Raw genomic sequence first — 270,433 nt, forward strand, 5'->3', positions numbered from 1 at the left:
ACGGCCCCTGTCCACGGAGTCCCAGGCTCAGCCCTCACCTCCATGTGCTGTGTCAGCCATGCGGCCATGAATAAAGGGGTGTGGGCTGTAGAGGTAGGAGGAAAACAGGGTGTGGTCAGTCACATCTCAGGACACATACCTGCCACTGAGTCATCCTTACTTGTCACCTGGGAATAAGAGGTAATAATACCCCCTCATCAGATGTTTACAGGAGCTGTGATTTCATGTGGTGTTTAACATTAGCATTCTTGGATCTAACGTGCTATGGATTGTCAGAGGGCTGTTACTTTGTAAATCTCAGGAAAAGAAAAATAAATTCTGCCAATTAAATGATCAGGCACAATGAAATATACACTGCCTCTCAATTTTAGAAATATTAAATTCAAAGAAAAATGCATTCTGGAATTAAGAAATCACTGTGCTATTGGTTATTTTAATTTCTTTCCAGAGGAGATGGGGAAGCAACATTTTGAAGTAAACATAAGGAGCAGTGTTTTAAAATGCCCCTCGGAAAATGAAAACAACCTAAGGATGACATCAATAGGGGTCATTATGGTCCCTATGTAAATGGAATAAAAAGCAACATGTAGAGATATATAGGATAATACTGAAAAATATTAAAAAACCCATTAAGTGAACAAATCCAAAGGAAACCATTATGAATACTATAATCTTACTTGTGGAGAGTAATCGTGTGTGTGTTTGTGTGCGTGTGTGTGTATGTGTGTGTGTGCACAACACACAGATGCAAATGTGCAACACACAAACCTCTGATTGTGTAGAGGAGGTTTCTGGAAGGAGACATAGGCATCATCACCTACGGCTTTCTCTGGGGCCTGGTGATGGAGTCTGGCTGAGGTTTGGAAGAATCTTACTTTCCACATGCGCCATTAATGACGTTTGAATTTCTGAAGCTGTGCCCATGTACCACTTTTATCATAAAAATGCAATCAGCCAGTGTTAAATTTCTAAAAGTTCAAGGAGGTGCAGTATTCATTACTTTTGGTAGTTTTGTTTTTCTTTTCAACTTTCGCATTTCCCTGTAATAGGAAAATGAAATGGGGAAGCAGTTTCACTCATTTGTGATGCTTATAAATTTTTCCTTATATGTTTTAATTTATAATTAATGTGTAAATAGACTCATTCCCTGATTCTTATATTTCCTAAAAATCCTCACCGAGGATATTTTTCCCACTAATTTTCAGAGTGAAAAGGAGGGACGAGGAAGGGGAGAGGGAGAGAGGAGAGAGAGAGAGAGAGAGAGAGAGAGAGAGAGAGAGAGAGAAAACATTGATGTGAGAGAGACACATTAACTGGCTGCCTTTCCTATGGGCCCCCATCAGGGGCAGAGAGTGAACTCACAACCGAGGTACATTCCCTTGACTGGAATTGAGCCCATGACCCTTCAGTCCATGGGCCAACGCTCTAGTCACTGAGCAAACTGGCCAGGGCCACTCCCTGATTCTTAAGGGTGGTTTGAATTCTCCTATATCTTCAATAAGGTAGAGACTGACTGACTTCCTTCTAAACCATTTGCACTCAACTCGCTTGAGATCCACTTCTCTTTTGCACAGCAGAGTCAAAAGGGCCACTTTTAAGGTAAGCTGGTAAAACCAGATATCCCTTTAAAACAGTAAGCCGCTGTGTTATGTACCTCTAGGACAGTGATGGCGAACCTATGACACGCGTGTCAGCACTGACACACGTAGCCATTTCTGATGACACGCGGCCGCTGAGGCGGCCGCATGCCGAGGATGAAACATTTGCGAAATAATGTTTTTTCCTCAAAGTGACACACTACCCGAGTTATGCTCAGTTTTTGGCAAAGTTTAACACACCAAGCTCAAAAGGTTGCCCATCACTGCTCTAGGAAAAGTGTCAACTTACCTTAATTGGGTTTCTTTTCCTGGAAGATAACTCTCCGTTAATTTCTGCACACCCACTAACCCTGGCTTGAACCCTGGAGTGATGGGAGAACCCTTCACCCACCCTGTCTGTCTGCCTCTCTTGATTGAAAAGCATCAGTAGCAGCAGTTAGTTCAGTTATTCAGAAACCTGATGTGAAAAACACTTTGGTGCAATAGGCTTAGTAGACAATGGCCCACAGGTTCTTTCATCAACATAGAGGGAGGCCTTCACACTTTCCTAAGAAATGGAAAGAGATGTATTCTATGGAAAACTATCCTCTCCTGTTCCACAGCCCAGGACACCAGGGTGCCCCGGGAGTGGAGGCAGGGTGCCTGGGGGAGACCAGATGGTCTCAGGAAACCTCAATGTCTGAGTGCCCTCTGAGTGTCTGCGAGCAAGCATCCCCGAATACCGGGATCCCGAGGGCTCTGGGGGCCTCGCCTGGCTGTGCTCAGAGGCAAGCTGTCCATGAAAAGATGTCACCATCAACAAGATAGAGCCCAGCTAAGCCGCCAAAGCGCCATGTTAAACGTCAGTCACCAACTGCTGTTTTATTCACACCAGATGCTACTTGGAAAAGATAGCGTCCAGGGTTATTTTTAACAAGAGCAGGTTATCTCCTTTTCAAGATTCTCAGAGAGAGAGAAACATGGGCCACAGGGAGCAGCTCTGTTTCCTTCAGCAAATCCGGGTGGAGCTGGCCACAGGCCCTCTCTGCAGCGTGGGCCTCACCCACGCACGCGTTGACAGCTGCAGACCCAGAGCAGAGAGATTGCGGGTGCCGGCGTGAGAACTTGGTTGCCTGGTTTCCTCACTTAGTTGTTCCAAAAGGTTGGCTTTAAGATCTAGTGTGATTAAAAACGTGGGCTGGCGGGTTAAACGCAGTGCTTTTGGCTGCATCCCGAAGGCACCCGTGCGGACTGTTCTGATGGGGAAACACGGCCGTGAGAATGCAAGTGCAGCAGGCGCCTGTGAGGGGCGGCATGGCTGGGGCGGGGGAGCAGTGGGCAGTAGCTGAAAGCATGTCTAAGGGCTAGACAGGGACAGTGGGGGAAGGTTCTGCAGATGGAGGCGGCCCTTCTGAGCAGAGCCGTTGTGGTTAGTTGGAGTGAGTGAGCGAAGGGCATTAGCTATGCAGCAGAATAAAATACACCAGTTGTCCAAGAGACTATTTGCGACCACTGTAGGTGGAGGTTTGAGGGTAGCAAATCCAGTGTGACCTCCAGCATGCACTGGATTTGGGCCAGGAGGGGAAAATACTCTTGTAGGACAAATAATGTATTTTATAAGCATGGTCAATTGGGCGTGGGCTCTCAGCACGCAGAGAGTCGAGGGAGCTGCATGTGGGCTCCCCTGGGGCCCCGGGGCTGGAAGGGCTCCCTGGCAGGGGAGATGGCTTTACTTCTCCTCCGTGGACAGGCGGTGGAGAGCCTCGCCCAGGTGCAGCAGCTCCGCCCTGTGCTCCAGCTCCTGGTGCAGGCCTTCGGGAACAGCGCCCAGGCCGTGGAGCAGTCCGAACAGGCAGCCCGCGATGGTCCCTGTGGCCCCACTCTCACCTGGAACGGAAACACAGGTCCTCAGGAATCCCAAGGGCAGCGTGGGAAGGGGCACATCACTGTGAACGTGACACTAACCAGGGCCTCTTTGCAAGGGCCTGTCTCAGAGATGCTCCTGGGCTGATGGCTCTATAGCAGGCAGCACCAGGGCTTTCTCAGCCTCCTCCCCCTCCCTCGTGCCAAACCCCAGTTTTGCCAATGGGCCCTGGGTGGCTTTTGCTGTCCCCAGTTAAGGGGATAGGTGTTCCCCTTCTGTCCCTCCCCAAACACCCTGACAACACACAATGTGTGCAGACGCCTTTGTTTTCAGGGGTGCTGGGTGCTCAGGAAGTCCTCCCCTCCAGGCTCTGCAGGTGGCCAGAGTCTCCGCGGGCTCCCTCACGAGCTGTCTGCACCTCCCGAAGACTCCTGTATGCCCTCCCCACTGCGCTCAGCTAGGGGTGCTGGGTTGTGTGGGTCACTGCGCCCCTTGGAAAGTCCCCTTCTCCCACGTTCATGGCCACCCTGCTGCCCTTGGCTCCCATCACTCTCTCCTGGGCTCTTCCTCCCCCAGAGGGAGCCCCCAGGCTCTCAAAGAAGCGCCCTGTTGGCCTCCAGGAAGTGCAAACTTCTCAGTCATCTCAGTCCCAGGAGCAGCACTCTGCTCTGACAACAGCCACTCTGATAGTGATGGAATCCATGCCCACCCGGAGGTAACGTGTACAGGTATCCTCTTTACACTCACAGGAGAAAATGGCACCAGGGAGTGAGGCAAGGCTCCCAGCCCTGCAGCAGCCATCACTGCTGCTCAGTGGTGCAGTGGGGAACTCCTGGCACCGTGTACCCAGCTGCCTCACAGCCCTGTGCGTTGGGTTTGATCCTCTGACCTCACAGAGAGACTGGCCTGGAACTGCCTTTGAGCCCAGGACTGCCTGATTCTAAAGTGCAGCCTCTCTGTGACTGCAGAGTCTGCAGAAGTGAGGGAAAAGACGATGTGACTGCAGAGGTCAGAATGCTGCACGGCCAGCACCAGTGGAATCTGCGTGCTCTTCAACCAGCAGCCACGAGGGAGAGGACCCTGCACACCAGCGACCTGAACACCACCTCTCTCCGAGCTCAGACCCACAGGGCCACGCAAGGCAGCGCGGCAACCTGCCTGCCGTCTGTGATGTCTGGACACGAGTGCTGGAGCCAGCGCCCTGCCCAGAGAGGAACCCATGGTCTGGGGCTCCCTCACGCCTGAAACCTCAAACATCCTGACAGAATGCACAGGGATAGGGATGGGGTGCTGGCCTCTTGGAAGTTCACGGCCATTGAAGAAGGACATCTCACCTCCGTGAAACATGGCCCGGTGGCAGAGCTCTGTCCAGTTGTTCCCGGCTCCTAAGAGAGCGTCGTAGGCAATCATGGGGGCGTCATGGCCCCGTCGCCCCCCTCGGCCTTCTGAGCTCCATTTCTTGTAGGTCTGAAGAGAGAGCCAGGGGTCAGAGGCATGAACCAAAAGCGGAACCGTGTCAGAACCTGAGCTCCCCAGGTCCGTCCAGTGGGCTGTTCGTGTACCCACTGAGCACGGATGGAGTACCACCGAGTGCCAGGCAGGCGCTGCCCGGGGCTGGGGAGGGGCAGCGAGCAGGAAAGGCTCACTGCTCATGGCTCCTACATGGCCGCCATTCTGAGATGGACATTCGCAGATAAACATGCACCGACAGCGTGTCAGGCAGCCCCGAAGCCCACGAGGAGAAATCGAGCCGGGCAAAGGGGCTGAGGGTGCAGTGACAGGCGTTACGACACCACATCCAGGAAGCCACTTGCTGGTGACATTTGGTCTGAGTAGGGCAAAGGGACAACGAGATCTTCCACGATCCCTCCCACATGCAGCTGTTCCCTCAGCCCGTCTGTACTGCTTGGGGCTAAGATGGCAATAACAGCCCAGGTGCAGGTGGACCCCCGTGGACAGTGGGACCCTGAGAGCTCCCGGTGCCCGGCTGCCACCTCGGACCCAGCAAGGCTTACCTTGTCCCTCTCCTCTGCATCGTAATGGTCAGGGAAGGCGGCTTGACTTTCGGTGTCTTCACTGAGCTTTCTCTCTTCCAGGTAAAACTGCCATTTAGCTTCAAAGTAAAACCAGTGCTCCTGGTACTCTAAATGCAGAGAGCAGGGGGGCAGGGTGGTTGGGAAGCTGCGGAATAGAGCGCTGACCAGAGAGGGGCTAGGTGGTCACGGGGTGTGGAGGCCAGGGCGGTGAGTGGGGCCCGGGGCGGAGGGGCTGGGCTCAGGACGTTGTGGGCAGTGAGCGGGAGGGAACAGAAGACACAGGGCAATGCCCTTTATCCCGGGTGGGGACAAGGGGACGGGAGGAGACGTGGCATCTGGCCTTCGTGATGGCTCTAGACATTCAAACATGCTTATTATTTGTAGCTACTCTGAAACAAAAGCAAGGAAGATGGTGATGGGGAACAAAGGCCATTCAAAGAATTGCTTAACTCTCTTCTGAAACTAGACGGCGACTGCAATATTTTTAAGTGCATTCTTTGAAAATTCTGAACCTGGGTATTTTTTATTAATTCAACACTGCCCGCAAGGTAGGGAGAGAGGACGTTTTACTATCCTAATGACCACCAGCTCGACATCTAAACCCCAGAGGGGGTGAAGCAAGTTTTCTGAGGTCATTTGGTGAAGAGGATGTTGACTCAGAAATGAGCTGGAGCAGCAGCTACACTTGCTGGTAGCAGGTAGGAGATGGCTCAGAGCTCCTAGGAAGTCACGAGGGCTTCACCATCCCTCTGGGTTAACACACTTGACCTTGTCCTCCTTGAGAGCAGGCAGAACCACGGCTCCATGGATCGCCCAGGATGCCAACTGAGTAGAGTGGTGAAGTGGTCAGTGAGGCCCGAGGGAATCAACTAACTCAAGAGGAAACACGGATTCTGCCGTGTCTGCTTATGGTTGGGAAGCTGGGGAATAGAGCGCTGACCAGAGAGGGGCTAGGTGGTCACGGGCTGCAGAGGAAAGCAGTGTTCCCCTGCCCTTCTAACCTCGGGGACAGCAGGAGGTGCCTGGGGTGGGTCGTGGGATGACATTCCAGATGACAATCTGTTTTACAGAACTAAAGGTGAGGCCCATTTAAGGTCTATTTCAGTGAAATAAGATTAAAAGTGAAAGACAGAAGCAACAGGGCAGGGACCAGAATCCACAAATCCCATTAGCCCTGCAGAGACCTGTATTTCTAACAGAGAGCTCATGCTGGTGTGGGTGCAAGCTCAGACAGAGCCTCCTTCCCAAGCAAATGGCCAGTCACCTTCGGAAGTAGATCTTCAAACACAAAAGCATGGAACTTACTTGCTAGCTGTCCTTGCTGCCGATGGATGTTGTCCTAGACTTAGCAGAGGCCCCAGAAGAATATTTTCTGGGGGTACTCTATAGAACATTATTTTTCTAGATGATTTCGGGTATTTTGTTAAAAGGGGATTAAGAAGAATGAATGGAGAAAAAAAAGTATAAAGGGGTCATTACAAAATAGTCATGAGGATGTAAAGTACAACATAGGGAATATGGTCAATAATATTGTCATAATTATGTATGGGGCCAGGTGGGTACTAGACTTACGGGCGGAAGCTAACCACTATGCTGGTACACCTGAAACTAAAATAAACTAATACTTCCCTGTTAACTGTGATTGTCAAATAAAAAAATAAAATTGAAAAAGGGTTCTGCCATAGAGGTTCATAAAACTCCGAGTTAAACAAATTTAAAATTAAACAGAAAGAACAAAGTCTCAAAATTATCTGACCAATGACTCTTCTCGTTTCTGTTCATGGAACATCTTTGACAAATTGTTCTTCAGAAAACACTGGGGAAAACCATTTTGATACTAGAGTTCTGGGGAAATGTAGATTAATATAATGTGAATAATGCAGTGACTGTGTAGTTTAATACACTCATGTTATTTACCTCTTTCAGATGGTTTAAGGTGAACCTACTTGAGGGGGGAGGGGGATGACTAACCCAGTGGCCACAGACCAATCTCCCCAGGGCGGGAGAGAAGCCAGGGATAATAATGACTTAGACCAGATGAAAATAAACTGTGTGGGGTTGCCTCCTGTGTTCTATAATTAAGCTTATAGAGGGTGACTGCTTAGGGACACTTGGACTGCTGTGAACATGGAGGCTTCTTATTTCTCACTGGAACAGGGACCTTGTGGAGAAGTGTTTCCCAGCATTGGGTCCAGGCAGGGATAAATGCAAAAGTCTCCTTGAAAAGTTGTTCTAAAGCTCCCCACTCGGCCTTCTAGAATATAGTTCCTAGGGCTTGGAGGGTGCTAGTAAAGTGATTTGTTGCTTTTGTGTTTTAGGACTTCAGCCTCAGGCTATTCTGAAAAATCAACCACCCTGCTCCTACATTCAAATCCTTCATCTCCCTCCCCTCCAGGACAAATTGGATACTTTATTCTAGAAATTCTCCCCCACAATTTTAGAATGTCAAAGGCCACATGAAGCTGTCTGTGTTCCTCATGCAGCCCGTGACCCTCTGTAGGTCAGCCGCCCGAGGAGAAAGCCATGGGTTGCCTGGTCCTGTGCCCACTCTCCCTCGGATCCCATGGGGAAAGGGAAGCAAGCCGAGAGGAGCTCAGAGGCCAAAACGCCAGCAGCACCGTGATCCCCTAGGACCTTTGCTGGGCTGGCTGCATTTGGCTGGGTTGACCGTACTCGTGGCCAAAAGGAGTGAAGCATTTAATGAGTCAACTGGGACAGATGGAGCTTCCTGGGACTTAATGTCATCAGTGGGCACAGACCTCTGTCTGGCCTTCATGTGAGAGACTTTAAGTCCCCTGGGTTAGGCACAGCTGTCCATTAGGTCCTTGGAGCAGTGTCAACTAGCATCTCTCATTCCCCTCTGAGACATGGGCTACTTAAGGATAATTTGGAAAATTAAATCTAAGTACAGTAAGTTCTCACTTAACATCTTCAATAGGTTCTGTGACTTTAAGAGAAATGATGTATAAGGAAACCAATTTTACCACAGGCTAATTGATATCAGCAAGACTCAAGTTCCTCATCAATGATTTAACAAAATGCCATTGAATGAAACACATACTTCAAGGATCTGCTGTATGCACCCCATTCTTGTTGGTACCTCTGTGGATCTCCATGGGCTTCTTTGTGGGATCCGCCTGCTCACATGGACCCTACGGGGATGCTCTTGGTTTCACTGTGGGGCAAACAGACCTTGACCTCTTTGGGAGCCAGGTCTGTGCAAATTTGCGCTGAGTGTGAATTGAGACCAAACTCTGCCTCCTTTCCTATAAGTGGCAGGAAAGGAGGCCAGGCTCACCTGCCAGGTGCCGGATGGTCTTCTTACAATATTCTTCAGCCAGTGGGACTGTCTTCATCATGTCTCTCCCCCACTGCTCCAGCGGCTTGCCTTGTATGGCATAAGATGCAAACAGAGCTGTGCAGAGGGCCCCTAGGAAGCCTGGAGGGCGGAGGGGAGAGAACAACAATGGCACCTGAGCCGTACCCCTGCTCTGGGATGCTGGATGTGTGTTAACAGAGGTAGGACCATGGGCAGTTGCTTCATGCATGTTGACCTTTATGACCTTTTGTTTCCTCTCTGCACAAAAAGGCGCAGTACCCATCCTTCAAGGCCTTGTGGGGACAGATGATTCTAATCACAAACGAGTGCTTGCCAGCTCATAGTGATGGCCACACCAAGACTGTGCCCATCAGAGGAAGAGCACTGCCATCTTTTTTTCTTTCTTTTTTTTTTTTTTTATTGATTTCAGAGAGGAAGAGAGAGAGAGAGAGACAGAGACAGATAGAAACATCAATGATGAGAGGGAATCACCAATCGGCTGCCTCCTGCACGCCCCCCACTGGGGATCGAGCCCACAACCCAGGCATGTGCCCTTGACTGGAATCGAACCCGGGACCCTTCAGTCCGCAGGCCGACGCTCTATCCACTGAGCAAAACCAGCCAGGGCAGGGCACTGCCATCTTGCTGAGACACTCTCGGTGGCTCTTTGGCCACTCCTCGAGGCATCAGTGAGGGATCATTTCAAGGGCAGGGGATAAGCATCTCGTTCTCAAACCCAGGGTTCAATTACTGTCCAGCCATCACTCCCCCTCCCCTCATGGAGTGTTTCAGCTCGCATCTGAGATAATGCACACTGAAATGAAAGTCCTGACACTTGCTGTCAAAGGTGGTTCAAAAATTGAAAAGGAGCCCTAGCTGGTTAGGCTATGTGTTAGAGCATTGGCTCAAGGACTGAAGAATCCCGGGTTCGATTCCAGTCGAGGGTATGTACCTTGGTTGCAGGCTCAATCCCCACCCCGGTCAGGGCCTGGGGCGAGTGCAGGAGGCAACCAATCGATGTTTCTCACATCGATGATCCTCTCTCTCTGTCTCTCCCCCTCTCTTCCACTCTCTCTAAAGAAAAAAAAAAAAAAAAAAAATCAATGAAAAAAATATCCTCTGGTAAGGATTAACACAAAAAAAAATGTAAACGAGAGTCGACTTAATTGAAAAGGAGAATGCACATCTTAGTGTTAATTGAGTACAATCAACCCTTTAAAACATTTTCAGTCATCATTCTAGAAATACATAAATAAATTAGCTATTAAACATGGAAAACAACATTTCTTTAATAAGATTGGGTAATATATTAGCCAATGTTTTAGGTGTTTAAATTCTCAACCCAGATTCTTTTTTTTGGGGGGGGATACAATTTTAAATTTAATTTTACTTGAATTTCACAAAAGAAAAAGAAAGAAAAGTTGATGGAATTATTGAATTAATATAAATATTTCCTCTAGACAGAGATATTTCCCCTAAAATATCCCTTCAAGATTAAAAAAAAAGAAACCGTGAGAACATTAGAGGTTGAAGTCATTATGATTTTTCCCAAGGACATATTTCCCTTTTTGTTTGTATAGACTGAGTTCTTGCTGTGAAAGATGAGTTCATTGGCCCAGCCACACTGGCATGAACACGCAGTTCTGAAAATGTTGAGCCCTGCTGTACCAGTTAGTAAATATCAGCCACCGACTCTCCCCAGGGCTCTCCCCTCTCCTGGCTGCCCCACCCCACTGCCAGGACCAGCCCCAACCCCCATCTCCCCGGACCCTGAGCTACAAGGGAAAGGGGACTCTGGTCCCAGCTCCCAGGCGCCTTCAATACCCACCACTTCGCCCCAAGCAGCTTAGTTTCCATCTGTTTTATATAATGGCTGTCAGGTAAGGCTTTGTTTGCTGAAAGTGTTCAGTGGGAAAACCCCTGCTCAAGGTCAGCCCTCAGGCCCTTGAAGTTTGCACAGTCCAGGGATTTCTGAGACTGGAGGGAGGCCTTTCTCCCAAACACACTAGCTCCTTATGAAGTCAAGTGCACGTCTGCATCCTGGTGTAATTACCTTGCATCCAAATGGGCGATAGACACAGGCCTGGAGACTGCCCCTGAGCCGGCTCCAAATTGGATGAGGCACAAAGTGCTGGAGCCCAGGCTCAAGGGGAGGCGGCAGGAAGGGAGTGGGCTTTGCTCCGTGCCCAGCCCCGTGCCAGGTGCTCATGGTCCAGATCCCCTCCAATCCTAGGAGAGGTGTTTCTTTGCTCCCTTTCCTCCCTCCCTCCTTCCCTTCCTTCCGGATTTACTGAGCACCTGTCTGTGCCAGGGGCTGGGGTTCAAAGGCAAAGCTAGCATCACCACCCCGTGAGAGCATCATCCAGAAAACGGCTGTGACTGGGGTGGGTGCAGGATGCAGGGGGAGCCCCAAGCGACTCAGGGAAGGTTCTCCAGTGGAGTTAAAGCCGAGCTGGGATTTGAAGGATGAGGAAGGGCATCCCAGTGGAGGGAACTGCATGTGCGAAGGCAGGGAGGCAGGAAACAGCCTGCCTGGTCTGGGAACTGTGGGAGGGTGAAGGAGCCCAGATCCAGAAAATCTGCTGGGTGAGGCTGGGGTCCCAGAACCCACAGCTGGACCCTCTGCCTCCTTGACCTCCTTTGCTGCCTGGCCAGGAAGAGGCCCTCATCTACCTGCACAAAAGGAGGCTTTGAAGTTGGAGAGAGGGAGTGAAGAAGGAGGGGCCAGCTGCTTTGTATTTTGGGGGTTGCTTCTCAGAAATCTCCTCCTCCTCCTCCTCCTCCTCCTCCTCCTCTTCTTCCTCCTCCTCTTCCTCCTCCTCCTCTTCCTCCTTGTCTGACACCATGGCAATCAAGTGACAGCTGGGGGAGCCACCTGTGAGCAGGGCTGCGTTGAGGGGGAGGTGGGCTGGGGGTAGGGGCCTCAGTTTTGGCATCTAGAATATGTGCACGACAACCCAGCTGCTGGCTTCTGTCAACCCAGGTGCTCCAAGAAGCGGAGGCCCAGGCTGCACTCATTAGGGGGAAGGCCTGGGAGGTAAGGACAGGGCTGGGGAGTACCCTGCCTCTTCCTGCAGCTGGGGGCCCCAACCCCTTGTTCATGTGCCCACTTCTGGTGATCACGTGGCCCTGCCCCCTTGTCCACGTGACCACTTCCAGTCGATCATGTGACCTCACCCACTTGTTCACGTGCCTACACTCGTGAGTTCATGTGGCCCCATCCCCTTGAGACCTGTGATGGTCTCTGTTTCAGGGGTGCCACCTCCCTGGTTGGCTGTCTGCCCCTGCTCTCACACCTGTCAACAGTCCCTTTGCCAAAGTCCTTCCAGAAAATCGTTTGAGTGTGCCATCTCTTTCCTGCTGGGACTGTGACAGCTGGGATTGAGAAGGAGACAGGAGAGCCGTGGCTCGTCCAGAGTCCATGCAAGAGGTCCAGAGGGGCCTGTGTAATCCCTGGAAGGCTGAGGGAGGGGAGGGTGGTGAGGCAAGGGTGCTGATTAGGGTGTGGAAAGCCCTCAGGGCAAGTGGGGCACACACAATCACCCCACACTCCTGTGAGAAGCAGCTGTAGCCCATTGTACAGGTGAGGCTATTGCAGCACAGAGAAGGCGAGCAACTTCCTCGAGGGCACACAGCAGTAAAAGGGCAGAGCTAAAAATGGAACCCTGGGCTGCCCACAGCCTGTGTCTCCTTTACCTGTGACCTCTGGGTAAACTGCCCCTCATCCTGTGGCCATTTGCTCTGATGGGCTTCACCCTTCCTCCCACCCCCTCCTCCACCACTAGCAGACAGGGGTCCTGTCATTGCACCAGTGCCTCTGGGCAGCTGCTCTCTTTGTCCCGAGGTCCCTCCCAGCTGGTAACCTTGGCGGAGTCCCGCTGCATTGGGGCAAGGGCCTTGTGTGGCAAACACCCCACCTCCCCTCCCCATCTGTGGCTTAGATTACCAAGTGCCATTATTTTTCCTGTGTCTGGCTTCCGCCACCTGCCTCCCCTGGCAGATTTTGTTTTACCTCGAAAAGAAATTGATTCGGGCTCTGCAAACCGGCTGACTTCCTGAATTGCTCTGTGAGATGTGGCTCTGCCCCAGTGCTGCCTGGTCCAAGTCCCTGATGCCACCCGACCTCCGTGGCAGCATCTCTCATTCCCTAGTTCTCAAACCCAGGGTTCAATTACAGCATTTCTCATCAGTGCACAGCACCCTCAGCGCTCCCTGCAGCTCCAGGGACCTGCTGAGCCCAGGGCCCCAGCCTGTCACTAGTCTTCCAGGTCCTGCCTGCAGCCCTAGGGTCCTCAAACCAGTCTGGGAGGGGCTGGTGGATTGACCCCTTAAACAGAGGGGTGCAGACACCAGGTGGGCACCCCGCCCTTCCTGCCCCCACCCCATCTTCTGGAAATGCCCTGAGCACGGAGTCTGTGCTGACATCCTACCCCTGGAGGGCTCGGCCTGCGCAGTGCGGCCACCAGAGGGGACCTGTCTGCAGAGTGGCTTCCCAGGGCAGCTGGATGCCCACCTGGCCCCAAAGCCATCCTTCAGCCTCCCACTTACCCCTTCTGAAGGGTAACCGGGTGTCAACCCAGATTCTTGTACTCATCATATTGTTTCCATATGTTCAACATTTTCACGTTTGAGGTTTTTTAATGTTTAACTTACTTCTAATTGAATCAGTTAGTGTTAATTCCTTTTCAATCATCCCAGATGTTGCCAACTGGCTGAATTACATGCCTTTCTGTGTAAACTTTAAAGATCTAAGAAACTTATTTGTAGAAGTTATGGCTTAGGCCGAGACCGGTTTGGCTCAGTGGATAGAGCATCGGCCTGCGGACTCAAGGGTCCCAGGTTCGATTCCGGTCAAGGGCATGTACCTTGGTTGCGGGCACATCCCCAGTAGGGGGTGTGCAAGAGGCAGCTGATCGATGTTTCTCTCTCACCGATGTTTCTAACTCTCTATCCCTCTCTCTTCCTCTCTGTAAAAAATCAATAAAATATATTAAAAAAAAAAAGTTATGGCTTAGCCTGTCGCTGCCTTTGGTGAACTCATTGGCATGTTTTGCCACATCCACTTAGCAGGGGTTACATCGCCCACTACAGTTCACACCCATGAAAGAGTGCTTTCCAGAAAGACACGGGATAGCCCCTGAAGGTGACCTTGCAAAAGGACAACAGTCACCGGAGAGCAGCTGGCAGCCTCAAGACTTCTGGGTGGGGGGCAGGGGGAGGGGAACTGGGGCATACCACCTGCATTGCCATGACTAAGGGCTGGCCACAGGTACAAGAGTTTCAAGTCATTCTTTTTTTTAAAACCAGGAGCTGATTGCTTTCTAAGTCACATCTCACAGTCAGGCTCTGGGGCTGCCCCACCTGCCCTCCCTCTGTGTGATGGACATGTGGTGGGGGATCCCAGCACACAGCTGGCCCCACTGTGCACACCGTGCTGTGAGCGTGTGTGGGGGATGAAGTGAGTAGAATAATAAAACCTCCTAGCCCCATAATCATCCCTGTGGCAGGTGAGGAAACGGAGGCACAGGTCATTAAGTGACTCGGTCCAGCTCACATAGCCAGTGGGCCTTGGACCCAGGGGCAGGTCGTGGCAGCGAAGGACGCCTGCTGTCTGGGCTGGCTTCTGTTTTGACAGCAGAACATAAACGCTAGCTCTCATGACTTCAACCCAGATCTCAGATTTCAGCTCTTTTAAGGTGAAAACAGAATTTAAGCAGAACTGAAGATGTAGAAACCCAAGTCTGCCAACAAATAGCAAACCAGATAGTGGATGTGACCACGTAAGGTTCCAGCCTAGTCCGCTGGACTGAGAATGACACAGCAGGCACCGGTCCTGACGCCAGTGTTACCTGTGGGGTGGTTGTGCGTCATCCTGCCGCACTCGATGCTGACTTCAATCAGGGTCTCCAGCCGCTCGGGCTTCCAGTACCGCATGCCGATGCACATCGCTTTGGTGGCAGCTCCAAACCCCGAACCTGCATGGACCATGAAATACCTCATTTTAGACTTTTGCTCCAATAATTCCACTTCAGGCAATCTGGTTTTCATAAATAATCTTTAAAAATGTATAAAAATTGATGTAATAACATGTTTATCATAGTGTCATTTGGATGAGTGAAAAATAGACACATCATCCAAATGCCTGACAAAGAAGAGATTGAATAAATTGCAAAGCATCCATGTGTTGGAATGTTAGTTAGTCATTAAAAACAGAATTTTTGATGGCATGGGGGAAAATGCTCATATGCTTCTACTGGGGACAATGTAGAAGACAGAATTGTGTACATGCTGTGCTTTCAATCGCATATATTTCCTCTTTTTAAAAACAACTTCAGGAGGAACCAAGATGGCGGCATAGTTAAACAACTAATCTGCTGCCTCACACAACAATTTCAAAAATACAACTAAAAGACAAAAACGTCTACCACCCAGAACCACGGGAAAGCTGGCTGAGTGGAAGATTTACAACTAAGAAGAGAAAGGAGCACAATCGCTGAAAAGCTGAGGTACGGAGGCACACGAATCGGGCCGGCGGCGGGCGGCTGGGTGCGCGGCTTTTCTTCAACCCGCAGGGAGACAAGCTCCCGATCACTCTGAAATCCAGTTTCTGGGGACACTCGGGGGACCCAGACACCTACGGGGAGAAGCTGGACTCTCGGCCATCGGGTCGGAAAGTGAGAGTGACTTTTTTGCAGAGGTGCGCCCAGCAATCATTGTTTACTGCGCTGGAGCGCGGGACGCAGGGACTTGGAAACGTGGAAAGGCAGAGACGGCTGACGGCAGCCATTGCCGTTGGCCACACCCCAGCCTAGTGACGCCCTGAGACCCCGCCCAGCCCTGAGACCCGCCCTGAGGCCCCGCCCAGCCCTGAGACCCGCCCCGCACATTCTACAAACCCGCCCAGGCTCCACACAGCGGCTTTTGCATATAAATGGCCTGTTCTGGAGCAGCCCAACCAAACTAACTGCAGCTCCAGTCAGACTGCTCCAAAACCGCCCAAGCAAAGGAGGAGAAAACTAGCCCTTGCTGTAGCTCCTGCTGGGGGACACACAGTACACAAGGGTACACCAAGAGTGTCCACCTCAGGTAACTGGGAGGCTGACCCGTTGAACCAATAGGACACCTAGTACACAAAACTACCCTACCAACTTAGGGAAGCAGAGAATATGAGAAGGCAAGGAAACAGATCACAAACCAAAGAAATGGAGGAGAACAAGCGACTGGACATAGAGTTCAAAACCACGGTTATAAGGTTTTTCAAGAATTTCATGGAAAAGGCCGATAAATTCCATGAGGACCAACTAGAAATTAAACATACACTGACTGAGATAAAAAATATTATACAGAGACCCAAAAGCAGTCTAGAGGATTGCAAGAATCAACTCAAAGATTTGAAATACAAAGAGGCCAAGGACACTCCTCCAGAGAAGCATGAAGAGAAGAGAATTCAGAAAGTTGAAGATAGTGTAAGAAGCCTCTGGGACAACTTCAAGCGAACCAACATCAGAATTATGGGGGTACCAGAAGAAGAGAGAGAGCAAGATGCTGAAAACCTATTTGAAGAAATAATGAACGAAAACTTCCCCCACCTGATGAAAGAAATAGACTTACAAGTCCAGGAAGCGCACAGAACCCCAAACAAAAGGAATCCAAAGAGGACCACACCAAGACACATCATAATTAAAATGCCAAGAGCAAAAGACAAAGAGAGAATCTTACAAGCAGCAAGAGAAAAACAGTTAGTTACCTACAAGGGAGCTCCCATACGATTATCAGCTAATTTCTCAACAGAAACCATGCAGGCCAGACGGGAGTGGCAAGAAATATTCAAAGTGATGAATAGCAGGAACCTACAACCAAGACTACTCTACCCAGCAAAGTTATCATTCAGAATTGAAGGGCAGATAAAGAGCTTCACAGATAAGAAAAAGCTAAAGGAGTTCATCACCACCAAACCAGCATTATATGAAATGCTGAAAGGTATTCTTTAAAAAGAGGAAAAAGAAGAAGAAAGATAAAAATTATGAACAACAAATACATATCTATCAACAAGTGAATCTAAAAGTCAAGTGAATTAAAAATCTGAGGAACAGAATAAACTGGTGAACTTAATAGAATCAAAAAAAAAACAAAACAACTTCATGAGTTATAATTGACACATAATCACCTGCATATATTTGAAGTATGCAAGTTGATGGTTTTTGACATATCATATACCCATGAAACCAGCTCCTAAAGATAGTGAACATATCCATCACCCCAAAAAGTTTTCCCTGTCCCTCCTGCCATGCCCATCAACCACTGATCTGGCACTACAAATTAGTTTGCATTTTCTAGAAATTTATATAAACAGGATCATACAGAATGTACTCTTTCTTTCTGACTTCTTTCACTCTGCATAACTACTTTGAGATACACCACTGATGTGTATCAATAGCTGACTCCCTCTTGTTACTGAATAGTACTCCACTGTATGGATGTACCACAACTGATTTATCCATTTACCTGCTGATGAACATTTGGGTCGTTTCCAGTTTGAGGCTATTACAGATAAGATGCTATGAACATTCATAACCGAATCTTTGTGTGGACATATGCTTTACCTCAGAGTGGAACATGTAGCTCACATGGTAGATGAATGTGTAACTTTTTAGAAACTGACAAACAGGTTTCCACAGTGGATGTACCATTCCACATCCCATCAGCAGCTCCTCCACGCCTTTGACCACATTTGCTATGGTCAGTCTTTAACTTCAGCCATTCTCTTAGGTATGCAGTAGTTTCTCATTGTGGTTTTAATTTGCATTTTTGTAATGACTAAGGATGTTGAGTGTGTTTTCACCCACTTATTTGCCATCCATATCTCTTCTTTGGTGAAGTGTTCATGTAAATAATTCTCCCATTTTTGTATTGGATTGCTTGTTTTCTTGTTATTTTCAAGAGTTCTTTATACACTCTGGATTGAAATCTTTTATCAGATATATGCTTTGCAAATATTTCTTCCCAATATGTGGCTTGCCTTTTCATTCTTTTTTTTTTTTAATTTTTTATTGATTTCGGAGAGGAAAGGAGAAGGAGAGAGAGAGAGAGAGAGAGAGAGAGAGAGAGAGAGAGAGAGAGAAGTATCACCGATGAGAGAATCATTGTTCGGCTGCTTCCTGCATGCCCCCTGCTGGGGACCGAGTCTGCAATCCAGGCATGTGCCCTAATAGGAATCGAACCATGACCTCCTGATTCATAGGTCAAAGCTCAACCACTGAGCCACATCAGTTGGGCAGCCTTTCATTCTCTAGAAGTGTAAGTTAGGTCTTTTATTATACCTCTTAGTTTCTACCTAACTTTTTATATCCTTGTCAGATAAGTCTAACACCTGTGAGGTTTCATCAAGCGTAATGTATTGATTTTTCTCTTTTTAATTGGCTTTAGTTGATTGGATGCCATCCTTCAATGTAAACCCAGAGGGGCAGGTCCCACCTTCAGTATAAACCCAGAGGGGCAGGTCCAGAACCCCAGGAGCCGAGGCCCTGGAGGCAGAGCCTGTGGCTACCTAAATACATCGCCCACAAACACGTGAAATCTTCATGCAGACAGACATTGATGCAGGTGGTGTATGTTTTCCTTGATGTTTTAGCAAAAAAATTTTTACAAACTTAACGAGAAACCAGTGGCAAATATTTCTTAAAATAAACCAGGGATGGATGACAAAACTGCCGGGGAAGCTGGCGTCCTCTAAATAGACGCCCATGCTGCAAGCTGGCTCCCCAGGCGGCACGCTGCCCTGCAAATCCTGGCAAATCCCTCTCAACCCGCACAAAGCGGCCGGGCGGCCGGCTAGTGGGAAGACAGATGGCAGTGCCCCGGGGCGGTTCTCTAGCAGGCGGCTTTAGAGGCAGAAGCAAGCCTTCCCTCACCCTTCTCGTTGAAAGGTGTGTGCCAGGCAAGGAGATAGTTATCCGGCTTCAGCTGCGAGCAGCCGTCAATGGTAGCGGGGTCTGCTCGATGTTCTGGAAGCTTCTCCAGCACTTCCACGTAGTGCTTCACCATCTCCCGGTACAGGTCGTCCAGGCACCAGTAGTCTGGGGGAGGAAGGGGAAGGCGGGGTCAGAGTGAGTGGGAGACCCATCTGCCAGGTAAACCCCAGCACAGCAGTGACAACAGAAGGGCAGCGAGTCGGTGGAAGAGGAGGAAGGTTTTAGTGACCCATCTCACACCGCCCGGGCTTCCCAGAGAAATTGGACATGCAGACAAATAACTCGCTTTAGAGTTCACCCAGATTTCAGACATCCTAGTTTGTGGTTGTGTTTATTATTCCGGTTACACACAGGACTCTAGATAAAGCCAAGATGCCCACACGCTAACAGCCCTGTCCCTGTGAGGACAAGCTAGACCGACATCTGCCTGGTCCTTGGGGTTTCAAGCACCCACGTCGAACGCACCAGGAGCGAGTCTCTCCCATCTCCAGTTCCCTCCTTCTCACACCCATGAAGCAGCCAGTGCTCCCCAGGCATTGTCCCAAACGGCACCCCACTGCGTGAAGGTGTTCTGGGGACAAGTGTGGCCTCAGGCCCTAGGAGATCACAGGGCAGGAGGATAGAGGGGCCATCGCACAGAGACCACCCGCCGTCTGCCCCGCAGGACACCTTCGAGGCTCCCATGCAGTCCTCCCAGGACCCTGTCAGACTCCTACTTCACACCAAGCATGTCAAACTCGCGGCCTGCGAGCCGCATGTGGCCCAGCTAATATAACAGTATGTAGGAAACGTTTTAATAAAAAATTTTGTGATTAATTTTGTATTAATTTTTACAGTTTCCTGGTATACATAATTATTAGTAACGAACTACAACGTTCGCTAATGACTGATTACTATAATCGTGTTGCATTCATTTCCCTTATGTGCCATATGCACAGGTGCACCATTTCTCTCCACTAATACTAGCAGCGAACATTTTAGCAGCTGACTGCCACCTCATTAGTCTTATACTGACTTGTTTGGTGTGTGCAACAGGAAATATTTCACTTTTGGAGAACAAGAAAAGTAGGTTTATTTGTGTTACGCTTATTAATTTGTGCAGTTATTCAGTGTCTGGTAAGTTAATGTTCAAGAAAAAAATATTAATTTTTATTAAAATGTTCTATTATTTTATGTTAATGATTACTCATTTATTTCAGCCCTTTGTATTTAGCATGTCTCTATTGAAATAAACCTACGTTTCTATGAAAATTGAAGCTTTCATTTTTTTGTGGCCCGCATGAACGTAAACCTTGTTTATTTGGCCCGCGTTAGCCTTTGAGTGTGACATGCTTGGGTCACACTGTTCTTTTTCCAGATAAGGCGCTGGGAGGTTATGTGACTTGCCCAAGGCCAGGGCTGGTAAATGGGTTTCGATTGCAAAGCCTGAGCATTTCTGCCACTAAATTAATCCACAGCACGGTGGGTTGGTCACATGGGAGAGCAGGCCCTGTGGGTCGGTGGAGGGGCTGCTATGCCAGGCGTGGCAGGCAGGTATGGGGCACCCCTGCCCATGCATCTCTTACAGCCCCCTCAAATTCGCCTGTGCTAAAACTACGTTTCAGGCATGTGGACTGACATCAGGAGCCAGCTACTGCCCCTCCTCTCTTTGGGGGTGGATTTCCCATCTCTGGTGGCTGGTGGGGGAGGGGGAGAGAGACTACCTCTTGACCTCCCTGGGCTCAGAGCAGGCAGTGAAGTGTCGTTGGCATGAAAACCCACAGCCCTTCCCTGGATCCAACCAGATCCTCATCAGGCCACCTCAGAGCCAGGGGCCCAGCACAGAGGGCGAGCAAGATCAGAAGTGCACTTGGCAAAACAAAATACTCCTTGGTCCAGGGCGAGGCCTCAGGCCTGGAAGTGGCCATGGCAGGTGGTACCCCGTATCCTAGAGTTGTGACCCGTTGGAGATGGGACCTGGTGAAAGAATGGCTCTGAGTCCTTTGTTGCCATTCTCCAATCTCTTAACAGCAAGGAGAGTCCCAGGAGGCCCAGCCCACAGCTCTGATACTTGGCATTGCCCCAGTCTTGAGTAGGGAACAGAGAGGATGCGGCCAGACCTTGGTTGGGGAAGAATGAGTTCTGCTGGTCACAATGCCACCAGAATAAAATTAACCCCTGGCTGGAGGTGCGAGCCACTGGGATTGGTCCAGGCTCTGGAGCCAGCACTATCAGTTACAGACAGCCGTTCGTAATTAACTCAATCCTGGATTAACTCAGGTCCAGCGTTGATAAGCCTGGCCCTTCCAGAGTCCTCCAAAATAATTCCTTTTTATTCTGGAATACCTTTTTAAGGAAAAATAGTCCCTAAAAACAAAATGGCAAGTAAAAGCCTTGTGCTGGTTTCAGGCTAGAACTTAAAGTAGAAACAGAGTTTTTTCCCAAGCTGCAGAGCCTCAGACGCTCTCCCCTGTTTCTCCACTTTGTGAAAACACAGATCCTCAACTCATTTCTTCTCTCTCTTACCCACCCAGTCTCCTAAAAGACAAACCAGCTTATAGCATCGTCCGTAACTGATCTCACCATAAAGACAAGTCACAATACCAATACCAGGTTCCTTTGAAAGAAAAATGTCAACTTTTCAACATGTTGTACTCAGAGAGACATTGGTGGAGGAAGAGAAATCCGGAGCTGAGTCTGGACAGGCCTCATCTGCTCTTCCTTGGGTCAGGCCCCATGTTCCCCTGCAGGTCATGGACCCACAGGTGGCACTTGCTGTTGTCCCCAGTGGGCAAATGACCCCCCCATTCTTCCTGCACCAACAGTGACAGGGCTACTTGGCTTGGCAACAACAGTTGGAGCTGCTGACCCTTAGACACATAAGACATTGTAAAAATACCGACAGTAATTAATTGCCATGAGTCACCTTCCCATATAACCTAAGCTGTCCCATTTAATCCTCACATAACCTATGACGAAGGTATTACATCCAGAAGTAAGGCTCAGAGAGGGGAAGCGGCTTTCTGACCAGTGAGTGGTAGAGAACTAGGAGTGTCATGCTCCAGAGCCCCTCAAGGGGAGCCCCCCATCCTTGGGTGAGAGGCCCACAAGGGAGCCTTCAGTAAATGCGTGTTGAGTGAGTTCTTTGCTCATCAGCTGTGTATATTGGGTTGCCTACCTACCTTGTGGAGTATTAGCTACTTCCTAAATCTGGTCAGTATCTGCTTTAAATTTAACACTGCCCCTTTTAGAGACACACCCAAAAGTAGGACATCACACAGGCTGCACCTGACCTTTCTCATCCTGTTCACTCTGTAGCAGAGCAGTGGCTCACCAGACCACACGGATACATGGCTTATGGGCTTAAGGCACTTGTTAGCGAAACTTAAGTCTGCCAAGATGTAGTTCCACTTTGTGAAAGTCTGCCTGTCTTTGGAAAACATGTTGAAAAACCACTGTTCATTGGGATCCTTGAAATATTTGCATGTCCAGTAACCTCAGGTGGTCGGGACAGAGCTTACCAAGAATTTAGACGTTGGAGCCAGGTTGCTTGGGTTCCAATCCCTGACCTGATGCTCACTTGGCTGTGTAGCATTGTGTCGGCTACTTAACCTGTCTGTGTATCGGTTCCCTCATCTGTAAAACTGTGATAATAGCCCGGCCGGTGTGCTCAGTGGTGAGCGTCGACCTATGAACCAGGAGGTCATGGTTCGATTCCCGGTCAGGGCATATGCCCGGGTTGGTCCCCAGTGTGGGGCGTGTAGGAGGCAGCCAATTGATGATTCTCTCTCATCATTGATGTTTCTCTCTCTCACTCCTCCCTTACTCTCTGAAATCAATAAAAATATATATTTTTAAATGAGCTGTTTGAAAACTAAATGTAAATGAAATTTCAACTGAAAAAAAATATGCTTGCTTGGGTTTTTGAAGGAGAACAATTCAAGGCAGCAGACTTCTCGCATTTTCTCTCATGACCCCCAAGCCAGAGGGTGCTGCCATGTATAGCAACTCCCCACTTCCCAGGGCTGCTGGCTGTGATCACGTAGTGTGAACTCATATACCTCCTTAAAAGCAATGTCCCAAACATTCACAATCCTCTTAAGTGCATACATTTCACGTGCAGGGTAAATGAGGTCCTATTTCTGCCAACAGGACTTGACCCCATCTAACTTCAGGGAGCAGGTTATGGTCAGAGGTGCCCCAACCTGTGCCAGGTACTGTCCTAGGGGTACCACACAGGACAGAGACACACTGTGGATTCTGCCATTCACAAAAACGTATTGAAGCGCTCACGGAGATGAGGGCAAACACGAGAGGACGTGTAGACTGTGGACTGTGTGCATACAGCATCAGTCAGACAAATGAAGGAAGCAAAGTTTAAGCGTAAGGACCAGCTGCGTGCACCTGACACAAGCCATGCTTTTGTTTTGAAAGCCATGCTCTCCAGCAGGTGCCTGGGGGTGGGCATTGCTGCGCTGGGTTGCTGGAATGCTACTGAGTACTGTTAAACACCAAGCCCATGGGATCTTCCTGAAAACAGACAGGCAACATTTGGATGTCACAGCTGTGTAGACTCAGAAAGACACTTCACCATTTTCAACACGCGGTGACACTTTATCTTATCTGTGGTGCTTTAGCTCTGCCCCCAGCTATTTAGGAACCGGTCACAAAGTAGATGGCATTCTTGTACAATGACCGCAGAACTAAATCGAGCGTGCTCACAGCAGACCCATGGAATGGTGAGGTGAGCTCATAACTGAGATTTCATTGACTTAACAGTCGCTCTCAGATTTTAATTTTGCAGTGACATACTAATAATACAGCGTTTTAAAGAGCAAATCACATATAGAAAAATTGTGCTATGTATTTAAACACCTGTTTATCTGAAATTCATATAAAAATTTGTTGATCCTAAAATCAACCTGTTGTTTAGAGAATATTTCACTAAACTTTGTTTTCCCATTCCCCAAATTCAACCAATTTTATAGCATTTTCTTAGGACATACTTAATATAAAAGCAACGAGTCAAGCTAAATCATATTTTGGTAGCTGGCGTTTCAACTCTAGTTCAGTGGAATTTAGAAGTAATCCCTAAACAATATTACCTTCATTTGTCCAAATTTCCAAACTGGCATCTTACTTTCTATTCTTTTGAAATAAATTCAGAAGTAAGCTTAATATCTGCAGTGAAAAGTTGAGCCCTCACCAGGAAAGCCCCAAAGTCAGATTGAATTGAATTGAATTTTAGAGACAGAGAGCTCAGCTTAGTAAACACTTTACAAATGGAAAGTCATTGTTTAAGACCCTGACTTTGCCGATAAGCAGAGTAAAACAATATTGTCATCCAAAAAGACTGCATGAGAAACATGATTTGTGGCACGCCCGATTTGCGGAGGGACACTGGTGTATGTTAAATTGTCACTTTTAGCAGTGGCATTGGGTGACACCACGGCTGAAAAGCCACATCGCCTTCAAAGCTCCAGTGCTTATCATAGAGCTCGGGTTCACCGGACACGCCGAGGGGCAGGGGCAGGGGCAGGGGCAGGGGCCGAGCCTTACCTGTGGTGAGGGCCCTGGCCGTCGCCAGGTGCATGATGGTGTTGTCACTCACAGGCCACTTCTCCGGTGAGAGCACCAGGTGGTCCAGCCCCCCGAGCTTTTGCAGGTCCTCCTGGATCTTTGTGCCGATGGCACTGTTCTCCTTGCGGGCGTTTCTGTAACCGAGAGCGTCCCCGACACTCGCCAGCAGCATCGCAGCCTGAAATTTCTCCATTGCGGAGTGGCTCCTCTGTCCGCCCAGCTGCTGAGCACGTCCAGCCTCTGTTGCTTCGCGGCAGTGGCAGCCCTCAGTCCACCCCACTGACCTCCGTTCTGGCCATTGTGTCACTGTCAAGAGCCTCCTCAAATGGCCAAGCACTGCTTTCCTGTCTGCAGGTGGCACCAATGAGAAAACCTCTCTGGACCCCGCAGCTCACAGCGCCTTCTGAAGAGCCACGTGGAAGTGTCAGCTTCCTTCAGCGTCTGGACAGACACGAGCCCTTCAACAGAGGCGCCTGCGTGCTTACCCGGAGCATCTAGGCAGCATCCCGAGCAACTCCAGACGCTCTCTCAAACGCAATGACTTTACACTAGTGAGTCTTTCATCCTTGAAGAAATGCACTCATTTCTAAATGCTTTAAAGTGTAATTTACACACCAGGAAATTCACTCATGTCCCGTGCACAGTCTGATGAGCTTGTGTAAAGGGACACTGCTGTGCATCACACCACAGACCAGCTTTAGAACACTTCTGTCACCCCCAAGTCCCCTTTGCCCATCCGCTCCCTGTTCCCCCCCATCGCATCCCCAGGCAACCACTTTCCTGCTTTCTGTCTCTATAGTTTCGCTTTTTCCAGAATTTTAAATAGAGTTATGCATTATGCAGCCTTTTGTGTCTGGCTTCTTTTACTTAGCATAATGTTGAGATTCATCCATCATGATTCCATTTTGGGGGAAAACTTTTTGGATTATAAAACGTGTTTCTGATAGAACACTGAGAAAATGCAAAGTGTAAAGAACAAAGCATACCCGGCTCCATCCAGTGGGAAAGATTACGAAGTGTTCTCACAATTCAAGGTTCAACAAAAGGCTCCAAATAACCAGGCTTCAGATGGCAATGCATGTGAGCACAGAGCAGAGCCTCGCCGTGGCATCTGTGATGGTGCCATCAGCAGCGGGTATTTAAATAAACACCCTGTCCATTCACAAGAACTTTCAAAGATATGAAGAGGCCGGGGGGCGGCGGGGAGAGGGTAGATGAGATGTCTAAACCAGGGATCTTGATTTGAAACAAGGCGTTAGGAAAGCAGTCATCTCACTGTCCCAGGCCCTCGAGAGTGACTGCCCCCACTGGGACCGTGCTTCCCCCTTTCCCCTAGGACCTGGGCACACATCATACCAGAAGAGGGAGGGTATCACACCTGGACTTCCGGAACACATCTGCTAAAAATGGAATTTCTTTCAACAATAAGAGTATGCTAGGGTGCATTTAAATGAACACATAGCACTATAACAGCCCTTGTTAAAAATAAGGTTCTAGATTCTAGAATTCTAGATTCTAGAATCTAGAACATGATTCCAGCTAGCACAGTTCTGAGAGATCCTGAAGCAAATAGTCCTTTAAAAGCCAGTACAGGTTGCCCTGGGTTTCTGGGTATGCAGATTTCTTATCCACCAGGACAAGACAGACGACAGCAGTCCTATTTTAGACAACTCCCACTGTAGACAGACCAGCACCATTGGGCAGGAACATTTATTGTTGAAGGCAGAGGTATAGTCTAGGGTGAGATTCATTTGCTAATTCCGAGGCAGTGGAAACTTTTATCACAGATGCTAGAAGGAACTCCATACTATGTGGCCTATGTCAGCAAATAGGAAGAGATGAGTTCACTGATTTGTTTGTGCAACATTTACTGAGCCCCAACTGTGTGGATGCAGCAACTAACGCAAAAAACCGACTCTGCCTCCAAGGCGCCTGAAGTCTGTGATAGGCATATTACGCTTAAACTTTTACTGAGTTAAAGTAACACAATGGCATGTATCCATGCATCGTGCCACCAGGACAAAAAAAGAGCGACATCTATTCCAAAAATTCTTGGCAGGCACTAATAATATATACTTATTAAATCTATTATGTTTGGTTAATTTGTGTCTTTTCAATATATCTATAGCTTGCATTTCAGTGTATTCTGGGTTATATGATTCCTATCAACTCAAGGGCTGTGTATTATGAGATCTGTAATTTTTCACATGAAATCCATATTAAGTGCCACTATGTGACACTTAAAAAAACCTAAATGACTGCAGCTGCCAATGTTGGGACATGACCATTTAACTAGGGTGGCAGGCTCGGCACAGGTGGGAATGTCCCTGTCACTGGGCTACGGAGGTGGCTTTCCTGTAGGTAGCCACCCCATGACTGATCAAGAGGCTGACATCTAGTGGTGAGTACTGGAATAACCGAGGGTAGAATTAAATGTAGACCACACCAGAGAAAATAATTTATTTTAATGTTTCCAAAGTTCTTAGCACTTTCATGGCATGCATGACTTAAATGTATATCATAGGAGAAAAAGAAACCCACAGTTTTTTGAAGACCCTTAGTCCAATTACTAATGTTTTGATATCTAATGAGCCCATAGAACATTTTTTCCTCATATAACTTTAAATCTTAAGAATAAGTCTCTGAGCAGAACATTTACATGTCAAGAATGCATGAAGCCTGAAGGATGCTTTATATTTGTTGAAGTTTTTATTAAAGCTAGCTTTCATTATATAAATAAATGCTCTCTGAGAATCACAGACTTACAGATAGAGCTGGCCTTGCTTTTTCTTTTATAGACATGGAAGTGGCAGCCTGGGAGAGGTGAAGTGACTTACCTGGGTCCTGCACCTGGTCATGGGCGGGCAACCCCAGCTTAGCCTGTGGTCTCCAGGCCACAGCCCCCTTTCCAATCCTCCACTGCCTGCTGCCCTCTTTGAAAGACTTCTATTCAAAAGTATAAATAGTTCACATAGAGTAAGTATACACAAACCTTGTGTTGCACATGGGCACTTCCTAAAACACAGTGAATCATACTTTTGGAAGTCAAATCAAAATGACACATTTTAGGCACACCTTCTTTTTACAGGAAATCTGAGTGAATTTCCTGTCCTGAAATAACCCCAATTCACTTGTCTCCTAAACCAGGTTGCGGGCCGGGCAGCAGACACACTCATGGCGGAAGATCTTCTCAAATAGGAGGTAGGGTCCACACAGTGATTTTCCAAAACTGCAGACAAAACTCCCATCTATCCCTGTGCCGCGGGACGGTCCTCTTTGACAAGGCAAACACCAGAAAAATCGGAGGGCAACGTGAGGCAAAGACAAGACTGCAGCTCACAAATGAGATGAAGGTTTCTGGTTCGGTTTTTGGGTTTTTTTGGACAATGTGTATGTTAGCTTCCAAATGTGTACAACCATACGAAGGGCTGGAGAGAGGACATTATGGAGATTACAGGTATGTGAAAGGAACCGACTCACTTGATTTTTAAATCTATAATTCATCATTCATAAAAGAAATATTCTTCATGGAAAAATGTCTTTTTAAGTGTAATAAAATACATTTCTTTAAAAAAACATACTTTACGAAACTTCTTAGGAAGTTCAAATGACATTATTGGAAGTAAAATAGACCTGTTGACTTGCAAGCTGTTTAAAATAAAACTTTCCTGGAATTATCACATACATGTGCCATCGCCTTGGAAACTAATTAGCTATTAAGAACTATAAAATGATTTTCAGATGAACATCTAGAGAAAATTAAAACAAAAATAGATCTGATAAATCTAGATATTTGATAATTCAAAAAATATAAATCTTGAATTCCTGGCACCAAGTTTAAAAAAATGTTAGAATCCACAAGATCATTTCCTTCTGGGCACACACTTTAGCTTTGACTTTATAAAAATACAATATCCTACCAAGGACACAAATACTTTTTTTAAGTGTAATTACAATATAATTCAGTGGACTGTGGTAACTGCTGGTGTTCACCTGAAATCATGAATTATCAGCATGCTCTGCAGTCCTGCTAACAGGCTCTAGTACTTTTTCATAAATATAAAAATCATGCAGAAATCTCCTAAAGCAACAGCTATGCAACCCATCTGCGGACATTCCACAGCAGCTCTCTTCTGAGGGTCTCCTACGGTGTCCAGGCTCCGCCACCGTTTCCTTTAGGCAGAGTGAGATGGTCATTCCAGTTCCATGGCTTCTGAAATCAGTTACATATGTGCACAGAAACTGACCAAAATGTCTCCTTGCAGGTGGCAGTTCATTTTACAATCCTAATCCATGTTCATTTTCTGCCTAGAAAGGGCTGTGTTTGCCACCTGTGACTACGGGCCGTGCATATTCTACGAAATCATCTATAAGAACAGGCCATGCTCCTAAAAACAAACAAAAAGATTTTTTTAAATGTACATTTTAGAGCAGTATTTTTTATTCAAAGCACTGTTTTCATAATCTAACACTTATAGTTAAAAAACTCAAATGATTTTTAGTTTCCACAGCTTGTGCTTCACTTAACTGCTGAAGTTATCCACTTCTTCTGCTCTAGCTGGACCAGGGCCGGCAGATGATGGTGTGCTCGTGTGGGCATGGCCCTCACTAACAACAGTGGCACACAGGGCCAGCTGAACACTTGTGGGCAGGGGCTACTAAATGTGTGGTTATGTTCATGTGGGTAAATATAAGCTGGACTCATCAAATTAGCTTAACCAGCCTAACGACCTGAGGCACCAAATGGGATTACGTCCTTGGAGTAGCCTTTTCCAAACACCTGTCTGGTTCTACGGTTCTGCCAGGGGCTCTCTGCACGCCCATATTTTAAATGCTTTAATTTAGAGAACTGAATTAAATGAACCCTATTTTTGATTAAATGAACCCTATTTTTCTTTTGTGTGATTTACAAGATATAATGAAGTGGATACTATTATTTTCATCACCACCTCCATTTCAGCAATGGGGTAAAGCCAGGAATCAACTGGGTCTGTCTGACCCCAGTGTCTGTGTCACCATCACTGTCCTCTATTCTAGGGTTCATCTGACCCCACTGTCTATGTCACCATGACTGTCCTCTATCCTAGGGTTCATCTGACCCCACTGTCTATGTCACCATGACTGTCCTCTATCCTAGGGTTCATCTGACCCTACTGTCTATGTCACCATCACTGTCCTCTATTCTAGGGTTCATCTGACCCCAGTGTCTGTGTCACCATCACTGTCCTCTATTCTAGGGTTCATCTGACCCCACCGTCTATGTCACCATCACTGTCCTCTATTCTCAGTTCATCCGATCCCATCGTCTGTGTCACCATCACTGTCCTCTATTCTAGGGTTCATACGACCCCAGTGTCTGTGTCACCATCACTGTCCTCTATTCTGTTCATCTGACCCCACCGTCTGTGTCACCACCACTGTCCTCTATTTTCAGTTCACCTGACCACACCGTCTATGTCACCATCACTGTCCTCTATTCTAGGGTTCATCTGACCCCACCGTCTGTGTCACCCTCACTGTTCTCTATTCTAGGGTTCATCTGACCCCACCGTCTATGTCACCATCACTGTCCTCTATTCTCTGGTTTGTCTGACCCCAGTGTCTGTGTCACCATCACTGTCCTCTATTCTCTGGTTTGTCTGACCCCAGCGTCTGTGTCACCATCACTGTCCTCTATTCTCTGGTTTGTCTGACCCCACTGTCTATGTCACCATCACTGTCCTCTATTCTCAGTTCATCTGACCCCAGCGTCTGTGTCACCATCACTGTCCTCTATTCTCAGTTCATCTGACCCCAGTGTCGGTGTCACCATCACTGTCCTCTATTCTAGGGTTCATCTGACCCCACCGTCTATGTCACCATCACTGTCCTCTATTCTCTGGTTTGTCTGACCCCAGTGTCTGTGTCACCATCACTGTCCTCTATTCTCTGGTTTGTCTGACCCCACCGTCTATGTCACCATCACTGTCCTCTATTCTCAGTTCATCTGACCCCAGTGTCGGTGTCACCATCACTGTCCTCTATTCTCAGTTCATCTGACCCCAGTGTCGGTGTCACCATCACTGTCCTCCATTCTAGGGTTCATCTGACCCCACCGTCTATGTCACCATCACTGTCCTCTATTCTAGGGTTCATCTGACCCCACCGTCTATGTCACCATCACTGTCCTCTATTCTAGGGTTCATCTGACCCTACTGTCTATGTCACCATCACTGTCCTCTATTCTAGGGTTCATCTGACCCCAGTGTCTGTGTCACCATCACTGTCCTCTATTCTCTGGTTTGTCTGACCCCAGCGTCTGTGTCACCATCACTGTCCTCTATTCTCAGTTCATCTGACCCCAGTGTCGGTGTCACCATCACTGTCCTCTATTCTAGGGTTCATCTGACCCCAGTGTCGGTGTCACCATCACTGTCCTCTATTCTAGGGTTCATCTGACCCCACCGTCTATGTCACCATCACTGTCCTCTATTCTAGGGTTCATCTGACCCTACTGTCTATGTCACCATCACTGTCCTCTATTCTAGGGTTCATCTGACCCCACTGTCTGTGTCACCATCACTGTCCTCTATTCTCTGGTTTGTCTGACCCCAGCGTCTGTGTCACCATCGCCGTCCTGTGCTCTAGGGCAGGAGAAGTTAACATACATATCAGCATTTTTGGTGATCACCCAAAGTACTACAACTTCAACTTCTTGTACCTTCTTCGTCATAGTTAGACATGTCATCTGCAATCATATTTCCAAAATCCAGCAACAGGTTCCAAGTGTCCCTTGGGATTGACCTTTTGTGATGCTCCTGATACATAAGAGAAGAAAACCACCAGATTTAAGACAGAGCCATAACTCTCAGGTGTGCTAGTGATCTCAGTACATAATTGGATGAGGAATAAGTATCATAAGAAAACTGTTAAAAGTTAAAAATAGATAAATGTTAAGAGTTACATAATACCGATGCACAAATATAGAAGGTAAACTTATTTAAAAACAAAACATGTAAAATACAAAGATTATAAGCTCCTGTTACAGTCAAATACAAGGGTAGCATTTTTAATCTCTTTGTCTCACCCAGAACCAATTCAGAAACAATGCAGGGCAATTGGCAAGTTGTATTTTGATACATTAATTTTCTATACACTAGATAGGTTTTGCAGTGTATTGGGACAATTTTCTATAAGTATCTTTGTCATTCAATATTCCAGATCTACCAAAGATATGGAGAGTAATATAACACCGTGTTCTATGGTTCACCATCCAGCTGCAGGGGCAAACCTGCAACCCCAGCACTTCTCTCATCCTGCTCTTTCTTCTTACAGAGGTACTCATCCCCTGGTTAGCATTTATCATTCTCATGCCTGTCTTTGTACATATAGTACATGCATGTGTATTCATAACAACTTAGATGCTTGTCTTACTTTTTTATAATATATTTTTATTGATTTGAGAGGAAGGGAGAGGGAGAGAAACATCAATGATGAGAATCATTGATCGGCTGCCTCCTGCACACCCCCTAGTGGGGATTGAGCCTGCAACCCAGGCATGTGCCCTTGACTGGAATCGAACCCGGGACCATTCAGTCTGCAGGCTGATGCTCTATCCACTTAGCCAAACCAACTAGGGCTGTCTTACATTTTAAAACATTTATATAACTACTACCAAATCCTATGTAGTCTTCTGCAACTTGTTTTTGTTTCACTCAACACTGTTTGAAATGTATCCAGCCTACTGCATGTAAATCTAGATTGATTCGTTTTCATTCTCTTCAGTTGTATTCTATGCATTTATACTCAGTTTTTACCCCCTCTCCTGCTTATGGACACTGGCTGTTCCCAGTGTTGCTGTTAAAAAGATGTGAGAGGCGCTGGGCCGGCATGGCTCAATAGTTAAGTGTCAACCTATGAACCAGGAGGTCACGGTTTGATTCCTGGTCAGGGCACATGCCTGGGTTGTAAGCTCGATCCCCAGTGTTGGGTGTGCAGAAGGCAGCTGATCAAAGATTCTCTCTCATCACTGATGTTTCTCTCTCTCTCCCCCTTCCTCTCTGAAATCAATAAAAACATATAAAAAGCTATTTTTAAAAATATGGGCGCAGGTTCTCAGGGGAATATCTGCAACTGAGGTTACTGGCCACAAAACGAGAAAATGTGACCTGTTGTTATTAAGTTGAATGTAGGCATTATCATGCTACTTCAAGGAGGGTCTTAAAATTCAACTGTTCTCAGTGGAGGGGTTTGTCCTCAGCCAGATCAGGGCTCCTCTCACATCACAGATGGAGCCGACAAGGGAGATCTGGGCACATCTAGTATCACAATTGTCTGTTTTGGAGTCTGGAGTGTCCTTGTACTCCACACACTCCAAATAGCCCAAAGCGGCACCAGCTTCCCTTGTTTCACACTGAAAGGAGCCCTCTCACTAAGAAGGCCCAGATGCCCTAGCTGGCTTGGCTCAGTGGATAGAGCGTCAGCCTGGGGACTGAAGGGTCCCAGGTTCGATTCCAGCCAAGGGCACATGCCCAGGTTGTGGGCTCGATCCCCAGTGGGGGGTGTGGGGGAGGCAGCTGATCAATGATTCTCTCTCATCATTGATGTTTCTCTCTCTCTCTTTCTCCCTTCCTCTCTGAAATCAATAAAAAATGTAAAAAAAAAAAAAAACAAAAAAAACACAATGGAGGATTTTTATAAAAAATAAAAAAAAAGAAGGCCCAGATGACTGGAATGTCTGCCTCCAGCATAGACGGACTCCCTCCTAAAGGGGCCAGCTATGCCCTCCTTCCCTTCTAGGCATCATAAAATACATCTTAAAATGGCATCAGACTATGAACCCACACACAGTGGCAGGGTTCCACTGGATGATACAATCCCGCATCTGAAACCCCAGCCCAGAAGGAGTCACTTTCGCAGTCAGCTTCGGAGCAGCAGCCCTGCCTGAAACTCAGGGGCTGCCTCACTCCACAGGTGGCTAAACTATGTGGCAACCTGTCAGCTACCTGGTGATCTTTGCATAGGGCTTTGATTTACCTCCATGCCCAGGTGTAATACTTTGGTGAGATAAAATGCACAGCCACACAACCTGCTGACCCGCTTCACACTGGCTCACATGGCAAGAAGCAGGAGGGCACTTACCAATAAAAAGGTGTTCCAAAGATCTAAAAACTTAAACCTTCCAGATAATACTAAATTCCAATATGCAACAGCCATTTCTAAATCTGGCAAGAAGAGAGAAAGAGCAGTTAGTTAATCCCAATTTCTTTTTCTACTGCACAAAAACTATCACTTCTTAGCACACTGATATTCACTTAACAAAAGAGTAGTCTTACCCAAGAATAATATGAGGCTTAATCCTTACAGAAGTGTTCTTTTTTTTTTAAAAAAATAAATATATATATTTTTTATTGATATTAGAGAGGAAGGGAGAGGGAGAGATATAAACATCAATGATGAGAGTGAATCATCGATCGGCTGCCTCCTGCATGCCCCCTACTAGGGATTGAGCCCTCAACTCGGGCATGTTCCCTGACTGGGAATCGAACCTTGATCTCCTGGTTCATAGGTCAATGATCAACCACTGAGCCATGCCAGCTGGGCCAGAAATGTTCTTGAAATTATGGTCAATCTAATTTATAATCGAATTTTATAACTCTAGACAAATATCTTCAAAAAAGGATCTGCATTTTATGTTATTTGAACATGTCAATAATTATCCCCTAATCAATAATTTTTGGAGACTGTCATTTTCATATGCATCAGGCTGTCTTTAAACCTGAGCTAACCTGGGTACTACTAATGCATATGGTGTGTGTTTTTTAAGTAGGCCAATGTGCTTTCTAAGTGATGAACTACAAGTTAAACAACTTGTTTAGAAAGAAAGTGACAGTGTTTTTCAAACTGACTTGCCTTGCTACTATAAAAATTAAAACAGAATCTGATTCCAAAGTAAATCATACAAGCTTTGTAAAGGACTTTGAATTCCTCAAGACACAGTTAAGACAAATAAGCAGGTTTAGGGGAAAGCACTTTCACTGATGTAAGGAGAGTTAAAAATCTAGACAGTTATTAATCAAAGTCAATGTCCTCATTTACCCTCCACTGGAAGGTAGTGATCATTTCACCACTTCTATACAATACTATGTTGTAGAGCTCAATCTTAAGATGACATCTTAATGTAATATGAATGCTGGCTTTTAGGACTGTGTTATGTTATCCCTAATTCATAATTTTTGGAATATTGAGATTCATTCTCAGTTCACCAAAAGTTTAATATCTTTACTGAAACAACATGCCCATATTTCCTACATGTTTGAAGTCCATGATAGACTTTCTCAGTCTTAAATATCCTGGAGTCTTAATCAGAAAGAGAAATAAATGGTCAGAAAATGTGAAGGAATCAATAGCATGGAAAGGCTCGCTGAACCTTACCTATGGGGCCCGCAGTATAATGCTAAGATGGTTAGTCTTGTCCAGCTAAGTCTACATCCTTATCACTTAGGAAGAACGTTAATTGAAATCTATACTCAACTCATCTTAATGATGAAAAGTCTCACACTGAGAAATGGAGGTAAACCTGGGAAGGAAAGAAAAATAATTTTATGGCAGACATTTAATCTAGTTAATTCTGGATTAGTTTGGTCCTAGAAATCTCTTATAAAGTTCCTGATTTGTATGTTTGTAAACCATACAACCAAAAGTAAAAGTATGCATTTTCAATATTTAGTATTGCCTATGTAAAAATGTTTAATATTATCCTAGTAAACTCAGCTATTTGCAAGATAACAGCAACAAAACTCAAAATGATAAAACTTGAGAGCTGAAATCATGAACAACAGCTACTCCAGTGGCTATAAAAATAATTTTTATAGTACCTAGATTCTTTCCAATAATCTCTGAAAACTCTCATCTCCTAAGAAAATGTTTAGATGAAGGTGTTACTACTTTAAATCTATGTTTGTGATGCTCCATTTAGAATTAGATAATAAAAATGACCCTTCTCTCTCAAAAAAAAAAGATCTTTGAGCAGATATAAAAATTCGCTAATGCCGAAACCGGTTTGGCTCAGTGGATAGAGCATCGGCCTGCGGACTCAAGGATCCCAGGTTCAATTCCCGTCAAGGGCATGTACCTGGGTTGCGGGCACATCCCCAGTAGGGGGTGTGCAAGAGGCGGCTGATCCATGTTTCTCTCTCATCGATGTTTCTAACTCTCTATCCCTCTCTCTTCCTCTCTGTAAAAAATCAATTAAAAAAATATATTAAAAAAAATTCGCTAATCATGGGACTATTCCTTAAAAAAATCAATTTCCCAAAGCCAACTAATTCCAGACTCAAGACAGTATGAAACTACGCTAAGCTTCTTACATTAAAACTAAGAATCAAGTAGCTTTAATTATCTTCTTTATTATGTTGACTATCAGTTAAGTATAGGCTAAAGAATAATCATACATAAAACAATACTCAAAATAATGAACAACATAAACTGATGAACAAAAACAGATCCAGAGACAGGGAAGCATCGATCAGACTGTCAAACCTCAGAGGGAAGGTAGGGGAGAGTGGAGGTAAGGGGGAGAGATCAACCAAAGGACTTGTATGCATGCATTTAAGCCTAACCAGTGGTCACAGACAACAGGGGGGTGGGGGCATGAGTGGGAGGGGGGGTTGGGAAGGTAATAGGGGGATGAGGACAAATATGTAATACCTTAATCAATAAAGAAATTTAAAAAAATAAAACAATACTCATAATCTTAACACATACACATAAACAGACACACAAACATGAAGGAAATGAAAGATAAACCTCTTTTTATTACCCTTTTCCACTGACATCCATGCTTTTTCTAGGAACTACAGGAACACCTGTATCAATCTCTTTAATTTATACTGAATCTGTTAGGAGGCAGACCATATAATATACTTTGGAAATCATAAATTAAATTGTTCTGTTTAGGGTGTGTAGTCATAAAATTATTTGTCTTGCTTTATTTCTTTTAAAAAAAAAACCTTCAAAACCTTCTAAAACAGAGACTGTAATGTATTTGAAATGTTCAAATAATTTAATCATTTCCTGAAGAGGCTGTTATTTTCTTTAATACAATTTCATATTCTCTCTCTCTTTTTTAATCCTCACCAGAGGATATTTTCCCATTGATTTTTAGAGAGGGTGGGAGAGGGAAAGACAGAGAGAAATAATGATGTGAAAGAAACACATTGATTGGTTGCCTCCTGCACATGGGCCCAGGCTGGGGAGGAGCCTGAACCAAGGTACATGCCCTTGACTGGAATTGAACCCGGGATCGTTTGGTCCACTGAGCCAAACCAGCTAGGGCCATGTTCTCTTAATTAGCCTCATAAAGCAAAGAAACAAAATCAGTAACTGTTTTAATTCTCTAGTGATTATTATTTTTTAAATCCTCACCTGGGAGGGAGGCTATTTTTCCCATGTTCTCAGTTAGGACTACTGCACACACACCAGGTGACATGTCCTCAGTCAGGACTGCTGCACACACACCAGGTGACATGTCCTCAGTCAGGACTGCACACACACCAGGTGACATGTCCTCAGTCAGGACTGCTGCACACACACCAGGTGACATGTCCTCAGTCAGGACTGCACACACACCAGGTGACATGTCCTCAGTCAGGACTGCTGCACACACCAGGTGACATGTCCTCAGTCAGGACTGCTGCACACACACCAGGTGACATGCCCTCAGTCAGCACACGCTGCAGCAGCTTTCTGAGAGAGCAAGAAACCTTCTGTCCACACACAGGAGGGAATGAGCAGCACATCACTTTTAAATGGCTCCAGCCCTGGTATAAGCAGATGAGGCAACACTGCATGAGGAAATCACTGTGCTCTTTGGCAATGTCTGTGGCTTTTAAAAGTTGAGGTGAAGTCATTTATGCTAAAACAGAACTGTGGACATTTTAGGAGATTTAGAATTGTAATATGCTCATACAATATATGTGCATAGTATATTAAACTGATAAGAACAGATACTACACTTGATCTTAGCCAAAAGGCCAAGAAGCGATATATATACATAGTATAAAACAAGTAAATTGAAACCAAATAATATCAAATGCAAGATGCAGGTAGAATGGGAAATACCTTGGCACAGAGGGTGGCTATAGCGGAGACCTGGAGTGTTTGGAGAATGCGAGGAGACTGGTGGGAAAACGGCCAGACAGGCTCAGAGGAAAAAGCCCCAGAAGGCAGGCAGTACCCAGGCATGCAGTGACCAGAGCAGATACACGGGCCAAGACAGACCTGACCCTACTTTGATCATCCAACTTTTCCCTGTTGAGGCCCATGACAGTGAGATGGTGAGACAGGATGCGTGCTGCTGCTCTCCTGTATTAGACTCCCGGTGCACCCCAACCTGGTTCCCTGGCTCTCAGCTCACATCAGGCAGCCTATCAGGCAGGTGTGAACAAATGAGAGGTGACGGTGGGTTCCAAACCCCCCGTCACAGACTGTGTTCATCCCTCCAGAATGTCCTTCCACCTCAACCTGTTTCCCTGTTTATAAAGTGGGCATGAAGCTTGTGTGAATGAGATAAAGGCACTTGGCTGCCACATCGTATGGGCTTCATAAATGCCAGTTTCCACCTTTCTTTCCAGTAACAGGTAAAAGGTAAAAGCTGCCACATACATACAAAAGCCACGCTGACTGTCGCGATCAGTCTTGCATTTGGACATCTGAGTGGCAAAGACACAGAGGGAGACAGCGTGTCCAGGGCTGAGGCGGCTGTGGCGACATGCTATTACTCCACGCCAATGTCAGTCCTCGCTGCTGAGTAGCCCTGCAGGAATTATTTCTTTTTAAAGTCTGCCAAGTATTTTAATTTTCCCAAGAGCACAAGAACGTGCTCCACTCTGCACTAACACAACTGGAAGCATCTGAAAGTCTAATTTAACCAGGGCCCTGCTACCAACGCCTCGGAGTCTTGCTTCCTTTTGGTCCTTCTGGAAGCGTCAGGAAAGCTCTTCTCCAGGTGGCACCCCGGCGAGCCACAGAGAGCGCAGGGGCAAGTCAGGGCTCGAGTTGGCAGTAGCCCCTCGGCCCCTGAGCTCAGTCAGCTGACCCATGTCGGTCTCTGTGAGGGGCGAGGACAGACAAAATCCAGCTTCTGCTTCTCCTCACGGCTGATGCTCAACCGTCAACCTGGTGCTGCCATGGACTCTCCTTTCCATTCAGTCTGTGCACTTGGTTATGAAACCAGATCCTCACTGATGTCAGGCCAAACTGGAAATCGATAATTTTCTTCCCCAACAAATGTGTCAGAACCCTCTCTTCCTGTGAGGTCCCACAAATGTTTTCCATGACTGTGGCTCTGACTCATGACCAAGAGGACTGTGCGAAGCCCTGTGGTAGGAGACTCCTCGCTGCTGCAACCTCATACAACTGACAGCTCTATTTGCTCACCTGCTTCCTTGCATAGGAAAAGCTACATTCATATTTTCCCAGCGGTTCTCGCATTTCCACCTTCTGAAGTTTTAAGCAGATCCATTCAAGGAAGTTTCTGAATGGGACCCTTGTGGCAGAGGCCTTTTGCAGCGGGTGAAGTGTCAGGTGCATGATCTGTGAGGTGACATGCAGGGCCAGAAGCCCATCCATGGTGGACCAGCCAAGAGAGAGAGGGGATCTGACAAGAGACTCATCCCACATCGATGCACCACTGGTAAAACTGGTAAAAACGAACGACCCAAAACACTGCAGAAAAACAAAGAAAACAATCCCAGCCATAGGAACCAGGAAATAGTGCTTGGAAAGGACAGCTGCTGGTCCTCCTGGTCAAAGACATAAGAGCCTGCAGCTCCCTTCCTGCTCTGAGCACAGTCCTCAGTGCCCCTTCCTGCTGAGGCACAGCCCTCAGTGCCCCTTCCTGCTGAGGCACAGCCCTCAGTGCCCCTTCCTGCTGAGGCACAGCCCTCAGTGCCCCTTCCTGCTCTGAGGCACAGCCCTCAGTGCCCCTTCCTGCTGAGGCACAGCCCCCAGTGCCCCTTCCTGCTGAGGCACAGCCCTCAGTGCCCCTTCCTGCTGAGGCACAGCCCTCAGTGCCCCTTCCTGCTGAGGCACAGCCCTCAGTGCCCCTTCCTGCTGAGGCACAGTCCTCAGTGCCCCTTCCTGCTGAGGCACAGCCCTCCGTGCCCCTTCCTGCTGAGGCACAGCCCTCAGTGCCCCTTCCTGCTGAGGCACAGCCCTCAGTGCCCCTTCCTGCTGAGGCACAGCCCTCAGTGCCCCTTCCTGCTCTGAGGCACAGTCCTCAGTGCCCCTTCCTGCTGAGGCACAGCCCTCAGTGCCCCTTCCTGCTGAGGCACAGCCCTCAGTGCCCCTTCCTGCTCTGAGCACAGCCCTCAGTGCCCCTTCCTGCTGAGGCACAGCCCTCAGTGCCCCTTCCTGCTGAGACACAGTCCTCAGTGCCCCTTCCTGCTGAGGCACAGTCCTCAGTGCCCCTTCCTGCTGAGGCACAGTCCTTAGTGCCCCTTCCTGCTGAGGCACAGTCCTCAGTGCCCCTTCCTGCTGAGGCACAGTCCTCAGTGCCCCTTCCTGCTGAGGCACAGTCCTCAGTGCCCCTTCCTGCTCTGAGGCACAGTCCTCAGTGCCCCTTCCTGCTGAGGCACAGTCCTCAGTGCCCCTTCCTGCTGAGGCACAGTCCTCAGTGCCCCTTCCTGCTCTGAGGCACAGTCCTCAGTGCCCCTTCCTGCTGAGGCACAGTCCTTAGTGCCCCTTCCTGCTGAGACACAGTCCTCAGTGCCCCTTCCTGCTCTGAGGCACAGTCCTCAGTGCCCCTTCCTGCTGAGGCACAGTCCTCAGTGCCCCTTCCTGCTCTGAGCACAGTCCTCAGTGCCCCTTCCTGCTCTGAGGCACAGTCCTCAGTGCCCCTTCCTGCTGAGGCACAGTCCTCAGTGCCCCTTCCTGCTGAGGCACAGTCCTCAGTGCCCCTTCCTGCTGAGGCACAGTCCTTAGTGCCCCTTCCTGCTCTGAGGCACAATCCTTAGTGCCCCTTCCTGCTGAGGCACAGTTCTTAGTGCCCCTTCCTGCTCTGAGGCACAGTTCTTAGTGTCCCTTCCTGCTCTGAGGCACAGTTCTTAGTGCCCCTTCCTGCTGAGGCACAGTTCTTAGTGCCCCACTCCTGCCCATCTCCCTGATCTAACACAGAAGTGCCTGCTGCCTCAATCTGCACCTGCCCTGGATCTGTTGATAGAAGGAAAGAAAGAATGTCAGACAGAGGGTAAGAATATCTACTACACACACACCTGCAAACATTCATGAGTGAAAATCAGGACCTGAGACCAAATGCTTACAACTGATTTTTCTATGAATTTTCAAGTCCCTTTCTGGTTTTCTACCTAATTTTTGTCATTCTATATAATAAAGATGTAATATGCAAATGGTCGTTATGCCATGAAGCGTAATGACCGGATCACGGATCAGCAGGAGGGTGGGGCAGTGAGCTACAAGCTGGTGGCGGAGAGCTATAGGAGGGGGCAGGGCAGTAAGCTATGAGAGGGGGGCAGGGGGAGCTACAGGAGGGCAGGGCAGCAGGTGGAGAGCTACTGGAGGGCGGCAGTGAGGTACTGGCAAGCTACTGGCGCACGAATTCATGTGCAGGGCTACTAGTCTTATTATAATGCTTTTATTTATAAAAACTTTTCTTAAAAATGTACTTTCTAATATACCAGCTTAATCCCTATATAATTTCCCCTTCCAAACTTATAAGAGATTTTAATGAATGAGACATAAATAAGTTTGTTACAATAGGCAACAAAATGTAGGTCAATATAGATTTATTTTTATAAAGAGAAAAGACAAAAATAAACTATATAGTACTTAGGGGCCAAACAAATGAAAATAAGCAGAATAGCCCTGGCTGGTTTGGCTCAGTTGGATTCAGCCCTCAAAGAGTCCTGGGTTTGATTCCGGTCAAGAGGACATAACTTGGTTGCAGGTTCTATCCCTGGCCTCTGTCGGGCACAAACCAGAAACAACCAATTTATGTGTTTCTCTCTCACATCAATGTTTCTCTCTCTTGATCTCTCCCCCTCACTTTCACTCTCTCTAAAAATCAATGGGAAACATATCCTCAGGAGGATTAACCAAAAAAAAAAAAAGAAAAGAAAAGAAGAATAAAACCTTCAAATAAACAAAAAATTAAACTAAAATTTTAAGTTAAAAAATTTACGAATGTACCATACACAATAATAACACAAGTTATAACAAATAACTGAGCGATGTTGCAGGTTCGGTTCCAGACCACCACAATAAAGCCAATATCACAATAAAGTGAGTAACACAAATTGTTTGGTTTTCCAGTGCATATAAAATTTACGTTTACAATATACTACAGTCCATTAAGTGTGCAATAGCATTATGCTCCCCCAAAACAATGTACATACCTTAGCTTAAAAATACTTTATTGCTACAAAATGCGAATCAACATCTGAGCCTTCCGCCGAAGCCGGTTTGGCTCAGTGGATAGAGTGTCGGCCTGCAGACTGAAAGGTCCCAGGTTTGATTCCAGTCAAGGGCATGTACCTTGGTTGCAGGCACATCCCCAGTAGGGGGTGTGCAGGAGGCAGCTGATCGATGTTTCTCTCTCATTGATGTTTCTAAGTCTCTATCCCTCTCCCTTCCTCTCTGTAAAAAATCAATAAAATATATTTTTTTAAAAACACACACACACAAAAAAAAATCTGAGCCTTCAGAGAGTCATAATCATTTTGCTGGTGAAGGGTCCTGCCTCAATGTTACTAAAAATACAGTATCTGTGAAGTACAGTAAGACGAGGTGGGCCTGTACTAAAGCAATCCAATGCACATCAGAATTGGTTTCAAGTAAGTTAGTCTAAATCTCCAGACCAGGACAAGACTAATGTCACCTGGCAATCTTAGCAACACCATAGGCGGGATCACACACCTGGCCAGTACAAACGTGCCCATTGCAGACGTTAATTACTGACCTCTCTAACTCATTAGTCAATTAGATATCAATGTGAGAGAACACAGAGCATTTGCAAATTCATTTACATTTTAAAATTCAAACCCAGAATTTGAGAGTAATATTGGTTGAGGTATTCAAGTATATGGTACTACAAACTGGCCTATCTGCACATGGAGCAAATCAATGGAAAGGGGGGCAAAACGCAAAGAGGGATAATAACATTACAGCAGGCAGGACTGAAATCTTGTTGATCATGTTCACTTAGTCTCAAGATGTGGCTTTTTACAAATTTGGATTTTATACTCACCTAAACCTTTTTGCCCAGGGTTCTTAGCAAAGGTAAAAGTAAACTGATAGAAATCCTTAAACTTCACTGTGTCCTTAAGCTCTTGCTCCAATCTTGGTAGAAGAGTTTTCAGCTTTTCTGTGCTGTCACACCTGTGATGAGAGAGAGAGAGAGAGAGAGAGAGAGAGAGAGAGAGAGAGAGAGAGAGAGAGAAAGAAAGAAAGAGGGCGCTTTGTTAAGGGGAGGAGACCAGTCTCCCCAATCCCCAGCAATTCTCAGCTTCACTGTGATGTGGTGCAGCCTGAGGCTTGGGTCAAAGCGGGGTGGGTAGGTGGAATTCTCATGGGCCTCTTTCTCTAGCTAAAAAGCCTTGAAATGCTCTAGAACTGATTGTGGTGATGACTGCACAGTTCTTTGAATACACCAAAACCACTGTAAATGGGTGAATTGTACGGCATGTGAATGATGTCTTAAAAGCTGTAATTAAAAGAAAAAATACAAAATTGCTTGCCCTCCTCTGTGTGAACTGGAATAGGAACATGTTTTAACTCTGCAGCTTCAATCACAGAGGCCAATGCCCGGAGATGACAGAGTGACACACCCCACTTCCTCAGTGACGTCGTGGAACTGAGTTACTCTGCCAGCCCGTACCACTGCTACCACTGTACTGTCCCCTACAGAAGGAAAATAAACCTGTGGCACTTTAGCTACTGTATCAAGGGGTTTCTTCACTACAGTGGCTTAGATTTAAAATATCCAAGTATAACGAAACACAACTCTTATTGTTTTAAAATTGAATTTGCCTTCCAAAGTCAATAACCTTGAAGATATTAAAAAGCCTTTAAAGCGGAATCTAGAACAGCAAAACATAAAGTTTGTCGTTTTTATCTTGATTGCACAGCAAGGAAGAGAACAAAAGCACTTCATTTATCCACACACCCGAGTAGAGCAGGGCTGAGGAAAGACAACTGAGCAAGTCCTGGAGAGGCCGGAACTATGCAGACCAGCAAGTCCATGAATACACTCAGAGGCACAAGTGCACAGCTTCAAGAGCTGTCATGGGTGCTCCGGACAGCCCCCAGCCCCGCCCCCAGCCAATCAAGAACCAGCAGGCAGCAGCACCTGGGGCGTGGCTGTGTGTCCTTCCCCATTACAACCCCTTTCCTCCACGTGGCCACTTCCTCGCTCTTCTTTAGGCCTCCATCACTCCAACAAGCATCCTTGACAGTGTGTTAGTTATTCCTACGTCTGAACTTTTTAAATGGGACCTCACGGTAAGTATTATTCTGTCTCTGGCTTTCTGTGCCAACATTATGTTTGTGAGGCTCATTTGTGCTGACAGTGTGGCTGGGGTTGGTTCATTTCCATTGTCATATAGCATTCCATTAAATTCCTATTTTATAATTTATATAGTCTACTGATGATAAATATTTTGGCTGCTTCTAGTTTTCTGGTTACAAAGAATGTTGTTTAAAATGTTCTGTACATGTGTCCTGGCACACATATGCATGTGTTATGTTAGACACACCCAAGAGTAGAACAGCTGGGTTCACAGGGTCTGTGCACCTTCAGTTTAATAAGTAACGTCAGCCGAAACCGGTTTGGCTCAGTGGACAGAGCGTTGGTCTGCGGACTGAAGGGTCCCAGGTTCGATTCCGGGCAAGGGCATGTACCTTGGTTGCGGGCACATCCCCGGTGGGGGGTATGCAGGAGGCAGCTGGTCGATGTTTCTCTCTCATCGATGTTTCTAGCTCTCTATCCCTCTCCCTTCCTCTCTGTAAAAAATCAATAAAATATATTAAAAAAAAAACAAAAACAAACAAACAAACAAAAAAAAACTGTGTGGTGTTGGGTGAAGGACAAACAGACCATGGAATACAATAGAGAACCCAAAAATAGAGCAACACAGTCAATTTTTCTGTTTTTACAAAGATGTCAAGGTACTTCATAAAGTTTACTCAGCCTACTTAAGAATCCTCAAGCCCCCAATTAAAGTATGTAAGATGAACTGTTAAAGGCAGGTACTCTAGCCACAGTCAACAGTTAACAGCCAGGAAAAAGTGTGGGGAAAAAACAAAACAGAGCAGACACAAAAGCCAAAGTATATTTTAAAGCTTAGTGCTATTTAGACTAGAAGCCAACAGTCCTATGCATCCCTACTGGTAAAAGCACTGAGATTGTCTTTATAATACACTTTTGAACACATGAATGATTCTTTTGCTTGGTATATAACACTTTAATATTTACAAAATGCTTTCAACTTTAACTTCCCTGTGAAATGTGGAGATCAGTACCATTAACAATCATTAACTGGTAATCTTAAATTACACTCTGTATACTCCATATAAGAGGGTATGAGATATCTAACACATTTTGCAAAGATTCACACTCAAAATCTTTAAAGTATGTTTTAAAAGTTATGACACTTAACAGGATAACAGGCAAGAATTTAAAACATTTACTTGTACAATATATTTCTATTCATTGTCTTAGAAATGCCAGTAAGTGTTTCTATAAGAAGCACTCATTTCCAAATCTCTCATTTTGGGGAGATTTTTTAACAGATAGGATAGTGTATAGTATCATGCTCATGGAATACTTCTTTAATAGGTTGTTTTCCATTCTAAAAGTACTAGTAATTCATCTAGGCTTTCCTAGTGCAAAGGACATGAAGAAATACACTATTGTACCATTGTCACAATGTTCTCTTTTATTTTTTTTGGTTTTACAAAACCACCAGGAATATGGTAAGATAACACTACAAATCAAAGTCTTGTAGAGTTTATCACTTAAACAGACAAGGCTGACAAACATCACAGTTTCATCAGTTTAATGGGGAAAAAAGCAAATGCTCTATTCCCCCACCTGCCCTGGAATGCTGAAGCACATGCCTTAAGAACATGTTTACTTTAGGCTTTCAAGCTCCTTGAGCAGCTAAAAAAAAGCTAGTTTAAATTGTCAACACTGAAATATCAGAATATCAGCAAGTCAAGCAAGTTGGCTTTTACACGGCCTCATGAAATAGTTCAATAAGTTTAATGATTAAAAGACATTTGTATGTGCTTTCATTTACTTCTTGGACTTGTCTGACAAGTGAGAAACATCTTAAGCTATTAATGAAGCTTTAATCCCAACCTGTAGGTGGAACAGGGAAATACTACAAGCAAAAATCAAAATGACATTTTATTAGTGTTTAATATAGCAACACACTAAACTATACATTTAGTACACAGTATTATGAAATAAGCTGAAGAGCTGAAAACAAACAAACAAAAACACCCTGATGCTTACTGTCAATTTAAAACTGGGGAAAAAATTAAAAAGTAGAAAATAAGTTACAAAAGGGATTAATCTGAGAAAAGATTATTAATTAAAACTTAAATTGGAATTCAAAGGGAAACCAAAAGCTTAATATAGTGTAGCTGCATAAGAAATTTATAAGATATACAAATAAAGTAAATTAATATGAAATTAATATTTACAGACTGAAAAAGAATTAATGTTGAAAGTATCTTCCTTTATGAAAAATTTCAACTGAGACCAATTTACTTACCCAAGCTCGGTCATGCCATCTACAAATTCCTTTTTGCTAAATTCACATTGAGTTGCTGCCCTGAATTTCCATGCTATAACCAAAACGCTGATACTGGCAGGATCTAGGCTTAAATCATCACAAAACTGTTGAATCCCATCAATTCCAATTTTATTTTCATCTTGTGGGTCTATAGTTAAAATTAAGGAAAAAAGTTATACTATTTTGGAAAGTATTACTGAAATGTTAGAATCATACATCTATTACATAGTTCTAGAAAGCTTGTTTCAAATACATCAGCAGACTGTAATTTTCTACTCTATGAGAAAGATAGCAACAAATAATAATTTATCCAGCAAATACTCCTATTTTTAAAGTCTAGGCTTCTGGGCTTTAGTGAAAAAAAAACACACAAAATCATTGAAACTTCTTTGAGAAGATTTCATCATTAACAAAAAATGTAATTTCCCTAAAATAAAATAAAATTCAAGTTTACAAAATTTTAGTTTGCCCAACGGCAAATTATTACAAAAATGCTGCATTATTACTCATAATATTTTAAGTTTTTATCACAACCCCACCTCAAGATTGCCGCTTTTCTTTTAAAAGTGATTTCATTTGCTATAGTTCTAATGTTACTATACAATACCTATTTTCGAAGTCATTCAGTTTATGCATCCACAATTAACAGCTTAGAAATTCAGGTTTTCCCCACCCTTCATTTCTGGTTTGTAAATAAAATTAAGAAACTTAGCATTTCCCTATCAGAAATTCACAAAGTAAAATCTCTTAAAAGAAGAATCCCAGCAAGATCTCATCAAACTAGATCTAGTAATTTCAGACAGACTGTGTGTATCAAAATATATTATCATAATGTATGTATTAATTCTGTTAGTTAGAACAGGGGTAGGGAACCTTTTTTCTGCCAAGGGCCATTTGGATATTTATATCATTCATAGGCCATACAAAATCATCAACTTAAAAATTAGCCTGCTCTATTTGGTCAAACATTTAATTAACTCACCCCTAATGCCTTGGCAGGGCCAGACCAAATGATTTCAGGCTGGACATTCCCCACCCTGGTTTAGAAGGTGGAAACAGAAAACTTGTAGCTCCTTTACTTAAATAAAGATTAAGTGTGATAAACTTTTGTCATACAAGATGTAATTTTGGTCACTTAAGTACTATGTATTACATTTTAAATATATAGAAGAAAAACATGATTAAATGAATGAAACCACAAATACCCTTTTACTTCTATTCTAATAATACTATTTCAAAAGTATAAGTGACAGAATAATTGCTGTCATGGGTTTACAGGACAAAGGTTCTGTAAAACATTCTCACTTGTCTTTCAATTTTATGCTCCTAACACTATAGATTTTTAGGATAATAGGAAAACTGGTCTACAATGCTCTCACCTAATAAGCAATCTTAATAAATGTTATATACAACAATATTGAATATTTTAAAGTAACTTTAGAAGCACTTATTCATTTGTATATATTAACGCAATAACCAACATTATATTTGTCCTTGAACAACACTGTATATTTATTTTTAGAACCCCAAATGATTATACCATATATCTATTTTAAATAACTAAAATTACATGGATAATATTAAATGAAGGGATGAAGTTTAAACTAAAGAAAAATGACAATTTTCACTTATATAACTATTTTTTCAAAGGCAGCTGCACATATTTGAATAATTTTTAAACTCTGCATAGCATCTGATTTACAAAATTAGCTCAACAATTAACAGCCAAAAAATTTAAAGCACACTAAAGCTTAATTTAAAATAATGTTCATTTTTTCAAGAACTACAAGTACAAATCTTCTTTTAGCCACAGAATATGTTTCTGAACCAAGATTTTTAAAAAAATGCAATTCTCAATCCATTCTTCAGATCTAGACAGATTAAAATATACACACAGAATTCTCAAAAGTAAAACATGAAAATCATAAACAAGAATTTAAAGCCACAGGAGTTATACTGTTTGAGTTAATACTTGCTTAAATTAGTGTTTTTTTTTGTTTTGTTTTGTTTTACATTTGGGAAATAAAAGGATTTGCCTTAGAAACTCCTAGAAAAACAAAAACAAAACAAGAACAACTCAATAAACTCTTGAATCTTGCTGCCTCTCCCATCACAGCACAGATGTGACATTTCATATGAAATCTAAAAGCCTGCCGAGTGATTTGAATCTGTATACACGCAACATGCAGACTTTGTTTTTAATGCAGACTTATTTGTGCAGTATGACTATATTTTTGCTGTTGTTGTTGTTAATCCTCATTCAAGGATTTTTTTTCCATTGATTTTTAGACAGATTGAAAGAGACAGGGAGAAACATCTATGTGAGAGAGACACATGGACTGGTTGCCTCCAGCATGGGCCCCAACTGGGGCCAGGGATCGAGCCCACAACTGAAGTATGTGCCCTTGACTGGAATGGAATCTGGGGCCCTTGGGTGCGGGCCTACTCTCTGACCACTGAATCAAACTAGCCAGAGTGCAGTATGGCTGTATTTTGATATGGAAAGCTCCATTCTTGGTGTTGCTTTCAATAAAAATAACAACTGTTCCCAAGTTCCAACACAGGTTTCTTTAGTAAGAGTTTTTGCCAAAGCTCATGCAATAACTGAAGTTGTTTCAGTGTTACAACACTGCTACACTGTGTTAAGAGATGGATGACTTTTCCTGACACATCAGAACTATTTTTATGACTTGGTACTGTTTATTTATTTATTTATTTTCATATATATTTTATTTCAGAGAGGAAGGGAAGAGGAAAGAGATAGAAACATCAATGATGAGAGAGAATCATTCATTGGCTGCCTCCTGCACCCCCCCAAGGGGGATCGAGTCCACAACCCGGGCATGTGCCCTGACCGGAATCAAACTGTGACCTCCTGGTTCATAGGTCGATGCTCAACCACTGAGCCACGCCTGGCAAGGCATTTTTGGTAGTTTTTAAACAACTTTCCACTACCAATATTCAGCCTAGATGGACTGCTTGGGGAAAAACACTGTATTCACAGGTGTAGTCACCTGGCCACGACACTATACCACTGATGGCTCCCTGCCACTAGTGATCCCAGTAGGGAGAGCTGACTGCCAATCAGTCTTTAGACTCCTCTCTTTTCATCCCACCCATAATCTATATCGACGAATAGTCACAGTTCCATTTAAACTGGATTTTGCAGCTGAGTATTAACAGCATCATGAAGGTCTTTTGAACACAGCATCAGAAATTCAAGAAACAACCTTCGTCTGTTCCCTAGGATGGAAGCGAGTTCTTTATTGTCCGCCCTGTTGTCACCGTCACCCCTTACCTTTGTACCTGTTATACAGCTGCTCCAGCTTCTTCTTGTCCACTGTGTTTTTCATGGATTCCTTGTGGAACGAGTCTGGGTTTTGGAAGAAGTTGTCGGTGGCCACGTCTAGTTTCCACTCATTCTGTGTTAAGCAGTAGATGGCGGTTCTTTCGCCAGCCTGAGTAAAGGCCATAAACTGGCGGACCTTGTCCTTCTGAGATGATTTAAGCTTATGCTTTGGGATGCAAAAGAAGCAGGAAAGCCAATGAAGCCAATCCAGAGGTTTGTTTCAGCATTCTATTCCTAATGCCTATATTTTAACTGGACTTAGTTTTTTTTTTTTTTTTCTTGTTGGGTGACTCAACTTCACTTCAGAATTACAGGAAGACAAAGGCTTGTTCTTCATCAGTTAAAAAGACTGCACAGTCTTCTGAAAATTGAAACGACAGCATCTATATAGCAACAGATATGCAAAGTCTAATCTTTGAAACATTATGAGAATCAGTATTTTATACAAAATACATTTTGATCTCTACCCACTTCAATTTGCATGAAGCACCTTATCTTTTCCCCTAAGTCTTAGTAAATCCCTCTTTAAAACACACGAGGCCCCTGATGAAATGAGGCTGGGTGCCTGACCATATCGCTGCCACCCAACTGTTCTCTTTGGCTACAATTAATTTCAGGCTCTAATGAATGGGAGGAGGGCTTCCAGTTTGAAAACATCTTTTTTAAAGTTTTTCCCAGTTTAAAATCAGCAGAACCACATTGATCAAAACATACACACACAATTAAGCATAGTGTGAAAAAAATTTACGAAAGTTCCAAAAGCAGGCACAAAAAGTTGTTACGACTAAATGAATATGATACTAATAGCAAGAATGTCTGTGTACATGAGACAGAAATAAAATAGAAAAATAGGGCAGAGGCTGTGAGGCAGTAAATAGCAAAACTGCCAAGTAACTGTACTATATATAGTATATAATGAAACAAAATAACATCTTAATACTTCCAGATATAGGATGGTAAAGTTTCCATTTATCTAAGGTAACTTGATGAAAATGACACCAGAGATAAAAGTAATACACTAATTTCTGTAAATCAAAATGGACTCAATCTACTAGATGCTAATACTTTACACATAAGGGAGAAATTTTTACTTAATTGAGAATTTAAACTCAATCTTGTTTTTAAAAAGATGAGACTGTTTAAAGAAACACAAAATAAAATATAACTTACAAAAATCTGTAAATGGAAAACAAGCTATAGATGAAGAAACTGAGAGGAGGGAAAAGGAAAAGAAGAAAGCCGAGGACACGATACAGACATGCACACCATATACAAGAGCTGAAAATTAAGCTCCAAGCTTCCCAGTTGCCAAAGCAGAGAAGAAAATAGGACTAGTTGGAAAATCTGTTTTTATAAGATTAAAAAACCTACCAGTGGCCCAGAAGAGAGACAGCTCCTCCTGTCACTGAAACCCAAAGGAAGCGTCCCCTGCGGCTGCTCTTGAAAGGGCAGTGCGCAATGTCCCCTTCGTACCAGACCAGCTCCTCACAAAATGCCAACCACAAACAGCAGGGCAAGCTTCCAGAGCTTTTCTTAAGGCACCCCTCCGTGCACGCTGAAGCCAAAGGAGCACAGCATACATAATTCAGCAGGAGCACAGATAATGCAGTCCAGTACACTGCTCTCCACTATGGTCTGAGGACCCCCGGGATCCATGATGACACAACTATCTTCATAACGATTCCAAGCCACTCTCCGCCCTTCTCACTCTCAGTGGTGTACCCTAGAGGCTTCCAGAGGCTGCACAACTTGTGATATCACAACAGAGTGAATGCACAACACTTGAGAACCTATCTTTTATTAAGCTAGACATTAAAGATAATTTGCAAAAAGGTAATGCAATGCAAATACATAATGGGTTTATTATTATTGTTATTATTTTTAAGTATAGAAATATTTTTATTTTTTTATTTTTTATTTTTTTAAATATATTTTATTGATTTTTTACAGAGAGGAAGGGAGAGGGATAGAGAGTCAGAAACGTCGATGAGAGAGAAACATCGACCAGCTGCCTCCTGCACATCCCCCACTGGGGACGTGCCCGCAACCAATGTACATGCCCTTGACCGGAATCGAACCCGGGACCCTTCAGTCCGCAGACCGACGCTCCATCCACTGAGCCAAACCGGCTTTGGCTAGAAATATTTTTAAACTTTCCACTTCCATTTCTAATATGGTACATACCAATGGCTACAACCCCCATAAACAAAAGCTCTTTGGGGTCCCAATAATTTTTTAAAGTGTATAGGGGACGTGGGACTAAACCATTTGAGAACTGATCTATGGTAACACAGAAAATAAACGATTTGGCTACTAAGAACAATGTTGATCATTTTGGGTGTTAGGTCCCATTTGGAATCTGATGAAAGTCACAGAACTTTCTCCAGGAAAACATATGTGGTACATGTGGTGCACACATGTGCATGTAGTTTTGCATATAATTTCAGGGTTTTCACAGAACATTTAAGCCCATCTATTGGTTCCTCAGAGGATAGGGGAAGGTGGAACTCCGATTAAGAACTGATGCCCAGCTAGTGTGACTCAGTGGTTGAGTGTCAACTCATGAACCAGGAGGTCATGGTTTGATTCCTGGTCAGAGCACATGCCTGGGTTTCCGACTCAATCCCCAGTCGGGGGTGTGCAGGAGGCAGCTGATCAATAATTCTCTCTCATCATTGATGTTTCTATCTCTCCCTCTCCTTTCCTCTCTCTGAAATCAATTTTTAAAAATGCAGATAAATGCACTTAAAAAAAAAAAAGAACTGATGAGCAAGATCAGGAGCTGATTGGTCTCTATTGCAGCTACTTAACTTTTCCATTGCAGTGAAAGCAGCCATATACAACATGCAAATAAGTGCACATGCTGTGCACCAATAAAACTTTATTTACAGCCAAGGTCAGATGGCTCGGTTGGTTGGAGCATCATCCCCTACGCCAAAAGGTTGTGGGTTGGATTCCTGGTCAGAGTGTGTACAAGAGGCAACCAATAGATGTTTCCTTTCTCTCTCTCTCTCTCTCTCTCTCTCTCTCTCGTCCACTTTCTCTCTCTCTCTCTCAAATCAATATAAATACATCCTCAGGTGAAGATTAAAAAATATATATTTACAAAAACAGACAACTAGCCTGTGGTCTGTAGTTTATAATCTTGATCTATATCCTAGGGTTAATACATGGAATATGTATTCTACACATTATTTCCTGAAATTGAGCCTTTGGAAAGAACTAGAAAAAAGAGTTCCAGGTATATTCTTTGGTAAGATCAAATTTATCTAAATTAGGGCAGATCCCATAAGTTCTGATGGAAAGCTGATAAAAATAAAGCTAGCATCTTTTTATGATAGTCTCCCCCAGGGAGGGTGGGCAAAGCCAAGAGTTACCTCAGAAAGCTTAAGATAGAAACAGATGTTCAATCTCAAAATGGCACACCATTAAAAATAACCATGATATATTTATTATGGAAATTGCCATCAATGCTAGATTTAAAAATTTTTTCATGGTTGTAAAACAAAATTCAGTATATACACACCATGAAGCATAGTCATAAAAAGAAATAAAGTACTGATGCTACGATGTGTATGAACCTCGCAAATATGCTGAGTGAAAGAAGTCAGTCACAAAAGGTCATATATTGAATAATTCCATTTTTATGAAATATCCAGAAGAGACAAGTCCATAGAGATTGAATGAAGCAGATTGGTGATTGCTAGGGGCTGGCGTGAGGGGAACCAGGAGTGAGTGTTAATAAATGTGGGATTTTCTTGGGGGTGATGGAAATATACAGAGCTGGTGGTAGTACAACATTGTGAATGTACTAAACAGTACTAAATGCAACTAAAACTCTATACTTTTTAAGTTAATTTTATGTTATATAGATTCCACTTCAAAAGAAAATTCAACGTAGTACCCTTGGAACTTTCTAGATTAATCAACAGAGTAACATACTGTCAGGTTACTTAATTATTTAACCAGTTTATATAATTGGTAGATCCATACCAAGTAAGTGTTGACAGACAGCTGGAAGATATGATGATGCCTGATCTCAAGGCACTTTTCTTGATAATCAGCTCTTGAAACCTTTCCTAATATGTGACAAAAAATTATATCAACGTGTAAAGGAGAATGCTTTCTGGAAACCCTGGAAGAGAGATGCAGGAGTATATGGACCCAGGCCCACAAAGTGGCCTGAAATGTTACCATGTTAAGTTACAAAATGGGTAGACCTGCAGTTAAGAGAAATAAATAGATCCCTCTTGCATTTATTCCAAGTGACTGCTATGTCATAAGACAGATCCTACAACCTTGAACCTCTGTATGAAGGTACTAGATCTTAATGAGCAACAGTAGCCATGGGTCTAAGTATAGCACATAAGTCTCTGGCTAGAATGAAAAGGAAGGGGACTGTCATTAAAGTTGCAACAATTTGATGTTACCCATTACAAGTTTCTCCACAAAATAATAGCAATTAAAAACAAAAATCATTAAGCTAAGTCTAAAGATTGTATGCTAAATTTGCAAACTGCAAGTTGCAATCTGTAAAAAAGGGAACTGGCACAAAGCTGTCTAGAAGAAAAAGCCTCATAAACGAAGTCATTATAGGGGAAAGAAGAAAGCTCTGGTCTATTTGAACAGAACTAAATCCATGTAAAACTAACAAAAGTCCATAAACTGGCAGGACCAGAGCTTACCCTGTCAAGAGAATGAAATTAATGGTAGCTTTTAAGGGGGAGAGGGACATTTTCTATGTTTCATTGTTTTAGAATATTAAATGTACAAAATTCATGAAATAAAAACTTGGATAATCCAGTAGAAACGTCAACTAAAATCCCTAACCTATGCAAAAAGTCTCAACTATTTTAACTGTGACCTTGTGAAAAAATCATTTACATAATCTGGGCATCAAGACTTAACCACACATAAAATGAAAAGAAAAAAAAAAGTTATTCTTACAATGAATGCCCTTCCACTTAATACAACAAATTTTCTCTTAGGGTCAACTTACTAGGGGCTGCCAGGGCAACCATAATGATCAAATTAATTACATAAACTTGGTCACTTTGACTCTGTTTCAGGCTGGGGGCGGTGGTAAACTCAAGTGTTTCCTCGCACACTCTTGGACCTCCAGCCTCGGCAGTGGTTGCACAGACCTCTTCTGCAAGTTAAGCCTTCCTTCCCCTTAAGAGCTGGGGAGAGTGGTCTCTGCCTGCTGAGGGGGGCACATCCTGCCTAAGTCATCAAGTGCCTCCTGGCTGCACTGCTGACCACCCCCCTTGGTTTCTATGACCACTCTCTTCAGTCTTCCTGCTTCTCTGACATGACCGTCTTCACCTCCTTCTTGGCCCATCTTCCCAACCTGAGGTTCTGTCTCAGCCTCCACTCTTCCCACTGCACATTCCTCCAGGACTAGTTCTCTCCTGCTTGAAACCTTCTCACTGGCCTCCCAGTCCCCTGAGGACCACGACTAACACTTTCTTCCTGTGCCCTGGAAGACGGCACAATCCGGTTCCAGTCCCCTTACACGCTTCCTGCTGGGTCCCTTTTCCCTGACTCTTTGTGCTGAAGGCGGGCAGATCTCCTACCACCTATTCTGTTCTTTCCACCCGGAGTACTGCATACCTCTGGCTGTGCCTCACAGCCCACTCATTTCCGAGAGCTCAGCTCACACTTTGGCTAAGCCTTCCTTGCCTTGGCATTGGACACCACTCACCCACCCCACCACAAGAGTTCCTGGAACCTGTGCCACTCCCTAGCACTTATCCCAACTGTAATAAAATAGTTGCATGCTTAGTGCTTAGCTCCCCTGCTAGACAGACATGGGTCAGAATACCAAACCCATGTCTGACTTGCTCACCATCAAACCCCCAACATCTTGCGCACTACCTTCCTCGCAAAGAGAAATCACTGAATTTACTGAATGACCGATGAAACCCATCGATTGCCATGGTTTCCACTACATTTCCAAGTAATCAGACATTTCCTGAAACATCTTTTTTTATCTCCAGACCTATATTTCCAACTAACATATTATATGACCCTTCTATTTCCCCCTCGTTACTATAGTGTCTTCCCGCACAAATCTGTTCTTCCCTCTATATTCTCTGTTTTGGTCAATAATATCACCAGCTGCTCAGATGCCCAACCGAGAAACTGCTGAGTCCTTTCTTTCCTTTATTCTCCCTTTCTGAATAGTTCCCTAAAAGTCTCCCCCCCTCCCTCTTCTCCTCCTCCCCCTGTTCCTACAGACAATCTTTGGCTCAAGTCCTCACTTCTTCTGCTCTAAATTATTACAACTTTCTAACTTGTCTCCTTGCAGTCCTGACCACCACCGATCCAACCTATCCTCTTTGCCAAAGGCTTTTTTATTTATAAAATACGAACATGATCAAATCACACACGATCCCACTTCTTTAAAAAATCTCCTAGGGCTCCCGTTATCTCCTAAACTCGACACTCAGCGTCCAAGAGAGGCCCTGCCATTGTCGACCCTGAACTCCACGTTCCAGCCACAAATGAATTACTGGCAACGCTCAAAGGCACCGTCTTGCCCATTTCACCTCCGAGAGGATGCTGCGTAGGCACGAAACGTCGCCCCTCCTCGGTCACCCGGCTGCTCGCGCTTCGGGGGAGCAATGGTCCCAGCCCGCACGCTTGCCCGGTGCCTCCATCCCAACAAACCACATCACTGCACCGAGGTCACCGCGCAGGTCTCGCCCCAGGTCGTGCGGTTCCCACCTGCGTGCCCCTCCAACTCCAGCGGCGCCCACGGCGCAGGAGGGCGGACCGCGACCCGCCGCTCCGGTGACCTTCGAGCCCGGCGCTCCCCGGCCCTCCGACCCCCGAGCCTCCCTCTCCCCCCACGTCCCCCCGCCCCGGGTGCGCGAGAGGGGCCGGGAAGAAAGCAACTCCGCGGGCCACTTACCATTCTCCCCGGCGCTCCCCGCTGCTCGCCGGCCCCGCCGTCTGCGCCGGAGCCGCGGCCGCCTCCTCCCGCTCCGCTCCAGCCCCAGACGCTCCTTCCTCTTCCACGGCTCCCTGGACACCCGCCCGGGGAGGGGCGCAGGGGAGGCGGTGACAGGTCCCGCCGACCGAACTCCAACTCCCGGCGTGCACCATCCGCCCGGGAGCCGACCGGCCCAGGCCTCGCCCTTCTCGACCCGCACGCCCCGCCCCAAACTCCGACTCCTAGGTTCTAGGGCCGCCCGGTGCCCACAGTCCTCAGGCCCGCCCCTCCTACAAATCCGGACGTGCACTGCGCCGCCCAGAGCCCCAAGGTACCCGGATCCCGCTCCCTCCTACAAATCCCAGCGAGCACCGCGCCGCCCGGGAGTCGACACCGGTGCCCACCCCCTTAAAGGGGCAGCTACTCCCTCTTGACCGTGTCTGTGGAGACGGCGACCGCGAGAGGGGGTCGGGCGGCTCGGGGCGTCCCCGCGACCGGACCCGGTCCCTGTCCCTGCACCAGAGGCGGCCCCGCCGCCTGCGAAGGGATGCGGGGAAGCCACGTCGCTGACCACCCTTCGCCACCCGGCGCCAGAGAGCCGGACCCAGGATGTGCGGCGTCCGGAGCATCCCGGTGAGTGCTGCACGGGGTTCGGGCGCGAGGCGCAGAGCCTCCGGTCCTGCCCCAAGTTCGGGCCCTCGGGGCTGGCTCCCTCCCTAGGTCTCTCCTCCCGGGAGTCTTCCCTTCCTGGGGCTTCCCTCGGGGCGGGTCTCCCCTTGTCTCCTCTCCGAGGGTCCCTCAGACGAGGGCCTTTCTGCTCCCAGCGCCCCGCTCTTCATTTCGCCTCCTGCGCGTGTGGCCTGCGGAGTGGGAAGAGGCTTGTTCAGCCTTTCTTCCTCACAGCCTCCTGTAGAGACCGAGGGCCCCCCGTAGAGACCGAGGGCCCCCCGCAGTGGGCCCGGGATTGCGTTCCGGAGGGTGTGATGGGGCCGTGGCGCGAAGTGCCGCCTTGATGGGTAGAGCTGGGGAAGCCGCCCGAGTCGGCAGTTCCACAGCCGGCGGGTTCGCAGACCCTCAGCCGGCTGCATCCTCACTTAGGTGTCCAATTCCTGTTGCTGTAGCCGGTCTACTAACAGGGTCACACGGGAGACCTAACGCCCTCTGCCAACTGGCTGTTCCGGGCCATCACCCAGGAAAGACGGGGGGACCCGACGGGGGGACCCAGCGCTGGCTGGAATTCAGCGGCCAGCTCATCTTCACGCGCCCGAAAGCGGGAGGTGCCAGGGTGGGTCCCTTACTCCTTCCCCAGGACCCCTGCAGTTCCCTTCTTCTTCCCCCACGTCCGCTTTCCTGGCTTTAAAGGAAGAGCAAACGCAGGTCGCTGACCTCCACCCCACCCTCGTAGGCCCTGGGTCTCGATTCCTTTTGGATCTCACCTGATAGCACCTGAGTAAACGTCATGGCGCTTGTAAACACCCCTTTGGAACACACGCGCTGACGTTCACATATTATTAGATCGTATGATGACCTAGGTATAAGGTAGCCCAGCCTTTTCATATTTATACTTTTTTTTTTCTGGTTATTCTTTGGATCAGAGCATCTTACGGGTTTCACATTTCTCCTGCAATATTAATTTTTTTTAAAGTAGTGTCTCAATGATTGGATTACTCGATGGAATATTTCGTTTTTTGTAGAGTTTAATTAACAATTAAATACCTTAAAGATTTTTAATGTCCATAAGAATTTTCTTTCTCCCTTTCTTAACTAATTTTCCAATTCTTTTATTAATCGGATATGAATAACCATAGATTGTATTTTCAGGATAATAAGTGCTTTATTTTTTAATAAATATGCTTTACATCCTTCAATTTGTTAAATTTTAAAATAAGCTTTTTAAGTTAAATCCTCCATAAATTAGATTGCGGTAGATTGTGTTGGGGAGTTTCCTCCTCACTAGATCTTTCCAGAAGCTCCTTCTTTGTTACCTGTTCAGTTACTGTTTTTTGCTGAACCTGGAAGTGTTAGTGGTATCATGAAGAAATTCTGATTTTAAACCGTTAAATAGAAATATTCTTCATATTTTAGTTTTTCAGAGGAAGCTAAATAACTGGTACTGGACCCCCTGTTCTTGCCACACCCACACTGCTTGCTCCAGAATTTCCTGCAAATAACCCAAGCACCAGGTCAGTACCCCCCACACCTGGGGCCAGGTCCAACTGGGTGGATGGGGCTAGCATCCCCGCTTGGGCTGTCCTGTGAACTGTGGGGTGCAGGTGGCCTGTGCCAGGCAGACAGTGCTGCTGCACTAGTGCAGTGAATAAATTAGACTCTTTTTCAGCAGTTGATCTGGTAAATCTGAGTGGTCGGGAAGGTCCCGAGGAAGAGAAGTGAAGGAGGGTCCTGTGATTGCGCAGGAGCCAGAGGCTGGGTGGCAGAGCTGCGAAGTTTTCAAATTTTAGCCCATTATAAAAAATTGAAAAAAAGACTAACTGCTTCTGTTCCCCTCTGTTGGCCTCCCCTGTCCCTAAAGGGACTCCATAACCCTAGGGCTCTGGGCTCTGGGGGTCCTAGCAGATGTCTAAGAAGAAAGTTTCCTCACATACTCTGTAGTCATGATGGGGCTCACTGTTAGAGGTGTATGGGAGAAATCTTTAACTTTAGTGACTTTGTTCTGAAAAAGCCTAATCTGAGACTACATTATTATGCTTTGCTTTTCAGCTTTTTGTCCAATAAACGATATGTGACATTTCTGAATTGTTAAAAATTTTCTATAGAATAAGAGTAATGTGATTTTAATGTAAAATGACAATGAATTAAAAGTATCAGAAGTTCTTTTGAGTAGGCTTATTGGTGGACCCATTTGCCCTTTTATTCTAAATCATTTTAGACATTTATTACAAATATTTTTCTTCTTAACCAAATAACATTATCAATTTAAAAGAGTTTAGATACTGTACTTTCTGGCATATAAGATGACTGGGCGTATAAGATTTTCCTGGGTTAAAAAGTCGTTTTATACGCCGGAAAATACGGTATATTGGACTATATTGATGGGATTAGATATAATGGATTAGATATATTGGACTACCGTATTTTCCGGCGTATAAGACGACTTTTTAACCCAGGAAAATCTTATACGCCCAGTCGTCTTATACGCCGGAAAATACGGTACCTGTTCTGCACTTACAAAAACAAGCAAAACTCATTAGAAATTTGGTAAGTTGGGGAAGTGTGTGTGTGTGTGTGTGTGTGTGTGTGTGTGTGTGTGTGTTTTATTTATTTTAATCCTAACCTGAGGACATGCTTAAAAAAAGGAAGAGAGAGAAACATTGATCGGTTGCCTTCCATACTCTTCCTAACTGGGGATCAAACCAAGTATATGCCCTGACCAGGAATTGAACCGGCAACCCTTCAGTGCACAGGAGGATGCTCAACCAACTGAGCCAATCAGGCCAGATGGGGAGATACATTTTAATTAATGTTGGAATAGAAACTTTTTCAAATAGAAACTTTGGAGGAGGGGTTGTGCTCAAAGTATTGATTTTGCTATTGCTCTAAGTGAAAAGTAACCTAGGGTTTTACTGTAGCTGAGTCATCCTGAAAATGATGACTCTGGCTCTGTTTTAGGGCATTTTCTAGTTTTTTAAAGATAAGAAAAATGTCATGGGCTTGGTTTCTTGCTCTGCAATGTAAAAGGTGGTCATTACATATAATAAAGATTTAATGGGAAAAAGTAAACATTTATATAGAATTTTTAAAACTCTTTTGAGGTGATTTGTAGATTCACATGCAGTTGTAAGAAATAACACAGAGAAATCCGGTAGACCCTTTGCCCAGTTTTCCCCAATGGTAGCTCCTTACAAAACTAGCATAAGCAGGAAATTGCATTGATATAATCAACCCCCTTATTCAGATTGCACCAGTATTACATGCATGGTGTGTGTGTGTCACGATCTGTACAGTTCTATCACATGCATAGATTTGTGTGGCCACACCACTGTCAAGATACAGAACATTTCTGTCCCACAGCTCCCTCCTGCTACCTTATTATAGTCACAACCACTTCCTCACCCTTCCCTGACAACCACAGTCTGTTCTCCAGCTCTACAGGTTGTCATTCAAGAATGCTGTGTAAATGGAATCGTGCAGTGTGCATGACAGGCTTGAGATCTGTTCCAGGTTGTATGTATCAGTAGTTCAAGATATAGAAACTTGAAGAATCTATACTAATAAAAGGGTAATATGCTAATTAGACTGGGAGACCTTCTGGACATCCTTCTGGACAAAGCCATGGTGGTGGGGCCGAGGCAGAGGCAGTTAGGGGTGATCAGGCCAGGAGGGGAGGGCAGTTGGGGGTGATCAGGCTGGCCAGGGGGGGGCAGTTGGGGATGAGCAGGCCGGCAGGGGCGGGGGGAGTTGGGGGCAAGCAGGCCAGCAGGCAGAGTGGTTAGGGGTGATCAGGCAGGCAGGCAGGTGAGTGGTTAGGAGCCAGCAGTCCTGGATTGCCAGAGAGATGCCCCCCGAGGGGTCCCAGATAGGAGAGGGTGCAGGATGGGCTGAGGGACACTCTCACACACACACACACACACACCCACACACACACCCCGTGCACGAATTTTGTGCACCTGGCCACTAGTTTGTTATAAAAACACAACAAATCCCAAACGTGTCTTTTTAGTAATGAAATATAGTAATAACAAAATAACACTGAAGCTAAAAATGTTTACTATTCACTCAGGAATAAACATGTTACAATTTAGTAGTCCATAGAATTTGGTAGCCAAATTTGAAGGGAAAATGAGTTTATGAAAAAGGAGTGATTCATATTTTAAGGGTCTATAAAAAATTTCAGTTTCTTATTGATAATTTAAGCTTGTTTCAGTGGAAATATTAGTTTGACTACAACTAAAATTCTCAAACATTTCTCATAAAAATTAATAACTCCCTCGGGTATTATGGTTTAGAGGAATAGTTATTTAATTCCAGGGACTTGTTTAAGGAAGGAACCAAGAATTAAAGAAGGGGTGTTAATTCACACACAAACTATGCAGCAGGTTATTTTTCTGAAGTTTGAAATCCTTAAAAATCACTTTGGTGGGGAAATGGGGGGCATTAATGAAGCATCTGAAATTTCTGTCTTGGTTTTGAAATATACTAAAAGTGTACACTTCTGAAGTAACGATTCAATTCTTGCTCTCCCTTTGGACAATAGAAGCTTAGCAATTAAATGAGTCATTAAACTAACAGATCAACTATATTGTAGGTATTACTGTGATTGGCTAATCGTTTATTTATTTTTAAGGTGGGAACATTTACTTAAAGTATTAAAACTGTAACAAACAGTAAATTCTCATTTATCCTATCTTATTAAGAAGTGAACTGTTCTAGGTAAGTGAATTCTTGTAACATTAGGAGCTGAAGTATCTAAAAATGTATTGAAATTGAATAGTCTCCTGACTTTTTAACCAGAATATAGTCTTTTTTTGGTGACTTTTCATTGTTATTTTGAACCTTGGTGGCTCTGCTAGCCTCCAGTAGTGGTATTTTTAGGATCTGCTGAAGTGCATAGAACAGTTCGGCCCTCACCAGGTCACCTAGGCTGCTAGTCTTTGCTGAGTTCTTGTGTTTCTTTTTCCTAAGCTCTGTTTTGTCTCCACTCTCTATTGGCTATCATTTCTGGGTTTGGTCAGAATTCTAGCTGTAGAAATACCACACTTTTATATTTGCTGCATTTAATGTGCTTTGCCTGGGAAACCACATTAAACTGATTAGCGTTAGGATTATCTATGAAATTAAAATATCAAGAAGTATTTTAGTAAACAGATCCCCAGGTAAGGGAAATATTGGTTTATTTTACAGTTGAGTAAGAATTCTTGACAGGATAATCCATTGGATGCTACTATTAAGAATGATTAGATGGTGTATGTGAATGTTTTATTTCCTGTGTAAAATTGTGTTTTGTTTTCTTTTTTGGCCTATCCTCTTATGCCCAGTGAGCTCCTAGTTGCCAGGTTAAGTGGATATTTTTTAGGGTGTATCTTACTGGCCTCTCTTGCATTTGTTACTTCTTCCTTCTTTAGTCTATTCTACTACCTCTGAGGTCATTTTTTCTTAGTGACGTTGCTGCCACAGCTGCCCCCTGCTCCTTGATAAAGCTTTCCTGCCCTCTAATCTGGACACCACAGCTGCAGCTCCCTCTGCTGCCTGTACTGAAACCTTCAACTTGTCGTGTCCAGGGTCCTCTCTGTGCTTCTGTTGCCAGATAAAATCATACACATTGCTGGAGGCCTTCCTAAAGGGATGGAGCTTGAATTTGGATGATTGGAAATGTTTAAATGTTTTATAAAGCCCTGGAGACCCAGATGTGATTATATTTGGAGATTTTATTGTCTATCCTTGCTATTTCATTAGCACTTAATAGACTGACTTTGAAAATTTAGCAAAGTTCCAGCTGATTTTGGAAAGCAAATGATATGGCAAAGCAAGCTAATAGTACCTCAAAACATATGTCTGGAATGATCTGGAGCATTCTTCCCCCAGGAGGTTCACTGATTTGTAAAGTATCTGGCCTTTGATATGTGGAGCCTTTTACATAGAAGTGGTTTTGTCTTTTGCACTTGGTAGACTTAGTAGATATATGAGGCTGAGTTTTTTCTTTAAAAATATTTCCTTTAAATTCAGACATAACCTTTAGTCTCAGTTCTTACCAGGCACATACTTTAACATTCAGTATTTGAACTTAACCTCAGTGCAATAAATAGTTCAGATGTTAATATTAATATAGGAAAAAATAACTTTTTTCAGAACACTGATAGTTTTCTGGATGTAATTATTTAATACTTTAACTCTGATTTCAATAGTGATGAATCATCATTCAACTATATGTGGTAATAAATCTTTTTTTTTTTTCAGCTGAAAATGTGTATCTAAAATGCAAGCTCAGCTTAGCAGAAATCTTTGGACTGCCTTGCCCTGTCCTCTAAAATTGGATCATGAAGGTATTGGAAAAAAATTACTTCTGGATGTTGCTTCCATTGCTTCATTTGATAGCAAATGCTGCGGAACATGAAGAGGTAGCGAAACACGCCATCAAGTTACACCGAGGCAAAGGGGCAGCTATCATGCAGAGGAAGCAGTGGGTCCTAGATAGCTGCAGAAAGCTCTCCGGGCTTCTTCGCCAGAAGACCGTGGTTCTTAACAAGCTGAAAAACGCAATCAGAGCAGTGGAAAAAGACGCGGGCCTGTCGGATGAAGAGAAGCTGTTCCAGGTGCACACATTTGAAATCTTTCAAAAAGAGCTGAATGAAAGTGAAAATTCCGTCTTCCAGGCTATCTATGGACTCCAAAGAGCTCTGCAGGGAGATTACAAAGACGTGGTGAACATGAAAGAGAGCAGCCGGCAGCGCCTGGAGGCCTTGAGAGAGGCTGCCATAAAGGTTAGCCATCTCGCTCATTTACCAAAAGAGCCATTCACACTCTGAGCTGGGAAGTAGAGGGAAAGGGGAAATGCAGAGGGGGCTGATGCTTCAGCTGGGGTGGTCTGTTAGGGGCACCTGTTCATAATAATCATACCCAGAGAAAATCTCTTGTGTGGGAAAATCTTTCCCTTTTGCATAATGTCTTAGCATAGTTACATTTTATCACTTCTAGAAGGAGTCATTCTCTCATGCTTTTCTATATTGTGAAATACTCAGGTTATCAAAATACTTACTGAAGTTATCCCATAAACTGATGTGGAAATAAATATATTTGTAACTGCAGTCAACATTTTGAGTTTCTAGCAAGAATTCCTTTCTGTGTGAAGGTTGACTTTCTTCAAGGATTTTAAAAGGATACTTTTAAAATGAGAAGGAACTATTACTGTATCAGATGTGATATTTATTATGTAATTTCTTATAGCCATCATTTAAGCCATGTATTAGGTGCCAGGCACTTAAAATATATAAAATATAATTTCATCTTCATAGAAAGGCTATGGTATTATTACATAGCTTAAAAAGTAGAGAAGATACAGATTTATTAAACTTTCTTTACCAAAGTAGGGCATTTTGGGTAGAAATACAGTCATACACCACATAACAGTATTCCCTTCTTTGATGGACTGAATATATGATGGTGGTCCTTGACTTTCCCTATTGACGGGAGCTAGAATTATACATTTATGAGCAGGAATATTGGATAGCGTGTTTTGGTGTGGTTGGACCAGGTACCTGAATCGAAGTGATATTCTGGTTTATTTTTTAATAAACCGCATTCTTTATTTCTTACAAATGAATAGGAAGAGACAGAATATGTGGAACTTCTGGCAGCAGAAAAACATCAAGTTGAAGCCCTTAAAAATATGCAACATCAAAACAAAAGTTTATCCATGCTCGATGAAATTCTTGAAGATGTAAGAAAGGCAGCTGATCGTTTAGAGGAGGAAATAGAAGAACATGCTTTTGATGACAATAAATCAGTAAGTAACATTCCAGAAAAAGTTCTTCTTTACCTGCTGAGACTGAGCTACTTACTGAAAGATGTGTTGTTGAAATGGTTTGCATGTATATGTTTAGTGTAGATTGAAAACAAAGAAAACTAAAACATAAAAATAATTTGGCTTGGTGCTACAGAAGTATACTAGTTATCCTTTATTTTCTCATGTTTTGTCAGTCCCCCCTCAATGGCTCATCTTTGTTTTCCAGTCGTGCCCTCAGGAGGATTGGGACTGGTTTCAAGAAGGCTTGCTCTGGACAGTTGGGTTTCAATGCTGACTGGCCAGAGGAGCAATAAACTCCTTATGGGAAATGATCTCCATATCAGAAGCAAGATTTTAGACTGCTCACTGTTACATGTTCAGGATTCTTTGGGGGAATAAATGAGATTAGTGTTGGAAATTGTGAGTCCTGGAATGGACTCAGAAATGGGTTAGGTAATAAAAAGAAAAACAAACAAACAAAAAAACACACACAAAAACTGAACAAATTATAACAAGATCAGAGAAAAAAGGTGGGAGAATGAAAATTGAGTGAAAGGAATGGGGTGTTTTTAAAATTTTCAAATTACGGGATGGAGGAGAACTCATAAGCATTTTAAGGGCTATGAATTTTTGAAAGAATATGCCCTTGAAAGTAAAACACTCGTTCCCTTTAATCACTGCTCCCTGAACACTTCTGTACTCCTAGGGCAGTAGTTGGCAAACTCATTAGTCAACAGAGCCAAATATCAACAGTACAACGATTGAAATTTCTTTTGAGAGCCGAAAACCGACTTCTGCGCATGGGCCACGAAGTTTCAATCGCACTGTACGTGCACGCCCGCACGAGGTATTTTGTGGAAGAGCCACCCTCAAGGGGCCAAAGAGCCGCATGTGGCTCGCGAGCCGCAGTTTGCCGACCACTGTCCTAGGGCATCAGGGTTTTCCCCCCATGAAACAGTTTTCAAGTTCTGACTCTGCCTGGGCTTAGCACAGACTCCATAGATAAGGGCTCAGTCCAAGATTATTCCCTCAATGTAAGACACCAACCCCAAGTCCCAGGTTGTCACCTTGGAGGATCCCACAACCCTCCTCCACGAGTTCCATAATTTGCTAGAGCAGCTCACAGAACTCAGGAAAGCAGTTTACTTACTAGATTGCCAGTTAAAGGATACAACTCAGGAAGAGCCAGATGGAAGAGGTTCATGGGGCAAGGTGTGAGGAAAGAGCATAGCGTTCCCATGCCCTCTGAACCCCGTTCTTGAAGGATTTTCATGAAAGCTTCATTATGTAGGTTTGTGATTAATTCAGTCTCCAGCCCCTTTCCATTCTTGGAGGTCTGGGTAGGGCTGAAAGGTCAACCCTCTCATCATATGCTTAGTTCCTCTGATGACCAGCCCAGTCCTGTGGTTACCTGAGGGCTTTCCAAATAGCACCTCACAAATATAAAATCAGGTAAGGTTGCTAGGGCTTGTGCTTAATAATAAGATACTTCTTTCATCTCGCTCGGGAGCTATTTCAGGAACCAAGGACAAAGGACCGACTATAACAAGAGATGTTCCCATCGCTCATTATCACTTAGAGAATTACATGGGTTTGGGGAGCTCTAAGCCAGGAAAGGGGATGAAGACCTATGGGGCAGGCAAAAGTAGGTCTACAGTTCATATGGCAAAAGTCATGCAGGCTATGATTATGAGAATACAAGAATAAACTATTTCATGTACTCACAACTATAAACCTACTTTTGCCTACCCCTGTATTTTTACACATCACAATGTCACCCGCAGAATTAGGTAAAGTAGGTATTTAGAAGTAATAGAAATCTTAAACACTTCCATCCTTAAAATCACTTTTGTAATTGAAAATTTTCAAATTAATGCTAATGAACATTTATTGATCTTTCTTCACACTTGACAAAATACTAAAAACGTAACTATTATTCTTCTGTGTAAAATTTATTCTCTAGATCAGTGATGGGCAACCTTTTGAGCTTGGTGTGTCAAACTTTGCCAAAAAACTGAGCATAACTCCGGGTAGTGTGTCACTTTGAGGAAAAAACATTATTTCGCGATATTTATAGTTTAAGTAACATAAATGTATAATTGTTATATATAATTGTATTTAATAAACCTCAGCAGCCGCGTGTCATCAGAAATGGCTACGCGTGTCAGTGCTGAAGAAAGATCAATAAATGTTCATCAGTGCTGACACGCGTGTCATAGGTTCGCCATCACTGCTCTAGATATTGAACTTGAAAACACTTTATTGGTTTTCATTACATAATATTGGTTATTCTTACAGGTCAAAGGGGTCAATTTTGAGGCAGTTCTGAGGGTGGAGGAAGAAGAGGCCAACTCCAAGCAAAATCTCACAAAACGGGAAGTGGAGGATGACTTAGGTCTTAGCATGCTGATTGACTCCCAGAACAACCAGTATATTTTGACTAAGCCCAGAGATTCAACAATCCCACGTGCAGATCACCACTTCATAAAGGTATTCTGTCTTGTCTGCTTGCTCTCCTCTCAAAATTGTGTGCTGGGCTTAATTTCCACAACTCCCCTCCCAGCTCCTGGTATACATGTCAAATAAGATCGAGCTCTATTTTCTGAGCATTATATTAGGGTATGCAGCCTTCTTCCTAGTAGAGAGAGTCTACTAGAATTCCCTACGTTTTCTGTAATTTAAAACATTTACTTTTAATTTTTTATTTTTCCCCAAAAGAATGAAGCATTTTAATGTTTAAAATGAAAATTAATTTTGCTTTGGAGAGTTTGGAAGACTTTTTGAGTTATATAATGGGATTAAAGCTTCAGCTATCTAAAAACGATATTCACTAAAATAGAACATTCTTATGAAGCAGAGAAGTTTTGGCTAAGGTATCGCATATGGCTTTTTAAAATATATATATATATATAATTTTATTGATTTTTTACAGAGAGGAAGGGAGAGGGATAAAGAGTTAGAAACATTGATGAGAGAGAAACATCGATCAGCCGCCTCCTGCACACACCCCACTGGGGATGTGCCTGCAACCAAGGTACATGCCCCTGACCGGAGTCGAACCCGGGACCCTTCAGTCTGCAGGCCAATGCTCCATGCACTGAGCCAAACTAGTCAGTGCACATATGGCTTTCTTTAGACTGGGAGTGGGGGTTACAGTGTGAGAACTGTCTCCTCCACCAGTGACTGGCATTCCAGACTGAGTTAGGTACAGACCTCTGAACTCTAAGGAAACCATTCTAGAATATAGAATTACGTAAAGGCTTGAAGTTGATGGTGTTATGGTTCAAGATCACTGTTTGGGTTTGGACAGAAATAGGGAATAGATATGAGTGACATGGTTCAGCCTGCTCAGGGAAGGCTGGCAGGGTCTAAATAAACTGTCAGGTCTCTAGCAGAGCTCCCTGACACAGGAAAAGAAACCCAGGCAAATTACCTACTCTTAGAGATGGTGTCAACACAGACAGGCTGAGAGGAAGATCGGGCTACTGTGAGGGGCAGACCCCTATATTAATAGACTTGAATCATTAGATAAAACTCAGCAGATGTATTGCTTTCTTTGGTTGTGGCTGGAATAGCAACTGGGAAGGGCTGAGTCTGCAAAATGAACACATTAGTGCCCTCTGAATGGGTGCGGTCTCCACTATAAGTTACTCTTGTTTTTACCTTTGTAGGTAATACATAATTTCTGGGGAAATATTTTGAGACTATAACTATTCTGCTCCTTGTCAAACTTTCACCAGTAGTTGTAGCACCCACTGATGATTCTTGCCTAAGTCAATCACGACTGTGATGGTTATATTGACTTTATGTGGTGGGGAAACCAATGGAGAAGGTAAGTAGTTAAACTAGGACACCAGCTCTGAAGATTTCCCAGATTAGAAGACTAAATAGAGCGCTAGTGCTCAGAATTCTAAGAATACTGTTACAGGATTTAAGCAAAACAGACAAATTTTGCTATAATTGTTAGACCATTAGGAGCTAACCTTATCTATTCCCAGAATAGATTCTTCATGTTTTCAACTTCTCTATAGTACACTGTAGTAGTAAAAATTCCCTCCCTTGGTTTCATCATCTGTCCTTTATTCTCATTCAGTGAAATCATGATACTATCCCAGCCTACTTTCTCCATTAACCAGCCTTTCTTGCCAACTATTATCTTAAATTTTTGTATTTCTTGTTTATTCTTGCATTAGGACATTGTTACCATAGGAATGTTGTCTTTACCTTGTGGCTGGCTATGCACAACAATAGGATTGCCTACAATGTTTGGTTATATTATTTGTGGTGTTCTTCTGGGACCTTCAGGACTAAATAGTATTAAGGTAAGAACACAATTTAACCATTGCAGTGTCTGTTTAACAGTACAAAAGAAACATCCATGAAAACATTCATAAAAAGTTTTGAACTTGAATTAATGAAGATAACAATTTCTTATAATTCATATTAAAGAAGATGCCCTTTAACCCTTTGCACTCGCTTGCTTTTTTCTCGATTCCTTTATTCTACTCGGGATTTAACCCTTTGCACTCGCTTGCTTTTTTCTCGATTCCTGCTACCGATGCTAACCGTGTCGAGTCACACACGACATCCGAGTGCAAAAGGTTAATTTTTTAAATACCCCAGATTTTACAAAGCGCGGCAGTAGAATAAAAAACTGGAGTTTCTTTTCATACAAACTTATTTATTTGGATTTTTTTACATTTCAAATTATTGATACATTCAAAGAGTAATTTTAATCTCGATGCTAACCGTGTCGAGTCACACTCGACATCCGAGTGCAAAAGGTTAAAGTTTCATAAGAAAGCTCTACACCATAAGAAAATAATTTTGTTTGTTAAGGAAAGGGTGACTTGACTAGAGAAAATAACCCTGATCATGTCTTTAAATTATATTAGTTTTAAAGATTCTATTTCCAGTAGTTGATGGGCTATATTATTCAGAGACTAAAAGCAACTAAAAATGCAAGATTAAATGTATTTTTTAAAATTCTTAGTACATTGAAAACTGATAAAGTAGTGAGGAATTATTAATCATAAATGTAGGGTATTGTGAGAACCCCGAGAGACAGTGAGGCACTGAAGTTGCTTTTGCTAGAGGCTGTTTGCTGAACAAATTGAAGTGAGCATCATCTTACATTGACAGCATTTTTTACAGTAAGGAGGTTCCCAGCATTTTGGGGGTTTTAAAATTTCTCACTTAAATATGTACAATTTGGACAAAATGGAAAGAGTGCTCCAAGAATAGGTGCCATGAGCCCACACAGAAGGAACAATATAGGACGGTGAAAAATAGGCAACAGAATTTGCAGACCTCACTGATGCTTCCCAGTTGGATAGAATAGGAGTAGGCAAATGGGGGAGAGTTGTGGAATGCTCCACTTGCAGCCTCATTTCCTCACTGCTGATTAACACGTGTATCAGGTCAAAAGGACCTCTGTGATTGACTCAGACTGGAAAACAGCAGAAGAGGGTACAAAGAAATCATCACACCAAACTAATTATTTTTACGTATTTTACTTATTTTAATATATTTTTATTGATTTCAGAGAGGAAGGGAGAAGGAGAGAGAGATAGAAACATCAATAAGAGAGAATCATTGATCGGCTGCCCTCTGCACACCCCCTACTGGGATTGAGCTCGAAACCTGGGCATGTGTCCTTGACCGGAATTGAACCTGGGACCCTTCAGTCCGCAGGCCAACACTCTATCCACTGAGCCAAACCAGCTAGAGCAGCGGTCGCTAACCTTTCAGACCTCACAGACCACCAGTGGTCCACGGACCACCGGTTGGCACCGCTGCTCCAAAGGTTTCCTTAAACCAGTGGTTGCCAACGTTTCGGGCCTCATGGACCACTAGTGGTCCACGGACCACTGGTTGGTGACCGCTGAGCTAGAGCACATCAAACTAATCTTAACAGTGGGTAAGATTAGCTGGGTGAGAAGAAGTTGTGCTCAACTGCTCCAAGCTAAAAGCCTGGAACCTTAGTGAGTGGTAGAATAGCTAACCAATGTGGGAGTGCCCTCATGGACCGGGCTCAACTTGGCAGGGTGGCCTCTGGGAAGAATGGTTTTAATTTAACTTTTTGAATAGGTAATGTTCACATGATTGAAAACAATAAAAAGCTGTAAGTGAAAAATCTCTTCCTGTTCATGTCATATCCCTCCCTTTCCAGAGTATTTGCAAGCAATAACAAATACAGCTGTTTTCTCCCCACCCCGTCCCCCCGCTTAACAGCAAAGATAGCTCATAAGCAAAGAATTAAGGCTAAATAGCTAAATAGATACAACTGGATACTATAAATATTATAATTCTTAATAAATCAACTATAACATGGAAAAATAATGTAATTACAATAGTCCAAGATAAAAATGCAAGAGCACACTAGTCAAAAATGGGAGGTGGGTAAGAGAAAGTATAATTGTACTAAAATATCTATCTTTTCCTAGGAGGAAGTTGATAGGCTTTCATTTATTAAGTTGAGAAGTGCAGGTTTAAGTATGTTACTTTGAAGTCATAGATTACAGCCTAATTTTTAAAAGGGAAGAAAATTAAAATTAAAAATAGCAGTCAGGAAACATAAAAATCAGAAGACATGAAAGAAGTAAGAAAAGTATCTGTTATAACAATAAATGTAAATAGAATAAACTTTCCTATTAAAAGATATATGTTTGCAGATAATATGGAGGAGAGTACAATAAAGATTAAGTCAAAATAAAGTGCTGGCGAGGATGCAGAGAAAAAGGAACCCTCGGGCACTGCTGATGGGAATGCAGACTGGTGCAGCCACTATGGAGAACAGTATAGAGTTTCCTCAAAAAACTAAAAATGGAACGCCCATTTGATCCCACTTCTAGGAATATATCCCAAGAAACTAGAAACACCAATCAAAAAGGATATATGCACCCCTATGTTCATAGCAGCACAATTTACCATAGCTAAGATTTGGAAACAGCCTAAGTGCCCATCAGCAGGTGAGTGGATTAAAAAACGGTGGTACATCTACACAATGGAATACTATGCTGCTGTAAAAAAAGGAATTCTTACCCTTTGCAACAGCATGGATGGAACTGTGGAGAGCATTATGCTAAGCAAAATAAGCCAGTCAGAGAAAGATAAATATCACATAATCTCACTCATTTGTGGAATATAATGAACAACATAAACTGATGAACAAAAACAGATCCAGAGACAGAAGCATCGATCAGATGGTCGAACCTCAGAGGGAAGGTAGGGGAGGGTGGAGGTAAGGGGGAGAGATCAACCAAAGGACTTGTATGCATGCATATAAGCCTAACCAGTGGACACAGACAATAGGGGGGTGAGGGCATGAGTGGGGGGTTGGTGGGGGGACAATGTGGGGATAAGGACACATATGTAATACCTTAATCAATAAAGAAAAATAAAAGCAACTAAGAAATTAAAATTGAAAGGAGGAGAGATGCCAATAAAGAGGGCAGGATTCATAATGTTAATAGCTGACTGAGTAAGTGTTTTGGGGTCAGGACAGCATACAGATACTTGAGAGCCTGTACTTTATTATCAGATGTTCAGGGAACATTTTTTTAAAAAATTAAACAATGAAAATCTCAAATGTAAATACATAATATAAATAGTACCAAATATAGTAGTATAAACAAAATTATCTACTATAATGTAATAACATTAAAAATAAATAGCAAATGAAGGATCAAAACAAATATAGAACCTAAGAACACTGTATATCAAAACCTGTGGGAATGTGACCAAATGTGGTACTCAGGAAAAAATTCATACACTTAGTCATGCTGAAACCCAAATGAGAGTGAACCACTCTAAATTACTTCATCCTTAAACTCAGGTTTAATGCCTCCCCATCCCCCAAAGAAAGCTAAAGAAAGGAACTAATGAAGATAACAGATCAGCAGTTAATGAACTTTAAAACAGGTGAATTCATGAGCTAGTTCTTAGAAAATAAAACTATTCCTCCAGATAATCAAGAAAAAAAGAAAAAACCCCACTATAATCTGGAAGTCCAGGTTTTCTCGGATAGAGGAAATTCAAAGAATTACTTGTTTGAAAAATATATTTATTTGGGGGTAGTCCCTATGTTAGTACAAGATGTTCTGGTAAATATACTTAATGTGTTAAATATATTAAATTACATGTTTTGAAAATTTTCTTGTTTTTCAGTCTATTGTGCAAGTGGAGACATTAGGAGAATTTGGTGTGTTTTTCACTCTTTTTCTTGTTGGCTTAGAATTTTCCCCAGAAAAGCTGAGAAAGGTAAGGATTTATCAATCTGTGTTATTGCCCCCAATTTAACATAATATGGTTTTGGTTTATTTACTGTTAACATCTGTTCATGACTTGGCTATCATTTTGCTGACCTCTTTTCCCATGTGTCTCCTCAGTTCATCCTGTTATTCTTTCACCTTGTTTTCTTTGGCCTCATTTTTTTCTATTGAAAACTCCATTTGTCCATCTTCTGATTAGGATATCACACAGAACAGTTGCACTGCCCTAAAAATCCTCTGTACTCCCCACTAATATCTAGGAACTGAATATGTGACTTTGGGCAGTGTTCTTTGTGTCTTGTGAGCTGGACTCTGTAATGTCCCTTCAACTCTGACATGGATCCTCACTTACCAGTCCCCAAGTCCCCCGTGTGCTGTCCCTGAAACTTGACATGCACCAAGAATGCATCCTATCCCTTTCTAGGCCCCTGGGCTCGGATTGCAGAAGACTGATATCTTCTTAATCAACTACATTATTAATTAACACATTTCTTTTTATTTCTCAGATATAAGTAACTGGCAAAATGCTAGAGCACCTGAAGTGTCTAGTGTAGTCGTTCTCAGTTGATAGCGCTTCTGCTGTGTGGGTTGATTACCCAGGTGTTCCTGTAATGGTAGAAAATTACTGAATAGGGTTTTCTAAATAATAATTGTTGGAAGGGCCCTCTGAGGTCTTCGGTGAAATCTCTTAAAGGTCTGACTAGAAACTATTCAAAAACATGGAAATCTGAAAATGACTTCTTCCTTGTCGCTGAGGAAAGCTGTGGTCTTTCTGTTCTGCCCACTGGTACCATTGGTTGAGTCATTTATTAGTAAGTCATCATCCATTGCCTTACTTCATTCTTCTAGCTTCACTTAAACTGTTCTTTTAGCTTTATATCATAATTAGTGGCCTGGTGCACAAAATTCGTGCATGGGGAGGGGGTGTCCCGCAGCCTGGCCTGCACCCTCTCCAATCTGGGACCCCTCAGGGGATGTCCAACTGTCGGTTTAGGTCCACTGCCTGTGGGATCGGGCCTAAATCGGCGGTCGAACATCCCTCTCGCAATCTGGGACCACTGGCTCCTAACTTCTCACCTGCCTGCCTGCCTGATTGTCCCTAACTGCTCTGCCTGCTAGCCTTCTCGCCCCCAACTGCTCCCCTCCCCCCGCTGGCCTGATCCCCCCCAACTGCCCCCTCCTCCTGGCCTGATCGCCCCTAACCGCCTCTGCCTTGGCCCTGCCACCATGGCTTTGTCTGGAAGGATGTCCGGAAGGTCTCCTGGTCTAATTAGCATATTACCCCTTTTATTAGTATAGATAGTTCACCAGCTTTCATCTCTAAATAGATTATAAAATAATGGAGGCAAGAGTTGTATTTTCTTCTCCTTTATTTCTTATTTGTTCTCTCAACAAACATTTGTTGAGTGTGATGTTCCAGACCTTTGGTAGATTCTGAGTGTAAGGCATTGTATATAGTCAATATGATCCCTGTCCTTTGGCGAGTTGTGAACAGAAGTCCTAGGAAAAGAAAGAGGAAGAAGAACTGGAGAGGGCAGTTTAGGCTGATGTGTGCATCTGGGTGTGTGGTCCCGAAGCACAGGAAGCAGGGTCTTGGCTGGGAGAATTTTTGTCAGTGCTTCTTAGACTCTGATGTCCGAGGAGTGGCCTGGGGCTCCTGCTGACCTAGAGCTACAGATATGGGCAGCCTGAGGGCCTGCATTTCTGTGAGGGCAAGGTCCCACATTGGACAGGAAGTTTCTGAAAGATGCTCCCTCGGGTCTTTTCTTTCGTTCCCTCCTTACCTTGCTTCTCAGGCTAAATAGATCCCAATCCTCTAGACTAGTAGTTCTCAAGCTTTCTAATGCCGTGACCCTTTAATACAGTTCCTCATGTTGTGGTGACCCCCAACCATAAAATTATTTTCGTTGCTACTTCATAACTGTAATTTTGCTACTGTTAATGAATTGTAATGTAAATATCTGTATTTTCCAATGGTCTTAGGCTGAGAACCATCGGAAAACACAGATATTTACATTACAATTCATTAACAGTAGCAAAATTACAGTTATGAAGTAGCAACGAAAAATAATTTTATGGTTGGGGGTCACCACAACATGAGGAACTGTATTAAAGGGTCACGGCATTAGAAAGCTTGAGAATCACTGCTCTAGACCAAGGTGTAGCATGACACCTGACAATAAAGTCAAAGGTTCGCTCTGGGCCTCAGAAATTATTTCGTCTCACTTTTCTCTACAGAGAAAACTTTAGTGGAAACTAAAGAAGAGAGATCATTACCTATTCGAGGTGCACAGCCAGTTAGTGACAGGTTCAAGCCTGAACTCCAGATGTCCCGTGTGGGCAGGAATACTCTAACTGAGGGCTAACACTACTTACAGAAGGGGCTACCTAATACCTGTGAACCCTACAATCCAACATACTCAGCCTCCTTAGTTGCTGCAGCTGGCTGTGTGGGTCTGCTCTGGTCCTTCATTGCTCCTTAGCTGTAATATACAGGAAGAGGAAGAATGATTTGGAAGAGATTCGTTTTATGATAACATCACTGCCAAATATAAGAAGTCAAGAACATGAAATTTGAACTTTTGAGGAACAGCCATTGTGAGGGTAACTTGTGCCTTTCTGGAAGGAGAGAGTGGGGCCTGGGGGACCAGAATCACATGGCAGGAGATAGATTTGGGTCTGCTTGGAGGGCCGAGCACTCAATTGAGTGAGCACTCAGTTCAGTTACCTCTTTTGGTCTCCTCCAGTTGGGACTTTATGGAGTTGGGAGGCTCCTGTAATTGATTTCCTGAACAGGTGGACCAGCAGGCTCGCAGCCGGTCATGGCCGTGGTGAGGGCCAGCGTTGGCTTCTGCTTGTTTGGCCACAGCAGGAAATCAATACCAGCCTAGAAAGAGCCTCCCAGCCGCCCTGATTCCCAAAGAAAATGTCATTGGTTTTGCAAGAAGTATTGCTTTGACCACAAACCAGAGCAGGGGAAGGAAAAGCTCACACGCTCTAGGGCACCCAAAGGTGAGTAGATGCGTTGAGACACAGACGAGGTTGCCAGCTGGTGGGGCCTCAGCGTTTGCCTTTGACTTCACTGTTCCAGAGCTGTGCTGAGCCATGCCTCTCCTGCCCCGTTCTTCTGGGCCTCCACGAGCTCTTTGAGCAGAGGGCCTGGATGAGGGAATCAGTTTTAATTGGGAGGGTGCTGTGAGGAGAACAAAACAAGTCCTTTAACGTAGCCTAGGATGAGTTTCGGGTTAATTTCTTTTGTTAATATGTAATCACATTTGTATAAATATCAGAGAGTTTTTATTATGTTGTCTCTTCAACTAGATTGAAAACGCCAGAGGGTTAGAATCAAACCTGATTTCTTTCACATTTTCTATCATGTTTAGTGCAGTGCTAAGTGCATACCGAGGTGTCTAATCAATTTGTGTTTGATTATTAAGCCATGCTGCCTGGGTTTATGTCCTCACATTGTCTTCCATGGGACCCGGTCAAATGACCTAATAACCTCTGTGGTCTGGTGTTTTCACCTAGAAATGGGGGAGACAATGATATCTACCTCTGAGATGTGTCCTGAGGGTTAAATTATATGCACACAAATATGTATATACACAGAGACATGTTTGTTTAGTTCCTATAACAATTCCTAGACCTGGGGAAGCCTTAAGTTAGTGTTTACTGTCTCTCTTGTGTTAACATTACGATGTTGGATTTGTGCTGATGTATCTACTGCAGAATTTCAGGCCTGCCCCTTTACTGGACAGTATGTATGCACGTGCTCAGCATAATGCTAGTCAAGAGATGGTCTGTCGTCACTAAAATGTATAAATAAATGTGTTCTTTTTAAGGTGTGGAAGATATCCTTACAAGGACCATGTTATATGACACTATTAATGATTGCATTTGGCTTATTATGGGGACACCTTTTACAGATCAGACCCACTCAGAGCGTTTTCATTTCTACTTGTTTGTCCTTATCAAGCACACCCTTAGTGTCCAGATTCCTCGTGGGCAGTGCCCGGGGTGAAAAAGAAGGTAGGTGATGACCTCTTCTAAATATGTGTTGAAGCAGTACATATTTAATTGACTTGAATCCACTCCGAAGGCCTGTTAGAAAAAAATTGCAACTCGTACTCCCTCCTTGGGGCTTTCCTAATACTTATGGACATTCCCTTAGGAATTATTGTCCCTGTAATCTCAGCTTCTCCAAACCTCCATTTGATTAAGAAAAATGTCTTTTTATATGCTCACAAATTGAGAATAGTTTGAGGAGCATTTTAAGAGAAGGGAATCTACATTGCAAACTGTACTGTGGAATTGGTGGGTTAAAGAGATTAGTGTGCTGCACCCAACCTGAAATTACCCAGCTCCAGAATTCTAATTCACTGTGCTTATTGACTACACTACGGCCGACTGGTGGTGTTACATGCAACCTAAAAAACAATGTGATTGATGTATGTTGCTTTGATTCTGGCAAGTGTTGGGAATTGATGTACGTTTGACACCTTCTTCTATAAAATATATGAGGTACTTTGGTAATTAAAGGTACTTTCACCTCTTCTACTTTGGTGTTAGTGTCATCTGTGTGTATGAAACGCTCGCATCTCTAAATCGTTGTGTATAGTGAAGTCAGACTTGATAGGACGCTTAGGAATGAATGTTCTGAGGTGCGGCTCGATGGCAGTTTAACTGTCTTTCGTGCAGTTAAGCTTTGACAGCTTTGACACTTTCTACATCATGTTTATTCATTATGGTAACTTTCACTGTTTTGCTCTTATTTTGTAAAAGTCAGTAAAAAATAGGGTTCAGATGTCATAGTACCTTCACACTGATACTCACCCTGCAGCAACGCAGAGATGAAAGGGAAAACGTGAAGAGAGAACAGAGCAGTTTGCCTGAACTCTGCAGTAAAACCGACCTGGCCGTGAGCAGAGCTGGCCAAGGGCCTGGGGCTCCGCGAGTCACAGGGGGCCTCAAGGACCACACTCACTCTTTTTTCTTTTTTTAATATGTTTTTATTGATTTCAGAGAGAGGAAAGGAGATGGAGAAAGAGATAGAAACATTGATGAGAGAGAAACAGTGATAGGCTACCTCAGGCATGTCCCCTACTGGGAATCAAGTCCACAGCAACTGGGGCATGTGCCCTGACCGGGAATCAAACCGGTGACCTCCTGCTGGGATAATGCTCAACCAACTGAGCCACACTGGCCAGGCCACACTCACTTGTGACATCAGGGGCTTCCCACTGATGTCACAAGTGAGTGTGAGGCTGGAAAAAACTATCTGGTCTCTTCTGCCGATATGTGGGCCATGGGTGCAGCCTTCCTGCTAGCAATTAGACTAGCTGTCAGCACCTTTGTGGTTTCATTTATTTCCAGTGTCCCTGTGGCTTGGTGCTTAGGACCTTCCCTCACAAGACCAAGTGATAGAGGGAGGTGAAGGGGTACACCAGTAATGAAGTAGGAAAAAAAGAGGAACTCCTATTATAACCTATCCTATCTAATAAAGAGGGGATATGCTAATTGACCACCACTCCATCACAAAGATGGCTGCACTCACAGCTGAGGCCAACTTCCCTTAAGGAGCCTTAACGAGCAATTAGCAGGGACCTGAGGCTACGCCCTCCCCCGCCTCCATGGGGCTTGACAGGGGACCTCAGGCCATGCCCCCCACCCAGCAGGGCTTGACAGGGGATCTCAGACTGTGCTCCCTGCCCTGGCGTCAGGTTGGGGGACCTCAGGCCAAGCCTCCTGCCTTGGCACCAGGCCAGGGGACCTCAGGCCATGCCCCCCACCTGGCAGGGCTTGGCAGGGACCTCAGACCTCGCCCCCTGCCCCGGTGACAGGCGCGGGACCTCAGGCTGCAACCCCCGCCCCAGCGCCAGGCCAGGGGACCTGAGACCACGCCCCCCGCCTGGCGGGGCTTGACAGGGGACCTCAGGCTGCGCCCCCCACCCAGCGGGGCTTGACAGGGGACCTGAGGCTGCGCCCCCCCCGCCTGGCAGGGCTTGACGGGAGACCTCAGGCCATGCCCCCCACCTGGCGGGGCTTGACGGGGGACCACAAGGCACACACCCCCCACCCCATCTGGGGGACCTCAGGCCACGGCCCCATCCTGGCACTGGGCCAGGGCACCTGAGGCTACGCCCCCTGCCCGGCGGGGTTTGACAAGGGTGGGACGACAAGGGTGGGACTGGCCGGGTCTGGATCTAGCCCAATGGCGGGGGGGAGGGTGCAGCCGGGTCTGGGTCTCATGCAATTTTGAAGCACATGTGGGTGGGCGGGGACTTGACTCTGGGTCCCGTGGTGTGCCCCAGACTCTGACAGGAGGAAGGTTTTCATATACATTTTACTAATTTTCTTTTATCTCTGACTTTTCTATTATAGATAAAGGGCAAATAGGAATATTAAATTATTTCCTCTAATTAATCCCCTTTTAATGTGCACGAATTTCGTGCACTGGGCCACTAGTCCTATAAAATAAAAGGCTAATATGCAAATCGACCGAACTGTGGAACCACAGGTCGCTGTGATGTGCACTGACCACCAGGGGGCACACGCTTGACACAGGAGCTGCCCCCTGGTGGTCAGTGTGCTCCCACAGGGGGAGCACCGCTCAGCCAAAAGCCCTGAGCCAGGCTCACGACTGTGGAGCGCAGCAGCAGTGGCAGGATCCCCCCTCCCCCACCCAAGTGCATGAATTTCATGCACCAGGCCTCTAGTATACTATAATACCAGTACCTATGAAGACATCAGTGGCTAGAAAAGATGACTAACAAACTCAATTATCAGAATATGAATTCTGTTTATTTGTGGGAAAATCTAATAAACTCTTTAAAACAATCATGTTTGAAACACTCAAACATAAATGAAAAAAAACACCATTTTTTTTAAAGAAATAAAAAGTTCCAAAGCCAAGAGCTATTGGTTGAAAATGGAGACATTTTGAGGCCTATGTGAAGTATTGCGTTCCCCAAAGCTGCATCATTTTCTCTCCAGAGAAATTGTGTAGTCCCTTCAGCCAGTGCTGGTTACTGCTTTCCTATTCTGTCCATATGAATCAGTATTTCTATACCAAATCTGCTTTAGTCACAAAGGGAAGGGATCTTCAGTGTGGTGGTGATGGTGAGTTTGAAGGAAAGTGACCCGTGCCACTAGGCTCTGCTCAGCAGATGTGACCAGAAAGGGATGGGGCCAGGTCTCTCTTGAATAGCTTAGGGAAGAAATAAAGATCGATGATGGAGACTGCTGCTGCATGTGTTTCTGGGACACAGTGAAATTGGTATGATTATCCAGGCCTATCATATTGTTTGCCATGCCATCTCGTCATAATGTCATTTTTCTGTAATTTTATAATTAACCAGTAACATGGAAATATTTGGGAGATTTTCTTTACAAAATTTTTTAATCTTTAAAATGTTACAGTGTTTGCTCTCAAAGAAATTTTAAAGTTTGTATTCTCATTTAAAGGATCAAAATTATTTAATTATTTTGGAAATATGCATGATGACTTTATTTTGACTTGGGACAATTTAAAATACTGGAAAGATTTGCTTTTCATATTTTGTTTTCTTAAGCAGGTGACCTTGACTATAGTGCTGTGTTGCTTGGAATGCTGGTGATGCAGGATGTACAGCTGGGGTTATTCATAGCGGTCATGCCAACTCTTATCCAAGCAGGAGCCAGTACATACTCTAGGTACATTTTTATATTATTTTATTTCATGGTTTTTCTGGTTTCATATCATTTGTTTGTAAAAATACTATTTGATACCTTTTTCCAAAGATATGTTCAGAGCTTGTATAGCATTGTATAGGCTCGGGAGTAACTAGACTCAAACTCTAGCTCTGTGGACATTGGTTGGGCAAGTTATTTAACCTCACTCTTCCTCAGGTTTCTCATCTATAAAGTGGGGATAATATCAGTACTTACTTCATGGAATAGTTAGGATTAAAAGAGTTAAGATATAAATGCCTAGGACATAGTAGTGTGTGTGTGTGTGTGTGTGTGTGTGTGTGTGTGCCCACACTATCATTAGTGATTGTCATTGTCATCTTCATTACCATTTTCCCTGATCCTTCTTCCTAGTCTTCTATAAAATAATACCAGAACCCAAACTGTACTTGCTTAGGTTCATATTGGTGGGAAAAGCCAAATGAGAAAAATAAATTTACTCAAAAAGTTGTAGGTTGGGTTGCATATATAATATATTATAAAAATACCCACCAGAAAGTAAATACACTTGTAAAATATAGGGTGCCCTGTACAATTTAAAGGTACATTGCATGTGGGTTAGGATTATAAACTTGAATTTGTTTAAGCAAATATACTATATGCATGTAAATATTGTGCTTTAAATATTTCCAGAGGATACATTTTTTTTTTTAACCTCTTACAGTAATGATACTTTTGGTCAAAAATTAGTAGACTTTGAAATTTCTTTTGGAACCACTTTAAAATGCTAAAATCTTTCTCATTTTACTTTATTTCTTCTGTACTAATCTGTATGACTTCATCTAAACCCAATCACTTCCCAAAGGCCCACCTCCAAGTACTGTCACATTGGGGTTCAACATATGAATTTGGAGGGACACAAATATTAAGTCCATAACACTTTTTGGGTTTATCATATTGGGTGTTCGCTAAGCTGCTTGCATCTGTAGATTTATGTCTCTTGCCTAATTTAGGAATTTCAGCCATTATTTCTTCATGTAATTTTTTAGTTCCATTTGCTTTCTCCTTCTGGGACTCCAGTGATTTGTTTGTTTGTTTTTGTCCCACAGTCCTCTGAGACTTTTCCTTTTTTCCCCAGTTTATTTTCTTTCTGTTCCAACTGAGTAAAGTCTTTTGATCTGCCCTCAAGTTCACTGATTCTGTCCTCTGTCATCTCCACTCTACTATTTAGCTTATCTAACATTTGGCTCTTCTTTTTATAACTTCTATTTCTTTTCTGAGATTTTCTTTTTTTTTTTTTTCCAAGAGAATTTTTGAGTGCTGTTGAGTTAATTTTATGATAGCTGCTTTAAACTCTTTGTCAGATATTTCTAACAATGATTCATCTCTATGTTGGAATCTTTTTATTATCTTTTCTCATTCAAGTTGTGTGTTTTTTTTGTTGTGGTGGTGGTGATAAATGATTTTCAGTTGTATCCTGGACATTTAGTATGAGTATCTAGGTCCTATTCATCATACTTTTTAAAACAAGCAGTCCTCCATTGAGGTGTGATGTGACATTGTATATGTGCATGTTCATCGCCCTGCTAGGTTCCACCCAAGTGAAGCCCTGACTGACAAACCTACCTCATTGCACATGGGTTGGGTAGAAGTATTTTGTATTTTTTAGTATTTACCTTTGCCAGATATTATAATAAGTTTCAGCAATCCCGGAATGATTAAGATCTCTTCTATGCTCTCAGATAACTCAGCTATGTTAAAAATGAATGCCTTTTTAACTGAGATTTCCAGAGGTCAGGGCTCATGTCCTGGAGCAAGACCTCCCTAGAGTTCTAGCTCAGCCATTTGCCAGCTTTGACAACTTAGCAAACCTCTCTGGGCTTCAGCTTTTCTCACCTATAAAATGGGGACAATATGGAAATAGGACCTGTCTCATGCACTATATGAGGGCTACAGGAGAGAATCCCATAAAGCAGTTAGACCAGTCGCTGGTATATGTAACTATTAAAGGTCGTGTATTGAGGTCATTTTCCCTTGAAGACATTATGCTAAGGGAAAGAAGCCAGTCACAAAAGGCCATATATTGTATGATTTCAATTTTATGAAACATCCAGAATAGTTAAATCCATAGGGACAGAAAGGAGATCAGGTGTTGTCAAGCGCAGAGGAAGAAGGAATGGGGAGTGAGTGGGAGTGGATACAGGGTTTCTTTTTGAGGTGGAAATATATTCTAAAATTGATTGTGGTGGTGGTTGCACAACTTTGTGAATATACTAGAAAACCATTGAATTGTACACTTTAAATGGGTAAATTGTATGGAATGAGAATTATATCTCAAAACTATTAAAATAATATGCAATATTATCTGAACTACATAAAGAAAAATGCATGGAGAGACCATAAATATATGTATATATGAATAACAAGTATATAATAAGGTATTAATGAGTAGAGTAATAGATTATGGTACTTTTATTATCTATTATACATACATTTCTATATAATTTGGGAAAAACCTCTTTTCCAATTTTGATAACCAGAGAAAATTTATAGTAAAAAATTTAAATAAAATCAGTTTTAATAATAATATAAACTTTGCCTCTTTAGGAGGCTTTATTCAGAATTAATCTTTTCTTAATCCTTATCCAAGGAAATGTTCATTGATTTTTAGAGAGGAGGGGGGGAGAGAGAGAGAGAAAAAACATCAATGTGAGAGAGGAACATTGATCAATTGCCTCTTATATACGCCCGACCAATATTGAACCTGAAATCTAGGTCTGTGCCCTGTCTGGGAATTGAACATGCTACCTTTTGTGTATGGGACGATACTCCAAGCAACTGAGCCACCCAGCCAAGCTAGAATTAATCTTGATCTTTCCTAAAGGAAAGAATTAACTTCTTTACCCCAAATATTTCATGGGTAATGAGCAGAGCACAGAGCCTATGATAAAGAATACTTTTTAAAAATAAAGTGATTTGAATTATTAGAATTAAAATCTTGCAAAACCATGGAAGTTCTAGAAGAAAGTATGGATGAATTTATAATATTGAAGATGGGAGGGCCTTTCTGCTTCAAGCAGAACACAAATTCTAGAAGCCATAAAGAACAAGAAAAGTGATAAGTATTACTGCATTAAAGTTGTTTAAGTACACACATATACATGTAAACAACCACACACATACACATATGTGCACACATACACACACATATGTACATGTACTCGTTTGATAAGCAGGCCAAAGACAAATGGAAAAAATATGTTTGTACACATATTGAAGACAGGGGGTTAAGTTTCGTATTTCATCAAAATCTCCTGCAAATTAATAAATTTTTGAATAACCCAATTTGAAAAATAGGTGAGTAATGTAAACAGCTAATGTAGAAATGAGTAAATGGAAGATGCTCCCTTCATACAATGGGAAAGGAATGGCTCTTTTACCTGTCATATTGCAAATCTTTAGAAGTGGGATGATGCCCAGGATTGCAAAATGGCACTCTGGGGTCTTGGTTGGGGGTGGAAATTGGAGCAGTCTTCCCGGCAGCCCATTTAGCAGTGTCTGTCAAGTATAGACTGTTGCACATGAGTATGCTCCCAGAAGCTCATCATTCAGCACATCAAGAACCTAGAACAGCCCAGGTGTCTGGCTGAGAAAATGATGACATAGACACATGATGGAATGCTGACTCAGCTGTTGAAATGAGTGAGGCTTGTGCTAGCATAGAAACTTTGCCAAAACCTGATAAACAGAGAAATGGAGATGCAGAATAGTACCTTTCTGAGCTGTTTGGCTATTTTATCCACACCATCATGCACCTAATAGACAGTTTGGAGGTAGATCTGGATGCAGGCCCTGGACATGGTGATTGCAGAGCCTCTGCAGCAACTAGGAGCACAAGCCCTGGCGCCAGACACCTGGCACGTGACCTGGAGTGATGGCTTGGCCTTTGCCTCCACTTTCTTGTCAGTAAGATGGGGATGGTGACAATGCTTGTCTGGCTGTGGCTGCAATCTCTTAAGTGGCTGCAATCTCTTTATCAGCTAAATAAACTGGACTGAGACTAGAACACTTGTAACATGCCGTGCACAGGGGAGGATGGCCGCTCTTAGGGAGTTGCCATGATGTCTGGGGAAGATATTGAATGAATGATGAGTAAGTGAATGGTCAACAAGAAAATGCCTAGTATAGGTAAGTGCTATGCAAAGAATTATAATGGGGTGATGAGTCCGCAAACAACGGGATGACCACTTCAGATTGGCAAGGCATCTGAGCAGTTGACTTTGAGGCTGAACTCTGAAGGACACAGCTGAGCCAGTCAGCGAGGAGAACCTGGGGTGGGGTGCACTGGCCCCACAGCTGGGGAGAGTATGGCCTGTCAAGAAGCAAAGGCCGGCCCTGGCTGGTTGCTCAGTGGATAGAGTGTCGGCCTGCGGACTGAAGGGTCCCAGGTTTGATTCTGGTCAAGGGCACATGCCCAGGTTGCGGGCTGGATCCCCAGTGGGGGGCGTGCAGGAGGCAGCCAATCAATGATTCTCTCTCATCATTGATGTTTCTATCTCTCTCTCCCTCTCCTTTTTTCTCTGAAATCAATAAGATAATAATAATGACTTCCCAAGATCAGGCGCGTTCAGGGTGGTATGGCCGTAGACACGGGAGCTAATAATAATGACTTCCCAAAAAAAGGTCATACCACATGTGACGTCTTGATAAACTAACAATTGGTGCAATAACTTTGGCTATACAGACATTGAAAAAAAAAAAAAAGAAGAAGCAAAGGCCGGTGTAAGCTACTTTGCAGCTGAGGGAGAGTGGAAGGTGCCGCTGGGTGAAGGAGTCTGGGCTCATCTGAATGTCACAGGAGCTTTGGACATCTGATTGATGTTCCCAGCATGCTGTTTAGGCCTCTGGAGCATGAACGAGATATGTTAGGAGGGTATCATCACAGTTTTGCAGGAATATTATCACTGATGTAATGTGGAAGACTGGTCAGGAATTTGAGGTAGACTCAGCCTACTTTATTCTGTCACAGTGAGCACATTTCTATTCCTGCCCGGGCTGCAGACCCTGACTTCTCACACTGGCTCCCCCACTTTAAAGACGAGGAGTCATTCACAGTGACTTTGCTTCTTTGCTGCAATCCCAGCTCTGTTCTGATTCCCCTAAGTAATCATGTGCAACTTGAGATTTGTGTCCCGAGCTGCTATTTTAAGCCTGACTGCTGTAATGAATTCTCTCATAGTACAGTAGTCCCTGCTTATCTGTGGGATACGTTTCAAGACCCTCAGTGGATACCAGAAAACACAGATAGTGATGAACCCTATGTATGCTATATTTTTTTCCTATGCATACATATCTTTTTACTTAAAGGAAGTACTTTACAGCTTCTGTTTGGCATATCTGAATTGCCAGCATCACTACTCTTGCGCTTTGGGATCATGATTAAGTAAAATAAGGGTTATTTGAACACAAGGGCTCTAATACTCCAACTGTTGATCTGGTCACCAAGATAGCTACTAAGAGACTAACAGGCAAGTAATGTATACAGCGTGGAGACACTGGACAAAGATGATTCACATACCATGCGGGACAGAGCAGGACGGTGAGGGATTTCATTATGCTACTCAGAACAGTGCACATAAAACTTATGAATTGTGCTGTTGTTGTTTTTGGAATTTTCCATGTAATATTTTCAGGCCATGGTTGACAGTGGATAACTGAAACCAATAAAGCAAAACCACAAATAAGGGGGGAACTACCAAAATAAGATTTGTATTCTTCCATTGAGACCTTCTAAACCGGAACTTTGGACTGAATGGTTTCCTAAATATGGTGGAGAGCCAAGTTTAAGAAAATATGTAGCCCTAGCTCGGTTGGCTATCGTCCTGATATGCCAAGATGTTGGGTTCCATCCCTGGTCAGGGCACATACAAGAATCATCCAATGGAATGCATAAATAACTGGAACAACAAATTGATGTTTCTCTCTTTTTCTTTCTATCTCTCTTCCCCTCTCTGAAATCAATAAATAAAAATAAAATATTAAAAAACCAAAATATGTATATTATTGTAAATGCTAGAAATTCAAGGTGTCCCAACACATATATATATACACGTTGACAGCTGATAACTCAGTGAATGTTTCTTTTCAGCCAGACTAAGCTGAAAAACAAAGGAAATTCATCTTAAAATGCTACTGGAAGTTTAAAAATGCAGTTGAAGTACAAACACTGCCTTTATAATTATTCAGAGTGTGTATGCATTTTTTTGGGACACAGGCTGTCTCCCCCCCTCCCAAAAAAAAAGTATACATACTAACAGCTGATAACTCAATTTTCACTCCCTTTCAGGTCTAACTGATTTGAAATAATGAATAAAGCCAGACTAAGCTTTGAACAAAGAAAATTTATCCACTAGACATTTTTATGGGGATACATAAAAGAAAGTTTATGGTAAAAAAAAAATGGCAACAGTTGATGAATTGAGGGCACACAAATACCAAACATATTTATTCTTAATGTTTGTGGCTCCATTGCTTCACGTTATCAGCAGTGCCTGAAACAGAAACAGTCATCAGTTTGAAAACAGGTGTTGACAAAAAAAATTATTCACTTCTGTAGATCACATTAAATTTTGAAAATGAACTGTTTGTTAATACTAACTTTATAACCATTCAAAGTGTGCAGACATTTTTGGGGACATCCTATATATAGTAGTGCCATTTTTGGGAGCTTAGTACAGAATCCTTTTCTTTATGACTAAGTAATAGACATAAAATTCAGAATTCTGACTTGGGATAAGAGAATATTTTGCTGAAAGTCACTGGAATTCTTTAGTTACACTTCTAATGTGAGCCTGCAGTGTAATATTACAGGGTGACTATCGCCTTATAAAGAATGTCAAATGGGGGTTATTTTCTGAGAAGAAATTTTATTACTATCACTGAGATATACAAGCTGTCAGTTAAGGATCGTTACATCCTATAAAACGCATTTGCTTCAAAGAATTGATTGCAAAGTAATCGAGCTTCTTTATTGATTCAAATAAAAATTTCTGCGATTAATATGATTGATAGTTTTTATCTTAATATTTAGAAATAAAAATGTATGTGATTTGGGTCCTTTATTTTACAACATGTTAGAAAATAGTGGAAGATCGTTTTACTGGGTTCTAGAGAAATATATTTAGAGGTGAAATAACATGTCTCTTTTTTTTCCTTTCCTAGCATTGTCATGGAAATACTACGAATACTGGTTTTGATTGGTCAGATTCTTTTTTCGCTGGCTGCTGTTTTTCTGTTATGTCTTGTTATAAAGACTTACCTTATAGGACCGTATTATCGAAAGCTACATATGGAAAGTAAAGGGAACAAAGAAATCCTTATCTTAGGAATCTCGGCTTTCATCTTTTTAATGTTAACGGTAATTCTCATAATATTTGTTATTTATGTAATTTGATTTATATAACCTGTTCATTGAACGCTTGTGATCAGTTTCTTGCCTTTTTATTTTAATAATAGTTAAAATATTTAAACACTCATTAGTATTTCTTTTATTTTATGCACAGTTATCATGCTACACATCAATATTAATATGAGTTAAACCTATTTAACTGTTTTAACTCATACTCTTAAGCATTTTGCTAAAAAAGTATTTGTGGAGTGCTGCATTAAAAAACAAATCTAACCCTAGCCTGGTGGCTCAGTTAGTTGGAGCATCATCCTGTACGCCAAAAACACACACACAAATCTGGCCCTGGTTGGTGTGTTAGAGCACCAGCCCGTGCCCCATAGGGTGCGTGCAGGAAGCAACCAATCTCTCTCTCTCTTTCTCCGTCCCTTCCACTCTCTCAAAAAAATCAATATAAACAGTATCTTCAAGTGAGGAATAACAAAAAGCAAACCTGTGAGAATGAAAAGCCACCAGTGTCAAATATCTTACTCTGTCTTAAACTATTTTTTTAGGGTTTCTTTTTTTTTATTTTAATTTCTTTATTGATTAATGTGTTACATATATGTCCTTATTCCCCCACTACCCCTCCTATCCCCCCTACTCATGCCCTTTTAAACAGCTTTGTATCTGACAAAAGATTAATTTAAAAACAAATTTTAGTTCTGTTCCATAATGACAAGGTAGTCAACAGAACTTCTTTTACCATAAATGTGAAAGGTTAAAAATAAAAGGTTTGTGCCCTGGCTGGTTTGGCTCAGTGGATAGAACGTCGGCCTGTGGACTGAAGGGTCCCGGGTTTGATTCCGGTCAGGGGCATGTACCTTGGTTGCGGGCACATCCCCAGTGGGAGTGTGCGGGAGGCAGCTGATTGATGTTTCTCTCATCTATGTTTCTGATCTCTGTCCCTCTCCCTTCCTCTCTGTAAAAAATCAATAAAATATATTTTAAAAATAATAAAAATAAATAAAAGGTTTGTTTTAGAGGCAGCCTTCTCCTTATTTAAAGGACAAGCATCACATGGGAATGGAGGAAATGCTGGGAGACCCCCTCCTAAGTGGTTTAAGTACTAATGGCATCACTAGACTACCAGCATTTGCTCTCCTTGGCCTGTATCCCAGAGAAATGAAGACTAGGTTCATGTAGAAACTTACACGCTAATGTTTACAGCAGCTGCCCAGCTGTCCTTCAGCAGGTGAATGTTTCAGCCGGCTATGGGCACTGTGGTCCATCCACATCAGGGAAGACTACCCGGTTTTAAAACCATTGGTACATGACTTACCAGGGAATTGTGTTGAATGAGAAAAGCCAACCCCAAAGGCTGCGTATTGTATGATTCCGTTTGTGTGAGATGTATGAAGACAGAATTTCAGAACGGAGGGAAGATTGCTGGTTGCCAGGTATTAAGGAGGGGGTGGGGGTGGGAAGGATCCTCACGGGGACAGAATGTTCCACCTCTCTTCGCTGTGACATGTCAGTATCCTGGCTGTGACCTAGTGCTATGATTTGTTAAGATGTTGCCATTGGGGAAACTGTACTTGAAATCTATGATTATCTCAAAATAAAAAGTTTAATTTTAAAAAGGAAATGAGCAAAAATTACTTCCTTATATATGATGTAATTGCCTGCTAGTATTTCATAATTTTGGGAGAAGACTATGATTTGCTTCTGCTCAAAGCTGCTCAAGTGTATGACTTACGTAATTTTTTTACATTGCTTTATCCATTCCAGAATATTTTTCTCTTTGAAAATAGCACCCAGCACATTTGTCTTATCTGGATGACTTCCTTACGGTTTCCTCAATCATTGGTTCTTAGTGTTTTGTTTTTCTTCATTTGACTATAATTACTGAGCACCTGCTATAGTTGCCAGGTATGGTGTTAGGTGTTGAACATTTTGCATATTAGGTATTCTCTGTGAGACTCACTCCTCGTTTATTGCTGTGTGATATTCCATCATATATTTCACAGTTCATCCTTTCTGTTGTTAGCTACTAGGGTTTGTTTCCATTTAGGGCTGTTATGAATAAAGCTGCTGTATATTCTCATATGTGTTCTTTGTTGGACATGTGATTTCACATCTGATGAATATATGTCTAGGAGTGGAGTCACTGGGTTATAGGGTATACATGTGTTTAACTTCAGTAATTTTCCATGCTAGTTTTCCCCAAGTAGTTATACTGGTTTATACCCTTACCAGAGTTGTGTTAGAGTTTAGTTTCTTTTTATCCTCACCAACACTTGTGTTTTCTGTCAGTGTTTGCAATTTTAACCATTCTTCTAGGTGGTAGTATCTCGTCAGGGTTTTGATTCTCATTTCCTTGATGACTGATGGTGTGAGCCAAATGCCTATTAGCCAGATGGACATCCTCCTTGGGGATGCACCTGGTAGAGTCTTAGGTTATTTCTCTATTGGGTTGGTTATTTTCTTACTCATTTGTATGAGTTTCTTATTTGTCCTGCCAAAATTTTGACAAATTTTTTATTTACTGATTTAAAGTGTACAATTCAGTGGTTTTCAGCATATTCACAACATTGTACAACCATCACCACTCTCCAATTTCAGAACCAATTTCTATCACCCCAAAAGAAACCCTTTACCTCACAATTCTGTCTGTTCCCCACCCCTTAGTAACCACTTATCTACTTTCTTTTCCTACGATTTGCCTCTTCTGGACATCTTATATAAACGGGATCATATAATATGTGACCTTTTCTGTCTGGCTTATTTTACTTTGCATGTTTCAAATGTTCATCCATGCTGTAGCATGTTTTAGTACTTTGTTCCATTTTATGGCTGAATAATATTCTATGTCAGATATATTTTTCCTACTGTTTCCCAGTTTGTGACTTTCCTTTTCACTTGCTGAATGGCTTTTTTTGATGAACAACAGTTCTTAATTTTAATGAAGTCAAGTTACCCATTTTTTTTTTGGTTAGCAATTTTTATATTCTATGTAAAAGACTTTTGCCTAGCCATGGCCAGTTTAGCTCAGTGGTTAGAGCAGCAGCCCGTGGACCTGTGGGTTTCAGGTTCAATCCCAGGTCAAGGGCACATACCTCAGTTGCAAGGTCGATCCCCAGCCACAGTTGGGGCTTGTGTGAGAGGCAACCAGTTGATGTGTGTGTCTCACATCAATGTTTCTCTCTCTCCCCCTCCCCTCTTCTCCCCTCCTCTCTTCCCTCTTTTCCCCTCTCCCTTTCTCCCTCTGTCCCTCTTCCTCCCTTCCGCTCTCTAAAAGTGAATGGAAAAAATATCCTTGGGTGAGGATTAAAGAAAAAGACCTTTACCTACCCCTGGATCACAAAGATACTCCCTGTTGTCCTCTAGAAGTGTTACTGCTTTACTTACCTTGTTTAGATCTGTCCATCTGCAGGTGAGAGTAACACATGATGGAAGGAAGTGGAATTTGTTTTTTCACGTGCTTTTCCCCACGCTGTGTGCTGAAAGACCCCTCCCCCCCCGTTGTGCAGGGTCACCTTGTCAAAAACCAAGAGGCTGCCTGAGTGCTCGTGTGCGTGTGCGTGTTTCTGACCTGCACTCTGCTCCCTTGGCCAGCATACCTGCCCTTACAGCTGGCAGTGTAGCGCCAGCTTCCTTCTCCATCAGTGTTGTCCTGGCTCTGCAGGGTGGTCAAAAGGAGGTTTACCGTTGTTCGTATGGAAAATAATATCATAATTAATAATACAAGAATAAACTGTATTTTTCGTACTCACAACTGTAAACCTACTTTATTCCCGCCCTGTATTTGTGGTCTTTCCAGTGTCCATGTATGTTTTTAGATTCAACTTGTCACTTTTCACACACAAGAGGTTTTGTTGTGATTCCACTGAGCCTGTAGGCCAGTTGAGGGAAAGTGACCTTTGCCCTCCTGAGTGTGGCACACACCCTCTGTTTACCGAGGTCCTCATCCGCGTTTCTCAGCAACATTTTGTAGTGTTTGGTGCGGAAGCTGTGCACTTCTTTTATTTATCCCTAGGTGTTTGATGAGATTTGATGTTATTGTAAATGGTATTTCTTCAAAAGTTCATTTCCCCACCATGTGTCTGATGCTGCTATTGTCTATAGTTTTACTGTCTCAAATTAAAAAGGTATCTTTCTAGTTGTTTTGCATCAGTAATGTCACATAAAGAAGTCTGAAACTGTGCATTTAACAGAACTATACAGGTAGAAGCCTAATGATCCATAACTTTTCTGTCTGAATGTGGCATTATTGAATCTAGTTATGTCTAGATTTGCTGGTGCTTCCCTCTGGTTTCCTGCCATCTCCAGGTAATTGCTTATTAGCTGTGTCTGCTTTCTCTAAGCAGTTTAAGTTGGTGATGGGAATAGTTTTTTATACAAAACATTTTTCTAAATTTTTTTATTGAATTGAGAGAGGAAAAAAAATGAGAGAGAGAGAAAGAGGAAAGGAACATCGATGTGAGAGAGAGACACATTGATCAGTTGCCTCCCATATGTGCCCAGACCAGGGATCGAACCTGCAACCTAGGTATGTACCCTGGCTGGGAATCCAACCCCAACCTTCTGGTGCATGGGATGATGCCCCAACCAACTGAGCCACACTGGCCAGGACTACAATACTTTTGTTGTTGTTAATCCTCCTCCATTGATTTTTAGAGAGAGTGGGAAGGAGAGAGAGAGACATTGCTCTGAGAGACATCGATTGGTTGCCTCCTGCAGTACACTGACCAGGGCCGGGGATCGAGCCTGTGAGCAAGGTTCGTGCCCCTGACTGGAATCGAACCTGGGACCCTTCAGTCGGAGGACCAACGCTCTATCCACTGAGCCAAACTGGCTAGGACTACAATATATTTTTTAAGCCAGAGTCAGGCTCTTCCTTGATTCAAGGTAAAGAAAATGTATCACAAATATTTAAAACAAAATTTGGAAAACACTCTTAATTCAAAAATTTCACAGCTATCTAGGTAAATTGTTTCAAATGTTTTAAATTAATTTTTTCTCCTGTATGGTTAATTCAACTCACGTTAGCGTTCTCATGTCGTCTCTCCGGGTCATCCCCACAGAGGCACCACTGGGGATTTCATAGATGTACAGCAAGATTTGATTTTCACAGCTTTATTGTGATGGTTCTGCTAGACCTAACAAGGCTGTCTTTGGGTGTGAATCCTACTTTGGCAGAAGCTGTTGGTAACTGGTGGCACTGTGTGTGTGACGTGGTCCTTCCCTCCTCCCCAGGTCACAGAGCTGCTGGATGTCTCCATGGAGCTGGGCTGCTTCCTGGCCGGAGCGCTCATCTCTTCCCAAGGCCACATGGTCACCGAGGAGATTGTGTCTTACATCGAGCCGATTCGCGACTTCCTGGCTATCATTTTCTTTGCATCCATAGGTAACTTTCTGCTTTACATTGGAATATTTGAATTGTGTTTGTTAAACATTTGCAGATTACCTCTGTAATCTCTTTATATACTTACTAGAGGCCCGGTGCACGAAATTCGTGCATGGGGGCGGGGTGTGTGTGTCCCTCAGCCCAGCTTGCACTCTCTCCAATCTGGGACCCCTCGAGGGATGTCCGACTGCCCGTTTAGGCCCGATCCCAGTGGACATCCTAAACGGGCAGTCGGACATCCCTCTCACAATCCAGGACTGCTGGCTCCCAACTGCTCGCCTGCCTGCCTTCCTGATTTCCCCTAACCGCTTCTGCCTGCCAGCCTGATCACCCCCTAACCACTCCCCTGCCAGCCTGATTGATGTCTAACTGCTCCCCTGCCAGCCTGTTTGCCTCCAACTTCCCTCCTCTGCTGGCCTGGTCACCCCTAACTGCCCTCCTCTGCAGGGTTGATTGCCTCCAACTGCCCTCCCTTGCAGGCCTGGTCCCTCTCAACTGCCCTTCCCTTGCAGGCCTGGTCCCTCCCAACTGCCCTTCCCTGCTGGCCATCTTGTGGTGGCCATCTTGTGTCCACATGGGGGCAGGATCTTTGACCACATAGGGGCAGCTATCTTGATCTTGTGTGTTGGAGTGATGGTCAATCTGCATATTACTCTTTTATTACATAGGATAGAGGCCTGGTGCATGGGTGGGGACCAGCTGGTTTGCCCTGAAGGGTGTCCTGGATCAGGGTGGGGCTCCCTTGGGGTGTGGAGAGGCCTGGGCGAGGGGCCTGTGGTAGTTTGCAGGCTAGCCACGCCCCTGGTGACCCAAGCAGAGGCCCTGGTATCTGGAATTTATTTACCTTCTACAATGAAAACTTTGTAGCCTGGAGTGGAGCCAAGCCTCCTGCTCGCTCCGTGGCCAGTAGCCATTTCTCTTGGGATCGATGTATCTTCTATAATTGAAACTTTGTATCCTTGAGTGGAGGCCTGGGCCCGCCAGAGTGTGTGGAAAGCTTGGCTTCCTCTGTTGCCGGGGAAACCCAAGCCTCCCTTCTGGTAGCCATCTTGGTTGGGGTTAATTTGCATACTCGCCCTGATTGGCTGGTGGGTGTGGCTTATGTAGCGGAGTGGTGGTTAATTTGCATATTACTCTTTTATAAGAGAGGACTAGTGGCCCAGTGCACAAAATTCGTGCACTCAGGGCGGGGTCCTCCCAGCCTGGCCTGTGCCCTGTCACAGTGTGGGAGCCCTGCAATCCATCGCCCCAAAGAGGTAGGCCTCTGCAAGCCTCACGTCTCTGCGCCCAATGCCGGGGACGGAGACGCAAGCCTCACGCAAGTCCCCGCCCACCTGCATGCAGCCTCCTGATCGGTCATTACGCGTGAGGGCATCATGACCATTTGCATATTAGCCTTTTATTATTAAGATTTTTATTTATAGACTAGACAGTGGAAACAGTTCCCATAAAAATTAGAGTCTGAGGCGAAATCTTATTTAAAAAGAGGAAAAGTTTGAATTAAGGGATGTTAATTTGCTGATTGGTTGTCATGCCCCATCAATGCTAAGATGCACGTGTAGGAAGGCAGTGTAAAGGCTCAGGTGTCCTCAGGGAAGACAACTCTTGTTTTGACTCCATAGGAAGGGCCCCGGTGCTCAGCAGGTTAGCAGCTTAATGTCAGTGCATCAAAATGGGAAGTTTGGGAGGAAGTATTAATTTTGATACAAAAAAAAAGGTAAATTGGCAGTGCACGTACTACTCTGGAGATTTCCCTGTGTTGGGGGAATCTTAGTGGCCAGTCCCGGAGAGGACCAGCAGTACAGAATCCCAGCCTCTGTGCTGCAGCATTTCCGCATGGCACCTCCTTATTCTCGCACTCTTACGGCCTGGAAAGTCCACACACTCCTCACTGGTCAACAGGTTCTGTGTGGTCCCAGCAAGACTTTCAGAACATGGAAAAGCAGATTCTAAAATTTAAATGGAAATGTGAAAGGCCCTGAGGAGCCAAGGCAGTTCTCAAAAGAAACACAAGTGGGAGGGTCACACTTGAAAGAGGTCAAATAAGCCCAGCCAGTGGGGCTCAGGGGTTGAGCGTTGACCTATGGACCAGGAGGTCACAGTTTGATTCCGGGTCGGGGCACATGCCTGGGCTGTGGGCTCGATCCCCTGTGTGGGGTGTGCCGGAGGCAGCCAATCAATGATTCTCTCTCATCATTGATGTTTCTATCTCTCACCCTTCCCCTTCCTCTCTGAAATCAATATAAATATATATTTTTTTAAAGAAAAAGAAAGAGGTGAAATAAGAGCATTCACAAGCAGTTTTAGTAATCGGGTATGTCCCTGAAAGAGCCCCTCTCAACGGATGTTTGCCCCGTCCTCTCTGCCCCTTCGCTCCTCATCCTCTCTGCCCCCACTCTGTGTCTCTCTGTCTCCCCTTCTCCCCTCATTTTCTCTCCTTGGCCCTCTCTTCTGCCTCTTCCGTCCCCTTCACTCCACTGCTGGAAACACCCCCTCAGCATGCTAAGTAAGCTCTGCTGATTCTGATTCCTTGAACTTCCATTCCTGGTTGATGATTCACTTCTTTTCTGTCCGTTCTTTTTCAGAAAAGGTCTAATAAAATTGATTAAATTGTAACCCTATTCTCACCACATTCCAGTCCTGCGATCCATTCCTAAGGACCCTCCCACCCCCAGTCACCCTGACTAGTTGTTCCACTCTGTGTCCTACCTGCTCGGGCCTCCTGGAATGCTCGCTTGTTAAAAAACTAAAACTTCACAAATATGTTATTTAAAACAGACATGTTTGCTCTAATATTTTTCATTATTTGAAAATAATCATATCTTGATTATTAAGAGCCATGCTTTGTAACAATAACCATTGTACATATTTTTGCTTTGGTTATTCACACTCAATATATCAAAAGGAATTCAAGTTAATTTCCCTGCCAACTGAGAAACACATGTACAATCAGGTTTTTATTCTCTAACTGCTCAGGGACATAATTTTTTTTTTGTTCCAGGGTTCTAAGCAACAAGTTAATAGCATCTGTTTAAGAAGACACCTTTGCTTTTCTGCATATGTAGACCTCGATGTCATGTAAATGAATGGTGGGGTCCTGTTTTTAACAAACATTGATCGATCTCCTGCCCCCGCCAGGCCCTGTCAGAACCACAAAGATGACCTGTACCCAGCTGCTGCATCCAGTGCCCATGAGCCAGTCGGTTCTGGGTGATAAGAGTGGGTCCTGGGGTCACTGCCACCAGCAAGTGGGAGCGAGGGATTCAGGCTGAGATCCTGAGGAGAGGCCTCCTTAGAACGTCACAACCAAGGGCAGTCTTAGGCCCAGAGTGAAGGGGGGAGAGCACTGCTCATGTGGTTCTTGGAGGTGCCCCGAGGCAGTTGTCACATGTCAGTGTTACCTAGCACCTTGCAGCCCTGGATCCTTGCTCACTTTCACATCTGTGGGCCTGGTGTGTGTACACAGTGACCGTGAGAACAATTGTTTATAAACACGGGTACCAGCTTTACATGTCATGCTGTGTTCACTCACTGCCCAAATCCACAACTGCAAATGAGGAAGCTGAGGAAGAGAGGTTAGGAGACATGCCAGCGTCTACAGTTGGTTAGTGGTAGACCTGGGATTTTAGCCCAGAGCCTGTACTGTTTACTGTTGTGCTATTCCAGGTATGCACTTGGTATTTGTTGCAAGAATGAGTGGCTTTAAGTGGAAAAACTGGAGCATAGCTTGCTAGCCCTCCTGTCACAGTTCTCTGTGGCAAAGACATTATAACGTGGACTTCATCTCACTCCGCTTTGTTCATGTCACTAAGTACTGGCTCCATTCGTTTGGTGTCAGCGTTGCTCTCCGCACAGGGCTCTGCTCGAGGCCAGAAGTCGGGGGAGTGAGCAGCCTCCACCCTCAGAGCAAAAGCCTCTGCCATCTGGCCTGTGCTGAGCATCCCACTGGTGGTCGGGACAGTGAGGGACTCTGGGGGGGGCCCAGGAGCCGCCCACAGCTAATGCTTGGAGAACGCTTAAACAGACAGCACAACAGGATGGTGCTTACAGGAATTCTTCCTTCTATTGGAACAAATCTGAGGAGCTCGAGAGTTAATAGGTTTATCAGTGAGAAACAGGTGTGAATTGGTTCGGAGACGGGCTGTGTGATCCTGAAAGAATTCCCGTGCCCGTCTTCTTCCTCACAGGCCTCCACGTGTTTCCCACTTTCGTGGTGTACGAGCTAACCATCCTGATGGTCCTCACGTTGGCGGTGGTGATCATGAAGGTACGGAGCCTCTCAGTCATTCGTGATTGGTAAAATTCAGGTTATCTCGGGGTTTACATGTCCCACAGCACACATACTTCCTCCTGGGCCTGAGTGCCTGCCCACAGCGATGCCGAGTCTGTGAGCCCCCAGCAGGGCCACTTACCTGGAACACCCGTCAGTGAGACGCCCCTCCTCCCCCTCCTGCTACCCCACGGCCTGGGGACAGGTCTGGGTTAGGATACAGGTGGTTTGGGTTTGTTTCCTTTGTTTTTCTCAGAATTGAGTATGTTTATTGACATTTATTTATTTATTTATTTATTTTTTTAATTTCTTTATTGATTAAGGTGTCACATATTTGTCCTCATTCCCCCATTCCCATCCCACACCCCTCCCCACGGTTGCCCCAATCCCCTGATGAACTTAACCATTGGTTAGGCTCATATGCATGCAAACAAGTCCTTTGGTTGATCTCTCCCCCCTCCCCCCACCCTCCCCTACCCTCCCTCTGAGGCCCGATAGTCTGATCGATGCCTCCTTGAATTGAATATGTTTAAAACTGGGAGTTAGAAAGCTGGAATGGGAGAAATAGCTCTCTGATCCTCCAGAGAAGTCCTTGCACTAGAATTTGACTTTAATCCTAAATGAGTCTGAAGAACCATAGAACCTGCTCTTGTGATGCCTGCTGATACACATCTTCCCGGTCACGAGAATTATTTCACCACTCTCCTGTGTCTGTCCTCCAAGACTACAAATCATTGCATTGCCTCTATTAACTTTTAATGTCCTGACCTGCTCCGTAGCTATCTGGCCTTGTGGATTATAGAAATTGACTTAAAATATTTCCACTGGAAGGAGCCAGAATCCCCGATGATTGTCTAGCTGCCCTACTGGCTCCAGGCTGCTTACCCCTCTGGAGAGTGCTTACATGAGAGAGATACATTCTTTCTTATTAAAAATAAAATTCCCATTTGAACGCTCTGTAACATCTAATGCTGTTCATTTAGTTCTGGGGGCCGGGGAGGTTTTGTTTTCTGCAAATGAACCCAAACCCTGGATTTGGCCTTGGTGTTCTGTGTGGTTTTATTTCAGACGTTTTGTGTTTATTTGGTGCCTTCAGCATAGAAGTGCCTCTCCGTGTGTTATTCGAGGGCTGCCCCGGCATTTGCGTCCCCTCTGTCCCGGGTGCTTGGCCGCCCGGCTCTGATTAAGCAATAACACGGGCACTCTCGCAGTTTGTTCTGGCAGCACTGGTCTTGTCTCTCCTCTTGCCAAAAACCAGCCAGTACATCAAGTGGATCGTGGCAGCGGGGCTGGCCCAGGTCAGCGAGTTCTCTTTTGTCCTGGGGAGCAGAGCGCGCAGAGCCGGCATTATTTCTCGGGAGGTGAGTCTCCCCCCACTTCTTGTAAGTGTTCTGATCGGGCAGGTGCTCCGTCAGTGTCCTGTTAGACACCCCTCTTGCTGATGTGTGAGCATCGTGTGTGCGCAGTTGACTGTGTGTCCACCTTCCATTTGCACTTACATTTTCCCTCTGCATTTTTCAACTTCATTATTTGTCCTTTTTTAACTGGCTATGAACTAGAATTTGATAAGTATCATTTGATGATCCGTGATTGTCACTAAATTTGATAAGAAGGAGGTTTTTTTTTTGTGATGGGTGGTGGGGTGTGGCTCTAAAGTGAACAAAGGATTCCCAACCCCATGGGTAAATATGCCGCACTCTGTGCTTCCTGGTGTTAAAAGTTTAATGTTTAAAACCTGAATATGCTTCCAGGACCAGATAACTGAGTTGAGTATTAGCCCCGAGTGAGCTAAGGGCAAATTGATGCTGTAACTAGGGAAAGCATTTGATAACTAAAAATAGAGCATTACGAGAAACATCGAGAGGAACCAAGATGGCGGCATAGTTAAACAACTAATCTGCTGCCTCACACAACAATTTCAAAAATACAACTAAAAGACAAAAACGTCTACCACCCAGAACCACGGGAAAGCTGGCCGAGTGGAAGATTTACAACTAAGAAGAGAAAGAAGCACAATCGCTGAAAAGCTGAGGTACGGAGGCGCGCGAATCGGGCCGGCGGCGGGCGGCTCGGTGCGCGGCTTTTCTTCAACCCGCAGGGAGACAAGCTCCCGATCGCTCTGAAATCCAGTTTCTGGGGACACTCGGGGGACCCAGCCACCTACGGGGAGAAGCTGGACTCTCGGCCATCGGGTCGGAAAGTGAGAGTGACTTTTGCAGTGGTGCGCCCAGCAATCATTGTTTACTGCGCTGGAGTGCGGGGCGCAGGGACTTGGAAATGTGGAAAGGCAGAGACGGCTGACGGCAGCCATCGCCGTTGGCCACGCCCCAGCCTAGTGACGCCCTGAGGCCCCGCCCTGAGGCCCCGCCCCGCACATTCTACAAACCCGCCCAGGCTCCACACAGCGGCTTTTGCATATAAATGGCCTGTTCTGGAGCAGCTTAACCAACTGCAGCTCCAGTCAGACTGCTCTAAAACCGCCCAAGCAAAGGAGGAGAAAACTAGCCCTTGCTGTAGCTCCTGCTGGGGGACACACAGTACACAAGGGTACACCAAGAGTGTCCACCTCAAGTAACTGGGAGGCTGACCCGTTGAACCAATAGGACACCTAGTACACAAAACTACCCTACCAACTTAGGGAAGCAGAGAATATGAGAAGGCAAGGAAACAGATCACGAACCAAAGAAATGGAGGAGAACAAGCGACTGGACATAGAGTTCAAAACCACGGTTATAAGGTTTTTCAAGAATTTCATGGAAAAGGCCGATAAATTCAATGAGGTCCAACTAGAAATTAAACATACACTGACTGAGATAAAAAATATTATACAGAGACCCAAAAGCAGACTAGAGGATTGCAAGAATCAACTCAAAGATTTGGAATACAAAGAGGCCAAGGACACTCTTCCAGAGAAGCATGAAGAGAAGAGAATTCAGAAAGTTGAAGATAGTGTAAGAAGCCTCTGGGACAACTTCAAGCGAACCAACATCAGAATTATGGGGGTACCAGAAGAAGAGAGAGAGCAAGATGCTGAAAACCTATTTGCAGAAATAATGAACGAAAACTTCCCCCACCTGATGAAAGAAATAGACTTACAAGTCCAGGAAGCACACAGAACCCCAAACAAAAGGAATCCAAAGAGGACCACACCAAGACACATCATAATTAAAATGCCAAGAGCAAAAGACAAAGAGAGAATCTTACAAGCAGCAAGAGAAAAACAGTTAGTTACCTACAAGAGAGCTCCCATACGATTATCAGCTAATTTCTCAACAGAAACCATGCAGGTCAGACGGGAGTGGCAAGAAATATTCAAAGTGATGAATAGCAGGAACCTACAACCAAGACTACTCTACCCAGCAAAGTTATCATTCAGAATTGAAGGGCAGATAAAGAGCTTCACAGATAAGAAAAAGCTAAAGGAGTTCATCACCACCAAACCAGCATTATATGAAATGCTGAAAGGTATTCTTTAAAAAGAGGAAAAAGAAGAAGAAAGATAAAAATTATGAGCAACAAATACATATCTATCAACAAGTGAATCTAAAAGTCAAGTGAATTAAAAATCTGAGGAACAGAATAAACTGGTGAACTTAATAGAATCAGGCATAGAATGGGAGTGCATTGATAATTCTCAGGGGGAAAGGGGTGTATGTGTGGGGAGTATGGGAAGAGACTGGACAAAAATCATACACCTATGGATAAGGACAGCGGGGGGCGGGGAGGTAAGGGAAGAGGGGGTGGTAGGAACTGGGTGGTGGGGAGATATGTGGGGAAAAAGGAGAAACAATTGTAATCTGAACAATAAATATTCATTAAAAAAATAAATAAAATAAAATAAAATAAATAAAAATAAAAATAGAGCATTACTGTTTCAGTGAAAACAAGATGGAGATTAAAGGGAGTTTTGTTGTTGTTGAATGTATAAAATGTCAGGTAATAGTATAGGAATTTGAACTCCCTGCTTTTGAACTGCTAGCTCTCTAAGAAATCACATGTGTGCCGGGCTGGAAAACGGCGTACTATGTACTGTGGAAATCAGCTGTTTTTGTGTTCCCCAGGGTAGAAACAGTTAACTTCAGGATGTTTTTAAGTCATGGATTTGCAGACACACAGTTCCTAATAGTAACTTCTATTTATAATCATTTTTTACTCTATAGCCCTCTTCTGCAATCTAAGTGTCACTTTTTGCCCCTTTTGATGTCTACCTCAGCAGTTGAACTTCTGGGCCTGAAGGGGTTTGCCCTGCTCTCATTCCCCTCCTCAGGGCAGGGGCCACAGCCAGAGGCCTCCTGACTGCCCCGCCTTACAGCGTCCCTCCCTAAGTTGTGATGGTGTCGGTAAAGTCCACCCAGCCAAGTGACACTGTGGGTATTTGGACCTGCACACCTGCTCCCTAATAAATGTGGACTGGATGAATATAAAAGTTCTAATTGGTACACGTGAAATGCTGGTAGGCATTCAAAATTAAGTGGTTGTCTCCTTGTATCCATAAGTGTGAGGAAAGTAAGTCCTACTATTAAAGAGCACTTAAAACAATTGCAGAAGAATGGAATTTGTGCATGAGCTCCATCTGAGACCTGCCCTGAGGCTGTATCTTACTCTAAGTGACGCCCAAGGCGTCAGTCTGTCTAGTGAGCCCAAGCGGTGACTACGATTGCACAGACTCCAGTGTGTGCACCAGTGATGCATCGACCTGACAAGTTTCCACTGATGGTCTGACCTCAGTCCACCTCACATCCAAATGTCGAGGCCCCTGTGTCTGTATGGGGTTGTACCTGAGAGTGTATCTGTGGTTTGAGGTGGACATCGTAATCCTGAGTGAGACACACCCAGACTTACCTGTTACAGGTGCACCTCTTAATCCTGAGATGACGCTCAGTTTTAACCTGTTGCAGGTGTACCTCCTGATCCTGAGTGTGACCACGCTCAGTCTCTTACTGGCCCCGGTGCTGTGGAGAGCTGCAATTACAAAGTGCGTGCCACGACCAGACCGGCGGGCAAGTCTCTGAGGGCATCAAGATGATAAACAATTTTGCAAAGCAAAACCTGTGTGCAGGGAAGCCTGATATTTCAGACAGTTCTGTAACTGCACTTCGGGGAACAAAATATGCTATTAAGGAGGGGGGTGTCTTATTTGCCCAGCTTTATAATCTATTACTGCCATATTTTAGAATCTTCCAGAGTAATTTATTGCGTTCAATTGATCATGCACAATATAAACATTACGCTGCATTTTATAAGTCGCCTTGACTATTTTGCCTGGATGTGCCTTTTTTTCGGAAATTAATGTTAACTTTCTATTGTTATTTTATCAGTTCATGATATCTTGGTAAAAAAAATTAGAAAGCTTTTTTATTTATTGTACAACTTTGGTGTTGTAATCTGTTGGTCAGTATTTGTTATTAAAACATTTCTGTGATGTGAAGTTTTAATTCTGGTAATGAGTTTGAAAAGTTACTTTTAATCCTTAAAGCCTATGTTTTCTAAAATGAGATGTGTCTATTTGTTTTTTATTATAACAATTTTAAATAAAACACTTTCATGTCAATTTTTATTAGGTTATATAATTCTTTTTAAATATTTGGTTTTGGAAGTCTTTAATAAAGATCCTTTATGATCAAAATATAACTAATTGAAACTTATTGAAAATTATTTTAATAAGATTTTTGTGTTTTACTAATCTTCATCAATTTGTTGTTGTTGTTGTTGTTGTCATTTGTATATTACCACACTATTCTCCAAGAGACCAAATTAATGTAGTGCTATTTGCAAAGCCTAAGTTTTAACTTTCAATTTTAAAAGTATATTTTGGTGATTATGTGCCCCATTTTAGAAAACCACACAGATGACGAGCTGATCCTTATAAAGATTTCCCTAGGGGGTACTTTAAGCTACAGTTTCCCTATAAATATTGGCTCTCAGAGCCTAAATATTTGACCAAAATACTTGGACAGACATGTTAGGTGGAATTATGTATTGCAGATATAAATTATGGATTGCAGTAATATAAATTAAAACACTTTAAAATGAAGTAAATTGCATCTAGTCTGAAGTAAGTCCATGGAGAAATGATACAAACATGTGCTTATTTTTAGAAAATAGCATTGGTCATATTCATTTCTAAATTATACAGATGGTCCTGCCCATTCCCTTTGAGTCATTGGGTGTATACACAGCAGTGTGCTAGGCATCCTGGCTTGGCCCTCACGTGATGCTGCTGAGGCCTTCCTATCCCATCTGTAACACTATCTTATTCCATCCAGCAAGCTGGAACACGCTGAAGGCTTCTGGGATACATTTTGTTTTGTATCTCCAGCACCCCAACAAAGCCAGAAGTTCATTACGTTTTGTTGAACTGAATGAAACCTATTTGATGTGCTGACATCAAGTTTTCAACAAAGCGTGGAGTTCACATCACTCTGAGAATGAAGTAAATAAAGATGCACACTGCCTGGCCATCGTGGTTCAGTGGTTGAGCAGCAACCTATAAACCAGGAGGTCACAGTTCGATTCCCAGTCAGGGCACATGCCCTGATTGTGGACTCGATCCCCTGTGTGGGGCGTGCAGGAAGCAGCCAATCATGCTCCTCTCTCATCATTGATGTTTCTATCTCTCTCCCTCTCCCTTCCTCTCTGAAATAAATAAAAATATATTAAAAATATCCTATCTAATAAAGAGGGAATATGCTAATTGACCATCACTCTGTCACAAAGATGGCTGCACCCACAGCTGAGGCCAAGTTCCCATAAGGATCCTTAAGGAGCAATCAGCAGGGACCTGAGGCTATGCCCTCCCCAGCCCCCGTGGGTCTTGACAGGGGACCTCAGGCCACGTCCCCCACCCAGCAGGGCTTGACGGGATCTCAGGCCGCACCGCCCCCCCCCCAGTAGGGCTTGAGAGGGAACCTCAGGCTGTGCCCCCCCACCCAGCAGGGCTTGATGGGGGACCTCAAGGTGCACTTCCCGTCCTGGTGCTGGGCTAGGGGACCTCAGGCTGCTACCCCCACCCTAGTGCCAGGCCGGGGGACCTCAGGCCGCACCCCCCACCAGGTGGGGCTTCACAGGGGACTTCAGGTCACACCCCCCACCCAGCAGGGCTTGACGGGGACCTCAAGGTGCGCTTCCCGTCCTGATTGTGGGCTAGGGGACCTCAGGCTGCTCTCCCCGCCCCAGGGCCAGGCCGGGGGACCTCAGGCAACGCCCCCAACCAGGTGGGGCTTGACGGAGGACCTCAGGCAGTGCTCCCCACCCAGTGGGGCTTGACGGGGGACCTCAAGGTGCACCCCCAGTGCTGGGTCGGGGGAACTCAGGCCGCGCCTCCGCCCAGCGGGGCTTGATGGGGGACCTGAGGCTGTGCCCCCCTGCCGGTGGGGCTTGGTGGGGGACCTGAGGCTGCACCCCCCTCCCGGTGCTGGGCCAGGGAACCTGAGGCTGCGCCTACCTGCCTGGCGGGGCTTGATGGGAAACCTCAGGCCATGTCCCACACCTAGCGGGGCTTGATGGAAGACCTCAAGGCACGCCCCCCACCCCAATCTGGGCTGGAGGACCTCAGGCCATGGCCCCCATCCTGGCGCTGGGCAAGGGGACCTGAGGCTATGCCTCCTGCCCAGCAGGGCTTGACAAGGGTGGGACTGGCCTGGTCTGGATCTAGCCCAATGGGGGGGTGGTGCTGGCGGGGTCTGGGTCTCACGCAATTTTGAGGTCCATGTGGGTGGTGGGGACTTGACTCTGGGTCCCGTGGTGAGCCCCAGACTCTGACAGGAGGAAGGTTCTCATATACATTTTACTAATTTTCTTTCATCTCTGACACTTCTATTATAGAGAAAGGGCAAATAGCAATATTAAATTATTTCCTCTAATTAATCCCCCTTTAATGTGCATGAATTTCGTGCACTGGGTCACTAGTATAACTAAATAAAGATGCATACTTAATGACAAGAGGGAATGCCTTTAGAAGACTCTGCCTGTGGAGAATGCTCCTTGGAGAGTCTTAAGTCATCAGGTCACCATGAAGCCATGGACAGCTCCACCTTCACCCCCACCAGGGCCCACCCTCCTTCCTCAATACCTACCTGGGCCCACCCTCCTCCAGCCCCAGGACTTGGATTCTTTACCTTTTACTCACCTGTGTCTTCACCCACACCGCTTGTGTCTTCTGCATCTATAAACTTGCTTCAGTCAACCCCATATTGAACTCACAAAGCCCTCTCTCAACCCCGTCCTGACTCCCCTTTTCGTCCAGACTTGCAGAAGGCTCAGGGAATTCGTCTCCATCCCTTCAAACTCCTGCACCTGGGAGCTGCAGACCACCTGCCTCTCAGATACCAACATTGAACCAACCCGAACAATCCCCTGCCCTCCCCCCATCACAGGCCTGCCTCCTCTCAGCATTTCCTGTGTGTGTGTGTGTGTGTGTGACGAGTGTGTAGAGTGAATCCTATTGTAGATATGTCTGCCAAAGGAAACGTGTGCTTGCTGACCAGCCCGGTGGTGACATCATCATCTTGAATTTAAAACTGTGTCTAAAGGTTTGATTCCTACGAGACTGACATGCTTGGAGAATTGAACTTTCAGCCCTGAGAATTCTAAAGACAGATGGGAGAAGGGTGTGTCGGCCACCTTAACACCCACAAAACCTGAGCAGTACTAGCTGACCGCGAATGCCTTGTGTCAGATGTCCCCCAAGCACTTCATCTGGGTGATCAGGTGTTACACCTGGAGCTCTAACCTGAAACTCCCACAACCACTGCACGCCCCAGCTCTCCTGTTGCAAGTCCCCACACTCGTCACACGTGCTGCAACCTGTCAGCATCCACCTGTGGTGTTCCTTGTCTCATGGGTCAGAATTCCATCTCCTAAACTTCTGACGGCAGGGCCATCCTCTTCTGTGGAGTCTAAAGCTTTGCTGAGGGTGCGGAGAGCAGGCTCGCAGCAAGTCAGCTTCCTCGGTTCACACAACTTGGAGCATCGCACTACACGTGTTATGGAACTTGACTCAGGCCTAAAGGAATCAAAAAAGAGAATGTCAAATACCAGCTAGCTACATACTTACACAGTAATTTAATATTGCTTAGAAGATTAAGGTGTGAGTAGCAGCTATGAGAGCAAATCTTTCATGGGAGGTCAGGAAAGAAACTTGCCTGATTTATTTAAGGAACAGATATAAAATCAAATATTAACGCATCGTTGCTTATGCGCAAAACAGGTGAGGGGTGTGTAGAAGTGAAGAGGGTTACTGCCTCTAGGAACCCGTGATCTGGTGTAGCAAACTCACGAATGAATGGAGCAAAAGGGACCTGCTCAGAAGTCAAAACCGGGTAGACCGGGAGAGCCAGGGAGCAGGCAGGAGGCGTTAAATGCTGACTGTGGTCTTCAAGGCCTCTTGGGAGAGGCGTATGGGCTGGACGTGCAGTGGTCAGAGGTCAGTGTGGAAGCGAGCAGGGAGGGCGTTGCCGACAACACACGGGCCTGAGAAGAGCCATGGCACTGCAGGGGTGCGGCTCTGCTATGTCAGGGCAGCAGGTAAGAGAAGTGAACAGAGCAGAGGGCCTGAAGGGGCCCCTTGAGCCGAGTCTTCCTCTGAGTGCTAATCCATAGTGTGACAGTGAAGACAGCAGCAGTGCAGCGGGACACATCCCCTGGCCGTGAGAGTTCTCCAGAGACAGAGCATGGAGGTGACAGCTACATCTGCTTTGGACACATTTCCTGCATTGAAAACAGTCCAGCCCCGGCTGGTGTGGCCAGGTTGGGCATCCTCTGTGCACCGAAAGGTTGCCGGTTTGATTCCCAGTTGGGGCACATGCCTGGGTTGCAGCTCCACCCCTGGTAGGGGGCGTACAGGAGGCAGCCCCTCTCTCTCTCTTTCTCTCTCTGAAAAAAAAAAAAATCAATAAGAATATTTTAAAACACCAATTGAGGTGTGTCAAAATCCAGGATGGGTGAAGATGAGGCACAGACTCAGGCCCCCCTGCAGGGATGCATGTGGAGCCAGGTGCGAGCACCGTGAGGGCAGACTCCACTGGGCAGGTGCAGATGGCTCTTCAAGAAGACAAGCAGTGGCAGGTATTCCAGAAGCAGGCAGGTGAAGGGGCTGAAGGGGAGAGGCAGAGTGAACGGGTTCTGCAAATGGGTGACTGCTCTGATATCTCGGACTTTGGACATCCTGCTCCCTAGAGCTCCTTGGATATCACTCTGACGTCCAGCCCTTGGCCGACAGCACAAATGTCAAGATACTTCTGCAGTGTCATTGATCACAGTTCATACGGTGTACCCCCTGTTGCCCCACCAAACAGCATGGGGGTTTCCTCTGACCCCTGGGCTGGCACCCCACCCTTGGAACCTAGTAAAGAGCCCCAGGTCCATGCTCTCTACCTGTGACCTTGCTGTGTGGACTTTGCGTATGCCATGTACATTCCCGGGATTGTGAGTAAGAACTCTTGTTTCTCAAAATTCCCTAATGATTATTGCTGAACTGTATCCAGTGACCAAACTAAGACATAAGTGCCAGTTCAGCCACAATATTGGCCCTAGTGAGAAAAATGTTCCTGGGGGCTTATTATGAGTCATATGGGTTCAAGGGCATGCCTCGCATTTCTAACTGAGAGCATCACTACCCATAAGCTGGGCGTGACATAACAGATGCAATCTGCCAAAGCTCACACAGAAGAAATAGGTAATCCGAATAAGCCTATATGTAAAACGGAATCAATAATAAATAACTTTGTACAACAGAAAGTACAAGGCTCATATTGGTTCATTGGTGAATTCTACCAAACATTAGAGGAAGAAATTGTATTAAAAGCTACAACAGGCTATAGAAGAAAAATCACAGTATCATTTCAATAGACACAGAAAAAGCATTTTATAAAATTCAACACTCATTCATGATTTAAAAAAACTCAGCAAACTAGTGATAAAAGAGAATTTGCTCAACTTAATAAAGAACAACTACAAAAATGTACAGCAAACATTTACCTAATGGTGAGAAACTCAGAGCTTTCTTGTTAAGATCAGCAACAAGGCAAGAATGTCCTCTCTCACCACTGCTTTTCAACCTTTTCAACATTATGCTGGAAGTCAAAGCTAATGTAATAAGACAAAAAAAAAAAACAAAAGGAAATAAAGCATGCATATAAGCATAACCAAAGGACACAAATAGTAGGGGGGCGGGGACAGGGGAGAGGTCAATGGGGGGAAAAGAGGACATATGTAATATTTTCAACAATAAAGAATTTAAATTTTCAAAAAAGGGTACTAAATTGGTAAGAAGGAAATAAAAGTATCGTTGTTTGCAGATTACATGATTGTGCATGTACAAAATCCAACAGAACTGCCAAATAAAACCCTCTGGGACTAATAATTATAGCAAGTTTTCAGGATATCTTAGCAAGATTAATATACAGGGTAGGGCAAAAGTAGGTTTACAGTTGCTCGTATGGAAAATTGTTTTGTGTACTCACAACTGTAAAGCTACTCCTGTCCCACCCTGTACAAAAGTCAATCGCTTACCTATATACCAGCAAGACCAACTAGAATTTGAAATTAAAAACATAATACCATTTACATTAGTACCCCTAACACTAAATAGGTAAATATAAATCCAACAAAATATGTACAATAGTTAAATATAAACCCAACAAAATATGTACATAAAGAAAGCTTCAAAACTATGATGAAAGATATCTAAGAAAAGCGAAATAAATGTAGAGATAGTTCATGTTCATGAATAGGAAGCCTCATGCATTATGCCAAGATGGTAGTTCTTCCTAACTTGATGTATAGCTTCAGTGCCATCCCAGTGAAAATCCCAGGAAGACCTGGTACAGATATTAACAAACTGATTCTAAAGTTTATGTGGAAAGACAAAAGACACAGAAAAGCCAATACAAAATTAAAGGAGAACAAAGTCAGAGGACTTACACTAGTCAACTTCAAGACCTACTATAATCTTCAGTAATCAAGACCACATGGCCCTAGCCGGTTTGGCTCAGTGGATAGAGTGTCGACTGCAGATGGAAGGGTCCTGGGTTCGATTCCGGTCAAGGGTACATACCTCGGTTGCAGACTCCGCCCCAGCCCCAACCCTGTTTGGGGCACGTGCAAGAGGCAACCAATTGATGTGTTTCTCTCACATGAATATTTCTCTCTGTCTTTCCCTCTCTCTCAAAATCAATGGAAAAATATCCTCAGGTGAGGATAAAAAAAAAAGACCATATGGTATTAGCAGAAGAATAGGCAACTAGATCAATAGAACAGATAGAGAACTTATCACTGGAACTTCTCTTTGACAAAGGAACAAAGACATTACAATGGAGAAAAAAGTGTTTTCAACAAATGCTGCTGGAATAACTGGATATCCACGTGCAAAAAGATGACTCTAGATATGGCACCTATCCTTTTCACAAAAATTAACTCAAAATAGATCATAGACTAAATATAAAATGCAAAACTATAAAACGCTCAAAAGATAAAGAAGAAAATCTAAATGACCTGTTTATATACAACACCAAAGGCACAATCCATGAAAGAAATAATTGCTAATCTGGACTTCATTAAAATTAAAAACTGCTCTGTGAGAGATCCTGTTGACAGAATGAGAAGACAAAGCAAAGACTGGGAGAAAATATTTGTAAAAGACATATATGATGAAGGTCTGTTATCTAAAATATACAAAGAATTCTTAAAGCTTAACAAGAAAACAACCCAATTTAAAAATGAGCAAAAGAAGGGGGTTGGGAGGAGGTAGAAGAGAGTAAAGGGGGGCTAAGTGGTGAGGGAAGGAGACTTGACTTGGGGTGGTAAACACACAATAAAATATACAAATAATGTATTATAGAATTGTACACCTGAAACCTATATAATGTTATTAACTAATGTCACCTCAATAAAATAAGTTCAATTTAAAAAGTAGGTAAAAGAACTGTTCGGACACCTCATCAAAGAAGATATCCAGATAACAAATAAGCATATGCCATTAGAAAATTAAAACAATAATGAGATACCACTACACTCCTAATAGAATGGTGGAAATCCAAAATGCTGACAAATGCTGGTGAAGATGTGGACCAACAGGAACTCTCATCCATTGTTGGTGGGAATGAAAAATGGTACAGCCGCTTTGAGTTGTATGAGCACTTTTTAAAAAAAATATATTTTATTGATTTTTTACAGAGAGGAAGGGAGAAGGGATAGAGAGCTAGAAACATCAATGAGAGAGAAACATCAACCAGCTGCCCCCTGCACCCTCCTGACTGGGGATGTGCCTGCAACCAAGGTACATGCCCTTGACCGGAATCAAACCTGGGACCCTTGAGTCCGCAGGCCGACGCTCTACCCACTGAGCCAAACCGGTTAGGGCTGTATGAGCACTCTTATCTTACAACTCAGTGATCATGCTCCTTGATATCTACCCAAATGAGTTGAAAACTTATGTCCACACAAAAATCTGCACATGGATATTTATAGCAGTTTTGTTTGTAATCATCAGAACTTGGAAGCAACTAAGATATCCTTCAGTAAATTGTGGTACATCTAGACAATTGAATATTACTCATTGCTAAAAAGAAATAAGCTATCAGTTTATTTTGTTCATCAGATTCCACATATAAATGAGATCATGTGATACTTGTTTTTCTCTGACTGGTTTATTTCACTTAGCATAATAATCCCCAGGTCCCTCCATATTGTCTCAAAGGGTAATAGATTTTTCTTTTTACAGCTGAATAGTATTCCATTGTGTAAACATACCACAGCTTCTTTATCCACTCATCTACTGATGAGCACTTGGTCTGTTTCCAGATCTTAGCTAGCCTATATAATAAAAGACTAATATGCAAATTTTTTTCAATTCAACAAATCTTTATTGTTCAGATTATTACAATTGTTTCTCCTTTTCCCCCCATAGCTCCTCTCCACCGGGTTCCCACCCCACCCTCTGCCCTTACCTCCCCTGCACTGTCCTTATCCATAGGTGTATGATTTTAGTCCAGTCTCTTTCTGCATCCCCCATACCGCTTTGCCCCTGCAAATTATCAGTCCACTCTCTTTCTATGCCCCTGATTCTATTATATTCACCAGTTTATTCTGTTCCTCAGATTTTTAATTCACTTGATTTTTAGGTTCACTTGTTGATAGATATGTATTTGTTGTTCATAATTTTTATCTTTACTATTTTCTTCTTCCTCTTCTTAAAGAATACCTTTCAGCATTTCATATAATACTGGTTTGGTGGTGATGAACTCCTTTAGCTTTTTCTTATCTGTGAAGCTCTTTATCTGACCTTCAATTCTGAATGATAGCTTTGCTGGGTAGAGTAATCTTGATTGTAGGTTCTTGCTATTCATCACTTTGAATATTTCTTGTCACTCTCGTCTGGTCTGAATAGTTTCTGTTGAGAAATCAGCTGACAATCGTATGGGTGCTCCCTTGTAGGTAATTAACTGTTTTTCTCTTGCTGCTTTTACTATTCTCTCTTTGTCTTTTGTTCTTGGCATTTTAATTATGATGTGTCTTGTTGTGGTCCTCTTTGGATTCCTTTTGTTTGGGGTTCTGTGCGCTTCCTGGACTTGTAAGTCTATTTCTTTCACCAGGTGGGGGAACTTTTCAGTCATTATTTATTCAAATAGATTTTCAGTATCTTGCTCTCTCTCTTCTTCTGGCACCCCCATAATTCTGATGTTGGTACACTTGAAGTTGTCCCAGAGGCTTCTTACACTATCTTTAACTTTTTGGATTCTTTTTTCTTTTTGCTTTTCCGGTTGAGTGTTTTTTGCTTCTTTGTATTTCAAATCTTTGACTTGATTCTTGCGTTCCCCTAGTCTGCTGTTGGGTCTCTGTATAATATTTTTTATTTCAGTCAGTGTATGTTTAATTTCTAGTTGGTCCTTTTTCATATCCTCAAGGGTCTCGCTAAATTTATCAGCCTTTTCTAGGAAATTCTTGAAAAACCTTATAACCGTGGTTTTGAATTCTATATCCAGTAGTTTGTTCTCCTCCATTTCTTTCATTTGTGATCTGTTTCTTTTCTTTTTTTTTTTTTGTATATTTTATTGATTTTTTACAGAGAGGAAGAGAGAGGGATAGAGAGTTAGAAACATCGATGAGAGAGAAACATCGATCAGCTGCCTCCTGCACACTCCCTACTGGGGATGTGCCCGCAACCAAGGTACATGCCCTTGACAGGAATAGAACCTGGGACCCTTGAGTCCGCAAGCTGATGCTCCATCCACTGAGCCAAACCGGTTTCGGCAATTTGTGATCTGTTTCTTTGCCTCCGCATTTTTGCTGCTTCCCTGAGTTGGTAGTGTAGCTTTGTATGCTAGATTTCCTATATGGCCCTGTGGGTCAGCCTCCCCAGTTACCTGAGGTGGACACTCTTGGTGCACCCCTTTGTGGACTGTGTGTACAGCCTTGTTGTAGTTAAGTCTTGATTGTTGTTGGTATCACTGGGAGGAATTGACCTCCAGGCCAATTGGCTGTGAGTGTCAGCTGTGTCTACGCAGGGAGACCTTCTCTGCTGGAGACAGACTTCTAGGACCAGACTTGCAAAATTGCAAAAGCCTCTGTGCTCAGCTTGGGTGGGGTGGAGTCTCAGGGCTGAGCAGACAGTCTTGTCTTCCCATCAGCCCTGCCCTTACGCACGCGCCTCCAGACCTCTGCCTTCTGCGGCTCCCCTGAGTTTCCACCTGACAGTCCAGATTCCCCCTGTAAGAGCGTGGGTCCCCCAGGGGCTCGCCCGGAACTGGGTTTCAGTGCAGTCAGAACTGGGGTTCAGTGCAGTCGGGGGCATCCTTTCCCCTCCCGTCAGGGAAAGCCAGCCAGGCACTCAGCCGCCCTTCCTCTCTGCGCACGTGTCTCCATACCTCAGCCCTTTGTGGCTCCTCTGATTCTCCGTGAGCTTTTCTCTTTCCTTCTAGTTGTAGAATTTCCACTCAGCCAGCTTTCCTGTGGTTCTGGATGATGTCTGTTCTGTCTTTTAGTTGTTGTTTTGAAATTGTTGTGCGAGGCAGCAGTTTAGGTGCTTACCTATGCCACCATCTTGGTTTCTCTGTAATATGCAAATTGACAGAACGTTGGAACGACCAGTCGCTATGATGCGCACTGACCACAGGGGGCAGATGCTCAATACAGGAGCTTCCCCCTGGTGGTCAGTGCGTTCCTACAGGGGGAGAGCCGCTCAGCCAGAAGCCCTGAGCCGGGCTCATGGCTAGGGAGCCTCTCCCACCTCCACAGCAGTGCTAAGGATGTGGGCCTGAGCCGTCAGTCAGACATCCCTGGAGGGCTCCTGGACTGCGAGAGGGTGCAGTCTGGGCTGAAGCACGACCCCCGCCCCCCCCCCCGCCTCTTCCCAGTGTATGAAATGCCTCTAGTTGTAAATAACACTGCTATGAACATAGGGTTGCATATATTCTTTCTAATAGGTGTTTCAGGCTTCTTAGGATATATTCCTAGAAGTGGGATCACTGGGTCAAATGGCAGTTCCATTTTTTAAGTTTTTGAGCAAACTCCACACTGTTTTCTATAGTAGTTGTACCAATTTGCATTCCCACCAGCAATATACTAGGGTTACTTTTTCTCCACATCCTCGGCAGCACTTGTTGTTCATAGAATTATTGATGGTAGCCAATCTGGCAGGTGTGGGGTAATACCTCATTGTCATTTTGACTTGCATCTCTTGGATGATCAGTGATGTTGAGCATTTTTTTTCATTTGTTTCTTGGCCTCTTTGGATAAGTGTCTGTTCAGGTCCTCTACCCATTTAAATATATATATATTTATATATATTGATTTCAGAGACAAAGGGAGAGGGAGAGAGAGTTAGAAATATCAATGATGAGAGAGAATCATTGATCAGCTGCCTCCTGCACACCCCCTACTGGGGATTGAGCCCACAATCTGGGCATATGCCCTTGACTGGAATCAAACCTGGGACCCTTCAGTCCACAGGCCAACACTTTATCCACTGAGCCAAACTAGCCAGGGCTAGGCTACCCATTTTTAAATTGGATTGTTTGTCTTTCTTTTGGCTTTGAACTGCACTGGTCCACTTTTACGTGGATTTCTTTTTTTATTTGACTGTACAGTTCAATTGAGCTGCATAATTCAAACCAATGTTGTTCAAGGCTCAACTCAGTAGTTGGGAATCCTCATAAGTAGAGAGCTAACTTAACTTATACCTGGATTTTTGACTGTGCACATGGTCAGCACTCCTAACCCCCACATTGTTCAAGGGTCAGCTGTGTACACTAAACATCAGAGCTTCTAAATATATGAAGCAAACATTGACAGAATCGAAGAAAGAAATAAGCAGCTTTGCAACAATATGAGACTTCAATACCCCACTTTAAATAATGGATAGAACACCGGGCAGAAAGTCAACAGGATACAGAGGACTTGCACAACAAATTGAACCCAACTGACATATAGAGAACACTCCACCCACCATCAGCAGAATACGCATTTTTCTCCAGTGCACACGGAACAGTCTCCAGAATTAGGTCCCTGAGGCATTGCCTACACTTTGTGAGATAGCAATGCATTAAAGAATAGGTCTTACTTGGAGTCTATTTCAGTGACCCTTAGTTTCTCATCAACCCAGAAGCAGGTCAGTCCATTGAAGAATTTTAAGCAAAAAGTAGTATGATCTAATTTCCATTTTTAAAACATCACACTGGCTGCGAACTATATATTAGAGCAGTGGTTCTCAACCTTTCTAATGCCGTGACCCTTTAATACAGTTCCTCATGTTGTGGTGACCCCCAACCATAAAATTATTTTATCTGTGTTTTCCGATGGTCTTAGGCGACCCTGTTAGCAGTTCTCAACCTGTAGGTCGTGACCCACAGGTTGAGAACCGCTGCTGTAGAGCCTAAGACCATCGGAAAACACAGATATTTACATTACGATTCATGAACAGTAGCAAAATTACAGTTATGAAGTAGCAATGAAAATAATTTTACGGTTGGGGGTCACCACAACATGAGGAACTGTATTAAAGTGTCGCGGCATTAGAAAGGTTGAGAACCACTGTATTAGAGTTTGACAATTTGGAGAAAGGGAGAAGAGATAGGTGTTATTTTTATAGCCCTCAACAAAGAGGGTAGTAGCTTGGCCAGGCTGGTGGCAGGGGAGATGGGGAAAAGTAGAGGATTTCACATTGGTGACTGATTTTAGTTAGTGAGGACAAGGGAGGTATTTGACTTGTATCTAATTTCTATTATGAATAACTAGGTGAACACAATTCATTTCCTGATCAAGAGGATGTTGGCAGAGCAGCTGGTTTGGCAGAAGAGTCATGAGTTCATGATGGGTTGTATCAAATGACATTTTAAGGATTAATTACATTGCCCAATTGCCTTACTGAGTAGTTGTGCTAATTAATACTGCCACCAATGGCATATGCGGGTGTCCATGAAACCAGGATTTTAATGGTTTTCCCCAAAGGAATTTGTGTTCTAGTAATAGAATGGAAAACCTAAATTTGGAGAAAAATAAAGTATCTGTGGTGTGGGAGGGTTGAAAGAGTGTAGAGAGGAGCCCTAGCCAGTTTGGCTCAGTGGATAGAGCATTGGCCCGCGGACTGAAGGGTCCCAGGTTCGATTCTGGTCAAGGGCTCATGCCCACATTGTGGGCTCAATCCCCAGTAGAGGTTGTGCAAGAGGCAGCCAATCAATGATTCTCTCTCATCATTGATGTTTCTATCTCTCTTTTCCTCTCCCTTCCTCTCTGAAATCAATAAAAATATATATTTTAAGAAAAGAGTGTAGAGAGGAAAGAAGGAATGGAAGGTCATATGTAATAGTGAATTTGGCAATTTTAGAGAAATTTCATAGGTTATATGAAAGAAAACATAATTAGACTTGCCCTCATCATTCCCACTGATGTCAGAATACAGACTTTCTCAGTTTAGCCCTCCCTTCATCCTGTCTCTTTCTGACTCCCTTATTTCCTAGTTCCATCAGTCATGCTTTCTTTTTCTTTCTTCTTCCATCTCTATCTTTTTAAAAGAAATATTGTTATTGATTTCAGAGAGGAAGCGGGGGGGGGAGGGAGAGAGAGAGAGAGAGAGAGAGAGAGAGAGAGAGAGAGAGAGAGAGAGAGAGAACATCAATGATGAGAAAGGATCATGCCTCCTGCATGCCCCCTCCTGAGGATTGAGCCTGCAACCTGGGCATGTGCCCTTGACCAGAATCAAACCTGGGACCCTTCAGTTCATGCGGGGGCCTGATACGGCGGGGCCAAACATGGCGGGGATCTCCCTTTTCCGCGTCCAGTGCAGAAAGAGAGATGAATGAACCGGTTCTAAATGGAGGTGGCCAGGGATTGAGAAATATTAGAAATAAAGAGAGAAGACACAGAGATAGATTTGAAAGCTGGGAGCTGGGTGGGACGCCATCTTTCCTCTCTGATGGAGAGGCTGCAACAACTACGATGATGATGATGACGATGATGATGACGACGACGACCAAAGCCACGCAGCGCGTTTATTTTATAGGCCTAGATTTACATATCTAGTCCCACCCCTGCCAACACCTGGGCTGCTATGAAGTCCAGTCTTTTTGGGGAAGCATGTTCCCAGGGCGTGGCTCTGCCTACACCCTGGCTTCAGCTGACGATAATTAAAGGAAAATGCCCATGTGTCTTCCCTGGCGGCCCTCTACAAGTTCACAGGCCGACGCTCTATCTACTGAGCCAAAATGGGTAGGGCTGATCTCTTTCTCTTTAGTGACTTCCACTCAGGCTCCAAAATGCTCAGGTTCTTCATGTTCCCCAAACCCTTTGCCTCTACACTGCTTTCACCTGAAGCTTCGGAGCACCACCCCTTTCCTGCAAGACCTGCTGCTGCCTTCCCTTCTGAGTCCTCATCCCTCAGGACCTCCTTCAGGCGATGCTTCCTGCTCTTTGTCCCTCTGTGCTACTGAAACTGCTCTCCTAAATATCAACAACTATCTCATTGCCTCATTGAATAACCTCTTCACCTTTCATTCTACTTGATCCTTGTAACACATTTGACACTATTGATCGCTCCCTCTTTTTGGAAACATACCCTTTCTTGGTTTTGTAAATCAATTGATCCATGTCATTAGCGACCACTTTTTATGTATAGAGTTTGAATCAGACTCAGTCCTGGCAGGAGTGGAGGACAGAGGTTTTGTGAATGGAGGTGGGTGGGAGCACTAGTGTAGAGGTGTCGGTGGGGTTGATGACTCCTGTACGAGCTGAGGAGCATCTCTAGGCAGCCTTTTACTCACCTCAAGTCTGGGGAGCACGGGCAGGAAGCACCGCTTAATGACCTGAGGAGAGCTAGAGTTTTGGAAGAGCGGGTTCCCTGACAGGAGCAGCAGATAGAGAGGGATGCAAACATTACCCAGTGTGGCCAGGTAGGAAGAGGGTAATAGACCTCAAGGGCCTCTTCCTCTTCCTGATGACTCTGATGGGCTGAATCCAAGCAGACAGCATGGGTGAGGGATGCAGTGCCTAGAGGTCAGGGACAGGGTAGAGGGAAGGGCAGAGCCATACAGGGAATGGATGGAATGGGGCAGCAACCGAAATAATAGCACAGTGTTCTTTCTTGGGTGTCTCTGTCTTCATCTTAGAACAAAGTTAGCACTGAGCTGTGGAGTTCTGTCTTCAGTCTTCACCTTTTCTCCTCTCTGTGCTCTCTGCTTGTGACTCCCACTCCCAGAGCATCCCAGCATCTAAATGCTGCCAATGCCACAGGTGCACCTTTTTTTTTTTTTTTTTTTTACAGTGGATTTATTTATTTATTTTTAATATATTTTATTGATTTTTTTACAGAGAGAAAGAGAGAGGGATAGAGAGTTAGAAACATCACTGATAGAGAAACATCGATCAGCTGCCTCCTGCACAACCCCCACTGGTGATGTGCCCGCAACCAAGGCACATGCCCTTGACCGGAATCGAACCTGGGACCTTTCAGTCCACAGGCCGACGCTCTATCCACTGAGCCAAACCGGTTTCGGCCACAGGTGCATCTTAACCCTGAGCTTGTACGAGCGTCACTCTTGCACTTTGAACAGTTTATTGATGTCTCACTTTCATATTCCTCTGCAGCCTGGAACCCAACTGTCAGAAATGCTTTTCCAAAACTACCCCTGTCCCACACTCTTGGCCCCAGCCGCTCAGCATGGCTACACCCGACTCTTCCTTGTCCCATCCATTTCAACTCCTGTAGATTTGGGCTCTTGGGTATGACCCTGCTCTTCCCTACCACCATATGTTACAGACCCTCAGGTCTCCTAGTGAAGCTCTCTGTAATAAAAGCTTGCATTTTGGAGGCTGTTGGTGAAGCATAATAATCCATCCTTTGCAAAACTGCTGTTTGACATTCTCTGCTATTTTTCTAGATAGTCCTTTGTTCTGTAAGTCAACTCTGCTATTTTTAGACGGTCCCTTATTCTGAAAAATAACTTTGCTTTTTAGCTTGAATAATAGAGAAGATAAACTTAGCTGTCTGACCTTGCAGGCTAGCCTTCTAACGTAAGGGGCTGATACTGATAATATTCCCATATCCTCATGCCAGGTGTTTATGCTCAAGGTTACAAGCTGCCTGCAAAAATAACTTACACAGAGCTCTTTGGAAAGTTTGCAGACAAAGGGATGGAAAGATATAAATAGGGAAAGCTTCCTCCATGTTTTTGCTCAGAAATTTGGGAGACATCTCCCTCTGGGCCCGCTGGCGTAATAAAGACTCCTAATTAATTTGGGTTGTTAAAGCATCTTGCATATATCTCGCTGACTTACATTATAACATTGGTATCCGAAGCAACTCCTTATATTTAGGGAATCTGCCCTCATTAAATATTGGTTTGGGGCAGGTGCCACCCCCACCCTGGAGACCCAGAAGCTAGAGAATAAGAGGGAACTCACCCATTCCAAGCCTCCCTGACATGACTTAGACTCTGGAATAGTAACTTCAGTCAGGCCCAATTGAGAGCCATTCCTGCATCTAGGCACTGTTTGTGCTTTAGTACTGCTGCCCCAGCCAGCTCTCGTGGTTGATCAGCGTAGCTTCCTCAGCCCTTGCTGGTGTTGCTTCTGAGCCCGGACCTCAGCCAACCTCTGATCCTGTGGCCCCTTCCCAGTTTGTGCTGGCCAGGGTCAACAGGCCTCCTGACTCCTCACCTTCCAACGAATGTCCTGTCTCAGATCATATCTCTCTGCGATCTCTTCTCCCTACTGCCATGGGACCTATTCCTCTGAAACATAAATCTCTCTTCATCATTTGGAAAAAAACTGCTAATTGTTTTCCAATAGGTGCTCTCTGCCCCTTTCTTTTATAGACCTTCAAATGCTTAGGTAGCTGTAGCACCCAGAAAAAATGACGACATTTCTAGCATCCCTTATAGCAGGGGTAGGGAACCTTTTTTTCTGCCAAGGGCCATTTGGATATTTATAACATCATTTGCAAGCCATACAAATTTTTCAACTTAAAAATTAGCCTGCTCTATTTGGCCAAACATTTAATTAACTCACCCCAGATGCCTTGGCAGGGCCAGACCAAATGATTTAGCTTGGCCTTATATGGCCTGCGGGCTGGGCGTTCCCCACCCCTGCCTTAGAGCCAGGTGTGGCTCCTGGGTAAGCCAATGGGACTATTATGGTCTGAATGTTTGCAGCCCCTCAAAATTCTTAAGTTAAAATCTAATCCCCAATGTGGTGTGAAGGATAGCAGAATATGCCACCCCAGAACAGTGCCTCTTTGGCACAGGATTGTTTTGAGAGGCAGGAGAAACTTTGAAAACAGAGTTGAAGTTACCCTTTTGAAAAGGAAATTGACATTTATAAAGGAAATCTCCATTTGTCAAGGTGTCTCTCTCTCCTTACCAGGAGGAGGTAGATGATTAAACCAAGAAATTTTTATCAATGGAAAAGGCTGGGACTTTTAAATCTGCGTAACAAAACTTACTCTAGTTTACCTACCCTTCCAGGTCACCTCCCCATCATCTTTCTTGTTAGCTGAAGATGATTTTTTTTTTTCCAATGTCTCCCCATTCACAATACAGACCAGACAAAGAGCCTGAGCTGAGGTGTATATGGGGTAAAAAAAATATATTTTATTGATTTTTTACAGAGAGAGGAAGGGAAGGGGAAAGAGAGTTAGAACCATCGATGAGAGAGAAACATCAATCAGCTGCCTCCTGCACACCCCCTACTGGGGATGTGCCCGCAACCAAGGTACATGCCCTTGACCAGAATAGAACCTGGGGACCTTTCAGTCTGCAGGCCGACGCTCTATCCATTGAGCCAAACCAGTCAGGGCTGAAGATGATTTTTAAGGCTGGCTCCTAGGCCACCTCTGAGAGTTACTCCCTTTTCCCTGGATATCTCCCATGTATACATGAGATACACATGTTCAACTTCTTCTGTTTTTCTCTGGTTACAGGGGCACTAGCTAAGACCTTAATAAAGTGACATTTATTTTTCCTCGCATACAGGTAGTTTTTGGAGGTGAGGCCATGAGGATGGAGCCCTGTGAATGGAATTAGTGCCTGTATCAGCGGCCAGAGAGCTAACTTGCTCTCTCTGCCATGTGAGGGTAAAAGGAGAAGGTGGCCATCTGCAAGTGTGGAGGAGGGTCCTGACTGGAACTGACCATGCCAGCACCTTGTTCTTCCAGTCTCCAGAGCTGTGAGAAATGTTTCTCTGCCTGCAGGGGGAAAATAGTTGTTCCTGGTTCTATGCTCCCACAATTCCCATTCCCAGTTATGAATAGAGTCTTATGTCATTTGTATGTCAAACTGTCTCCCCTGTTTGACTCTGAGCAATCTCTATCATATTACTCTGTACAATATCAGCCCTCAGACTACTATCTGGCACGTATTTGGAGCTCAAAAATGTTTCCCAGGAAAGGAATGCAGGGAAGATAAATTCCTTTAGCTTTTGAAATTGTGCTTTATCTTTTCATCAAAGAACAGTTTTTATCTACTTGTTTCTCAAAACAAAACAAAACAAAAAAGCTAAAGGAATTTGAGCCTCAGAGAGGCATTTACTTATCCAAGGTCATCTGACTTTCTTTCATCTCAGCTTGAGGTGCGCTCTAAGGTCCTCGGAATCTGTAAATGAGTGGACAGGTAGCAGAGAAGTGACCGAAGGCGGTAGGTTGTAGATAAAGTCATTTCTTATACTTGTGCAATAGGCTCCTGGCACTGCTTTTACTCCTGGCTGATGGTCAATGGATTCAACTGAGGAAGGAAATGATTTAAGGAAAACAGGGATCTTTCAACCTTATGGTGTAGGATTCCATAGAAAATCATCTTGATGTCATTTTAGCCACAACACTGTGAAATCACATAAAAGGAACACTTTAGAAGAATTGTGGAGTTAAATGGCAAAGGAATGAAAGGGATTTCTTTCTTTGCAAAAGCCAGTGAACATTTCAGATAAAAAGCAAACAAGAAGTGTCCAAGTAGCAGACAAGACTTGTAAAAGAAATTTAGAGTATTTTGAGTGATCTAGAATTTGTTAGATCCAAGCGGTGCTTTTCAAAGGACTGTGGTGCAGCCCTGTAAATGATTGTGCAAGTCTTTAACACATGATATTACAAGCATAATAATGCAAAAGGGCCAAGGGCTGGACAGTCTTCCAAGAGGACTTTGGATTTGACAGGAAATTGTCAAAAGGACTCATGATGCAAGGAAAAGTAAGAGAGAAATACAGATGTCTTCCTGGGCTAGGTGGTGGGGTCGGGGCTGCAGAATTTCTCTGTAGATGGGGCTTAGAAGCCGTGGTCTTTCTGGAGAGAGGACCAGGGGCTTTATCTTTTGAGGTTAAGCAAGTACAGATTTGCTTATATTTTATGATACACACAAAGCTTTCTAAAGATGCCTTTGTTTATATTTCGCTAAAGAAAGAGAAAATGTCACTTGTCTATATCCAGGAACATTCCTCCCCTCCGATAAGTTCCATGAGCCCTTGTTGCTCTCCCTGTCCTCCCACCTCTTAAGGACACCATGGCTGTGGTGACTCTAACAGTGATGGGCAACCTTTTGAGCTTGGTGTGTCAAACTTCGCCAAAAAAACTGAGCATAACTCGGGTAGTGTGTCACTTTGAGGAAAAAACATTATTTCGCAAATGTTTCATCCTCAGGAGCAGCAAATGTTTCATCCTCGGCATGCTGCCGCCTCAGCGGCCACGTGTCATCAGAAATGGTTACGCGTGTCAGTGCTGACACATGTGTCATAGGTTCGCCATCACTGCGAAGGTGGAAAACAGAAAATGGCTGGAGAAAAGACCAGTGTTGAGGAGGGAACCAAAGACAAATTGGACATTTAACAAACAGATTTAGAATAACACTTTTCAAGGGATTAGAACATTTTCATTCTCTCTTTAAAGGACAGTTTAAGGGGTTGGGGATAAGAATCTGGATCAGCTCTGAGGCTCAACACAGCCGACACACAAAGAGGGAGAGCTCTTGGGATCTGAGGACTTTTCCTGGGAAGGACTGATCCCTTTCTTTTGATAAAACCTGGAACAGAATCATTTTCACATGGTATCCTGGACAAAAATATGGGGCTGAATGCTAACTACTAGGAAGTGGATCAAGTCAATACCCAAATGAAAGCATCTCTAAGTCATGCTCCTTGAACAACCTCCCCACAGATATAGATTGGAGATGGAAAGATTAGATAAATACAGGGAGTTATGGGGCTATTACTCATCGAGAAATTGCATTTCTGCAATCTAGTCTAGAGATTTCAAGACAAGGCAGTGTCTAAAATATTTGGATCTTCAGTCAAATAATTTAGAGAGAACTGTTACCTTTTAACACAGAAACTGGACATTGCGGGATATTTTACTATTGAGAGGCCAAAAGGAACAATTTTTATCCGCTTTCCAAGCAAATCGGAGTCTCAATGAGCTTCCATTGTTACCACAGCTCTCTCTTTTTTTTTCAACTGCTCTTGAGAGTTCAGAATATTTCACTATGGTGATTTTTGTGCGGATTAAAAAAAAATATTCGAGGTAGTTACCCAGTGTAAATATTGTCGAGTTACTGGAATCTTGAATCTGTAGGGAGAGGTTTAAGATTCTGTACTCTGATCCTCCATTTCTTCCTAACTCCGAGTCCCAGCTTGTTGTCCTATGCATTTATTTATTTATTTTTAAAATATATTTTATTTATTTTTTTTACAGAGAGGAAGGGAGAGGGATAGAGAGCTAGAAACATCGATCAGCTGCCTCCTGCACACCCCCTACTGGGGATGTGCCTGCAACCAAGGTACATGCCCTTGACCAGAATCGAACCCGGGAACCTTCAGTCCGAAGGCCGATGCTCTATCCACTGAGCCAAACCGGTTTTGGCTGTCCTATGCATTTAGGTCCAAAGGCTTGAAGGAGGTTTTCTGGCTGCTATCTGGGGGTGAATATTCAAATATAGTAAAAGAACAAGAAATTCCTGTGAAAGAAAAATGGAACTAGGAACATATGACTACTTGAGGAACAAAACGAAGGAATGTAGGTTCAGATATCATGGGGGTCATGGGGACCTGCTAATGGGTGAAGAGCTGTATACATTTCACCAGCAGAGAAACAAGGTGTTAGGATGTGTAGGGCCTTCCCTCTCTGTAAGCTTTTCTTCTTTATTAAATACTTTTATTGATTTCAGAGATGAAGGAAGAGAGAGAGAAAACATCAATGATGAGAGAATCATTGATCGGCTGCCTCCTGCATGCACCACACTGGGGATTGAGTCCCGCAACCTGGGCATGTGCCCCCACTGGAAATTGAACGGAGATTTCCTGGTTCATAGGTTCATGCTTAATCACTGAGCCACGCTGGCCAGCCAGCCTTCTGTGAGCTTTTTATTCACCCCATATCACGCCACCACCCATGTTTCGCTAAGTGTCCATTGTAGGTTGATCAGAAAGAATGTGAAGATTTTTGCTGTCTTCAAGAAGAAACCAATACTAATTAAAACGTTAACAGTTTAAATGGTGCATTAGAGAAGCAGGAGTGGGTGTGATGAGCGTAAAATGGTTCAATTGTGAAACCGTCGCAGGTGGGGTGTAATGCAGCAACATGTTGCCCATACAGTGCAGAGGCCTTTGCTCTGTGCTTGTCCTCTGAAACGTTAATTGAGCCTGAGCTCTCAGCACAGCTCCCCGGATACAGCCCTGAACTTTGGATTCCCAGGACCCGCCCACCCTCTTCTGGGTCTCCAGCCCCTCCAAAAAGTTGGTGGGGAGGGGCGCAAGGCCCTGACCCTGGCGGTGGTGGGTTGCAGGGGCCCCAAGTCAGGACCCATCAGTCTCACACATAAGGAGCAAACTGGCTGCTTGGTTTCCCTTCCCAGCACCCTTCTCCAGGAGGACACGGGTAATCTGCGCGGAAGTGGTGCGTGGGTGTAGAGGTTGAGGGCCAGACAGGGAGAGGAGAGCGCCAGGTGGGCAGGGCCTTACGAGCTGCGTGCGCACACTCCCTGCCTCCTCCAAGCATCTGAACTCACGTGCGCCCTCCTCTCCTTCTTGTGCACATACACAGGAACTCAACCAAACATACCCATGGGCACATCCCAGCCTGCCTTTCTCAAGTACACATACACTCCTGCGTGCACACAACCTGCACGTGTTCACACACCCAGTCTCCCTTCCTCCTCCAAGTGCGCACACCTGCAGGTGGGCACACCGGTCCCCCTCCTCCATGTGTGCACATGAACACCCGTGGCCACAAAATCAAACCTTTTTCTGCCCGTGTGCACACACTTCAGCAAGTACCCCCATGTGCACAGGCACACAGCTGGCCCCTTTCCTCTCTGTGCACTTACACATGCGCACACACAGACATCCTCCCGCTCTCATCCATGTGTGCATACTCATAGGTGCACACATCCGTGGCTCCTTTCCTACGTGTGCATACACTCTCATCCGTTTCCCATGTGCGCACAAGTGTATACACACGCTGCCCCCTGTGCGCACAAATGCACACGCAGTCTGGGCCCCTGTCCTCCTTGAGCGCACAGGTGCACACATCCCCGGCCCCTGTCCTCCGTGTGCGCACACGTGCACACCCCACGGGCTCCTCACCCCCGCGCGCGCAACCCCGCATCCCGGCGCCAGTCCCAGGGTCTCCATCTCCGCTCCGCGCGCGCGCACACACGCGCACGCGCAGCCCATCCCCCTCCGAGCCAAGCGCGGGCCGCCCGGCGGGAGGAGGAGGAGGAGGGCGCCGAAGGCGCGAAAACGCGCGCAGGCGCGCTGCGGGAGCCGGGCCGACGCCCACGTCACCGCGCCGCGCACGTCACGCCGCCCGACGCCCGCTCGGCAGGGTGAGCCCCGCGCCCGGCGCCTTGCAGGGCAGGACCCCGGGCCGGAGTGCGCGCCGGGACCGCCCGCGTGTCCGTGTCCGCGTGTCCGCGCCCGCGTGTCCGTTTCCGCGCCCTCGTGTCTGTCCCCGCGTGTCCGCGCGCTGACCGTCAGCCAGGTGCGGCGGGCAGGGGGCCGGAGAGGGCCGGGGTCCCGGGAGGGGCGCGAACACGCGGGCTGCCCACAGGTCCCCGTCCCCCTTCCCCGCCGCGTGTGCGCGCCTCTCCGGGTTCTCCCGCCTCCTGCCCCCAGTCCAGGGCGCCACCGTCGGGGGTTCCCAGGTGACCCGGCTGTGGGGTTGGGGGGGTCCCGGGTCCCCGGCGGGGCCTGCAGGTGGCCTTCTGGCGGAGCAGCAGCGTCGGCGTCTGCACCCGGCGGGGATTGGGGTCGGCCCGGGCGCACAAGGTCTGGGGGTCCGGGGTGCGTGGGGGCGGCGCTGACCCCGACTTGGCCTGCTCGACTGCCGGTTCCGGCGCGCGGGAGACGCTCGCGGCGAGGCGGCCGCGGCCTAGTGACAGGCCGGAGGCCGGACCCCGGAAGCCCACCTGTCAGAGTTACCGGCCGGCCGAGTGGGAGAGGGGATCGAGCCAGCGGGATCCGGGCGCTCCTGGGGTGCGCTTTTGCGCAGGGCCAGAAGGGCTGCTTCCAGGCGTTGGCAAGGGGTCCCCAGCTGCGCCCTGGGTGCGCGGGCGCAGGCTGGGTCCCAGGCCCGACCGGGTGCCGTGCTGGAGTCTTTGTGTGGGCGTCGGGGAGGACTGGGGTCTGCAGGGAGCGGGACTGGGCATCCTGGTGTTGGCTGCATTTTCGTTCATTTAGATGACTTTCAAAATCTCAGGTGTGGGTTTTTTTTTTTTTTTTCCAGCTGCCCTTTGAGGATGGAGTGTGGGTTTAGAAAGGAAAGTGCCTTTTACCTGCAGAGGCAGTCAGGATGGTTGGTGATGGTACTGGGGAAAATGTTGATATTTTATTAACTTCTTTTCTCATTCTTACTCATTTCTGTTTTTCCTTCTTACCAGAAAAATCATTTTTCTTCTCTGGAGGGCGAACATTTATAGCATCGATTTCACGGATCTGGTAACATGGCAAAAGATGTAAGTATATTTGCTTGGTTTTACACACAGATATTTGCCTCCTTTCTTTGTAGTTTTCCCACTTTATTTAAGAATGACAACACAAACTGCAGTGCTGTTTGTTACCAGACTTAAAGCAAATAATACAGGATAAAAGTGAAAAAGATGAAATAACTCTAATAGCTTTTACAGAGATGTGTGTGATTTGCTTCTGCACCTGGGTTTTGCAGTCTTGGCACCAATGACAGATGTTGCAAGAGGCTAAAATGATATCATTTGACTTTTCCTTCATCTTTTCAGACTGTATTAACTTAGAATTTTGGATATCTTTGTTGAAGGCCACCCTGAATTCAGTGAGATGGAGGGCTGGGACCAGGGGGGACTGGTCGTGGGCAGAATGCCCCTGTGCACCTGCTTTGTGGAGAGTGCAGGAAGTTCATTCAGCTTTGATCAACAAAGTTCTCCTGCCATTTAAAACCCACCTTGTTTTGGCCACATTTTTTTTTTTTTTCCTCAGAAAAATGGCATTTGGTGATTAATGAAATGTAGAAAATCTGCTTTGTATTTGTCATGAAACAATAGAATGTATTGAATGATTTTTTAAACTTGTTCCAAGAAATAGGCTTTAGGTCTGAAAACATAGTCTGTTTCATTGGGAAGGTAGTTCTCACTACACTTTGTAATATAGTCAGTTAAAGTCACTGAAAAACCCCAGTTCTATCCTTTAGTGTTTCTTAGAATGCATTGTCCTGTAAACATTAGTGAGAAGAGGCTGTTTGTTTATTTACTTATTTATTGCACAGAGGTGGAAATACAGCTAAGGTACACTACATCTACCTGAAACACAGCTAGAGGAAGTAAAAATGTGTCCATATCTGTGGGACCAATCATAGGCATTATGCCTTTTCATCACTTCAGAGGTTTTCATAGTCTCTGAGAAGTCTGACCGAGAGCGCCCCAGGCTCTCACCGACGGCTGGGCGTGCTCTCACGTTTGGCTCCTGTCTTCCAGCGCTGGGTTTGATTTGGTGGAGAGTGTGTATGAACCACACAGTTGCATCCTGTGCGCTCTGTGTTAAGTTGACGTCGGAATCCGTATATCACGTTAGCTTGATTTTTATCATCTCTAATTGCATTTGTCAATGTATTCCCCAGAGTGGCAAGATAGGTTAGTATGTGCCCAGGAGCAGGTTAATTAGGCACCTTGAAGAGGGTACTGCTGGACCCCAGTGCCTCTGTAAGAGTGCGTGCAATTCTGGGGTTGTGTGTCTCAGGGAACCCATTTTATCTGTGCTTTTTTATTAAAGACTAGAGGAGAGGGGAGACTCCTTGTGTGAGGGGCTGTCTCTGATGCCTTGTTGGCCTCCAGAGGATGTAAAGAAATAGTCACGGCCCCTGCCATCCGGGTGCAGGGAGAAAGGCTCACACCCAGCCTTTTCTGACACTCGCTTTTGGAGAAGCAGCCCTTGGGAAGTGCAGGGCAGCTGAGGGCCGCCTAATGGCTGGGTTGTGGGGTGGTTGCCTTGGAGCTGATGTTTGGTCATGGGCGCTGTGATGATAATGGGGTGTGTAGTCCAGCTTGAGAAACAGCGTGGGGAGAAACAGAGGGGAAGTGGCCTTCCTTGTCCCGAGAGCTGGGTGATGTCAGGAGTGGCTGCGGCCAGGTTCCACGGGGGCTGGTGGACCAAGCTGGAAATGGAGATTGTGGCCAAGGAAGGGCATTTACTTTTCTTTGGCCTTTTCTCTAGTTAACCTTCCTTGTTTAAGTAGGGGAGTGGCATTTGAGCTTGGAAAGATGATTTTGGCAGCCCTGTTGCGGGGGAAAGGAGAAGTAGTTCCCTTAATTAAGCAGTGGTGTTTCAGTTTTTCTTAGGTATAAGATCAAAGCCCAACATCCCAGGTGAGAGCCGAGCCTTTCGGGATGAAGGGGGTGGCTAGGACCCCAGGTTTGCAGAGCTCTGGGGGGCTCCATGGGAGGCTGTTGGGGCCCAGGGAGACTGGAGGAGGCTGGAGTTAGGTTTTGGGGGTCACAGAGGAGAACAAACTTAGGAGACTCTTGAGGGGTCAGCCTGTCAGATTTTGGTGAGGAAGATGAGGAAAAAATGGTGTGGCAGCTTCCTACGTCCAGTGGAGGTCCAGGGCGACCAGCAGGTTTTAGGGATGTAGCCAGGGAAATGGCTGGGCAGGAGTGAGCCCATTGACTGGACGTGAAGGGGTGGTGGGTGTGGGTAGGACAGGAGCCACCTTGGAGGGGGAGAGGAAGTGGGCTGGGCTGGCAGGGCCTGCAGAGGGGCAGCAGTCAGGAGGCAGCATGACTGTCCTGACAGGTGAGCTGCACTACACTCGGCCCGTGGGGGGTTGTCCGGTCAACCTGCTGAACAGTGTCTTTGGTCTAAGGGGCCTGATGCCAACTGGTCTTCTGGAAAGACTTGGAGCTTTTCACCTGCCCTGTTGTAGATGCACCTCAGATTAGACTTCTACAGGAGCCCGGCGCCCTGGTTCCCGTGCGTGTTCCATCTGCCTCAGTGCTTGGTGTGTGGGACAGAGGTGGAAACACCTGAAGTAATGGTAACCTGCGCTCCTTTGTTCATGCATCCAGTGTTGCCATTGGTTGGGTGCCCGTGTCCAACAGTGAGCTGCTCACGAAGTTTGCCGTTTGTGGGGTACAGCCGAGTGGCGGGCCAGGTGTTGGGGGCCTCTCAGGAAAGCAGTGCCGTTTTCACTGAAATCAGAGGATGAGGAAGAGCTAAGGTGGTGTGTGGGGATCGGGGAAGAGCATGCAAGTGGGGCTCCCATACTGTACTCTGGCACCAACTGTACACCTTATGTCTTCTGTTTCAAGAACACAAATTAAATATTTGTGTATTTTAAAAAAAAGATATTTAGACAAAACACTGTAATTCCTTTGTTTAGAAAACCCCCCCCATTTCCCAGAAATATAGGAGAATGAGTCTGATTCCTTGGTGATTAGTGGTTAACATTTCATTTCCAAAGTGTGTCTCTTCAGCAGGAGGTTTGAGTGGGCTGCCGCTAGGCGTCCTCACGCTAGGCGTCCTCATGGTGAGTCCCTGTCAGTCCTCCTGCTTCTCTGGTTTTACTCTGGTCAGACGGAGGAGGGAGATGGTGCCTGGGGAGGTGTGGCGAGAGGGTGGAAGCCCAGGCTGCTCGTGGACCCGAGACTCCCACTCCTGCCGGCCTCAGTGAAGTCAGCCGGCCTGGCCTGAGAAGCAATGATGAGAGCAGGCCGCAGGTTACCAGAGCCTTCACTCTTGCCTTCAACATAAGCTTATTTGAATTAAGTTATTATGTGCTTGAGGTGAAGAATTCCGATGGTAAAGTTCAAATTCACTGTTCATACGCGGCGTGGAGGAGGAGGCAGCAGAGGAGGACAGATGCAGCAGCATGGAAACACTCTGTGGAAGTTACAAAGGCCCCAAGCGTGGTCGCTCAAAATTGACCACTAGCAACAATTTTGGAGGGTAGGTCCAGAAATTTAATGTAAGAGAAATATTGGCTGCTATTGGTATTTGGGGCAAGAATTCCCTTGCTGAGGGGACTGGCCTACACAGTGACAGAGGTCCCTTCCCCAGGCCCGAGACACCCGAGGGCCACTTCTCCTTGTATTTGCCAACATCCTGGTGGGGGTTAGTGCAGCCTGGGAAAGAATACTGATTGGTCATTAAACTTCTCTGGGGTCTTCCATCATTGCCTTCACAGGATCCCGTGGCCGTGTGTGTGTGTGTGTGTGTGTGTGTGTGTGTGTATGTTTTGGGACTCGCTGGCCACATGCAGGCTGTCCCTTGTTCTCACACCTGAAGCCCAGGGACCATCCTTAGCTGTGCATCTTGGATGCTTTTTCTCAATTCCTGTAGAGAGAATCATGGCAGGTCATGCTTTTCAGTCACTGGAACTGCGTGGACCTGTGTTCCCGCAGCCATGGGCCTGTTCTCTCCATCATGGGGTCTTATCGCCCTGATAGGTGAAAAATGTAGTTTATTGTTTATTGATTTATAAAATTAGGTGTCTGTGAATTTTATTTTGTGCCAGCCACAGCTCCCATGAGCACAGGTCATGATTGGGAAGGTTTGCCTTGTTGAGAATGCAATTACGTTTTCAACACTGAGGAAAGCTTTAAGGTAACAGTAAACTTTAAAGAAAATATAAATGTTATAATTGTTAGGTCTTCGTATTAAAGGTTGCAATTGCGTGAAGTAGAAAGTGGAAGGCATCTGACATGACTGTTCATGTGTAGATGCACCTCAGATTAGATAGACTTCTACAGGAGCCCAGCGCCCTGGTTAAATGCTTATGTATTTTTAAAAAAGGGCTGCCCCCCTTCCCCACCATCTTTTTCCAATCTGTAGGTCCCCATGAGCAGTTTGATGCTGTTAGTATTTGGAAAACTAGTTATAAGATAAAGGACCTGCATAGCGGCCATCGTTCTTTTAGAACTGGAGCTAGAAGGGGCAGTGGGTGAGGGAGTGTGGTTCAAGTACTTTCTCAAGGTCACAAGGCAGAGCCTGTGTCCCCAGCTTCCAGTTTCAGAAGTTCCTCATGGCCCCGGGAAGGAGGAGGAGAAGGAACAGCGTCGCCTCCATCCCCACTGGAAAGATCACATTCGCATCCTTGTCCAGTATCGTGAAGGTTTGTAAAGAGCAGGGAGCTAGGTAGTTGATTTTTTAAATTATAAGGGTGCTTTTGCCAAGAGATGTTGAGTGGCAGGTTCAGACTGTGGTGGGTATTCCTGGGCCCACCCCTCCACATTGCAGGTGTGAGAGCAGAGTGACAGCCTGGTGTGCCCAGTGAGTCCTGACCCAAACCCCAGGCCGCTAGCCCTGAGCACTTGGCCAGAGGCCCTCCTGAGGGAGGAAGACAGCTGAGATGCCAGCATGATCTTGGGGTGGGGGCAGTGCTGGGACAGCTCCTGGCCGGGAGGGTGGCCATGTAGGTTTTTAGTCACAGTCCATGGGCCTCAGTTTTTTTAAAATATATTTTTATTGATTTCAGAGAAGAAGGGAGAGGTAGAGAGAGATAGAAACATCTATGATGAGAGAGAATCATTGATTGTCTGCCTCTTGCATACTCCCTACTGGGGATGGAGCTCGCAACCTGGGCATGTGCCCTTGACCGGAATCAAACCCGGGACCCTTCAGTCCACAGGCCGACTCTCTATCCACTGAGCCAAACCAGCTAGAGTGATGGGCCTCAGTTTTGAAAGCTGCTCTGTGAGTCCTTTTATGTTCCGGGGGGAAAAAAAAATCCCTAAATTGTATTATTGAGAGCTGGAGACCAAAGAAAAAGGCATCCTATCTAAGCTTTAGAGGGATGCTATAATGAGGCCTGGTTTAATACCAATAGGAGACTAATGAGCTTATCTAAAAATACATGTCCTGAGTATCGTTTTACAGACCTAGACCTCGGTGATGAAATTCAGGGCTGAAGAAATAAACCTGGCATGGCAATAACCTGCTGTTTCCGCCAGTCTGATGCAGTGAGTTCTGGGAACGGACACTAATTCAGTCATTTAGTACCGCCTTTTCTTTTGCCTGCCCTCATAAAGAAACAACTTCACATTTGAGATTAAGAGGGTGGTACATTTAGCCCGAGTTACTCAGGTTTTAATAGAGAAGAAATCCATGATGGTGTGCTTGTTTTTGCAACAGGGTTTTCATGTTTCAGAGTTAATTTTTTTCTACGTGGAATGAAAATGGAGAACTCTGAGATGGTATTAAACAGCAGAAAGATAGAGCTTAATTAAAAGTGTTGCCCTGAAACATCTTGCTTTAAAAGAGGTATTATACAAACACCTGGTATAAAACTCAAAAGATAAAAGGGATATCTTTTCCCCTCATATAATCAGCTTTTTTTTTTTTTTTAGCTTTGTCCTTCTGCTCTAAAAAAATTATCTTCAGAGTTGGTTGTGAAACAATTAGGAAATTCGCCTGTGATATTGATGCATAGCCTGACTTGCACTGTAACTCCTAGATGATGTCTTCCTCACATAATCGCCTTTTCAAAGAGCTCTTCTCTCTTGGTATTTAATAAACTATATTATTTTCCAGTTAGAACAATTAGAAAATTCTCATTTGTCATTGATACCTGGCTTCTCTTGCCTGCATTTTCATACTATTTAGGAGGGGCTGGATTTCTAGGGAAGAGCGACCAGGGATGGGTCAGAGATGGCACATGGCCTGCATCTATCATGACCCTGTGGATCCTTGCTGAGGGCACCAGACCTCTGGGATGTGTGTCATCTGGGATGTGGGGTGTTGGCCTTGGCTGAACTGCAGGTGGGACTGACCCTCAGGCACCTCCTAACTGAAATGATTACCATTATCAGGGTATCGGCCACAAATAGTATGGATGCTGTATCTGCATGGCACCTGGCCTGGAAAGGAGTCGGCCGTCGGTAAATCCCTGCTGACTGCCTGCGACTCCTGCAGACCCGACTCTACGTTAGGACTTGTATTTGGAGGCTGACTAGCTTTTCAGTTGTTGCTGTTTACGGGTGCTGTTCAGATCTACCACAGGTGATTTGGAACCTCCAGGATGAGGAGTTGTGTTTACCTCTTCTTGTCAGGGTCTGTTGTTTGAACTTAGGACCCTGTTCATCAAAATCAGTTTTTGCACGATCCAGTTTTGAAGGGAATGCTTGTTTGATGGGATGAATGAAACTGCTCTGCATCCTCAGGTTCTAAAATGCAGCATATTTTAACACACATGCTTGAACTGTGCACCCTGGTGTCCCTTACATAACATCACATCCCAAAGGTCTAAGACAAGGAGACGGTGAATATCTCTGCTAGGCAAGAGCCAAGAAGGTAATTGCCTGTAAGTCAGAAAACCAGACAGTTTCCAGAGCTCGACGTCTCCACAGTCCCCCCAGCTCAGCTCTGTCCTGTGCCTCCCCTGCCCAGGTAACAGGTGACAGGTGTGCTGGCCTCCTTCATGGTTCATTCTGCAGAGGAACTCGTCATTCCCAGGTTGTTCTGTGTGGCAGCTCAGCATAAACCCGTGAGTTTTGTTTTTAATGAATGACAGTCCTGTGACACCAACAAGCTTTTCTGTCACAATCATTGGAATGCACATTTAGCAGAATTTCCATGAGTAAAGAGTTTGAAGTACTGAAAAAGTCCAAGTAATATTTCTTCTGTTTATAAAAGTAATGTTAATTGTACAAAACTTAGAGAGTTCCAGGAAAGTAAAAAGAAGAAAAAAATATCATCAGCCAGTATCTTAGATGAATTGTTGGTATTTTGTAGTATGTTCCTGTTGGATTTTTATTTAGTCATATATAATAAAGGCATGTTTTACAAAGATGTAAATGTACTGTATGTTCTATTTAATCTTCCTTTTCTCTTTAATGTATCGTCAGTATTTCCCCAAGTCAGTCACTTTTTTCAACCACGTTATTTTTAGCAGCTCTACGTTTATTTTTGACATGTCGGGAAATTATAGATGGTCAGTTCTTGAAAAAGTGAGTTAAAATGGGAAATGATAAAAATGATGCATACCTTTACACATCATTTTAAATTCAAACATGTGTATTTCACTCCCTCCCCACTCCTTTGCCTATAGAGCAGTGGTTCTCAACCTTTCTAATGCTGCAACCCTCTAATACAGTTCCTCATGTTGTGGTGACCCCAACCATAAAATAATTTTTGATGCGACTTCATAACTGTAATTTTGCTACTGTTATGAATCGTAATGTAAATATCTGTGTTTTCCGATGGTCTTAGGCTCTACAGCAGCGGTTCTCAACCTGTGGGTCGCGACTCATAGGTTGAGAACCCCTAGCAAGTTTGCCTAAGACCATCGGAAAACACAGATATTTACATTACGATTCATAACAGTAGCAAAATTACAGTTATGAAGTCGCAATGAAAATAATTTTATGGTTGGGGGTCACCACAACATGAGGAACTGTATTAGAGGGTCGCGGCATTAGAAAGGTTGAGAACCACTGCTCTAGAGTGAAAGTCCTTTCTAGGTGATGGGTCCACTGTTGCTGAGTCTCTTGCATAAACCGTACTCATAATATCCAGTTCTGATTTCTGTAAAATGGATGGAGAATGTAAAAGACATTTAAAGACACTGAACAACCTTCTAAATTGTTTGCCATTTTCCCCAGACTTCTTTTCCCCTTTTTCCTGGATTTATTGGGGTTATGCTGTTTAACAAAATTACACAGATTTCAGGTGCACAGTTCCACAACACATCTGTATACTGTACTGAGTTCACCACTCCAAGTCAAGTCTCTGCGTATCACCATTGATTCTCCCTTTTCCTCCTCCATCTCCCCCTACCTCCGTCCCTTCAGCAGTCACCACGCTGTTGTCTGGGTCCATGAGTTTTTTCTCTTTTTTGCTCAGTCCCCCCACCCAGCCCCACCTCCTGCCTCCCTCTACCTGAGAGCTGTCAATCTAGCCTGCTCTCTATAAGTCTGCTCTATTTTGCTTTTTAGATAATTTTATTCATTAGATTACACATATGAGTGAAATCATATGCTGTTAGCTTTCTCTGACTGGCTTATTTCACTTAGCATAATGTTCTCCAGGTCCGTCCATGAACTGTGCACCTTGGTGTCCCCTTATATAACATTGCAAAGGGTAAGATTTCCTTTTTTATGGCTGAGTAGTATTCCATTGTGTAAATGGAGCACAGCTGTTTTATCCTGTCACCTACTGATGGACACCTGGGCTGCTTCCAAATCTTGGCTATTGTAAATAGTGCTGCAGTGAACATAGGGTGCATATAATCTTTCGAATTAGTGTTCTGGGTTTCTTTGGATATATTCCCAGAAGTGGAATTGCTGGGGCATAGGCAGCTCCATTTTTAATTAAAAATAAATATTTTTATTGGTTTCAGAAAGGAAGGGAGAGGGAGAGAGAGAAACATCCATGATGAGAATCATTGATCGGCTGCCTGCTACATGCCCTCTACTGGGGATTGAGGCTGCAACCCGGGCCTGTGCCCTGACTTGGAATCGAACCGTCACCTCCTGGTTCATAGGCCGACGCTCAACCACTGAGCAACACCGGCTGGGCTCCATTTTTAATTTTTTGTGGTAACTTCATACTGCTTTCCACAGTGGCTGTACCAATTTGCATTCCCACCAACAGTGCACAAGGGTTCCCTTTTCTCCACATTCTCGCCAACACTTACTTGTTTGCCCCAGGCTTTTAATAACGTACGAGGGGCATAAAGGGATTTTTAGAAATGAGCACACCTGAGTGTTGGATAGCACGCGGCTGAACTTTCTGGAGCACAGATGTGTGGGTTATCTGAGAGTCCTGAAAGCCATCAGCATCTTATAAGAGAGTGGAGAATACCCAGTTACTTGACAAACCTTACTCCATGCTGATGTACCTTAATTCCTCAGTTCCCAGTGTTGGGGATGCCAGTGTTTTCCGGTTAAATTTCACATTTGCCCAGATCCATGATGATATCTTAGGATGAAATTCTTGGAAGTGTAATTCTGTGTGAATGTTTATGGTCGTGCCTGGATAGGCATGAGTGTGCATGGATGGATGTGGGTGTGTGAGGACACGTGTGATGCAGCACATATATGCACTGTATCTTTGAGAGGTTATCAGATTACTTTCCAAAATTATTGTACCAGTTTTTACTTCCATCAGATTGTAGGTGAGAGCCCATTTTAACCTTCTCTTTTCAACATTGAATTCGATAAGATGATAATTTAAAAACCCACAAATTTGCTTCATTGGATAGGTGAAATATTAAATTGCATTTTGTTTTAGCTTGCATTTTTTTATTTAGAAGTTGAATATTTTCCTTTTAAAACAGTGTTTCACTGTGAATGGATGAACATACCCTCTGCTCATTTTCTTTATTCAGGTTTATTTCATGTTGATTTGCATCCACTCTTTATATATTAAGGATATTAAAGTTTTGTTCTTCATTTCACAGCAAAATGTTAACATTAGTTTGCTTTTGTCATATAGCGAGAGTCATAAGTATAAAATCACCTCAATATAAACCTTGGATTTTAACATTAAATACAGATAGTATTTAGGTAATTTTATTTTATTATTATTACTTTTTAAAATTTCTTTATTGATTAAGGTATCACATATTTGTCCTCATCCCCCCATTCCCATCCCACACCCCTCCCCACACATGCCCCCACCCCCCTGTTGTCCTTAACCACTGGTTAGGCTCATATGCATGCACACAACTCTCCCCTTTACCCCACCCTCTCCTACCCTCCATCTGAGGCCCGACAGTCTGATCCATGCCTCCTTGTTTCTGGGTCTGTTCTTGTTCATCAGTCTATGTTGTTCATTATTTCCCCTAGATGAGGGAGATCATGTGCTATTAGAAATACACTTATAAGAACCGAAAATGAGAAAAGCAATAATGGTTATGCTGACAGGCAAATGAATCAGTCTGTAGTGAGTTTCTTTCTGGTCCAACAGTTCTTTTGAGACCCAATTTCAATGTCCAACAGTTCCTTATGTGTACATGTCAGCACTGACATTACAGTTCTGGATGGTGACAAATGGTGGTAATGCAGGTCCGACTCTCTGGTTTGGTCCTGGGCAACCTGCAGTGACGCACAGCTGCTAACTTCTAGTATGGGAAGGCCAAGTCAGCGTCTTCCATCTCTGGACTGCTTCTCTTCTGTCTTCATGGCTGGAGTAGTCCTATCGATTCCTCTCTGTTGCTGGAATCCACATGGTCTCGGAGTTGTTTTCTGAAAATATACAATCATATTCTCGACCAAAAGTTAATAAAGGAATATTTTCTATAAATTTGACTTGGGATCCTATTTCATTTTTTGCCCAAATGATTTTCCTCTGGCTTGTTTTGACACCTTGTGTGTTTTTCATGGGTGTCTTGCTTTTAGCCTTACAATTAATTTTCTAAAGTATTAATTTTCTAGATGTAATTTAATTACAGGATATTTTTCCTTACATGATATTCTTCTACTATCCCCCCCTTTCTTGATTTAAATATTAGGAGGCTTTTGAGTATTTAGGTAATTTTAATGTTTTTCCTTCACTTGAGTGATTAGTATATATTTGTTCATCATTATTCAGTGTAATTATCGAGACTCTGAGGCCCGAGTTCACAGTAGTAGTTGTGTGCATTCTTGTAGCTTCTTGGGTAAATGATTACAGCACAGCATAAGTATAGCCCATCAGATCTTTTTATCTGTTGCATAATATCTTACTTCCTTTGTTTAAAAGCATTAATGATTTGGAGTACCTAGTATGGGTCTTATTTTTCTGTTGTTTCATTTGCTTTTCAGAAAAATCAGGGTTTGAGTGAAAATACCTTATGCCACCTATATTGATAGATCCTAAATCCTGTTTTGCAGGGAAGGGAAGAGGGACGAGGAGGGAGAGATGTATGTGAGAGTTCAGCCTCTAACTTTGTCTCATAGCTGAGTTTGGGGGTCAGTTATAAAGCCACACTTGTCTTTGACCTGGTGAACTTTTAGATTAATCCAGATAAAGATGTTATTTATTTTTTGAGGTTATTATAACTTTAGCAGTTCTTTTGAAAACCTGTTGTTTTTTAAATTTAGATACCTTGTTTGAAATGATGTGCAGCATAAAAGATAAAGGTTGCTTTAATATTATCCAAATATGTAGCCTGTGAGTTAAGATGGCTATGGAATACTTGGGTGTTTCATTCTCCTTTTATGATGCCTTGAGGTGCCCCTCCCCCAACACACACACACACACACACACACATACACACACACACACACACACACACACACACACGGCTTGGGTAGGAGGGAAGTCACAAAATGAAACAATCTCATGGGGTTTTGTAACTCTGGAGAAATCCTGTCTGTAGACGTAGGTGTTGCAGAGCATTTCCAGGCCGGAAGTGGGGACGGTAGAGACGCCTTCCTCCCACGGATGTAACCCCTTCTTTTTCCTAACAGACTGTAAAGTGGCTCCTATGGGAGCTGCACCACCGAGTCTGACTTTGGGGTGGAAAGGATAAGAGCCGGTTAGTGTGGAGGTGGGTTTCTGTGATGACTGTAGGCCTGACCTCTCGTGCAATGATGGTGGCCCTGTCCACCCCACCTCATAGGCCTTTGTCTGAGGCAGGGGTCCTCAAACTTTTTAAACAGGGGGCCAGTTCACTGTCCCTCAGACCGTTGGAGGGCCGGACTATAGTTTAAAAAAAAAACTATGAACAAATTCCTATGCACACTGCACATACCTTATTTTGAAGTAAAAAAACAAAACGGCAAAAACACCCGCATGTGGCCCGTGGGCCGTAGTTTGAGGACGCCTGGTGAGGTATGGGGCAGGTGTGGACCATGGTCCTAGAAATCCTGCCTCCCCCTGGGAAGGGAAAGGGCCGATGGTGGCGGTGTACTGTGCTTGTCACAATTGCTCGTCCCCTGCCATCTACCCACCCGGACCCCGGGCAGCCTCAGACCCTGGACCCTGCAGGCTTCGGGGGCCTTCCGTGGGAGTTGTGGAGGAGCACTGGCCCTTGTTCAAACTCCCAGCCTTGGATGACTTTGTTTTTGTTGAAAAGAGAGTTAGGTTTGTTGTAAAAGGGAAAAAAGTATGCTGCAATAAACTTTCCAGTGGAGGAGTCAGGTTAGTGTGTTGTTACTTTTAAAATCAGCTAATAAAATCAGTATATTAGATGAGCAGAAAACGTCTCTGCCTCCTGTTGTGTTACTCTCAGGAGAAACCCCAGGCCTCCGGGCCGAGTGCATGCGAAGCCGCAGGGTCGTGGGTGTTCTCCCGGAAACTGTTTCTGCTCGAGGACCAAGGCAGTGGTTGCGAGTGGACCTACACTGCCTGGTTCTGAGTCCCAGCTCTGCCGCTTCCGGTGCTGTGACCTCAGGCAGAATCTTCTCCAGGGCTTGGCGACTCGTCTATAAAATGAGGTAACAGGCATACTTTTCTCTCAGGGAAGCAAAGATTAAAGGACCAAATGCACCACGTGCTCGGCCTGGCCCCGGCAACTCTCAGATGGGTTCTGAGGAATAACAACGTGAGGCTTTGAAGAAACTTGGAGTTCATCACAGGCCTGGGCCTCTGACACATGCTTCTTGGCCAGGAGTAGTTGGTCCAATCAGAGCTCTGGGGGTAGACCTCACTCCTAGTGTGATCGAGGGGGTCGGCTCCTTGTTAGGACCTGAACTCAGGAGTGAAGTAGGCAGGCCAGCAGAGGTGGGGTTCCGTGAGCCACAGGCTGCCAGAGACGAGGTGTGGGGGACCCACAGGCCATGAAGAGGACACTGGTTCACCACCGAGTGCTCGGGACCACGTGGCCTGTTTTGGCCCTGTTCCCTGCCTCTACTACGGTCTTTCCGTAGGCAGACTTCTGCCCATCCCACCTGCCGCTGCTGTGGCTAGGATTTTAGAGGAATCCTGTGGGCGGTGGGCAGCAGGGACTCACCCTGGGGAATAGGGTTGGATGGGCAGCACCTCTGACACCCATGGCTTCCCCTTTAGGGGCTGAGGCTAGGAGGAGGGCGGACATGGGGCAGTTAAACACAGTACAGGCTTTGTTTAAGAGAAGCACTCAGTGCAGCGGCTCATTGGTTCAGACTTTGTCATAAAAAAACAAGAAATATTAGGGAGCAACTTCCTGACGAATCGGATCCTAGCCTGCTGTTACGTGTCCCCATCAGGTCCTGGTGAACAGTCTGCACCATGCAGCAGGTGAGAGAACGCAGTAGGTGCTTTCCAGAGCAACCCAGTGCAAATCTGCCACAAACATCACAAAGTGGGACATAAACAAATAGTTTAAAATGGTTTTGCAACCATGTTATCTTCTCTTCCAGGCGGTTTTACATTTGTGCCTGTTCTAGAATAGGTTTAATATGTTTCTGGCCGAAAAGCAAGAGTTAAGATGCCTGAAGGAGGCAGCTGATGGATTCGAAGAGCAGATGCCGTGGCTCAGTCTGCTTCTTTCTAGGAAGGATTGTAATTGGGGAGTGAGATACTGAATTCAGTGAGAAACAGAACCGCACAGCTTGGCATGGGCAGGCGGCAGTTCCTGTGCTGTGCATTTTGGAGTGGTGTGGAAGATAATAGTTTAAGTGATTCAGCGTTTGACTGACCTTCAGGTCCAGCTTGGCCGGCAGGAGTGGGATGGAAATGCTAACTTAGACCTCACTCTGAAGAGGTGGGCTGTGGCGGCGGAGGCAGGAGGCCGATGGAGGCCTACTGCAGAGGAACTGAAGAATCTTAGCACTGCAGAGCCGGAAGAGACTGGAGAGCTCCGAATCCAACTAAAGAAAAAGTGACAACGGAATTTAACCTGGGCTGTCCATTTGAGTCCCAGTTTTGCTTATCATGGAGAAGAACAATTGTAACGTGCGTTAATTGCTGATGCCATGGCCCCTGGCAGAGAACTCAGGGTCTCACTTGAATTTCAGAAACCCTGGCAGTCTCAGCCCCCTGTTCCTGGCACCAAAAGCAAATCCCTTCCTTGCTCCTCACTCCTCCCTCCCCCCCTGTCCCCCCCTCACGTCTGCCACACCTGTTCCTCTTCCTTTCCTCTGAGTCTGTTGGAGTTGGTCAATTTAACTCCTGCCTCTTCCTCTTCCCTTTACTGATGGACCTGAGATTTTCTCCTGAGGACACGGGTTTCTTGTGGGGGAAGGATTGGTGCTTGCCTGGTCATTTTTTCTCCACACGGTTGCTTCTCTGCTCCCCAGCTGATTGCGCAGGCCTGTGCCTCAGGGCCAGCTCTGTGGTCATAGGCTCTGCTCTCCATTGTCTCTTGCTGTCATCTTGGTTACTTTTCCATGGATGCTCCATGGGGTCCTGAGCTCTGGTGCATGGCTTTCTGCCTCCCTCCTCATCTCCCTCATCATCCTTAGATCTTGTTATCCTTGCGACTGTATCTTGTGTTAGAAAATGACAATAGTTTTATGCTTTAATTACAAAAATACACTAAGTCCTCACTTAATGTTGCCAATAGGTTCTGCAACTTTAAGTGAAATGGACTTATAATGAAACCGGTTTACCATAGGCCAGTTGATCTATACAAGAGTTAAGTTTTTACGGCATCTCACCAATGTTATAACTAAATGACATTGAGTCAAATGTCATTATTCGAGCACCTGTTATGTAGGGTTTATTTAGAAATTCAAATGGTATCAGAAAATCATAGTCCAGGGTGACTTTTACTACCTTTTGGTGATGATGTTGGGGACCAACTCCTTAGATGTGTGTGTGTTTAAACGTACAAATGTACTATACAACTTCACATAAATGAACTCGCATTCTGTTCCCTACTATTTTATTCCACAAGTTGTCCTGGGCTTTTTCATGTGGGTAAATATAAACAGACTAGAGGCCTGGTGCATGAAATTCATGCACGTGAGGTGGGGGGTGTCCCTCAGCCTGGCCTGCACCCTCTCCAATCTGGGACCCCTCAGGGGATGTCCGACTGCTGATTTAGGCCTGACCCCAGTGGGACCACTGGCTCCTAACCACCAGCCTACCTGCTTGCCTGATTGCCCCTAACCACCTCTGCCTGCCTTCCTGATCACCCCTAAATGCCTCTGCCTGCCTGCCTGGTTGCCCCTAACCGCCTCTGCCTGCCAGCCTGATCACCCCCTAACTGCTCCCCTACCAGCCTGATCACTCCCAACTGCCTGCCCTTGCTGGTCTGATCGCCCCAATTGCCCTCCCCTGCCGGCCTGATTTCCCCCAACTGCCTGCCCCCAACTGCCCTCCCCTGCTGGCCTGATCGCCTCCTAACTGCTTTCCCCTGCTGGCCTGATCTTGCCCCTAACTGCTTGCTCCCCCATGCCAGCCTGATTGCCCCTAACTGCCTCTGCCTTGGTCCCTGCCACCACGGCTTTGTCCAGAAGGAAGTCGGATGTCCAGAAGATGTCCAGTTGACCCGGTCTAATTAGCATATTACCCTTTTATTAGTATAGATAATTGAAAAACAAAACAAACAATCCCTGTCACCATCCTGTTACCACCTCATTTCACAGCCCTCTTGCCCGTCCATGCTTCTCAACCCCAGCCAGGTGATTGTGAAGCCAATGGACAAACTTGATGTCATCTCATTAAATATTCTAGTATGTATCTCTTAAAGATAGAAGCTCTTACACATACTCAAGACAACAATAATTCATTAGCATTGCCAGATAGCTAGTGTTTGCATTTCTCCATTTATCTCAAAATTTGTAAGCTTCTTTTGCATCAAGATCTAACATGGTATTTTGTTTGGATGGGCCCTCATTTATTTGAACCTACTGGTGGGCATTTAGGTTGTTTCCAGTAGCTTGCCTTTACGGTAAGCAGAACTGTGGTAAATATCCTTGTGGGGTGGACTCTCACAATGGCATCTTCCAGGTGATGGTGCTGGCTAGAGGCATTGATTTTTCGCTTCCCTGCGCCCCCCTTCCCTGTCCTAGGAGTGCCCTGATCTTGCCACACAGATTTAAATATAGATATTTGTATTAATTTATTTTGTATTATTTTCAGTAAGAGCCTTGATCTGAAGCTCCTGTTTGGCTATTGCCAGATACAGTATTCCTAGCTTTATTTTTTCCACTTTATTCTTTTATTCACTTGGAATCTATTTCTTATGTGATGAACCATACTTCTAACTCAGTTTTTTAAAAGATGTTTTTATTGATTTTTAGAGACAGAGAGGAAGGGTGTGAGATAGAGAGATAGAAACATCAATGAGAGAGAATCATCCATCGGCTGCCTCCTGCACACCCCCTTACTGGGTATCAAGCTGGCAAACCCGTGCATGTGCCCTGACCTAGAATGGAGCCGGCAACCTCTTGGTCCATGGGTCGATGCTCAACCACTGAGCCACACCAGCTGGGCTCTAACTCGGTTTGTTGTTTTTTTTGCATAGTGCTTCATATCTCATTGTTTTGTAATCTCACTATGATGTTCTTTCCGTAGCAAAGACAAGCCCACAGCAGGTGGCTGACATCAGAAACAGGCCAGCACACGAACAGTTCAGGAGATAGCTGCGTCGTCTCCAGCACCTTACCACTCTCCTTTGTCGGTTCTGTAACAGTTACCCAACGTGTAGCAACCTTGAGCTTCGACATTGTTACCCTGCGGTTTCTGTGGGTCAGGAGTCTGGCTATAGCTGCACTGGCCTCCCAGCTCAACACCCAAAGGTGTTTTATCCTGAGTGTGTGTGTGTGTGTGGGGGGGTGACAGCATCCACTCACTTGCCTGGTTGTTTGCAGGATTCCGTCCCTTGAAGGTTCTTGGCTGGGGGTCACCCTCTGTTTCTGGGCACGTTGGCCCCTCCATGGGGCAAGTTCACATTATCAGAGGGACTGAGTGAGCCAGGGAGAGGGAGAGACAAGAGACAGATAGACACACACACACACACACACCCTCTCTCTCTCTCTGACAAAGGGAAGAGAGAGAAGTCAGTAAGCCAGAAGTCTTGGTCTTTGAGATCTAACCTGGCCTTTGCAGATTAAGCCACCAGATGACCCTAAGCCAGTGGTTCCCAATGTGGGGCACATGCCCCACAGGGGGGGCTATTTGATTTTTAAGGGGGGCAATTCGAGAATGAGTTATTAACAGTGAATTTTTTGCATTTCTTATGGTTCTAGGGGCCTCGTATACAGTATATAAATATATAGTGACATTTATGCATTTCAGTTCTCTGTTATATGTTTTGAAACTTGATTTGCTGTTTTTTCATATCCCTTCATATTATTATTATTTTTATAACAATTTCTTAGTGATTTCTTCCTCAGTACTTCAGCTGTCCTTTTGTTCTTTTATTTTCCTCTTTCATGGATGCCGTGTTCTTTGGAAGCTTGTGTAGACCAAGTTAATGGCCTTTGAGGCTTCCTCCACGTGAACAGGAGTTCACTTTTTGAATAATAAGAATTATATGTCACAGAGGGGGCATCAGGATTTTAGAGATGTTACGTGGGGCGTGGCCAATACAAGGTTGGGAACCACTGCCCTAAGGCCCAAAATGCTGCCTGTGAGGCCCTTCCAGGGCCAGCCTCTCCTGTGGGCTGCTCGACCTCTTCAGTCTGGGCTTTGGGGTCCTTGCTGCAGTGGTTTTCTTTCCATACAAACATCCTGCTCTTAGAGGTCTTCTAGTCTAGTGGCAAGAGTAACTAATTAGTGACCTGGATAGTAAATTAGGAAGTGCACAGAGTCAGGAAGTAGTAGGAAGCATGGGGGCTGCACCTGGAGGAGGGCGGTGAGAACTGAGGGTGCCAAGAGTGCACTTTGGTTCTTCTGGGCAACATCCAGCCCTGCTGGTCTCTCACCAGCAGCTGACTGTCCCTACCCCCTTACTTTCCACGTAAGCCACCAGCTCAGACCACCTTCCTCTACCTCCTCGCCCTGAGCTGTGCCTTGCTGTCTGGTAGTGAGGCTTTATCTCTCTGGCAGCCTTCTAAAGGGGTGTGGGCGGGCAGGCGGTCCCTGGTCTCGGGGTCTCTGTCTTGCTGAAGACTTTGTACGTTTATCCTAAGGCCATGAGAGGCAGTCATGGCTGAGTGTGTTTTAGAGAGAGGGAGGACAGGAAGAAGGAGACCAGTGAGGGGATTCAGAGTGTGGCTGGCGGTGGGGAGCTGGCCTGTGGGTTAGGTCTGTCCTCTCCTGGGCCACTTGTGAAGTGGTGTGGTCATTAGCACCCTTCTTGGGACTGTCGCAGGTTAAATTGGTTTGCATTTCTAAAGCCTGGAACATGGTAAGCACAAGTAAGGTTCTAAATTAACTAAAATAATCGTATTCAATTTTTTAGTTTTCATTTTTAATTGGTTCAGCTTTTTCTAGCAGCATTATGTTTTGATAATATGTTTTACTGTTATTGCCACTATTTTTTAAATCTTTGTTATTGCTACTGTTAATATTAGCTAATATAAGAATAATCAACTTTTATTTTCATTAAATATGAGCATAATAGGCTAATTATAGAAACTAAGAAAAACTACAGTTATGGCAAATGAGTACCTTTGCTATTGGTTTGGATGTTAATATATTTAGCAGTTTGAGAGAGACACATCTATTGGTTGCCTCTCACATTCGCCCTAGCTGGGACCGGGGATTGAACCTGCAACCCAGGTATATGCCCTTGACCAGGAATTGAACCTGTGTGACCCTTTGTTGCATGAACCGATGCTCTAACCACTTAGAAACACTGGCCAGGGCGGCATCTTAAGTATAAGGATTTTGTAGGAAAATAAGTCCAATGCTCTTATCTGAAAATTAATTGCAATTTCAGTAATGCCTTTAAAAAAAAACAAAAAACAACCTGTTGTGATGCTTACAATCAAGTACCTGCAGGTCATAGCTCTGGGCTACAAAGTGTAAGGAAGAAATCCTATGGGTAACTGTAATATTTTTGTTAATTCAATGTCTGTGGTTGTGTGATTGAAGTTTAGTACTAACTGTAAACCTGTCGGAGTGACTTCATGTTGGAAAATCCCAAGGAGAGCTGTAATGGGATTCATTTCCTCATGCTGATAATGGTGTTCCCAGTGGTGTGGCATGGTGCACGGCCTTGGACTGTCCTACTGTCTGAAGAAAGAATGGAGATGAAACAGGTCAGGCCTCCTTCACTGCCCACATGCCTAACGCCCTGGAGTCCTGGGGTGCTGAGAGGAGACACTGAGCAGGTTGGAGTGCGGTCCTGGCGTGCGGGCTCCGCACCAAGGAGAGGGGCGACTCTGAGGCCACGGCGGGTTTGCCGCAGGACCTCATAAATCTTGCAACAGCACTGTCATCAGTGGGCAGGTTTTTGAAGGCATTTCTGTCCACAGTGACAACTCTGCAGCTGGCCTGGGCCCTTCCTGCTTTGAGCACCGGCAGACCAGCACCCCAGGGGCCCTCAGAACTTCCTTGGTCCTGGGCAGACAGGATGATGGTCACCTGTGTGTGGGTTTTTAAACGTTTGCATGTCATGCTGTGATTCTTGTAGAAGCTGTGAGGGAGGTGTGGCTGGGGCTGCTGTCCCCGGTCTGCAGGTAGCGGCAGTGGAGGCTGGGACTTCAGAATCACCCAGGCAGGGGAGCCAGTGGGGATGAAGCAGAGCAGATGTGGGGAGTGCGCGGTCTTCTCTGCAGGGGACAGGCCAGGTATCAGGACTCAGTGGGTTGTCTTAAAGTTGACCACACATGAATCAAATCAATAGGGAGGTGTTTTGTTTTTTTTTCAGGAAAGATGACAGTAATTCCCTGTTATACTTGGTTGATTCTTGTCACACTTCACCAGTGAGGTCTTTGTTAGGTTTTTCAGTTGTCCTTTGGGGCTTATACTCCATGAAGGGGGCGGTGTTTTAGAGAAGCACCTATATGAAGGCTGAAGCTGTGATTCTGGGTAGGTTTTGGGTGATGACGCCGGACCTGAGTTAGTTTGTGTGGGTTTGCGAGAGACCCGCTTTTCTCCTGAATTCCACAGTGTCATCAGTGGTTCTAGTGCAGTGTTCTTAAAGGGCTGAGGCGGGGCTTTGCCCAGCGATGTTAGTGCTACAAGGTCTCCCCTGCACCAGCCGTTGTTGTTCTCAAGGAGAGCAGCCCCGGAGGAGCTGTGCACCTTCGGATGGGTGGACACACACATGTCTGAGGACGCTGTCTGTTCCCACACATAGCCTGGAGCAAGCCGAGTGTGTGTCTGGTCGGGGTTGGTCTTCAAGTCCACAAATAATTTCTGTCACCTTCAGAGAGAGCAAACTAGAAGGAGTCTCTTGGTGGCTGGGGTGAGGGGGTGGGGAGAGGCTTGGTTTCAGGTGTTATTTGGGAAAATCTGTTGGGCTGTATCTCTCGGCATTTAAGAGTAGGATGAACCCGTATCGGAACTGGTTTAGGTTAGTCGTATGTGGAAGCTAGTCGTATGTGGACCTGTCCTGTTCTGGTATTTCTCGCTATAACATCTCTAACTGCTCAGTTGTTGAAAACAATTCTGCTTTGCTCTAGCAACCTGCCACCTGGCTGACCAGATGCCACTGTAGTTCATATATTCCTACAGTTTTGCTCCTTCCAGAAAGGACTTGTAAAGTGTTGTGTTTATCTAAGATCAGGAAACCTAAATAAATTATTTTGGTCATAACCTTTGGTCTTGACACTTTGCAGTCAGTCATATTACATAAAGACATTTGAACCCGCACATTCCCTCTGGGGAGCACGACCACCACTCCACCCCCTTCCCCCACCCCCTCTCCTTCCCCCACCCCCTCTCCTTCCCCCACAGGCAGCATCTCCTAAACTCTAAGGGACCCCACAAGACTTGCAAACAGGGGAGCAATGGGCAGCAGCAGCTCGTCCCAGCCTAGTCCTCTGATCCTGTCCCAAGGCCCTCTTTCCTCTGACTTCCCAGAGAGCTAAGGCAGCCCAGCCTAGGCTCCCCTGGTGCTTCCATGCTAGGCCCGTCCTTGTTTCACTGTCCCCAGCTTTAATAAACGTTCCCTCATAGAAAAAAAAGAACCAAAGCTACAATGCAGCTGTTAAGGTTTGCTTCAAAAGTACATTCAGTGACTTACCCGGGTCATGAAAAGAAGCACTTTTTCATTTTTTTGGTTTTGTTTTGAGGCTCTGACCAACTCGAAGGCCCTTGTTCTGTTCTCAGGCTGAATCACCAGGTTGCTTTCAAGATCGTCAGATGAACTTTCATCACGTTCCCCTGCAGCACGCCTTTGCCAGCCTTTAGACATTACCACTTAACATACATGTGCCATTTCGTAAATAAAAACATTACTTCATTACTGTCTCAGGGGCTAAGCTTTAAAGAGTAAAATCTTCAAATGACCTCTTTATGCTAATCAGGTAAGTAACTCATGGGCTAAGGCAGCCGCATGTGGACCTGGGTGTTTCCCTCCGTGGCTTTCCGCAGCTCTTTGCAGAGTGGTGACCGTGTTGCCTTCTTTTTTTTCCTCCCTTTTCTTTGAATTTATTGTGGTGACACTGTTTGACACAATTGTACAGGTTTCAGGTGCACAGTTCCACAGCATACCATGTGTACGCTGTATTCTGTGACGTTATTTATACCACCCTCTGACAGGGATGGTGTGTTGAAAACCAGCTTTGCCGCTCTCGTAGCTGTTGTATTTATTATGACTGTTGTTGTTTTCTCAGGCCGGTCTAATTGAAGCCAACGGGGAACTGAAGGTCTTCATAGACCAGAACCTTAGTCCTGGAAAAGGTAAGGGCACCTACTTTGGAAATGTGCGTTTGTTGATAAATGTGCGAAGTTTGCTGTATTCGTGAAGTTCTCTGACAGGAAAGCCCTTGTCAGCTGTGGAAACCCACCTTGGGAGCCCTCTTGCCTGGGAGCCCCCAGGATGGACCGGGAGGAGTGGCATTCGGGAGTCACTCAGACACACCACCTGCACACACGCATCAGCGGCTGAGTTTATTTTGGTTTGTAAGTCGCATACCATTGGCAGACATTTAGGAAATGTGGAAAAGTGTAAGGAAGAAAACACAGGACACTTGTGTTCTGTCCACCTCATGGCCTGGAGCTGGGGGGGGGGGGGTGCTCTCCAGGCCTTTGCTCTGTGGCCAGCCCTGAAGCAGATGGACACAAACTCCAATCTAAGGGCTCACGGTGCGGGGCACACCTCAGAGTGTGAACGAGAGTCCACGTCCGTGTATCTTCGTTAGTTCTCTGGGGATCAGTGTTGCTCTCCATCACTAGAATTCAGGGAGGATCGGTTAAAGCCACGCCTTCCCAGCGGTCCCTCAATTTGCAGTTTCCCTCTGAGAACATGCTGGGTACTTCCTCAGGTAAAGTCGTAGCCGTGGAATTACTGGATCCACGTCAAAGATATGTGCCTTTGAAGCGTTGATGTGTGATGCTTGGCTGATTGTAAAACTGCGTTGGTGTGGAGTTTTGATATCAAGTTCGAGCAAGCCCATTTTGGTGCAGCTCATTATGCTATTGCTCAGAGCAGACCCGAGGGAGAGCCTGGTTTGTCTTAAGGAGGTTTTGCTTGCAGGGGTGAATGAAGTCCAGGTGTGTGGCTCCAGCTGTCAAGTCCACTGTCTGTGTCAGCCAGGCTGGGCCCAGAGGCCTTGTGCAGTGTTAGGGCTTAGGCTCTGTTTAAGGATTACTTCTTTCTGCTTTTTCTAATGATTGTCATACCTAAGATTATCTTTTTACTCTAACAATGAGGCCCTAATAAGTGATCTTTTGATGCCTGCTATAGCCTTGGGGATTTGAATCTGGTGCGGGGCCCTCACTCGGTCTTCCTGCTGTGTCCCAGCCCCTTCACGTCTGTCCATCCATTACTGGGGAGCACTGGACAGGAACCCAGCCATCTCCTGCCCCATTCATTCCCCTCTCCCGGAAAGCGAGGTCCCTGTGTGACTGGTGTGTCGTGGGCTCACACCCCGCCCCCTCGGTTGCATCGGGACTTACCTTTAGATGCCCATGGAGGCTCGTGCACACGGCCATATGCTGGCTGCCCATGCCCTTGGCCTGCACCCTGTCCAGGGCTTGACTGATCTCCTCTTGCTCCAGGCCTAGGCTCACGCCTGCTCTCCTGGTTTCACCGGTGGAATGTCATGGGCGTGCCCTGCACTTCTTTTCCCTCTGTCCGAGGATGGAGAGCCCCCTGAGGGATTCAGTATTGGCACACTTTTTTATCTTGATACGTTGTGAAGGCTAATTTTTGGCATTCACAGATTGCGTGAGTGAAAAATTCAGTGTAAGTAATTGAACATTTAAATTTTTCAGAAATTTGAGGCATGACATTTTCTATTAAAGCGATGAAGCAGAAATAATAATGGGAAAAAAAATCCACAAACTTTGCTCCCTTGGAAATGATGGAAGCCTTTCATTCTGGTGTTTATTTTGAGTTTCTTTCCAAGTAAGCTTACTTATAACCACACATTGGCTGTCTTTTTTTTCCTTTTCTATTGAGTTTAATTGTGAGCCAAGGAATTGAATTGGAAGGATTGGAAAAATAATCGTTTCTTAACTCTACTAAAATATGTTGGTGTTGGCTCCCTGCAGCGTTTAAAATACTTGGTGTCTCCCTTGGGCATGGTCTAGCTTCTCTGCAGCCCCCTCGTCTTACCCTGTGTGTTCTCCAGCTCATTTTTTCAGCCTTACTCATCCCACTCGCCTTGACTATGCTCAAGTGACATTGGGAGTTCCCTGACCTCATGCCCAGGCCTCGCTCATCCTCCTGACCAGTCTCGTCTGGTTGCCCTGTGGGTGGTGGAGTCCAGAGCCAGTCCTGGGACCAGTGCAGCCTCTAGGAGGTCCAGGTTCCTTCCTTCTCCCAAGGCCCCTGTCCCTTCTACCGCACAGCAGTGCTTTAGTGAGAAGGCACATGGCGACGTCCCCACAGCCCCACTCTGCAGCTCTCCCCGAGCCGCCACGTTTCTCCTGCTCCTTCCAGAGAATTAGTTTTTAACAAGCGGAGCTATTTGTCTGTTCATGCTGTTCTGGCCGGTGGGGACTTAGATGTGGAGAGAGTAGGACCAGGCCGTCTGGCCGCCACCCTTGTACACTGACAGACAGGTTTTCAGCAGCATCGTAGCCTTTTGCTTCTGGTTCATGAGTTTAAGGATAGTTTTAAGCAGTGTTGTACTAACTTGAACTGTTCACTTTGGGTTATTATATTTCACTAGAAGCCCAATGCACGAAGATTTGTGCAAGAATGGGCCTTCCTTTCCCTGGCTGCCTGCACCGCCTCTCCACTCCGGCCCCGCCTTCCCACGTTGTCCAGAGGCCCTGAGCGGCTGGGGCAGTGTGGAATGCCCCCTGGCTGCTTGGTGCCTGTATATGCAAATTAACCTGCCATCTTTGTTGGGTTAATTTGCATACCCACTCCTGACTGGCTGGTGGGTGTTGCAAATGTATGGTCAATTTGCATCTTTTTCTTTTATTAGTGTAGATTAGCTTGTAGAGCTGAAGAGCCCTGTGAGCAACACATTGGGGTGTCATTTGATTCAGTGGTCACCATGGGCACTTCCCAAGGGGCAGTTGGCAAAGGCTTGGGGTCACAGTGAGTAAGGCCCAGACCCCCCACAGCTCTCCGGAGTCCAGGGAAGTGGTCAGCGGCATGTCCTGGAGAGCCAGTCTCTCTGGAGTGATTGTGAAGGAGCAGGGGCTGGTTCTCTCTGTGGAGGTTTCGGTAGTAAGGATGGGATGGTCCTGAGGAGAAGGCTGTGGCCCAGGCCAGGAGAGAGGCTGGGGCATCCAGGGGCAGGGACTGGCCTCGCCTCCTACCCTGCACCTTGTACCTGTGGGAATAGTTCACCATTGCTCTCACGTCCACCCACCAGGAATTCAGGAGCAAGACAGCGCCTGATTACTGCCACTTCCTGGGAACCATGCTGCCCTCAGCTAAGAACCCAAGACATTCTCAGATGAGGCCAGAGCCAGCATCCAGTTCCCTCCTCGTCTGCTCCTATTGGAGTTCTGGCTTTGACTCACTTCCTTGCACCTGGAACCTACTGTGCCACTGCTCTGGGCCCTGTCACTCCTGCCCCATTGGGGTTCTTATCCTCACACCACTCCCAGTCTCGACCTCCCTGCCCACCCTGCTCCTGGATCACTCCTTTTCTTAAAGCTGCTGCGTTTCCAGACCCCTGTGCCAGCCAGAGTTCTCTCAAGAGGCAGAGTTGGTGGAAAACATGTCTGTATATGAAGGAGGTTTGTTTCAAGGAATCACCAGCCTGTGTGCTGTGGGGCTGGCAGGTTGAAATGGGCAGGGCAGGCCTGCAGCCTGGAAACAGGCAGGAGCTGGGGCTGCAGTCTCAAGGCAGAACAACTCCTCACGGAAACCTCAGGTTTTGCTCTCAAGGCTCTAGGCTGGTTAGATGGTTTATCCAGGTGTTCTTCTTTACTTAAAGTCTACGTTTGTCGATCTCACCACAAAGAGCTTCCAGAACAGCCCCTAGGCTGGTGTTCGATTGGATAACTGGGGACTAGTAAGTGCCTTGGCAAACTGACACATAAAGTTGACCATCACACCCTGCGAGACTCAAAAATCTACTTCCCCCAGAAAAATGCACCGACCTCACAGCCTTTGCATCCACAGGCCCTGAAGACAAGAGTCCCGATGCAGAGTTTTAGACAGTAAATTCTGGGTGCAGTTTTAGTTGTGACAGCCATCTGGGTTGCTTCCGATTGTTTGCTCACGGCTGTAACACTGTGTGAGTCTTTGCACGCACGTTTGTCTTTGTGATTTGGGCAGACGCTTAGGAGTGGAAACTGGGTCACAGAGCACATGTATATATGGCTGCATTGTTTTGCTTCCAGTTGCTCCCTCCGCATCCTCACTAATGTGTGATGTCGTCAGTGTTTTCAGCTTCATGTGCCTGTGGCCTCACACTGTTGGAAGGAGTCTGTCCAGGGTGCTGTGCCTGTCGCCTAAGGCCCTGCCCCTTCCCTGCACCTGGACCTGGATGAGTTCCAGGCCCGGCTGATCCTCTCACTTGGTTTCTCATGGTTCTTGCTTGGGTCTTCTCTTCCAGCCAAACAGTGATGGTGCATAGGCAGCCTTCCCCCACCACCCAGGTGCCCACACAACCCTTCCTGCCAGCCTGCGCCCTGCCCTTCCCCCGCACAGACCTCACCTTGGACCACAGCTCAAGTGTGCCCTTTTTTCTGTACTCTGGGTCTCTGTTTGCACTTCATCACGCTTCCTGCCTTTTCAAACTGAACACTTATTTATTATCCAGATAATATGTGCTCACTGAGAAAAACCCCAGCTGTGCCTGAGAGTGCAGTTAGACATGTAAATGTATGTTAAAGTGCATACTTACTATTTTGGGAACACTTTTCTGCACCCGGTGTCCATGCACGCAGTGCATTGACGTGTGGTGATCCTCTTCATGCTGAGTGTAACTTCAGTTTGTGGTAGCTGGGCTGTTCTGTCAGTTTCTGATGCTACCTTTTGTCACCTGGCACCTTGTTAGTGGGGAGCTCTAATGCCTGTTGATTGATTCGTGACATAAACCTGTCTTTTTTCTGAAGAGCTCGAAGGCCCCTTATGCTAGACATGTGTAGGTCACTGTCTTCAGCTCCTGGGAGGGAGGGCCCATCTCCACGTGCTCTTGCTTTAACCCGGAACATTGCTTCCTGCATCATTGTCTTTGTCTAACTGGAGCGGGCTTTCTCTTGGGACGAATATCATTTTTCCTGCTTCAGTACTGCTTTCCAGCTTTGGGGTTCTGCGGTAGGAAAATGAAAATTTACCAGTGATGTGTGGCTGAAACCTGAGTGTTATTTTGTAATTCTTGAGATGTGTTAACTGTACCCTCCCAAATGCACGCATACGTGCACACGTACACATACACACTTGCACACACTCGCACACGGTGGGTAAATTCAAACTGGTCTCTGTAGTGGTTGGGAGGGGAGCCCAGTTGTGGGAGGAAGTGGCGGAACTTTTGGTTAGCCCCTCAGACGGCTGCCTTCCGGGGGAACGTGGGACAGAGGCATCAGCCTGTTCTCTCCTCCTGTCCTGTGTTGTAACCCAAAGGACATTCACAGCACGGTAGTGACATCCTGCCCTGTAAGCCGTGCTCCTGGGCATGAGGTGATGACCGTTTTTCAGTTAAGTGCTGGCCAGGGAGCAGAAGGGCTGCTACACAGTGAGTGGGCATGGAAGTCACCTGGGATGCGGGTTCTGGGCTGGCCCAGCTGATGCAGCCAGAGCGCAGCCCTTGGGCCGTGGCACACCTCAGCTTGGATCCACGGAGGGGCCCCTGCAGAGCCCATTTCTCCCTGGTTTTCCTGGCTGGCTGATGAGCAGCATGTCTGCGTGGGTCGGGTGTGGCTGCTGTGATGGCCCAGGAAGGAGGCTCCTCCTAGTTGCTCGAGAACTGAGAAGAAGGTTGTTGTGGCTGCTCCAGGGCTAGGCAGTGAAGGTGCAGCATGCAGGGTCGCCACGGTCTAGTCATGTTAATATAACAAAATATTTGTAGCATGGTGGGCAAAATAGTAACTCTTAAAACATTAGATTTCAAGACTTTAAGATGTTTGGTTAAAATTATTTCCAAGAAAACACTAAGCCATATGCTTTCATAATTTATCTTAAAAACCTATACAGTATATAATAATAGAATATGATTACGAATTACAAAAATATGCTTCTATAGTATTTTTAGAATTCTTTTTCTTTTAATGGTTATAGCAATCAGACCATGTATGTTCTTTTTAAAATATATATGTTTTTATTGATTTCAGAGAGGCAGGGAGAGGGAGTGGGAAAGAAACATCAATGATGAGAGAGAATCATTGATCAGCTGCCTCCTGCACACCCCACACTGGGGATCAAGCCTGCAACTCGGGCATGTGCCCTTGACCTGGAATCGAACCTGGGACCCTTCAGTCCGCAGGCTGATGCTCTAGCCACTGAGCCAAACCAGCTAGGGCAGACCATGTATATTCTTAACTCAATTTTTTGCCAAGAAAGGATTTCTCCATTGTATAATGTTATATTTGAAAATATTTTGTTATGGAGTTTCTTTAAAAAAGGCTGGGTAGTACATTTTACAGTTGAAACAATATTATTTCTAGTCAGTAGATTCCTAGACTATTATAATTTAACCTATTTTGTAACTGAAATGTTAATCTGCCCATAAATAGATTGCGTGTGGCAGTCTTTATTAGAAAAATGTGCTAAACATTCTAATTTTTATCGCTAAATTAAACAAAAAATGAAATACCATTTTATTCTTGAGGTTGTCAAAAAGTGGTAAGTCTTACTGAGTCAGCAATTGGCAAAAGCCTAGGAGAGGAACACTGGCTGTTGGGGGTGTGTGCACATGTGGTGTGTGTACGTATTTGTGGTGTATTTGTGTTTGCATTTGTGGTGTGTGTGTATGTTTGCGTGTACACACATTTGTGGTGTGTGTGTGTGTGTGTTTGCATGTATGTGTTTGTGGTGCATGTGGGTGTGTGCGTGCGTGCTCACAGAACAGCCACGTGGAGGTACTGTGGGGAAGCCTGTAATACAGAAGGCCATCTGGGACCTTGGCACATGTTCATGAGGGAAAACGCCTGGGAGGAACCCCTGCTCAGCAGTGGGAGGCCCCCACTTTGACTGCCGCGTTTTAGTAGTGACATACTGACATATTTTCGTATGACATCTCGGTATTAATAGGTGAAATAGCATCGCAGCATTGAAGGAAATCAAGTAGGTCTACGGATAAGTCTCAAAAACAGTGTAAACAGAGTTGCAGAATTCCTTGAATATATGTCATCTTCTAAATCTTAAAGGGTCACACAAACATTTTTCTTGGATTCATATGTGGACAGTATGAAAATGGACTGAATGCATCCATCAGGCAGTGGTATTTGCAGGCGGGGCCCATCAGGGAGCAGGCAGGGCCCAGTCGGGGAGAGGTGGCTCAGTCTGGGAGTGTAAGGTTAGCTCTACTGCTCAAGTCTCTTTAGCAAATACAATAAAATGGTAATAATAATTCTAGGTGTACTGGAGTAAGACTGTTTGCAAAAATAGTTCTTTATACTTGAAGAGTTTCTCAATAAAAACACAAGGGAGAAAGCCTGGTGGGAACGACAGATCGTGTCGGCAAGCAGATGGAAGGAGGGGGCCCTGGCCCCAGCCCACTTCTGCCTCGAAGCTCTGCCATTGTCCTGAACCCCCCGGAGTGCTCCTCGTTTCCCTAGCTGGGCCATAAAGCGGGAGTCCCAGCTTGGGGCTCTGAGCTTGTCAGTTTATGGAAAGACAATAACGGTGGTTCTGGGGTGGTATGTGTTGTGCCGTGCAGTGGGTGGCAGATGTGCTGGACCAGGTCTGGCCCTAGAAGATGACTGCCTGCCTGGTCCTGCCTGTTGATGTGTTGACTTCCACAAGTTTGCTGTGCAGAGTGAGCTTTAAAACAGTGATGTCACAAGCACTGCCTGAGCTGCTGATGTTGGCAGTGATTGCAGTCTCTTTTCTTTCTTCAATTCACTGAAAATTAGATCATCACTTGCATGTTAAAACAAAACAAAACTAATGTTACCTTTTTCAGTGAATCAATTTAGTATTTCAGAAACTTATTTGTCATTAATCTATATGTGTGAGTCTGAAAAGTAATATGTTTAATTGTCTGTATTTTAAGTCTCAGTGTAAAATAGAATAACTTTATTTTTGTCTTTTGAAATATTTTTACATATCAAACAATATTCAAAATGTTTGCTTTTGTTAAGATATACAGTTGTTTGTATGGAAAATAATATAATCTATACTAATAAAAGCGTAATATGCTAATTAGACTGGATAGATTGGACGTCTTCCAGACAAAGCTGCAGCCGCGGTGGCCAGCAGTGGCAGCAGCAGTGGGGTGATGGGGGCAGCGCCTTCCCCTGATCAGCCCGGTTGCCTCCCGCATAGGAGCGGGCCTACGTCATCAGTAGGACATCCCCTGAGGGCTCCCAGACTGTGAGAGGGGGCAGGCCGGGCTGAGGGACCACCCCCAGTGCACAAATTTTTGTGCACCAGACCTCTAGTCTATATGTATAAAAGTCTAAGTGACCGTTCCACGGTTTCAACTGTTTGGTAGCTATGAAACACACTAACCACTAGGGGGCAGATGCTCTGACCGGTAGGCCCCATCGGGACTGGGTGAGACAGGCTGGACATGCCCTGGAGCCCTCCCGCGATCCCTCCCCGGCCCCCATCGTGCATCAGTGCAAGGGACCCCACCGATGCAGGAATCTGTGCACTGGGCCTCTAGTACTTAATAATAATACAAGAGCAAACTGTGTTTCGTGTACTCACAACTGTAGACCTGCTTTTGCCCCACCCTGCAGATCTCTATTCTTAGAGGAAAATAAAAAATTCAAAGCAGATAGATTTATTTACAGAAAATAATTTAAATATGTTTCTGTTGGTTAGATATTCATGTTAGCCAGCTGGTCAGTTTCGGTTATTAAAGAGAAATTAATGTGTTTCTATGTAGCAGCAAAATTCATTGGTTATTGAATTTTGAAGAGGTCTGTTCTTTAAAATGCATGGATTGTAAAGGGTTCAGTGAAACTTTAGGCCAGGCTACATTGAAGACGATGCCTCACTAGTTATTTGGAGGTCGTCATGATGCTGAACTGGGTGGAAATGAAGGAAAATGGCACGCTGGCCCCGGGTGAGGCCTGGTCGTAAAACCACCACTTCAGACCCCGAGAGGATAGGTGGCTCCCAGCTGGTCTGCTTTAGGGAAAGCAGAAGGGTCTCGAGGCATGACCAGAACAGGAGTTTCTCCTCTTCTCTTGTGGTAAAGGCCCGGAAGTCAGCTTAGCTCTCACCTGAGCGTATTCTATTCTGTGATTGTCATAGAATTAGAGCCTTTTAAGAGCTGTTATCTCTACAGCTTGTAGTACCACCAGAACATTCTGTGGATGGGCTGACAGGGGTTTGGGGCAGGTTGGTGATAAAACCTGTGGCCACCGGAGCCCTGGCTCCAGAGAGGGGCTCATTGTAGGGAGAGCAAGCCGTTGTGTCCACGCAGCCCCCTTAAATCGAGAATTAAGCCTGGTAAAGGTGTGTATTATTGTCCATAGATCTAAAATGGTAAAAGTGGGGAAGGACTTTCTAATTAGGAGCATCATTGACCTGAAACTCACTAGTAGCCTTAATTCAGCAAAGAACTCACCTCTCGTTTCCTTGCGTTGCAGGTGTTGTGTCCTTAGTAGCTGTTCACCCCTCCACAGTAAACACGCTTGGGAAGCAGCTCTTGCCAAAAACGTTCGGACAGTCATCCAATGTCAACATTACACAGCAAGTGGTAAGGGGCCCCAGGTAGGGTGGGCTTGTGGGTTCGGGACAGTGACCCTTAGGTTCCAGCTTGGAGTTTGGAGTGTGAGGTCTGCTTTCGCAGTTTCCTGTTGAATGCTCGCAGTGCTGGGACGGTCGCCTTCCTCGGAGATCGCAGGAGCGTGTGGTTAGAGCGCAGGGGGTCTCCCCCGCTTCTGTGTCCTGCTCCTGGCTGGCCTTCCCCTCTGTGCGCGTGGACGGTGGGACTCAGCCCAGGCCAGGCAGCTTCCCCTGTCGCTACGCGCTCCCTGCCGGTCCTGGATCTGCCCTGCAGGTTTCTCAGGTGTGCCACGGAGAGCTCAGGTAGAGCGGCATGGAGTTGTGTGGGGGCTGGCTGCACCTTGGCTCTGGCGCTCCTTGGGGCGGGTGTTACCTGCCAGGGAGACGAGGGTGGTGTCCGTGTTCAGGTCACGTGGGGTTAGGTCAGTGCAGGCTGTCAGGGTACATTGTGACAGGTGTGTCCTCGCCCTTGCCAGTTCTACGGGAGGGGGCCAGAGGTGGATCTGCTCTGCCAGGACTGTGTGAGCCCCCGATCCCATGTTGCCCCTCCGTCCCCCCGCCAACAACCAAACAGTTCCCCCCTCTTCTCGCCGTGACTCTGGTTGGGCTGAAGTCATTCCTATTCCTGGGCCATGCGCCCCCATGAGAAGAGAAGGGTGTTACCACCCACCTGAGCTTGTTCACATCTCAGGCTCCCATTTCTGGGTGATCACCCTTGGCAGGTATATAACTGCTTCCTGTCACTTAGCCCCTCAATAAAATTTGGCCACGTTTGCTTAGCAAAATGGCTGTGATTTTTTTTTTTTTTTTCAAAGCAAGTAGTATGTAGACCACATTTGGTACATCATGGTTTTTCAGTAAATGTCTTTTTGATATAAGCGAATATTCCATTTTATGTTTTAATTTATAATTAATATTTTAAAGTACTGTATATTATAGCAGAATTTAGCTTGGGAGTATGTCATTAATTATAGGAACAGTTCTATTTTTAAAAAAAATATATTTTTATTGGTTTCAGAGAGGGAGAGGGAGAGAGATAGAAACATCAATGATGAGAGAGAATCATCGATCGGCTGCCTCCTGCATGCCGCCTACTGGGGATTGAGCTCGCAACCCAGAAATGTGCCCTTGACCAGAATCGAACCCGGGACCCTTCAGTCCGCAGGCCAATGCTCTATCCACTGAGAGCCAGACCAGCCAGGGCAACAGTCTTATTTTTATTAAGTGTAAATAGTTGGGAAGAAACTTACAGGGAGATTTTTCTGTTGGTGCACCGTAAACTTTGTCAGTCCAAAAGTTAAATCACTGATTTGAATCAAGCTGTTTTGGGTGGAGCTAGTAGTGGTAATTTATCCTTTGCAAAACCCCAGGACTGTGAATTAAAGCCTACACATTGCAAATGTCTCTTAAAACTTTATGTACCAAGGAATTAAAAACAAAGAGGACTGGCTGATTCTGACATGAGAGGTGAGACTTCATTGAACTTCATGTGCGTGAAAATGTAACCTGAGGTTTGTTAGGTCTTTCCACATCACCTAATCGGTGGTCTGGGTGTTTGGCTCACAGCCCAGATAGAGGTGTTCCCCATAGGGCAAAATATCCATATAAAACAGTGAAAATAAAAAAGCAAAGAGAGAAAACCCGCGGGTGCTGCTGGCCTCCACTCCTCCACGAGGATGTGGGTGATGCCAGTGAGTGCAAGGAGCCCTCCTCGCTCGCCTGTCCTGTCATTTAGGAAGGCTCTTCTCACAGTGAGCAGTTATTGAGCCCTTGCTATGTGCCTGGCCTTCTGGCTTTCTGTTCTCATTGCAGAATAATTGGTCTGAGGAAGAGACGCAGGTTAGGGAGAGGCCAGTAGAGAGGGCATTCGTCTCTGGGCCCAGCCCGAGTGTCCGGTGGGGCACTGACCCTGAAGTTAGGTAGCCCTCTTCTGAGCGGAGCTGCAGCACGTGAGGCCAGTAAGTCTTGCTGGTGCCCGCCCACGTGGGGTGTGCTGGCATTCTAAATCTCCTCTCCTGAGAACGTAACCAACTGGGTCCAGGAAAATGTGCTGGGTAAGTGCTGTGAGTGACAGGTCTCCATGTTTCCCAAACTGGACCACGAGCCTTAGCAGGTGTGCATCCTCCACCATGACGCAGCGCCCCGTACATGGTAAATGCACGTACCTGTTTAACAGAAACAAAAGTGTCACAAGGCATTCCTCCTCTCTGGGAGATTTGTTATCTTCTCTATCCTGTTTAATCTTTCAGAAAATTCACTGGTTTATTTGACTTCCTGGCTTTTGAGTGAGGGTGATCTACAGTTTGAAAAACACTGGGATGAAGTGCTTATCATTGGAAATGTGAATGAAAAGAATGACATTCACTTGAGCTGTTTTCCTTTCCATGTTTTGTGGATCATTAACATTGACAGGTGACCTGGGCTTAGGGATAATTTACAGAGTGCCGGGTCAGCTGTCCCGGGGCCACTGCAGGTAACACACTTATCCCGCTAAGAAGGGGACTAGAAGGAGCGTCCAGCTTAAAATAGCCCGGTGGCAGCCACAGCGAGTCCCTAAGGCCACAGTTCCCCCTCTGCCCTCGGGTGAGGCTGCCCTAGCATTCGGTGCCTGATGTTAACATGTTCAGTGACATCACTTTGCTGTGTAGTAACTCAGAAAGTGTTTCTCAATGATTTCCGGGCCAGTTTATCAGTTTAGAGAGAGTCAGACAACAGTATTGAAGAAATCGAAATTAGATTTCACTTATTGAGCTATAATTGACATACAACAGTATATTAGTTTCAGGTGTACAACATAACGAATTGATACTTGTACACACTATGAAATGATCACCATAAGTCTATATATTGGTCATCATATATAGTTATACATTTTTTTCTTGTAATGAGAGCTTTCAAGATCTGTTAGCATCTTTCACATATGCAATGCAGTATTACTAACCGTGCTGTGCATTACCCCATGACATTTATTTTATAGCTGGAAGTTTGTACCTTGTGACCCCTTTCACTCATTTTGCCCATCCCCCTCCGCCACCCTCCACCTCCGAGCTTGAGTGTTTTTGTTTGTTTGTTTATTTATCCTTTTAGATTCCACATATTATAAATGAGTTCGTACAGTAATTGCCAGAAAAGTTGGAATTTTACTTGGCTGTACAATGTCTGTATGTTCCCCAAGTTAATATTTGAATATTAATGGATAGGACCAACGTTCTAAGTGCTTGTTAAAAGATGAAGCAAGGTTTCCCTTCCTTTGGTGAAGAGATGGGTGTTGGCTGCTCAGACAGCCAATGAGGGGCATGTCGGCCCGGGCACCCCAAGACAAGGGCTTGTCCCAGGCTATGCTGTGGGCATTGAGACCCCTTGCCTTTGTTCCCAATGCTGATCGTTTCCCTTTCCCCTGCCCTGTGCTTTTTGGGGTGCCTGGGATCCCCCCAGAAAACTACCATTGGGATGGGCTTCCCACACTCGGACAAGCTAATGGGGCACCAGAGTCGCCTTGTGTTCCTTTTCTTCTGAGAGCTGTTTTCTGGTTTTTGGCCTCATTTTAGTGCCCCTGAAGGATAGATTTTTATCCTTATCTATATCACTAAAAGGGAAGTAAAAGAGGACAAGAGGGAAAATAGAAATGTGCTGAGTCCTCCCAGAATCCTGTACCTGGGACATGTGATTTACACCCCACGGTTAAATGCACCTGCCCCGGAGGTGCACGCTGTTCTGCTGGCTTGTTTGTGCTGCCTGATGTTTCCTGCTGCTGTTGTGTAGCTGGAGAAGATGCCTGAGGTTGACGAAGGGAAATAAAGACACGTTCAGAATAGTGTGGCCATATCTTCGTAGTTCAAAGGGTCGGCTGTTGGGTTACTCACATTGTCATTGTTCTTTCTGATATCTGTGGTCATTGCCATTCAACAGCGGCTGTAGGTAATGAGAAATGATAAAATGGCAGCGTCATATGTGGGAGATTTCTGATTGTGTTCTGAATTGTCTTTTTTGACTGTAGGTAATTGGTACGCCTCAGAGACCTGCAGCGCCAAACACTATCGTGGTAGGAAGCCCACACACCCCTAACACTCACTTTGTCTCACAGAACCAGCCTTCAGACCCCTCACCTTGGTCTGCCGGGTGAGCACATTGCCTAGAATTGTAACCCCCTAGCTCTCTGTGGCCGTAGGGGCTGAACGTCATGCCAGAGGATTTTAAATGTCCCATGTGTGCCCAGAAGAGATGTGTAGTCAAGGCACGCTTTTCCTCGTAAAGGAGGTCAGGCTGCGGGAGAGCCGCTCCCCTGTAGTTTTGGGGTGATGGTTATACTGTAAAGGGCAGAAGAGCTGCCCCCCCCGCTGTAGTTTCGGGGTGATGGTTATATTGTGGAGGGCGGGAGAGCTGCCCCAGTAATTTTGGGGATATGGTTATATTGTGGAGGGCGGGAGAGCTGCCCCAGTAGTTTTGGGGTGATGGTTATACTGTGACGGGCGGGAGAGCTGCCCCCCTGTAGTTGGGATGATGGCTGTACTGCCCTACAAGGTGTGGTCAGCTTTTGGGGGAAGAAGAGGAGGGAGCTGACCTTTCAGCACAGTGGTAACCCTGCCACTTTCCGTTGTCTACACTGGAAAGTAGCTTTCAGGGAATGATGTGTAAATGTGATGGACTCTCAGCAGCTTCACCCGCTGCAGCCACATGGAACTGCCTTTTCATGGCGCTAGTCCCATCGGACGGCCCCACCACACTGTCACTTTGATCCTTTCTTCCACTAAAGCAAACCAATTTGAGAACAGTTTTATTTGAAGGTCAGCTTTGCGACCTTCTTTAAAAACTAACAAAGAGACAAAGCTATAAAATCATGTCTATTTTGGTTCTCAAGCAAAAATCATCAGTCCCCAAATTCATCCAGTTAGAAACCCAGAACCACCCTTTTCCTTGACGTGGTGACTTAAAGTTCAGACATTTGGGTTCACTCCTAATCTGAAGCACGCTCCGTTCTTCAGCATTCCCCTTGTCTGTTAGCTTAAATTCGCCCTAAAAAGTCCTAAATTTGCAGTAAAATTTTCATAATTCCTGATGTTGATCGACATTGTTTTAAGAAGCAGTGTTTAGTGTATTTGATACCCATCAGCTATATACTGGGTCCCATCCTTTTGGGTGTCTGCCCCATTTTCCCTGAGAGTTGAAGATACAGACGTGAGATCTGGCCTCTGAAGAAAGAAAGGAAACATTGGACACCCATTGGTGGTGCCGAGGGTACTCTTTGCAGACGGAGCCAGGTTCCCCTGCCGTCTGTGGCAGGAGCTCCAGCACCTGCAGGACTCGGGCCCTTGTGTAGCTTGTTAACCCTTTTAGGTAAACGTGTCTTAATTCAAGGCTGCCTCTAAGAATGCTAAGGGCATTACTTCTCCTTTGTATTTTTGAAGGAAACGCAACAGGAAAGGCGAGAAGAACGGTAAGGGCCTGAGGCACTTCTCCATGAAGGTCTGCGAGAAGGTGCAGAGGAAGGGAACCACGTCCTATAATGAGGTGGCCGACGAGCTGGTCGCGGAGTTCAGTGCTGCCGATAATCACATCTTACCAAACGAATCCGTAAGTATGCGTGGTGTGGGTATGGGGCGGCCAGGAGTTACTGGACGGCCCACTGTGTTATCATTTGAGACAACTTCAGATATACAGAGAGGTCCGAGAACAGTACAAAGGAATTTTTTTCTGACCCATTTGCAGATAGGATGCCCCATTATCCCTAAATGATTTTGTGCGTGGTTCTGGCTCTGCCTGCCGGGCGACCTCCCCCTGCAGAAATGCCCCTCTGGCCTGGCCCGGCTGGTTCAGTGAGGATGGGTTAGGAGTGGTGCCGGCGGCTGCAGTGGGTTTGTATGACACACAGCAGATTGACAGTGCACTTCCTTGATTGAGTTCAGGGTCTAACGTTTAACGTTGATCTGTGAGCTGTCCTGGATCGTGTGGAAAACTGCTTCACCTTCCCCAGGCTTATGATCAGAAGAACATAAGACGGCGAGTCTACGATGCCTTAAATGTGCTGATGGCCATGAACATCATCTCCAAGGAGAAGAAGGAAATCAAATGGATTGGTCTGCCCACCAACTCAGCTCAGGAATGTCAGAATTTAGAGGTACACAGCTAACCTTTTGTGTTCGAGTGTCCAGGGAGAATCATGCCTCCAAAGCAGGTGTTTTTGTTTGCAGCCTTGGTGCTGCTAAGGGTCTTATGCTCTCTGCCTGGCCTGGACCAGGTGGACAGGTTTTTCCTAGTTTCCCAGGGTCTCTGACGTTGGGGGGCTGTCCTGTCTGTGTGGGCTCTGCAGGCCCTCACTGTGGGTGGGGAGGTGGTCGGACCAGTGAGGGCAGTGAACTCTAGTGTAGGTCAGTTCTGAATCCTAACTTTTGGGATTTTTAATAATTTTTTAAAAAAATTACATATTGAGTTGAGAGAGAGACAGAAACACTAATTTGTTGTTCCAATTACTTATGTACTCATTGGTTGATTCTTGTATGTGCCCTGACTGGGGATCAAACCCGAAACCTTGGCATATAGGGATAATGCTTTAACCAACTGAGCTATCCTGCCTGGACCCAGATTTTAAAAATATCCTATAGCTATATGCAGAAAGTGAGAGAAGACAGGAGAAAAACATGCAGATTTTGGATTGAAGAAAAACTTGCCCGTGTCTTGTCTCATGTGCCGTGTTCTAGATTGGTCTGCTTCCCATCATTAGATTCAGGGTGAACATTTTCTTCAAGAGCCTGCTTGGGTGACATTGTGTTGACACGGGCTTTAAACTCTGCTCTATTAAACCAATTGCGATGACTTCTCGTATTGGTGGTTTGTTTTTGAAGGTAGAGAGACAAAGAAGACTTGAAAGAATAAAACAGAAACAGTCTCAACTTCAAGAGCTTATTCTACAGGTAATGAAAGGCTTATCTTTGGAGGCAAGGTAATTGTAATGTCTTTAGTAACTTGCAATTCATTCTATTCCTACATGGTGAATAAAATCTCTACTTTGAGGTTTTGGATGTGAATTTCATAAATACTCACTGGGCTCATCCTGTGAGTGTGTCGTTGATACGAATGCTCTTGAACATGGGCCTTGTGGCCGCAGATTGTGTGAGTGTTAGTATGTGCAAGTGTGCATGCTTGTGAGAGTATGCAAGCACGTAAGAGCACATGTATGAGCATGCATGCATGTGTGAGTGTGGCCATGAGTGAGTGCATCACTTGTCACAGAGTGTCCAAATGGCAGGAGTGTTAGCCCCTCAGGAAGGGAGCATGTACACATTCCCTGGGGTGTGTGTAAAGTGTGCTCTGAGTACCAGACCCCAGACCAGGGGTGTGAGATGCAGAGTGAGCCTGAGGTGGGTCTTGGCAGTTACTGGTCAGAGGTCAGCAAAGATGGTCAGAGAACAGGTGTCAATGTGCCCATTTCCTGCAGGCGGACAGTGAGCTGTGTTTGCATCTCCTGGGCCTGCAGAGAGATCCCTGAGCATCAGCCTCACCCCTGTAGGGTCCTGTGGATGCATGTTCTGGGTTAGAAGCAAATACTCAAATACATGTATAAGGATCTTGGTGGAGGGGGACTGGCTGGTCCCTAGACTGAGGCAGTGGGTCTAGTGCTGGGGTCGCTGCCTGGGGCACGAGGGCCAGAGCCAGCAGAAGTGGTGATTGGTCAGTAAAGGGAAGGATGGCTTAGCAGCAGTTTATTGAGATATTTGTGGACCACAAGGGCAGCAAGGCCATGGACCCTGTGGTCAGGTTGGAGGCCACTGTGGAGTCTTGGGAGCATGTGTCCAGAAACCAGAAGGTCAGGAGTGTTAGAAGCTGTGGAAGCGAGACCCTTGCGGGTGGGGGTCGGGTCTGAGGGCAGGCCTAGCAGCTGAGATTGGAGATCTCAGAACATGGGAAAAGTCCAGGAGGGGTCACTGTGGGGCTTGGTACCTCTGCCCCAGTGTCCAGCGAGCCTAAGGTCCACTGCAAAGGGTGTGTGTCCCGCCAGGCCAGGCACGCTCAGCATGGGGACGCCTTACTGTGCTCTGGGTTACTCCATTGCCCTTAAAAGAGGTGTCTAGAACCCTCTCTGTGGGGGACCAGCTGAGGGGGTGCTTTGGCAGGAGGAGAAGTGGTCACAGCCAGGGATGCGGGGCAGAGGGGACTTGGAAAGTGGAAGAGCAAATAAATGGTCGCAGATTTTGCTGGGACAGGAGGTTGCTCCAGGCAGTGGCCCCTCTGGACTTCCAAGTTCTTCCATTCAGTTGCTCCCTCTAGAATGAATTGTTTTCTTTTTCTGCATCCATAGCACATCATAGCTACTTAAAAAAAAAAAAAAATCCAATTCGCTGCCTCTCTCCCACTAAGTCTGGAGCTCCTGGTCCCAGTGCTGGGCAGCTCTGCAGAAGGCTGGCTGGGGAGGGAGGGAATCCTCCTGGCTTTACATTAACAGCAAGAAAATTATCTTGAAGGTAAACGTCATTTCAGGGCCTGGGGCCCTGGCTTTCTGGCTTTAGGCCTCAAATTGAGGACCCATGTCCCCAGAGGAGACACCCTTTACCAGCAGGTCCATCGAGCGTTTCTGCTTTCTCAGGAAGTTACAGATCCACAACTGAACGTCTGCCTTCTAAGGCCGTGACGCGTGGATGGGACAGGTGTGGGCACTCACAGAGCCCTTCCCAGTCAGGGGTGGGAGGACCATACCCTCCAGAATGGATGTGTTTCTCCTCATCCTTCTCTGCGAGGGTATTTCTGTCTAAATGGTGTGAGTGTGGGTCTCAGCAGTCTTAGTTCTCGGGGGATTTGGTTTTTTTAGGATGCATTTCTTTGCTGGGCAGCTCACTGGGGCCTTCAGCCCCTCAGTTGTTTTCTCTGATCTCCAGAGGTGAGCCCAGACCCTCTTGCTGTCTTTTGGGGCCCAGGGAGGGTTTTTGAGGATGCCTAGGGAGAAGGTGTTAGGTTTGGTGGCGACTGATATGAGTCATGTGTTGATTGCTCATTTTTTTTTTTTTTTTTAGCAAATTGCCTTCAAGAATCTGGTGCAGAGAAACCGCCAGGCAGAGCAGCAGGCCAACCGGCCACCTCCGCCCAACTCTGTCATCCACTTGCCTTTCATCATTGTGAACACCAGCAAGAAGACGGTCATCGACTGCAGCATTTCTAATGACAAGTAGGTAGTAGATTGTCTGTTGGTCCCATGGTCTCAGTTGGGAGTCGGGTCAGAAGTGAAGAATGCCATGGTCAGTGGTGTTAACAGCTGGTCAATTTATTTATATAAATATCTATAATTATTAAATATAATCTTTTTAGCATCATTAATTTAGAGATTTGCTTCTCTTTTCCCTGATTAGGTATCTCTCTCTCTCTTATTTTTAAGTATATATTTTTTATTGATTTCAGAGAGGAAGGGAGAGGGAGAGAGAGAGATGGAAACCTCAATGATGAGAGAGAATCATTGATTGGTTGCCTCCTGCATGGCCCTGCTGGGGATCGAGCCCACAACCCGGACATGTGCCCTGAATGAAAATACAGCTGTGACCTCGTGGTTCCTAGGTCGACGCTCAACCACTGAGCCACCATGGTTGGGCAGGCATCTCTCTTTTAGAAGGAAAGCAAATCGCACCTGTTAGGATTGTTATTAAGACAGCTGTTCAGACGTAGCACAACCAGTAGAGGGTGCTCACTGCTGGTCTTGTGGGGCAGGCAGGCAGGCAAGCGGAGCTGAGGGTAGACCAGCCCGTGCCGGGATGTGCCCGCAGAGTGTGGACGGTGGTTAGCGATGCTGCCTGAGTCTCTCGGGTCATTGTTTCTTAGTTGACGGATTTTGTGAAGACGCCAGATGGAAGGGCAACCTGAGGAATGGTCAGAGCCCCTGAACCAAGCATGGCCATCTCCGTCTTGAAGTTGGCACTTTTCTAACAGGGATTTTCTCCTCCAGATTCGAGTATCTATTCAATTTTGACAACACGTTTGAAATCCATGACGACATAGAAGTGCTGAAGCGCATGGGGATGGCCTATGGGCTGGAGTCCGGAAGCTGCTCTGCTGAAGACCTGAAAATGGCAAGAAGCTTGGTGCCGAAAGCACTGGAACCCTATGTGACAGGTCAGTCGGCCCCGGTGACTGTGGTGGCCGAGTGGCTAGAGTGAGGACAGTGGCTCAGCCCCGGGCACCTGGCCCTCCTCTACTGAGGATGGCTCAGGTGTGTAGCACCAAGAGCAAGGACAAGTGGGGACGTGAGAGGGTCTTGGGGACTGCAGAAATGGGCGTGGTCGGCAAGACAGCCATCTGGCGGGCCCCTCCCCGCTGGGAATTCCTAAGTGGCATTTTGTGGATTTGGCCATGCAGCTTATATGATAAAGGTGTTGAGCCATGACTTCACCCAGGTAGGGCCCCAAAAAGGAGGAGATGGAAATTCTTTGAGGAGTCTAATAGGGGTGGACACGTCTCCGGAGGTAGTTGATTGGTCACTGCAGCAAAGTAAGCAGATGTCAGTCCTCCTCCCTCTCAGTTCCTGCTTTCTGCTGTATGACGACATGAAGTTTCAGTGGAATAGCTTTGTTGTCATTGGTGACGACACGGAAATGAAGGACTTCGAGCCTCCTTACAGAGGACTGGCCCCGTGGTCACGCCCTGGAAGAGCAGGGCTGCTTCCCGGCAGGTGGCACAGGGCAGAAAGGGCTGGGCAGGTCAGAGGTGTCCAGGACCTCTTGCTTCAGCATGAGCGCCTGTTTCTTGTGGTCTCTGCTTCATGACGTTTGCTTTATCTTCCTTCTCGTTTCAGAAATGGCTCAGGGATCACTCGGCAGTGTATTCCTCACGTCAGCAGTTTCGACCTCTAACGGCACAAGGCTTTCTGCCAGGTGACTGACTGCACTTCTGGGCAGGTTGGGTGGGCGGGGGGCCACCTTGTCACCTGGCAACGGGAAGCTCCCCGGCTTTCATATAAACAACCTCAATTCCTCAGCTGTTCAGAATTGGACTCGCTGTGCAGACAGTGGGACCTGAGCCCTAGAAGCAATGTCAGTCCCTCTCTCCCACCCAAGGGCACGTCACACATCCATAGCTTGTCCCCTGAGTGGAAGGAAGCTTTCTTACTGGTTTCTTCATCCTAAAAAGTCACACACAGGGAAGTGGGGGCAGACACCCCCTGAGCCCCACTGCTGCAGCCTAAGTGACAGTATTTCTCTGTCATTTCTTCCCTGTTTTAACACATTTGAAGTCTCAGTGTACATATATAATTTTGTTCTCTGCTTTTTTTCTCTTTACCTTCTACTGTTGTATTTTTTCTATTAATGAAGATTTGTTGTTTAAATCCGTGTGTATTTATCCTTTGACTGGCAGTCCCACAGAGGATTGTCATCCTAAGCATTTCTCGTAGTATTTTAAAGATAAAGATGAATTTATTAACTTTTATATTGTATATCATTATATATTATACATCTTTATATTAATCCTAAGTATTAATAAGTGTTTAATTTCTTAAAATATATGATAAATTAGCAGCTTGGAGGTTCAACAGAAATGGGATTGAGCTAGTAAGCTGCAGTGTGCCATGCCTTCGATGCGGTGCCCCACAGCCTTTGAACAGGGCACTCTGGGTTTCTGGGTGACACAGACGAGGCCACCGGTGGCCCTGAGGGAGGCGGGCATAAGCAGCGAGGGTGTGAGGCCCCGGGTCAGCTCTGGGGGAGGTTCCAGGCGCTGCAGGCCAGCCGGGAGATGGGGACTGGCAATGGGCTAGTCGTCGATCTGCTGCAGGCTCTGTGAGGAGACAGTCCTTTCTAGGGCGTCTGGCACGCGGTCAGGTTTTGACGGAGGGCAGCTCAGTGTGTAATTCTCACTCCCCTGCTGTGTGTGTATGTAGGGGTCAGTCTGTAAAATGCTAAACGTTGGTTACTTCAAGGAGGAATTTGGGTGTTTTCTAAACTTTTCATCATGAAATTTTATCTTATTGATGAACTTTTCAGAGACTCATGTCACTTTTTATGAGGGCCACAAAGCCATTACCATTTCAGAAGCAAAGTCAGCATTAATGGTAGCATGATACACTATTTTATGAAGGCAGGATAATTTACTGATCTGCTTTCTGTTGTTGCATATTTAGGTGGTTTCCAGTTACAAGAAAAGCTGCAATGAGCAGCTCTATGGCTCAGTTTTCCACCCCTCCTGACTTGTTTTGCTAGGCTGGATTTTCCAGATGTTGAGTTACTTTGTTAAAGGGTGCAGTGTTTAATAGTTTTTATTGTACAGCTTAATAAGTACCAGTGAAAGGTATTAACATCTATCTATAATAATAAAAGCATAATATGCAAATCGACCGAACGGCTGTCCGGACGTCCTTCTGGACGACCTTCTGAACGAAGCTGGGGCTGCAGCCGCGGCTGCAAGAGAGGGATAGAGGCAGCCGCCATGGCTGTGAAGGCCTACTCTCGCATGGATTTCGTGCATCGGGCCTCTAGTGAATATATATAATCTTGGAATACATTGCAGCTCTGGCCTCGGGAAGGGTTCCTGATGCATATTGTCAAAATGCAGGAGCACTTGTTACTTAGTCATTGTGTGCCCCCAAACTCGCTGTTTTTCCAGTGTTCAATGGCCACATCTCCAATGCAGTCTGACCCTTTCATGCCTGGTATCTTTATTTATTTTTATTTATTATTATTTTTTTAATTGATTTTTTACAGAGAGGAAGAGAGAGAGATAGAGAGTTAGAAACATCGATGAGAGAGAAACATTGATCAGCTGCCACTTGCACACCCCCTACTGGGGATGTGCCCGCAACCAAGGTACATGCCCTTGACCGGAATCGAACCTGGGACCCTTGAGTCTGCAGGCCGACGCTCTATCCACTGAGCCAAACCGGTCTCGGCTCATGCCTGGTATCTTTAATCGGGTTTTCTGTGACACTCCTGAGGCAACTCCAAGCCTCCGTATAGTTACAGGAAGCATCCTTGGAGGCTAGGATCTGCATGATCTCGATCAGATTTTAAATTCTAGATTGGCATCCCTTTGATACTTGATGTTTCTTGGAATCTTTTATTTGCTGCTCAACTCAAATACTAAGAAATTGAAATGACTTTTTTTTTTTTTTTAAGTAGAGCTATTTTCTTTAAAAAATATTTTTATTGATTTCAGAGAGGAAGGAAGAGGGAGATAAAAACATCAATGATGAGAGAGAATCATTGATTGGCTGCCTGCTGCACACCCCACACTGGGGATCAGGCCTGCAACCCAGGCATGTGCCCTGATTGGGAATCAAACCGTGACCTGGGTTATAGCTTGATGCCCAACCACTGAGCCACGCCAGCCAGGCTTGAAATGACTTTTGACCAAAACCGGAGTATGTCGTAATTCATGGTGGGTTTGTGCATTTCTCCCTCCTCTGCGTGGCTGGCGTGGCCGTCACCTGTAGGTGCCCCAGGGTGGTAATTAACCTTGGTGTCTGACTCGCTTTGGGCTGGGATGCTGGGTGGTGACTGAACCCAGGAGCCTTTCACAAGGATCCCAGCTCTTAAAGCCTCTCACCGTTTTAGGCCGTTTGTGGCACTATTGACATTTTGGGCCAGGCAACTCTTTGTTGTGGGCACCCTCTGTGCCTTGGGGGCTGTTTGGTAGCACCTTTGGCCTCAGATGCCAATACCCACACCCCTTAGTTGTGACACCAGATTTTCACATGTTCCTGGTTGGGGCTTCCAGGAGCATAATGCAGACCCTCTCTCCCCCTTCTACCCCCCCGCCAAGGACCATGTGGAGGGTTGTGCAGCCCAGCTGCTCCCCCTAGGTCCTGGCCCAGGGCCAGCTCCACTGACTTTCAGCAAATGCCATTTTAAATATATTTTTATTGATTTCAGAGAAGAAGGGAGAAGGAGAGAGAGATAGATCGGCTGCCTCCTGCATGCCCCCTACTGGAAATTGAGCCCGCAAACTGGGCATGTGCCCTTGACCAGAGTCCAACCTGGGACCCTTCAGTCCGCAGGCCAGTGCTCTATCCACTCATCCAAACCGGCTAGGGCAGCAAATGCCATTTTTTAAAACTGTAGAAGGCTGGAGGTCCTTGGAACCTTTCTGGAGTATAGGTTTCAGAGAGAGTGTCTGCCTGAGACTCTCCTGTCCTAGCTCAGCTTCCTGGGCTCTCTGTAGACACCAGAGGAGCTGAGGTTGGGGCCTAGGGATGTGATTTACACATGCATGCACAGATATGTGCATATACGTGCACACACCTACCATCACAGGCACACAACACACAGTGGGCACGCTGCCACACGCTGCTGTCCAGGGAGCCTTGCTTTGGAGGGTCCCATGCCATCCTTGGGGCCTCTTTTTCCTAATCATTTTCTGCCTCCTTCCTGGAAATTAAGGAGTTCCTAAGTAAAAGGACTGGAAAGAGGATCTAATGGCTTTTCAGTTTTTAACTTTGGGACCCTGTTTCTGATGTAATGGTAAGTGGGGGAGAAAGATGCAGTATCGTGACCTTGTCAATTTCCCCTCGTCGTCTTGGTTATATTCAAGAGGACGTGGTTGGGTGGGAGAGGGTATGAAAGGGGTGGAACTAGTAACAGTGTGGGGACTCGGTGTTGTGGATGTGTGAAACTTGCTGCTTCTGTTTGTATCATTGAAACTACCCAAACCTCCCTGAGATGCATGCCTGTCTTGGGCGCGGAAGGCAGATATGGGTCACTGATGACCTTGTGTCATTTCCTGTCCTTGCAGTGACTTGACCAACGGTGCGGACGGGATGCTGGCCACGAGCTCCAGTGGGTCTCAGTACAGCGGGTCCAGGGTGGAGACTCCCGTGTCCTACGTCGGGGAGGATGACGACGAGGACGAGGAGTACGAAAACGACGAGGAAGACTGATGTGGTTGCTCACAGGCCCCGCTCCCCTCAAGTTCAGCTTCAGGAAAACATGTTTAGGAAAGAGAAACTTTTCTTAATGTGGGCTTTCCTGTTTCTTTTTGGCTTCCTCCCAAGAAGATATTGGTAAGCTATTGCATTTGACGTGCACCTCTGATAAGCAAGCGAGGGCTGTTTTCTGCAGGGTCTTAGACGGGCTGCGGTGTGTGGATTCTAGTTCGCTGGCGCAGGGCTTTTACTTCGTAGGATTTTGTGTTTCCATTTTTCTATTTTTTTAAAATTCAGAGTTCCTTTTTGCCCCTTAACAATTCTTGCTGAGTTTGCTGAAGAAGTTGTACTCCATCTACATCAACGAAAATGCCGTCCTCCCGTCGAGGCCACCCCGAAGGCCACTTATTTGCAGCGTGTTGTGAAGGGTGCCGCCCCACGGCGGAGTGTGAGGCTCCAGGCCGAGTTCCCATTTGTGAAAGTCTGGGGCGTCCGCAGAACCAAGCAAATGGCAGAGCTGCTTCTCAACATTGAGTACCACAAAGCCTATTATGACGTATTTCCCCTTAAATTATATTGACTGCGTGATTCCATATACTTTCCCTTTCTTTTTTCTCCTTTTGTCCACGGTGAAGCAAGCTTTCAAAGTTGTTCATTTGTGTTTGTGTGTTTGATTTGGTAGTTTCCTGCCGTGCTGGTGCAGCTGTGAAAACTCTGGAAATCTTGGGATGGTGTTTTTTGCTTATGGTAAAATTTGCCTGATTTCTTACAGGCAACATTTGGAAACTTTTTATTATATAGTTGTTTACATACTTATAAGTCTATCATTTAAAGACATGTACTGAAACAAATGTTGTATTTGTTTCATGAGCATCTTCCTGTAATCTATTATAAAGTTGAAATTAAATATAGAGAATGTTTTAACAGTTTTTTAACTCAAAATTTGTCAATCATTTTTAATAGTTCTTTTTTTATAAAAAGAAAAAGGAATTTCAGGACAGGCAGTAGCTTCTTTTAAAATTTATCCACAAAGAACCATTAACTGCACAGTTGCTGTTAGCTGCCTGTTCTAAAACAATAGTCTTTTTATTGAAACACAAATAAACTTTTCTGTAATATTTTATGGAATATAAAGAGACTTTAATTGTTTGACTTGTTTAACTTGGCACTGTTAGTTTTTATTAATAAAACGCGCATGGGCATTTTAAACAAGCTGTGTTTCTCTAATTCAGGATTACTGTCTAGAAGTTACTTTATCCTGTTAGTCTTGCTTTTTGCTGGAGTGAGGAGAAGTTGCCAGGCCCAGGAGTAGGGGGCTGGGACCCCACCACGGGCCCCTCAGCTTGTCCTGCAGCTTTCCGAGGGATGGCGTGGCCCCAAGAAGGACGTCACAGTGGCACAGACCAAAGCAGCACCTCCTCTCCTGTGGCCAGTGGTGGGGAGAGAGAGAGTTCCTTGCCTTTCTCCTGAATCCTCACAGTTGAGGCGTATTTTATGGGTTGACTTTCAGAAAAAGAAGATGGTAAGGTAAGAAAAGAGATCGGACCTCTGACCTTCAGTGTTACATTATCATAACATATCTAAGGGGACCTGACCTCTGACCTCTGATGTGACATTTCTGAGGTGGCTCAAGCGTGTTTTTTTTTATGTTTTTATTGATTTCAGAGAGGAAGGGAAAGAGAGAGAGAAACATTAACGATGAGAGAGAATTATTGGCCGGCTGCCTCTTTCACACTCCTACTGGGGATCGAGTCCGCAACCCGGGCATGTGCCCTGATCGGGAATCTGACAGGGACCTCCTGGTTCATGGCTTGACCACATGGGCCACACCCGCCAGGTTGGCTCAGAATGTCTTCACTGGTTGTGTCAGCAGTGAAGAACACCTGCTAGTGTCTTACGTAGTAGTGCTGCCCAACAAAGAACGACTCAGTTGGCCTTCCAGAATACTCACAGGGTTTTGATCCTCTCGTCAAACACTGTTTGTGACTGGGTTTCACGCTGACAGGTCTCCCTGTCCGGTACGTGGGTGCAGCTGTCTGTGGCGACGTGTCTGATGCTCCTGTGGGAAGAGGGCCGCAGGCCTCGTGCTGTGGTTTGGGTGAAAAGTGGGCGACGCTTGGTGAGAGCAGCTTCGTTCACACAGAATGTTCTCATTTCAGTTTTCTCGAAAGGCCTAGAGTTGCAGACTTCACACGCGTTGTTGGTGTTGGAGGTAGGACTTGTGCGGTGAAGGGAAGGCTAACTGGTTGTAATTACCTCTGGTTTGTGCCACCTGAAACTGTGCCTTCTCTCAGGCGTCAGTCCCTCTGTAACATGGTTTTGTAATTTCCCTGACTTGCAATGGAAACTTTAAAAAGAGGATTTTTTTTAAAAAAGCGGTGTTTGATATTTTTAGTTGATTACCCCCCGCCCCTTATCAGGAAACACATGACTGTTTTATATAGAGTAAGAGTGACTTTTTAATATATTTATTTTTATAATTTAGAAACTGCACTTTTTTGAAGCAAGCATCCAGGATGTACATTATCATGTCATGTTTTATATCAACGTATTGATAGTCTTTATATTAACATGGGTGGTAGTTCATTGACTTATAGAAAAAATAAGTTATAGTAAGCAAAGTGATGTTTGTGTAGAAAGAGATAAATTATTTAGGGTCTTGTTAGATAGCTTCTGCCTTAGGGTTACCACGGTAACCCAACACTTTTAATGTAGCTACAAATTCTATCTAAAAAATAATAAAGACTTGATAAGAAATAGTTGATTCTGACGTGAAGTGCTTGACATACAGGTGCCTGTCTGGCGTCTCGGAGCTGCCTTAGTGTTGGCGTTTGGAACATCTGAGGGCTGGCTTGGTGCAGAGTCGGCGGGCAGCCCCGTGGAGGGTGGAGGTCTGCGAGTTACTGTGCAGGTTAAGGCCGGCCTCCTTGGTCCTTTAGTTCTGAATTTTAAGCTTGAATTCCACTTTCCCTTCAAAGGGGTCATTGGGGTTGTCATAGGTCACATGTTCTGCCAGGATCTTGCACACGACGACAACTTCTGTGTTCCCGGGGACATTGAGGAGCTTCGCGGCCACCAACGGGTTGCTGTAGTGGGGCTGAAATGGAAGCGTGGGGAGGGGAGAGAGTCAGGAACCTTGTGCTGAGTGCCGTGCTCAGGCGGCAGAGGCAGTTCCTACATGCTCTCTGTGTGAGTAAGCCCACATGGGCTCTGCTCCAGGCCCTGGAATTCTCTGGGGTCACTGTCTACCCACTCAGAAATGAGAATTGCTCTGGAGAGGACAGACAATAACAGTGACAGATTCACCTTCCAATTAGATTTGGTGAAAATGAATATAAAAGTCAGAAAAAAAAGCAAGAGATTGAGAGGAGGTGCTTTAAAATGGATATGCAGTTGTCTAAAAGGATTTGGAGGCTGTCGAAAACAAACAATTAGATTTAATATTTATATTTTACCTGAGCATACGTAATGTATTTTCAGGTAGTTTGGAGAACATGGGTCTGGGAAACAGCCAGAGAGTGGTAAATGGTCAGGATGGGCTAAGTGATGCCTTATTTCGTTTTTATAGGCAAAACACTCAGGGCTGTCCTTTTGCCAGTCATGGCTAAGTTTGAGGTGACTCAGTAGCTGTTGCAGGAGAAAAGTGAACACCCACCTGCGCCTTCTTCCCGTAGTACGGGAAGTAGTGTAGACTGAAGGTGCCGTTGGGCGGGTAGTACTCCACCTGCAGGGGCTGGGCGTCCTTGTGCTGGTCCTGGGGGAGGAGAGGCCACGGCCTGAGCAAGGCAGGATCTGGGTGCACATGTACGTGTGTCTGCCTGTCTCTGAGCGCCAGTCTCTATGTATGCATGCAGGTGCCATGTGTGTGCATCTCTGTCCGTGCATGCCTCTGCATATGCATGTGTGTGCACATGTATGTCTGCATGTCTCGTGTGTGGCATGTGCATGCTGAGTGCGTGTGTGCACTATGTAGGGGACCACATAAACACTTTGTTGTGTAATTAGCATAAGTGATCTAATCTCTATAATCAGCACTGGGCTCCCATTGGGGGTGTACTTTGTTAGTGGCAAGCCCCCTGGTGACTTAATCAAACTCGTATGTTTACCATTTTAAGTTCTTGTAGGATAACCAAGGTCCAGAGAGTCCAGAATGCTTGTTTATCTGCACATGGGATGCAAGCAGATGAGACTGTACGGGCTGTTTGCCAGCACTGGCTGAGCGTTTGCGTGGCTTTCTGGGATCAGGACCTGCTTTCAGAGTAACTTGCCTGATGGATAGCTTGAGCCTCTCAGAGAACAGAGGAAGGCCATCCTGGTGTCCATTAAAATCTCAAGGCAGCCCAGCCGGCATGGCTCAGTGGTTGAGTGTTGACCTCTGAACCAGGAGGCCACAGTTCAATTCCCAGTCAGGGCCCATGCCCGGGTTTCGGGCTCGATCCCCAGTCGGGGGCGTGCAGGAGGCAGCCAATCAGTGATTCTCTCTGATCACTGATGTTTCTATCTCTCCCTCTCCCTTCCTCTCTGAAATCAATAAAAATATATATATAAAAAAAAAAATCTCAAGTCAGCCTACACAGGTGTGGTTGAAATAACTAAAAAAGGGAAAAACAAAACAAGACGACCCCGAGCCCCACGGAGAGATCACAGGCTTGAGGGGTGTGGTGGTTCTGCGGAATACCCGAGGGGAGTGCCCACTGCTCAGAGCAGGAGCCTTTGGTTGGAGGCACAGTGGTGGAAACGAGCTTTGGAAAATGTTCAGTGAAGGCCAATTTAGGATTTTGGTTTTTTGTTTGTTTTGTTAATCCTCACTGGAGGATATTTTTCCCATTGATTCTTAGAGTGGAAGGGACGGATGGGGCAGAGAGAGAGGGAAACATCGATGTGAGACACATCAGTTGGTAGCCTCCCGCATGTGCCCTAACTGAGGCTGGGGATCAAACCTGTAACCCAGGTATGTGCCCTTTGACCGGGAATTGAACCCTGGACCCTTCGGTGCTCAAGCCAATGCTATAACCACTGAGATACGCTGGCCAGGGCCAAATTTAGTTTTTTTCGTGTTGTACATAAAAACTAGTTTTGAGAAAACCTGGAATAAATTAATGCCAACCCTGAGCAGCCAATAGACATACACTTTACAACGATAGCTGCTGGTAGTCTGGCATGTTTTTGTAAATAAGCCAATAAAAAGGACAAAACAATGGAAGTGCAAAAAAAAAAAAAAAAAAGTAGTAGAAGTGCTTTAGTTTCTCCAAGTTGCCACCAAACATTTTGAAGTGTGTTAGTAATATACTGTCCCAGGTGCTTTTTGAATCAAAACAATAACACGTTTTTCTCTTACTAGGTTTTTATCCCCTGTAATAAAACTATTTTAAACAATGATTTGTGTAGTTTGTGTATCCGGTTTATTAGGCTGACAATTGAGATATTCCTAGGGAAAACCAGTTAAGTTATTCCCACGGGTTTTCTAGCAATACCAGGATGGCCATGGATGGCCACACTCACCAGGAAGGCGCAGTCCACCCGGGGGGCCGTTGTGTTGCTGGGGAGAAACCTGACGATCTGGAAGGGAAAGTGTCCATGTGGCCTCATGCTGGTCTGAGCGCAGGGAGACCTGCCTGAGCGGGGTTCCCGCAGGGCACTGAGAAGGGTCTGGAGGTGGTGGGTGGTTCCTGTTCTGATAACCCCCAGCGGGTGTTACCAACTCCTGCAAAGCCAGAAGCCCTGCCCCAGGGCTGTGGTCTTGGCCGCGGGCAGGTGGCAGATCTGGACCGGAGGTCTGAGCCTTCACTGCCACTTCCAGGCCCTCCATGCTGCACTGAATCCGGGCACAGCATCCTCCTGTGAGGCAGCTCCCCATCAGCCCATCTGTGCTTCTCCCATCCAGGCCTTTCTCAGCCTCCTGCAGGCCTGGCCCTTGGGTGCCCACTTGTACGCAGGCCTAGTATGGCACCTGCCTTCTCCCCACACCTGCCCCTGTGTGCACTTGAGTGTGAGCTGCCGTCACACCTGCCAGGCCGCTCTGACGAGACCCCAGCTAGGACCCGGGGCACGTGCACTGTTGCACAGATGGGTGGCTTCCTCTAGGCCCAGGAAGATGCTCAGAGTCCCTGGCCCCCAGGCCTCAGCTGCTGGCAGCATGGAGCTGTGTCCCTCCCTCACCCAGCCAGGTCCCACCCCTCCTCGGGTCTCTGCACACTCCCCGTCCAGCTGGGCCATGCCCTCCTTGTTTGCTCGCATTGGCTCTACTCTTGGTCTGCTTCCCTCGGCGCCTGGCCCTGGCTCCGTCATGGGTCCCTGGCTCAGGTTAGAAACCTCTGCTCTGGACGGTTCCCAGGTGCCTGCCCTCCCAGCGCCTGTACACGGCCCTGCTTTCTGGGTCTTGTGCACACGGGGCTGCCCCAGCCACCCTGAAGAGCCCTGTGCTCTGCTGCTCGGTGTCCGTCACCACAGAGCACCAAGTAGGTGCTGTGCTTGAATGGGTTGTTTTCCTTGTATCTGAGAGAAGTACTCAGCTTAGGAACCAATGTAATGGGCGTGTGCTGAATGAAGGTGCAGAGCACGGAAGGGGCAGCTGGGGCCAGTCTGACCAGTCACCTCTGGAACCCTGGACAGGTGGGTGCGCTGAGCACTGACCCTCCACCCCAGAGCAATCTCCAAAGGGGCCTCATCCTGGACCTCTGACCTCCAGCCCTTTTATACTCACCCTGTTCATCTTAATGATGAAACACGGCTTTCCTTCCTCAAAGCCGAAGTTGGGGTCCTCCAGGCCCGAGCAGTTTTGCAGCATGTCTGTGGTGAACTTGCAGGAGAACTTGGTGTGGTTAGGGGCCCCGAAGCTTTCTTGGATGAACACCTTGTCGGAGGTGCAGTTGATGTTGTCCTCCTGGGCGGCTGGCGAGTAGCCTGCCAGCACAGACACACCTGTGGGCCCTCTTTCCAGCGCAGCCACCCCGGGGGCGGTTGGTGAAGTTTTCTTAGAAAAGGGAAAAATTAAGGCTGCGGAAGCGTTTTAAACCTTACCTGCCAGGAAGTCGTGGAGGGTGTGCACTAGGTCCGTCCAGGTCCTGTTGTCAGAGACATTGTAGGAAATGTCCAGGCCTTTCTCCCCGTAGACATCTGGCCTCAAAGTCACCCCTGGAAAGAGAGCCTGACACTTACCGGTTTCCCCAAATGTTCATCACACCCAGGCTGGTGGCTGCGGAGTTGGGGAGTTGTGTGCAGAGCTGTCCCAGGTGGGATGCAGCGGGACCAACGGGGCCCAGGTCTTCAAGGGCAGCCAGGCCAGGAGGCCATGGTCAGGTGTCCTCTGCGCTCCCTGCTCAGGGAGGACCCTGCCCTCCAGCCTGGGAGCTGTGCGGAGGAATGAGCCTGTCTGGGTGCAGGGTGTGGTGCGGCTGAAGGCCGGGTGGGCTCTCCCCGCACACGAGGCCTGCATTAGTGCCATCCAGGGGACCACACTCGTTGCAGGTGACAGCTGGTCCAGGGTCGACTGGGTTTCTTTCTTTTTTTAAAAAAATATATATTTTATTGATTTTTTTACAGAAAGGAAGGGAGAGGGATAGTTAGAAACATCGATGAGAGAGAAACATCGATGAGCTGCCTCCTGCACACCTCCCTACTGGGGATGTGCCCACAACCAAGGTACATGCCCTTGACCGGAATTGAATCTGGGACCCTTCAGTCCACAGGCCGACGCTCTGTCCACTGAGCCAAACCCCGTTAGGGCTCCACTAGGTTTCTTACTGAGGTTGTGTTTGCAAGCTCTCCACTGGTGTTGGTTAAATACGAATGCATTCTAACAACGTTAATTGTAAAAATAACAGTGAACAGTTGCGGGAAGTTGAAGTGCCAGCCCTCAGTTTTCTCCATCTCAAGTCTAGTGTGCATCCTTAGGAAACGTTCTTGTTTCTGTGAATACAAAGATATCACGTGTTTCTTCACAGAAATGGGAGCCTGTTTTCCACATGCCACGTTCCTGTCTTCCTGTTCCGACACCAGTTGTAATCACTTCTCCCTGGCATTTCATATCAGCTCACCTCCTTCTTTCACAAATACCACATCAAGCTTTGTTGTGTGAATGTTTTATGACTTATTTAGCCAGTTCCCTGATTGTACAGGTGACTTTTAAAATAAGTAAGGTAGCTCTGGCCGGTTGCTCAGTGGTTAGAGCGTTGGCCTGTGCACCAAAGGGTCTTGGGTTTGATTCCCAGTCAAGGGCACGTACCTTGGTGGCAGGTTCCCCAGCCCTGGCAGGGGCCTGTGCGGGAGGCAACCAATTGATGTGTCTCTCTCACATCCATGTTTGTTTGTTTTTTTTTTTCTCTCTCCCCCTTCCCTCCACTCTCTAGAAATCAATGGAAAAAAACATCCTTAGATGAGGATTAAAAAAAAAAAGTAAGCTAGGGTTTTTGTTGTTTTATGGAAGTTGTGAAAGTAACAGCTGTACATGGTTTAAAATAAAAACCTTCAGAAAGGTCTAAAACAGTGGTCGGCAAACTCATTAGTCAACAGAGCCAAATATCAACTGTACAACGATTGAAATTTCTTTTGAGAGCCAAATTTTTTAAACTTAAACTTCTTCTAATGCCACTTCTTCAAAATAGAATCACCCAGGCCGTGGTATTTTGTGGAAGAGCCACACTCAAGGGGCCAAAGAGCTGCATGTGGTTCGCGAGCCGCGGTTTGCCGACCACGGGTCTAGAAGAGAAGAAAGCTCTCCACTCCCCATTGTCAACCATTTACTCGGAGCGTGCTCTCACGTAACTTGTTCATCAGCTTCACCTGGCAGCTGTTGCCCGTTCCCCGCCTCCCCGTGACCAAGGGAACACATCTCCTGCCTTCCAGCCTCAGGGTTTTGAGCAAATGATATTATGGTTATGTTCTCAAGTTTGTAACATACGACATTCTGCTCTGAAATTATAATGAAATCCTCTATGCTTCATCTTTTGGTTGGTTCTAAAATTTGACACCCAACAAAGCACGTGGGGGTTATTATTTATGGACAGATTCACCGAAGATCCCAGCAGGAGGGCTGGACCCGCTAAGCTCACCTGCTGGAGGCCATCTGAGGCAGCTTCTCTTAAAAAAACTTTTGCCTTTTCTTTTCCTATGTGCTGCTGCTGGGTGTTCCTGGGGGTATTATCTTCCTTAGAAAGTGGTAGGGATGTGGAGCGATAAACATTGAGTTACTGTGTGCTCCATTTCTTCCCTTCTCCTCCCTCCCTTTCCTTTATGCCTTTTTTTTTTTTTTTTTTAAGACACCTTTGGTTAACGGGCTGGGTGTGGAAGTCTTGGTTCACACCACCTTCGCCAGGACTGTGGAGGTGACGCCTCACTGTCTCGGGCCCTTGAGTCTTGTCACCAATGACCCATTTGGTGCCGACTCAGGAGAGGGGAGGCTCAGCCCACCTTCACCCCAGAGGACGGTAGACGGACTGCACTTGGAGAAGACTCCGAGTTCTGGATTGAATTGCTACTCTGGACTGAAGTACTGACGGGCTCGAAGTGGAAACAAAGCTCTTTCCCTCCCCAAACCCTTCATTCCTGTCTCGCTAGGAGCAGTTTTTTGCATCTCCTCCCAGTAAAGTCTGCTGTGCATGTAGACCCATACAAAGCAAGTGGTATAAAGACGCGATCACAAAAACCTCTGTTTCAATAATTACAACTAAAGCCAAAGTCAGACTTTATAATCTGGGGTCCTCTTCCTCATCAAAAGAAGCCGAGGGGCTGTCCACACCCAGGTGTACCCCTCAAAGCTCCGTGGCTGCTGGTGGGAGGAACAGAGGCCCCTGCTGGGTGCCCCTGGGGGCTTCGTTCCCTGAGGGTTTATGCTCTGACCGAGCACCTCCAGGACTGCGAATCGCCCTGACCTGCGTGGGGTCCTGATGTGCAGGCTTGAGCATCGCCCCCGCGCCCCCTCATTACCTGGTGACTTTAGCTGGTCTTGGTAGTCAGGCGTGTACGGGTCGAGCGTACACATCAGCGAGTAGATGCACAGGGCGAAGAGTCCGGTCATCACCACGTAGAAGGCCACATAGTAGAGGCTGATCCACACTGCGGGGAGAGGCCAGTCAGACGCAGCTTCATCGTGCTCGGACCCACACGGAACCCCACCACTTCAACCGTCTTAGAGTGAAAACCTCAGTGGTGTTTAGTGCATCTACACACAACGCTGTGCAAGCATCACCTCTAGAATGTTCTAGAACATTCTCATTGCTCCAAAGAAACCCCATACCCCTTGACTTCAAAGTCTCTTTAAAAACTGTAAAGTTTAGGAATAATAACTATAAACTGCTATTCTCCACTGAGCCAAACCGGTTTCGGCTATAAACTGCTATTCTCAAATCTAAGCCTGAAACTTTGGGGCCAGTCAATCCTCAGATGTTCCCACCGTCTGGGTGCCTGGTGCCAGGGGGCATAAGAGCCGAAATGGGCCTCTTGGGTCCCCTGGTGAGGAAGGTGAGGCCTGGCCAGAAGCCGGGGCAGGGCCTGGGTCCCGGGAGCCTAGACCCCCCCCTTCCCCCGGGGCTGCTGCTGCTGGTCCTCTGCCACTCCTCTCAGAGCCGCCCCTCCTTGCCCTGCCTTGCCGGACACATACCCCAGCGGGACAGGGTCCGGCCCAACATCTGCCCCGTGTCCGGGTTCCAGCAGTAGCGCTGGAACTCCTCCATCCTCTGGCTGCACGACTTCTTCTCGTGCAGCGCCGCCATCCTCCCTGCTTCTGGGGGACCCCCTCCTGCAGAAGAGACTGAGAGGAGGAAATCCTCCCCTGGGTTTTATAGTCTCCTTCAGAGGTCAGAGGCGCCCGTGCCGGGGCGCGGGTTCCAGGGAAAGCACCCAGCGGTGTTATCAGGCCTCGATATCCAAACACCAGCGGCTCCGTGCGCTCCGCAGGTCCCCCTGCTATCAGGTGCCCTCCACCTCTCCCCTGGGCAAGTCAGGGCTGCCCCCTCCTGGGATGCCCTTGGCCTTAACTTTGTTAGGATAATGACTAAGGAGAAATACTTTCTGAACAGCCACTTGTTCAGCTGGGGCCCCATTCTTCACTTCCTCCAGGAGGAAAGATGTAAGGTCAGCACAAGGACAGGCCTGGACCTGCTCCTCGGGCCGCTCGGACACTTCCTGGTCTGAGATGATGGGCGGCGGGTGACCGATGTCATGGTATTGCAATCGCCGGGGCTCTGTGCGTGGCTCCAGATGCCGACATTGTGAAAAGGCCAGAGTGTGACGGAGGCTAGAAGTGTTGTTCCAGAGGAGGGGGTTCAGCGGGTCCCAGGCCCCGTCCCCTCCCGTGGCCCCTGATGCTCAGTTTCAGCCATGAGGATGATGTCCCCTGAGATCTGTGTTGAGGGGACTGGGGCTTTTTAGGACTTTTTGTGTTCATGGGGGAATTTACAGCCATACAATCTAGAGATATTTTCAAAACTGAATGCAAACCACACCCCAGGCAGCTAATTGAAATGCAGATTCTGACCCAGGGGGGACCCAGTGGGCCTAGGAGCTCCCCGTGAGCCGTGTTTAAGGCTGCAGGACCACAGCGATGTCCAGGTGGGGGACGCTTTGCCGGGTGGCACATTGGAGTCCGCTGGAGCACCTTGAAAACTCCCGATGCTTGCCTCACCCCCATGTTTCTGTATGAACCAAACGGCCAGGTGATCTGAGCTACTGAGAGCCCCCCAGATTAATCTTGATGTGTGACCAGAGCCACTGGCCCAGAGGCCTTGGTGGGTAGAGACATAGCTGGAGCCATGCCAGCTGCTCACTGGGGCATCTCTGCAGTTAGGTTGAAAGGGCAATGTGCCACAGAGGCCTTTCTACAAGCATTTCCATCAAAATCCAATTAAAATAATGGGTATTGTACACAAAAATCTGGAATATCATTCACTGTCACATGTAAATTTTCCTTTTGCCCTAGCTGGTTTGGCTTAGTGGATAGAGCATCAGCCTGCGAACTGAAAGGTCCCAGGTTCAATTCCGGTCAAGGGCACATGCCTGGGTTGTGGGCTCGATCCCCAGTGGGGGACTTGCAGGAGGCAAGCCGATCCATGATTCTCTCTCAACATGGATGTTTCTTTCTCTCCATCTTCCTTCCTCTCTGAAATCAATAAAAATATATTTAAAAAAAAAAAAAAGAAATTTTCCTTCTAAGGGACCCATGTAGCCAAATTAGAAGATTTCTTTCGGAAGAAGAATAATGAAAACCCTATAGCCATTATTCAGCTTGTTTTCTCAGGGATGATTTAGAGTTTATCAGAAGAATGAGCACCCTAAAATTCAGAAGGAATTGCACTATTTTAGCTAGGACTCCTAATTTTATAATTGTCCACACCTGGGGGTCTGGGACCCCGAGTGCCAGAGCCCTAAGATAAGTGCAGTAACTGTTGCCCATGGAATAAATGCTGCCCTTGTCTGTGAAGTTATAGAGATGCTCTTGAAATGAGCAAAATATGAACTCTTTCTTGGAAGTCTTTGAACTAAGTCTTCCCCACTTAATCTCTGAATTCCCCAAAACATGAAAGCATGTGCTGAATAGCACACACATCAAAATGACCTTTACTGGACACGTGTCTATAGGGAGGACAGGAAGGGAGAGGGACACTGGTAGAGGGCGCTTTTCCATGGCATGCTCTGAAAGTGTAGGGCAGATGCCCCAACAAGTGGGGTCCAGGCCAAGTGGGGAGCACACTCCCAGGTTCCCACGTGGGAAGCCTAGATGTCTACCCGCACCTGGCAGTAATGAGGTGGAGCCCAGCTCCCTTCTACTGATTGACTGGAGTCAGAGACAGCCAGCTGAAACTGAAGGAATAAATAGTAGGAAAATGGTACATTTCAATTGATAATCATACCAAGAACCAGGATGATTTCAAAATGAATTAAAACAAGAAAATCATTGAATGCCAACATCGAGGTGACAGAAATGTTGGAATTACCTGATAGATTTTAAAGCACCTATGATAAAATGGCTTCAGGGGGCAATTATGAACATGCTTGAAACAAATGAAAAAAAATAGAAAGCCTCAGCAAATAAAAAGTTTAAGGAATGAAACAAGATACATACAAAGAAGAACCAAATGAAAATTTTAGATGGAAAAATACATTAACCAAAATAAAAAGCTCTAAGAATGGGTTCCACAGCTGAAGGGAGGGGGCAGAGGAAAGAAAAACCAATAGAAACAAGGAAGAAAAACGCAATAGAAGCTACCTGATCTGAACAATAGGGAGAACATAAACTTGAACAAAAATGCACAGAGCCTCAGGGGTAAGGGGAACTGTAATAAAAATCTAACATCTGTGTCATCAGAGTTCTGGAAGGAGAGAAGTAAGAGGGCAAGGCTGAAAACCACTAAAAAAAATAATGACTGAAAACTCCCTAAAATTTGGCAAAAGCCATAAACTTACAGATTCAAGAAGCTGAGTGAACAGATAACCATGACCTCCAAAATCTACGCCAAGATGCATCATAATTAAACTTCTCAAAATTAAACACACACACACAAAACCTAGAGACAGACATTGTATGATAATAAATGGCCAATCCCCCAAGAAGATATAGCAATCTTAAATGTATATGCACCAAACAAGAGAGCTAAAAAATGTGTAGACTGATAGAATTGAAAGGAGAAATAAGCAAATCCACAATTTTAGTTAGAGACTTCAACATTCCTCTCTCAACAATTGACAGAACAACTAAATAGGAAATCAGCACAGATATAGAAGAGCTCAATAACATCATCAACCATCAGAATGTTGCTGGCCTCAGTAGAATAATCCACCCAATCACAGCAGAATATACTTTCTCTTTATGTGTTCATGGGACATTTGCCAAGATAGACCATATCCTAGGCTATAAAACAAAGCTCAACAAATTTGAAAATAAATGAAATAATATAGAATGTGTTCTACAATCTCAGTGGAATCAAACTAGAAATTAATAACAGAAAGATAACAGAAAACTCTCCAAACGTGAAAACTAAACAATACACTTCTAAGTAATATATGAGTAAAAAAGGAAGCCTTGAGGGAAATTTCAAGAAATACATGGAGCTGAATGAATGCTACAGCAGTGTTCACAGGGAAATTTATAGCACTAAATTAATATGTTAGAAAAGAGGAAAAGTCTCAAATCAATAAGGTAAGTTTTCACTTCAAAAACCTAGAAAAAAAAGAGGAAGGAAAACAAACAGGAGGAAGAAATAAAAGATAAGAGCAGAAACCAGTGAAATTAAAAACAAAAGAGAAAATCAGTAAAACTACAAAGAACTGGGTCTTTCAAAAGACCAATAAAATCAACAGAACTATTGCAAGAGAGAAGACATAAATAACCAATACCAGAAATGAAATATCACTACAGACCCTGAAGACTTCAAAAAGATAATAAGGGAATACCATATACAACACTACATATATAAACTCGACAACTTAGATGAAATGGACCATGTCCTCAATACACATAACTCATTCAATTTGAAGTAGATCATTTGAATAGCCATACAACTAGTAAGGAAATTGATTTCATAATTGAAAACCTCCCAATTCACTGGAAAATTCTACCAAACATTTAATGAAGAATAACAAGTTATATACCATATCTTCTAGAAAATAGAAGAGAAGGAAACATTTCCCAATTGATTTTATAAGACATGTATTACTCTTATGCCAAAATCAGATAAAGACACTACAAAAATAGAAAACTACAGAACAATATTCCTCACAAATATAGACAGAAATAGCCACAGCAATCAAGATGGTGCGGTATTGGTGGACGGATAGACACAGAGACCAATGGAAGCCCAGAAACAGAACCACACTAATATGCCCAACTGATTTTTGAGCTGCAAAAACAATTCAATGAGGCATAGACAGCCTTTTCAACAGGTGAAGCTGGAGCAATTGAACAACTACTGGCAGAAAATGAACCTTGACCGAAGTCTCACATGTAAAAAAATTAACTTAAAATTGATCATGGATTTAAAAGTAAAAGTATAAACCTTTTTGAGTGGGAAGGTTGAATTTGGGAGAGGATGAAAAAAGAAACATAAAGAATTCTTAGACTTGACACCAAAAGCACGATTCAGAAAAGGAAAAATTGATAGATTGCACTTCAACGACATAAAGAAGCTTTTGTTCTATGAAAGCCCATGTAAAGTGAATGAAAAGACAAGCAAAGATTGGACAGAAGTATTTGAAAACCACAAGTCCAACAAAGGCTATAAGATAGATAAACAGCACTCAAAACGCAACAGTAAACAAGCAAACCATTCAGTTAGAACACGGTCGAACGACATGAAGAGACAGCTCTCCAAACAGATGGCAAATAAACACATGGAAAGATGTTCAATATTACTAGCCACGAGGGAAACGCGAATTAAAACCACAACGAAATACCACTACACGCCTATCAGAATAGCTAAAATAAAAAATAGTGACAACACCGAAAGCTGGGGAGGATGCTGAGAAGCTGTATAACTCATATGTGGTTGGTAGGACTGTAAAATGGTACAGCCATTCTGAAAAAAAGTTTACCCGTTTCTTAGGAAAACCAAACATGCAGTTAGTTACCATATAACTCAAGAATTACACTCTTGGGCATTAATCTCAGAGAAATGGAAATGTACACCAAAAAATATGTACATGTATGCGTAGAGCTGCTTTATTCCTGTTAGCCCCAGACTGGAGACAACCCAGATGTCCTTCAACAAATGAATGGTTAAACCAACGGGGGTCCATCGGCACCATAGAATTTAGCAATAACACTGTTTGTGCACACAACAACCTGGGTGAATCTCCAGAGAATTATGCTGAGTATAAAGAGCCAACCCCCAAAGGTTATGTACTAGATGATTCCATTTACGGAACATTCTTGAAATGATGGAGAACAGATTAGTGGTTGCCAGAGGTTCAGGAGAGTGTGGGCGTGGGAAGGAGGGGTGTGTGTCTACACATGGGTAACATGGGGATCCTAGTGGGGATGAAGTGCTCCGTGTTGTCTGTGTCAGGGTCAGTATCCTGGCTGTGATCCTGTGCTTTGGTTTGGGGAGACGTTGCCATTGGGAGAAACTGAGGGAAGCGTACAGGGGATCTCTCTTGATCCTTTCTAGCTGCATATGAATCTACAATTATTCCCAAATAAGAAGTGTAATTTAAATAAGGAGGGAGGTTCCAGAGCCACACCAGTTTGGGAAATACCGCATACTGGACCCCTCTTAGAGAGCCAAGCTCACGGGAAACATTAAGCTGTGTTTAACCGCTGCTTCTCCTTCCCCAGAATGTTGCTCAGGGTTAGCTGGATGGGCGTTGTCTTCCTCAGACCCGGCTTCTCACAGTGGGTCCTGATGGGCAGTGGTAGCACCAGTGGGAGCCGTGGAGCCTGGCCCCAGGCCACTGAAGCAGAATTTTTATTTCACAAGATATGCAGGCGGTTTGTCTGCCTGGTGCCGTGTGGAAGCACTGACCCAGGACACAGGGGGAACGCTAGCAGGGGGTTCTCTGTTCCACAGGCACCATGTCCCATTTGAACCCTGACTGGGTAGTCAGGACGAGGTTAGAGCGATTGTCCCAAGGATTACCTAATAGTGAGTGGCTGGGCTGGGCCCACCACCCGCTTGGTTGGGAGGCAGGAAGGCAGGGAGACTGGCTGCACAGCCAGCGAGTCCTCATTTCCACCTCTCCAGCTGCCACAGAGGATCCCGCCTGCCCCACACCCTCTGGCAGAATCTCACTGCCCTCAGAGACACTCTTCTCCCATCACGCACAGGTGGGTGGGCTGGGAGGTCCCTGCCTGTCCTGGCTACGGCTTTCTTCGTCTCTGAAACCCTTCATTTCCTCTCCTCTTAAAACTACAACCAACCTCCTGCTCACTTCCTTGACACTTTTCCCCAAACATTTGCTGAGCACCTACTGTGTGGTAGAATAGACAGACAAGGCTGTGGCGTCATGGAGCCGACATTTCTGTTGGTCCTGGCCTCCCTAGGTGTACCCCAGATGTTCCTGGTGTGCCCAAGGTGCCTCTCAGGTGTGCCACAGGTATGCCCCCATGTGCTCTAGGTGAATGCCAGGTGTGTCCTAGGTATCCCTCAGGTGTGCCCCAGGTGTGTCCTGGCCTCTTCCTTCTCTCACTCCTGTGTGGGGCCTCAGCTCTGGGTGTAGTTTGCGGGTGTGTGTGTGCATGTGCGCACCTCTTCTGTTTCTCTGTCCTAATCTCACCTGAATGCTCCTCTTGGTATTTTGGCTTTGCAGGCAAACCCAAGCGAGGGGAAGGGACTGATGCGGAGCTGTCCTCTCAGCAAGTGCCGGGGTATCTAGGTCCGAGCCAGCAGCGTGACACGGGAGCACCGCCCTCTCAGGGTCAGGTCAGGACAAGTCAGCCGTCACAGACTGGCCGGTTCCTCAGGGCCAGTGGTCTCTGGGGGATACCCCAGGATGCTGTGCACTGTGGGTTCTCTCTCTCTCTCTCTCTCTCTCTCTCTCTCTCTCTTCTCTATCTCTCTCTCTCTCCATATAACTCAAGAACTGACCGATTGATCTCTCTCAATTCTCACTTCAGCAGGTCTTCTTCTCCCTGGCTATTGTTCTTTAAGATAGAAATAAAATCTGCTGGGGAAAGAAACCAGGCATCCTCATACATTAAGGTTTCTCCCGGGGCCCCTCTCCCTTGAGTTCGGTCTCCTGTCTCCGCAAGGAAACCAATGGGCGGTCTGCCGGCTGCTGAGGCCAGAGGGCTGGAGGGGCGGCTTAGAAAGACGGAATCTCTGGGGCCTCAGCGAGGTGCCCCCAGGTGTCCCGGGGTTTGTCAAGACAGCTGGTTTCTGCGGGAGGAGCCCGGCAGGCCGGCCTTCTAATCTTTCCGGGAGCGGCTTAGGGGATTGTCTTTTTCTGGCACCTGCTTGCCGCCCCACCCCAAGAGCGTCCCCCATAACCCCGGGCTGGGATTTAGCCTGAGCTGTGTCAGCTGGGCTCCCCGGGGGCTCCTGGCGTGGCCCCCCGTCATCCCTGTACCGCGACACCTCCTGTCTCTGCAGCCGGGACCGGGCACAGGCCAAGGGCCGCGGGTCAGGCCCGCTCTGGACATCGGCGCCGAGGGCTAGCCCATGGCTCCCGGTGCCTGAGTGGCAGGAGGCGGGCGCCGGGATGGATTTCGGGTCCTTGGAGACGGTGGTGGCCAACTCTGCCTTCATCGCCGCCCGGGGCAGCTTCGATGGGAGCTGCGCCCCGTCCTCCCGGGACAAGAAGTACCGGGCCAAGCTCAGGCTGCCCCCGCTCTCCAAGTGCCAGGCCCTCGGGGCCAGCCTGGACCTGGAGTTCCAGAGCGTGTGCTCGGAGCAGCCCATCGGCAAGCGGCTTTTCCAGCAGTTCCTGAAGGCCGACGAGAGGCACGTGCCGGCCCTAGAGCTCTGGAGGGACATTGAGGATTACGACACGACCGATGTTGACCTGCGGCCGCAGAAGGCCCGGGCCATCCTGGCGGAGTACCTGGACCCCCAGGCCAAGCTCTTCTGCGGCTTCCTGGACGAAGGGACGGCGGTGAAGGTCCGGGAGGGGCCGGCGGCGAGCGGGGACGGGCTCTTCCAGCCGCTGCTGCAGGCCACCCTGGCCCACCTGAGCCGGGCCCCGTTCCAGGAGTTCCTGGGCAGCCTGTACTTCCAGAGGTTCCTGCAGTGGAAGTGGCTGGAGGCGCAGCCCACAGGCGAGGACTGGTTCCTGGACTTCCGGGTGCTGGGGAAAGGGGGCTTTGGGGAGGTGTCGGCCTGCCAGATGAAAGCGACGGGCAAGATGTACGCGTGTAAAAGGCTGAACAAGAAGAGGCTGAAGAAAAGGAAGGGGTACCAGGTGGGCAGCACGGCCAGGCACGGTGGAGGGCACCTCTGAGGTCTGGCAGGTGGGCGGGTGGGGTCCCTGGGCTGGGAGGGCCCTCGGGTGCTCAGGTGGCTGGCTCACCTTACTGTTTGGACACCGAGCCCCTCCCGTCGTGCAGCTGTTGGCTGGTTTCGAGTTCACCTGCGTCTCCTTGACCTAAGCCAGCCCCAGCTGTGCCGTGCCAGCGGCCGGTGCCAGCAGCCGTGCGCCTGGCGCGGAGGGGAGTGGCAAAAGGAGGCGGTGTGTGGCCCCTGCGGTCCTCCCGGCCCATGGCACAGTTTGTCCAGCTGCTCCTAACTAGCAGCCTCACGCTCGGCACACCAGCGGGTTGCTGACGTCCCTTCTTGGAGAGCGGCCTTTGCATCTGTGGGTGTGGGTGACGCTCTACACCCTGTCGCCCTCGGTTTTCACCAGCACCGCCAAGCGCAGCAGCAGTGCCGGGGAGGCTGTCTGGGATGGTTCTCCAGTCTTTACTCGGACTTTCTGGAATGTTCCCGAGCCCTGGCTTTTGCTGTGAGGGCACAGGCACGGGGAATCGAGCCAGGGTGGGTGCTGTCTTTTATGTGAGGCCGAGCCTGTCGGTGACGCCGGGTGCAGGCTGCTCCCCCAGGGCAGTTTCCCAGGGACGGGGAGTGAGTGGAGGCGCGGACAGGTTGCTGAGTGGGGTCCGCTCTCTCGAGCTGGAGTCAGACCCCATTTGGGCAGGATCAGCGAAAGCTGCTTAGGTCTTAGGCGCTCATCCCTCAGCCCCACACTCTGTCCTACACGGTTCATTGCCCCTTTCCCGCTGCACAGTGCAGGCGGGGAGGGGACGCAGCTTCTCGGGGTGCATAGCAGCCTCCACAGAACACCCCTCCCAGGGTTCCTGGATGGTGGGACTTTGGGGGGAAGCTGTTATCCCTCCCTCTTGATTGTCTGCCTGTAATTTGAATCCAGCAATGACAGTACTACAGGCTCTTCTCGCCCGAGGTCAGGACGCTCCTGAACATGACACGAAGTAAAATCAACCCAAGGTCTTCTCCTGCCGTGTGGACAGAAAGGGGCCTCTCCCAACACCAAGCACTCCTCCTTCAGAAAGGAATTCCAAACACAACTTGAAAAAACGTGTTCAATGGACGCCACGAGTTTTAAAATAAAGATAGAAAATGAACAGAGGTGCAAGATAGCTGGGGACCTCAGCTGTCCCGCTGTCCAGAGGTCTGGCCAGGAGGAAAGGCGCTGAGAGTTTGGCAGGATGATTGGTTAGATGTAAGAAAGGACGGGGCCCGGCCGGTGTGGCTCAGTGGTTGAGCGCCGACCTGTGAACCAGGAGGTCATGGTTCGATTCCTGGTCAGGGCACATGCTTGGGTTGTAGGCTCGATCCCAGTTGGGGGCATGCAGGAGGCAGCTGATCAATGATTCTCTCTCATCATTGATGTTTCTATCTCCCCCACACCCTATCCTTTCTCTCTGAAAGAAAAAGGACAGGAAGGAAAGTCAGCAATGAACAGGCAGCTAGGGGCCGAGCTGGAACCCCCACCTGACACGTTTAAGATGGGTTGTCTGGAGTGCCCCTTGCTGGAGGCTGCAGGAAAGTCCTCTGTGTGTGACTAATTTGCACATCCGAATTTGTTTATTTGCAATTGCTTTGTGCAAACCACTTTTAAAATGTATGTGCAACTCTGTGTCTATGTTGTCGGAATGCTTTCTGGTTTGCAGAACTTGGTCTTTTATGGCAACGTCACTTCCCTGCCTAACCCGGGGTGTTTTTTCGACATCTTGCCTTTCAGGGTGCTATGGTAGAGAAGAAGATTCTGGCGAAAGTACACAGCAGGTTTATAGTCTCTCTGGCCTATGCGTTTGAAACCAAAACTGACCTCTGCCTGGTGATGACCATCATGAATGGAGGCGACTTAAGGTAAGTGGGGTTCCTCTCTTCTGTGTGGGAGCTGGGGATTGGGAGGGCTGGAGTGGCTCAGCTTAGGGAGGGGACTTCTGGGGCCAATGGGCCTGTTTCTCACTGCAAAGACAACGGTGACATCTGAGGAAAAGCCGCATCAAAATCCACTCCTTTCTGTATTCCGGTTGCTGATACTCAAAACGATGTGTCCTCAGTCCCATGTGAAATCCCGGAACCTCACGAGGGTGGGGCTATGGCTCTCTAGTCCTCTGGTTTGTGTGGATGGGGGGTGGTTAGCATGGGGAACTGTGGGCTGAGTGCTAGTTGGGTGGGTGAGTAAAGGGGTAGTGGGGACCTCATGGGGGTTGAGGGCCTTATATGAAAAAGGATGGTAAATGAAGATGACCTTCATCATTGACCCACTCTTGGGGATGGTGGCAGATCTGAAAACATGATGTGGCCAAGTTTGGGAACGATGGCTTTGCTTGTCATCGGCAGAGAGAACCAGGTGGCAGCAATGCACGGTGCCTGATTTGTCAGGGATCCGACGGCCCGGTCCTGGGCTCCCAGGGGAAATCAGGTCACTGGCTCTCAGAGGGGGAAAGATCCACCTGATAGCTGGGCGACCTGACAGCTCTTGCTTCAGTGTGCTGGTGTGTGAAATGGGTATAACAGTGATACTGGTGTTCAAAGGCTGTGGAGAGGAGGCTAATGCATGTGAGGCACTAAGAGGGTCACAGTTGCTTACATCCAAGGGGGGACATGGCTGTTGCTGTTACTTGCATTTTCCCATCTAGTTTCATCTCCCCTGAACTCTGCCAAGTACGTTTGTTGGCCCCATTTTCCTGATGAGGGTTCTGAGTCTTTGACTAAGTAACTCCTGTAAGGTCATACAGAAGGGGAGCAGAAGGGCCTAGGAAGCTCAAATAACATGACTTAGAGCAGAAATTATCATGATACTGTACTGTACTGTACATTATACTACTATATGTTACACCACTCTATACCTTAGTACGCTACACTCTACAACATTATACTATACTATACTATACATCATTATACTATACTATACTCCATTCTACAGCATTATACTATACTATACTATACTATACTATACTATACTATACTATACTATACTATACAACATTATACTATACTATATTATACTATATACTATATACTATATACTATACTATACTATACTATACTATACTATACTATATTATACTACTATACTATACCACATTCTACAGCATTATACTATACTATACTATACTATACTATACTATACTATACTATACTATACTATACTATACTATACTATACAACATTACACTATACTATATTATACTATATACTATACTATATACCAGGGGTCCTCAAACTTTTTAAACAGGGGGCCAGTTCACTGTCCCTCAGACTGTTGGAGGGCCAGACTATAGTTTAAAAAAAAACTAAGAACAAATTCCTATGCACACTGCACATATCTTATTTTGAAGTAAAAAAACAAAACGGCAAAAACACCCGCATGTGGCCCGCGGGCCGTAGTTTGAGGACGCCTGCTATATACTATACTATACTATACTATACTATACTATACTATACTATACTATACTACATTCTACAGCATTATACTATACTATACTCTACAACATTATACTATACAACATTATACTATACTACATTATACTATACTACATTATACTATACTATACTATACTATACTATACTATACAACATTATACTATACTATACTATACTATACTATACTATACTATACTATACTATACTATACTATATTATACCATACCATACTGCACTACATTGTACTACATTATATTATACTCTAGTACATTGCATTACACTATACCATACTACACAACATTATAATATACTAGAGGCCCAGTGCACGAAATTTGTGCATGGGTAGGGTCCCTAATCCTGGCCGGCAATCAGGGCCAATCAGGTTCCCTGCCTCCCCACTTCCCCCTTTCCTCCTTCCCTCGCTGCCTGCACACTGCCACTGCATGGTTCCCCTTCTCCCCCGCCTCCTCCTTCCCTTGCCGCCTGCACGCCACCATTGCGTGGTTCCCTGGCTCCCTGCCTCCGCCCCTCCTCCTTCCCTCACAGCCTGTGTCCGCTGCCACCCACCCCTGGTTCCCCGTCCCAGCCTGGGGCCTGGACCCAATAGGGTGATTGGGACCTGCTGCCAGGGGGAAGGACTGGGAGGCTGGCCGGAAGGCCGATTGGGGCCTGCCTTGGGGAGGGGCCAACCACCACTGCGGTGGGTGGATGGCAGGCCGATTGGGGCCTGCCAGTCAGTGTTTGGGGCCTGCAGGCTGGGGGCAGCTCCTTCTTCCCCCTGGTGCTCAGTGCACATCATAGCGACTGGTCATTCTGGTCAGTCTGGTCGTTCCTTCGTAACAGTCACTTAGGCTTTTATATATATAGATACTGTAATACTACACTACACTATACTAAAATACACTATAGCAAATCATGCTATAGTAAATTATATTATATATACATTATACTATACACTATCTTATACTATATACTAGAGGCCTGATGCACAAAATTTGTGCAAGGGGCTTGGCCCTCACAGCCACGGCAGCTGCCTCGGCCCTTACAACCCTGGCTTTGTCTGGAAGGTCATCCAGAAGGTAGTTCGGCCATCCAGTCTAATTAGCATATTACACTTTTATTATTATAGATTATACAATACATTATATTAAGCTAAACTACACTGTAGTACATTACATTATACTGTACTAAAATATTATACTATGCTGCACTATACTACATTAGACCACACTATACTATGCTATACTACATTACACTCTGCTATACTACACTATAAATTCTATCTAATAAAGAGGGAATATGCTAATTGACCATCACACCCTCACAAAGATGGCACCCACAGACAATAAGGAGGGAATATGCTAATTAACTGCCATGCCCTCAAAGATGGCAGTGCCCACAGCCACAAGATGGTGGCGCCCAGTCCCCTCAGCCCCACTGGGGTGGCAGGCACACGGCACAGCCTGGCCACTCTGTGCACCTGCCTCCGGAGTCCCCCAGTTCCCTCAGCCCCCCAGCCGCCCAGGGCCGGCCCGAGGCACAGGCAAGCCTCGGATGGCAGCTGCCCAGCCGCCCAGAGCTGCCCAAGGCGCAGGTAACCAGGGCCGGCTGAGGCTTGCACTGCCGGCAGTGGCAGCAGCAGAGGTGTGATGGGGGCATTGCCTTCCCCTGATTGCCAGGTTGCCTCCTGCCCCTGAGGGATCCTGAACTGTGAGAGGGGGCAGGCCGGGCTGAGGGACACCCCCTCCAGTGCATGAATTTTCATGCACCGGGCCTCTAGTGTAATATAAAAGCCATTTATGTTATTATTCCAGCAGTCTCATTCTCAGGCTGATTTGAGGGTTTCTCTATTCTTTTTTAATGTTTCCTGGTCTGCCTCTATTTTCCCTGGTTGCTATCTAGTTTAAGTAATTTATTTCCTTTTATTTGTTATGTTTTTCCCCCGTGTAAAGCGTGACAGTGGAAAACATGAGAAAGGACAGTTACAGGGGATTGAGGTTGGGAGGGGGTCCTGCTGCAGGCCCAGCCAGGAGTCTGCATGTCCGGGTTGGGTGAAATAGCCGACATGCTTACATGACTCTGTATTGACTGCTTATATTTGGGTAACTCAGGCTGCCCCGCCTCTTCCCCCCTTCCCCCCCCCCCCCCCCCCCAGCCCTTACTTGTTTGGTTGGTGATGGTAGAATGGCTCTGGGCCCATCTCTGGCATCTGCAGGCCAGGGCTGGGAGGCCAGAGAGGACTGCACTTTGCTGCCTCATTTCCCCCATAACACCTGTGGGGAAGATCTTGAGGGCATGGGCACCAGCTGCCAGGGGTCTTGATGTTGCCACAGGCTCTTCAGGCTAAACACTGAGGCCCCCAAATGACCAGATGCTTTACTGACACAACATAGGATTCTGAGGCCCTCCCTGTTTTCCCAAGATTTTACTTCCACCCCAACCGTCGTCACGCTCTTGTAGTCGTGCCAGAAAAGCACAGGCCTCCGCATAGTCTGCCTCCAGGTACCACATCTACAACGTGGATGAGGAGAACCCTGGCTTCCAGCAGCCACGCGCCGTCTTCTACGCGGCCCAGATCCTCAGCGGCCTGGAGCACCTGCACCAGAGGGGCATCGTCTACCGAGACCTCAAGCCTGAGAACGTGCTGCTGGATGACGAAGGTGAGGCAGCCTCCCCGCCCGGCCTCCTCTCCCGGCCTCCCCTGGCCCAGCTGGACTTTGTGGTCCAATGGGTCATCTGTAGGGGGGCATGGGCTGGTTTTGACAAATGCTTGTCAGAGCTTTAAGTGGCACCAAGACATTTCTTAAGTTTGTTTGCTGTTCCTTTAGCTATTTTGCAAAAGAATGGCATTGTCTCCAAATGGAGTTTTTGGATGGACTTCGATGAAATTTGGTACCTAATGCGGCACCCAGAGTTACAGGGAGCTAAGCCAGGGTGTCTATCGTGTGTGGGACTATTGGTAAATAGTTAATATTTTATGGCCAAACTCTCACTCTGTCACTCTTTTCTTTCTGCCTTCTCTGTCAAATTGGGATTCTTACCAGAAAATAAACATAGAGATTTAGGCTTCCTTTACGTATATCCCTTTAGATTGACCTCCCTTTCTGTCACCAAGTCACACAAATGCATGGGCATTCTCAAAGGCCGTTGCTGCAGAGCTTGGGAAAGAGAAGACAGAGGAGGAAACTGAACTTGGGTGGATTATACTCCGAATTCAGGTTGCAGGCGCTGAGGGGACCCCTCAGTTCCTCTGTAGATTGACTGGGGCAGAGGCACCTGGGTCCTGAGGCCTCGTGCCACCCCCCTGGAGTGTGCATGTGAGTGTGTGAATGCGCATGTGTGCGTATCTGCACGTGTTCACGAGTGTGTGTATTTATGTGTGAGCAGGTGTGAGCAGGTGTGTTTGTGGGTACATGTATCTGTGCACATGTGCACGAGCATTTGTGTGCGTGTGTGCACGTGTGCAGAAGCTGGCTCTTGGCTCCTGTGGGCTCCAGGAACACCAGGTGCCTTTGTTCTGTGGAGCCACATATGACCTCAGCCCATGTTTGCTTTCCAGGGAATATCCGAATTTCTGACCTTGGGCTGGCCGTGGAGCTGAAGGAAGGGCAGACCAAGACCAAGGGCTATGCAGGGACTCCAGGTACGAGTCTGAGAGCAAGGATGGGAGCGGCGTCTCTCAAGAGGAGGGGTGAAGCCCTGGGGGTCCCCATGGCCTGGGGTAGGTGGCACGGTGAGGGCTGGGGGTTGGTAGGGCAGCGGCTCCCTCATCCTCAGAACAAAGAGTAAAACCAGAAGGGCTGGCTAGTGGGCCTGCACAGCTGCAGCAGGAGCCTGCGCCCACTGCAGGGACAAGCCCTCCCCCCTGAAAAACCATGAATGGTTTTAACATGCTGTACCCTCTGTTATGAAAGCTTCCACCTTTGATGGCTTTCTTGTTTGTGTCACAGAATCCTCCAAATCCTTGGGGTTTGGGCTTTTTTGGTGTTTGTACCTGTCACGACAGTGTCTGTCCTCATCTGTGGCTTTATTTAGGGAAAGATCTAATCTTGAATTTCTAGATCAGGCGTCCTCAAACTACGGCCCGCAGGCCACATGCTGGTGTTTTTGCCGCTTTGTTTTTTTACTTCAAAATAAGATATGTGCAGTGTGCATAGCAATTTGTTCATAGTTTTTTTTAAACTATAGTCCGGCCCTCCAACTGTCTGAGGAACAGTGAACTGGCCCTCTGTTTAAAAAGTTTGAGGACCCCTGTTCTAGATTCTCAGCCAAATCTATGAAGTTCCACTCCTGGCATGAGTATGTGAGTGGAAACACTACTCACGCATTTCAGGGTGATTCAGATCATTAGGAGAAAGCCCAGAAAACTCCAGAGCCAGGATTTGAAGTAGTTTGACCTCCAGGATATAGCCTGACCTTGTTTGTGCCGAGTGCGAGGGCCCTGCCAGCCACCAGAGGGCCCCATAGGCTTTGCTGTGGCCACTGAGCTACAGCTGTACTTTGAACAGAAGCTTTCCAGGTGGGTGGCTCTCCTGACCAGTGCATGCAAGCATGGCTCTGAGCATTTGGGCTCAGGTGAAGGGTGTAACCCTCAAACAGCGGCAGCAGATGCTGAAGTTAGGGTAACTTATAAGGCTGGGGCCTCCAGCAAAGCCACAGGGGGCTGCCTTCTGGATCCTTCTTCTTCAGCCCCTCTGCACGAACCCTAGACCCCACCGAGGGCCAGAGCCTGTGAGCCTCTGAGCCTCTGCAACTGACCATGAACAGGGTGCTCACCTTGGCTAGGGCTGTGCCTGCCCAGTGGGATTCTCTAAGAGCTATAAGGCATGCTCTCTGTCCTCAATGAGTTTCTAGCCAGGAGCGGGGGATGAGTCAGTATGTGGAGGAATTAGTAACTAATTAATTAATTAATACAACAGGTATTTGTTGGCTCTTTGCCCAGGTGTCACGTAAGACCCCAAGGGTTAAAAAGGATGCATCGTTTGGGACTGAGTTGGGTGGAACAGACTAGAGGTGCCACTGAGTTATTTCTCACAGGAGATGATCACATCCCTGTGGTCTGATTGGCCCGTCTCTTGGGCCCCATTTTAAATCTAGAAGTTGTGATCGGTTGAACATATCCTTTTCACAAAGTCTGAGCAGTCTGGACTACAATGTAATTCCTCGAAAAGCAGGACTTAAAAAGGTATATTCAGGACCAGGAGGTTCTTTGGAATTTGACTCCTGTAACCTCTTTGGAGAGAAATGATTCTTGCAATCACATCGGCTTGGCTGGCGTTGCCAAGCACATCTCCCTTTTAGAAAGTTACCATGATCATGGGTATACTGAAGGGCCAGGAAGAATAAAAAATAAATGGACGCAATTAGCCTTGCTTACATCAGAATCTCTGAAGTCGTTTAAGCACAGAAGCCTGTGCCCAGCTTATAACACCTGCCCCTGGTCCCAGGGAGTGGCCCCAGAAACTGGCCTGCTTACCCTTCCCACATGCTGGTCTGGCCTCTACGCAGGTGGCAGTTAGGGAGTGGAGATCCACATCTTGTTGACCTTCAACATGTGCAGCTCAGCACATGGCCCTAATACCCCAATACGGCACAGACCTGGCAGGGAAACAGACGCGGTAATGGTGGGCATCTGACCTGATCCTGGAAGTTGGACTAAGCCAGGCACAGGCACCTGACAAATTCTTTTTTTTTTTCTTTTTTTTTTTTAGAGGGCTTTTGTTGTGTTTTTTTTTTTTAATGAATCTTTATTGTTCAGATTACAATTGTTTCTCCTTTTTCCCCACATATCTCCCCACCACCCAGTTCCCACCCCCCCTCTGCCCTTACCTCCCCCCCCCGCTGTCCTTATCCATAGGTGTATGATTTTTGTCCAGTCTCTTCCCATACTCCCCACACAGACACCCCTTTCCCCCTGAGAAATATCAATCCACTCCCATTCTATGCCTGATTCTATTAAGTTCACGAGTTTATTCTGTTCCTCAGATTTTTAATTCACTTGACTTTTAGATTCACTTGTTGATAGATATGTATTTGTTGTTCATAATTTTTATCTTTCTTCTTCTTTTTCCTCTTTTTAAAGAATACCTTTCAGCATTTCATATAATGCTGGTTTGGTGGTGATGAACTCCTTTAGCTTTTTCTTATCTGTGAAGCTCTTTATCTGCCCTTCAATTCTGAATGATAACTTTGCTGGGTAGAGTAGTCTTGGTTGTAGGTTCCTGCTATTCATCACTTTGAATATTTCTTGCCACTCCCGTCTGGCCTGCATGGTTTCTGTTGAGAAATTAGCTGATAGTCGTATGGGAGCTCCCTTGTAGGTAACTAACTGTTTTTCTCTTGCTGCTTTTAAGATTCTCTCTTTGTCTTTTGCTCTTGGCATTTTAATTATGATGTGTCTTGGTGTGGTCCTCTTTGGATTCCTTTTGTTTGGGGTTCTGTGTGCTTCCTGAACTTGTAAGTCTATTTCTTTCATCAGGTGGGGGAAGTTTTCGTTCATTATTTCTTCAAATAGGTTTTCAGCATCTTGCTCTCTCTCTTCTTCTGGTACCCCCATAATTCTGATGTTGATTCGCTTGAAGTTGTCCCAGAGGCTTCTTACACTATCTTCAACTTTCTGAATTCTCTTCTCTTCATGCTTCTCTGGAAGAGTGTCCTTGGCCTCTTTGTATTCCAAATCTTTGAGTTGATTCTTGCAATCCTCTAGTCTGCTTTTGGGTCTCTGTATAATATTTTTTATCTCAATCAGTGTATGTTTAATTTCTAGTTGGTCCTCATTGAATTTATCGGCCTTTTCAGGAAGAGTGTCCTTGGCCTCTTTGTATTCCAAATCTTTGAGTTGATTCTTGCAATCCTCTAGTCTGCTTTTGGGTCTCTGTATAATATTTTTTATCTCAGTCAGTGTATGTTTAATTTCTAGTTGGTCCTCATTGAATTTATCGGCCTTTTCCATGAAATTCTTAAAAAACCTTATAACCGTGGTTTTGAACTCTATGTCCAGCCGCTTGTTCTCCTCCATTTCTTTGGTTTGTGATCTGTTTCCTTGCCTTCTCATATTCTCTGCTTCCCTAAGTTGGTAGGGTAGTTTTGTGTACTAGGTGTCCTATTGGTTCAACGGGTCAGCCTCCCAGTTACTTGAGGTGGACACTCTTGGTGTACCCTTGTGTACTGTGTGTCCCCCAGCAGGAGCTACAGCAAGGGCTAGTTTTCTCCTCCTTTGCTTGGGCGGTTTTGGAGCAGTCTGACTGGAGCTGCAGTTGGTTAAGCTGCTCCAGAACAGGCCATTTATATGCAAAAGCCGCTGTGTGGAGCCGGGGCGGGTTTGTAGAATGTGCGGGGCGGGGCCTCAGGGTGGGGCCTCAGGGCTGGGCGGAGTCTCAGGGCGTCACTAGGCTGGGGCGTGGCCAACAGCGATGGCTGCCGTCAGCCGTCTCTGCCTTTCCACGTTTCCAAGTCCCTGCGCCCCCGCGCTCCAGCGCAGTGAACAATGATTGCTGGGCGCACCACTGCAAAAAAGTCACTCTCACTTTCCGACCCGATGGCCGAGAGTCCAGCTTCTCCCCGTAGGTGCCTGGGTCCCCCGAGTGTCCCCAGAAACTGGATTTCAGAGTGATCGGGAGCTTGTCTCCCTGCGGGTTGAAGAAAAGCCGCGTACCCAGCCGCCCGCCGCCGGCCCGATTCGCGTGCCTCCGTACCTCAGCTTTTCAGCGATTGTGCTTCTTTCTCTTCTTAGTTGTAAATCTTCCACTCAGCCAGCTTTCCCGTGGTTCTGGGTGGTAGACGTTTTTGTCTTTTAGTTTTATTTTTGAAATTGTTGTGTGAGGCAGCAGATTAGTTGTTTAACTATGCCGCCATCTTGGTTCCTCCCTTTTGTTCCACCTGACAAATTCTTACTTGCTTTGCTGAACATGGCATCTTCTGTCCGAGACAGAAGCATAAAGCATGTGATTGGGAGCATTTAACAGTCAGACAGCACAGGACTTAGGCACACGGACCCAACACTGGGCTCTACAGGTGGACGCCAGGCTCTCAGACCTTCTATCTCTGTGACTTTGGAGAACTTGCCTCACTTCCTCACCAGTAAAAGTGTCGTAATTACCCTCCATGGGTAATATTAGAAGTGAGAAGACAATGGGAAAATGTCCTAAAAATTAGAGAGAAAATGATTTCCCACCTAGAATTTTATATCTCGCTCAACTATCAGTTAACTATTAAGGGGCAATAAAGGCATTTTTTTTTTCAGATACAAAAGTTCTCAAAAACTTCAGCACCCTTCCTCAAACTATTTGACCAAAATAAGGGAGTCAACGGAAAAGTTGACTTGGGAGGAAGATATATAGAGAGAGACAAAAGTTTTCAGGATGACAGGGAGATTCTAGGCTGCTGACTGCACACGCGAATCCATATTAGAGCAGGTTGGAAGGTTCCAGAAGACTTTTTGATGAGGATGAAACTGATAAAATATTTAATATATCAGAACATGACAGGTATTAGAGAATTGTTGGGGAATATTGGGTCAAATTAACTATAAGAACATAGTGAAAGAACTAGCAAGTGAAAGAAAAGATAAGATAATCTGGGAAAACCAATAAAAACTTGTCAGAAAGGAAATATAACTGGGGCTTAGTTTTTGGTTCAGTGGGGAATAGTTGAGCTGAGTGCTGACCAGCCAGATGATGTATCAGGAGAGGGAAGAAGGAGAAGTGTGTGCATGGTGGTGGAAGGAAGAGGAACAGACCCTCAACTTCCAGAACGAGAAGTCAATTGAGGAGGCCCCGTGGGAACTACAAAACCAGCAATATAAGCTTGTTATTTAGAAGTATGGATATTAATTCCAAAATAACGATCTGAAAGGATACTGAGATGGGGATGAGGTGGAGGAGGAAGGGTTATGTCCTGTAGAACTAGCTAATTCTTTATGTGCCTGAATAAATTTGATACAAATGAAAATTAAGTTATTGAAAGACTATTAGGCGGAGTAATAGCAGGTTTAACTACCATACCGAAGGATAATGTAGTGGTTCAAAGCTCAGATGCCTGAGTTTGAATCATTCTCTGTTACCTATTATCTATGATATTGTGAACAAGTTAGTTCCCTAAGTAATAAGGGAAAGTAGTGGCACTTACTTTGGTGTTGGGAGGTTTAAATGAGATCACTTTGTATCTTTACCTGCCACACAGCAAGCAGGGTGCTCACCTTGGCTAAGGCTGTGCCTGCCCAGTGGGATACTCTAAGAGCTATAAGGCATGCTCTCTGTCCTCAATGAGTTTCCAGCCAGGAGCGGGGGATGAGTCAATATGTGGAGGAATTAGTAACTAATTAATTAATTAATACAACAGGTATTTGTTGGCTCTTTGCCCAGGTGTCAGCTAGAATGGGGGTCAGCTAGAATAAGTGCTACTAAAGGGTGCTGATATATGGACCCACATCAGTCAAGAACAAGGCCTCCTTGAGTTCTGAGAGCCTGGCCATGGTGAGCACCCCTCCGCTTCAGCCTCAAGTGTGGCCCCTGGGACAATACCCCTTCTTCTTTGAAATGTCTTGGCTTAAATCTCTCCTTTTGTGCCCTTTCAGGAAGCATCTTGGTGCTTGTCTCTGCTACCCTCACGACCACACACAGAGATAGCCCCTGAGGTCACACACTCATGCCTGAGAGGCAAGAACCACTGTCTGTCATGGTGGATCTAAGGGGAGATGAAGCTTCACGCCATGTGTATAGAGCAGTGGCTTCAACCAGAGGCAATTTGCTCCTAGAGGACACTCGGCAATGTCTGGAGACATTTTTGGTTGTCACAACTGGGGAGGGCATGCTAAATAGTGGATGGAGTCCAGGGGTGCTGCTCAGCACCCCACAGTGCACAGGGCAGCCCCACCACAGAGGATTTCCTCCCCAATGTCACCAGGCGCACATGGGAGCATCGGCTCTGTGCTCACCACTGGCTCCGTGCAGCTGCGTCTCTGAGTCCACACTGTGCTCTTGTCTGGCAGGTTTCATGGCTCCAGAACTCTTGCGGGGTGAGGAGTATGACTTTTCTGTGGATTACTTTGCCCTGGGGGTCACGCTGTACGAGATGATTGCGGCCAGAGGACCCTTCCGAGCCCGGGGAGAGAAGGTAGGAGGTGGCCTGGCCATGCCCATGCAGCTGTCCTGGGGTTGACTCTCTTTGTTGGGTGGGTGTCATAGGAGGAGGTGTTGCTGCAGCTGACCTGGTGGGGAGCTGCTTAAATCTTGAGCACTAGGCTTCTCATGGAAGGTCCTTCATGAGCAGAAGAGAGGAGACACAGTGACTCCATCTACGTAGCTCATGACACTGGGGAGCATTTCAGGGTGAGAGGTGCCTGAGCTTTCCCAACCTCACCCCTGTGAGCAGCACTCACAGCCCTCCCCTTGAGGCTGCCTGGTTCCTTTGACAGCCTTTGTCCTCTTCCCTGTAGACAAATACTAAAAGCCCCCTCCCACGATCCTAAAAAACCACAGGACCTGCTTCAGGTGCAGCATGGTAGCTTTTTTTAATGTCTTGGAGGAAAGTGTCATCCCATGCTGTGCCCTCATCCCTGGCCTCCCACACTCCTCAATCCTTTCCTAGGTGGTCTGCCCCAGGCATCTCCATAAACCGGGAATGTGGAGGCTGAGTGAGAAAGGAGGCACCTCCAGGGGCCTGGTGTGAATGGCAGTCTTTAGACATGGCACTGCACCCACCCACCTCATTCTGTATGGAGGTCACCCCCAGCCTTTTCTTCTGCCTGGACCTCCTAGAGTGTCCGCCCCAGGCCCCAATCCTGTCCCCCATTTTCTAAGAGCAGAGAGTACTCCCATGACTAATACAACAGTCACTCTGTATCTCTGCAACTCCATCTTGACCTCTAGTCACCAGTTCTCTCTCTTGACTTCCAACAGCTTGGAAGAGCAGAGTAAGACCAATGGTGGGGCCGCAATAGGAGCTCCCAGCTCCCATCTCAGAGCTCTCGCTGACCCACAGCCCCAAGCACACTCCCTATTTGCTGTGTGTTAATAAGCATGATGGGCTTTTATGAGATGCCCAAAGTGAACCAAGCATGTCCTTCAGTACCGTGGAACCTGTCTCCATAATGACATGAAGGAAGGAACCTAAATACACCCACAACATGAATGGGCCTCAAACTTGTTAATTAAATAATGTCATTTCTAGGAAATTTAAGGAAAGGCATATCTATTCTACTGTGAGAGGAAATGGGTCTGTGTTTGCCTGAGGTCAAGGTGAAGGTGGGCTGCAGAGAACACAGGGGAATTTTGGGTGATGGTGGTGGTGGAGTATCTAGGTGTTGATCAAAGCCCTTCACTTGTGTCACTGAAGATGGAGTTTTGTGGTATGTGTATTATACTTGATAAAGCAGATTCAAAACAAGGTGAAATGACACCCCTCAGGTTTCTATCTAGTTAGAAGACTTCTCTACCAGCTCTATGAAGTTGACTTATTGTTTCTTGTCATTCTTTTTTTCTCCAGTAGCTAATGAGTGATTATATTTAACTAGTGGCCCAGTGCACAAAATTCGTGCATGGGGCGGGGAGGGGCGCGGGTGTCCCTCAGCCCGGCCTGCACCCTCTTCAGTCTGGGACCCCTCAGACATTCCTCTCGCAATCCAGGACCGCTGGCTCCTAACTGCTCACTTGCCTGCCTGCCTGATTGCCCCTAACCACTCTGCCTGCTGGCCTGCCTGCCCCCAACTGCCCCCCCCCCGCCAGCCCGATCACCCCCAACTGCCCCCTCTGTTGGCCTGTTCACCCCAACTGCCCCCTCCTCCCGTCAGCCTGATCGTCCCCAACTGCCTCCCACTGCCAGCCTGCTCACCCCCAACTGTCCCCCACTGCCGGCCTGCTTGCCCCAACTGCCCTCCCCTCCTGGCCTGATCACCCATGACTGCCTCTGCCTCGGCCCCGCCACCAGGCTTTGTCTGGAAGGACGTCCGGAAGGTCTCCCGGTCTAATTAGCATGTTACCCTTTTATTAGTATAGACATGTCCACCAGAGCTCCTTAAACTCTACTGCACCCCAACTTTGACCAGCACCTTTAGGGTTCCACTCCTTTCACTGGAGATGTTGAGCCATTCTATGCTGGGAAGGAGAGTGCACTCAGGTGTTCCCGTCACCTCTGCCTCGGTGTGAAGGAGAGGCCGGCCTCTTTCTGAGAGGAGCGCTAGCCCTGCCCAGACACCAACAGAGGCTGTCTAGTCTCCTGGAGCCTGAGAGGCCAGCTCTGATGATGTTGGTGGGCTTGGCAGGGGTTTAACATGATGTGTGTCCCACCATGCAGGTGGAGAACAAGGAGCTCAAGCAGAGGATCCTCTCGGAGGCGGTCAAGTACACTGACAAGTTCAGCCAGGCCAGCAAGGACTTCTGCGAGGCTCTGCTGGAGAAGGACCCGGAGAAGCGCCTGGGGTTTAGAGATGGGACTTGTGATGGGCTCCGAGTTAACCCCCTCTTTAAAGACATTAATTGGAGACAGCTCGAGGCTGGTACTGTTGGCATGCCTTTGGATCTGGGTGGGGGGAGAGAGGGGTGTACCTGTTAGGTGACTCTTGCTTGCCTCACCCATCCTATAGTCATCATCTAGGCTTAGCTCAATATCAGCAGAGCAAGGACACCTGGTTGATGCTCTTCCAATAGCTACTCTCAAGACCCCTTGGAAAACTACCATCCTCTAGTACTTTATTCATCCCCCATGCACCAGGACTATGTGTTAATGGATTAGGCCTTTTAGGACACCTGCTAGAGTCTGGAAAAGATTGAATGTAATATGTAGTGAATATGCTGGCTGGCCTTTGATCCAAGCCTGCTGTTTTTCATTTCCATACACCGTTCTTTCATGGAACCCATGATCCACATCAAGGCAGGATAGCTCAATCTGTCTGTTTGGGAGAAATTCATTCCTTCTACCAGCATTTGTTATCAGGTGCCATGTGCAGGCTCCTGTGTGTGTGTGTGCATGTATATGTCTGTGTGTGCAAGTATGTGTGTGCGTGTGTGCTTGTGTGCATGTGTCTGCGAGAGAAAAGTGTAGGATACAATCACATGCCCAGAATTTACAGCCAGGGTATATAAACATGTGACTAGGTGGCAGGAGCCCCAGAACAGTGAGTAGTCAAGAAATTCCTTTGCAGGAAAGGGTCAGAGCAGAGGTGGGTCCTGGCTGATCTGAAGGGGGCTCACCAGGAGAGCTGTTCAGACCAGCCCAGGATGGGGTGAGGGCACACAGCTCTGAGTGATTAGAACCTGGAGTAGTTGAGTCATGGTTAGTCAATGGTCTGGCAGCCCATCCATGAGCTGAAAGGAGGGAGCGGGTGATAAGTGAGAGGGAGGCAGGGTCAGTCCTGGGCGACTGAAGTTCTGAGTCTGGTGACTGGGGAATCGCCTCCTGAGTAGGTTTGAAAGAAAGCTGGCTTTGGAAGGATGAGAAGCTCAGCTCTGAGCATGTGGGATTCCAGGTGTCTGACCTGCATACGGTGGTGCCCAGGGAAGGCTGGCTTGAGGGCATGAGTATGGGGTCTGCAGTGAGGAAGGGTAAGGCAGCATGAAGGGAGGAGACCATGTGGAGCAAGAACACACTGTCCTTCATGTCGGGGCTCTGTGGGGGACGCCAGGACCCTCTCAGGTGTGCTGATTTCTTTGTTAGCAACTCAGACACCCCTCCAGGAAGGGCAGCAGCCAGACCATGGCCCTGCTCCCCGAGCCATTTCACATCTGTGTTTTCTGTCTTCCGACAGGGATGCTGATCCCCCCCTTCATCCCAGACTCCAGAACTGTCTATGCCAAGAACATCCAAGATGTAGGGGCCTTTTCCACAGTCAAAGGTGTGGTCTTTGAAAAAGCAGATACAGAGTTCTTCCAGGAATTTGCCACCGGCAACTGCTCCATTCCCTGGCAGGAGGAGATGATTGAGACGGGCATCTTTGGGGAGCTGAACGTGTGGCGTGCTGATGGGCAGATGCCCGATGACATGAAGGGGATCACCGTGGAGGAGGCTGCTCCCTCCTCCAAGTCAGGAATGTGTCTGGTTTCCTAGATGTGGAGGAAAAGGGACCTCCCTCCGCAGCTGGCAGGGCTGAATAGGCCTTTGTGAGTCAGTGGAGCCCTCGTGTGGTGACAGGCAGCTCCCGCCTGTGTGGCGAGCTGCTCACAGCAGGGGCAGGAGAAGGAGGCACAGAGTCACTAGACTCCAGGCCCAGGGTCAGGAGCTCCAGCTTGTAAATAGTCCACTTCTTTTGCCCCATTTCACTCAAAAAAGACACAACCATGGCTCCTGGACAGAGTGCAGCGACAATACAGAGCTGTCCAGGCTCCTGTATGGACATGCAAGTTGGCGGCGGTGTTGAGCAGCTGGGCAATGGCTGCTCAGATGAGAGGACGCTTAGTTTGGGTTTCCTGGCACCTTAACTGCAACTTCCAAGAGCCCCATCCTTGGTGGAGGCCTTCTCTTGGTTGGTCCAGGGGGTGGCAAACCACAGCCCTTGGGCTTTGGGGCACCATGAGAGAGGCCTGGACTGGTCCCCCTTCACACCAGCTCCTGTTCCTCCTGCCACCTGGTCACTGGCAGGGCCCTGGGGACATGCCCTCAGCACCCCCTGACCCTCAGGAAAGGAGTAGATCTTGACAATCAATGGCTTTGGAGGGTTGCTGGCCAAAACTAGGACCCAACTACCTCCTTTTTGCTCTAGAGCCTGTGTAGGAAAGATGACCCAAGCCCTAAGCATGCGTGTGTGGTCCAGATGATTGCTAGGTGTAGACTCTCTAGTTCTGTGGAGGCATTTCAAGTGTGTTCCTTAGAGTTACCTTTTGCACATGAAGACTTTATAGCACCCTGGGACTGGTGAAATAAACCCTACCAGAACTGTCCTTCTCTTCTGACTGTGGTGTGGTCTTGTAGAGTCATAGGATGCTCTGGATGGGCCTTGGATAGGCATCTAGTACTTTCTGGTTTGTGATCTGAAATAACCACCTGGTACATTTCCCTGGGCAGACCCAAGATCAGGGATCCGGGGGTGGAGGGACGCTGAGCTGTTGGCAAGACAAATCACTGTACCCTTCCCTAAGTCTTGTTTGTTTTCTAGACTAGTACATTCGGATAAGGTAATCGCTATAAATTTCACTTCACTACATTCTGGTGCAAGAAAGACCCATTTATGATTTTTCTGAAGACATTTATTCTGCACTAGGTACCCATAGCCCTGAAGGGTGATTTAAGCAGCCTCACTGGTGGGAGTGGAGGCCTGACCCTTGCCCCCTCTGGCCACCATCCCCACCTGCCATCTGGGGCCCACGGTGCCTGATGGTGGAGACCCTTCTGTTGTTGTACCAGATTCACCAGCGAGGACCTTTCGGCCTTTATCTTATGGTTAGATAAAACAAAGCCGGTTACATTTGAATTTCAGATAAATAACAAGTCATCTTTTCAGTGTATGTCTCAAATTATTGCATAGGACATACACTAAAACATTGTTCATTGATTTTTGGCTAAATCTGGCATGGCCGTGACTTAACCTATGAACAAGTAGGTAGGTATTCCATTGAACTCACAGGTCTGTTGGGTTATAATCACAAAAAGCAACTTATTTGTGACTTTAGCTGTGTCTCTGAGTCTGTTCGGGCGTGTTCTGTTTCTATTCCCCACCCCCACAAACTCAGGTTGGCCCCATGTATTCACACATAGGCAATCAAAAGTCACTTTATTTTTAAAAAACTTTTAAGCCCAGCCAGCGTGGCTCAGTGGTTGAGCATCAACCTGTGAACCAGGAGGTCATGGTTCGATTCCCGGTCAGGGCACATGCCTGGGTGCTGGCTCAATCCCCAGGGTGGGGCATGCAGGAGGCAGCTGATCAATGATTCTCTCTCATCTTGATGTTTCTATCTCTCTCTCCCTCTCCCTTCTCTCTGAAATCAATAAAAATATATTTAAAAACAAAAATACACATGTTTAAAACAAAATTTCACATAGAGAAAATGAATTCTGGATGCCCAGTCAATGACCACACTGTGACACCTAGAGACGCCCCAGAGGTGCAAGAACCAGGACCCTAATGGCACCCCTCCCAGCCCCGTGCCCCCTCCCTGCTGCTCCCCTGCCCAGAGGTGACCATGCTTCTGCCTGCAGCCGCTTTAAGTAACAGCGGGCTCAAGGCATCACATTACATGCCCTGTCCATCCATGCGACAGTTGAGACTCCAGTTACCTCAAACTTCTTTCCTGGCTGGGTAAAGGGGCATCCCTGCCCTACCCTCTGAGCTTTCCTGCCCTCCACAGTCAGCCTCCGCTTCTGGCTCCGGGGGTGACGCTGGCGAGGGAGGAAGACGCTCAGGGCAGTTCTGAGCTGCTAGGCAGGTCCTTACAGCCACTCTTCATTCTGGGGCTTCTTCATGGGTCTTTGGGGGCCTCCGCTGCAGGCGCCTCTCAGGTACAGCCCCCCCGACCAGGCACAGTCCAAGGGGTCTTGCTGTTCAGCTCTGTGTCACGGTCCTCACTCCAGCCGTCACCCTGCTCACCCGAGTCCAGGGCACCTGCTGTCTTGCTTGGGCTATGGGGCTGCCTGCTGCCCCCAACACAGCAGCAACTCACCTTGCTCCTCCCCAACTACTGCTGGCCTGTCTGGGCTTGTGTTCACCCACAGAGCACATCTTGGGGTCCCCGGGACACCTGAGGTGGGGTCCTATGCAGAGAAGCCTTCGTCTCGGATCCCTTTTATGCTGCACGCTGTGAGCCGGCCAAGGATTCTCAGAAACCAGGTTCAACATCCCCGCAGGGTGGCTGGTCTTAGGCATCTGGGCTCGGCTGTCTACATGCCCTGCTGAAAGCCTGACAAGCAACGCCCCACTTTTACCATCTTGTGTGTGTGGGGCGTGTTTAGACATCAATTGTGGTGAAAACGTCACGGTGGTATTTCCTTAGCAACCTAATCCCTGGGAGGGTGGTCAGGGCGGCCAGGGGCCCTGGAGAGGCTACGATCACAAGGGCTTCAGGGAGACTCTCTACTTGTAAAAACAAAAAACACAATTTCTGTTCAAGTGGAAAAGGGTAACAATAAAAGTTAAAAAAAGAGGGACAAACTGGCCAGGTGGCACAGTTGATTAGAGCGTCATCCTGTACATCACAAGGTTGTGGTTTCGATTCCCGGTCAGGGCACATATCCAGGCTGTGGGTTGGATCCCCAGTTGGAGTTTGTATGGCAGGCCACTGGTCAATGTTTCTCTCTCACATCGAAGCTTCTCTCTCTCCCTTCTTTCTCTAAAATCAATAAATACATATCCTCTAGTGAAGGTTTAAAAAAAAAAATAGAGGAACAAGCTCTCTAGATTGTGAGATGAATACTAGTTGCATTCTTTTCTCCAAAATCACATATACACATATGCACACATATACACATATGCACATGCACACACATACAACACATGCACAAATATATACACACATGCACACAACCATATACACATACAAACACATACATACACATGTGTACACACACTTTACCTTCATTTTCATCTCTCTGTGGCTGCCAGATTTTAAAATTGCTCTCAAATTCTCTGTTCATCAGATTTTGAATCCCAGTGTATCTGATTTGCATGCTTCTACTTTGTTCTTTATCATGCCAAGTCTTGTGTGGCTTTATTCTGCTATTCACAGGAGCTAGCCAGTTCCTACTGTTTATACATATAAATCCCCTTTTCCAAACCCGAGTCATGCACTTGTTTGAGATTCTGCATAGTTGAGTGGAGCTGTGGCCTGTGAGAGACAGAGCCACCTTAGAAAGAGGCCACCCCCATCCACAGGGCAGGCCCAGGGGTTTATTGGGGTGAATCCACTGTGATACGGGGTGGTATGTGATCAACACAATAGCTAACAAAAACCAGGAGAGGTTGTAGTTAATGTGCAACAACTGGAAGTCTTTGGGTGCCAAACGTCATATGAGATACCATGGAGCAACACAGACGCGCTCTGTCTCACTGGCTCCTGTTTTTCTCCTGGTCTCCTCCGTTGGACTGTGAGCTCTTCCAGGTGAGAGACCTGTCCTGGGCTTCTCTCACACCCTGCTGTGCCCACATCTGTGCCTCTTGCTCCATAATGCCTGCCCCACTGAGGGAGCGGACATTTCCTCTAAAGCCTTGAATCACTTGGCACTTGTAAGTTAGATTAAATCTCTTTTCTGTTCTGCCCCACCCACCTGTTTACCCACGTGGCACTGTGTCAGAGGAGGGCTGCTGACATCCACAACTCCAACAGGAACCAGAATCTATAACATAGCACCCCAAATGTCCAGGATATGATGGACAGTGGCTGGTCATACCAAGAGCCAGGGAAACCCCAACGGGAATGAGAAAACACAGTAAACCGTGCCAATGGCGGCATGACACAGATGTTGGGATTCTCTGACAAGGGTTTTAAAGCAGACATCATTAAAAAAATGCGTCAACGAGAAGTTACAAAAAGCTTGAAGGATATAAAAATGCAAAATCTCAGGAAAGTGACAGGACAATGTGAGTGCGGGCACAGTTTGAGTGGGAGGGGCTATTCCCCGGCTGTCTGGGTGGCGTGGGCAAGACACGGAGGAGACATGTTCAGCTCTCCCTCAAAGTCTGCACTGTCCCCTTCTTGGCTGGTCCTCAGGGTGGCTGTGGGGATACACCAAGTGGGGGCCAGCCTTGTGCTCCCAAGGGCACAGGGTGACTTGGGAGACTGCTCATTGGACATTCTGGGTCCTGTATGATCACCCAAACACGGGTTACACACCCCAAACTTCTCATTTCCTCCTTTATTGGGTTATCCTACCTAATAATAGACAAATATGCAAATTGACCGCACCTTCGCTATGCCCAAGCCACGCCCGCCAGCCAAGCCACGCCCACCAACCAATCAGGACGAGTATGCAAATTACCCCAACAAAGATGGCGGCTAATTTGCATATCAAGACAGCTTAGAAAGAAGCCAAGAGATGCTGAAGGGAGCAAAGCTGCGGAGAAGCAAGCAAGCTGGGGGGAGGAGAAGGGAGGAGCGGAGGCGGGGTCAGGGGAGAAGGAAGGAGAGCGGGGCAGGCTGGCGGAGAAGGCAGGCCGGGGGACAAGGGAGGAGTGGAGGCGGGGCGGGGTAGAGTGCAGCAGGAAACCCTATTGCAGGATTTTCCTGCAACAGGAACGCTAGTTTACTATATTCTCATAGATAGTTTATTTTTTTCTTGTTTACTGTCTTTGTAGATTTGCTTACCTAACATGAGCTCTGTAGATGTACACTGAATGGCCAGATTATTATGATCTCTGAACGCATAATAATCTGGCCACTCAGTGTATATCCTATATAATAAAAGGCTAATATGCAAATTGTCCCCTCGACCAGGAGTTCAGCCAGTAGGCAGGCCGGCCAACCGCCCATGTCCCCTCCCCCTGGCCAGGCTGGCCGGACCCCACCCATGCACGAATTCATGCACTGGGCCTCTAATATATATATATATACTGGGTGGCCAGATTATTATGCGTTCAGAGATCATAATAATCTGGCCACTCAGTGTAATTACCTAACATGAGCTTTGTAGATATAATTACCTAACATAAGCTCAGCCAGAATGAGCCTCAGAAAGGCTGAGCACTGGGGAGCATCTGTAATAGTGTCAACAATAAAAAAAGAAAAAAAGAAAAAGAAAGGAAAGGCTGGGCACACCTCCTTTATCTCATAGCAGGGTCCATCCCCTCTGGTGAGGGTTCAGACACACAGTGGGCCTCAGTGGGGAACAAAACACAGATTACAGGCATTGTGCCAGCTGATAGAACAGTTTTGAAGGAAAAAAACTCAATTTGAAAACATCACATTAAAAAGTGAAAAAGATAGACACTGAGGTAATGCCCAGACAATTTAAAATGAAGATAAGAAGGCTTGATTTGATTGTATAAAAATCAAACCTCAGTTCCCCAGTTCCAGTAGAAAAATGTTCTTTCACGTTCAACCTTCTCACTTGTGAGATCAATGGGCTGAGGGATACAGGTTATTAAGGGCGAATGCATGGGGTGGGGTTTAATGGAAACACGTGTGGAGCACTGCAGCCTGGCTTCAGACCTCCCCTCCCTTCCTCCCCAGGCCTGGGTGAGAGTGCTCATCGTCCTGGTAGGTCCTGTCCTGTCTCTGTGGTTCTGGGGAAGCTTGGGGCACCTGTCCTTCCTGGCACAGTATTCAATCTGCGCTGTAGGTAAGGGGGGTGGGTCTGCAAGGGGCATGGTTCTCTCCTTCCAACAGGGCAACCACCAGGCTGCTGAGATGTGCCCTTGGCAGGTTGTTTGGCTAAAACAGGAGACACCGGGCAAGCCTGTGATTGCAAATCCAAGACCAGGAAGGCACTCTTGCTCCGAGGAGTCATGGGAGGTATGGGAGCAAAAGAACCTTGCAACGTGAGATGTCTGGGACAGTGGAACCTTCCTGCTTGGGCTCATTAGAGCGATCTGGATCCGGGAGATCATGGTTACAAAGCCTTCTAGCAAAGCCCGAGAGTGTTTTTAATTTAAAAAATTTATGTCTCTGAGAACATCTCCTGTCTCGTCTCTGCTGCCTCACCCACCTCATCTGTGTGGACAGACCGGCGGGGGCCACCTGTCGTTTCCCTCGTTGCTTGTCTACATTATTCATCCCCCGAGCGTCATCTCAGGGTTATTTGGTTACAGGAAGGAGTCGTGTTCTGTTCTCTGCAGGCCACTAACCCTTGAGAGCCCAGGGTCGGGCTGTGTACACACACGCTCCTGTGATGATTCGCACCTGCCCAGGGACCAAGTGGCCCGTGGCTCTGGAACAAACCAGACGAACCAAACTATGCTTATGGCTGACAAAGGTGGCCTTGGGGTTAATTCCTCTCTTGGTAGAGCCCATGTCCTTGTTGTGAGATCCCGTTGACCCCTATCTGCTCAAATAAACGGGTTTTCCCATCAGTCAGACTGAAGTGATGGCTCTTCCAACGAGTTCTCCAGCGGGTGGGGCTGAGGAGGTGAGGTTGCAGGTGGGAGAGGGCCGATGTGCCCAGCATGTGGCCCGACCTGGCAGGGAGCAGGTGCTAAGTGGTGTTTGGGAATCAGGTGTATTCAGTCTTCCTTCGATGTATTTTTGTTGAGTGCTTCCCATGAGCTGGACATGGTTTGAAGCAGGGGACAAAACGGCACAAGTCCCTGTTCTTGGTGAACTTATTTTCATAATAGAACTGAGTAAGTGTTGCGGCCATCCCTGCCCACCACCCCCTCACACCTGCTTTTATCCAAAAGGGGCAAAGCTTTTCGTTCTTACTATCCCTGGGAAGGCCCGTCCCTGGCTCTCTGTTAGCTGTCCTGGCCAGTTTCTGCCTCAGCAGTGGCTGGGGCAACCAGAGAGGGTCTGCGTGCATCCCCTTCTTGGGTAGCTCGATCCTGTGTTTTTTTTTTTTTTTAAATCACCCTGAGTTCTAAATTATCTTGTACTTCCGCCCCCGCTTCAAGCTGGAGCCTGTGACATTCATGGCTGCAGGGAGGGAGGCCTGTGGCAGGGTGGACAGGCAAAGTCCCTGCAGGGCTTTCCAGCTGTGGCTTCTCGAAAGCCTAAACCCAGACACCTGGGGGCAGTGACAGAGGGGGAGGGGAGAGGTCAGTCAGTGCCCAGAGTGGTCAGTGCCCTGCTTCCCAGGCCAGCCTTTCTGCAGTAGGACTGGGCAGTGGGCACAGGGTCACCCAGACCCCACCCTCTCACCTGGCAGGGAGGATGCAGAGGCATCTGGCCACAGCCGCCTGGGCTCAGTGGCAGACAGGGGGCAATTGGTGAAGACTAATGGCCGGATGTACCTCCTTCCCCACCCCACCCCTCATCTGCCACTGTGACATAACACTGTCTAGGCTGGAACTGGGGCCAACCTGGTGTGTGTGTGTGTGTGTGTGTGTGTGTGCGCGCGCGCGCGCTGACATGATTGTGTGGGGCCCACAAAGACAATGGACTGACCCAGGATCCGGGAAGATTAGTCTGGGGTGGAGCTAGCCTCTCCCATCAGCTCTTCCATGCTGGATGGGTCTCCAGGGACATTAGCAGGTCACGCTGGCCTTCATGCGGGGAAAAGTATGCCACCAGGTATGAGCAGGATGCAAGGAGACCTATGGCCTGGAATTGTGAGACTTAATAGCAATTTTCCATCTCTCTGGCTTAGCTTTGCTTCAGAGTCTCTGAAACTCTGCTCCCCCAACCCCCTGCCCCAGCTCCGTCCTCCAGGCCTGAAACAAACACCACCTCTTCCTGGAACCACTTATCCTCCACTTCTCTCCCTTAGCATCCTATCTGTCCTAAACGCAGTGGTTCCCAGTCCTGACTAATCACGGACCCACTCGGGAACCTCAAGTGCTCCCCACCTCCAGAGGCTCTGGCTGAAGTGTCCTGAGCACCCTCAGGCAAGGTTAAGGATCACTGGGCTGGTCACCAGAAAGGCCTTAGTCTCTGCACGTGCAGGGCCATGCCCAGGGGGATGCTGGTAGGCTCTCGTAAGGTAATTGAACTCACAGATACTATTATTGCTGTTTGCTTTACAGTATAACTAGTGGCCTGGTGCACGAATTCATGCACATTGAAAGGAAATTAATTAGAAGAAATACTTTAATATCGCTATTCACCCTTTCTCTATAATAGAAGTGTCAACCAAATTCACAATCGACAATGACAGATGGAAACACATGTGTGTGATTGGCGCCAGCGAGAGCTTTGTATGTATCACGCATGCACAAGTCAACTTAGCCTTTTATATATATAGAATAAACTTGCTTAATTAGACCTGCTTTCTGATTTAGCTAAACTTTTTCCAGTCCAGTGAAGCACCCCAACTTCTCTTTCAGGTAATCGTTAGCAACACAGCAGTAAATGTCAACATGAAGCAGATTATTATTGTAGATCACGCAGGGAGAACAAAGGGTGAAATATTTAACTGAAGCAGTGTTTGACTATATTCTGCGCAGTGAGAAAACTTGAAGTCATTTTCAAGGTCCACCATTTCTTACTTTTCAGTCAGGTCAAGTTTCTAAGCTTCCTAAATCTTAATTTTCTGGCTAATGAGAAGAAAATAGGATTCCACTGAGTCTCCTATCTACCTACTCCAGGACTTCTGTGAGGATCACATGAGATGAGGCACAGGAAAATGCTTCACAGACATTTGGTTACAGTGCAAAATGTTTCCACCTGGCTATAAAGCAAGTCGTGCTCCTGGGCTGAAGAAACTGCAAGGAGGCTAGTTGCCAGGGAGAGGAAGCCGGCCATTGCTACGTGACATCATTACCTGGACAAACACTTAGCATGCTAGCCTTTTATATATATAGATATAGATAGTACATTGTTTCCCCCCATTTCTCACTTTTATTTGTGAATTTCTTAAAGGGCATGTCTGTATGATTCATCTTTGCAGCTCTTTTAGTATGTTGCACATAGAGGAAATGCAGTAAATATATGTTGATTGCATAAATAAAAAATTAAACTAAATGTCTGTAGTCAGGTAAATAAATATATTCTTTCCCATTTGGAAGATATAATTATGCTTTGATATTATACTGACCTGTTTTCTATCTTGTTTCTGCCATTGGCCAGCTACTTGACTTTGGAAAAATTATTTAAATTCTCGTTGCCTCAGTTTCTTCATCTGTGAAATGGGTATAATACTGCATGAATTAAAGAAGGCAGCATTTGAACAGTGGCGATCACAGTGCGAGGCATATAGTAGGTGCTCAAGAGTAGGCATAGGGTAGTCCCACCCTCATTCCTATTGGACTAGCACCTCAGGGTGAGAGCCTCTGAGGAGACTGTTGTTTCTGGAGCCGGCTGGGACCTGTGTTCATGTAAGGGCAGTCAAGGTCGGACAATGTAGGATATTTTAAACATTTACTCTAAGCTGGAGGAATTTGGTATTAGGGAGGACAGCATACATTTATCATAACTGTTTTAATAGGTTATCTTCACGTCAATAATAATTTGTTCAGTCCCTCTGATTATCCTCAGACTAGTATAAGACAGATTTCCTCATCTTCTCATAATTGCCTTTGTAAGAGCTAAATTACATTACATTTTAAAAATAACCTGATCCCAGACTATTGCTCCTTGCAGAGTTCAGTTTGCTATAGGCCTCCTGTGTCGGCCCGAGGCAGTGTGCTATACCAGCTGTCAACTGGTCTAACTGGCACCAACGTACCTCACACACTTGGGGCAGGAGGGGTTCTGAGGAGTAAATTCTAACTAATGTCCCTCCCGATAATTAAACACGCAGGCTTTGTAAGAATTTTGGATCTGCTCTTGGTCACACCAATTAACCTCCTGGACCCTCAGTTTCCTCATCTGTGAAAGGGGAATGATCCTGAGATTGTTGGAGGATGAGGGGATGTAGGTGAGGTGGGGCCGCTGGACTTTTGGGGTGTACTTACAGCTGCCACGACCCTTTAGAGCTGTGCTTTTCGAGATTCTTGGCTCAGTAGCCCAAAACGCATTTTCAAAGTCTTGCTCCTTCAAGTTTGCATCTAAAATTTTCTGTGACAAATGTATTAGTTGGAAAAGGATATCATTCCTGGCAATACTCACACACATGTTAAAAACGTATTTTCAGTAAACCTTTGGAACTTCGGATCGAGCCCCTCCAGCTTCTGGAACAGGCTGTGCGCAGGGTGGTGGGCGTGAGCTGGGACCACTTACCTTGAGCCTCAGTTTCTTCATCTTAAAATGTTACCAGTTATTCAATCCAGACAAGTGGGCGTCTCCATGACAACCACTCACTTCTGAATTTACTTCTCCTGGCCCCAGTGGTGGGCACAGAGGCCAGGAAATCCACCAGTGTGCTCCACCCTGGGTCTGTCTCCGGCTCCTGGCGTCCTAGCTGGAGGGTCTGATTTCTGAGAAAGCTAGAGGAGGCTGGAGGCTGGGGGCGGGGAGGAGAAGGGAGAGAGGGTGAGAGGAGGGAGACCAGGAAAAAGGGGGAAGGATGAGGGGTGGGGGGAGGGGGAGTGATGGGGCAGGGGAGGACGGGAGAGAGGAGGGGACCGAGGAGGGGGCGGAGAGCAGGTGGGAAGGGAGCCGACAGACTGAGAGAAGGGCGGCGCTCAGGGGCGGCAGATCCTTCAGCCACCGCGCAGCACCTGTCGCTGTCGCCCTGGGAGAGCCAACCTCGCGCCGCGCCAAGGAGCAGCCGGGGATGCAGCCGCCCGCGCTGCCGGTGCCCGGGCCCCTGGCCCTGCTGGACACGACAGGTGAGCGCGGCCCGAGCATCCTCGAAGGCTCCCCGCGGGTCCCAGCTCGCCGGGGAGCGCAGGGCCAGTCCTTCCCGCCTCCGTTAGCGCTGGGACCCTGGCACTGGCACAGGCCCTTCTTCATTCATAGTTTCTCTCCTCGTCTCTTTCTGTGCGTCTCTCCCTGTCTCCTCCCTACTGTCTTTCATTAGGAACAATGGACCACCATATGTATGAACGGGACAGCCCACACTGCCCTCCTTTCCGTCTCTGCCCTGTTTCAGCCTCTAAACATTTCTTCACGTTCCTTCCAAGGAGCCAGTTAGCTTCTTCTTGCTTGAAAGCGACAGAGGCACAGCTCCCCCCCCCCCTTTTTTTTTTCTCCATTCCAAGGCGCCCTTCCACAGACTTCAACCCCACAAATTCTCGGAATCTCTAATCCTTTGATTTCTGGAATCAAGACCGATGCAGCCTGGAAGGCAGGCGTGAGCGGGAAAACAGGAAACCTGTTGCACATTACAAGTTGGGGAACGGGCCTAGGTTCTCTACTCGGAAGTGGCCAATATGGGGTCATGTTGGGTGTGTTTTCCTGAAGGGGAGAGGGCAGAGAAGATTTTGAAAATAAGGGGAAAATGTTGCACAGTAAGGGATGCTCTGACCGCCGCAGGGAGGGGCCACGGGCGGTCTCCTGGGGCCCTGCCCCTTGCTTCAGAAATGATCCCATTGAAAACTATGGGTTTTTAACCTCATGACCGTGTTTAGAGTAACTATGGAAAATCTCTTTTTAAAAACCAGATTAGAAATGTTTGATTTTTAAATAATAATCAAGGACTCCGGCTTCTTCTTCAAAGAAACAATTCTATTTCCCCCACTCTCTAAAGCAAAATACTCGATTGCAAAACTTATTTACATGCGTTTTCATCCTCCAGGAAATAAATTAGTTACTAATAACTTTGTGTTATTAACTAGGTATTACTATATTATTATACTAGAATGACTTGATGGTTTAAAAATAGCATTTGACTTTTTTTTTTCTTGTGAGGAGGAATTATAAATTTCAAAAAACACTAGGAGTTGGTCTTTTATGTCAAAACACAAACCTTAGTGTAGCCGGGTGGGATTATGGGTATTTTCTTTCTTACATTTCTGTGTTCACCACCTTGGGCACATGTCACATTAAAATCAGAAAAAACAGGGAGATTGATGGCTGGGGGTATATCCTTCTGCCTTGGTCTACTTTCCCAGGGACTGTCACTTTATCTCCACAACTGGGTATCCCCCCATGATTAAAAGAACTCATTCTTCTTTCGGGGAGCCCTGGGCCCTGCCAGCAGGTAGGCCACGACTTTGAATGCCCCCACCCCCAAGTCTTTATGAGATCTCCCTTCCCTTCCTGGCTTTACTAAGTGGAGAAAGTGCTGAGTGATGGAGACAGAATCTGCTCCCCCGCGGCCCCTATCCTTGCACTTCTTCCAGACAAGACCAGGTTGTCACAGGAGCTGTGGTTTAGCAACTCTGGCCAAGGCTGGGCGTAGGGACAGGTAGGGGCAAGAGAACTGGAGGGGTTCATGGGGAGTGACAAGGTGATACTCTGAGATATTCTAGATAGGACGCACAGGGGGACAGACTGGAGTTTGGAAAAACAGTGAGCAAGACAGGTGAGATGTAGCTGTTGGCCCATTCAGCTTCACACGTCAGAATTACTCCCCTCAACTCCCAGTTGAAGAAACACTGGTGAAGAACAAGTGCTATGCCATCTTAACATTAACACTACCATGGTTAATATATTTATTAATGCCATGATTAATATATTCATTTCATTCATATAAACATATATAGACCTTTCACATATATTCTCTCACTGGATCCTTATCACAGTCTTAAGAGGTGGACAAAGTAGGTGGTTATTATTACCTCAACTTCACAGGTCAGGAAACTGAAGTTCATTCATTCATCCAGCATGAGGAAACGCACTGTCTCCTAGTGGGAGCTCGCCCTGGAGTCCAGCACACAACAAGATAGACACAGCCCCAGCTCTCACGGAGTTCTCTTTCGGCTGGGCTCAGAGAGGGTGGCTGGCTGCCTAAGATCACACAGCTGGTCTGAGCAGATCCAGAACAGGGTGGAGACAGTCCATGTAAGCTGTCACCACAGTTACACACCTAATAGTAGGTATTTTAGTTCACAGGCACTGTCTTAAGAGCGCTTTAATTGTAGCAATGCACATCATAATAGTCTTGCTAACGGGATAGGGGAATCTAGGGAACAATTCAGGTAATTCTAGTTGTCTTTCTCCAATTCAAAATCTCCTTTCTCTCCAAAAACTGATCTAAAAATGCATCTGTCTCATGGTAATTATAAGGCAATCTTAACCTATTCTTACCTTTCTTGAATTAATATTTTGATTCTTATTTTTTTTTGCACTATCCTATATTTATAAAGAATAAGTTCACGATTTTTCTTTTTGTTATCTCTGTTGTACCTGGAGTCAAAATGTGACAGTATGTGTGAATAGAAGAAGATTGTTCAGAACCATGTGTCCCCAGTGTCCCATATGAATGATGCTGGCTCTCTTTCCTGGCCTGATATGAACCTGGGAACCTATGATAGAAATGCTGACAAAAGGGGATAGCTCACACCTTCTGCTTTTTATCGTGTAGCAGCTTCAGAGAAAGAGTCCAATTTGGGAAAAAGTGGTGAAATAGTAAAGTTATATTGAAAATGATTCATGGGAAGATTTTCACGAGCTCAGAGATGTGTTTAACGTTTTACTCTGTGATTAGAAGTCAGGATGTCACTAATCAGTTTGACAAGGGCTGACCAAATGCTGCTAGCTTAGTGGATCTGATCCTCGTTCGTCATGCCAGCGTCCCTGAGGAGATGAATAAGACACAGAATTACAAGCTTGAAGAACCAGGATATCGTCGAGGGGCTTCTGCAGACAGACTCCTAAGGGAGCTAAGAGATGAGGCACAGAGAAGGTTATAACTGTGGTTTGAAGTAAATGCTGAGGCACCTAGTGAATTATTTTGGGCATAACAGATATGCAAATCACTTAATTAAGAAAACTAGCAAAACAAAATCTTTTGAGGAGGAGGGCATTCGTCTGATAATTTTCTCAAATACTTAGTCCCATAAAATTTAGTTTACAAGTCCTACGGATCTTAAATCACATTTTAATAATCACAACATTGAAATGGGAAACTAAGGGAAAAAATAGTCAAGGAAGAATAGCTGAAGAGGAAATTGCACCAATTAAAAGCCATCAGCATGTGGCTCTGTTCACAGATATGTGGAGGCTGGATAGGGTAGCACGGGAATCAGGAGAGATTAATCCTCTGATCTTCATTGAATGAGACGAAGAGAGAGAAAAGCCGAAGTTGCTACCCAGTTACTAGGTAGTACTGTTACTGTTAATATGATTATTTTATGAATGTCCACAAGAACAATTACATTAACTTCCAAAATGTAGAAGATATATTTTTAACTTTAAAAAAAAAATATTTTATTGATTTTTTTACAGAGAGGAAGGGAGAGAGATAGAGAGTTAGAAACATCGATGAGAGAGAAACATCGATCAGCTGCCTCTTGCACACTCCCTACTGGGGATGTGCCCGCAACCAAGGTACATGCCCTTGACTGGAATTGAACCTGGGACCCCTCAGTCTGCAGGCCGACGCTCTATCCACTGAGCCAAACCGGTCAGGGCTATTTTTAACTTTATAAAAAATATGTTTTTATTGATTTTTAGAGAAAGAGAGGAAGGGAGGGGGATAGAGAGATAGAAACATCAATGAGGGAGAAATATCATTGATCGGCTGCCTCTTGCACCCCCTCCCCATCCCCCTGGCCTCTGCTGGGGACCGAGCCTGCAACCCGGGCATGTGCCCTGACCAGGAATCAAATCTGTGACCTCTTGGTTCCTGGGTCAACACTCAACTGCTGAGCCATACCAGCTGGCATATATATTTTTAACTTTGGTGTCCTTTTTTTTTTTAATGTTCCTATCTTTCTAAAATTAATAAACCAGAGCAGAATTTCACCCCTGGGGAGGTTTCTTTCTTTTGCTTTTCTCTGTTGGCCACTTGTTCTCAAAGTGGCGTTGCCATTTCAGGCCTCTGTTTCCCCACAGACATCCCACATCTGCTGCAATCATTCCCAGAACTGCCCATCTATCTGACTCCCAGGCTCACTACCTTGTACAGGTGGCCTTGGTTTCAGGCTTTGAACAAATGCAAGAAGAAAGGGTCATTCTATCTGCATGCACCCCTCTTTGCAAGTAAGATGCTGTAAACGTTAGTCAAGGGGAAGTCCACTCTAGGGAACTAACTCCCAGAGCAGATGCAAATGCAGTGTCCCAAAGACATCGAGCGTCAGCCTGCATTTGTGGCTGTGTTTTCCCATGGAACACTCCCACACATGTGTCACCCTCAACAATTCTATGTTTGTAATAAAAATTACTAGAAAACAACAATGAAAACAGCAATTTAACAACCATCAGATAAAGCTATATACACTCTCTTGCTTGTAAACGAAGGATTCTGTGGAGCCACAGAGAATTCTTACCAAAGCTTGTACAAGGACTGTAGGTTTATCTTCTGCTTTGTAAAGTTAAATTTTACTTCAAAACTTTTACTTTGTCCTTAAAAATATTTTGCTTTCTTGCCCTAAAATTCCCCTTGTAGAAATTTATCCTTAAAAGGTGTTTATCATATTGAGTTTTTCTTTTTAAAAACTGTATTTCATTTTTTTGGGGGGAGCAGTTTTAGGTTTACAGCAAAACTGAGGGGAAGATACAGAGAATTCCCATACACCCCCTGTTCCCTCATATGCACAGCCTCCCCCGTTATCAACATTTGTTACAGTCAATGAGCCAACATTGACACATCATTATCACCCAGAATCCATAGTGTAAATTAGGGTTCACTCTTGGTGTTGTACATTCTACAGGTTTGGACACATTTATAATGACATGTATAGTATCTTTCAGAACAGTTTCACTGCTGTCAAATCCCCTGTGCTCTGCATTGTGTTTTAATAATAACAAATTAGAAACAACCCAAATATACAATAGCAGGGATAGGTTAATTGGCACATCCATTTAGTGGAATACACATTATAAATAAAAATTATGTTTAGAAAAGTATTTTAAAAGCTGGACAAATCCTTATAGTTTATTAGTTAAAAGAAACACAGATTTTTATTTTTTAATTAAATTTATTGGGGTGACATTGGTTAATATGATCACATAGGTTTCAGGTGTGGGTTTCTATGTTATAAGATCTGTGTATTGCACCGTGTGCCCACCACCCAAAGTCAAATCTTCTCCCATCATCATATATTAGGACCCCCTTCCTTCCCCCCCATCTCCTTCCCTCTGGCAACCACCACACTGTTGTCTGTATTCATGAGTTTCAGTTTTATATCCCACATATGCGTTAAATCATATGGTTCTTAGCTTTTTCTGACTGACTTATTTCACTTAGCATACTATTCTCAAGGTCCATCCATGTTGTTGCAAGTGGCAGGATTTTTGAAAACATTCTGGTCCCAATTTAAGAAAGACCATAAGGCTATATGGCTATTTGGCAATTTTGGGTGATAAGATTACTGTGAAAAGAAAATTTTTTTTGGTATTTTCCTGTACTTTATAACTGTTCTACAATAAATAACTATTGCTTTTATGAACAGGCTAAAAGCCATACCTTTTAAATAGAAAACTTACAATATTTCTTTCCCTTGTAAAAATGTCATTATCACTTTGGTTATATTTTCCAACCCCAATTAGGGTTGGTTTTTAGTTCACAAATATAATGAGAAGTGTTGGAAAGAGAAATTCCTGAGGTCACTGAAAAAGTTACATGTGAGAAGAAAAAGAAGAAGTGTGAAACTGAGAAAAGACAAGTGGGGAGAAAAATGCAAGAATGCCGTCTGGAGGGGCCTTGGATTTCCTATTCAGGGCTGGCAAATGTGCCCCAGCTCCTTCCTCCCATGCTCAGGGCAGACATAACTAATCAATCAGGGCACCTCTCAGATTCCACTTGAGTTGGAACTTCCTCGCCATCCACAAAACTGCAGCAGGTACAGGAAGTGACTTGCTTCTGCTGACACAGCAAGCAGGGCCTGACCTCTTGATAAGAGTACAACTGTGGCCTGGGCATCAGACCACCTGGGTTGTCATTCAGTCAGTGTCCTCAGGACAGAGTGCTTTGGGAGGGATGATGGGCCTCGGGGTGGCTAGTATGACTGGACAGAAAGTAGGGAATGTCACTCTAGAACAGGGGTCCTCAAACGTTTTAAACAGGGGGCCAGTTCACTGTCCCTCAGACCGTTGGAGGGCCGGACTATAGTTTAAAAAAAAACTATGAACAAATTCCTATGCACACTGCACATATCTTATTTTGAAGTAAAAAAACAAAACGGCAAAAACACCCGCATGTGGCCCGCAGGCCATAGTTTGAGGACGCCTGCTCTAGAATGTGTGCGGAGTTTAGAAGCATTGGGAGATGTTGCAGAACCCGTGTCGGAGTGATGTGCCTGGTGGCGTGGCCGTGGGCAGTCAGCATCATCTCCCACATCATCTCTGGGCTCCTGTGTGTCTACTCATGCATCCACTCATGGGTTCACTCTGTACTCCGCTGGTCCTGTGATCACGACAACTTTGTTGCTTTACCTGTGCTCTCGGTGAGGGCCGCACAGCGCCATCGTCAGTGGGCCACCGCTGTTCAGGAAGGCCCTGCCCTTTCCTGCGTGGCCGGGCTGCCCAGCTGGCCCATCCTCAAGGCGGAGCCTTTGGAGAAGGTTTTACATAGTCCATCCTTGTTCCTCTGTAGTTTACTCTCAACACAGCAAGCACAGTGCTGCAGGAATCAGAAAAAGGGAACCAGAGGACCTCCCTCCCTCCTCTGCTCAAAATTCTGCAACAGTTGGCTCTCTCTCCCAGGTACAGCTGGTGCTAGCAAGTGAAGCCAGGGGGCAGGGACAAGAGTCCTCCTTGTGGATGCAGATAAACCTGCATCTTTAGGGAGCCAGAGAGAGGCACGCATAATGGAAGGAACTGGAGCCTGAAGGCTGGGATTTAAATCCTAAACATCCACGTCTGAGTCTAAAGAGGCTGGGCCAGGGCTTGCAGAGCAGAGCCTTGCAGGCAACATTAGGGACAGGGCCACTGTGCAGAGGGGAGCCCCCTCCTGACTCTACCCTGCCATGCCCAGGTCCTGGGTACTGCACCTGGGCCCAGACCTTCAGCTCTCTGGTAGTTTATTCTCTTAGTGAATGAGTTGATCTTGTCCCCTCCAGGGGGAAGGTAATAGGTGGTTTAGGATGAGATTCTGGGGAGCAGTGTCTTCCCAAGGGTCTGGAGGGAGTGGGCTGTGCCGAGGGCTGTGTTGAGTCTGGCAGAGGTGCTGGTGAAGGGAGAGGGGGGTCTTACATGAGGTTCCCTTCAGCCCCCGGAATGAAGTGTCCTTCCTAAGACATATACTCTTGCTAGGTTTGTGTACTCAGTTGAGCTAAGTTTTTCTGAGCTTTCACATCGATTTACAGTTTCGTGCAATCTATTTCTGAGTGTGTAACAATCCTGTTCTTGGGTGTTCTAACCTTGACTTGACATTAAGCTTTGCTGTTAGGACTGCGGAAGTGCAAATCTTTGGAGGCAAACCTTCTAGAGCCAGGGATGGGGGACATCCAGCCTGCGGGCTGTATAAGGCCCGAGAAATCATTTGGTCTGGCCCTGCCAAGGCATTAGGGGTGAGTTAATGAAATGTTTGACCAAATATAGCAGGCTAGTTTTTAAGTTGATAATTTTGTATGGGCTGCAAATGATGTTATAAATATCCAAATGGCCCTTGAAGAAAAAACGTTTTCCTGCCCTTTTTTTATAGTGTGAACAATGTCTGCATGTCTGCAATTCAGGTGGTCATCTGAGCTAGTGGTTGCAATCAGATATTAAGTTGTTTTCCCCATTAAACACATGTGCGCGCGCACACACACACACACACACACACACACACACACACACACTTGATTTAGACACCTTTGGCACCAGAAGAAACACCCTGCGTTCCTTTCATTCCCTGTTTTGTGGGGTCATAGGGATTGAGATGGTTAAGCTTCAGTGCCCCTGAGGTGGACCCTGACGAAGGAGAGAGCAGTGGGCATGCGCCCCTGGCTCCAGGTCAGAGAGGCCTCCCAGAGCCTGTAGGGCTCAGAGACAAGGGCCGTGCAGACACCAAATGCGCTCATGTTTACTAGGACCCCCCTCGGAGCCTGCCCCTTACTAACAGCTTCCTCATTTATCCTCCTCCCAGAAGGGTTTGGGAGAAGAAAGAAGACTTCCCTTTGGTTTGTGGGGTCTCTGCTTGTGGTGTCTGTCTTCATCCTGACCATCGGCCTCGCTGCCACCACCAGGACGGAGAATGTGACCGTGGGGGGCTACTACCCAGGGATCATTGTGAGTGACGGGGCCCAGGGGTCTGAAGGGGGGCACTGGGCACCACAGATGTCTGTGTGGTGGTGACACACTTCGCTCCAGCTCCCCAGAGCTGGAGGTTTTTAGGGTATGGGAACTTGTTTTGGTGGTTATTGTTGGCAGAATGATGACCTCAAAGGTATCTGGGTCCTACTTCTTGGGACCTGTGACTGTGGTGGGCTACACAGCAACAGGGGGGGTCCAGGGTGTGGACGATGATCCTGCATCATCCAGGTGTCCAGTGTTAGCACAGGGTCCTTAGAAGTGGGGGAGGGCACAGGAGAGGCCTCAGCTGTGCGATGGGAGAAGTTGATGATGGACGAAGTGCCATGAGCCAAGGAGCGCAACAGCTCTGGACATGGGAAAGGCATGGCCCGGATTCTCCCCAGAGCCTCCAGAGGTAACCAGCTCTGTGACACCTAGATTTTAGCCCCGTGAGACCAAGCTGACTGAACCAGTCCTCAGAAAACGGACATGTAGCTTTAAAAGATACCTGCCAAGAAGTCTTGATGGATGATTACAACTGATTCTCAGGAGCCTCTAGGCACCATCCCCCCTTCTCCCTCTCTTCTTCCCCAAGGTTATCTGTTTGTCTGCTCACCTGAGTCAAAAGCTTATCTCTGAGTGGTGTCAGCCATGTCCACAGGTGACGGGTAACCCTTCTTCTGAAACACCCGTAGTTCTAGTTTCCTAATATCTTACCGGAGGAGTCCTTCTCTGACTATGGGACTTGAGACAGGCCCAGGAGAAATATCAGGTGGGCCTCTCACCTGAGGCCCAGATGCAGAAGATGAGCTGTGAGTGGTCTGGGCTACCATAAAGAGGTTGTCCTCCAGGAGGGGAAAAGGGGGCACACAATGCTATCTTTTCCTGTAATCTCTTCCTGACCTAAGAGTTAAAATGTTTGAACATAGAAGATGAGATGGATCCAGTGGTCCCACTTCTAGGAATATATTCCAAGAAATCAGAAACACCAATCAGAAAGAATATATGCACCCCTATGTACATTGCAGCGCAATTTACAATAGTTAAGATTTGGAAACAGCCCAAGTGCCCACCAACAGATGAGTGGATAAAAAAGCTGTGGTACATCTATACAATGGTATGCTATGCACTGTAAAAAAAGAAAGAACTCCTACCATTTGCAATAGCATGGATGGACCTGGAGAGTATTATGCTAAGTGAAATAAGCTGATGAGAGAAAGACAAGTATCACATGATCTCACTCATATGTGGAATCTAATGAACAAAATAAATTGATGAACAAAATAGAACGAGAGATATAGGAGCATGGAACAGACTGTCGAACCTCAGAAGGCAGGCAGCGGAGGGTGGGTGGGTGGGAAGAGATCAACCAAAGAACTTGTATGCATATATGCATAACCCATGGACGCTGACAATAGGGTGGTAAAGGCCTGGGGTATGGAGCAGGAGCGGGGTAGAAGAGGTCAATGGGGGAAAAAGGGGACATATGTAATTCTTTCAACTATAAAGATAAAAAAAAAAAAAGAAGAAGAAGAAGAAGAGATGGATCATGACTCAGAAGTTCCTATTCCAATCGCCGGCTTCCATTGAGCCTGAGGAGCCCACACAAATGTACATGGACCCATCTGCCACTTAGAGGTCAGAACTTGGAGAGGCGGGAGTGGCCCGCCTTGGCCCTTTGATAAGATGTTTTAAGGGCGGCAGTCTCCTATGCATTCTTTACCGTTAAAAGTCAGCATCAAGCCACCAGACGTGCTAACTGGGTGCTTTTTCCTTGTTTTTCCCTTGCTCTCAGCTGGGCTTCGGATCTTTCTTAGGAATTATTGGCATCAACCTTGTGGAGAATCGAAGGCAAATGGTAAGAAAATACATTGTTACTTTCAAATGGCAATACTTCATCTTTTTTTTTTTTTTAAGGCTGAATAGCATGGAACTGTTTTTTTAACTTCCTTTTTAGGGTTGTTTATTGCAAGTGTATAAAAATACAATTGGTTTTTCTATTTAGTCTTATATCTATGAGACCTAATAATTGTTGAACTCATTTATTAGGTCTTGTAGTTTTTATTTTTAGTGGATTCCTTAGAATTTTCCATCCATAGGATTAGACCACCTGCAAATATAGATAGTTTTGCTTCTTTTTTCCACAGTCTGGATACTGGAAGTTCATTTTTATGGCTTTAGTAGAAGAAATGTGGACCTTGGAATGGAAGGATGAAAATCTGGAATCGATAGCAGCTGCTAAAGCAGTGTGGGCTCCAGCTCCCCAATTAGCTTCCCTGTACACCTGGCAAGTTAGGGTCCCCCAGGTTCCTCAGAGCACAGCCCTCTGACTGGCGTTGTCTGCGATGCCTCCACAATCTCATTTCTGCCTTTTCAAGGAAAGCTTTCTTCCAAGGCTAACTTTGAATGATAAACATATATTTCACTATCTAACACTTAATTTAATGGTTGTGAAAGCCAAAACCTGTGTCCATCACCGTAGCAGCGTGATCTCGGGAATCTTACTTGGCAGACTTGAACCCCAGTGCCTGCATTCTCAGGGGTGCCTGGAGCATCTGAGCTAATGCACGTGAGGATATCCAGCACACGCTGGCCCATGGCAGGTGTTCAGAGAATAGTAGCCATTGTTGAATACCGTGTTTAAGCACATAGGTTAGTCAGAGCAAGTTGTTTCAAAGAGGGACAATAGCAGGCTGAGAAAATGTTAGCCGAAGAGAGAATGTTTGTATTTCATATGCTCCTAAATATAAAGAATGCTTTATTTTTTTCTTGAATAATTTTAATTTTTTACTACAGAAAAATTTAAACATATTGCAAACTAGACAGACTGGTAGAATGAACCCCTCTGTACTCATCTCCCAACTTCATGAACTGTTGACTCAGGGCCGGTCTTGCTTCGGCTCCCACCCATTTCTTCCCTTCTCATGTTATTTTGAAACTAATCCCAGACATGGTCTCATTTCGTCTATAATGATATCATTACGTGGTATCATTTCACTCTGTTCAATCTAATCATTAGAAGTGGCTTCATCATTATCTCTGCCCATTATTATGTTAGTCTCCAGTGACATCTAAAGAATGCTCCAAACTGAGTCAGCTTTTGATACTTTTCCATTGATGAGTGAGTTATTACTTTGTAGTCACCGAAACAGACACATGAATCACTGGTTTCACTAATAGCCCTGTAGCTTAGCATGGTCCCAAAGGCAGAGATGGAGAAGTTAAAGGCCTAAAAGTTGGTTAGCTGCTATCTCCTCCCCACCATATGCGCGCGCGCGCGCACACACACACACACACACACACACACACACACACACACACAGGGATCTCCCTGGATTATAGGTTAAAAGCCACTGAAATAGAAGAACCAATAAGGACTAATAAGTAACTTATAGATGAAAAACATTTCCTGCGAAGGGTTAAGGGCATCAGCCTTTGTCTGTCTGGTCTAGAGATACCATTTTTTCTCTTCCACTGAGTGTTGTGTAAGAGGCTCCTGTTGTCTCCCTCTCCTCTCCTCTGCCTAAGGTCAGCTTTTGGTCTGTTGGGGAGGGGCTGAAGGACAAGGGACCCTGAGGGATACCTTCCCCTGAAGATGCTGCCACCTACACCTTCCAGAAGTGTGGTTAACTTCAGGAGAAGGTGGGGGGTTTGGGGTGAGGAGGGTGAATGGAGAAGCCACCGGAGTTGCCCACCTTTCCTGCCATCTGGCCACCTGGGGTGTGTGTGACAGAAACTAGATCTGGTTATAGAAAACAGGTCAAGTTCCAGTATGTAAGCACCCGAGTGTTGGGGCTTTTGAGTGTGTGTACCTGCTACTGAGGAGGCTCAGCACGCTGATTACATAAGAACTATTGCTTTGGTGGCACCTGCCTTCTCCAAGATCCACCAGGAGAAGCGAAGTTGGACCTCTGCCCTGCTGGGGTGTGACTTCTGAGGACCAGCCTCCGTTCCACCCGCACGGTCTTGGCCTCTGGACCCTGGTCCCTCTGTTCCTTCTTGTTTGAAGGATCCAGTCACAGGGGCTGTGGGCCATCCTTTCCCAGCACGCGGGGCTGGCTGCGCAACTCACAACATGTTTCGCCGCACTAACCTGGAGCTTCCCACGCTGCGGCTGCGAGTGTGTGCCAGGATGTGACTCTCTGGCCAGCGGCTCCCTGGCAGCCTGTTCTTTTTTTCTTTTCTGCAAAAAGCTTTATTGTTTCATTTGTTCCAATGCGTGGGAGAGGGCTCCAGGGTGGTAAAAAGAGTGACTAGTAATTTCGGGGAGAGGCTCAGGTAAAAGCCAGAGACACCAGGGGGATGCAGAGGGGCCTCTGCAAGGCCTCTGGGGTCCAAAGGCTCCTGGTCGTGCTTGAGGGTGACCCTCAGCTCTGTGACTTCCTGGAGAACCACTTCCTGGATGAGGAGGTGAAACTGATCAAGAAGATGGGCGACACCTGACTCACATCCGCAGGCTGGCCGGCCCCCAGGCTGGGCTGGGCGAGCATCTCTTCCAAAGGCTCACCCTCAAGCACGACCAGGAGCCTTTGGACCCCAGAGGCCTTGCAGAGAAGAGGCAGTTGAGGTTGAGAAGGGCCCAGAAGGTTCCATTCCAAGGCTTGGAGGAGAAGGCGGAGCTCCTGGTGGATAAAGGCTGAAATGAGACCAGGAGAACCAATGGCACCACGACCCTGTCGGAAGGTCAATGTGGAGTTAACTCTGTCTGAACTCATCTCTCAAGCTCTTTCACTGCGTGATGTGCTGTGAGTGTTCTTTCACCATATACGCTAGAGGGGCTCCCTCCCCAATCCCAGGAGGGTTTCATGACCCCACTGGCATCTTTTCCTATATATCATCTCCTCCTCTTCGACCTTGACCCTCGTCATTACTTCAAATGTCAGCTGAAATCCTCCTTTACTCCATTCCCTGTCTCCCTTCATCTGTTTCTCTCTGTGATTATAGACAAGATCCTGCTGCAGGCAACTGATCATCACAAAGATGTCATCTCTATGTCCTATAAGAATAATACTTAGTAGATTAGATAAGAACAAACTCCCATGACAGATTATCCTAAGGAACATATAGGAGTGTTTGGTCTCCTCTCAGGTAATGAATCCTCCATCTTATTCTACAAGACAGGTTCTATCTTTGACATGTGTGGTCTGTTCTGAAGAGGGGGAGGGTGAGGAAGACAAGAGGAGGGCCACCTCCAGCTTCCTTTCACCTTAAGCAGAGCAGAGCCGAGCCTTTGCTTTATTCCTGTTAGGAGTTTTACTTACAGGCTCAGGCCACCAATGCCACCTCCTGGGAGAGCTGGAGAGGTCAGGGGACATTCCAGGCTGTCCTCCTGCTTGTCTCTGGGTGCTGAGGGACGGAATAAACACTTAATGAGTGCCACTTCTTGCCAAGCTCCTGCTAGCTGAGCTGTCTCCCTCTCTTGTCTCTCCCTCTCTGTCTCTGTCTCTCTCTACTTGTCTGGAATGTCCCTATCCTCCATCCCCACCTTCTTCTACTTAATTAACTCCAGTTCCTCCTTCATATCTCAGCAAAAATGCCACGTCCTCAGGAAAGCTCCCCTAACCTCCGGGATTCATACCTTTATAACATTTATCCTTCCTAGCACTTACCTGTTTATAATGGCATGTTCCCTGAGATGCCAATCTAGTTTTCTCACTGCCACACACCTTTGCTTAGTGAATGAATGGCTCTTTGGAAGACATGAACTTTAGGTGGAAGTGGTTGCAGAGCTTTTGGCTGCAAATAACATAAACTCCAGCTTTAAAGACTGTGAGGATTTGTATCCCTCCAGGACGTCCAGAGTGGGTGGTTTAATGGCCGGCTGACTCGATGGCTCAGTGTGTCCTGAGGCCCCACTCCCACGGGGTTGTCACCCTCCTGATATAGCAGCATCCAGAGGAAGGAAGCAGATGGTGTCTTCCTTTGATTCTCTCGTAGGAAGGAGAAAACTTTCCCAGCGTCCATGGCAGACTTTCCCTTTTATCTCATTGGCCAGTTCCACACTCATTTCTAAACCAACCCTTGTCATTGGATTATCTCACCAATAACAGGCTCACTGAGGAGCTGGGTGGGGTCAGCCCCCAGAGGGAGGTGACTAATGTGGACTTAAGGGGCCTGAATAAAATCAATGTTAGTTAGCAGGAAAGAAAGGAGGAGGCGAGGATGTTGGACTGACAGTCAGCAGGATTCCCTACAGAGATCTGTCTTCTTTGAATTGGAAAGTCCAATTTCAGGCAATGCATTATATCACCTGTGTGTCTGAGAAGATACATCTCATTTCAACAAGTAGTCATCGAGAGCTTACTATGTACCACAAGGGACACAGTCTCTGCCTCAAAGTTTTAAGTTGTGATGCAGTCCATTTTATCTATTTTTCCTTTTACTGCTCATGCTTTTGTTGTGAAATCTAAGAATTCATCACCACACTGAGGTCATGAAGATTTACCCTTATGCTTCTTTTAATAGTTTTATAATTTTAGCTCACTGATCAATTTTTAGTTAATTTTTGCATATGGTATAAGGTAAGGGTTCAGCTTCATTCTTTTGCATGTGGGTATCCAGTTATTCCAGCACCATTTTCTGAAGAGACTGTTCTTATACCCCACTCAATGAACTTGGCACCCTTGTTGAAAATCAATTGGACATAGGTGTTTGGGTTTATTTCTGAATTTTAATCTCAGTGACATATAGACTGTGGTCTATATGTCTAGCCTTATGCCAACATCACACTGCTCTGATTACTGTAGATTGCTAGTAATTTTTGTAATCAGAAAGCATGAGTCCTCTCATGATGTTTTTCTTTTTCAGGATTGTGTTGTCTATTTAGAGCCCCTTGCACATCCATGTGGTTTTTCCATTTCTGCAAAAAGGCCATTGATATTCTGCTAGGGGTTGTATTGAATCTCTAGATTGCTTTGGAGAGAATATTTCCATCTTAACAATATTAAGTCATCCCATCCATGAGCATGGGATTCTTTCCATTTAATTAGGTCTTTTAAAATTTCTCTCAACAAGTTTTTGTATTTTTTAGTGTACAAGTCCTTTACCCCCTCAATTAAATTTATTTTTAATTATTTAATTTTTTTGGATGATACTATAAATGGATTTTTTTCTTAATTTCCTTTTTAAGTTGTTAATTGATGGTGTATAGAAACCACTCATTTTTTGTATATTGATCTTGAACCTTGCAACTTTGCTGAATTCATTCATTATTTGTAGTAGTGTTTTTGTGGATTATTTGGTATTTTATATACTTGGAATCATGTGAATAGAGATAGTTTTACTTCTTCCTTTCCAATGTAGGTGCCTTGTTTTTATTTTTTTCTGCCCAATTTTCCCTGCCTAATTTTCCCTGGCAGGAAAATATTGAACAGCAGTGGTGAAAGCGGGCATCCTAGTCCTGTTGCTTTTATTAGGGAGAAAGCTTTTAGTCTTTTACCATTGAGTATGATGCTCGCTGGAGGTGTTGGTTAATACCCTTTATCATGTTAAGGAAATTCTCTTCTATTTCTAATTTGTTGAGTGTTAATATCATAAAAGAATTTGGATTTTGTTAAGTGCTTTTTCTGCATTAATTGAGATGACAATTTAGGTTGTTTTTTTGTCTTCATTCTTTTAATGTGCTATATTACATTGATTGGTTTTCTTGTGTTGAATCACTCTTGCATTCCTGGACCTGGGGTGTGATCCTTTTAACGTGCTGTTGGGTTCAGTTTGCTAGTATTTGATTGAGGAGTTTCACCTCTATATTCATAAGGGATGTGGTCTGCTGTTTATCCTGTCTTTGCATATTTTTGTCTGGCTTAGGTATCAGGCTAATGCTGCCCTCACTGAGTGTCCGGAAGTGTTGCCTCCTTTTCTACTTTTGGGAAGAGTTGGAGTAGGATTGATGTCATTCTTCTTTAACTATTTGGTATAATTTATCAGTGAAGCCATCTGGTCCTGGGATTTTCTTTGTTGGGAGGTTTTTGGTTATGGATTCAATCTCTTTACTTCTTATAGGTTTATTGAGATTTTCTATTTTTTTCTTAAGTTAATTTTGGTAATTTGTGTGCCTTTCAGTAATTTGTCCATCTCATTTGGATCATCAAATTTGTTGGTGTATAATAATTCATAGTATTTTCTTACAATTCTTTTAAAGTTAGTATAATGCTCCCACTTTCACTTCTGATTTTAGTCATTTGCTTTTTTCTCTAGTTTTTGTAGTCAGTTGCTAAACACTTGTCAATAATGTTAATCTTTTCAAAGAACCAACTTGTAGTTACATTGACTCTACTATTTTTCTATTTTCTATTTCTTGTGTACCTGCTTTAACCTTTATTATTTCCTTTCTTTTGCTGGCTTTGGGTTTAGTTTGCTGTTATTTTTCAAGTTCTTAAAGTGTTAGGTTACTAATTTGAAATCTTTCTCCTTTTTTAATGAGCGTTGTGTTTGCCATGTCCCTTGAGATCGGCTGTTTTTGTTTTCATTTTTGTTCATCTCAAAGTGTTTTTAAATTTCCCTTGTGATTTCTAATTTGACCCATTGGTTTAAGAAGGTGTGTTTAATTTTCACATATTTGTGGATTTTCCATTTGTTATTGATTTTTAGCTTTATTGACTGTGGTCGAGAGGAGAAAAGGTAGCGGCAAAGGTGAAGAGACAAAGGGTAGGGGTACAGATGGAGGAGACGGAGTGCAGGGGTGAAGATGGAGTAGACACGTGCAGGTGATGGCTAACCTTGGCAAGGTAGGGACAGACACTAGTGTGCAGACAGCAACATCAGCAGCCTTCTGAAGGTTAAGGGAAGCTGAAAGGAGGAGGAGGAGGAGCTACAGGGGAGTGGACATCAAGGAAATGGTTTGTGGTTTGAGAAAGGAGGAATTCTGGCATGTCTGTGCCGACGGAAGGTCTAGTGGAGGTGAAGACAGGAGGCTGTGGGGGAGGAGGCAGGGCTGGTGGTGCAGTGTTTGTGGAGCACGAAGGCGTGCAGCCCTGAGTGTGGGGCCGGCGCAGGGCTGGCAGGCGTGGTCATTGTACAAGTTCTCTTCTGATGGCTTTTGCTTTCCCAGGGAACTGAGCAAAGGGTCACCTGCTGCTGGGAGGAAGGATGTGTGGGGCTGGTCAGAGGAGCAGGTATGGTCCTCAGATGAGTGAGGACAGGTCCCCATGCTCACCTGTTCAGGTGTGAAGTTGGAGAGCCGTATTTAACTAAGTTTGGGTTTTGGTAAGACCGCGAGGGAAGAGCAAAGGGGTTGTGGGTATTCACAGGGTCTGTAAGCTGGGAAATGTGTACACAGTTCAGATGGTGACCAGTGCGGGACCAGGGTGAAGGGCCGGGTGGTTGGAGGGTTGGCGCCTGTGTGGCAGTGCTGAGTGGGAAGTAAGACTGTGCAGGGCGTGGCCAGCACTGAGAGGGGCTGTGTGCTGAGGAAGGCGGTGAACATGGGCCAGGCGCTGAGAGCCAGGGCAGTGGAAGGGTCACCCTGGACCTCAGAGCCACCAAGGAGCGTGGCTGTGGTCACACTGGTGAGGGTGACCGTGAGCCAGGAAAGAGGGAATGACCTGGAGGTCTGTGAATGACAGCCACCAGGAGGAGTGAGTCAGGGACCTGGACTTAGGTCTGGGGTTGTGGGAGGTGAAGAGAGAATGGTCTCCGTGGTGATATGTGCCGAGGCAGAGCATGGCCTGTCCGGAGTCCCAGACACCAAGAGTGGGGCAGAGGGACCCAATCAGAGCCAGTGGGGAGAAGTTACAAAGGGGCTGACGGCTTTTTGGATTTTACCAATGACACCAGAGGGCACAGCAGAAAGTTTTAGGAGGCTGGTTTAGAAAAGAAGCTGGAGGGCCATGTGGGGGTGAGGGGCACACAGAGTCCTGACCGCCGAAGTGACAGCCTTCCCAGAGACACGCTCTCACCTTCCCGCCCCTCCTCCCCTGTTTTCTTTCTGACTCCTCTTATCACCACAGCCTTATCTATTTGGCATTTGTTTTTTTAATCTACTTTCCCTGTTGAAATGCAGATCCGTGAGCCCAGCAGGGATTTGAAGGTGACCTTTCTTCTACGCAATAACCTGGTTGCCCTTCTCCCAAGAGAGGAGACCCCCAAATGGTGCAATGGACTATTAATAAGTAATTATCAAAATGTTAATAATTAAATTAAAATATCAGTCTGGAGCCTTTCAGAGTTGCTAGAGTACTAAGACAGTTTCTATTTGCAAAATCCATAGGTTCTGGCAGTCCTCACATATGGAAAGTGATTTGGTTTGTACCTTTAGAGAACTGACCAGGTTTGTGCTTTGCATTGTCAGACTCACCACTAGGTTGAAGGAGAGTTAGTGAAAGGAGTGAAGTAGCTGTGACAGGAAACCCATCTCAGTTTTTCCCAAGAGGCAGCTCTCCCATTGCTGATTCTGGCAAATTCTCTGTTCCCAGCCAGAAGAGTTGGAGGAGAGAATTTCCAGCATCCTTCCCAACACTCTCACCCAGACTCTGGGGCTTATCCACCAACGAAGTTCTTGGGCAGTGTCATGCGTGTGATCATCCCAGCACTGCACTGATGATGCATGTGATCTTGCTAGCACTGAATTTATCACACGCATGATCGTGAGTTTACCATGTGAATGGTCTTGCTAGCACTAAACTTGACTTTTCCGGAGGTGGGAGGAGGAAGGGCCACCAGGCAGGACCCGCTGAGAGTTGATGGGGACAGTTTGTGCAAGATCAAATCAGAGCACGGTTATAAATCTGCACAGTTGAGGGCAGTCATGCTGTGTTAAAGGATACTTTGGAAATTTTGTGCTTTCTGTGAATTTCTGGATGAAATCAGGTGGAGGTAAAGATGAGGGTCTCTCGACAGTCCCAGCTGTGACCAGGCATATAGGGCCAGGGCTGGCCTCCTGGCCAGGACACGTGAGGTTCTCTGAGGAGTCATCGAATCGGTTCATCATAAACTCACAGGGCAGCAAGTCTTGACATGGCTCAGAAAAATGACAGGGCATGGGGGGGGGGGTCATGTACAGTGTTGTTTCTGGAAGTTTCTCAGGTAATCAGTTGTCAGAATTAGATGGGACACCCTGTGCTAAAGGACTTTGGGAACTCCAAAGTGATTTTGTTCATCTTTGAGTCTCTCCTCCTTCACCCTCTTTGGCTGCAAATTCTGCCCAACAAGAATTAGGGGTTGGGAATGCAGGCTGGTGCAGCCACTGTGGAAAACAGTATGGAGTTTCCTCAAAAAATTAAAAATGGAACTTCCATTTGACCCAGAAATCCCACTTCTAGGAATATATCCCATGTTCATAGCAGCACAATTTACAATAGCTAAGATTTGGAAAGAGCCTAAATGCCCATCAGCAGATGAGTGGATTAGAAAACTGTGATACATCTACACAATGGAATACTATGCCCCTATAAAAAAGAAAGAACTTTTACCATTCACAACAGCATGGATGGAACTGGAGAGCATTATGCTAAGGGAAATAAGCCAGTCAGAGAAAGATAAATATCACATGATCTCACTCATTTGTGGAATATAATGAACAACATAAACTGATGAACAAAAATAGATCCAGAGATAGAGAAGCATCAAATAGACCATCAAACTTAAGGGAGAAGGCAGGGGAGGGTGGTGGTGGTGGGGGTAAGAGATCAACCAAAGGACTTGTATGCATGCATAAAAGCAAAACCAAATGACACAGACACTAGGGAGGTGAGGGCATGTGCTGGGGGGTGGAGGTGACTGGGGAGAGGTCAATGCGGGGAGGGAAAAGGAGACATATGTAAAACTATATGTAATACTTTAAACAATAAAGAATATAAAACAAAACAAAACAAAAAAACAAACCACGTACAAGAGTTTAAGTTCAAGCTCCCAAGTAAAAATAAAATAAAATAAAATTAGGGGTGCCCTTATGGGACAGTGTGAGCTGCGTCCGTCCCCTTCAGCTGTGCTGGGTTCAGGGCCCTTGCGTTAATCACAGAATCATCCTTGGCAGGAATAATGGTGACATACCACCCTTCTCTCCCAGCTGATTAAAACGATCTGGTGTGACCTTGGGAGTCAAGGCCAGTATGAAAGAAAAGCATGGACCATGGGGCTTCGTCTTTCATCTTCGAAGGGTGTGCACAGAGTGAGGACAAAGAGCATCCATCCATCTGGGAGCGGCAGGAAGGTCAAAGGAAGAGGCTGGGAGGACAGGCCGCCAAATTAGAGGCAGGCTTTTTTTTTCCCCTTCAGAAAAGCAACGGTCCCTGGCCTCCCAACTGGGAAATCTAAAAGTTGCCTTCTGAATCTTTTATAACAAGTTTTGTTATTTTTTTTAATACTAACAATACAAATGTAGGAAAGTTTGGCTAGATAGAATTCCTCAAAAGATTCTTACATAACTCTTTACATCCTGGAAGCAACACAGGATGGGAGCTGAGTGGGGGTGTGAGGGAAGGGGCTGTGTCCAAGGCAAGCCTGGGAACCAGCCGGCCTCCCTTCACCTTGGACAGCAGCATGGACAGCGCCTCGCGTCTCGGCATCTGTCCCCTTGTTCACATCAAAACTGAACTCAAAGTTCTGGGGTGTCCGGGCAGGCAACGCTTCTTACCAACGCCCTATCCTTTGTTGGATATATAAAGAATGCAGATTCACAAGGATGGAGAGGGAGAGGGCCATATGGAATACAGTCACCTGTAAGCCTGACTGCATTATTAATGAGTAACTCAGCCACAGGGAGGGAACCAACCTAAGTCACACGGGGAAACAGGTTTTGACCATATTCTCTAAGGCTGGAGACAAAAATAACTGCACACAAATATTGGACTCTAAATAGTAGCTTGTTTTTCACAAGGTTTGGGTTAGTAATTCCAAAACTCCTTTATGCACATTCTAGGGCCGAGGAAATACGTATATTGTGGCTCATGAGAGTGGAGTTCTCATTGCTGGAGAGAGGAGTTATGATAAGGAAAGTCATTAATGTGGTTTTGAAGTGGAATTTGAGGGAAGGACACAGGATCCCTTGTACGATTTTTGCTATTTGTTTTGGTAAACTTTGAAATTATTTCACAAGCAAAAATTTAAAGAAATGGCCAACAACTGTAAGAAAAGATCATCAACCTCAGATTGGTAAAACATAAAAGGTTAATACTATGAAATGTTGTTTGGGATCTAAGGAGATGGGTGATAGACTATCAGGGGGAGGGAGTCAAATTGGCCAAACTGCTTTATGGGGCAATGTAGCCTTCTCACTCAGAGTCTAAGTGCAGAGATCCTAAGTGGATCCTATCTAAAAGTATGGGTCCTTGAATGTTGTAGGAATCTATTCTACTCATACATTAACACAGATTTTATATAGAGAACAAATTTAGGGTCTTTGTAGCAGAGTGTGTAATAGCAAGAAATTGGAAACTGTTTAAATACCCATTGTACATAAATAAATAAATAAATACCCATTGTAGGTGCTGGTTAAATAATCTCTGATTATTCATGAGGATCGTGCAGAGGGGAGGGAAACTGAAGATTCCCACTCACAAAGCAGCCTATTTATTGTGTGAAATAAAATCAATAAGAATGTGCCTTGTATGGGGTGAAGTCTGGCCCAGGGTCTGATTGAGGCTATCCGTCATTGAGGACAGAGGTGGTAGAGAAGAAGTGAGAATTCTGCAAAAGGCACGGCTAACATCAGGGCGGGACTTTGAACTGGTCTGTATTTGAAAAAAGGTTTTTGTTAAGCACTGGACGCCCACACCCTCCTCTTGTCTTCTGCTTCCAGCTGGTGGCAGCCATTGTGTTTATCAGCTTCGGCGTGGTGGCCGCCTTCTGCTGTGCCGTCGTGGACGGCGTGTTTGCCGCTCGGCACATAGTGAGTTCCATCTTTTTAATTTTGTTCTCAATCGCTTTCCTGGGTTCGAAAGATCTACATACAAAATTAACTTCCCGGAGCTCAGAGACCTTCCCTCCTTCTCTCTCCGTTTCTGTTTGTCAACTGATGTCCTTCCTTCTCTCACTTTTCTTTATTGCCTGCAACACACACACACACACACACACACACACACACACACACCATCCCATCAGTCAGAATCAAATTCTTCAACTTCCCAAGTAACTTTCCTTAGGTCGTTCTTTAACGAGATGAAATACATCCCGAAACCTGCTGACTCATGCCTTCCCAGGTTTTATAGTTTAAATCTGTTTCTCTTAAAAGGTTATGACAGAATTTTCCAGCTTGACACTGTAGCCTGTGAAATCCTTATAGGTTTACGTAATGGTGTGGAAGCCCGAGATGGAAGATTCTGTCAATGGTACAGTCGCGAGCCACATAATGATGTTTCAGTCAGTGACCGAGTGCATGTATGATGGTCTCATAAGATTACAATGGAGCTGAAACATTCCTATCGCCTAGTGACTTCATAGCCATCGTAATGTCATAGTGCAACGAAGCACTCACATGTTTGTGGTGATGCCGGTGTAAACAAGCCTACTGTGGTGCCAGTGGTGACACTGAGACGGAGGAAAACACAGCAGAACCTCCCAGGGAGCCCTCCTCCTGCGGAGTGGGCTGGGTCCCTGCAGGGATCATAGAGAGGCCCCAGGTCCTGTGGGCTAGAGAGCCACCTGGAAGAGGTGGAGGCCTAACACCCCCAGCCAAGGCCAGAACTGCAACACAGTTATCCTTCTAGGTTATTCACTGTCTGTCGAATATTTACATTTATAGCACTTTTTGGGAAATGGTGTATATTTTGTCCCAGACTTCCCCCCCACCTCTTGTTTCTTATTTTTGGAAAGATAATTGAACTAGGAGTCCCTGGCCCATATTTGTTGTCATGGTTTCAGCACAGGGGTTGGTTGGAACGGAAAGCATATCCTTTGATCTGAACCTGATTTCCCATCCAGTGCTAAGTTACTGAGGTCAGCAGGTTGCTTTGGTGTTGGACTGTCATACCTGCATTTTCTCAAGTGTCACTCAATCAGCAAATATTGATCAAGGGCCTCACCTGAGCTGGGGGTGCAAAGATGGACATGCCTCGGCCCTTTCCTCGAAGAGCAAGCGTCCTAGTGCTCAAACCATGCCAGCTGGGGGTTGACAATTCCAAGGTTTTCTATGAGAAAATGCCATGTCTGCCCTTAGGATGCTGGTGTGGGAGGAGTGCCCGGAGACGGATGTGTACTTGGGGGCAGTGTTAGCGCATGGACCTGGACATCTGCTTACAGGGGCATACGAGTGATGCTACCTCACCTTGAGCCAACTGGTTTCCTCTCACCACCAGGCAGCCCATGTGAAGCCCGGGTGGGGCATGAGGACCCTTAGTACCAGGACCAACTCTGACCGTGTGTCTGCGGCTGCTCACAAACCCATCCCTCTCTCTCAGTGGAGATGGAGAACAACTGGTCAATATAATTTCTTAAGAGCATTTCCAAAATGAGATCATTTTAAGGTTTTTACCTTCCCCACCAAATTGAAGGCTTGGGTCTGGAAGGTGGTTTTGGGAACCCTGATTTTGAAGGAAAAACCAGCCTTGCCGTCCTGAGAAAGAGGGCCCCTCCTGACAGAGGGGCTCACAGCAGCCGGAGCTGGGTCCCGCCCTGCTGCTGTGTCACCGGCTTTCCCCAGGCCTCCTCTCCCGCTCAGCGCACACCTGAGAGAAATTCCCTTAAGAGCCAGCGGTTGCCCAGGTGGAAGGATCTCCTCCATCCAGCGCTGCAGGAGTGAGGACAGAGGCGTGCCGCCCCTCAGCCCCACCTTGTTTCACAGATGAATAGGATTTTTTGAAGCTCTTCATCATTGCAGGCGAGGTCTAAATACCGACAGATAAAATTCCGGGCTCCCTTGTTCCAAACTGGCCCGACACCTGGTGAAGTGGAACGTGAGCCCTGGCAGATCTGTCGGGAATGAGCCCACCTGTCTGTTTCCACCCAGGTGGGCATTCGGTCAGGTCTGCTGGGCTGTGGACTCCTGGGGTTCGCAGGTCATTGCAGGAGAAATGGAAAACAGTGGAGTTTGTGGCCATCACTGGGCCTCCTGTGCCCATTCAGGGACCTGCCTTTAGCAGAGCAACATTGTGGTCGCCCCAGAGTGTGTTAGTGGCTACTTTGATGGCACCCAACCGCACTGGCACGCTGATCTCGGACTTTCAGCCTTCAGAACTGTGAGGAATAAGTGTGTGCTGTTAAGCCATCCCACCAGTGGCATTTGTTATAGCAGCCCGAGCTGACTGAGACAGAGCTAATGGGAAAATAGGCTCTCTCAGACCTGGGCAGTCAGCTCTTGAGCTGGACTGGACTTTTAGACCAGGAAGGCGTGAGGGTGACTTTTGGTGACTCATGAACATGGACCTTTTCAGCAAGGCATCACCGTCCAGTCCCGAGGGGGCATTTCCACATGATTACAGGCACGAAGGAGAACGCCTGTCCACAGGGTCAGTCCACCCGAACCCGAAGCTTGTCACCTACACATGATACAGCCACGTGGATGGTGCGGGCACTGGCCTGACTCCCTGGGACAGACACTGAGCCGGAGCTGCGGATGAAAGAGCCTTGCTGGGACGACACCAGGCAGTGAAGGGAGGAGTGGAAGCAGGCAGGGGGCACCTGGCAGAGGGTCCTTCTGGGGTATAACCGACCCGGTACGCCAGCCCCACCCAGCCTACTGTTTATCTCCACAGCCCTTTCCACCACCTTCTACGTTCCACGCACATTTCCTGTGCCCTGGTGTCTGTCTCCCTGCAGGAAGATAGATTCTGTGAGGACAGGGACTCGGTCCCATCCCCCTATTGCCGTAGCGTCCAGACCAGGCCCGGCGTGTAGTAGCCCAGACCGTCAGTAGCTGCTGCCTGGGTGAACAAATGCATGACTGTCCCTCTCTGTTGCCATTGTCATTGTAGTTTTTTATACTCTTTTCTTAGGTCAGAAGTAGGACTGCTTTGAGAATTACAACTAACATAATACAGTATTAGACCTAAATATGGTTGTTGGGGTTCTAACTCATTTTATAACTTACAGATTATATAGTTTCATGGCATTTTATAGCTGTTCTCTACCAGAGATTATAGGCAGTTTATAATTGTCAGGTTTTTTTTTTTTTTTTGTTTTTTTTTGTCTGTCTTCTTCACTGATCCCCCTAAGGCAGGTATCCTCAAACTACAGCCCTCGGGCCACATGCGGCCGGCCCGCTGGGTGTTTTTGCCGTTTTGTTTTTTTTTACTTCAAAATAAGATATGTGCAGTGTGCATAGGAATTTGTTCATAGTTTTTTTTTTTTTTCAAACTATAGTCCGGCCCTCCAACGGTCTGAGGGACAGTGAACTGGCCCCCTGTTTAAAAAGTTTGAGGACCCCTGCCGTAAGGGCAGGAACTACCCCCTTATAATTTGGCTCTGTGTCTGCTCCATGAATGTTGGGGAGAGACTCATGGATGAATAGTTACGTAGGGCGATAGGTGGATGTATGCTTGGGTGGTTGATGGGTGGATGGATGGGGATGATTGGATGAATTGATAAAGAATAGATAGATGGAGGGATGGAGGATAGATGGATGGATGCATAGATAATTGAATGATTAAATGATTAGGTGGATGGTTGGGTGGGTGGGTGATTGGTTGGATGAGTAAATTAGTCTGAAATTCATCTTGTTCCCTTCCTAGTGGAAAAATATGTTTTGCTTTCCAAGAAAGAGACAGGAGCCAAGGGGTCAACTTGTTGAGAGTTGTAAGAGTGTACCTCAAAAAGTCCTGCAATCCCCTCCCATCAGCTGCCCTGTGCTGACTGATGAGAGATGTGTCAGCCCAGCCTGCAGGGACAGGGTGCCTGCTCTGCTGGGGCCTTCTCCTCACCTGCCTCCGGGATGCAGGAGCCGGCTGCTCTGGAATGAGGTGTGGCATTTCCTGCTGGCTGTTCTGCATGGGCAGGCTGTTAGTTGGCATTGGCGTCTCTCCTTTAGAGAGGCCTGAAAATGGCAGGCAGGTCTGAAATTGCCTCCGGCCACTCGCGATTTAGAGATGAAACTCTGAATTCCATTTTGTGTTTGTCTCTAGGAGACAAGACCCCTCACCACGGGAAGATGCCAGTTCTACTCCAGTGGGGTGGGATACTTGCCCGACGTCTACCAGACGGAGGTAAGCAAGAGCACTGGCTGTTGTGTCTGGCTTCACTCTGCCCCTCCATGGATCCCACCGTGCCTGCGTCCCTAGTTAAAATCCAAATGTCTGGATTCTTACAGTTCTCCCCATCACATCTGCCCTCTGTGCCTTGGTGAGACTTTGTTTTGAGCTAGCTTTGACATCTTAATGTATTTATTCTGGAATCACAGCTGCTGACTTGTTTGCTTTGACACACAACGGTCCTACAATTCACTAGTCCAGTTCGTTGTGACCTACTGATGAGCCTTTTTATTGACTTAATCGCTGCAATAAAAAGCTAGTACACTACATTTGCATTGGCCAAGGAACTCCTCCACAGTCCCTGGGCCAAGGACATCTGCAGGGTGATTTCATTTCTATTTCTAGCCGCATGGAATGCCAGGAGTAGCAAAGTGCCCCGCGGCATGCCGTCTTCTCTCAGGCCCAGGAGGGCATGTCGCTCCCATCATCTCGCTGTGTCACTCCAGCTCTGCGCAGATTTGCTGGTTTAACTCAACACGGGCTCTCAAACTGCATACAAATGTCAAAGAAGGGACGGAGTATCCAGGAGAAGCAGGAGAACACCGGAGAGCAAACAGCATGGTTAACGTCCTGCAGGGTTGTTGAGGTGCTCCGAGAATCATGGGAGGAGAAGGTGCATTCTGGGTGCTGTAGCATGAGGCCCTGAGTGGCCAGTGGCCAGGTCCCTGCTGCTGGCCCGAGGCTCCCTGTTGCCCTCTCCAAGCAGGCGGCACCGTTCTTCTCCAAAGGCCGGTCCTGGCACGTGTGGCCTTTCTCCTGGCCAGACGGAGCCTTGGGGACCTGTCCTGTTCAGAGTGGTCATGGGCTCCCAGGCCCTGCATGTGTGCCCCTGCCCCTCAGAGGCCCTGGTGCTGCTCTTCCCTTCCTTCTACTCAGATGTTCAGTTCAGTTCAAGGTCAACTGTTACCCTCTGCTCCTGGGATCATGGAGGAGCATGGCGCCCTCCTGACCAGATTTGTCAGACCTTTTGACGACAAGCCCACATGTGGGGCTGCCGCAGCTCCAACCCTCCACCAGGGCTTCTCAAACCCCCTGCCCATAGGACTCAGCCCAGGAGCTGGAACAGGTCCTGATGCTGGGTCTCATCCTAGGGAGGAGGTTTAGTGGACCTGGGGATTTAAAAGCTTCCCAAAGCCTGATGGCTCAGTGGTTGAACATCAATCAATGAACCAGGAGGTCACGGTTCCATTCCCGGTCGGGGCACATGCCGGTTTTGTGGGCTTGATCCCCAGTGTGGGGCGTGCAGGAGGTAGCCAATCAATGATTCTCTCTCATCATTGATGTTTCTATCTCTCTCTCCCTCTCCCTTCTTCTCTGAAATCCATAAAAATATATATTAAAAATAAATAAATAAAAGTTCCCTGAAGATAATGGGGAAGAAGCCTCCCACACAGTTCAAACAAGGGGTCAGCAATGTTCTCCATAAAGGGTCAGTAGTATTTTAGGATTTACACGCCAGCTACTTGTCGCAGCTACTCAGTTCCATCTCTCCGCTGCTCTGTGGGAGCAGCCACAGTGTGGCTGTGCAGAGCTCCACCTGCACAGCAGAGAGTGGGTGGACTGGGCCCACTAGACCCTGGTCTAAGCCACCGTCCCCTGCTGTTGCTCTCCACACTTGCTAGGAGGGCACACCTCCCAGGAGGGGGCACCTAGGGTTAGGCTCAGGCCTTTCGACCTCCAACTCCCCGGGCCGTGGCTCTGACCTTCCCACGAGCTGGTTGCTGGGCTCAGAGCCACACCTTGCCCTTGCTCCCTCCTTCCCCGTGCCCTGTGCCTGCCCGGGACTGTTGTCTTTCCAGTCCTCCAGTTTGACCCATCACGCCTCCCGGCCCCAGTCTCCTTCCGGGTCTGAGTCACACCGGTGCTACTTTCATGGCTCCCTGGCCCGTCTCTGGTGTCCACCCCATCGGGACCGTTTCCCAAGCCATTTCCAGATTAATCTTTCTGCAGCGCTTCTCGAGAGCTCTAGAGTGCCCATTGCCAGTTTGGGTGGTTTCCAGAAGTTAACCACGGAACTCTGAAAGGAAGGCCATGTGCCCAACGGGTCGCTTGAGCTTGCTGACCCACTGGGGCCCCCCAGAGAGGCTCTGAGGACCTCTAGGGTATGGTGTGCCCGGGGCTCTGCCCTTCAGAGCCACGTCAGCTCCTGCAGAAAGAGCTTGGAGAGTTTGTTCGAACCTCCTTCCATCACTCGGTGTACGACCCTCCCTTGGAAGCTCTTTACCTGCAAACGCCACTGTCTTCTGTCTGAAGTCAGGGTGGTCTCTGCCCTGCTTACCTCCTCATTGAGGGTGGCATGTCTCAGGCCCCCACATTGAATAGCACTGGAGGAAGGAGGAAGGCATGTCTTTCCCCCTAATCTTTCATCTTTTTTTTTAATCAAATGTCCTCCAAACATTTGTAGCCTAAGGGGAGGCCTCTGTGTGGGCTAGGCGGCGGGTGGCTTGGTCAGATCAGGCTGCTGGGAGCTGTTCTCTGTGTTGTCAGGAAGGGGCCTCCCTGGAGGGGTCTCACCTGGAGGAGGTTCCCCCTACCTGGAGGTATCCCCACCTGCAGAAATCCCTGCCTGGAGGGGTCTTTACCTGCAGGAATCTCTGCCTGGAGGCATGGTGCTCAGAACCCTCTCCCTTTCCTTGTCTATCAATCGTTGTCCGCCTGGACACCCTGGTGTGACTGAGCCTGGTCCTCTAACTCCTCCTGCAGGGCCGAGTCCTGTCACGCCCCAACCCCGAAGCACCTGGGATAGGGGGATGAAGGGGAAGGTCAAGAAATGTGGGCTCAGGAGGGAGAACTGCCTGACGGACCAGGGTGCAGCCCTGCTCACTGTGGGGAGGGAATGAGCGGGCACACAGGGGACAGGTCCCTGAGACCCAGCAGGGCCTTTCTGCTTGCAGGTCACCTGTCACTCCCTGAATGGCAAGTGCCAGCTGAAGGTGAAGAGCAACACCTGCTATTGCTGTGACCTCTACAACTGCCAAAGGTGAGTCCAGCAGGGCAGGGGGTGGGGGACAGTGCCTCATGGGAGGAGGGGAGGCAGCCCCTCTTCCCATGCCTCCCTCCTCCCCGCTTCTCTGCTCTTCCCTGTCCTTGGACACTGCACCTACATCATCATGCCTTTGGTCTTTACGTGAGGGAAGGGAGTTAGCTCCATTTCACAGATGAGAACACCGAGGCTCAGGGATGTGGTGAGGTGTGGGGAGGGGAAGTGTTCTATAAGCCCCATGATTATGTCTCTGTAGTGAGCCTGTGCCTCTGGCCTGTGGAATTCACCAGCTTTTCTTAGTCTCTTTCCCCCCCTGCCCCCCGCCCCCACCAGCTGGGAAAAATGGCTAAACAGGGCTGGAGTTGGGTATTTCCCTTGAGAACACTCCAGCAGGTTAGGCCCTGGGTACCAGTGTCCCCGAGGCCAGGCCTTGTTGAGGAGAAAGCAGCTCTGGCTGTTTCAGAACTGACCCTTTCCCTCCCCCTGCTGGAAGGCCGAGAGCATTTTTCTGGGTGTTTAGTGTGGGAACCAGGCTGAGCTCCTGAAGGTGAATCTCACAGCATGGTGGGGCCCCCATGACTGGGTCCCTGCAGGTTTTAATGCTGACTTACTCACAGCAGCTCACCCATTGCCGGCCCGCTTTCTACCCCGGCCCCTGGGGCCCAGGTGTTTCCGCTCCTGGGTGTCTCTCCGCGGAGCGGGGCTCCCTGTACCCACCTGTCTGCATCTCCAATCTGGGAGCAGCGGTGTGTCCTGCATCCTCCCCTCGTATGACACGATACGAGTGGTTGATTTTTCAGGCTGTTCGGCTTTTTACTTGTTGTTGGGACCGAGTGCGAGTTCCTAGCCGGAACCGAAATCCTCCCCCCATTGTCTTCTACATTTGTATTAATGGCTTGAACACTTACATTAAAGCCAGTGGGAATTTTAGTGCTTGCTCCTGGGGTACTCCCCCCTGAATTGTTGGAAATTCCAGGGGTTTAAGCTGCACCCCCTTCCCCGAGAAAAGGGTCCATCCTACGTATTTCCAAGATGAAATGGAGGAGCAGCATGTGTGGGTCACGGTGACTGCCCCAGCAGTAGGCTCACGGCCATGAGGCTGGTTCGGGCTCTCCCTGCACAGCCCATCTCAGCCCATGCTGTGGGCGCCAGGATGAACCCCTCCACCAGCGTGGCCGCTTGCTGAAGGCTGACTCAGTTGGGGCCCCATGGGTGGGGCGCTGGGGTCTGCATTCTCCCTGTGCAGGGCCTGTGTTTGGGGAGTGGGCGAGGTGATGGTGCCATCCTCTCTGCTCAGAGCCCGGGGCTCCTTCCCTGGGTGGGGACAGCCTCGCTGCCTTGGCCTCAGGGTGCCATTGGGCTGGTGCCTCTCTCTGGCTTGACCAGGGGGGCCCTCGGGGCCTTTGAGAGCAAAGACCACACGTTCGGTCTGGATTCAGTTCGCCAGGCCCAGCCCTGCATCCCCCCAGCCCGGCTGTCACCTGGCAGGCCCTCTCCTCGCTGGCACAGGTGACACTCTTGTCCCCTCCCCGTGCGCAGCGCCGAGTACTCTCCCACCTACTATGAGTTCGTGGGCGTGAGCGGCTGTCAGGATGTGCTCCACCTCTACCGGCTGCTCTGGGCCTCGACGGTACTCAACGTCCTGGGCCTGTTCCTGGGCATCGTCACGGCCGCGGTGCTGGGGGCCTTCAAGGACATGGTGAGTGGTGCCTCCCGGGCTGGGCAGCGACAGCACTCGGGGCGGACCAGGGCTCCGGGGCCCACGTTCTCGGAGGCACACCAGGCAGGCCTCGTGATCCCCCGTCACCAATGGGGAAACTGAGGCTCATGGACACCGCCCGCCATACATGTTAATGACAGCCAGCCTTTGCCGGTCGTTTCTGGAAGCAGAGTCTGTTCCAGCACTCGCCTCCACCCTCTGAGGAAGAACCTGAACTTGACGCTTAGATGTGTCTGTCTCCAGCACCTCTCACCCCGACTGCATGTGGAATCCCCGGAGCCTCCGATTTGGTAGATCTGGAGGCGGGGGTGGGGGGGGGTGGTCCTGGGGTCTGCACTCTCCCAAACGCATAGGTAATTCTGATGCAGGAACTCCGGAGAGCAGGTGCTTAGCGTGTGCCAGAGCTCCAGGAGGGGGCAGTACTGCAGGGCCTCACTGTGAAGGCTGCTCTGGCTGAGTCCTCACCTCAGCACGGTTCCCTTTTCACAGGCAAAGAGCCCTGCCTGGGGCTGGGCTGAGCAGGATCCCCCTTCTCCAGGCCTCTCCCTGTGGCACGTCTTTGTTCCAAACTAGAAATTCTCACCACACCTACCACCTCCTGCAACAACCCTCCCTTCATCCTAGAGGTGCGGCAGGCAAAGGGCAGTCCCCCAGAGTCCCCAGTTGCAAACCCCCCCGGCATGCACACAACAGCTCAGAGAGAGCAGCTACCCACCCGTTAACCCAGTTTTAACTCTAAGGCCAGTGTGAACGCACCTGCAGGCAAGTCACCTGCCCCCGCAGCCAGAGCTCTTCCCTCTCTTGCTACCCAGCTGTTCTGGGGACTTTGGTCATTGACCATTTTTATAGCTGAGCCTGGAGCCCTCCCGAGACCTGTGATTCTCTAAAAGGTTTTGTTTCTCTAGATAAAATCTGAGATAACATGGGGCATCCGGGTGTCCCCTCGGGCCCAAACCTTCCTCCTGGCTGCCACCCTGGAGGGGGCAGACGGCCTCTCCAAGCTCTGGCTGTAGCCATAAGATTCTTTACACTCATGAAAAGGACAAGCACCCTCCAAGGATGAAAGTCGCTGGGCACCATGCCTTCTGCAAAGTCTCCAATGGGTGTCACAGCTCTCCCAGGGGGCCTGGGGTCTGCAGAGGGTCCCACAGGGCGCCCTCTGTGAAAACCCTCAGTATAGGTGTTCTATAGGGAATGTAGCGATGCCCCAGAAGGGCCACTATTTCCCACCAGACCGCAGCGTTGTGTCTAAACTCTGCTCTGGACAATCTCCAACCCAAAGCTCTGGGGTGCTGTGAGAAGCAAAAAGCGTGGTTCTTTAACATTTTACACCTACTGAGTACATACTCTTACAAGTTTAATGGATCTTTTTTTTTTTTGTATTAGTTTTGCTCTTTATTTGCAACACATTGTCTTTTATTTATTTATTTATTTATTTTTGTCTTTTTTTTTATTGTTTCAAGTATTACAAATAGTAGTACATATGTCTCCTTTTTTCCCCCCCATTGGCCTCCCCCTGGCCTCCCCTACCCCCCAGTACATGCCCTCACCTGCCCCCCCCCAGACCAGTGTCTTGTATCCATTGGTTATGCTTATATGCATGCGTACAAGCCCTTCGGTTGATCTCTTACAGGCTCCCCCCCCCACCCCACCGCCAACCTCTCCTGCCTTCCCGCTGTAGTTTGACAGTCTGTTCAATGCTTCTTTACCTCTATATCTATTTTCCCCCCATTTCTTTCCTTTAAAAAATCTTGCCTCTGCAGACTAGAAATAATCCTACCTAATAATAGACAAATATGCAAATTGACCATACCTCTGACACACCCACAAGCCAAGCCCACCATCCAATCAGAGCAAGCATGCAAATTAACCCAAACCAAGATGACTACAGCCACGGAGAGCAAGGTTTCCTAGGTAACACAGGAAGCCAAGCTTTCCGCCTGCCCTTGCCAGGCCTAAGCCTCCACTCAAGCTACAAAGTTTCAATTATAGAAGGTAAACAAATTCAAACAAATGGCAGCAGAATGGAGCTTGAGAGAGCAGGCCAGGGTTGCTGCCGACAACAGGGGAAGCAAAGCTTTTCGCACACCCTGGCCAGGCCCACCCGCTTAAGGCAACAAAGTTTCAATTATAACCCCAACAGAAATGGCTGCCGGCCATGGAGGGAGCCCCAGGCTTGGCTCCACTCCAGGCTACAAAGTTTCAATTGTAGAAGGAAAATAAATTCCAGATACCAGGGCCTCCGCTTGGGTTGCCAGGGGGCATGGCCAGCCTGCAAACCACCACAGGCCCCTCTCTCAGGCCGCTCCATGCCCCAAGGGAACCCCCACCTGATCCGGGACACCCTTCAGGGCAAACCAACTGACCCCCACCCATGCACCAGGCCTCTATCCTATCTAATAAAAGAGTAATATGCAGATTGCTCATCACTGCAACACACAATATAGCTGCCCCCATGTGGTCAAAGATCCTGCCCCCATGTGGACAAAGGATGGCCACCACAAGATGGCCAGCAGGAGAGGGCAGTTGGGAGGCACCTGGCCTGTAAGGGAGGGCAGTTGAGAAGGACCAGGCCTGCAAGGGAGGGCAGTTGGAGGTGATCAACTCTGCAGGAGAGGGCAGTTAGGGGTGACCAGGCCAGCAGAGGAGGGAAGTTGGAGGCAAACAGGCTGGCAGCAGAGTGGTTAGGGGCAATCAGGAAGGCAGGCAGGCAAGCAGTTGGGAGGCAGCAGTCCTGGATTGTGAGAGGGATGTCCGACTGCCTGTTTAGGCCCGATCCTGGATAGGATCGGGCCTAAACAGGCAGGCACCCGCAGGGGAGGGACCCGATCCTGGATAGGGCCTAAACAGGCAGTCGGACATCCCTTGAGGGGTCCCATATTGGAGAGGGTACAGGCTGGGCTGAGGGACAACCCCCTCCGTGCACGAATTTCGTGCACCGGGCCTCTAGTCATATAATAACAAAAAATGTTTGAGTCCCAATTTCAGTGTCTTAATGGATCTTGTAATTTAAAATTATTTTAAGGAATGAAGGAAGGCCCTTCATGAACCAGCCCAAAGCTGTGTGTGCCCTCTCAGCGTACGAGGGCTTCCTATGCAGATCACGCATGCTTGTCACACTGGGTGCAGAGAGAGTCCCTTTGCCCGGCAGGCGGGGCAGGGGCAGTCTGGGGTCTGCAGCGGGGCGCCTGCGGCCGGTGCCTGGGTACCGTGACAACACTTACAGACACAGTCATTTAAACCCTGTCTGGTGAGGAAGGGTCTGCACTGAGCCTCGGGTGTACTGAGAAATGAGGTGGACAGTCCTGTTGGCCCAGCTGGGGGCTCCTGGAGGTCACCCACACAGAAAGGTAGACAGGGGGTCAGGGCAAGACCAGGCAGATGCAGGCAGCCAGGGCCAAATCTGGGCGGGGCCTCCCAGTGCCTCCTGCAGACAGAGTGGAGCTGCCCGTGCCAAAATGTTTAGCTCCCTCAGGGGAGAGCCCCCGGCCCTGCCCTGTCCTTCCTAAAACCCCAAATGGCAAAACTGCTGAACAAGGCCAGGTGGGTTCTTTTTCGGCCCATGAGATCATCTATGAACCTTGACCTTCAACCTCCATCACCCCTGCTCAGCCCAAGCCCCCAGGCCTCCGGCTGCAGCTGTTTCCTCTGGCCAGGAGGGTTCTCTCACCCCCTGCCCTCTGTGGGGGCCAGCTCCTGCTGTGCCAGCCCAGAAACCCCTGGGCTGTGTCCCTGGGGCTGGCACATGAGGGAAGCGAGCCTAGTAGGACCACGTCTGAGCATGGAAGCCAGTCCACCCGCTGTGGCCAGAGCTGCATGGGAGATGGTGTAACACTGCGTCACCCGCAGGGGAGGGACCAGGGGTTTTCGTGCTTTTTCAAAACAGCACCAAAGAGGGCCTGGGCCTAACCTGGAATCTTGGTGGGTACCTGGGACAAATTAAAAAAAATAAAAAGCAAAAAGAAGTCCTGCTTTTCAGGTGTTGAGTTGTGATCCGAGAGATATTGATCTGAGGACTCGTGGCATCTCCCCCTGGCAGATATAATAGGACCTCACCTTCCTGGATGACTTGAGGGTGGGGCTCCCTGGAGGGACTGCTCGAGGCTGAAGGTGCCAGGCTTCGAGGGGGCTGGCTGATGCATCTCCATTCTCTGTGGCAGGTCCCTCTGTCCCAGCTGGCCTATAGACCCTCTGCTCCACCTCAGATCCTCTACAACCCCGCCCAGCAGATCCTGGCCTACTCCGGCTTCTGCCCAGCACCAGCAACCCTCCCCACCTGCTCGTCCTACCCTCTGCCTCTCCAGGTAGGCTGAGCATCACCTGCCCGAAGCCGGGGTGCTCACATCACGGGCAGCAGTCCTGCAGGACAGCGCTGGTCAGATGGGACGTGGAGAGGGGCTTGGGTTGAAGGAAGACCCAGGGCTTCCCCTCTCCTCATGTGGGTAATGTGGTGGAGGAGCAGGCACAGACTGGAAAAGGGGTTGGGATTATCCGAGGGGTGATCTGGCTGGTAACTCCACACACAGCCTCTCACGGGGACGTTCGTTCCACAGTCAAACTTGGCAGTTTGGACATCCTTTGCTCCACATGGTCATGGCGACCAATTGTTGGTATCCTTTGAGACTATAATCTTTTCTTTCTTTTTAAAAAAATATGTTTTTATTGATTTTAGACAGAGAGGAAGGGAGGGAGAGAGAGAGAGAGAGAGAGAAACATAGATCAGCTGCCTCTTGCACGCCCTTTACTGGGGATCGAGCCCACAACCTGGGCATGTGCCTGGACCGGGAGTGGAACTGGTGACCTCTTGGTGTAATGGGACAACACTCAACTGAGCCACTCGCCTCCACCGGCCAGGGCTAACCTTTCTCAGTCGACAAAAGTTCACTGCAATTTCCTGGCCAGAGCGACTGGGGACATACCACCGCGTGCCTGGGTCCCGTCAACATAGCACAGTTAGTTAGGTGGAGCCATGTGAATTTGCCCATGTCCAACCACACTGCCCACAGCAACGGCGATGTCATAGATTCACCCTAAAATACTGCTGTTGGCCTTGAAGTTGTTGTGGGGCATTTGGTGGGGGTGAGACCTTGTTTGTAGAGCGGCGTTTGCTTTGTCCTTCTGTTTCCATTTGTGGTTTCGGCTTTTCCTTCTTTATATGCTGGGAAGCTTCTGGTTGAAATAGACCCTAATAATCTGTCGCCTTAATGTACTCCAGACCTCAGCTGTGGCACTACTGACGTTGGGGCCAGATAGCTCCGTGGGGTGACGCTGCCCTGTGCACTATACGATGTTGAGCAGCGTCCCTGGCCTCCACCCACCAGCTGCCAGTACACCCCGTTGTGACAACCAAAAGTGTATCCAGAAGTTGCCCAGTGTCCTCAGGGGGTCAAAGATGAGAACCACTGGTCCACACAACTCACCTAGGCTTCCATTTTGGGGTGGGGCAACCAGATGGGCTTAGCATTCTTTTGCCTAAACTAATAACACGCCAGCAGCAAGTGCGAGGAAGTTTACAATATTAACGTGCACGCGGAGTTGTGTTTCTGTGCTTGGGCGGGAGGGGTGCTGCGGGGGGCTCAGACCTGATCCTTTGCTATGAAGTCAAACATCTTTGTGTGTCAGTTGGCGGATGCATGAGTGGTCCTTGGGGGTGGGCAGCAGCCAGAGCTCTTGGCAAGCCTGGAGCCTGACTTCGGGGTGCTGGGTGGCGTCCTGCTCTTGCGGGTCTGCCCTGTTCCCTCAGGAGACGTGCTCCTCGCAGGAGTGTGGGATGTGGCGGATGGTCTTCCATCCCTAAAACCCGGTGCTGGTGAGTGGATCTGCTCGATCCCAGTGTCATAGTCCATCCTTCGGGGGCTCTGGCTCTTCACAAACAGCAGATGCCCCCTCTTCAGCCTCCCGGGGGAGGCCTGGGCTCTCATCCCGATGGCCTAATCAGCTATTATCGCCAGCACATGTAGGAGTATAATTACATATATGTCAATAATTGGATTTTGAGGAGAGGACAAATCAGTGAGGTTCCTGTGTTTCCGTAGCAGAAAAACAACAGAACGGATGCTTCTGTTCCTGCTGACAGCCGGGAGGGAGGGAACGCTGGGTGTCCTGTGGAAGTCCTCAGCAGCAAACCGCCCCCACACAGCGGGGTGCGCCGGCTGCCGGGCTGTTTTGAGCAGTTGGCCAAAAGAAAATCTTCTGAAGAGAACCCACCTTCCTTGCTCCTAGGGGTTGATTGGTCAGGAAAGTCAGGGAAGGGGTTGGTGTTGATGAGTTTTGTGAACAAGGACACAAGGAGAGATTTCGCTCACGTCCTGTGATTAAGGGATTTCTTGTCCACCCCCCTGATCCGGCCCTGCCTGTCGGTGTAGTTTATAGTTACTGGTGGTTTACTCCACAGTTCATGGTGCTTTACTCTGTGATTCGTGGTGTTTTACCCCATGGTTTGTGGTGGTTTACCCTGTGGTTTGTGGTGTTTTACTCTGTGGTTTGTGGTGTTTTACTCTGTGGTTCATGGTGTTTTACTCTGTGGTTTGTGGTGTTTTACTCTGTGGTTCATGGTGTTTTACTCTGTGGTGTGTGATGGTTTACTCAGTGGTTTGTGGTGTTTTACTCTGTGGTTTGTGATGATTTACTCCGTGGTTCATGGTGGTTTACTCTGTGGTTCATGGCGATTTACTCTGTGGTTCATGGTGTTTTACTCTGTGGTTTGTGATGGTTTACTCAGTGGTTTGTAGTGTTTTACTCCGTGGTTTGTGATGGTTTACTCCATGGTTCATGGTGGTTAAGTGTGAGGTTCATGGTGGTTAAGTGTGAGGTTCATGGTAGTTTACTCTGGTTCATGGTGGTTTACTCCATGGTTCATGGTATTTTACTCCATGGTTCATGGTGGTTAAGTCTGTGGTTCATGGTGGTTAAGTCTGTGGTTCGTGGTGGTTTACTCTGTGGTTCAGGGTGTTTGCTCCATGCTTCCTGGCAAGTTACTCTGCGATTTGTGGTGGTTTACTTCATGGTTCCTTCTGGTTTACTCCCTGGTTCCAGGAGATTTACTCTATGGTCTGGGGTGGTTTATGCTGTGGTTTTCCCAGGTGCTCATTTCCAATGAAGAGCTGGACACATACATGGTGGGGTCTGGGAGCTCCCAGCAGACCCCAGAGAATGTTCTCTAGAGGTTTTCTTTGTCCCTGTGGTCAGAGTGTGAGTTTGAGAGAAAGAAAGAAACAAAGGTGGGCAGGGGCCCTGGGCTGTCAGATCCTGAAAACTCAGGCTGTTGACCCTGAGCAAGGTGACATTCTTGGCTTCAGGGACAGCTTGTGAGGAAATCCTCCTTTCAGAATCCCGAGGTCCTGGGGCTCCTGGACCTCCTTTGTGGAGAAGTCTCCAGGGAAGGGCATGGCAGACAGGTCGGCCTCTCGGGGGCCCTGGGGCACTTGGCGGGCAGAGAGCAAAGGAATTACACAGCACTGGCAGGAGATCAGGGCCCTACACACTCACCTGTGTCATTTCACAGAAGGGCCTGTGTGCTTTGTTTATTTAAATACTGGTTTTAAGTAGGCATTTTCAACTCTTAGAACTTGAAAAAGAAAAACGTGTAAGAGGTTTGTTGGCAGGTGGAGAAAAACTGGAAAAACATTTTTCTTCTCAATCACTTTTACTTGAGTCTATGTCAGGGTTCTCCAGAGAAACAGAACCAATAGGATGGATGGATGCACATATATGTAGACATAGATGTAGATTAGACATGTAGACAGAGAAATAGAGAGATAGGGACAGAGCAAGGTGTCCTGGGTGGGACAGAGCAAGGTGTCCTGGGCAGGGCAGGACTGCAGGTGGGAGACCCAGGAAAGAATGGATCTTGCAGTTTCAAGCCCAAGGTCAGTCTCCTGGGAGAATTCCCTCTTCCCCGGAAACCTCAGTCTTGTTCTCTTAAGGCCTGCAACTGATTGGATGAGGCTCACCGACATCATGGAGAGTGACCTGCTTTACTCAGTCTACTGATTTCAATGTTAATCTCAAAATACCGTCACAGCCACACCCGGACAGGTGTTTGACCAAACATCTGGGCACCGAGGCCTGGCCAAGTTGACACATAAAATTAATCGTCACACTAGGTGAAAATGCTGAGCTCTTGGGTTTTTCCTTAACGTGTGACATGTTGGGTGAACCCAGGGGTCCCCAAATGAGCTGGGCAGCCTTCTCCTTGGACATGTTTGCACTGCTGTGCGTCCTGGTGTCAGTCGAGTGAAAGGCCACCCCCTTGAAAGACGAGACTCGCGCACAGCAGGCGTGAGGGCTGGGAAGTCTGAGGAATTCCACAGCTGGGTGTTTCCACAGGCGGCTGCAGGAGCGGACTTTGTGGAAAGGGGGCCCCCGCTGGGCAGGGCCAGGCCCTCCCCCTGGCCTCCCTGAGAACACACTCTGGTCAGGGCGTGTCCCCACCCGAAGGGCCTTGGTTAGGCGGGTGACCCTGGGTCTGGAGGAGCCCAAGCCCCAGGTGGGCTCTTTGAGGGGTGCTCCGCGTGGACTGCGTGTGGCCGGCCCTCTCCACGGACTGAGGAAGCCTTTTCTGTTCCATTGCAGCCGTCCAGCAGCTTCCCAGCCTCGTCCTCCACTGACCTCTCTCTGTCCGAGGACACGCAGCCTCCGTCCCAGTCCAGCTCCAGCTTCGGGCTCCCGCCCAACGCCCCGCCTCTCTATGCTCCAGCCCCTTTCCTCCCCGGGGAGAAGCCTCCCCCCTACGCACCCTGACAGAGGGGGTAGATTGAAAAAGAACTTCCTTTTGATTTGTGTTTGTAAAAAGCAGCCTCCACAACGCCTGCTTCTGTGGCCAACCTCCTGGAGACATCAGGAGAACGTTTCTGAAGTCTGTGTCCTCCTTCCCTCCCCGGGCACTTGCGAGGCAAGGAGAGGCCAGGACCAGTGGCGAGGACAGAGCCCCAGGTGACCCAGGTCCGGGCGGCACCTCTGCTTGGTTGCCTCGCCCAGCGTGTAAACCAGACGCCAAACAGCACTAAACGTTCTACCTGGGGCCTCCTTGCTCTGGTATCTGTCACCACTTACATAAAACCCAGTCCCATTTCCCTACACATTTGCATCTCCTCCTACCTAGTTAGTTATTACTATTATTATTTTGCAAAGGGAACATGACCTGGGGCATCCATGTGTGAGGATCATTTCAAAGGAAACGTGTTGAATGTTTATATATTTACGTGGGTCCCCAGAAGGGGCAGGGTCTCCGCCCCAGGGCTGTGTTCTCCTGGCATTTATTTGCTCAAACGAAAAGACGCTCTGGCTCAAATATAAAGCGCTATTTCCAAGGCCTGCGGTGCCTCTGGTCTGTGTGTGTGCCTCTGTCTTTTACAGATTTGCCATCACACCTGGAGGGTTTTGCTACCTGAGGCTGCGTGCTTCCTATTTAACGTCTGGGCTTCTAACTGCCATCCTTCATGGGGCGCTCTGGAGGCGCCTGGTCTGCTCAGTGGGCACCCGGTGTGGTTATCCCACTAGAGTGGGTGGCTTCTGAGGCCCCACAGCCAGAGCCTGGAGTGCAGCCCAGCCTATCACAGACCAACAGCTATTGGCTCAGGGCCCAGTGTGTATCCACCTGCTGCCAAACACACCTGAGGCAGTAGGTGAGCACAGTCCTTGGACATGACCCAATCCTGGTTGAGTGACAGGCCAGAGCCCCTGTATGCCAGTCCTGGATCACTGGGGGAAAGAGATAAGGGAAGGGGAGAGGAAGGAGGAGGAGAGAGAGGGGTGAGGGGAAGAGCGTTTTAAGAAGACAAGGTCTCATGCTCCCCACTGCTGGCTGTGAACGGAAATCTGGCTAACAGACAAGGTATTCTCAGCCCCGCACAGAAGTATCTCATTTAATTTCCTGAGCATATAGGATGCTTCCTGTAAAGAAGGTAAACACACACGTCACATAAGGAAGTGACACACGTGGAATATAGGAAACTCGGGGAATCAGGCCCCAGGAGCCTGGCTAATTGATCTGGGAAAGGCTATTGATTATAGACTGAGAAGCGAAAGGCTGGCCACTGGTCTGGTGAGCCGTCTTTAGTAAGAGTACCATTTTGTTAAATTTAGACTCACAGCCCTAGTGTTGTCCAGGAGACCCTGATCTGATGGTGGCCCAGCATAGCCCTGCTCTCCGCAGGACAGGTTTGGGGCCCCCCACTTCCCGTTTGCAAAGACAGGAGGGGCCCACCCTCGGGGTTCCTACACAGGAAAGAAGGCACTGTGTCGCTAAGAGGAAAATGCCTTTTATTAGTGAGACCGCGGAGAGTGGGAAGTGCGGCCCATGAAGAGAGACCAATGCAGTGTGAGAGCTCAGGAGCCAGCATCTGGCCAGAGTGGGGCCACGAGGCACGAAGGACTGACCCTCGCCTCTGCCCGATACACCCGACTGGATGTTGGCAGTAATAGGACCCTGGCAGAGCCACCAGGCCGCCCTGGGGCTGGCGCATCTGGGCTCACACAGCAAGTGCCTCAAAGAGCAACACCCCTCTGCCCGGAGTCTAAGAACCAAACTGCTCACCTGAGTCCGGAGGCCTTTGCGATCTAAACGCTGAACCCACGGGGTGGGTTTCCTGTTGCCTGAGCCCCTGGACAGGGAGCAAGGTTGGCCGCAGGAATCCTGAGCGTGCACCGAGCACCCGCTGGGCCTTCGGGGGCAGCCTCAGGCCCATGCTGCCCCGCTGCTAACAGTAGAGAAGCTGAGTTGCAGATCTGGCAGCGGGCCTGTGCCGACTGGACCTGGCCACCAACCCCGGAAGACGACCGGGTGCCAGAGATCACAGGGACAACCTCGTCCTCCACACACGCCCCTGGTCAGAGACACTCAGCGGCGTCAGTGTCCCCAGACTGTTCACACCGGCGTCGCCCAAACCCGCTCTGTCTGTCCTGCAGTCTTTTCATCTAACCTAGAGCCAAGACTGATAAACGATATTAAGCTCCAAGGCCAACAATTTTGCTCTTGCCCACAAAAATGTCTTTCTCCCTTGCTCCAGCCACAAAAAAATGTGAACAATTCAACTTCCAGTCTGGGGGTGGCTCCCACACAACCAAGCCCCGCCCCCCCCAGTCTCCAGAACACCTCCCCCATGCCCTGCACACTGCAGGCACCCACACCAGGTCGCCCAGTCTGCAGGGACAGCTTCTCCACCCCTGGCACACGGCGTCGGGCCACACCCGGCCTTCCCTGTGCTCTGGTGCCACGCCCCAGTGCGTGTGGGGGACCATCTCTGCCAAAGCCTTTGCCTCACTGCAGCGGATCCTGACCTGGCTCTGCCCGAGTCTTGATGCTCCACAGGAGCTGGACTGCAGCTCTGATGGGCACCACCTTGGGGCGGGTCTTCTGTTGAATTTATCCCTCCTCATTCCTGATCACAGATGGCAGTGGGTGCTGGAGGCTGGTGGGGTGGGGGTGTCAAGGAGACTGCTAATGGGTGCAGGGCTCCCTTGTGGGGTGATGGAAGTATTCTGGAACTAAGTAGTGGTGATGGTGACACAACCTTTAGTGGTTGAACTAGAACTCACCGAATTGTATTCTCTTAAAGGGTGGATATTATGGTATGTGAATTGTATCTCAGTGAAAAAGGGTGGGACAGGAATGCATGTGAAGCACTTAAGAGCAGCCAGGGACCAGCACGTGCTCCGTTAACAGGCCATTTGCCATCATCGTCATCGTAAAGAACCACCTCTGGGTGGGTCTCAGCAGCCTGTCGTCACCCAGCACTGCTCTGCCTCCCCACTCCCACCCGGTCCCAAACTTCCGCAGCCTGATTCCCTCACCTCTGGGCTCTGGGCCGGGCGATGAAAACACAGGTGGGAGTTCTCATTTCATTCAGATGCCCTCTGAATTTTGGGGGAAGTGTTTGGCTGAGCTGTTCTGACCACAGAAGCAGAAGAAAGTCCAGGGGGCATGGCCCTCACTCAATCAGCAGCTTCTTGCGTGGCAATAGTTATCTATGCATATATTTCCCTTTTCTAACACTTTCAAATCAATGAACCTACATTGACACAGCATTATCACCCAAAGTCTGCAGTTTACGTTAAGGTTCACGTTTGGTGTGTGCATTCGGTGGGTTTGGGCAAATATATAATGACACGCATCCACCTTGTGGTGTGATGGAAATGTTACAGTGTCATGCAGAATATCTCCACTCCCCTAATAATCCTTTGTGTTGCACCAATTCATCCCTCCCTCTCCCCTAACCCCTGGCAACCACTGATCTTTTTACCGTCTCTGTAGTTTTGCCTTTTCCAGAATGTCATATAGTTGGAATCACAGCGTACGTAGCCTTTCAGATTACATAAGATCCTTTCACTTAGTGACAGGCATTTAAGGTTCCTCCATGTCGTTACAGAGCTTGATAGCTCATTACTTTTTAGTACTAATAATATTCCATTGTCCAGTTGTACCACAGTTTATCCACTCACCTACTGAAGGGCATCTCGACTGCTTCCAAGTTTGGGCAATTAAGAATAAAGCTGCTATAAGCATCCACGTGCAGGTGTTTCTCTGGACATAACTTTCAACTCCTTTGGGTAAATATTAAGGAGTGTGATTGCTGGATCATATGGTGGGAGTATGTTTAGTTTTGTAAGAAACCACCAGCTGTCTCCTAAAGTGGCTGTAGCATTTTGCATTCCCACCAGCAATGAATGGGAGTGCCCGATGCCCTGCATTTGGTGTTGTCAGGGTTCTGGATTTCGGTTATTCTGGTAGGTGTTCAGTGGTCGCTTGTTGTTTTAATTTGCATTTCCCTGATGACATAGGAGGTGGAGCATTTTTTCCATGTGCTTATTTCTCATCTGCATATTTTGTTTGGTGAGGTATCTGCTAAGTTCTTTGGCCCATTCTTTTTAACTGTGTTGTTTGTTTTCTTATTGTTGAGTTTTAAGAGTTCTTTGTGTGTGTGGGGTAACAGTCCTTTATCATATATGTCCTTTGCAAATATTTTCTCCTAGTCTGCGGCTTGTCCTTTCGTTTTCGTAATAGTGCTTTTTGCAGAGCAGAAGTTGTAACTTTAATGAGGTCCAGCTCATCAATTCTTTCTTTCATGGATCATGCCTCTGATGTATTTAAAAAGATATCGACACATCCAAAGTCATCTAGATTTTCTTCTATGTCATCTTCTAGGAGTTTTATGGTTTTTGTGTGTGTTTATTTATACATTTAGGTCTGTGATCCATTTTGAGTTAGTTTTTGTGAGGGGTATAAGGCCTGTGTCTAGATTCATTTTTTTTTTTTTGCATGTGGATGGATGTCCAGTTGTTCCAGCACCATATGTTGAAAAGACTGTCTTTGCTTCATTGTATTGTCTTTGCACCTTTGTCAGAGATTATTTGGCTGTATTTGTGTGGGTCTATTTCTGGAGTTTCTATCCTGTCTGTTCTTTTCAAAAAAAATTATTCTCTGGGCCACTTTTTAATAATTTTTAAAATTGGTTCTAGAGAGAGGAAGGGAGAGAGAGAGACACTGAATGGCTGCCTCCTGCATGCCCATCAACCAGGGGTCAAACTCACAACTTGGTTATGTGCCCTGACTGGGAATCGAACCCGCCACCCTTTGGTGCATGGGATGATGTTCCTACCAACTGAGCCACACTGGCCAGGGCTAGTTGTCTATTCTGTTGGTAATACCGGGCTGTACTGATTACTGTTGCTTTATAGTAAGTCTTGAAGTCAGGTAGCATCAGTCTTCCAACTTTGTTCTTGATTTTTTTTTGTTTTTTGTTCTTGAAATTATTTTTTTTGTTTGTGTGTTTGTTTGTTGTTGTTAATCCTCACCTGAGGATATTTTTCCATTGCTTTTAGATAGAGTGGAAGGGAGGGAAAGTGGGAGGGTGGGAGGGAAGGAGGGAGGGAGAGAGAAACATCGATGTTAGAGAGACACTGATGGGTTGCCTCTCACACATGCCCTGACTGGGGCCAGGGATCGAACCTGCAACCCAGGTACGTGCCCTTGACCAGAAACTGAATCTTCAACCCTTCAGTGTGTGGGCCGGTGCTCTAACCAGTGAGCACACTGGCCAGGGTGAAATTCTTGATTTTACCATAGCCCAATTTTAAAATCTTTTCCCTTCTCATTAAAGCATTTTGTGTATTATTTAAAAAAATACTTCTTGGCCGTGGCCAGGTAGTTCAGTTGGTTAGAGCATCGTCCTGATACACCAAGGTTATAGGTTCGATCCCTGGTCAGGGCACATACAAGAATCAACCAGTGAATGCATAAATAAGTGGAATAACAAAAATTGATGTTTCTCTCTCTCTCCCTCCCCCTCCCTTCCTTCCTTCTTCTCTTTCTAAAATCAATGAATTAAAAATAAATAAATAAATATTCCTCTGCCCTAGGTTATGGAAATATTCTTCTATCAGAGGGATTAGTAACATTTTTCTGCAAAAAGCCAGATAGTATTTTAGGTTCTGAGGGTCAGTAGGTGTGCAGCAACTACTCAACTCTGCCATTTTGGTACAAAAAAAGCTGTAAATAATAGTAAATTAATTAATGTGACTACGTGCCAATAAAGTTTTATTAACAAAAACAAGGGAGGATTACATTGGGCCCACAGGCTATAGTTACACATTACATTTAGGCTTAAATATATACTCTACCTAGAGTTAACTTTCTGTGTTATCTGAGGTAGGGGTCAAATTTCCTCTTTCTAAAATGCAAGAGTTTTCAACAGGGATGATTTTGCACCCAGGGGACATCTGACAACAGCAGGAGACATTTTTGATTGTCGTGTGTGTGTGTGTGTGTGTGTGTGTGTGTGTGTGTGCGCGTGCGCGTTGGGCGGGGGGGTGTACTACTGATATCTAATGTGTAGTTGGCAAGGATGCTATTAAATGACCCAAATGCACAGAATAGCCCTCCACACAAAAAGGCATTCTCAATAAATAGTATCCTATAAACAAACACAAAGAACAAAAATAAATAAAATTATTACTGCTCTTCTCTTTAAAAAAACCTTTGAAATTAACTCAGACAATAAATGTGTCAATAGCAAAATCCACTCCCTACTCTATCGCCACACATTCAATCAAATCATCTACTCTCTTCCTCCACAGCTCACACCCAGAGCCCTCCCAGCTCCATCTCCACAGCTCACACCCAGAACCCTCCCAGCTCCATCTCCACAGCTCACACCCAGAACCCTCCCAGCTCCATCTCCACAGCTCACACTCAGATCCTTCCCAGCTCCATCTCCACAGATCACACTCAGAACCTTCCCAGCTCCATGTCTATAATTCATACTCAGAAACTTCCCAGCTCCATCTTCACAGCTCACACTCAGAACCTTCCCAGCTCCATGTCTATAATTCATACTCAGAACCTTCCCAGCTCCATCTCCACAGCTCAGAATCCTCCCAGTTCCATCTACACAGCTCACACCCAGAACCCTCCCAGTTTCATGTCCATAACTCACACCCAGAACCCTCCCAGCTCATCTCCACAGCTCACACCCAGAATCCTCCTAGTTCCATGTCCATAACTCACACCCAGAATCCTCCCAGCTCAATCTCCACAGCTCACACTCAGAATCCTCCATCTCCACAGTGCACACTCAGAATCCTCCCAGCTCCATGTCCATAACTCACACCCAGAACCTTCCCAGCTCCATCTCCACAGCTTACACTCAGAATCCTCCCAGCTCCGTCTCCATAGTTCACACTCAGAACCCTCCCAGCTTCATGTCCATAGCTCACATTCAGAACCCTTCCATCTCCACAGTTCACACCCAGAATCCTCCCAGCTCCATGTCCATAACTCACACCCAGAACCCTCCCAGCTCCTTGTCATAGCCCACCATCGGAGGATATGGGACTCTCTGTCACGGCCTCCTCTGTAGCCTGGCCCTGCCTGGGCTGGAGCATGGCAAGAATGCCAATCTGGCTGGCATAGCTGGGGAATGTATTGCAGCATTTGGCTCTGTACTTGCTATAAGCTTTTTCTTGGCAATAGTTAGAATAACCTCTGGCAGCCAGTGGAAGCCACACCAGGAGACATAGATGTGCCTAGCTTGTCCTGGACAGAGGATGAACCCAAAGTAGTCAGAAAGCCTCTAAGATGCTGGTCTCTTGTGTTTCTGTGGGGGTTCCAGAGTGTCTAGTCCCAGAGCTCAGCATGTGTCCTTCCTGGTCTTGGCCCTTCTGGCCTTCTCGAGAGAATTGGGGCTGGCTGGAGGAGACTCCTAGCCGGCCAGGAGAGCATTCCACAAGAACATTCCAGAGTCGCCTCCACAGGGGACAAAAATCAGAGAACACCGAGGGGAATGCTGCAGTGACAGGGCTGAGAAACGGATGAGGCCCCCGAAGTGGCTTGGGGCTCCTGTATCTGTATGAGGTGGAGATATGCATCGCACGCTTCTCAGAGCTGTGCTCAGCTGGCTTGGGGCCATCAGGGTTGGGGTGAGACCTCCTGCTTCTTGATTAGAGGGCGTCCCTGCCTGAGTCCTCCTGTTCAACGCCAGAGTCCTCAGGAACTGGGCTCTCATGCCCCGGATGGACAGCCTGAGGCTATGTCCTACAGCTCCAAGCCCTGGCCTGAGCAGCTCAGCCCACCCAGGCCACGTGCCTGTCCCAGAGCCAGCACCCGGTGCCTGGGCTTGGGGTCCACTTATAGTGTGAGCCGGCACACACATCCACCTGGGTCACAGACGGAGAGTGGGGAGACCCCAGAGCTGGGAGAAGAGGCTGGTGAGGACCCTCCTTCCACAAGGCCCTTGGCTGGTGATGGGTATTTCACGAGGACACGGTGGGTTGAAGTGGCAAAGGGACGGCCTGCCACGCTCTCTGCGTCTTTTATTTCTCATGCACCAATGTGGAAAATTACCTGAAGAACCTCTTAGACTCGTTTTCTGAAGTCCTGAGTCAACAAAACTTCCAACCAGATGCTGCCTAAAGGACTCAGCCAGCGCAACCTGAGCGAGCTGTGCCCCTGATGGCGGGGCAGGTGGACATGGTGCCTGACATACACATGGGGTTGTAGGACGGGTCAGAAAGCAGAAATGTGGGTTTGAGCCAACAGGAGCCCCAAAGACACAGGTGAGTGTGCGCAGGACCCATGGTGACCCTCAGTGGAATGGACCCTGGCTACTCGGCCAGCCCTGTCGGGACCTGGGGGCCTACACACCTCTGCCTTCCTGTGTCCTTGCCGAGTCACCCTTGTGCCTTCATGCCTCAGTCTGGTCCTCTGAGGTGAGCTTGGCCCAGGAGGTCCCTCGGGATGGGTGTCTGTGCTTGCCAACTCCTTCCAGTGACACGGGGACCCCTGCCCCTTCAAGGGGGAGCCAGGCCTCTGGTGAAAGGGACTATTGCTTCCCCCCACGTGGTGCACTCGGGGTCACCCACCTGGCCCACCCAGCCAGGCGGGGCCTCGCACGCAGTCCTCGAGGTCAACCCCTCTTCCTCAGAAAGCCAGAGGGGCGATGCTCCTCCTCAGTGGGCCACACCCACGGGCGTTTCACGTTCATTATTGAGCTGTGGGTGGATTCTTCAGGCTCCGTCCTCCCTCCCGAACCCTGCTTATCTCTGAGTCAAGTTGTGACTTATAAACTCATGCTCAGCAGCCAGGAGGACGCAGACACTGACACCTAAGCCGCCTGATTCTGCGCTGGGCTAATGCGGCCTTTGGGGGCTAACTCCATCATGGTGGAATGACGGAGCCATGGGCCACTTCGCTGCCATCAGAGGAACGAGGTCTGAAAGGAAACACAACCCGAACCTGCCCGACCGCCTCCTCCGACCACACACTGGGGGTTGGTATTAAAAATCAAAGAAACTCAGTCTTCGAGCGCAGCCCCCACCAGATGCCGAAAGCTCCTCTGGGCCCCTCTGCTTGAACAT

The 270,433-nt window shown here is 46.7% G+C and overlaps 7 protein-coding genes, 1 non-coding gene and 1 pseudogene across 21 annotated transcripts; 4 read left to right on the plus strand and 5 right to left on the minus strand.

Annotated features, from left to right (window-relative positions):
* Window positions 1-2,744: 2,744 nt before the first annotated feature.
* ADPRHL1 (ADP-ribosylhydrolase like 1) lies at window positions 2,745-24,675 on the minus strand. The gene is made up of 7 exons (XM_008143912.3): window positions 24,306-24,675; window positions 18,708-18,872; window positions 14,646-14,771; window positions 8,776-8,916; window positions 5,457-5,584; window positions 4,776-4,908; window positions 2,745-3,464 (listed from the first exon to the last, which is right to left on the minus strand). The coding sequence occupies exons 1-7, from the start codon at window positions 24,517-24,519 to the stop codon at window positions 3,307-3,309; spliced, it is 1,065 nt and encodes a 354-aa protein (XP_008142134.1). The 5' UTR covers window positions 24,520-24,675; the 3' UTR covers window positions 2,745-3,306.
* A 2,096-nt stretch (window positions 24,676-26,771) lies between these two features.
* Window positions 26,772-56,453, minus strand: DCUN1D2 (defective in cullin neddylation 1 domain containing 2). 6 transcript variants are annotated; one of them, XM_028148779.2, is made up of 7 exons: window positions 56,389-56,453; window positions 49,422-49,833; window positions 46,103-46,271; window positions 42,571-42,701; window positions 33,447-33,529; window positions 31,027-31,123; window positions 26,772-28,714 (listed from the first exon to the last, which is right to left on the minus strand). In XM_028148779.2, the coding sequence occupies exons 2-7, from the start codon at window positions 49,594-49,596 to the stop codon at window positions 28,635-28,637; spliced, it is 735 nt and encodes a 244-aa protein (XP_028004580.1). In that variant the 5' UTR covers window positions 49,597-49,833; window positions 56,389-56,453; the 3' UTR covers window positions 26,772-28,634. The 6 variants fall into 6 exon arrangements, with proteins under 6 accessions (XP_028004580.1, XP_008142133.3, XP_028004581.1 ...); XM_008143911.3 differs by having other exon boundaries at window positions 49,422-49,638; window positions 56,389-56,448; XM_028148780.2 differs by having other exon boundaries at window positions 49,422-49,855; window positions 56,389-56,427.
* Window positions 37,246-37,351, minus strand: LOC114232413 (U2 spliceosomal RNA; annotated as a pseudogene).
* Window positions 56,454-56,794: 341 nt separating the features above from the next.
* Window positions 56,795-121,729, plus strand: TMCO3 (transmembrane and coiled-coil domains 3). Of its 6 annotated transcripts, none has more exons than XM_028148773.2 (14): window positions 56,797-57,042; window positions 58,495-58,592; window positions 63,322-63,845; window positions 64,688-64,867; window positions 67,166-67,357; window positions 69,061-69,189; window positions 73,037-73,129; window positions 76,983-77,169; window positions 80,712-80,832; window positions 88,030-88,225; window positions 93,452-93,602; window positions 97,790-97,869; window positions 99,084-99,233; window positions 102,771-103,367. In XM_028148773.2, exons 3-14 carry the CDS (start codon window positions 63,402-63,404, stop codon window positions 102,882-102,884), a joined length of 2,037 nt encoding a protein of 678 aa, XP_028004574.1. In that variant the 5' UTR covers window positions 56,797-57,042; window positions 58,495-58,592; window positions 63,322-63,401; the 3' UTR covers window positions 102,885-103,367. The 6 variants fall into 6 exon arrangements, with proteins under 6 accessions (XP_054575960.1, XP_054575959.1, XP_028004574.1 ...); XM_054719982.1 differs by having other exon boundaries at window positions 58,503-58,592; XM_054719983.1 differs by having other exon boundaries at window positions 56,798-57,042; window positions 80,715-80,832.
* LOC129150143 (small nucleolar RNA SNORA51) lies at window positions 120,875-121,004 on the minus strand. Its single transcript, XR_008556874.1, has one exon. It is a non-coding gene; the product is annotated as a small nucleolar RNA SNORA51 (small nucleolar RNA).
* A 4,418-nt stretch (window positions 121,730-126,147) lies between the features above and the next one.
* Window positions 126,148-173,880, plus strand: TFDP1 (transcription factor Dp-1). 3 transcript variants are annotated; one of them, XM_054719986.1, is made up of 12 exons: window positions 126,148-126,316; window positions 127,215-127,289; window positions 149,322-149,388; window positions 158,827-158,936; window positions 162,963-163,084; window positions 164,371-164,536; window positions 164,937-165,080; window positions 165,805-165,873; window positions 167,968-168,119; window positions 168,888-169,054; window positions 169,734-169,812; window positions 173,663-173,880. In XM_054719986.1, the coding sequence occupies exons 2-12, from the start codon at window positions 127,278-127,280 to the stop codon at window positions 173,805-173,807; spliced, it is 1,233 nt and encodes a 410-aa protein (XP_054575961.1). In that variant the 5' UTR covers window positions 126,148-126,316; window positions 127,215-127,277; the 3' UTR covers window positions 173,808-173,880. The 3 variants fall into 3 exon arrangements, with proteins under 3 accessions (XP_054575961.1, XP_054575963.1, XP_054575962.1); XM_054719988.1 differs by having other exon boundaries at window positions 163,050-163,084; XM_054719987.1 differs by lacking the exon at window positions 165,805-165,873.
* Window positions 173,881-176,727: 2,847 nt separating this feature from the next.
* Window positions 176,728-184,501, minus strand: ATP4B (ATPase H+/K+ transporting subunit beta). The gene is made up of 7 exons (XM_008144011.3): window positions 184,390-184,501; window positions 183,717-183,845; window positions 180,813-180,926; window positions 180,496-180,695; window positions 179,295-179,351; window positions 177,448-177,546; window positions 176,728-176,889 (listed from the first exon to the last, which is right to left on the minus strand). Exons 1-7 carry the CDS (start codon window positions 184,499-184,501, stop codon window positions 176,728-176,730), a joined length of 873 nt encoding a protein of 290 aa, XP_008142233.1.
* Window positions 184,502-191,918: 7,417 nt separating this feature from the next.
* On the plus strand, window positions 191,919-210,148 carry GRK1 (G protein-coupled receptor kinase 1). Its single transcript, XM_008143908.3, has 7 exons — window positions 191,919-192,617; window positions 194,415-194,542; window positions 198,611-198,768; window positions 199,668-199,751; window positions 206,097-206,221; window positions 208,400-208,601; window positions 209,850-210,148. Exons 1-7 carry the CDS (start codon window positions 191,919-191,921, stop codon window positions 210,146-210,148), a joined length of 1,695 nt encoding a protein of 564 aa, XP_008142130.2.
* Window positions 210,149-221,272: 11,124 nt separating this feature from the next.
* On the plus strand, window positions 221,273-261,322 carry TMEM255B (transmembrane protein 255B). 2 transcript variants are annotated; one of them, XM_008143907.3, is made up of 9 exons: window positions 221,273-221,327; window positions 229,616-229,758; window positions 231,557-231,619; window positions 243,497-243,586; window positions 247,752-247,832; window positions 250,772-250,857; window positions 252,400-252,559; window positions 256,741-256,884; window positions 261,155-261,322. In XM_008143907.3, exons 1-9 carry the CDS (start codon window positions 221,273-221,275, stop codon window positions 261,320-261,322), a joined length of 990 nt encoding a protein of 329 aa, XP_008142129.2. The 2 variants fall into 2 exon arrangements, with proteins under 2 accessions (XP_008142129.2, XP_054575964.1); XM_054719989.1 differs by lacking the exon at window positions 256,741-256,884.
* Window positions 261,323-270,433: the final 9,111 nt, after the last annotated feature.

Source organism: Eptesicus fuscus, chromosome 8 (assembly GCF_027574615.1).
Source record: "Eptesicus fuscus isolate TK198812 chromosome 8, DD_ASM_mEF_20220401, whole genome shotgun sequence".
Taxonomy (NCBI): Eukaryota; Metazoa; Chordata; class Mammalia; order Chiroptera; family Vespertilionidae; genus Eptesicus; species Eptesicus fuscus.

Bases quoted from the DNA above. Each gene is read 5' to 3' on its own strand.
- ADPRHL1 (XM_008143912.3), bottom strand. From the start codon at position 24,519: ATGGAGAAATTTCAGGCTGCGATGCTGCTGGCGAGTGTCGGGGACGCT. The intron at 5,585-8,775 runs GTGAGCCTGGCC...CTCTGCATTTAG, and splicing joins GACCATCCGGCACCTGGCAG to AGTACCAGGAGCACTGGTTT. The intron at 4,909-5,456 runs GTAAGCCTTGCT...CTCTCTCTTCAG, and splicing joins ATGCAGAGGAGAGGGACAAG to ACCTACAAGAAATGGAGCTC.
- DCUN1D2 (XM_008143911.3), bottom strand. The intron at 46,272-49,421 runs GTAAGGGGTGAC...TTTTAACTATAG, and splicing joins GCTGTATAACAGGTACAAAG to ACCCACAAGATGAAAATAAA. The intron at 31,124-33,446 runs GTAAGTGCCCTC...CTTATGTATCAG, and splicing joins TTTGGAACACCTTTTTATTG to GAGCATCACAAAAGGTCAAT.
- TMCO3 (XM_028148773.2), top strand. From the start codon at position 63,402: ATGAAGGTATTGGAAAAAAATTACTTCTGGATGTTGCTTCCATTGCTT. The intron at 73,130-76,982 runs GTAAGGATTTAT...GTTCTTTTTAAG, and splicing joins CCCCAGAAAAGCTGAGAAAG to GTGTGGAAGATATCCTTACA. The intron at 77,170-80,711 runs GTAGGTGATGAC...TGTTTTCTTAAG, and splicing joins TGCCCGGGGTGAAAAAGAAG to CAGGTGACCTTGACTATAGT.
- TFDP1 (XM_054719986.1), top strand. The intron at 149,389-158,826 runs GTAAGGGCACCT...CTTGCGTTGCAG, and splicing joins GAACCTTAGTCCTGGAAAAG to GTGTTGTGTCCTTAGTAGCT. The intron at 169,813-173,662 runs GTGACTGACTGC...CTGTCCTTGCAG, and splicing joins GGCACAAGGCTTTCTGCCAG to TGACTTGACCAACGGTGCGG.
- ATP4B (XM_008144011.3), bottom strand. From the start codon at position 184,501: ATGGCGGCGCTGCACGAGAAGAAGTCGTGCAGCCAGAGGATGGAGGAG. The intron at 183,846-184,389 runs GTATGTGTCCGG...CTCTCCCCGCAG, and splicing joins CCGGACCCTGTCCCGCTGGG to TGTGGATCAGCCTCTACTAT. The intron at 180,927-183,716 runs GTAATGAGGGGG...CTCTCTTTCCAG, and splicing joins AGACCAGCTAAAGTCACCAG to GGGTGACTTTGAGGCCAGAT.
- GRK1 (XM_008143908.3), top strand. From the start codon at position 191,919: ATGGATTTCGGGTCCTTGGAGACGGTGGTGGCCAACTCTGCCTTCATC. The intron at 194,543-198,610 runs GTAAGTGGGGTT...GTCTGCCTCCAG, and splicing joins ATGAATGGAGGCGACTTAAG to GTACCACATCTACAACGTGG. The intron at 199,752-206,096 runs GTACGAGTCTGA...CTTGTCTGGCAG, and splicing joins GGGCTATGCAGGGACTCCAG to GTTTCATGGCTCCAGAACTC.
- TMEM255B (XM_008143907.3), top strand. From the start codon at position 221,273: ATGCAGCCGCCCGCGCTGCCGGTGCCCGGGCCCCTGGCCCTGCTGGAC. The intron at 252,560-256,740 runs GTGAGTGGTGCC...TCTCTGTGGCAG, and splicing joins TGGGGGCCTTCAAGGACATG to GTCCCTCTGTCCCAGCTGGC. The intron at 256,885-261,154 runs GTAGGCTGAGCA...GTTCCATTGCAG, and splicing joins CCTACCCTCTGCCTCTCCAG to CCGTCCAGCAGCTTCCCAGC.